This window comes from Bubalus kerabau, chromosome 11 (genome assembly GCF_029407905.1).
Source record: "Bubalus kerabau isolate K-KA32 ecotype Philippines breed swamp buffalo chromosome 11, PCC_UOA_SB_1v2, whole genome shotgun sequence".
Classification (NCBI taxonomy): Eukaryota; Metazoa; Chordata; class Mammalia; order Artiodactyla; family Bovidae; genus Bubalus; species Bubalus kerabau.
Genome location: NC_073634.1, coordinates 33,990,773 through 34,279,130, shown reverse-complemented (window position 1 = coordinate 34,279,130; position 288,358 = coordinate 33,990,773). Strand labels below are relative to the sequence as shown.

At 41.0% G+C, this 288,358-nt stretch overlaps 1 protein-coding gene and 1 non-coding gene across 3 annotated transcripts; one reads left to right on the top strand and one right to left on the bottom strand.

The window, feature by feature from the left end:
* Positions 1-62,234: 62,234 nt before the first annotated feature.
* On the top strand, positions 62,235-247,933 carry FSHR (follicle stimulating hormone receptor). 2 transcript variants are annotated; one of them, XM_055540048.1, is made up of 10 exons: positions 62,235-62,386; positions 135,310-135,381; positions 182,341-182,415; positions 184,777-184,851; positions 220,218-220,289; positions 221,481-221,558; positions 227,143-227,211; positions 227,323-227,397; positions 242,007-242,192; positions 246,700-247,933. In XM_055540048.1, exons 1-10 carry the CDS (start codon positions 62,235-62,237, stop codon positions 247,931-247,933), a joined length of 2,088 nt encoding a protein of 695 aa, XP_055396023.1. The 2 variants fall into 2 exon arrangements, with proteins under 2 accessions (XP_055396023.1, XP_055396024.1); XM_055540049.1 differs by lacking the exon at positions 221,481-221,558.
* TRNAS-GGA (transfer RNA serine (anticodon GGA)) lies at positions 187,622-187,704 on the bottom strand. The gene has a single exon. It is a non-coding gene; the product is annotated as a tRNA-Ser (tRNA).
* Positions 247,934-288,358: the final 40,425 nt, after the last annotated feature.

Below are 288,358 nucleotides of genomic sequence, written 5' to 3'. Positions count from 1 at the left end.
TCCCAACCCAGGGGTCAAACCTGGGTCTCCTGCATTGCAGGAGCCTGTCTGAGCCACCAGGGAAGCCCAGCCACCTCTCCTACCCTATAAAATTGCCACCCTCACTCCCAATGCACCTGCCAAACTGGCCTTGTTTTCATTTTCTTTATACATGCTAATTTCACTCTCCCCTGCATCCCTCTGAAAGCTGAACGCTGAGCTAGCAATGCTCCTCTTTCACTTCTTCACTGGTCTGCCTCCTTCTGAGGCATCAGGTTTCAAGCATGAATGTCATCTCCTAAGAAAGGCCTTTTAATATGTATCCTGTCAAGTAACTCTTTACTATTTTCCTCACTAGTACTTTGCAACATATAAATCTTCCCATGAGGGGCAGGGCTTACTCTTCTGTTCAAATATATTGATAAGGCCCAACCCATTATCCTGCATGCAGTAGGCACTCAGGTATATGTTGAATAAATTAATGAGTGAGTGAATGGATGGACGGTAGCAGTGTAGTGTCTCTGGGGAAAAGGATGCGTCGGTCAGACATCAATTTTAAGAGGAGTCAGATCTTTTTAATTTAAACTTTAGACTCTTTGAGAAATTAAAATCTGCCTCTATTTGGGCAAGTGCAAATTTCCCCAAACATTGTACTTTTCCCTTCTTTATGGAATCATCAAATTTTAGAAGTCTGTACACTACATCTAGCCACCTCCTCAACTATTTAATGTCTTTTGTCTTCTTTTGTATGAGTTCATTCACTGCTTTATCTTTAGCCTCTAAACCTCTCTGCCCAGTATCCAGTAGGTACTTACTAAATATTTGTTGACTGAACAAGAGTAGAAATTCTTGATGACAAGAACCATGCCAAACACCTCTTTTTAAAAATTAAGCAACATGTCGACTAATGAGTTGACATTAGTGGAATGAGGTGCTAATATTTAGAAAAATAAACATATTAAAAATCTTTCTGAAATATTAGATGCATACTTTGCCTGATTATATATGGGGCACTGAACACAATTTGACATTTTCTTGATGTTTCAGGGTTATTAATATGACCATCAATTATTGTTTGCTTCTGTTTCTAAGGATGTAGTTTGATCCAATATTTGCAGGAAGGAAAGGAGGCGCATGAGCAAATATGGTCCCTCATATTAAGTTCCCTTAAACCATCTATGCCAAGTGGCCTGGAGCACTCAAGACAGAAATTTCAAGATAACTAAGCAAACAGTTTCCATGGGAAAGAAAAACTGATCCAATCGCAATCTCTCTAAAGGCAGTAACAAGCATTTCATTTCTACTGCAGGATGGCTCTCTCATTTTCTCTTTCACCATACATACACTTAAGGAAGTAAGTTGCCAATTCTATCTTTGGGGCTTCTCATCTTAAATTCCAGAATAATTGTGAGAAACTGTGATGAAACAGCACTCACTTTAGAGTCAGACAAAGCTGAGCCTGAATCGCAGCTCTGCCCCTTCTAGCCATGAAGAGAGATATGAGGATGGTTATCTGATGGACATGTGACACTTTACACGGCCTCTGACACACAAATAAATGCCTTATTCATGAGGTGTTCTGCCACCCTGTACAGTCTGTCCTCTGTTCTTCCAGTGCCCTAACTGCCTGGTGGCCCTTACTATCCATCCACTTGCCTGGGAAGGCCCTTGGCTTACTGCTCTCCACATTTTGCCATCTATCAAGAGATTTCCTATGGAAAGAATCTGACTAATTTACCCAAAGGTATATAGTTCTGAAAATTACTTACATGTTTTTCCTTCTGGAAGCATTTACATCTGGAAAGGGGACATGATTCACCCACAGCAGTGACTCTTAGAATAACTGGCATCCTAGTCAAACTGGAAATAGAGTTCGCCTAAGGTGTTGGTTTGTCACTTGCTCTCCGTATCTACCACTTGGGTGATACTGCCTCTGCCCTTGTGCAGGGCAAAGTCTCATAGCAAATATTTCATGTGTGTATTTAAAACTTGTGTGCTTATATCTCAGATATCTGAGATTTATATAAAAACTTTATTCTTCAAATGTAATATGGTACAGCATAGCCAAGACATTTTCTACCTGGAAAGTAACGTAACTGCTGAGTCTTTATATAGCTGCATCTCATTCTGACTTATGGAAGGATTTTAACTTTTCATAGAGAGGGTTTCAACGAAGCCACTTTAAGCCCCTTTAGATTTCAAATGATAAAAGCACTGGCAGGACTCCTGAGAGAGAGCACAGGGTTGCGATGTGAGCATCTTTAATAGCAGAAACCTGCCCCTATTCAAACAGAACACTTTGTTATTTATCAGGATTTAAGGAAGAGAGCGAAGTGCGAGCATGATGCAATGTTGAAAGATCCCACTAAAAGTAGACATTTCCACACCCTCTGGAAATGGGAACTGGTTTATCTGAAAGTCTGCAGGTGGCACATTTTTCATTTCTGTGGCCATTAAAGGATGTATTCCAGAGTGGAGGTTGAGTTGAAGATCCTGAAGCTCTCTTTGTAACTAAAGAAAATCTTTCAAACTGGTAAGAGCTAAGGTGATTCATTTATGTGGTGATCTTACACAACATACAAGTGAAAATTAATAATGTATTAATTGCAGTCTCAAGAAATAAGTGTATAACCCAGGGAGAAAGCAAGGTGAGTCAACTTGTTTGGCTACCTTTTTCTATTGCTAATAAGTTTATATATGCAGTCACCAAAACCAAAATAATTAGGCTGTCTCTACACTACATAAAAGCCCAACTTTCATCAATATTTTACTAGGCTCTGAAGCAGAAATCAAGAAAGGCACTGTTTCTTTAGGAAAGCAATGTGTTTGGCACCTTCTGAAGTGGTTCTAAATGACCCCCACCTCCAAGGATTCACATGCTTGTATATTCCCTCTCCATTTGTTTGTGGACTGGATGTAGTACCTTACTTCTACCAAACGTAAAAAAGTGATGGGCTGCCCCTGCCAAGATTAGGTATAAAAGACTATGTTTTAGGACTTCCTTTGCGGTTCATTAGTTAAGAATCTGCCTGCAAATGCAGGGGACACAGGTTTGAGCCCTGGTCTGGGAACTAAGATTTCCACATGCCTCAGGACAACAAAGCCTGTGAGCCACAACTTCTGAGCCTGTGGCGCTGCGACTAAGGAAGCCCAGGCGCCTAGCGTCTGTGCTCTACAACAAGAGAGGCCACTGCAATGAGAAACCCATGCACTGCGACTAGAGAGTAGTCCCCACTCACCTCAGCTAGAGAAGGCCCGCACTCAGCAACAAACACCCAGTGCAGCCAAACAAAAATAAATTTATATATATATATATATATATATATATATAGTCTCAGAAATAGCCAGCATACCATGCTGTGAGCTCGTCTGATGAGAATCCAAACAACCATTATGTGTTGGCAGATCATCTGCTAGTTGAACCTTCAAATGAAGCCAAAACACCCACCAACACTGTGTGGTCTTGAGAGAGATTCTGAGACAGATGACTTAGCTAAGCCACACCAGGTTCCTGACCTGCAGAAACCACGGGATAACAAGCTTTGGCTTAAGCCACTAAGTCTTGAGGAACTTTGTTATGCTAACAGTACAACAGACAATTAATTCAAGAACACTTAAATATATAACATACAATTGAACAGTAACGTGTGGTACATTCAAGCCATGTGAAATAGGATAAGGTTAAAGAGTATTTGATTACCCGGGGATAATATCCATGTAGTTACATCTACAACCTCCAAGTAAGAGTAGTGTCTTAAGAAGGGCAAGAGTAGAGAAACCAGAGTATCAGACAAATATCCAGAAATTACAGAACATTCACTAAAAGACAAGAAAATCCTGATTGTAATTTTAAGGGATTCTGTTCTTTATCAGCCAGTACCCAGGGAGGTAAACAGAAATCAATCTTTATAGCCTACAGAGAGAGAGAGAGACACAGATAGTCAATACAAAAAATTAGGTAGAAAAGTGTTGAAAGTTCTAGGGGGACGAGGGCAAATGAGGGAGGGTGATATTGACCAGAGACCAAGGAGCAGCCAGTGCCCTTGTAAGATCCCAAGGGACTATACTCGCTGTTGGTACCACCCAATCCTGAATAAGAGCCATGAACTTCCTGCTATCCATGCTGGTTCTTCAATCTACACTTAAGCAGAAGCAGAATGGCTTCTCCTGCCCTCCTGACCCTAATTCTCCTAGAAGGTCTCCCATTGACAGAACCTCCTTTGAGCCCAAAGTGTGTCTGGGAAATGTAACACCAGTTCAGTTCAGTTCAGTTCAGTTGCTCAGTCGTGTCTGACTCTTTGCGACCCCATGAATCGCAGCATGCCAGTCCTCCCTATCCATCACCAACTGCAGGAGTTTACCCAAACTCATGTCCATCGAGTCGGTGATGCCATCCAGCCATCTCATCCTCTGTCGTCCCCTTCTCCTCCTGCCCCCAATCCCTCCTAGCATCAGGGTCTTTTCCAATGAGTCAACTCTTCGCATGAGGTGGCCAAAGTACTGGAGTTTCATTCTCAGCATCAGTGCTTCCAATGAACACCCAGGACTGGTCTCCTTTAAGATGGACTGGTTGGATCTCCTTGCACTCCAAAGGACTCTCAAGAGTCTTCTCCAACACCAATTCTTCAGTGCTCAGCTTTCTTCACAGTCCAACTCTCACATCCATACATGACCACTGGAAAAACCATAGCCTTGACTAGACAGACCTTTTTGGCAAAGTAATGTCTCTGCTTTTTAATATGCTGTCTAGGTTGGTCATAACTTTCCTTCCAAGGAGAAAGCGTCTTTTAATTTCATGGCTGCAATCACCATCCGCAGTGATTTTGGAGCCCAAAAAAGTAAAGTCTGACACTGTTTCCACTGTTTCCCTATCTATTTGCCAGGAAGTGATGGGACCAGATGCCATGATCTTCGTTTTCTGAATGTTGAGCTTTAAGCTAACTTTTTCACTCTCCTCTTTCACTTTCATCAAGAAGCTTTTTAGTTCCTTTTTACTTTCTGCCATAAGGGTGGTGTCATCTGCATATCTGAGGTTATTGATATTTCTCCCGGCAATCTTGATTCCAGCTTGTGCTTCTTCCAGCCCAGTGTTTCTCATGATGTGCTCTGCATATAAGTTAAATAAGCAGGGTGATAATATACAGCCTTGATGTACTCCTTTTCCTATTTGGAACCAGTCTGTTGTTCCATGTCCAGTTCTAACTGTTGCTTCCTGACCTGCATATAGGTTTCTCAAGAGGCAGGTCAGATGGTCTGGTATTCCTATCTCTTTCAGAATTTTCCACCAGTAGAGGGTGGTATATAGCTATCTGCCAGTAAACGGTATCTGCCACACATATTAAAACAGCTTAAATATTTCCCTTTGAGTGATGGCATATATTTTTCAAGACTAGAACTATCACAAAAGAATACACGGTACAAAATTCCTTGAGTATTTTATACTAGTTTTAAAAATTAAGTCCCAGACTACCACTGTATTCACATAATGATAAGATAACTAGATGAAACTAAGGGATTCTGGGTTTTAACATGTCACTCAAACCTAAATAGGAATGGGTTTTTCACTGAGCAACTTGGTTAATCTAGTTAAAACAGTCTATTCAGAAATGCTTTGTATACAATATTTATGAGCCTATGATACCCAGATCTATAGCCTCATTTCACTGAGAAAAAGAAGAAAAAAATGTGGAAGTTAGACATAAGTACTTTAAGATCTAATGTTTTCCTTGCACTTGTTCTTTCACAAAATTTTGAGGGAATTTATACATGCAGCCCTGACATCTCCAGGCACATCAGACAATATTTAATGCCTTGGCTATTTTGCACAACATTTTATCAAGCAATTATATCCTTTCCCCTTAACTTGATCAAGTTTTTCAGGCACTCAGGGGAAGAGAGACAGGTTAGTAATAAATTGTCACCAGACTGTCACTCTAGTTTTCAGACCTACCTCTTTTTTTTTCTTCTATGCATGCTAACTAAATACATTTGCCTCACTATCTAGAGAACATACTATTTGAAAACAAGGTCCATGTTTTCACTTTAACAAGTATTTTTCAAGAACCAAATATCCCAAGCGCTGTGAGAAGTGTGACACACGTCTCTTTTTAGTTTCAACTGCATAAGAGTAACACTGTGCCTGGCCTGAAGCTAGTGCCTAGTGAGTAGCCTTCTAATAACTGAGCAGCCCAAGAACAAGTACCGATTCAAGGGAACTAGGGTTTTCCCATTAAACCACAGTCTGCCACCTATTACTGTTACAGTAACTATCTGCCTTCAGAATCCATGGTAACCTGTCAATGGCATGGTTACTTCTGAGGAGAAAAAAAAACCCTGGACGTCTTGCTTATGTGCTCAGATTTACACAGGTAATTGGATTTTTTTCTTCTTGAGGGAATACAATTAGAAAGACTCATCTCTGGTTCTCTTTCTGCAAGAGCTTGGAGAATACTCAGCCACAATTTCCACACTTGTTGGAGGATCCTTTGCCAAACCGAGCTAAGCGGTAGCATTGCAGCTGCTTCTGAAGGTTATTGTTGGGGAGGAAATGCGGGTGTTGATATTTGCATCTGGAAATCCATACTCCACACCAGTGTATTCTAGAAGGCCCTGGAGTATGCAAAGGTCTTGTGTATTGCTCTTACCCTTCATCTTTATTTGTTCATCTGAATGAGCAACTCAAGTGAATGCCTACATTGATGGAGTAGAGCCTGAAAGGACAACATGCCTGGATCAATAATGCAATTGGATCAGGTGCGAGCGAAAGACGGCAGACGGCAGAGCGAGCTAGTGTTTACCTCTGCTCCCCTTCAACATCTATTGAGAAGATAGAAAAGCAGTTTTTTCAAGTTTTTCTCAGAGACAAGAGAGGAAGCAACATCAACAACACAGAGACAGTTGGGAAGCAGATGCACAAGGGCAAACCCCAGAAGTTGAATCTTGAATGAAGTAGGGAATGCTGAGAAGCAACTTAACTCATGAATCTCATGGAAGGCTCAGAAAGGGGCATTGCCTGCCCTCTCTGGATGTGGGAAAGGTGGGGCTGCAAATAGGAGTCAGTTTGAAATCTGTTTACAGACTTCTGTTTACAATCCTCAGGTGGACCTGAAGATCATCTTCTTGATTTACTGAACACTTCTACTCCATCAGAAGACTAGAGATGTATTCTCCCAAGAAGAAAACAGGGAGTCTTTGATCTGGAGGGCAGAAAGCCCTGGTGAGAGTAGGGCTGTGATATTATACCAAGAAAGGGGAGAAAATGTGAAAGCCTGCATATAGAATCTTGAGATACCCACTCCCAACCCCCACCACCAGCAGCTCTCTTTCCTTACCACAACCTCAGAATGCTATTACACTTGGAAATTTAACCAGCTCTACAGAAAATGCCTATACAACATTGACGAACCCCCCCACCCATAACACCATGTAATGAAGCCCACAGCTATACTACTCCAAGCAAACAGAACTGCCATTATTTCAAATATGACCCAGAAATCAGCAGAAACCTAAGAAAAAAAATCTACTTGAAGACCAAAAAACCATAATAGAGAAAGCAACTTGGGAGAAAAAAACAAAAAAAACACAAATAGATCACTGATCTCTTCATAAAAGTAGTAACAATATTTGCAGTTAGCAGAAGGGAACTCTAAAGGTGCTCATGTCCTAATACCTAGAATCTGAGAATATATGTATTACATGGAAAGAGAAACTTTGCAAATGTAATTAAGAAACAGACTCACAGACTTAGAGAACAAACTTATGAGGTAGGGACGGGTAAGGAGAGGGATAGTTAGGGAGTTTGGGATGGAGGTGTACACACTGCTATATTTAAAATTAATAACAAACAAGAATGTGGCACGCACACATATGCATAACTGAATCACCTTACTGTACACCTGAAACTTAGCATAACATTGTTAATCTACTGTGCGTGCAAAATCACTTCAGTCATGTCCAACTCTCTGCTATCCCATGGACTGTAGCTCACCAGACTCTTTTGTCCATGGGATTCTCCAAGCAAGAATATTGGAGTGGGTTGCCATTTCCTTCTCCAGAGGATCTTCCTGACCCAGGGATCAAACCACATCTCTTATGTCTCCTGGATTTGCAGGTGGGTGTTCTTTACCACTAGCAACACCTGGGAAGCCCCAATCTACTATAATCCAATATTAAATAAAAAGATTAAGGAAAGATTACTAATCTTAAAATAGGGAGATTTTTCTGGATTATCAAGGTGGCCAAATCTAATCACATAGGCCTTAGAAGCAGAGAGCTGCCTCTGGCTGGAGGCAAGAGAGAAGTGGTCTGAGGGAAAGTCAGAGACATTGGAATCAGGAAAGGGGCTCATCCTGCCATGTGTAGGAGGACCACTTGCAAAACATAAAGAAGCAAGCAAGGAGCCTCCTGTCTTGTTGAAGCTCAGCAGAGGACCTGGTCATGCCCATCCAGACTTCTGACCAACTAATTACTAAGTTTGTCTAAATACTAGGGCAGCATAGAAGACTAACATGCTATACAACAGGTCATACTTCTAGTAAAGTCACATCTGACTCAGAATGGGTAATCTGATCCACCAGACCCAGCATATTTTCAGAAATTTTACAACATAAAAACAGTATATTGTAGCAGCTTGTGTTTGAAAAGGGGACTTTTATGTGGAAAATTCTTCAAGAGATGAGAATACCAGACCACCTGACCTGCCTCTTGAGAAACCTACATGCAAGTCAGGAAGCAACAGTTAGAACTGGACATGGAACAACAGACTGGTTCCAAATAGGAAAAGGAGTATGTCAAGGCTGTATATTGTCACCCTGCTTATTTAACTTCTATGCAGAGTACATCATGAGAAATGCTGGGCTGGAAGAAGCACAAGCTGGAATCAAGATTGCTGGGAGAAATATCAATAACCTCAGATACGCAGATGACACCACCCTTATGGCAGAAAGTGAAGAGGAAATAAAAAGCCTCCTGATGAAAGTGAAAGAGAGTGAAAAAGTTAGCTTAAAGCTCAACATTCAGAAAACGAAGATCATGGCATCCGGTCCCATCACTTCATGGGAAATAGATGGGGAAACAGTGTCAGACTTTATTTTGGGGGGCTCCAAAATCACTACAGATGGTGACTGCAGCCATGAAATTAAAAGACGCTTACTCCTTGGAAGGAAAGTTATGACCAACTTAGATAGCATATTCAAAAGCAGAGACATTACTTTGCCAACAAAGGTTCGTCTAGTCAAGGCTATGGTTTTTCCTGTGGTCATGTACGGATGTGAGAGTTGGACTGTGAAGAAGGTTTAGCACCGAAGAATTGATGCTTTTGAACTGTGGTGTTGGAGAAGACTCTTGAGAGTCCCTTGGACTGCAAGGAGATCCAACCAGTCTATCCTAAAGGAGATCAGTCCTGGGTGTTCATTGGAAGGATTGATGCTGAGGCTGAAACTCCAATACTTTGGCCACCTCATGCGAAGAACTGACTCACTGGAAAAGACTCTGATGCTGGGAGGGATTGGGGGCAGGAGGAGAAGGGGACGACAGAGGATGAGATGGCTGGATGGCATCACTGACTCGATGCACATGAGTTTGGGTAAACTCCGGGAGTTGGTGATGGACAGGGAGGCCTGGCGTGCTGTGATTCATTGGGTCGCAAATAGTCAGACACGACTGAGCGACTGAACTGAACTGATGACACAAATACTAAGTACTTTCATCTTCAAGACATCAATAAGGCTGTACAGAAACTACATGCTTCTGCATATAAGATGGGTTCCAATAGCTGGATAAGAAGCCAGAAACCCATGATATTTCTCAGTACTAACTGCCTTTCAAAGGTGATTTGGTCATTCAGTAACTTTACAATGAGCTAAAGATGCTAATATACACCACTAACTGTAACTTGACTTTTTTTTCTTACTGCTATTATATTATTTTTTAGCCTGCATTAAAAAGCAGTAAAATACATTATAGAAGATTACATAATTCATATCTTAAAAAAGAGAGTTTATATTGCTTTTTTCTATTGAAGTGTAGTTGATTTACAATGTTGTGCCAATCTCTGCTGTACAGCAAAGTGACACAGTTTTACACATATAAACATTCTTTGTAAAATATTCTTTTCCATTATGAAATATTCTCCCAGGAGACTGTATATAGTTCCCTGTGCTATACAGGAGGACCTTGCTGTTCATCCATCCTAAAAGCAATAGTTTGCATATATCAACCTCAAATTCTCAGTTCATCCCTCTCCTTCTGTCCCCTTCCCCCTTGGCAACCACAAGTCTAATCTCTGTGTCTGTGAGTCTGTTTCTGTTTGGTAGATAGGTTTGTTTGTACCATATTTTAGATTGCACATGTACATTGTATCATATTTGCCTTTCTCTCTCTGACTTACTTCACTTAGCATGGTAATCTATAGTCGTATCCAATGTTGCTACAAATGGCATTATTTTATTCTTTGAAATGAAAGTTTAAGTATAAAATGAATTAACATAATGTGTTGAGTTTTGTGAATTAAGACCTTGTCAATTATGATATCGGAGAAGGCAATGGCAAGCCACTCCAGTACTCTTGCCTAGAAAATCCCATGGACGGAGGAGCCTGGTAGGCTGCAGTCCATGGGGTTGCTACGAGTCGGACGCGACTGAGCGACTTCACTTTCACTTTTCACTTTCACGCAATGGAGAAGGAAATGGCAACCCACTCCAGTGTTCTTGCCTGGAGAATCCCAGGGACGGCAGAGCCTGGTGGGCTGCCGTCTATGGGGTCGCATAGAGTCGGACACGACTAAAGTGACTTAGCAGCAGCAATTATGATATATTACAGAACCTTGTAAAATGCCCATATTCTTGGAAAGGTACCTGGGTTAAAGGGAACAACAACAAAAAAGATATGTCCCAAGCAAAGTCTTGGGGCCGAGTGTAAATTGCAGACAATGAAAATTATGGATGGTCAGTTAGATAAGACTAAAAAAGATAACATACAGTATTTGTCTTACTCTGTCTGACTTATTTCACTAAGCATGATACCCTCCAAGTCCAAGGGCTCTGGAAGAGGGCTACAACAGTGTCATTCATTGTTGTTGAAGCTCCTCATATCCCCCACAAGACCAGACAGGTCATTAAAAATCCCCAAACCCACAGATAACTTCTACTTCATGATTAAGTGACAAGACAGCATCCAGGACACTATGAGAGACTGCTTTATGACCTTGCAGATCAAGGGAAAGCTCAGCTCTTCACTATTCCTAATAACTTGGGAGATGACATGGGATATTCATAGGAGCATGGCTTTCTGGAAGACTATGTGCAAGAGTCCATGGGCTGATTTCAAGGATATAAGAAGATTCCCTGGGATCTGGTATTGAATCCTTTTGCCCAGGTGGCAATCAGGGTGAAGAATCACAGGTGTAGAAATATGAGAGTATAGGGCATGTACAAGAATAGGTGAACAGTCTGCTGTGGCAGAAACAAAGAACTGACTGGAGAGAAGGTGAAGGAATGGACGTGAGGAAGGGTCAGAATGGAGGTGAGGAAGGTTCAGACTGTAGGCCAGGGTTTCATCTGTGGACCAAATCTGGTCTGTCATTTGCTTGATATGGCCCATGTACTGAGAATGATTTTAACATTTTTAGTTTTTGAAAAAAAATCAAAAGAAAGGTACTATTTCATGTGTCCTTCTAATGAAGGATACTATCTCATGCAAATTATATGATATTCAAATATTAGTGTCTATAAATAAGATTTTATTGGTACACATCAACACTTAACTGTTTATGTATTATTTATGGCTGCTTTTGCACTAAAGTGGCAAATCTGAATAGTTGTGACAGAGACTTTATTGTGAAGCCTAAAATATTTACTGACTTTTTATGGGAAAAAGTTTGCTAACTCCTGATACAGGTCCTCATATGCCATGATTACATAGTTGAACATTTCTGTTATGAACACTTAAATAAAATAAAAATAATCAAATAAAATCATAATTGTAACTCTGACAGCAGTGTAGAGGATGCATTAGATGAAGAAACAGCTGTATCCAGATCAATCACTTAGAAATTATTGCAAGAACCCAAATTACAAATGAAAAGAGGATGCACTTGGAGAAGAGGGTGGTGACGGTGAAGAGAAGGCTTGTGTTGTGAAACATTTACCAGGTAGGATTGACATTTGGTCGAAAAGGGGGAGATAGAAGAGAAGAGAGGAAAAAATCGCTGTTAGTTCTCTTGGCTAGAATGACACTATTTGAAGAGGACAAAAAGAGAAGCAACAGTTTTGGTAAGAAAAATCTTATCAAAAGATTTTGGTAATGTATACCTGTGGCGGATTCATTTCAATATTTGGCAAAACTAATACAATATTGTAAAGTTTAGGTTCGATGCACGATACTGGATGCTTGGGGCTGGTGCACTGGGACGACCCAGAGGGATAGTATGGGGAGGGAGGAGGGAGGAGGGTTCAGGATGGGGAACACATGTATACCTGTGGCGGATTCATTTTGATGTTTGGCAAAGCTAATACAATTATGTAAAGTTTAAAAATAAAATAAAATTAAAAAAAAATAAAAATAAAATAAAAATTTTTTTAAATCAGTTAAAAAAAAAAAAAGAAAAGCAACATAAAAGTATATGAGTTTGGCACTGGGCATTAAAAATGTGGCATGCCTGCAAAATAGCTAGACACTCCTTGTCTCTGAGCATTTATAACACACCCCATGTCATTTTTTTGCACAAGACATTGTATTGTGTTTTGTATATAACTAATCTTAGTGTATTGTGATCACTCAAGGAAACAGCCCACATTTTTCATTTAATACCTTGGCATAATGTGTAATGGGTATTAAAGGTAATCCACACAGATTCTTGAATGGATTAGACTGTAAACTGCCTAAAGGAAGGAATATGTCTTGAACAACTCCAGAGCTCCTCAGCACCCAAGACATTGAAGAGAAGATAGTAGTCATGAATGAGTAGCTTGTGACAGATGTCAAGAGGGTGAACCTTCCAACCTTCAGGAGAAGAATGCATTGAAATGCCATCAGACTGTCCCTTTATCTTTAACTAGCCAAGGTTGTATAAGACTGCTTTAAATGGGGATGTGATCTGGTCAAGAATTCTCTCAGCAGCTGCATGCTGTAGAAGCAGAAAACTCACTTTTTAACATTTCTATCCTCAGGAGACACAGAAAGGCAATAGGGTGTTATTTAAAAGACTGGTTATTGGCAAAGCTGATGGTTCAGATGAATGGGAGAGCACTTTGGCAGTGAAAAGAATAAACACTGGGGCATTAAGAGGGCCATCAGGAGATGCCATCCCCAGAGGCTGAATAAACCAATCTGCCAGTGACATTATTCAAAACCACAGTCCAAGCTGCAATTGTTTGGCAAATAGACTCTCACATCATTAGATGAAAATGATAGGTAGTGTCCAGGTAAAATTGGACAAAAGGTACCCTGTTCTGTATAGTGTATGCCTGAGGGTCATTTTTGAGTGTGTAGATTACCATTTGAGATCAAATCACTCACCAGTAGTTGCCAGAAAATAAATAAATAAATAAATAAAAGGGATGCTAGGTGAAGGCCAGATAGATGTGGCTTCTGCTAAATCACCTAATGAGGCAAATGGCAGTCACACATATGGCCAGAGCCACAACGGGGAAGGTCAGCAAACAGAACAGAGGAGAGAAGGCTATAACTCAAGATAATTTTGGTCTCATGGTGAACACCCGCTAACATGGACCTTTTCTCCTTATCTCTTTATCTCACAGCCACTACCATCTCATTACAAATTATGGTGCATTTTCAATGTATGGTAGTTAATGGGTTCTTGGGTAGCCTGAAGAGAATAAAAGTATACTCCTTCCTTTTCCCCATCTAATATCTATAGATACTCACCCAAAACCACCTTCTCACAAGCTTTCCATACCACTTAGAATCCTAAATTATACTCACTCTGGGATTAAAGACGTTAGGCCTCTAACACACCCTTATTTTAAAAAAATTATTGGGGTACAGTTGCTTTACAATGTTGTGTTTGTTTCTGCTGTACAGCAAAGTGAATCAGCTATATGTACACATGTACCACCCCTTTTTTGGATTTCTTTTCCATCTAGGTCACCATAGAGCATTGAGTAGTGTTCCTTGTGCTATACTGTAGGTTCTCATTGGTTATCTATTTTATACATACTAATATGTATATACATATATATATATACACACACATATATATATGTCAGTCCCAATCTCCCATTTCATCCCACCCCCTCTTACCCCACTTAGTAGCCATATATTTGTTCTCTATGTCTGTCTCTATTTCTGCTTTGCAAATAGGTTCATCGGTACTATTTTCTAGATTCCACATATATGCATCTAACAGCACTCCTGTTGAATAAATTTACCCTATAACAGTGGCATTAACAAGTTTTGGGGGCTACATCACCATAACGTGTCACAAGGGGCATCTCATCTAATAAAGAGAACTGAGCAAGCCCATAGGGAAAATCGCCAGGCTCAGTAAGAGAAATGTCTGAGAGACAGAGGAAACTGACACTAGAAAAAGAGAACCTCTTGGGTTGACCAAAGCCCACTGTAGGTACCCAAGTCATTGTATCTATGCACTGTCCAGAAGAGTTGTTGTACAGTGTTGTGTTCAGGCAGGGAGCAACTCTTCACATCAGTCTGGTCTATGATGGACCCTGACCCCATTTCTGTTCCTGCCTATCATCATGCAGAACTCACCCACTGAAAAATAAGATGAATCGCTCTTCATATTTCAAGAGTAACTTTTAACTGAAGAGTTCCAAGCACCAGCCAAATTTCTCACATCTTTCTCTAGAGAGCCAAAGCATATGGCATTATTTGTAACCTAGGAATTTTTTAAATGATTGTGAACCATTAGAAAATAGAGTCTGTGAGATGGATTATCCTTGGAAATAGATCATTGAAATAAGCAAGGTTCATAGAGACTTCCTATGGAAGACTTAGCCATCAATCAAGCAGACCATTGTGATTGATCATATACTGTGGCCAAAGATGGGTAAAGGTTGGTGGAAATAAAAGAAAAAAGACTATCTCTGCCTCAAGGAGCACGATATGGAGAAAAGAGAAAGGAGATACACAAGCTTTTGAGTTAGGTAGATCTATATTTGAATATTCCTTAACTGCCTTCTGTGTGATCTTCGGCAAATATTTTAACCTCTCAGAGTCTTCCCTGGTGGCTCCCTCCTGACTTCCCTGGTGGCTCAGACTGTAAGGCATCTGCCTACAGTGCAGGAGACCTGGGTTCAATCCCTGGGTCAGGAGGATCTCCTGGAGAAGGAAATGGCAACCCACTCCAGTATTCTTGCCTGGAAAATCCCTTGGACAGAGGAACCTGGTAGGCTACAGTGCATGGGGTTGCAAAGAGTCGGACATGACTGAGAGACTTCACTTTCACTTAATTGCCTTCCGTGTGATCTTGGGCAAATATTTTAACCTCTCAGAGCCTTAGTGTCCTCGTTTAAAAGAATAAGTATGATACAATATCTCACAGGTTATTTGTCACAAATGCAGTTGGTACATGACACCTGCCACATGATAATGCTTCCCTCCCAACTTTGATCTCCCAGCTCAAACTGGGCAGACAAGGCTTACAGAGAAGGATAGCAATTTGCTAGAGGCAGCTTGATTTAACAGACGGAGTGGGAAGGGGTCAGAGAACTTATCTCCTAGACATAGCTCTGCCACTTTAAGAATAACAACTATTTCTACAGCAATTTCCAGTTTATAAACATTAACATATATTCCCAGTGGATGGTCTGAAGTCAGTAAGAATATGTCACTGAATCTCAGTTGTATAATCTGAAAAATTGAAGGGAGGTGTAAGTGTCCTTCCAACTCTCTGATAGTATGTTTCTAATCTTCTCAATCTTATAACTAAACTGCATAAAACAATTAACATTTGAAAATGGAGTGCAATGAACACTGAAAGATTCTGGTGAACTTGGGAATCTGAAAAGTTTCACAGATCATTAGAATTTCATGTCCCCTCCCAAAGCATGGATAGGATATGAACAGATGAAGGAAAGAGGAAAGAATATCCCTAAGTGAGGGTGACAGCTGGAACAAAGGCAGGGAGTCACAAGATCAAGGGAGAATAGCCAAAATGAAACAAGAGTACTGAAATATAACATGAAGAAAGACCTGAAAGACCAAGGTCAGCATTTAGATACACTACAAAGCCAAAAAAATATATCAGTTCCAGCAGAAAACAAGAGCAATTCAAGTCCTGTGTAATATAGAGTCTTTCCTCACAGTTATCACCATAATGAATGACCAACATCTCTTTGTGTGTTTCCAGTCTTTTGTCTTTCCAGGTAAATGCCTCCAGGGCTCATACCACAACTTACACTTGTCTCATAGAAGGCAGAGAGTAAACACCCAGCTGTATATGTAGATTAGCCAACTGGTTAAGCCAAATATAATGCTTATGGTATTGTGATCCATGTGGTTTCACACCAGAATGGTACCATAGTCAAAGAATATGGTCCATGCAAGCAAAATAATATGAAAATAATTCAGCTCCAATTATTTTTAATTGGAGAATGGTTGCTTTACAATGTTGTGTTGGTTTCTGCTATACAACAACTTGAATCACCCATAATTTTATATACATATATATAGAGAGAGGACATATATGTATCTGTATATATACACATAAAATCTCCCCTCTCTCGAGCCCCCTCCCCTCTCCTATTACCACTCTAGGTCATCACAGACCATCATGCTGGGCTCCCTGTTTTATGCAGCAACTTCCCACTAGCTATCAGTTTTACACAATAGTGCAGATGTGTCAATGCTACTTTCCCAAATCGTTGCAATCTCTCCTTCCCCAACTGTGTCCACAAGTCGGTTCTCTATGTCTGTGTTTCCATTCTTTCCCTGCAAATGGATTCATCAGTACTATTTTTCCTGGGCTCCATATATATATACATATATATGTGTGTGTGTGTGTGTTAGTAAACAATATTTGCTTTGTTTTTCTAATTTACTTCACTCTGAATAACAAGCTCTACCTGTTCATCTACCTCACTACAACTGACTCAAATTCATTCTTTTTTATGTCAGCTCCAATTCTCACCTGTTCTCTAACACCTCACACCATGAAAAGGACTTTAGTCAAGAGCAACACTCGTTAATGTCTCTTTCTTTTGTGTTTGAATTTCACCTACTCTTGGGCCTCTCCCCCAAATCACCTAAAGCCACCCCTCAAAACCTTCTTGTTATCTCCCTCTGGTCCTCCTCCCCGACAACCACCAATTCATTATCCCCTAAGTCCTAGGATGAATCCAGGGAGGAAGCAGAGACAGAGACATACTGAATAAACCCACTTAGAATTTTTGATAACCAGCAGGAGGAGGGAGATTCTGTAGCCATTCTCACATTCATCATTCTCACATAAATTCCAGCATCTCTATGTTGAACCAAATGTGATCAAGTATGTCCAATATTGTGTATCTCATCTAGATTATACTGGAGATGAGCTTCAAAGAGCCAAATTTCATAGACTTAACAGAGCCTGGTGGGCTGCCATCTATGGGGTCACACAGAGTTGGACATGACTGAAGCAACTTAGCAGCAGCAGCAGCAACAAGAGAGAAGAGACATACCTCTTGGAGTGGCAGAGTCAGCTCTGGAGAGCTGAGTATACGTGTTGTATCTAGGCTGGCTGTGGAGTTAGGGAAATGCCTGAGAGTAGGATCTGACTAGAAAGAAAGAAAAGAAGGTCATTTGGGCAGCCCAAATATCAATATAATACACAGACTCCAAAGTTTCTCAGTGGACCTTTGAGTTTCTGTCTTGTCTAATCTTAAGGAAACTACAGGGTACCCTTGAACAACATGGGTTTGAACAGGGCAGGTCCACTTTACATGGATTTTTTTTCCAATAAACACACAGTCAGCCCTCCATATCCTCATGTTCCACCACCTCATATCCTTAGATTCTCTTTTGGCATATTCAACCAAACACAGATGGCAAACCCAGTACACGATCTGCAGTTGGTTGAGTCTGTGGATGAGGAACTTGTGGATTAGGAGAACCCACTGTGGAACTCGAACACCCACAGATATTAGTATCCATGGTGGGTCTTAGAACCAACCCCGTGTAGACACCAAGAGAGGACCCCAATCTTCTCAGGAAGAAGTTAACTTTCCCCAGTTGCTAACACTGAAATCCCTCTATCAAGCCTCAAAACACCACATGCCTCTTCTGTTCTGACTGAACATGAGTGACAAGTTCCCTGTTTTTCTAAAGTTTGCTTTATACCATCTCACTACACAGTACCTACTTTTGCTAAACTCCGATTTTCATTTTTAAAAACAGGCAAAAAGTGAAGATAAATATTCACTGTTTTGCTGAAAGCGGAGCCATGATAGAGGCACTGGGCATCCTGAGTAGCAAGAGTAGCCCTGCCAAGCTGCCTTCCCAGAAGTAGACTCTGCATCAAGCTGCCACGGCTCTGAACTATGTCTGTGAGCATCTGTGCTCTATCTCAACCTATTGTGTACATTCTGTTAGCAAGATGTGTCCTAAGGTAATTATTTCTTTGCTCTATGCCATTTCAGTTTAGAAAGGTTTCATAGGACAATCCACTTTTCAGATAGCTGGGGAGACCTGTAACTATCATCACAAAGAGTTAAGGAGACCTGCTCTGGAGTCTTGGGCAGAATTCCTGCAATTCTTCAAAGAGCCCCAGGAGAAACCAATAGCAAAACTTAACTCTCCAGGGTAGACAAGGATTCAATATATTCTTCCAATATCTCTTTCCCTTCCTCTCTGCTTAGCTCACAAGTCCCTTCCAATTAACTGAGGGCAGCTTGGGCCCAATTTACATATTTCCACATTACCAAATCCTCATCTACTTTTTATGAGGAGCCTACAAACCTCTCCCAAAGTGTATGATGAAACATCTAATTCCTGGGAGCTGCGTTTCTACAAGTCAGAAAGATGCCCTACATACTTTTTTAACTGATCAGTCTAAAAACAGCTTCAGCCAATTTAAACCACTTTTTATAAAATATCATTTGCATCAGGTTTGACAGCCCGCCTGCCACTTTTCCTCCCCATTATGATTCGAAACAGCTGAGCTACCAACTCTGGGCGAAACTTTCTGCTGGAAACTGCAAGTCGACAGGAATAATGGTCAGAAGCCTGGAAGCCAGTCTTAGCCCACATTGTGGGGCTCAGCTTGGGAAATTTAGGAAAAATTAAATCAGTCTGAAGGAGAGGGGGAAGGAACTAATTTTTCTGTGTTATATAAGGGGAGAAAGAGATGCTGTCAGCTCTGCCCTCAGTGTGGTCTCAGTTAATCTGACCAGTGCTCCTTCGAGCTCTTTAGGGGCTCTGTGGGGGGACAGAGCTTCCTTCACCAGGAAACAACAAAAGGCCAGCCTGCCGAATGAGCCCCCACCAGCCCCAGGAAACAGTCATTAACTAGAAAACACCGTTTAAAAGTTCCCCAGAACTATTGTGGAGATTCCTTAAAAAACTGGAAATAGACCTGCCTTATGATCCAGCAATCCCACTGCTGGGCATACACACTGAGGAAACCAGAAGGGAAAGAGACACGTGTACCCCAATGTTCATCACAGCACTGTTTATAATAGCCAGGACATGGAAGCAACCTAGATGTCCATCAGCAGATGAATGGATGAGAAAGCTGTGGTACATATACACAATGGAGTATTATTCAGCCATTAAAAAGAATACATTTGAATCAGTTCTAATGAGGTGGATGAAACTGGAGCCTATTATACAGAGTGAAGTAAGCCAGAAAGAAAAACACCAATACAGTATACTAACGCATATATATGGAATTTAGAAAGATGGTAACAATAACCCTGTGTACGAGACAGCAAAAGAGACACTGATGTATAGAACAGTCTTATGGACTCTGTGGGAGAGGGAGAGGGTGGGAAGATTTGGGAGAATGGCATTGAAATATGTAAAATATCATGTATGAAACGAGTTGCCAGTCCAGGTTCGATGCACGATACTGGATGCTTGGGGCTGGTGCACTGGGACGACCCAGAGGGATGGAATGGGGAGGGAGGAGGGAGGAGGGTTCAGGATGGGGAACACATGTATACCTGTGGCGGATTCATTTTGATATTTGGCAAAACTAATACAGTTATGTAAAGTTTAAAAATAAAATAAAATTAAAAAAAAAAAAAAAGTTCCCCAGAACTAAACAATTGCGGCCCAGGTCTGCAGTATGTTTAGCTATGCTAGACGGCACATCCCAACCCTGAAGGGCGTGGTGAGCTGTATGGTTTAGACAACTACATCCAGGCAGGGCAGGCGTGCTCTCTGCTGCTGCTGCTGCTAAGTCACGTCAGTCGTGCTACCTCTCCCCAGATAGGCTGGCAGATGCTTCTGTTCAGAAGCTGGAACCCACTTTTGGGGGCAGAAATCCATAGTCTTAATTGTTCTTGGATTAAGGGTGTCATGTACCTGGATGTATCCCTGTCTAGTTGCAACAAGAGGGCTTTGTTCAAGCAACCAGCTCTTTCTGCCCCCAGTCAGTGGGCTGACTTATTCAGAGGAACTGAGACCTTATTCAGGAGCAGACCTAGGTTTGTGGAAAGGCTCTGAGAGCTGTTCTAGACACTAGTCACTCACTTCTGGTTCTGTGCTTGAGCTGGTCTTGTTCTCCTGAGTGCCCTTCATCCTGGTACTCCCTCGATCGCTTGCTCTACCTTTGCTTACTCTCATTTTGCTCTGACCTTGACTGCCCCCCTCACCCTATTCAAAACAGATTAGGATTCAGATTATTCTCCCAGATCCTAACCACTCCTTGAGGGTTTATAATCTCTTCTTACTATCAGCACATTCTAACTCTGCCTCCCTTCATGACCAATATAGAGCAGCATTCATTCATTCATTCAACAGTGTTTCTGGCGCACTTGATATGTGTCAGGCACTGTTCTAGGGCTTGGAATACAGCCCTCAAGAGACTAAACAAAAATCTCTCCCTTCTTGAAGCTGATGTTCTGATACGAAAGAGTTAGACACTGGTTTTAGATCTTTTAAAAATGTCACTTAAACTGTTCCCCTTCATCTCTCATTTTAGCCAGCAGCACCCCTCCTACCCGACCCTTTTTACTATTTCTATTCCCTCACAATAAAAATAAAAGTCATATTTTATGTAAGTATGATACTGGATACTTTTCTAGGTGTTTTCAAATATGTTGGTAGAAGTTCCTTAAACAGCATCATGAGGTACATCATTTTTTTAAACTTTTGATTCTGACATAATTATAGATTTTCAGAAAAGTTGTAAAGATAGTTCAGAGAATTCATGCAGCCCCTTTACCTCACTTCTCCCAATGTTAACATCTTACATAACCAAGGTACATTTGTCAAAACTAAGGAATTGATTTTGGTTCAATATTTTTAACTAAACTACAATTTAGATATCACAAAAACTTCCTCTAATATCTAATAATCCTTTCTCTGATTTCCTTTCCAAGAGCCCACATAGCGTTAACCCTCTTTAAACAGTTCCAGTACGTGACAGTTCAGAGGCTTTTATTTTTTATGATGGGGACACATTTGAAGAATGCTAGCTAGATATTTGCAGTTTGGGTTTGTTTGATGTTTCTTCATGATTAGGCTGCAGTTATGAGTTCTGCGGGGAAAATACCAAAGACGCAATGTGCCCTTTTCTTTGCATTATATGAGGAACCTGATGTCAACATAATTGTTTTTGGTGGTGTTAACCTTGGTCATGTGATTAAGATAGGGTCTGCCAGGGCAAAGTGGTATTTTTTCCTTTCTGTATTCTGTTAGAAGTAGTCTGAGTTCAACCGACATTCAAGGAGAGGAGAATTAGCCCCATTTCCTAAAAAGAGGAATATTAAATAATTTGTAGATGTGTTAAAACCACCATAGTGATTGATAAATATTTTGGGATTTGGGGGAGATACTTGGTGGCAGTGCAAATATGCTGTTTCTCCTTTAAGTTTTATCCAGTTTTTAGCATTTACTGTGGATCTTGCCTGCAGCAATTATCTAAAGGTGATTTTATTTCCATAATTCATTCCACATGTATTTTCTGAATTCTTCCGATTTGCTCCTTTCCTCTTATTTATTTGACCATTTATTTCAGAATTTATGCTGCTAGATCATCTTGTAATTGTGGGGTACGGATTTTAATCCCCATTCCACAAATAAAGAATTTGAGATACATAGCATTTTCATGACTCACCAAGGATCATACAGTCCGTTGCAAAATAAGACCTACAATTCAAATTTCCCCACTCTCAGCTTGACGCTGCCTCTAATATCATCTGGTTCACAACTTTCTACATAGCATGAGTTTAAAATACTTGATGAACAAACAAATAAAAAAAGAATGAATAAATGAAATAGTAAACTTACAAATTCATTTGATTATGACGGTTGACAGTAAGAGAAACAGGAAATGTGTAGCAGGGAGATATGAATGTCAACCCCTCTGAAGAAACTTTATTCAACAGTAAAAAAGTTGCGTCCTCTTCACAATGTGATTCTGTAGCTTTGGCATTTGTCTACGTGTTCAGAATATATGATAGCTTCCTTTGGCTTGATTTTAGGAAAGAATGAAAATATAATTCCTGAAGAGGGAAATCCAGCATCTTTTCTTGATAATATACAATGATCCCAATATACTGACTTAACACTATTCCCAGGAATCGATCAACTCCCCAAAGTCAGAAGTCCCATCTAATTTGCATGTGGGCACTCAGTTAATGCTGCTGAATGTGCATCTCCTTTTTTGGGGTACCTCTTGGGGGTGAGATCACATAGGCTGGAACTTTCTCATTGAACTGCCATAGACTTAGGGCTCTGAGTTATAGTTTTAAATGACAACTTTAAATCAATAAATAAACTGCATTATTAACAAATCATATCCTGGAAACCCTAGGGCCAGTAGAAATGTCTGGCACCTTGCCCAATTTCTGGTACTCAATAGGTGCTAAAGAAATATCTGCAACATAAATGCAAGAAGAATGGAATGAGAGGGCTGGAGTAGTTGGAGAAGTCCTTCTGCAGGAGGTGAAGCTTGAACAGGACCAAAAAGTATGCTGATGGCAGGTGGAAAGAATTTATTATACTAATACTGATCTCTGTTCCTTTTGTAGCTTTAGTAATGTCAGCTGGTAATAAGACTCTTCTCTTAGTAGAATCCCTCAATGACCATAACAGGAAGCCAACACCTTCTCCTATCCCTATCTTAGTCTTCCAAGCTCTTAAAAGCTCTCTTGGTATGTGCAATTGATCTACAACCCAAGAGATGACAAGAAAACATTATGTAACAATAATTACATTGTCAGTGAGATTACAATAATTCCATTTTCCCAGGCCAGATGAAAGCAATTTTATTAACCACACTGTACCTGAAATCAACCAATTCTGAATTCTGATGCCTGATATTTGCAATGCTCTACTTCCAGTGATTAATGTCTGTTTTTCAGAAATCTCTACATATGTAAAGGAAACTGAGTATGAACTTGCTTGCACCAAAAGGAGCTTATGGTCCCATTAAACTGAATGAGCTCCCAGAAACAAGAGTATAGCTAAGAAGACAACAGCAGCTCTGGGACCATCGAGAATCAAAACAAGGAGTTGACACAGATACAATCTTCTCCTTATTCATCCAACTCTCAATTCTGACTCAGATTTCATTCTCTCCTGCTGTAGACAATGATCTCCTTAAGGCAGGAGCATCAAACCTCAGCTCATACTTTTCCTAGTTCATGAACTCAGAGGTAGGGCCCCCTTCCCTCTTTGGTTCAACCAGGCATGATGGATACAAGAAAAGATATGTAAACTGCTGGTCTTGATCACATGTCCATCCCAATGGCTAGTGAGGCTAGGTGCCATGACAAGAAGGCCCACCAGGATCATGGAATATAGTGGAAACAGTTTTCCCAGGGGGAAAAAAAAAAAGCATCAGTGCAGGCCAACCCCCAACAAAAGCCCACAGCTTTGCTGAGCTGGACAGGGCCGACATGGACAGACATATATATCCAGTGTCCACAATCTTAACATATGACATGTTTATCATTATGGGACTCCCAGATGCCTATTATCTGACTCTAAAGACTCACAGCCCAAATTCTTTATGAATTAGACACAGAAGGAAGAGCAATGAAAGTGAATTTTAAAATAATCATTTGAGAGCTAGCAGATGAAGAAGAGAAGTAATGATCTCTCCTTACTAAGACCAACTTCCTGCTAGTATTCTGCTTGGAGTATTAAGACATGAGCAAACTAACAGCAAGTATACAATCTATCTCTGAGTTGGAAGATGAGAACCATAGACTGGCATTTCTGGGTAATCTTCCTAGCTCAGATGGCTGGCCCCCATGGTATATGAGTAAGGCAAGCAAGAGAGCTAGTTAACTCTAGTTTAAAAGCTGCCATGACCTAATTCTCTAAAACCTGAGGCCATATGTCAGAAGGTCGGTGGGAAGCTGTATTGGGTCATAAGGTACGGTGAGTGTGTTTGGTTGGGTCTACACTGGAACCAGAGGAATGAGAGACCACAGCTTTAGAAGGTTCCAAACACACGTGTTGTATCACAGCATGGGGGGATGAGGACAAGGAGGCAAATGGGGGGCACAGTGAGTAGACCATCCTGGTGAATGTGAGGAAGTTTATCTTCTGTAAAAATAGGAGAGGAACCTATAAAGGAACTAGATCCTCTGTATGCACAAAAAGATACATTAGAGAAGCTTTTGAAGGTGTCAAAATTTGAGTAGAAGATAGCGACTGACCCCCACTGCAGGAGTTCATCTGGTACAAATGTTCCATCTATTCTAGCTAGGTCTACTGTGCCTCCTTGGTTACTAACGCCATGAATTTTCACTGTGACTCGCACGCTACTTGCTTACTTACTATCTATAATTAGTCTTGTCTCCACCTTATGCATTTCTTTTATTTTCTGTGAAACAGAATTGAATTTTCCTTAAATAAAAGGGAAAAACTAAACTCATAGTGGCTTCTGGGATATCTTCCTACTGGAAGCATGAAAGGAAGAAAAGAAAGGCAGGATAAGAGAATAGCATCTCTTCTGTTCTGTCCCCAGGAGCCAGGATACCCACTGCCAAAATATCTATCTCACCACTGAGATATTCCTGAGGCTCAGTGAACCTCTGACTATTGACACCCAGGTAAATGATCAGAGTTATTCTTCCTTAAAAGCAGCTCTGAAGATTGAAATTCCCCAGTTATAAATCTGGGGATCACTTATATAGCCTCAGCCATCTCCATTTCCCTCAAACTAAAACCTGGGAAATCATTCTTTTTTCTTATGTTTCATTTATCTATTTGTTTAGGGCTGTGCTTAGTCTCTGTTGCTGCGTGAGAGCTTCCTCTAGTTGTGGCAAGTGAGGGCAAGCTTTCTCTAGTTGTGATGCAAGGGCTTCTCACTGTGGTTGTTTCTCGTTGTGGAACTCAGGATCTAGGGCACACGGGTTTCGGTAGGTATAGCACATGGGCTTAGTTGCTCCATGGCATGTGGGATCTTCCTAGACCAGGGATAGAACTGGTGTCCCTTGCATTGGCAGATGGTTTTTTATCCACTGGAACACCAGGGAAGCCCCCTGGGAAATCATTCTTAAATGAGTTCAACTGCCACAAGGTGAGAACACAGGGCTTGCTCAGCACACAGCTTTGTCACTTGGACCTGACCACACTGACCGTAAAGCACAGAGAAACACCCAGGAGTCAAGCTGACAAGCACGAAGTAGGAGAATAAAAGAAAGCATTTTCCAAAAATCTAACCATGTGTTAACTATGCATAGATTTAGCCCCTGACCTTCCTTTTTAGGAGGGGCTGCTAGGAAGAAAACCAGTCCCTCCTATATTTCGGGAACAAATAAGTGGACACACGGAGATAAAGGGAGAGGGAGAGAGCGAGATTTTTTTTTTCTTCTTTGCAGTTTGGAAATGCCAAGGTTTCTGGCCAGAAGGTTTCTCACTTTATGAGAACTGGATGGCTTTCTAACAGTTGTGCAGAGGCATCGTGGACAATGCCTGGTCTACAGGACTAGAAATACTGTCGGCAGTTTAGCCACAGCAGGGGTTTCTGTTGTGCGCCTCCTCCAGACAGTGTCAAAGTACCAGCACATCACCACAGAACTGTCCGACTCCTGCTGGCCTCCCGTTATGTGTGTGACTGCCACAGTACATCCATCCAGCTTCTCTTCTCTCCTTCCAGACAGACAAGCTCCTGCCTCACTTCAGCTGGAGCATCCCAGAGAACTCGGTGGGGGAGGCCAAGGAAGATGCATGAAATTGATCCTAAGCCAGTAACACTTCTCAGGCGACTGACACAAACAAAAGAAACACCAGCCTATGAAGACATATTCTCAATTCACATCACACAGGGATTTCTACAGAAAAACACTCCAAAATGAGGTTACAATCCCAAATTCCAAAATAAATGTTAACAATGTATAATGAATGAATCAGCAAAAATAGAATCAGACCCTCTCAAAACTTCAAATAATTGAGAGATCAAATATAAATTAAAAAAAGTATTTTCAAAAAAAATATAGAAATAAAAGAAAGAATAAAATATGAGAAAAGAATATGACAGATTTGGAAAAAAGCAAAATTTGTAAATGCAGTGATAGAAATTAAGATTGCCACAACGTAAAGAATCCTTAGTTTCTCTGTGTTCCTTTAAGGTCAATGCCTAATTACAAGATTATCTGCTATTAAGTGGTTTTACTTTTTCATCTTTACCTCCTTCTATAGTCTTCAAGCAGAGAAGGCAATGGCACCCCACTCCAGTACTCTTACCTGGAAAATCCCATGGACGGAGGAGCCTGGCAGGCTGCAGTCCATGGGGTCGCTAAAAGTTGAACATGACTGAGCGACTTCACTTTCACTTTTCACTTCCATGCATTGAAGAAAGAAATGGCAACCCACTCCAGTGTTCTTGCCTGGAGATTCCCAGGGATGCTGGAGCCTGATGGGCTGCCATCTATGGGGTCACACACAGTCGGACACGACTGAAGCGACTTAGCAGCAGCAGCAGCAGCAGCATAGTCTTCAAGGGCTTCTTAGGTGACACAGTGGTAAACAATCCATCTACATCTCTTGCAAGAGACTCAGGTTCTATCCCTGGGTTGGGAAGATCCCCTGGTATAGGAAATGCAACTTGCTCCAGTAGTCTTGCTTGGAAAATTCCATGGACGGGAGCCTGCTGGGTTACAGTCCATGGGGATGCAAAGAGTCCGAAACTACTGAGTGACCGAGCACAAACACAGCACATGGTCTTCAAAGTTGTAAACTTTATACCTTGGAGCAGGAGAATTGGAACCAATTTTTGTTGGTTTGAACACATCGGTGCTTCCTGGGTGAAATCTAAAGCTGGCCTCCATATGTGGAGGGCCAAGAAAAACTCCAAAGGGAGAGACAGATGACTCCAGACTGGTAGGTGGCATGTTTAATAAGCAAGGGAACTTACATAGGAGACTTGTCTTGGGTACCACAGGACGAGTAAATCTCCACACCTACCTGCCACAATTTTAAAAGTTTATATAGAAGACTTAACTGGTTTCAGTAACATTACTCTCCCCAGGCTGTGTCCTTAAAACAACTCCTAGTGTGGGAATGGTGGATGGAATATATTAATACATTCCAAGGACAGAGGAGAGGTGAACAACTTTCAATTGTCTGAGCCCAGCTCACAGTCAACCTGTGGTCACATCCTCTAGATGACCTCATCCAACAATCTTTTCAGGAGCTCAGTAAATAAAATGCAGATCTGTTTTCTAATACAGTGATAATAGCTGGACTAAGCTAACACTCTTTGTTTGCTTTTCTTTATGTGGGTTTTCTAAAGATTATAGCTCTACCTTGAACATCTGCTCTTGAAGACAATTCTCAGACAATTTAGACACAGGATGTGGCTTCTATTCTGCCTGTATCTCTGGATTAGTCTGGTAATTAGTATCTGGGAAAGGCTATCAAGAAAGATTGTTCCACAGTTTTGTTTCCGACAACATATCAGGAATCCTACAACATACTGTTACAAAAAAATCTTAGAGTGTTAGTCAAAATATTTTAAAATGACCTTTATAATTTGATGAGTGAAACAAGAATAAAGTAAGTGAATTCCTCTAACTTCAAAAAAAATGAGACTGTGAGTGTGGGGAGATGAACCAGCATGCAGCTGTTGCGTACCAAGGCACATCCAGGGATCCATTTGGGCCAAAGCATCAGCAGATGCTTTTTTTCCTTTTCAATCAGAAAAAACCCAAAATGTTATCATTTTAATTTAAAATAAACCTGGTTCTGTAGTAGCACCCTTAGATGTGCCTGAAGAATCAAAAACACATCCCTCAGAGGAACACACCTCACATAGGTCTCTTATAGTCTAACAAACAATGAAAGTCAGTAGAAATACAAATAAAAGAAATCAGATGTACAGAGACCTCACATGTAAGAAGTAAAAAAGGAAATAAAATAAGAATAAAGAGCAGGAGACAATCAAAAAGGAACAAACTAGTTTGATAAAGATTCAGATAAACTTTTAGGATTAAAGAAAATGATCACCAAATAATTTTTAAAAATGCAATTGAAGGGTTAAGCATTAAAAAGACATGCTTAAAGAGAGGCTATGTAACCAGAAGATAGATATGATGCAACTGAACAGGATGAAGCACAGAGAGACGAAAAAAAAAAATGAAAATAGGAGAGGTTAAGAACATGGGGAATGGAGCAACACACATCTAAGTATAGCAGTGCAGGGAAATAAAAGAGAAAATGGGGAATTAATAATATTCAGAGATACTGTCCAGAATTTCCCAGCCTCTATGAAAGACTTGAACATTCAAATCAAGGAATTCATTAAACCCCAAGAAGTATAATACTAAAAATCCATTTTTAGGTACAGTACAATCAAATTACAGCAAAAGTAAAGAGAACATTTTAAGAATAACTACAGAGAACAGATAGACTACATACCAAGAACAGTATTTAGACTGACAGCTAACTTTCCGATAAAGAAAAGCCAGAAAGTTGAGGAAGAGTATCTTCCAATATTTTCAAATTATGAAAGAACTGTCATTTCTGTCCCATCTCAAATCTATATTTGCATCCCATTAAAAACTGTCTTTCAATAATAAGAATGAAAAAATATATACTCATATAGACAGTAAATGAAAAAGTTTGCAACCTACAGACCTACACTAAAGCTTATACAGAATATTATTGAAGAAAAAAGAAAAGAAAAATGACCCTAAGGACATATAGTGGGTAAGGAAAATGCTAAGCACGTCGATTAAACAAACAATTCTTATACAGAATAAGAAAGTAATTAAAAATAGTGAAATCAATATTATTTTAAAAATAATAAAAATAATTGGTGAGGTTAAAAACAAATAAGAGCATTAAAAAACTAAGCAATTAATTTTACATATGGTAGTGTACAAGTTTCCATGCTACTCTCTCCATTCATCCCACCCTCTCCTTCTTCCCCCCTCCAGCACCCTAGCTTGTGTCCATAAGTCTGTTCTCTATGTCTACGTCTCCATTGCTGCCCTGTAAATAGGTTCATCAGTATCATCTCTCTACATAGCCAATAGGAATTAGCTGTATGACTAAGGGAACTCGAACAGGGGCTCTGTAACACCTCTGTAACAACCTAGAGGGGTGGGAAGTGGGAGGAAGGTTCAAGAGAGAGGGGACATATGTATACCTATGGCTGATTCATGCTGCTGTATGGCAGAAACCAACGCAATATTGTAAAGCAATGATCCTTCAATTAAAATTAAATAAATTTAAAAAAACTAAGCAATTATATCCATAAGTCAGGAGTGTGTGTTTGCAATTGAAGCATTTGTTCATTCAACAATACTTGATGAGCGCTAACTCTAAGCAGGAACTCTCTGACCCACTGAGTAGACAAAAGTGAATAAAAGAGTTGAAAATTCTTGTCCTTGTGAAATCCACATGTTAGTATAGAAATGCTGGCAATAAACAAATGGATAAAATCAGAGGATAATAAATTCTCTAGAGGAAAATAGAGGACAGCGAGCAAGTGAGCTGAGGGGCATTCTCATTCCATCTATCACACAGTCCATGGATTCTTCCTATTTATTTATCTCATGATAAACAGAAAAGTATTCTAGGGCTTTATGGTTTTGAAGCACAGTAAAAAATCTGTGAACTTTAGACTTAAGTATATAAAGTGTGAATGTTAAATTTTTTATAATGAGAAACAGAATTAGAGTAAATATCTTCCAAATAGTTCTAAGAAGAGTAGAGAATAGAATTGGTTGGGGGAGTGGGGGGGAGGTGGGGAGGGGGTGTGGATTCGGTCAATTCAAAAGAAAACAAGAAAGGAGGAAACTCCAAGACAGGAAGAGTGAGACAAATAGAGAGCTTAAAAATAAGCTGATATAAGTAAATCAAAATATTTCAGAAATTATAGTAAATGAGGATGGACTGAGCTCTCTGGGGAAATGTCATGAATGATCAGACTTGATTGCAAAGAAATTAAGTATTATGTACCCTTTAGATGAAGCAAGCCTCACATAGAAATATCAAGTATAAAGAGGTGAAATAAACATACTAAGTGAACATTAACTGAAGATTTCTGGTCTTTAGTACAACTGTACCATTCCAGTCAAAATAGGTTTTTACATATATAAAACTATGAAGAAGTTCACACCACAGTGAAAAAAGTTTTCCTGGGTGATGTAATAATTCTAAATTTGTATTGCCCCAAGACCTTGAAACAAGTAGAGCAAAACTGAAACAACTATGAGGGGGAAAAAATGACAAACCTACCATTCTGTGGGCGGTATTAAATCCGTTCTTAGTGATTCACAGATAAAGCAGAACAAAAATCAGCAAGCATAAAGATATGAATATTACTATTCCCAAGCTTCAGTAATGAATATGGGGAGCATGTTGTCCCAAACACTTGACTTTCAGACACACATGGAATATTTACAGATATTAACAGAGACTACCACCGCATGGAGCGTATATTCTCTTGAAAGAAGATAGGCATTAGATAAGTAAATAAATTATATAGTATATTCAGTTCAGTTCAGTTCAGTAGCTTAGTCGTGTCCGACTCTTTGCGACCCCATGAATCTCAGCACGCCAGGCCTCCCTGTCCATCACCAACTCCCGGAGTTCACTCAAACTCACGTCCATCGAGTCGGTGATGCCCTCCAGCCATCTCATCCTCTGTCGTCCCCTTCTCCTCCTGCTCCCAATCCCTCCCAGCATCAGGGTCTTTTCCAATGAGTCAACTCTTCGCATGAGGTGGCCAAAGTATTGGAGTTTCAGCCTCAGCATCAGTCCTTCCAATGAACACCCAGGACTGATCTCCTTTAGGATGGACTGGTTGGATCTCCTTGCAGTCCAAGGGACTCTCAAGAGTATTCTCCAACACCACAGTTCAAAAGCATCATGTATACCTGTGGCGGATTCATTTTGATATTTGGCAAAACTAATACAATTATGTAAAGTTTAAAAATAAAATAAGATTTAAAAAAATTTAAAAAAAAAAAGCATCAATTCTTCGGCGCTCAGCCTTCTTCACAGTCCAACTCTAACTTCGTACATGACCACAGGAAAAACCAGAGCCTTGACTAGATGGACCTTTGTTGGCAAAGTAATGTCTCTGCTTTTGAATATGCTATCTAGGTTGGTCATAACTTTCCTTCCAAGGAGTAAGCGTCTTTTAATTTCATGGCTGCAATATGATAAATAATGAGAAAAATAAAACTAGAAATGAGGAAAGAGAATAGAGGGGAAGAGTGTATCAATTCTAGGTAGGTTGGCCATGGCAAACCTCAGTGAGAAAGAAACATTTGAGTACAGACCAGGAGGTAATGGAGGAGACAATGTATCTGAAGGGAAAACATTCCAGGCAGATGGAACAGGAAGCGAAAAAGGCCTGAAGCTGACAAATGCCTAGATTGTTCCAATAAGGTGGACCAGTGTGGCTGGAGCCTAGAGCAGAATAAACCTGAGGGAGAGTAGTAGGAGATCAGTTCAGAGAGATAAAGGATACCAGACAGGGTGGGGCTTCCTAGCTATTGCAAGAAATGCTGGCTTCTATTATGAGTGAGAAATGACAATATTAGAAGAAGATTTGATCTGATCTGTGTTTTAATAATAACACTCTATTAATGCTGTGAATAGACTGCAGGGGCAAAACAGACAAGTGAGGAGGTTACTACAATAACTGAGAAATCACAGTGGCTTGGAACTTGGTAGTTCTAAAAACTGATGAGAATAGGCCAGATTCTGGATTTATTTCAAGGGAAAGCCTAGGGGATGTGCTGATAGATTGGATGCAGAGTATGAGAATCCAGCAAGGTGCCAAGGCGTCTGAACAACTGGTAGGATGGAATTATTATTTCCTAAAGGGGCGTGTACGGCAAGCATGGAGAAAAAGAGTGTAAGCCAAGGCATTCAGACCAAGAAAAGATTTATTATTGGAAGAGAGAAAGAAAGTGACTGGCTTTAGAGAGAAACCAGTGCTCACCCTTTACAGCCAATCCTTCTTATACCCTATCGCTGGGAAATTGTGCCCTCGAAGGGAGAGGGCCTTAGTTTATCTTTAGCCTGCAGCTGGGTCTTGTGATCACGTAGTCGAAGGCGTCTCACAGTTGGGTGGTCATACAATCTTGAGAAACAGCAAGGAAAAACAGGTTATCACCTTAAGAAGAAAACAGGATCCCCACCAGGGCAATGTGGCCACTGTGACTTCAACCCTTGTTTGTCAGGTCACCACAATGGGCCATTTTTAAACTATATGCCAGGAGCCCGTTGTGAACCCTAACAGGGAGAGCAGTGGGAGGAGTAGATGTTCAGATTTAGAAACATCAACCTTTAGATGTCCAGTGGGCATCCAGGGGAGAAATCCAATAGGCGGTCAGACATGAGTCTGGAGTTGAGAGGAATGGTGCAGGGGAGAGCTAAACACTTGACAGGGTCAGTAAATGGATGGTTTTTAAAGCCATGAGACTAGAAGAGATCACCAAGAGGGTAAGTGTAGACAGAAAAGAGAAGAGAAGGGTTGAGTATGGGGGTCAACTCACACTGTGAGTGAGGAATCTAAGGAGGAGGTAACAATGCTGACTGAAGAGTGACCAGGCATGAAGGAACAAACCCAGAGTGACCAATGGCATCAAATTCAGTTGATAGGTTAAGCAGAATAAGGACTAAATATAGGTACCAAAGCTTTAAAGAGTAACTGCAAATTATATTCAGCAGTGGCATACACACCGAGGAAACCAGAATTGAAAGAGACACGTGTACCCCAATGTTCATCGCAGCACTGTTTATAATACAGCCAAGACACGGAAACAACCTAGATGTCCATCAGCAGACAAATCGATAAGAAAGCTGTAGTACATATACACAATGGAATATTACTCAGACATTTAAAAGAATACATTTGAATCAGTTCTAATGAGTTGGATGAAACTGGAGTCTATTGTACAGGGTGAAGTAAGCCAGAAAGAAAAACACCAATACAGTATACTAATGCATATATATGGAATTTAGAAAGATGGTAACAATAATCCTGTGTACGAGACAGCAAAAGAGACACTGATGTATAGAACAGTCTTTTGGACTCTGTGGGAAATGGCAAGGGTGGGATGACTTGGGAGAATGGCATTGGAACACGTATAATATCATATGTGAAACAAATCACCAGTCTAGGTTGGATGCATGATACAGGATGCTTGGGGCTGGTGCACTGAGATGACCAGAGGGATGGTACAGGGAGGGAGGCAGGAGGGAGTTCAGGATGGGGAACACGTGTACACCCATGGCAGATTCATGTTGATGTATGGCAAAACCAGTACAATATTGTAAAGTAATTAGCCTCCAATTAAAATAAATAAATTTATATTTTAAAAAAAGAAAACAGGAAAAAGTAAAAATAAAAATGAAACCATAAAATGATCAAGACTAATATTTCATTAGAAAATTTGTGAGGATGTTTATCATATTAGCATTAAAAGACAAAAATCAAGTGATCACATTAAGGGTGCAGACAGGTATTCAGTTTATAATAAGTGTTTCCAGCAAACTGGCAGAAGACTGAAAATCTCTTAACTCAATTAAAGGTGTCCACTTAAAAATCTGGGCTTTCCAGGTGGCTCAGTGGTAAAGAATCTTCCTGCCAAGGCAGGAGACACAGGTTCGATTCCTGATCCAGGAAGATCTCCTGGAGAAGGAAATGGCAACCCACTCCAGTATTCTTGCCTGGGAAATCCCATGGATAGAGAAGCCTGGTGAGTTACAGTCCATGGGTTGCAAAGAGTCGGACATGACTTGGCGACTAAACAACAACTAAAAAATCTACTGCCATGATCCACTGGATATTCAAATAGCAGAACTATCTTTTAAAAGCAAAAAATAAGGCAATGGTCATCACTAGTCAATATATTCTATTAAGCACTGTATTGAAGATTTTAATGATCTTAGTGAGAATAAAATATCAAATGTATAAGAAGTGGCATAGAAGAAACACATATTATCTTTCAAGAATTATTATATAACTGTCTACAATGAAAACCAAAAGAAGTCTACAGATAAAATGTTAGCACTTATAAGAGTTTTGAAATATAATTAGGTAAGAGATTGATATATAATTACATTTGACTGAAGCGACTTAGCAGCAGCAGCAGCATACAATAAAAACAATGAGAAAATGTAATTTTCAAAAAAACACTTTTGTATATTAACAACAGAAATGTAATACATGTATTTTATCTAAGAATATGATTAACAAACAATGTGAAAATAATTTGTAAAAGGCATATAGGACTTGATTAAAGAACTAAATAAATGATCTCTGAGTTCAATGATGTACAATGATTTTGGATTGGAAGACTAAATATCATGAATATATATAAATTATCCCTAAGTTGACCCATTGTTCAAATACAATTTCATCAAAATCTGAAGAAGTTTTTTTTTTTTTTTAGCATTTCCTTTTAGTTTTATTTTAATAGGGTCTATAAAGTTATCTGAACATTTAAAATTAGTAAAGGAACATTGAATTGAAGTATTTTTCTTCAGCAGAGCCAAGTTAGAAATGCTTTTCTTTCAATCTCTTTTTTTTTTTTTCTAATAGACCAAATCCAAGATGAGTCAATACTCATAAGAAAGGGAGGCCTTACTCAACCAGAGAAAAAATTCATCATAAATCTGCAATTATATAATAAGAACTGTCTCAATGATAGACAAATACAATAGAACAGAAAAAAGAATCCATAAACAACATTACATGTATGTGATTTGCTTATATTGATAGATATGAGGAAATGAGAAACTGTTTAATTAGTGATGCTAAGAAAATTGGCTATCCATATGGAAAACTTGACATTTTACTTCCAAGGTCATATTACACACAGAAATCAATTTCTATTGGATTGAGACTTAGATATAAAAGACATCATTTTGAAACAATTCTATGACTTCAGGACAGAGAAACAAAAATTGACCATTGAAAGAAAATATTTTAGTAGATATTTTAAAAATTCAATGCCTGCATTAAGAATTTTTTATTCACCAAAAGATTCCAATAAGAAAATAAAAATACAAGCCATAATTTGTAAGAAAGAATAGAACAAAGATTATATTTTAAATGCCTTTAAATAATCAACAAGTGCAAACATACGAATCTTCAAAAGATATTGACAAGCCATTTCCCAGAAGAAGAAAAATAAATGACTAATAAATAGGTGAGGGAAATATTCACACTAAATAGTAATCAGAGTAATCAAAATAAGACAATGAAATGTGATTTACAATCACCAATCTGACAAACATTTCAAAAATCTGACAATACCAATTATGACAAAAATGTGGAACAAAGAAGGAACACACACTTAGGATGTAAATTCAAATTAGTGTCACCACTTGTAAGTCCAATTGACATCATCTTGTAAAGCTGATGAGCATAACCCTATGACCCAGAAATTCCTCTCCTAAGAATACCCTAATTATACCCTATAGTAGCACTGTCCAACAGAAATTTAATGTAAGTCACATATAATGTAATATAATTTGTTCCAACAGCCACATCAAAAATAGTTTTCAAAAAAGGTAAACTTATTCTTAACAATGGATTTAATATATTTTAACACAATATATCAGTTCAACATGAAACTAATATAAAAAATGTTAACTAAATATTTTATATTTTTTTGTACTAAATCCTAAGCCATATATCAACTAAGACTAGCCACATGGCAAGTGCCCAGTGGCCAAGAGGATAGTGCTTACCGTATTGGACAGCATAACTCAGGGAGTCAAAGTAACATGTACATTGCCATTGCCGGTTAGTCTCTAGGCCATGTCCAACTCTGCAACCACATGAACTCCAGCCCACCAGGCTCCTCTCTTCATGGGATTACCCAGGCAAGAATACTGGAATGGGTTGCCATTCCCTTCTCCAGGGGATCTTCCTGACCCAGGGATTGAACCCAAGTCTCCGTGGCAGGCAGATTCTTTACTGCTGAGCCACCAGCGAAGCCCATATAAACATATACAGCTATAAATTTTACCCTTAGCACTGCTTTTATTGTGTCTTATTACTTTGGGTATACCATAATTTTTAAATTATTTACTCAATTCCATTCAACATGAAATTGAATTAGTAATTTAAAAATCCCCAATAAACAAAAGTCCAGGACTAGATGGCTTCACCAGTGAATTCTAGCAAACATATAGAGATGACTTAACACTATACTTCTTAAACTATGCCCAAAAACTGCAGAGAAAGGAACACTTCCCAGCTCATTCTATGAGGCTAGCACCATCATGACACCAAAATCACACACACACACACACACACACACATTACAGGCCAATATCACTGATGAATATGGATGTAAAAATCCTCAACAGAATACTAGCAAACTGAATCCAAAAAAATATTAAAAGGATCATAGGACATGATCAAGAGGGATTTATCCCAGGGATGCAAGGATTTTTCAATATTCACAAATCAATCAATGCGATGCACCACATAAACAAATGAACAAATCCCAGCTCCCTGCTTCTCCTTCCTGGGGCCAGAAGGAGGTGAACCACACATCTAGTGTTTCTACATTTCTGGGAGCTGCCCAATGGACTAACTACTATTGCACCTATTTCAGAGCACTGACAGATTCTGGAATACTTAGATGGCTGGGGCCACTAGGACTGAAGACAGAGGTTTAAACTAGCCTGAATGTTTGAAAGGTTACCCAAAGTCTCTGGCTGGACTGATCAGCAAGGATCTCCTCCTGTATGAGGCCAGTCTGTGAAGACTGGAAGTGGCTGTTTTTCCCACTGTGAAGATTTCAATACAAAACGTCAAGAAAAATGAAGAAACAGGGAAATAAGTCCCAAAGGAACAAGTTAAATCTCCAGAAACCAACCCTAATGATACAGGTATGAGATTTACTTGACAGAATTCAACCCAACCATTGTAATGTTGCTTATTCAGGTCAGAAGAAATGCATGAATTGCAGCCAAAGATAGAAAAGTAAACACATACAGCAATGTTTATATTCATAGCAGCATTGTTCTCAAAAACAAAACAAAACAAAACATTGAAATAGTACAAATACCCATTGACAAAAGAATGGATAATTTAGTTACAGAGTGTTCAGATAATGGAATACTATGCAGCAATAAAAATGAAAAATAGCAGCCATATGAATGAATTGTAGAAAAAATGCTGAATGAGAAAAGCAAGTTTCACAGGACTGTGTACAGTATTATATCCTTTTCATAAAGCCCCAAAGAAAACAAAACTAGACAAAAAGGAATATAAGGAAATAAAAACATACAGCCAAATACAGTAGTTACCTTTGAGGAAAAGCAGGGAAATAGAATCAGGAAAATTCATAGTGTTGGGTTGGCCAAAAAGTTTGTTCCATAACATCTTATAGAAAAACCTGAATGAACTTCCTGGACAACCCAATAGGGTCAAGGGTTTAGGTAAATTTTGATTTTTCATGGTGTTAGTATTCTGATTCATATCTCATGTATGTTATATTTATTATTGTGTATGTATTAAATTCTTCATAATAAAATGAGGGGGAAAAAATAACAAGATTGTTCTGGAAAACACCAGATCACTTTGCCTCTTCCCCTTCACACATTTTTCAACATTTCTCTGTATCTTGGATAAAGGACAGAATGGCCAGGGTTCACGCATTTAAGTTGCAAAAACAAATATTTATCAATGTCAAGCACTGAACTAAAGACTTTTTATCCAGCATCTTATCTGATGATCACAAAAACAAATTGGTTTTTGGGTTGGTACTTTTATGGTTCCCATGTCACACATGAGGTAATAAAGCTTAAAGAGATGAGAACACTCACCGATGAAATATATTGCCCAAAGTCACATGGTCAAGAAGCCAAGACAGGATTTGAACTCAAATCTGACAAACATCAGAGTCTGCACTCTTAACATGTGATTTCTGGACTGGCTATAACTGCTGGAACCTGAGGCTAAAATATCATGAACTTAGATTATGTATAGCAAGTAACTGCCACTGATTAAGTAAATTACACCATTATTTAAGTACTTCCTTTTGGTGCTGAGTATACATCAGATCTTTAAATTTCACCTTGTTGCTAGATCTTCTCTGGCAGATAAGGAAACTGAGGCTCCAAAAGTTACATTATTGACAGAAAGAAAGCTCATACATTTAGGTAACCACAATGCCAGAAAGCAAACTCAAGTCGTGGGCGCTTCCTAAATATGAAAAAAACTAAAGACATGCAGGTAGATGGTTAACACCTCAGTCTGTACAATTTGTAGCTGGGCTGACATTGTGTGAAAGAGATTACATCTTGCCACTTATGATCATGAAGGTCTTTAAAATGAAAATGATGACATTTACATGGAACATGGCTGTATGTGTAAACCACACCCTTGGGCAGGATATGCCTGAGGCAAGACAGGATGAGGTTCCGGGTTGAGGGGAAGGTAGGAAGGGGAACCAAACCAGCACAACAAGATGATAGGAAAGAAGGTAGGTAATGATTCTGAAGATGACCAGCCAGTTAATGACAGTGAAGACAGAGGCAAAGCCTTGGATGGTTTAGGCAGTTTTACTTTTTAAAAAGTATACTTTGAAGCCTGATGCTATATATAGTGAATAATTCATGCTCTCTGGGATCACAGAAAGGCTTTGAGATGCTCTAGGAAAAAGAAGGAGGAGGAAAAAAAACCTGTCCAGAGGGGTTTGTGGGTTTGGGAAGACAGAGGTATGTGTGCTACATGTTAATGTAACTCTAGCCAGGTGTCCTGATTAGCGAATCTTGCTATAGATCACGTGATAAGGACTCAGGCTATCTCTCTTCTGGGAGTTCAAGCAGCTTTGCAAATGGTTTTTAAAAAATCATCATACAGCAAACATTCCGTGTGGTCTGCAAGGCTGAAACCGCCTGGCTTTTTTCTTCTCCTCCATAATCCTTATAGGTTTCTGCCTCCTTTCTCTCCAGGTCAGCTTAACCCATTGGTGTTTACCTCACCTTTCTGCTTTGCAGAGCAGTAGCTCTGGGGTATCTGGACCAAATCTGAAAAACTTGTGACCTAACAACTGCAGGGGGAGCTGGAGTTGGGAAGACCCCACTGGATCACCAATCAGGGTCTTGGACTCATAGATATACTTCAATAAACCTGCAGACACTGAAGGAGAACAGTGGAAGAAGATAACTGATGCTATGAAATGTTCCCACCAGCCACCTCACACCCACAGAAAGTCTCTGATTTCCCCAATTAGGATCCGGGGGAACTCACAGTGGACGACAACTGCAGGGGTCCCAGACAGCCCAAGAGGTGAGGCTGGGTGTCCCGTGAATGGTCACAACAAACACGCTCTGAATAGAATCGAGAGCCAAAACCAGAAAAACTACATAATGGGTCAGATGCTAGGTGTGACAGTGAGAACACAGGACAGGTTAAGAAAGTTCAGGAAGCAACAAAGCTAAAACAGGGACTGAACTATGGTTTTCTTCCTCAAAGGTGACCCAGACTCTAGGGTTGTTTGAGAGGGTAGGACCTCCAAGCAATAAGGTCTCACAAGACCGATAGCTTCAGCTGCTCCCAGAAGTAGTGGTCATATCAGGCTGCTACTTGAGTGAAAGCTACTTCCTCTGGGAGTTACTGAGCCTGCTTCAGCCCATGACTCCTTAAGGCATCAGCTTTGTTGACAGTAATGGTTCATAGCAGCTGCTCCCACAGCCACTCTTATCTCCCTCCTCTAACTGGGTCTGCCATCCCTGCGGCCCTTCAAATGGAAGTTTTAAAAAATAATCATAATGATGATGATAATGGCTAACTTTTTCTAAGCACTTACTATATGCTAAAGATCATATACTGAGAAGCTATTATTTCATTTATTCCTCACAGTAACCCCCATGATGAAGTATTTTTATTATTATGCCTTTTTACTAAACCAGGGGAAAACAATTCAGTTAAATAATATGCTCAAGTTTACAGTTTTTAAGTGACAGAGCACAGATTTGAACCCAGGTCTCTCTCTCTGATTGTGAATGCTGTGCTCTTAACTGCTGCAACGATGTCTCCTAAATTTGAAGGATGCACAAAGCCCTCTAAAGAAAAAAAAAAAAGAAATCTTGTGCACTTCTAGTATTGACTTAAATTACTTTTATTACAATTTTATTAAAATGTAAACAAATATAAAACTAAGTTCTAAACTCATTCTAAAATAATGAAGCCAAAACCAAACATATATATTAGAAACATTTAATAACTAAACTATAAGCCCCATAACACTCCAATTAAAAACATTAATTCAATGTGGTGAAGGGTGTTCTTCTGCTGAAACTAGGTTGTCAGTGTGGGTTTTAATAGAAGAGGGATGAGCCTCAGGTCAGGTTCTGCATTTAATACATTTTTTGAATGTATTTTGGCTTCAGTTAATTCAGATAATGCCTGTTGGCATAAGTATGTTGTTAATTATTTCAAGGCTTTGCTTGCTAGTTCACAATAAATAGACCTCAGATATTTCTGAAACACTGCCAACGAACAATCTTCAAGTGTCAATTTTAATTAAGTGTCATTTGATAACTCTGTAATGCTGTCTTGTTTACTTGAAAAGAGGGTTATGATGGCAGCATTACTGAAATTTTCATTAAATAAACCCTGATTGCCAGAAGCAGGTCTCATTTCATGTGTCTGGTCATGCTTAAAGTGAATGAGTATGGACAGTCTGGCTTGTTCAGTGATGGATTCTGTGCTGGGCATCTGTGTCATTGGGGGAGTACTGCCCAGGAGTAGCCTGCTTTGACAGTGAGGTGCATGTAAGCCCCTGCACTCCCTGATGGCTCCGTTCTCCCTTTATGTTTCTTTATGATATTGGGCTGGCCAAAAAGTTTTGTCAGGTTGAATTTTTTGGCCAACCCTATAGTTTTATTAGTGCATCACTCCCTGAAGTCAATCTTCACTTAGTCAAAACGGAATTTCTATAACATATACAAATATCCACATGGACATTATGTGGCAGTTCTTGGAATGCACAATCTTAAAATAATTCAGAGTATGCCTGTTAATTTATTAATTATCTTTGACATGCCACACCAACTTTCAAAACTTGTTTTCTGAGACAGTGGCCCGTGGGTTCCACTCTGAGAAACTTGCACCAAAGTTGCTGATTTCCCAGCATTCAGTGCACAGAGAGGGACACAGCTCTTTGAAGGATTCTCTGCTATTAAAAAGTCTTGATCTTAGAGTCACCTTTCAAATATATGCAGAGGCTCCATTCTCAGCCCCTTTCTACTGAACCCTAAACGCAGTCCCACATTCCTGTTTCTATAAGGCTCAACCTCAGACAAAGAAACTCCCATTTCTCAGCGCTCAGGGCTCCCCAGGGGAGGCACACTGGTAAAGAGAGCAATGGCCTTGAGCCCTACATGGATTTCTTTGGCTTTTCCTTGTAGGGAGACAAGCCTCATCGCCCTCTTTAGATTGATGAAGAAACTATAGCAGAAAGACCTGACTTGTTTGACATCACTGAAGGAAGTTATAGAACCAGAATGTGAACCTATGATTCCGGGGTTCCTGTTTCCTGCTGTTCTCAGTAAAACATATGGGCTCATCTGACTAATAGACCTACCCACTTTGCAGCAGCAGGGTCCCCTGCATTATTAATAGAACTACAGGAGACCCCAGTTCAATTCCTGGGTCAGAAAGATCCACTGGAGAAGGGATAGGCTACCCACTCCAGTATTCTTGGGATTCCCCTTGTGACTCAGCTGGTAAAGAATCCACCTGCAATGCAAGAGACCTGGGTTTGATCCCTGGCTTAGGAAGATCCCCTGGAGAAGGGAAAGGCTACCCACTCCAGTATTCTGGCCTGGCTAACTTCATGGACTGTATAGTCCATGGGGTCACAAAGAGTCCGACAAGACTCAGCAACTTTCACTTTCACTAGAGAGGAAGGAGGGTGCACAGGAACAAGGGAAGAATCAATAGCCTTTATGGGGGTGTGGGAGAGGTGGAGCAGATGTTTGGGACTAGAAGATGCAAACTAGTATATATAGAATGGATAAACAACAAAATCCTACTGTATAGCACAGAGAACTATATTCAATATCCTGTGATAAATCACAATGGAAAAGAATATGAAAAATAACATATATGTATAACTGAGTCACTATACTGAATGACAGAAATCAATACAACATTGCAAATCCACTATACTTCAATAAAATATTTTTTTAAAAGGAGCCATTATGCACTTCTATAAGATATAATACTGGAATATCTTATTTTACAAATAGTAACAAAAACAATACTGTTTATGATGCAGAATTTTAAATTAACTTCTCTGACTATTCCCATTCACTCTCTTTGCCATTGGTTTGAGATGTAATTATGAACAATAATTTTTTTGTATCATAGGACTCTAAAATCCTTTTTATTTTTTTTTATTTTTTGGTAGTGTCAGGTGGCTTGCAGGATTTTAGTTCCCTGACCAGGGATTGAACTCCTGCCCATGTCAATGAAAGCACTGAGTTCTAACCATTGGACTATCAGGGAATTCCCTAAAATGTATTTATTAGTTCAACAAATACAAATGTAAAAGGGTACCCGTAAAAACAAACTTTAAATGTTTTAATGTTATTTTAATTGGGAAAACTTCTATTTGGGAATTTTTAGAATCTTTTGACACAGCCTTCCTCGGTTTGGGAGAAATCAACAGGATAGACTCTTCAGTTGCACATTGACAATACACAATTGTCAATGCGAACAATTGTTCTCAGAGAAAACTGGTTTCCCTACATGTGTGAATGCAGATGGTGTAGGCTGAAGTTTGCATATTTTTGATTGGGTAAATTGAGTACATTCATTGTAAAGCAGACCAGGCCCTAAAGATTTAGATAATTATTTTAAAGTAAGATTAATAATTAATGTTTCTTAAGTGGTATCACTTAAATTAGAATATCTCAGACTTGAACAAATATATCATTGACTGTTTTCACTGCCTTTTCTAGAGTTCCCCTGAAACTAATGGGTATTTGTATTAGAGAGATGAATAAAACCCTCTTCAGGCTCAGGTATTGAGGGGTGGGGATAGGTGGGGTCCCAGGAGTGACCACTATTTATAACAGTATATATTAAACTTGGAGAAATCTATAAATGAGGCAATTCTTAGCTGTGCTGTTGAAGATCTAATGGAGGAGGCAATGTTCACCCTTAGTGGAGGGAGAGCAGCAGCCTGGAGAAGGGAATTATAAGATAATGTGATAACATGGCAGGTGTGGGCAGCCTACTTTGGAACTGAATTGGTGGACCAAGTAACCAGCAACTACCAACATTAGTGTGAGGGACATGCAAACATTCATTGGAGTCCTCCTTGATAGAGAAACTTGGAAGAAAGATTAGCATTTCTAAAATTGAGATCATGAAACAGACTATTTTGTACCCATTTCCAGAGCAAAATAAATGAGACCTTCCAGTTACATTTATCATTCACAAGAGACACACTAGGTAGAACTGGAGATACAAAGGCAAACAAAGCAGGGTCTCAGCCTTTAAAGCTCTTAATATCTAGAATTGGAAAGACTAGAGATCTCTTCAAAAAATTAGAGATACCAAGGGAACATTTCATGCAAAGAGGGGCTCAATAAAGAACAGAAATGATACGGACCTAACAGAAGCAGAAGATATTAAGAAGAGGTGGCAAGAATATACAGAAGAACTGTACAAAAAAGATCTTCATGACCAAGATAATCACAATGGTGTGATCACTCACACTCCATGGAGCCAGACATCCTAGAATGTGAAGTCAAGTGGGCCTTAGGAAGCATCACTACGAACAAAGCCAGTGGAGGTGATGGAATTCCAGTTGAGCTATTTCAAATCCTGAAAGATGATGCTGTAAAAGTGCTGCACTCAATATGCCAGCAAATTTGGAAAACTCAGCAGTGGCCACAGGACTGGAAAAGGTCAGTTTTCATTCCAATCCCAAAAAAAGGCAATGCCAAAGAATGCTCAAACTATCACACAATTGCACTCATCTCACATGCTAGCAAAGTAATGCTCAAAATTCTCCAAGCCAGGCTTCAGCAATATGTGAACCGCGAACTTCCAGATGTTCAAGCTGGTTTTAGAAAAGGCAGAGGAACCAGAGATCAAATTGCCAACATCTGCTGGATCATCGGAAAAGCACAGAAAAACATCTATTTCTGGGTTATTGACTATGCCAAAGCCTTTGACTGTGTGGATCACAGTAAACTGTGGAAAATTCTGAAAGAGATGGGAATACCAGACCACCCTGACCTGCCTCTTGATAAACCCGTATGCAGGTCAGGACATGGACATGGAACAACAGACTGGTTCCAAATAGGAAAATGAGTACCTCAAGGCTGTATATTGTCACCCTGCTTATTTAACTTATATGCAGAGTACATCATAAGAAATGCTGGGCTGGAGGAAGCACAAGCTGGAATCAAGATTGCCGGAAGAAATATCAATAACCTCAGATATGCCAGATGACACCACCCTTATGGCAGAAAGTGAAGAACTAAAGAGCCTCTTGATGAAGGTGAAAGAGAAGAGTGAAAAAGTTGGCTTAAAGCTCAACATTCAGAAAACAAAGATCATGGCATCCAGTCCCATCACTTCATGGGAAATAGATGGGGAAACAGTGGCTGACTTTATTTTTGGGGGCTCCAAAATCACTGCAGATGGTGACTGCAGCCATGAAATTAAAAGACGCTTACTACTTGGAAGGAAAGTTATGACCAACCTAGATAGCATATTAAAATGCAGAGACATTACTTTGCCAACAAAGGTCCATCTAGTCAAGGTTATGGTTTTTCCAGTTGTCGTGTATGGATGTAAGAATTGAACTATAAAGAAAGCTGAGCACTGAAGAATTGATGCTTTTGAACTGTGGTGTTGGAGAAGACTCTTGAGAGTCCCTTGGACTGCAAGGAGATCCAACCAGTCTATCCTAAAGGAGATCAGTCCTGGGTGTTCATTGGAAGGACTGATGTTGAAGCTGAAACTCCAATACTTTGGCCACCAGATGCGAAGAGCTGACTCATTGGAAAAGACCCTGATGCTGGGAAAGATTGAGGGCAGGAGGAGAGGGGGATGATAGAGGATGAGATGGTTGGATGGCATCACTGACTCAATGGACATGGGTTTGGGTAGACTCCGGCAGCTGGTGATGGACAGAGACACCTGGTATGCTGTAGTTCATGGGGTCTCAAAGAGTCAGATATGACTGAGCTGAACTGAAATATCTAGTGGGTGGTCATCTGTGTGTGTATATTGGGAGAGTGAGGGGCTGATAGGCAGGTTGGGAGGGTTACCTTTTAACAATAGGAGGTCACAGTAAGAAAAGTCATTTCCAGGTTTGTAATCTATCTGTATAAAAGAAAAAAATTTGGTGCCTCAAAATATTCCTTCTCTGTAAAAAGCCCTAGCTAACCTGGAGCAATGACTCCTCAGTCACAGCCCCTGGGAGGCAGGAATTGCCCATGGGGACTATGGTTCATCCCACTCTTTATAAAGTAAATGAATAGATTTAACAAAAGAAGAAAATAGCATTTTTAAAAACATCTGGAGAACAGAAAGGAAAAAAAAATTAATCTCTGTGAGCTGAATGCCAAAAGGAGCAAAGACAGTCAATGAAAGTGAAAGTCACTCAGTCATGTCCAACTTTGCGACTCTATAGTCCATGGAATTCTCCAGGCCAGAATACTGGAGTGGGTAGCCTTTCCCTTCTCCATGGGATCTTCCCAACTCAGGGGTCAAACCCAGGTCTCTTGCACTGCAGGCGGATTCTTTACCAGCTGAGCTATAAGGAAAGCCCAAGAATACTGGAGTGGGTAGCCTATCCCTTCTCCAGCAGATCCTCCCAACCCAGGAATCAAACCAGGGTCTCCTGCATTGCAGGAAGATTCTTTACCAACTGAGCTATCAAGGAAGCCCAGAGATAGTAAGAGATATAATTAACTTACAGTTAATGTATAATCTGCTAATAAGGAAGAAGAAGATTGTACTGTGGGTTTCAGGCACATAATGAAGTAGCTTTAACTTCCTCCTCAGGTCACCTGGGCTACACTAGAAATTGATGGATAATCACTTCATGCACTTTGTCTTACAAAGAAAGATGATGTCTTAGAGAATCTAAAAATGTGTTTTCTAATTGAAGAGGGAAAAACAAAGCAAGTGTCAAATTTAGTAAAAGCCATCTCATTTCCCATCTCTCTCCCATCATCATCTAAGTTATTGAAAAGTTATTAACAAGTTTGAAATGGTCTATCGTTCACAAGAATCAAAATTGACTTTTCAGAGGGATAGTGGGGGGAGGTGGCTTCTAAGACCTTGATCAGCACATTTGCTCTTACTTGTGGTTGAGCCAGACTCTGTGAACCAGGGAAATTAACTGATCACTGGGGCTAAGACTGCTTTGTTCCCTTAATTTCAGAAGTTCACTATACACATAACACAATTCTCTCAAGAGATTCTGTGTCCAGCAAGCTAGTAAAAAAAATAATAAAACAAATATAAATTGGACCTATGCTACCTCATGGTTACCAATAATGTATATATGGTTAAAAGGCCAGGGGGGGGGTGGGGGGCAATGTCCTGTCCTTCCAATCTCTTTATCCTGTTGACCACTTCCCTCTCAGTGTCCTCCCCTCCTTTGCTCCCACTATTTTCTGATTATCCTACAACCTCTCTGATCCTTCCTCATCAGCTTTTTTCACAAATATCTTCCCTCAGCCCATTATAGATCTAGGTACCCTCTTCCTGTGGGAGCATCAACGAGCCCAACTTGTTCTGTTACATTTTTGTTGTAATGTGTTCTGATGCAACTGTCTCCTTGGTCCTCTTGCCTTTAGACTTTCTTCTGTCCAATACAGCTTCTGTGTAACTGCCAGAGAAATTTTCCAAAGTAAATCTCACCAAACTTTTCCTTGTTTAAAAACACTCCAACATTTCCCATTATCCACAAACTCAGAAGCTGTGGCCAGGCACAAAATGATTTTACAATGTGGATCTTACCTAATCTCTCCAAATATACCACCTACCACACACCTCTCAAGTGTGTCTTATGATCCAGAATTACTTGCAGCTCCAAAATGTCCATGCCATTTCTATGCAATGCCCTTTTTCTACTTTGCCTGGCCAGCCCCACCCAGGTAGGCCTCCCCTGATCATGCCTGCAGCACCGCCTGATCTAGTTAAGAGGCTACTCCTTTCTGATCTTCCTTGGTGCTCACTACTTTCCTTCATTATAGCATCCTCTTGTAGTGGTTTGCACAGCATTTGGACAGGAAAGCGTGTATACTGTAAGTATTATAAAAATAAGAGCTTTAGTATAGGAGTTAGACTTTACACAGATATGCAAGGAACTGGAGATGAGATGATCTGGTAGGGGAAGTCAAAAAAACAGTCATTAGCCAGGCTCCCTGCAGCAAAGCTGTGGGGACATGAGGAGAAATCGAAGAAGCCACCAAAGTGGGATCACAAAAGGAAGAGTTGATGGGGAAGTTTCTGAAGACTGCCCCCCTCTGCAGAAGAAGTCACCTCTGCACAACTGCTGGCTTGATATGTCACTAGCCAAGCACCCGGTGGTGAGCCTGGAGCCACTTACTTAAGACAAGCTGAATGATGAATGGAGAAGCCCACCAGTACTTATGCCTCTGTCCATCGCTGTTTGTGCCTGAAAGCAATGGATTTGGCTCCATTTCTGATGGCCAAATCATACACGCAATTTTTTTTTTCTTTTGGAAAAGGAGTCAGGCAAGGTTTTCCTGGGAAACTTAGATCCCAGATTTGGCTAAGCTGACCTCGCATGGTCCAGCACACCTTACCTGCCTGTCTCTACTCTGGACCATAACATCAGAAGACAAGGAGTATGTTTCAACCCACTTTCAATTATTCAACATCAACCATGGGGCTTAAGAGAGACTCAGCAGAGGTCTGGACAATGAATGAAGGGCACTAATATAGCCAAGAAGGCATGTGTGCATGCTAAGTCACTTCAGTCGTGCCTGACTCTTTGAGATCCCATGGACTGAAGCCCACCAGGCTCCTCTGTTAAGTCCAATTATTCTCAGAGCAGATGGTGGGAATGGTACTAGCTTGCTGGGCTTCTCTGTCGGTGGAATTTTCCAGGCAAGAATACTGGAGTGGGTTGCCATTTCCTGCTCTAGGGGATCTTCCTGACCCAGGGACTGAACCCTCACCTCTTGCATCTCCTGTGTTGGCAGGAGGATTCTTCACCACTAGGGTCACCACAAAGTCCGAGTACTAGCCATTCTTGGAATCAAATCTCTCTTGTGATATGACTGAACTCTAGAGACTAAAGAACTACATAAGGAGTCTACTGCGGAAGATAAATTTTATTATCTACATCAACACATGTACTTAAAAGGTAAAGAAAATGGGGAACTATTTTCTAAAATCAAATTGATATTTTTCCCCTGTATTGTTAGCAACATCTTCAGTGTTTATGGCTTTGTTTTGGTTTTAGGGATGTCATTCATTTTTTGTTTGCCTGTTCTTGTTTTTAGGATACTGACAGTAATGTATAGGGAAGGACTATATATTATGCCATCAGATTTATCCTGAGGTTAATAGTGTTCTTATTAAAATATCAAAAGAATTTGAAAATATATCTGTTTTTTAAGTCTACTCCAAGAATACCAAAGTACATACCCATTTGTTCTTCCCTCAGAAAGGACAAATACATCTCCATCAAAAAAAGAGAGAGAGGGAAAATTCAGAGTTAAAGTCTGAATTTTCGACTTTATTTTAATCCTACTATGCCCTGAAATTCCAAATTATAAATTCTACTTCTGATTAAAAAAAACAGCAACAACAACGAACTGTTTATGGGTAATAAAGTCATGCCCCTAGAGAAGAGAGGCACTGAGGGTTTTATTTGGTTGGCACCAAAATCGTGTTATGCTATTTCTCTCCATGTTTCCTTTCCTTGGCTCCTCGCAGGTCAATATTGTGTGCAATAACATGGTCAGGGTAACTTGTTTATCTGGTACTGTATTTCTGACCTTCTGAAAAATTTTGGGGAAAAATGTTTTGTTATCAAATTAATATGTCCAGTTTTTATTTGACTTTCACAGGTAAAACTCTAGATCTTTGACTCCAAAAATAATCAACCCCTCCCTACCCTCAGTTCTGTGGGGAGGTTTCATTAATCCTCATTCTTACAATGGAGGATGTGGTCTTATGTCAGGGATAATGTGAAACTGCAGAACAAAAATGGCACATCTTTGCATATAATGTTTATTAAAGATATTTTGACAAATTCTATAGCAAACATGGCTATGTTATAAAATGGAATGTAATACTTGCATACTTTTATAATGTAAATGGGGGGTTTCCTAGTGGCTCAGATGGTAAAGAATCTGCCTGCAGTGTAGGAGACATGAGTTTGATCCCTGGGTCGGGATGATCCCCTGGAGAAGGAAATGGCTACCCGCTCCAGTATTCTTGCCTGGAGAATTCCAAGGACAGAGGAGTCTAGTGGGCCACTGTTCATAGGGTAGCAAAAAGTTGGACATGACTGAATGACTAAAGCTACTACTGCTACTATAAAATAAGAGACTCAAAGCAATGTTGACTTTATTAGGAATCTCTTTAGAGACTCAACTCTCCCTCTATTAGGAGTAATTTCATAGAAATTCTTTTGAGGAGCCTAGTCTCTGAGCAAGCATTATTTGGGGGCATTAGTGATGAAAAGCACTCATGTTTTGGACAAAAGGAATTTTCTGTCATCCTCAGAAAGATTTAGGACTAGACGCTACCATCTAAATGGATACTGTCAAGTTAATTGGAAAAGCATTTTTATGTTTCTTTATTACCAGACATGATATGAGACAACATGTCATTTGATCAATGATGCTGTCATGAATCAACATCCATCTGTCAGCCCAAAGAGAACAAATGACAAGAGGCTTGGGGATTGAAAAGAGGAGGAGCCTGGGATAGAAGTCCACTGTCACAAGATATTCCTGGATGTTTTTGGCTGAAAGCCATCTAACCTCTGCTCCCTCCCTTCCCTCCTCCTATCTTCCCCCGCTGCCCCCTCTCCATGCCTCATCTCCCCTCCTTTAGAGTCCCAGACCAGCAATATGCAATATGTTCCAGATTCTTGCAATGCTTTTGGTTAGATGATCTATTAAGGAAACCCCAGCAACTCTTGTTACTCTCTAATTTATACATTTAAGCAAAAATGTTCAAAGATCTTCAAGAATAAGAAGTTCTTTAATTCCTGTAAGTTAGAACAATCCAGATTCACTAAGTTTGGCAGGAAGCAAGAGACCTCCTCATAACAATGTCACTCAGACATGGTAAATCAGTGCTGCCTTGACTTGGTCCAGGGTAGGTGAGGGTTGAGGGACTTAAGATGTCCAAATTCATGCCCTAACATCAGACAGAGGATCACATTGCTATGGTAGAAGAAGCTTACTTCCATTTGACTGTTCCCTATCCTGAAGATGTTCCTGTCTGAATAATATAGATCTTATTTCCATGGTAACTATATCCCTTGATCCCATTTTGGTAGGGTGATCATAAACCCTGGGCACCCAAGATACCCCTGGCAGAACTACTAACTGAGTTCCCTTTCACTCTTAAAATTGTCCTAATTTACATGACAAATTAAATGATTTCTTTTAAAAAACCTCACTCTAAAAGCTGCCATTAAATCCGAGCTATTTCCAGCTAACTGAGAGCCACAATAAGCAAAAATAGAGCGTTAATGTAGGTAAGCCGGCCACAGTGTGGTTAGAATGATTCAGCAGGACTATAGGGCAGAAACAAATGAAGGTCCATGCCTTTCAGGGTCACCAAGGAACAACAGAGGGAGGGGCTCCTCTACCCTGGAAGGTGGCTGAGCCCAGCCTAGCAGAGGAGCTGCCTGCCAACCAGCCCTGCCTGCTGCTTCTGGTCCCCTCTCCTGGGCCGCCTTGCTTTCCAAGGCAGTGCAGCACCTAAGCAGAGGTGCGCTGACTTCCAAGGGATGCCATTTACATTCCCATTCTGGGCTGATCAGCTACCAGCTGTGGGAGCCAGGGCAGATACACCTAACCTTTCTAAGCTTCAGTTTTTCCATCCTCAAAATGAGAATAATCAGAGCTGCCTGGCAGGGTTGGTAGAAAGATCAGAGATTATGTAAGTATTTATCTTGGGGTCTAGGGCAAAGTTAGCGCAAAGTAAACAGAAGCTGTGTTCTGCATTCTGCACTATTTAGTATAGGATTCCCCATCTTAGAAATGGATCTCGATTTTTAAATGCCCAGCTCCCATCAATCCTGTTTGTCAGCCATCCCTCAAGAACAACCTCTCTACATTCTACCTTAGCTTGGCTCACAACACCCATTGTTCCAGAAGGCAAGGCATGAAGCAGGCCTTCCATACACTCCTGATCAATTCATAAGTTGCCTCCCAAGTCCAGTGAATATTGACAGCTAAGGTCTACCAGTTCCTCCTCTCACCCTTCCAGGTCTGCCCAAGGTATTGACAGGGAAGGGGACATCGTTGTGAGGCAAAGGCCCAGGGCCCTGAATGGAATCAAAATAAACTATCCTCTGAAAGCAGTGAAATTTCATTACCTCTCTTTTCTCTAACCATGTTCACAAATAATGGAATGTCAGTATTACCTTTTTTCATTCCAACAAATAAAAACAGAAATACAGACCTTAGTTTTTTAGCCTGCAGTACTATGTTGCTGGCAATTGACACTCATGCTTTCATAAACAGCAGAACCTTCTCTGCCATGCCATTATTTTGAATATGTCTATATATTGGCATATACATTCATATTTAAAATATTTTGGTTAACTAGGGCTTTAGTTGAGACATCTAATTGGGTGTGCAAACCAGCTATGTTAGAAAATTGCCAAAAATTATTTATCCTCACTGCTATGGAGACTCAGCTCAAAATCAGTGTTTCCTGGAATACTGCAGCCTACATGTTACATGCATGCTAAGTCGCTTCTGTCATGTCCAACTCTGCAACCCTATGGACTGTAGCATGCCAGGCTCCTCTGTCCATGGGATTCTCCAGGCAAGAATACTGGAGTGGGTTGCCATGCCCTCCTCCACGGGGTCTTCCCAGTCCAGGGATCAAACCCAAGTCTCTTGTGTCTCCTGCACTGGCAGGTGGGTTCTTTACCACTAGCACCACCTGGGAGGCTGACCTACTTTGTAATTAGGTATAACACAATACTTTAATTTTTGGTTATAGTCCTGCTAAGTAAAGAACATAATGTGTTGTATAGTCCTGTCATTATAAACAAATGTTTAAACTCCTTGAGGCAAAGGGAAGGATCCTAGACTTTGGTATGCACTGGCTCCTGGGGCTAAACTTTTTGAAAGATACCAGATATAAATGTATATTAACACTGGTTTCTCTCTAAGTATTCCTGAAAACATTCATTGGCCTTGAATTTTTTATGAAACCTCCCACAATCAAACCAGGAACTAGATGTAGCCACCACCCTCCTTACCACCAGTCCCTGCCTGGTATCTGAACATACGATACATGTGACCCTCATATCAATGCACCCCAAATCTTAAGTGCTCCCTTGCAATTTCCACTTCCTCTGAAGTCTAGAAATGTTGAGAGTCAAAATACTGACCCAAAGATCACTTTCAATGTCTAAGATGTGATTTGAATCCTCTTTACTGTGTTTTTAAAAGAGCCTGTGACTTTGTCTATGAGAAATTAAACTAATACAAGAATTTAAACTCCACTTTGTTCAAAAGCAGCACCGATTGGCCATCAAGCTTACAAAAAAAAACCCCTCCCTCATTTCTCATTAGTATTCATTGTAACATTTTTGTTTTGACTGTATATTTCATTTGTTATCCAATCAGTCAAGGACAAGTCAGGAGGCTATATCATCTTTCTGCCCACAACAGGTTGGCCTTGAACTCCCCAAGTCATAAGTGGAAGAAAGGGTCCAAGAAGGGGAGATAAGGGTCAATGTTGCCAATAGCATAATTGTGATGCCTGGCGAGGCAAGGTCAGTGGCACACAGGTTTAAACAATTGTGCAACCAGAGTTGTTGGTCTACCACTTCACCAGATAAACCAAATGGAAAATCATCATGAAAGGGACTCACTCTTTCTGTGATGAGATGTTTATCTTTCCTTTTTACTAAAACAGCCACAAGGAGAAGAAAATCACACACTGACACCAGACTCTGACACGGTGCTTTCACGTGTGCATTGCATTCTGGGCTGTCTTCACAACAACCATGCAAGTGTTTATACTCACACTTTGGAGGAGAAGAAACTGACTTCCAGATGATTAAAAATCTCTGGGGCTTATAGTTGCCACTGGAGGAAAGCTTGGGGAGAAGGGATAGTTAGGGAGTTTGGGATCAACATATACACACTGCTATATTTAAAATGGATAACCAACAAGGTCCTAGTATATAGCACAGGGAACTCTGCTCAACATTATATGGCAGCCTGGCTGGGCGGGGAGTTTGGGGGAGAATGGATACATGTATATGCATGGTTGAGTCCCCTTGCTGTCCACCTGAAACTACCACAATATTGTTAATCAGCTATTTTCCAATATAAAAAAGAAAAGTTTTTTAAAAAATCTCTGGGGCTGCAACAGGAATAACAGTTATGCACAGAGCCTGGGTCTCTCAATTCCAGTGTCTACTTCTTCCTCTGTTGACCTTAGGAATAAATAATGCAGATGATCAACTGCATGGTGTCCTATAGGATGCTCCTCTGGACCAGCACCCAGGCACTTTGAGTACTCTGTCACAATGCCTGTCCTCAGCCTCCATAAGCTTACCCTCACCAGATCAAGCATCCAGCACTGACATCCATCCTGAGTCCCCAGCACAGGGCTGTCAGGCACAGTTGTACAGGTTGTGCACTGCTCAACCCGAGGAGGGTCATTAACACTGTGGCCTACATGACTGTTCTATCTCAACATGCAAAACACGTGTTATGGCCCATCAGGCCAGGTATGACTGGCTGTGCAACTGGTGTGCCAGGCTCCTATGTAATGCCCTACAAGGTTTACATAACTCCATCTAATTCTTACTATAAATTATATGACAGAGTAACAAAAAGTCAATAAAGAAAGCTTGTTGTATAAAAAATAACTAATAGGAACCATGTTTATGACTATAAATTGAGAATAATGCTTCCCAGGTGGCTCAGTGGTAAAGAATTCGTCTGCAATGCAGGAGACATGGGTTTGATTGCTGGGTCAGAAATATCCCTTGGAGAAGGAAATAGCAACCTACTCCAGTATTCTTACCTGGAGAATCCCAAGGATAGAGGAGCATAGTGGGCAACAGTCCATAGGGTCACAAAAGAGTCAGACATGACTTAGTGACTAAACAACAAATTATAATAATGTGGATTCAAGGATGCTACTTGAAAGATTTCATGTCCAAATATCATGTTTTACTGAATATTTATAAACTATACCTTTATGCTCTGGTCATATCACAAGAAAATTTTACCCCTGCCGTAAGTCACACAGCATACTTCACTAAGGCCACCAGTATTAGCAAAACTGCATTAGATTCATAGAAACAAATGATATTACAGCATGAAAATGTAAAAAAAAAAAAAGAGAGAGAAAAGCAAATTTTAAAAATAAATGTAAATCTACCAAATATAAACAGAGAATAAATATCTTTGGTCATTTTAAAACACCATAGAATTCAAAAAATGATACTGCCTGTCTTAGGGTAGCAATATATTTAAGTTAATAATTGAACAAACTACTAAAGGCTGAAAATGAATATTCAACATTATCATCACCAGTGTCTCTATTAGTTGGCCTAACTTGTACTTTGGAAAACATTAAGCAAAACTAGCAAAAATTAAGCATAAACAATGATGTCCTCTTTAAATGCTTGGATAGCTGTAGTAATACTGGCAGAAGTGGCTGCAATTATTCTCCTTCCGTGGGCCCACCAATTTGCCATCCCTTTGTGTTCCTTTCAACAAGAGTAGGACTCTATTTCCCCAGCCTTTGAAACTGATCTAGCTTTGTGACTTAGCATGATCAACAGATTGCAACAGAAGTTCTCTCCATCAATAAGAGAGATCTCTTTCCAACAAGCAGACACACAGACATTCTCCCAGTGGCCCTATCTCCACATGACTATCTGAAAACAAAAAGAAAATTAGTTTCAATTTTCCAGATTTATTTATAAGCCATTTTGAATTTCCAACCTGTTGACAAACATTCCTTGGTGAAGAACTGTACAGAGTTTTGTGAGATCATCAGAAAATCTGCCTGTAGCAACTGTATTAAGTCCTCCAATCAAATGGTACAGACAGGCTACTATCTCATCTGTGAGATTCAAGATCTTTGTAACCTGAGAAACTTTAATTTATGAAATCAGGAAGCTAAAAGAGACCTTGACTTCCTAAGAGATAGATTTCTAAGAGAACGTTCTTTAGACAACCATAATCATAACCACTATCATGTGATGTCTGCATAGTTCTTTAGCAAATCTACAGAGAAATCTGAGCAACCTGTTGGCAGTGTTGAATACAAGGCGTCCTCTGATGCAAGGAAGAACAGGGAAATGACCTCAAGAGAAAGCTCTTCTCGAAATAGAATAAGTGAAAGAAAAGGCAAAGGGAAGCTAACGACAGCTAATGACAGGATAAAAAGAATGCTGAGGGTCATGTGGGAGATTTACAAGAGTAAAAAAAAAAAATCTGTATCCCACAGAATTTTTCAAGACTGAACACTCAGTAATAAGGCATTTAATTCAGACTTATTACCACTAATCTCCTGGTAAGCTGTTAGAGTCTCATTTTCTACATTTTAGATTCCATTTTATGTTAGAGAAGGATTTTTTCCTTCTGTATCCAGTACCAGAGCCAAACACTGCTGCCGCAATAGCTATGCCTGATTCTCTGATTATGGTAGAAGGAGCCATTTCTTTTCATTTGAGGAGAAGAATCAAATCCATACAGTGGCTTCCAAGAGCATGCCTATATGTTCACACTTCACAATACTTTTCATCTAGCCTGACTCTTGCTAACTTCTTAGAACTCATGATGATGTTGAACAACCCCAAGAAGCACTGCAGGCTTTGGCACCTGAGATAAAGCAACTCACGTTGGAGATTATTCCAAAGTGAAGTTCCAATAAAACTATTGCACACTCAAAGCTATGAAGCTGGAGATCATCTAAACAAGTAAGATGGTTCAAGAAGAACAAAATATCTAGTGGTATGCTAGGACCAGATCTCACCAGCTTATAAAAGCAGATTGACAAACGTTGGAAAATTCTGTAAGCTGGTTGACATTACACTGTTAGCTTGATAGAAGCTATGGTAGGCAAATTCATTCCATGGAAGTTAACAAATGCTACAAATAAAGATTTTTTTCCCCCCCTGAAAAGCTGATTGTTAAACATTTACTAGCATATCCCTGAAAATAGCTGTCTTCCATTATTTTGAGGCTTATCTTTGGAAAGAGATTATATTTGATAACAAGCAAAGCTTCTCAAAGCTTTTCAGTGCTGTACTGACAAAGGCAAATGAGAGTACAAACTCCTCGGAGATCCAGTTACATTCCAAAGTGGCAGAGAATCTAAATAAATATTGAATGCATAAAATAATGAGGATGTATAATAATGACTGAACTAAAATACCGGATAACAAAAAACACATTATATCTGGCTAGTGTGTAGGCTTAAATTTTTAAAGTCTGTGCATCTTTTAGGAGGGGATTTTGAACACTGTAAAATTAAATTTTTAAAATAAGAGGTATAAGCTAAAAGTATATGGTAAAAATTTGAGAGTAACCATTAAAATTAATGAGAGTATGTGCTGTGTCCTTAGTCGCTCAGTCGTGTCCGACTCTTTGTGATCCTATGGACTGTACCAGGCTCCTCTGTCCATGGGGAGTCTCCAGGCAAGAATACTGAAGTGGGTTTCCATGCCCTCCTCCAGGGAATCTTCCAAACCCAGGGATCGAACCCAGGTCCCCCACATTGTAGGCAGATTCTTTACCATCTGAGCCAGTAAGGAGAGTATATAACATCCAAAACAGTAGATGGAACAAAACAGAAAAAGAAAACAAAACAAAGCAATAAAAGAAACAAACACACAAAAATTCAACAAATAAAAGATAAAAAGGTGAAAAATGGAACATGTAAAACTAGAACAAAGTAGACAGCAAATGGCATGGTAGAAAAAAAAATTCATGTGGATCAATAATTAGAATAAATGTAAATTATTAAGGTCATCTGTTAAAAGAGATTATAAGAATGTATTAAAACAAAAAATTCGGCAGAGTGGTTATAAAATTCTACCAGTGGTTATAAAAGACATGCCTAAAACAAAGACACAGAAAGGTAGAAAGGACAAAGTGAGAAAAAAATACTAGAAAAATATTTATTAAATGAATATCAGACAAAGTAAATTTTAAGATAAAAGACAGTATTATGGGTACAGTAAGATGCTACAAAATTAGAGAAAGTTTGATTCACCATGTATGTATTCCATTCTAACTTGTATGCCCAAGTAACATTGATCTGTAAAGAAAATTATAAGGACAAGATTGAAATGCTGTATCAACTGTATCATTCTGATCATGTGAAATTTCAACAGAAATCCCTTCAAAATGTTAGCAAATATATAGACATTTTAGGAAAATAATAATATGCTGGATTGATGGAACAAATACAGAAGTTGTCACTATTGATTGATTCTTCACAAGCTCACATTGAATATTTACAAAAATTAACCATACTAAGCCTTAAAACATATATCAACGTGGTTGGGGGGAAAATCAATACAGACCATACTCTGTATTATATTAACAAAGAGATAAATTTAAATATCTCTATTTTGTGGATTTCAAAACTGTACATCTCCATTATCTGTGAGTACAGGAAAAAATAACAGAAAATTGAGAAATACTTAGAACTCAGCTATACCAAGAAATTTACCTATCAATATTTGTTGGATAGAGCTAAGGCACAGATTTTGGGAGATTCGGAAAGGAAGATGGGCTGAAGAACTAGTTAACTGACACCCAAATAAGAGGTTAAAAGAAAACAGAACAAAAATAAAAATAGGAGAAAATAAGAGCAAAAATGTGGAAAGTTAAAATAAAGATAGAACATGATCAGCAAGGCAAAATCAGGCCTTCAGTGTGCAGTTAAATTGAAAATAATCTGGCAAGGTTGGCTAATACAAAGAAAATGGACAGAAAGAAACAATATTAGAAATAGTTTTTAATAGATTTAAAAAGTGAATACCAAAAAACATTATGACAATACACTTAAAATCTTGAATGAAATGGAAAATCCCTAGAAAAATTATCAGAGATCAGATCAGAAAAATTATAGTGTAAAACTTTAAGAAATAGGAAGCTTGAATAGCTGGAAAATGAAGAAAGCTGAATGAATATTTTTAATCTACACACACACACAAAATACCAGGCTAGGATGGTTTACAGGCAAGTAAAGCCACACTTTTTCAAGGAATAGATGAAAACAATCTAAAACAGTCCTGTTCCAAGAGCAAACTAAGAGGGATTATTGCCCAACTCATTCTATGAGGCAAATGCATCCTCAATACCAAACCATAGAAGGATAACAAGAGAAAGGAAATGAGAAATTACATTATTTGTTACTAAATTACAAGTTGCTTATGAGATAGATGCCAAAATTCTAAATAAAATATTAGGTAGTCAAATCTCTTTGTGTATAAAACAATAGTAACTCATAAACAACATTGCTAATTCTAGGGATATGAGTAGCTTAGTAGTATATAATTATCACTGTAAGGGTAAGGGTGAAACAAATGCAGAAAAGGCATTTGACAATATTCATTTCTATTCATGGTAGAAAAAAAATCCTTAGAAAACTTTTCTAAGAACTCTACCTTGAAATCTAACCTCATGGGTATCAAAAGCCTATAACAAATATCATTTTCATGATGAAAAATTAGAAAACAATTTCTTTAAAGTCAGGAACATGACAAAAATGCTCACCACTTTTGTGAGCATTGTCCTAGGTATCCAGCCCAGAGAAGAAAAAGAAAGGAAGAGACAGAGAAGAAGGAAGAGAGAATGGGGCAGAGGGACGGAGAGAGTGAGAAGAAAAGAGGAGGAAGGGATAAATTAGGAAAGAAGAAATTGTCTTATCACATGTCAAGACTATTTTAAAATTCTAATAATTAAGACAGTATAGTATTGGTACAGATAAAAAAAGGACAATAGGCTATAAAAGAGCTTAAACACAAAACTAAGCAAAATAGTAGTTACTTGAGATGTGATAAAGATAATTTTACAAAAGAGAGAGAAAAAGAGGATCTATTCAATAAATGGTTCTGGGACAAATGTTTATCCATGTGGATAAAAACCATAAGCCACTGAATAAAACTGAACTTGAGTTCCTGACACACACCACACATAAGTACTAATATCTAATAAAGATTTAAATGTGCAGAGCAAAATTATAAATTATAAAACTTGCAGAAGGAAACACAGAAGAATATTTTATGGCCTTAGAATAAAGAAAGATCATAGGAGAATAAAAAAAAAATGGCAATATATTTACACAATGGAATATTATATAGCAGGGAACTGTAACAAACTATGGATACACAGAGAAATATGGATGGTTCTCTAAAATGTTGTTAGTGCAAAATATAATAGAAAGTAATAAAAAAGGCTAGTTAGGGCAATACAATTTGTATAAAACCCAAAATCAAATAGTATACTGTTTGAAGATATATACTTAGATGATACAATTTGAAAAAAAAAAACCAAAGGAATAACAAAATCACAATTCAGATCACTTCTAGGAGTAGGAACAGAGAAAGGAGGGATGACAAACAGAGGCCAATGGCATTGGCATCTCTTTCTTTAGTCTATAACTGTTTTGTGATTTTGCTTAATAATTTGCATGTAGGTTAGCCATGTTATCTATCAGTTGTAAATAAGCAATAGTTTTAAAGTCAAAATCTCAGTTAAAAATTTTCTTATTATACGAGGACTAATTTAGTCATAACTGGAACTTTCCAAAATCTCAGTGGGGATTTGTGGGGTGGGGGCATATGTGAGAGGTTCAACTGGTAATGAGTTTTTGGTCACTTGGAGTTATTCAAGAAGAGGTTAAGTCGACCCCTTTAAATTAATGTGGACATTTTAAAGCAAACTTACGCATTAGCTGAATGATTGAATTAAATCCCTTCTCCATCTAAATGATTATGATTCCACAGGTCAACTGCTGAATGAAATAATTTACTGTTCATGTTGCTGCTACTGCTGCTAAGTCACTTCAGTCGTGTCCGACTCTGCAACCCCATAGACGGCAGCCCACCAGGCTCTCCCGTCCCTGGGATTCTCCAGGCAAGAACACTGGAGTGGGTTGTTAGCCAAAACTGTAACAACGTAGAGTCCATATAGATACTGCCCTGATCTTCTAGTCCTGGAGTTAGAATGAAGCAGTTGCTCCCAGAAGCATCCAGGGAACAATTTTATTCTAGGATTCACTTGCTTCTGTTATTCCCTTAATGATTATTTAATCCATTTCTTCTATGTCATTATTTCTTGGCTAGGTATAGGAGAGGAAGAAAGGAGGGGAGATGGATATATACTTGTTTAGCAGTTCCACATAACTCAATTTTGTGCAACTAATTACCCAAAGATAGTGTTAAAACTAATTTGAGCAAGTAGTAAGTTATAGGCAGAATCTTAGAGAATATTCTGCCTTTTAAACTTCATAGATTCTGAAGTTGAAAGTAGATGGCCCCTTGACCGAAAGTATGGCCAAACGTTCCTCAGATCCCTCACCATCAAGAAGATGGGAGTACCCACAAAAGTGCCAGGGTCGTCACCTACAGAGAACATTCAAAACTAAACTAAAAGCATAGGTTAAGTAAATTCATTTGTGCCAGCTTCCAAAAGGCAAGGGAATCTTCAGAGACTGGAAATGAGAGGAGCCAGAAAGGACATGCGACAGACGGTGGGACACTTGGTGTCCACTAAACCCAGTGAAAACCCAGCCCGACCTGTTGGTCACTCAGCTGAGTCAGTTATCTCTGCAGACTACTCTCTTAAAAGTGCCTCCTACCTACCAGTATCTGTCCAGGGGCTCACTAACCCACTGCCTGTCCTCTGAGCTACACCATGTTTGGTTGTTAATTCCAGGAAGAAAGAAAATCAGTGACTTTGACTCAGAAGTTCTGGTTTTGTATCAAGTAGCCTGGAGGAAGACATTGACACCAAGATTGGAAACAGGTCCCTGCCCTTCACTGGGGAACTCTCTTAATGATGTTTCACACTGTAGATTGCATCTGTTTTGGAGAAAGTCGAGCGTGTCACTCTGTTTTGAGAAAAAAATAGTAACCCATAGGGACAGTCTTACAGCGAATTTAATATAAGCTATTCTAGACATGCATCAAGTTTCAATTTCCAAACCCAACCAAAAAAGGTAAAGGGACAGCGTATCTTGCCACGCCCTCTACCTCTCCCACCCCACCCCCACCAAAGTCACTGCTGTCCCTCAGAAATTCTGCTATTTGTCTGGAAGTGACCGATAAAAAAGAAAAAAAGGAAAGCGGCCCTGGGTGGGTCACGTGACCCTACCAGCTCCCAACGCAGACCTCTTCTCATAAGGGCTCAGTGTGGAGCCTCTGAAATCTGTGCAGGATTTTCTCTGCAGAGGCAGAAGAAAGCAGGTGGATGGATAAGTAAACATGGCCTTGCTCCTGGTGGCCTTGCTCGCATTCCTGAGCCTGGGCTCAGGATGCCATCATCGGCTCTGTCACTGCTCTAACGGAGTTTTCCTCTGCCAGGAGAGCAAGGTGACAGAGATTCCCTCCGACCTCCCCAGGGATGCGGTCGAACTGTAAGTATCTGAGTCAGTGGGAACAACAGCGTGGCTGGTATTTGTGCATTGCATGCTATTATTATTTTCACACTAGGCTGATAACTGCTGGGCTGAAATATTCTACCCTGACTGAAGGCTTAAGTAAAACAAACCCCCCCGGCCCAACACTCCTGCCCTGTGGTTCTCTAACGATCTTAGTGAGAGTTTGTCTCGGAATGCCGGGGAAGGGCAGCATGGAAAGCTTCATCTAAAGGTGAAAGGAGGACTTTTTAGTGTTTTTGACACATTCGTTCTTGGGTGCTGTACTCTCTTTGGTGGAACTAAGAGAAGGCTAAGGAAAATGTAGAAACTTAGAAGAGCTCGGATTGAAGCCAGAAAGATGGCTTTGATTGACATGGAAGGCATGATGTGTGCTTTTGAGGATACTGAATTCAAGAAGGCAAGAGTCATTGCTGCTCTGGAGGCACCAGCAAGGAATTGTCGAACTGAGACTCTGCTTCCTGGGGGAAGAGGAGTCACAAGAGAGGGAAGGGGTGTGAAGAAAGGGAGAAAGAAAAAAAGGTGGCAAAGAAGGAAGGAGATGATCTTTCATACTACTGAAAAAAGGTGATTCCCAACTTTAGATTTTTACTGAACTACTTTAAAAGGAAATAGACAGACTTTTAGAACTTGACAAGATCTTAAGACATCATTCCACTTCCATCTGTTTATTTTGCAGTTGAGAAATCTGGGGTCTGGAGAGTAGAAAATTTGCTAACCTCTCACGATGAGTAGAGGCGGAGCCAAACTAGAAATCAGGCCTTTTGACTCACAGATCGCTGTCTTTCCCTTAAAGTCCCACATCTATTGCATTAAAGTAAGAGGAAGGCAGGACTGTTTCATAGTCCAATGACCACCCCTCCCCTCCTCCCCACCCCTCCCTACCATCCGAGAGCTGGCTCAGAGATCATAAATCTCCTCAGTCGTTTTATCCCAAGGATTTTAAACAGAAGCTGCTATTCTGGAAGCGTCCTTTAATCTTGGTTCCCCAAAGCTATGCATGATCTTATTTAATGGCAGAAGGTGGTCATCTTTTCATTTACCAGTTACCATTACCTATGCTCAAAGACGATGGGGCTGCATTTCAGATTTTCACTCAGGGACAAACAGCTGCAAGGCTGAATTGGTTCTGCCTGCTTCTTTTTCCCCTGACATCACAAGCTCTCCATTCCTTCCCAGAGGTAGCGGTGGGGAAAATAGGTGGCCAACACTGTGTTTTGGCGACACCGCCTTAATGAGACAGTTACTCCTGATTGCAGGGAAGAATGCGCCTATGCAGTCTGCTTTGTTAGATGATTATAAACACAAGAGAAGACTGATGTACCTGAGCTCCTCTAAGAAGTCAGTCACTCCTAAGCTACTTTGAACAATTACTTAACTTCTTTTGAGCCTCAAGTTCCTAACTTCTAGAGGTTTAATACAATCTGCTTGGTGGAATGGCTGTGAACACCAAAAGATACAGCCCCTCAATGCACACACTCAACACACACACACACATTTCTACCTCTCCCAGTCCTTCTCTTTTTCCAGTGTTTTCCCAGGGACCAAGCAGTGTCAACCAGTTACTAAAAGAGACAGCCTCTTACAAGGCTTAATTTTAGAGTGATACCCTCTTTTCAAAACTCCCTACTAAATTAGGCTGTCAGCTTTCTGGTATTTCTTCACCAGAAGGGAGATTTTTTTCACTCTGTATAGAAAAATGGAGCAACCAGATGTGGGCCATAGTCTGTGGAATGCCCACTTCTGATTTAGACCATAGCTGAAAGTAGTTAAATATTTCTGGCTTCAGGCAAACTCCAGCAGATAGAGAAGGACAGGGATGCTTGGAGTGCTGCAGTCCATGGGGTTGCAAACAGTTGGATACTACTGAAAGACCGAACAACAACAACAAAGGGTTTAGGTGGCCTGAGACAACACAGCATCATGGAGAAAGTACTCAACTTGCTGAGCAGGGTCAAGAATAGAGGGAGTTCTAAAGTAACATTCACAGGTGGGCCTTTAACTGTTTATCACAAGTCAGAGACGGAAGAGTATGGACTCTAGAATCTAAGAGACCTGTGTTCTAACCCAGACTATGACTGTTTCTTGCTTCAGCATGTGGGCTTTTGGGTGTATCATGGAAATTGTAATGTGTACCTTTTTCAGAGTTGCCATGGGCATTAAATGTAGGATTAAAACATTCAGCACAATGCCTCTCAAGTGTGGGGGGTGGGGATTGTTGTTCATCTGTAAAGTACTAGAGGAAAAAACACCACAGAGGGCATTCAGGATGATCAAATCAATCAATGGAAATGAGAAGGCTTTGAAAAACTGATGTAAAATTTTTGTAGCTCCGAGATAGTTTATAGTATCCCACTGATTTAAGAATAATCTCTTTCTCCTCCCAGTGGCTGGAGCACTTCCTCTCTGAATAAGAAATGGTGTTCCCTTTGGGCTTTCAATATTTGGCAAGAACTCAGGGAACAGGTTTCATTCTGATGATAGGCAAAGGATTTTTTTGATTTCAGACTTACTCTAGAAACTCAGCTTCACATAGAGGCAGTCAATGAATCTAGAAAGGACCCTTTGATCTTTCGTTATTCTTCTTGGAGTTAGAATTTTTAAGAATGTGGACACCCATTCAAAACCTGAAATTTTAAGTCTCAGTGATGTTATTGGATACAGATTGTTTTCTTTAGCAGGGTCAGATGACCACAATACTAGACGAAGAGAGTCCATTGATGGGCACTCTTGGCACAGGGAGAACTGTATTGAGATCATGCTATAGGCTGCCTGTGTTGACCCCTCTCTTCACAGCAAGCTCCTCTATCTCATTGCCATCTCAAGTATCTTTCTGAGATGTAGAAAGGAATGGATTACAAAACTACTAAAGCCACTGTTGATTTCTTCATGTGTCGAATGCTGATAGTTTAATTCACCTCATCATGTAGGTTTCGTGTTCCCAAAAGCCCACATCTAACTATTTACATAAACTCCCTTCATACTGCTACAAGCAATAATTCTCTTTTTTTATTGCCATTATCTTTGCTGGGAATCTGAACATCTACACACTGGATTAAATAATTGTCTTAATTTATCTCCTTGCTATCAATCTCTGTCTTCTCCAAACCAGCCCGAACACCATCATTCCATTTTCCTTCATAAAACACCATGGCCACCGTGATTCTCCAGTTCAAAATCATCTGGTGGCTCGTCTTTCTGACGTTACCTCTCACCTAGCTCCAATAGGCGCCATCTGCTCCACAAGCCTGAAAAAGACTTGCTCTCAAGCTCAGTCTGTATCCCAGGGTGTTACTACTGTTACACATCTTGCTTCTATAATCTTCAAGTTCTTCTTTGTCTCTTGAAATCCAAACTATTTACTATAAGCTGGCTCAAAGTTTGCCTCTTCGATAAAGACTCTCCTGACCATTCCATCTTCATGTAATATGAACCCTGGTGCAGTTCATTTTACAATCTTGCTTTGCCCTCAATTTTTCATGTGTGTCTTATTTCCTCAACTGCAGTGAACATGTTCTTGGTAGTCATTGTGCCTGGCTCAATGCAATGTAGGTTCTGGGCCCTCATTTACATATAGAATAAATGACACAATAAATAAGGGGGAATTACAGCTGTTTATTTGCTCTGCTCCTCAGTATCAAAGAAAAGATTCTTATAAAAAATACTTATTGCTCCCCCTGTGGTGAACTGCTACAGGATTTGATAGTTCCCTTGCTTTCTTTGCTTTTTTATGTGTTTGTTTTAAAGAAAATGCCTGTATATCATTCTGGAATCCATTAATTTATTCAGAAAGAGAGACACATAGACTTGAAACAAAGTCTACTAAGTTACAAGTTGAATATTCTTTCAGGCATGCCACTCAGTTCTCTTGATTTAAGTAATAATACCTGCTTCTCTATTGTTAACAAGAATATTGAAAGGATGAGTGAAATTGACTTAAACAAAATCACTTTAAACCAGGCAAAACTGTTCAAATACAATTTTCGCCAACTGAGGTCAGATTCCAAACCCTGAATGTTAGGTTTCCTGTTTCCCAGATGTGCTTTGATGACTGTAGTCTGTCCAGATGTCAGAACCAAACACCCCACTGTGCAGACTGCTCTGGGTTCATCTATCTGGAGACTCCTACCGCCTTGTTTAGATATTTCTTTGAAAGAAACAAACAGCACAGATGTCATGCTAATGCATAATCTTTCCTCTCAAAACCAAATCCTGCACCTTCTTTAGTGAGAAATGATATGTCTATGTCCAACATTTAGAATTTAATCAGGCTGGGGCAAGGAAGGTTTATATTTCCTGCATAAGAATCAGAAAAAGGAATCGCTATAGAATGCAGTATCTTCAAAGGGAAAAAGTAAAAATTATATTGCAGAGGAAAAAATTCTTTAAAGTTAACTGATGAACTCTACTCTGAGAATTGGCTAAGAGCTGTAATTTGCAGAGTCATTATCAGCTGTTGAAGAGTAAGGGTTTGATAGCATAGAGCTGCACTTCTTGATGATGATAACATCTTCTTGTTTACCTAAAGGTCAGTGCTCTCCTTCCTCACCCAAGCCCTCTACCAAACAAGCCTAAGGTTCAGAAGCAGAAAATCTTGGCAGCAAGTGGGAAATTCATTTAATGTTTGATTATCCTTCTCCAAAACCACTAATTGGGTTATCCAGTCACTGTGGTTTATTGGACTATCTTTTTTTTTTTTTTTTTGAGCTGTTAGATTTAAGATCTCCAATTTAGTTTTATTTAGACTAGATGCTAACTTTTATATCCCATAAGGTCACCTAGCAAAGAGAGTAATTATTTTTAATTGCTTAAGATCTGATTATAATGAGATATGGATGTTTCTTCTTAATCTGACCTCTTCCTGAAGTATCTTGAGCATCTTTTATGTCTCTGACATGAACACACCATAACCTTTTTCTTTCATATGGAATATGCCAACTGATCTGAAAGTCTTCAAGGGATGTGCAAAAAAAATTTTTTTTGAGTAAAGCAACCAAACCTGTGCCATAGACCTGAACTCAATTATATTTTTAGTCTCAGGAGTAGCTAATGTCCACTCTCTTTCATACCCTCTCCCAGACCTTTTTCAGCAAGAGTCAACACACAGTCATCATGGAATCCTGTATCACAAATACTAGAAAATGTACAGCATAAGCCAATTTTTGTATCTCAGTAATGCTAAGATTGATGAAAATCTTTAAGAAATAGGGGCCCTAAGAGTTCAGCTATTTCAGTGAAATAGATGGTTGAGGATATGGGAGAGAAAATTCATCAGTAAATTGGTGAAGGGCAGAAGTAAAATAGTGCTGAGATTTCTTTCAATTCTAAAATGCTTTGATTTTTACAAATATCTTCAGGTACCAAACTTCCCCATACCAATAGGTTTCTTCTAGGCCTCCAGAGTCTAACACAGATAATTGTAATTCCTAAATTTCTGTGATTTCAGTTGTGGGATTTTGAAGAGTGTGGTTCTTAGGCTTAATAGACAGTTCTGTGAACTTGTGTTACTTACAAATGCAACGTGGAAAACCTCCCCATAGATACCTGTCTCTGCTTTCAGTTTGGTGAGGGGTTTTAAACAAAGAGTTTTTGAGGGATCCCAGCTCCAGCAATGACTTTGTAACTAGATAAACAAAGGCTGGCTGGAAATCATCCTAGAATAGAAGGGCATGGAAGAGAAGGGCCAGAGCCTTGAGCAGTAGAATTCAGGACTGGGTCCAATTTAAAATAGCTTGTCCCTTCTAAGAAAGTCTAGCAAATTTGGTTCAGGAGATAGGATCACATCCCTGGAAGACAGAGGTGCCTTCCCTTGTGCTTTACTCATCATCTCAGGGTAATAGCTTGTGAATCCGCCCCTTGCGCCTTCGGCTTTCTCCCCTCCCAACCCTCTGCTCTGAGTTCTGGCTCTGGTTTAATTCCCCTATAGGAACAAACAGCCAGATTCAGGACAAAAGTCCAAAGTCTTCAGTTTGACATTAAGCTCCTCCATATTTTATCCTCAAATTAACTCTCCTGTCTTCCCCTCATATCTTCCATCCTCTACACATTTTTTCTGTGGACTATTTCCTAATTCCCAGCTCCCAAACATACCTTATATTCCCCTACCTAAATAATATTATTTTCTCCAACCTAAAATGAATTCTTCTACTTTAATATATTCAGCTTTGGAGACCAAGCAAAAAGGCTCATTTTTCATGAAGGTTTCTTTCAACATCAAATATTTATTGATTATATTTGTGCAGGGCACTACTCTGGGCACTTGGGAGAGGAGGATCAAAAGGGGAGGCACGGGGCTGCTCTCATGGAGTTGCTAAAAGAAGAGCGTCCAACAGTAACAACAATCATGCTTTTTCTCACTTTTACCCACAACAACAAAAATCCCCCTGGGAACCCAGAACAGTCATTATCTAAACTACCCATTTGACAATTAATTGCAAGTTGCCTTGTGCAATCTGAAATCACAGACTGTGAGAGCTGGAAGAAACAGATGCTGAGTGAAAGTCAATGAGGAGATGCCTGCCTTTTGACATTTGACAAGCACCTGGCTGTCCTGTCTAACTTTGCTCTTTTGACCAGCTAGGGCAGATTTAAGAAGCTGTGCAGGGCCACTTTCAGAACACCCTTTTATGTAAAAGGTCAGAAGATCCTTGCTTTATTTTACAAGGAAAACACAGACCTCAAGTAAAAATAGAATGATAAATGAACACCAGCAAATTCATGATAAGGCTTAACCAGCAGATGTTTAAATATTTAAGTTTGACTAGGATTCCCTGGTAGCTCAGCTGGTAAAGAATCTGACTGCAATGCAGGAGACCACGGTTCGATTCCTGGGTCAGGAAAATTCCCTTGGAGAAGTGATAGGCTACCCCCTCCAGTATTCTTGGGCTTCCCTGGTGGCTCAGATGGTAAAGAGTCTCCCTGCAGTGCGGGAGACCTAGGTTGGATCCCTGGATTGGGACGATCCCCTAGAGAAGGAAATCGCAACCCACTCCAGTATTCTTGCCTGGAAAATCCCATGGGTGGAGGAGCCTGGCAGGCTATAGTGAATGGGGTAGCAAAGAGTCAGACATGACTGAGCAACTTTCACTTTCAGTAATTTTCAAGTTGGGCAAATACAAGGGTCTGGATGCTTTGAGCTGGGCTGGAGGAGAATGGTACAGAAGATGGAAAACAGCATCAAAAGTGGAAGTTTAGGCTGCACTGTTTTCTTTCCTAAACTCATAATTTTTTTCCCAAAACTGCTTGTGTTCCTGAATATTACTAAGTAGACACTGGGAGAGAATAGGTAAAAGGAGTTTACATGTCAAAAGACTGTGTATGACAGCTTCCCTTCAAAGCAGCTGAATGTCATCTATGAAATCTGGTAACCACCCGAGCTCACAAAGACCAGATGTCTCTTCTGAAAGTGACACACCTTAAAATGTCTACTTTGGCATAAGTGGGACACAAACAAGGAATTCTTGAATGTTTTTAAATTTATGAGCAATTTCTCTTCCTTCTAAATTCCAAACTACTTTGTATGGCTGTGTTTAGAATAGGAAAATGAATTGAAAACAAAAGAATGATCACTAGCCATCATCAGATCATAGCAAGTATAGAGAGTCAGACTTAAACCCTTGCCATTGCCATATGCCCACCAAGGCTAATTTCTGCTCAGGGCAGGAAGGAATGAATCCTTCATCTAATTGGTGTTTGTTTTATGGGTAAGGAGTGTAGACATTCTGTAAGTAAATATACCAGGTTGGGAGGGGCAGCAGAAAATACTAGAAACACTCTTTTAATTTAGAAAACAAACTGGAAAGGCAACGAAAAGCAAACATGAGATTTACGGTGACCAGCAAGGAGGTCATCTGGAAGCCTGCACACAGTAGCAAAATTGCTTATCAGGTCCCTGGCTGCGAAAATCTGCTGAGTTCCTTCAATAAGAACATGGAGTCTTAGAATGGCATCTGACTCCCTCAAACAAATACTAGAGATGAGAGGAAAGAGAACAAAGAGTTATGATAACCAGATAGGAAAATTACAAAGTAGCTCTGAAAGCAGAGCTGTAGGGTAAGAAGAAGCAAAACAACAACCACAGCAGTATAAATAAAGGAAAAGACTGGGCCACTGAGCTGAGGGATCACTGTGCCAATATCTCAATCTTGCCTCTTGGACTGGGCAAAACCCCTCAAGAAGATTCTTCCAAGCCCCTACCTGGAGGGTGAAGCCCTAACTGCCAGCATTCTGGTGGCTAGGAAAGAGGACTGGAGGTCTCAGCACCCAGCATCCATAAGTGGTCCCTGGTGTCTCCAGTTCAGACATTCTCTGCTCCCTTCAAAGAATAAACCTTGGGATTCCCCTGGTGGGCCAGTGGTTAAGAATCTGCCTGCCAGTGCAGGGGACACAAGTTCAATCCCTAGTCAGAAGATCCCACATGCCGCTAAGTAACTAAGGCCCCGTACCACAACTACCAGATCCACACTCTAGAGTCCACGAGCCATAACTACTGAAACCCACGCACCTAGAGCCAGTGTTCCGCAGCAAGAGAAGACACTGGACGAGAAGCCTGTGCACAGCAACTAGAGAAAACCTGTGTGCAGCACAAAGGCCCAGCACAGCCAAACAAATAAATAAACCTAGTGTTTTTGCTCGGCTCTGAGGGAACACTGGCCTGGTTGCTCCAGGTGGGTAGTATGGCTGCTTTGTAAACAACTTTTCTACCAGCCCTCTTTATTTTGGCCACCTCAACCCTCTTCACCCTCCAGTCCTGCTTCTGGGGACACCAGTGCTTCCAGTTCCTGAGTGTTTTCAGGGATCATGTGGCATAAATGTCACTGGCTTGGGATTTCATTTTAGAGTCTTCCAAGTCAGGACTTCTCCAACTTTAAATATGCAAGCCAATCAGAGGACTATACTGGGAAAATGTAGATTCCGACTCAGTAAGTTTGGGGAGGAGCCTGAGCTTCTGCATTTCCAATCACCTCCAAGAGATTCTGGTTGTAGTAGTACCAGATCCACATTCCTCCATGGTCTTTACAATATTCTGTTGCTCTTGTTTCTCTGCCCTTATGGCTTTAAAAGAAAGAAAAAAAGTCCCCTTCTTGTCTTCTCAGTGGTGTTTCAAGAGGAAACCAATAGTTAGTTAGTTGTTTGTTTATTCTGCCTTCTCTTCTCTGCAATCCCCATTCATTATTCAATCCACTCAATGCCCACTGTTGCATTAAAAATTATCTTGTCACTGGTACCGATAAACTTTATTTTTGGTATGTTTTACTTAGTAGTTATATTATTCTTCAAATAAAAACCCGAATATTAGATGACCACAGGTAACCATCCTCCTGATTGAAACACTTTTCTCCCTTGACCGCCAGCTTCTGTGACATCACACTAGTTTTCCTCTTACATCTCACACCAGATCTTGACCTTCTCTGTTACCAAGTCTCTAAGTGATGAAGTGCCCCAGGCTCCTCCAGACCCTCTTCTCTCATGAATCTGTATTCTCTCTACAGTAATCTCATCAGCCCCATGGCTTTAAATACTAGCTATATTCAAAATCCATGTGTCATATCTGACCTCTTCATTGAGCCCCAAACAAGTAATACCCAGGTGAAACCTTGACATCTCACTGAATCTCTTGCCAGCACCTCAAAACCAGCAAGCAGAAAATAGTACATTTAATCACCCTCCCCTTAACCCCTCAGAATCTTCTCTCCCAGGCTTCATCATCTGTGTTAACGCCTATATCACCAACTTCTTGCCGTAAATCTAATCCAAGTGCTGGGGATTAGACACCCAAAACCTAACTCAAATGTCTCCACTTCTCACCTTCCTTACCACCACCCCAGCTCAAACCACTACCAGAACTCACCTGGGCTAGTACAAGAGTCCCCAGCGTTTCTATCCCCTGCTGCTGCTACTGCTGCTAAGTCGCTTCAGTCGTGTCCAACTCTGTGCAGCCCCATAGACAGCAGTCCGTTAGGCTCCTCTGTCCCTGGGGTTCTCTAAGCAAGAATACTGGAGTGGGTTGCCATTTCCTTCTCCAATGCATGAAAGTGAAAAGTGAAACTGAAGTCACTCAGTCGTGCCCGACTCTTAGCAACCCCATGGACTGCAGCCTACCAGGCTCCTCCATCCATGGGATCAGTTCCACTTAAATCCATTCCCACACAGCAGCTAGAAAGACTTTGAAAAAGAAGATGGCATACAATTACTTAGAATTTCACTCAGAATAAACTTTTTTCAATCCATGTTTCATGACTATCTATCATAACAGGCACTGCTCTAGGTGTCAGAGGTCCAGCAGTGAGCAAAACAAATAGTCTCTTCCCTTGTGGTGCTTACATGCTTTGTTGTGGCTACAAGATACTCTGATCTGACCCCTGCCTGCTTTCCCACAGGCATAGTGCACGTCATGTATCACTTGCCCATCGCCACTATGCTCTGGACCTTTTTCTGCTCTCCAAACACACCAGACTCTTATCTACCTGAAAAGTTTCCCTTGCTTTTCTTTCCCTCTAAAATGTTTTCCTCTCTCCTCTTCAGTCTCTCCCCAAATGCCAACCCCTTGGGGAGGTCGTCCTTGACCACCCCACTATAGTAGCACCCCAACTGCTGCAGTATATGATCTCTTTCTTCCATAAACTTACTGTAATGTGAATGTTTTTATCTATGTGTTGCCCCTCGACTAGAAATCAGAACTAATGCTTCACGGTAGCAAGGATTCTCATGTGTAGAATAGCTCCTAGTACAGAGCAGGTGCTCAATACCTTCACGAATTAAATGAATAAATGAAAGGCCCCTTCAACAAATGAGAACCACAAGGAGAGACTGAATGTAACAGACACCTATTAATTCTACTCTATCATCATGCTGTGTGCCTCTTACAGGACCTCACCCAACAGTCTTGCACAGCAGCTATTACTGTCCCCATTTTAGGAAATAAGATAAATGGAATCAATCAATGCTGAATGTCAGGACTGAAATTGAGATTCCTGATATATCTGATTAGGCAATGTCCAATCTTTGTATTAATCATGAAAAAAAGAGAGAGAGGGGACCCCCTAGTCCTCTGAACTCAATCCCTAAAGAAAAACAATCCAAACTTATCATCAGAGCTGAAATACATACAATGCTGGAGTCATCTATAACACCAAACTTATGTAATATCTTGCCACTTAAAAACAGAAAAACTCTCTGAGGGCTAGCATTGCACCCCTGGCCTGCACTCAGCAGGGTTGGTGCCTCAGTAGCTAATCAATAAGGAGGGCAGAGACAGAAAATGAATGTGTGGGATCACGAAACCATAGGAGGAGGACTGAAAAGTAGATGTCACTGGCCGTCGCAGTGATAAGCTGCAACATAACCAGAAGTTGTGCAATAAGGTCCTAAACACTGGGCCATAAAGGAAGCCCAAAATCAGAGGATGTTTTGCTAGATGAATTTAAGAGAGCATATACTTCCTCCTTCCCCTTACTGGTTCTAGGTATGAGAAATGAAGCTTAGTAAAATGATTTGTCTTAATCCTCAATTTCCAAGCTTCTTTGTCAGGCTTAGTGATAAAACATTCCTCTCTACTCCCACAGAGAACAGTTAACTCCCCAGCACATTCACTTCTTTTCCTTCACATTCAAGGAGGTATAAACATCAGAATTCCACCACGATTTTCTTTTTACCTTTGCTTGCTTTTCAAAAACAGCTTTCTTGAGACATCACACACAGTATACAATCTACTCAAAGTTTACATTTCAATGGTATTTCGTATATTCACAGATATGTTCAACCATCGTCATAGTCAATTTTAAAACATGTTTATCACCTAACCCTTTAACTGTCACTCCTCTGCCTACCTATGCTACACCCAGACCTAAGAAACCACTAATCTACTGTCTTTTCAGATTTTTCTATTCTAAACTTTCATATAAATGGAATTATATAAGATCTTTGTGACTAACTTCTTTCGTTTCGCATACTTTCAAAGGTTTATTCAAGGTATCAATAAGCTTTTCATAGTCAAAAAATATTTCTTTGTATAAGTAAACCACATTTTGTTAATCCATTCATCTGTTGATGGACATTGGATTATTCAGTTTTTGACTATTAATGATGTTTGCTTTAAATATTTATGTGTAAGGTTTTGTGTGGGCATGTTATCCCAGAACCACCTCTGGTCTCCATTGTTTCTGACAAAAGGTGGGTTGTTAACCTTATTGAGGGTTCTTTGTAACTAATGAGTCATTCTTCTCTTGCTTTCAAGATTTTCTCCTTGTCTTTTATTTTCAGTGTTTTTACTACAATGTGTCTGTTTATGGGTCTCTTTGTGAATATTCTACTCTAATAATATTGAGCTTACTAGATGCTTTCAGTAAATCTAGAAGATTTTCAGCCATTATTTTTTCAAATAATTTTTTACTCCTTTATCTTTCTATTTTTTTCTGGGAACATTTCAGACAATCCATTGCAGCATTCTGGGTACTGGTTCCACTTGCATGACTTACTAGCATTATTGGTTAGTTTGCTGGTTAGTGGCTACTAGCTAGATTATTTTGTTGAAAGCCTCTGATGTTGATTCTCAGGAAGGCACAACTTTGAAGATGCCCATGGTCACCCTGGGAAGACAAGGTATTAGCAGGGCTGTCATCTATTATTCCCCTGACCACACCCAGATATTAAACTTTACTACTTGCAGTCAGACTATGCTACCATTTTCAAAAATTCCCTGGGGCAGAAATTCCTTTATAAACTAATCCAATCAAACTGTGTGGCTCCTTCAAATAAATCATTGATGAAGTCAATGTTTTGATATTCATTCTGACCCCAGGGGGCTCCTTCCAGCTGTTTTATTTCCCCTGGTTCTCCCCTACAAACTAATTGTACTACATTATATGTCTTTTAGATCCATGAATACCCCAACTGCCTTTACCATAGCTTCACTGTTGAAAGGGCTTTCAGGCTTAAACTTCTCCACCCTCTGTTGCAAATAGTCAGTTCTTTGGGAAGAGAATACCAGATATGTGTTTCACAGTCTGCTTTTCACTTTATGCAAAATCTCAGCCAGGGCTCTGGAGCCAGGAGTGGATTCAAAGGTAAACTTCTGAGACCCTCATACAGGAGTTAAACACGTGAAGGAAGGTAGGGTAGCAACCAATCAAGCTTGACTTGGAGCCACCACCTCATGAGCCCTGGCAAGAGACTTGGATTCCTAGCATTTCCAGCAGGCTGTACCCGAGACAGCCTCTGAGGCACAAGTGTGCCTTGGTATAAAGGAAGGAGCCCCCACTTCCCAACCACACCTGCCTACCATTCAACCTCAGCAACAGGCCGCTGGAGGCAAAGTAAGAAAAGCTGAAGCCCTGCTTCTCCTGGATGAAAGCCTTCCATCTTGAAGCTGGGAGGAGAGGTAACCCTGTGTTCTTGACCGTAGCACTCTGAAGTACCAGCATCTCCACTTCTATGAAGTGGGAGGCACAAGAGAGGCAGTACTTTAGATTTAAGTGACACATTCTTGCCTTTTTTTAACTGGATTTTCACAGATATTCTTGAATAGATGTTTTTATTTAATTTGTTACAATATTGCTTCTGTTTTATGTTTTTGTTTTTCTGGCCATGAGGCATGTAGAATCTTAGCTCCCTGACCAGTCCCTAATATGTATGTATTAGAGACTTCCCCAGTGGTTAAGACTTTGCCGTCCAATGCAAGGGGTGTGGCTTCCATCCCTGGTCAGAGAGCTAAGATCCTATATATACATATATTTTGCTGCTCTGGGTCTTAATTGTGGCATGAGAGATATCTCGTTTGTGGCTTGCAAACTTCTGAGTTGTGACATGTGGGATCTAGTTCCCTGACTAGAGACTGTATTGGGAGCACAGAGACTTAGCTACTGGACCACCAGGAAAGTCTCACCCCTCTACATCCTTGATCAAGCAACGCAAAGGGGGAGCAGGTTGTGGCTGAAAGCAGAAAAACAGTGAGGTACCCAGGATTATCATCTCTGAGGTTCTCAGTGTGCCCTTGAACAAAGAATAGTTGGGCATGCCAGGAGGAAATGGATGTTTTCACCCTGAAGTTTTTCATCCCGTTTTTAACTTTAATGTCTTTTACATGCATTATTAGCTTTAAATAATTTAGTACACATGTCCTAAAGTTGGTCTGGTGAATAGTAATGGTTCTATCATCCACCAAATAAGGCCACTAATTGCTCTTCTTGACAGCTCTAACAGTTTCTTAAACATTGTGATATGGTGAGCAAAACAGGTGGAAATGGAATTACAACGGACAGGATGCTTTCCAGAGTTGCTTTGGTTTTTAGATCAAAAGAGAAAAACCGGATTTTTTTTTTTTCTCCTGAGCAGGCTAGAGACAAAATTACCTTCTCCCTGTGTATTGACAGTCCTGACCATTTGACAGAAGTAATTTCAGCAACAGGGAGCATGCAGTTGTATCAAATGGCAAACAAGCCAAAAGTATATCAAAATCCTGAGTTCAGCATCTTCCCCCCAAAAAAATAACTGAGACACTAAACAAAGCAGTACATCACCACGACCTGCTACTTCTGGCATCACATCTTTATTGAACACTTACTGTGTGTACAGCCATTTGCTGGGATATAAGAGTCAACCTTGCAGCCCTGACAGACAGACTCTCTTCATGGATCTGAAGCAAGTAGACACACACACACAGACATAGAAAAAGTGAGCAAGGCTTTTCAACTGATCATGTGATAACATGATAAGGACAGGAAACGCAAGACAACATGTAACTACTGTAGAAATTCCTTGAAGGGAGAGGTACCTGTGCTTGTAATAAACAAACAAGGCCACTTCCTTGAAGAGGTCAGACATGCGCTGGACATAAAGAAAAGATTTAAATATGCAACAGTGAGGGAAGATTCTTAGTAGGTAGAAGGAACATCTGCAGAGCTAATCCAACAGCAGTAAATCAAAGAAAAAGCTTTTTCTCCTGAAGGATATAGTATTGTTTCTGAATTATCAATTTCCTTTTTCAAAAATGTGCCAAGCACAGCACTTGGGTGCGAGTGGGGGGAATTGGAGCATTTCCATTCCAAATCTCCAAATTCAAGAATCTAGTAGGGGGAGAAATGAAGTTCTGTTTTAATAGATAGTGGAGATTTGGGTAGAAAGGACCAAGGCATGGTTCAGAGAAACTTAGTGGAGTGTATTCAATGGTTTTAAAAATCTTTTGACTTAGTGCAGAACAAATTAGACCCAGCTTTATTTTGCAGTTAAGAAATACAAATTATTTAACTCATTAGAAGTCTTTTCAAATAGAATCAGTTTTTATTCAATTGTTTCAATTGGCTGGAATAGGGACAAGCTGAGGTCACAGGCGATCTTTGGATCTAAAACTATGTTTCTAAAATAAATAATTCCTTCAGACAAACTTAAACATTGGACTCTTTCACACAGTAAGCAAATAGACCTCAATTAGGTCTAGATAACTTTTCCTAGAATGGACAGAGGAGCCTGGAGGGCTATAGTCCTTGGGGTTGCAAAGAGTCAGACACGACTAAGCGATTAAAACCAACAACAACCTGAAATTAGCTGTTTTGTTTGTTGATCCCCAACCCACTTTGCTTTTCAAAAACAAAAGGCGGGGGGAGGGATAAATAACTGAGCATAAAACAAGAAATATCAAGAAAATCTTCCAAATAGTCTGCCTCCCCATCTCTTATATTTTTCCTTTTTTTCTATTTTTATAACATTTTATATAACTCATAAAAAAACAGTGCTTGTATAAAAATTCACACAAAATTGCTAGAGAGCATACAATTTCCAAAACTGTCCTGGGTTTTTGTTACATTCAGTTTTCTTATTGTATTCTTCTAACTCTGCCTTGAAGGCGAGCAGTCAAGATCAGCTGACTTGACCGACACGTGGGCCAACTCCTTTTGTTTTTGCATCACTCTGTTAAGCTGTCTCCCTTCCAATAATCATTATGGTGTAAGTGACACTCCAGGGGAAATCAATTCCTTTTGACTAAATAGAAAAGCTTGGCCTACCTCCCTCAAATCATAACTGGGGCTTTGTTTATTTTGCTGTTGTCTGAATCCTGCAACAGCCACATCTTGTTTCCACCAAAGTTGAATCGCTTGTCTACTGCAGCCTCCAGGGAAGATTTGCCAGCCTTTAGGAACCGCCCGCCTGGAGGAGGGAATAATTAGAACCACTTAGATATTAGAATTGCATTTCCTAGTGACTGACTCCATGTTGCTTCCCCTCAAGATTGTTTAAAGGAAAACTCCTTTAAACCCCTAAGGGGATGGAGTCTGTCTCATTTTCTTTCCACTTAGAAAGATGTGAAGCTACTGAAGCCTTTATATTTGTAAGATTCTCAAAACCAAGGATTCCCATGCCTCATTTCTAGCTGTCTTAGGTCTGTAAAGTATCAAGCATGTCTTAGACCTCAAGAGATATTTCTGAATAAATGAAATGAATGACTTTCGCTAAGTTAGACTGATGAGTTAAATTGAATTGGATTGGACTGGATTGAAATGAATTGGGCTTCTCTGCAGTGACAGAGTAGCTATCAAGAAAGCAGAAGGGAGGTCAGTGTATGCCATTCACTAGCTGATCAAGGCCAGCTATTTGGAATAATCAGGGAGTCCAAGCCCTCCTGGCTGCTGAGGATCAGAGGTTAAATGATATTCCAAGGACAGATAGCAAAAATGAGAGCAGAGACTCCAGACATAATAACAATAAAGACAAATAACTAGGCTTATGTGTATGTGTATATAGGATGTCAGGCATGGCTCTCACTGTCTCACTATATCATAATCTTTTTTAGTCCTCATAGCAACCCTTTGGGGCAGGCTCTACTATTATCCACACTTTCAGATAAAGCAACTAGGCATTAAGCAATTAAGTCATTTGCCCAAGTGGCACATCCAGGATAGGGACTCAGGAAGAAAGACCCCAAGACACTGCTGTTAACCATTTCAAGACATCATGGACAGGGGAGAAAAAGAGTTTATAACACAGCTTAAATAAAGGTTTTAAGAAAGGAAAATGACAGCAGTGGAAGGAAAAGGAGAAAGAAAAAAAAAAAAAGAAAAGAAAAGAAAGAAACAATTCTTCCCCTCTTGAAGACTTGCAATTATAAACCAGTTCTAATCTCCTAAACTTAAACATTTTAAGACATCCAGATTTCGCATTACTGAACTTCCTGAAGTCTGACCCTGATAGGATCTGCCCAGTCACACTGTACAGAGCCTTGTAGGTATTTCAGGGTTCTAATACCCAGGAATGTCATAAAATAAAGGTTTTCTAATAATACATCATCTCATGTTTATATTTACCTATCCTTTACAATCAAAAACACAGACCCATAATGTTTAAAATGTTCAAATAAGATTTGTCTTGGGACATGGCAGCCCTAGTCAGTGCCGGACACCATATTCATTCTCCCAGAATGACCAGGAGTCCTGACCTGGAGGTGTCTCCCTGCCCTGTGTGCACCCAAAAGCCTGTCTGCTGCTGAATCTTCTGCTCACATCAGCAAGGCATGACTGAGTGCCTCCACTGAACCCTGCACATAGGTATTTAAACAAACACATGTTTAAATCATCCTATCAAAGCAGAACTACACCCATGATTCTAACTACTGACTATTCTAGTTCTGAAGATCTGAGTTCTTCCAAGCGTGAGCCTTCCCTTCCATGAGTTTGCCCAAACCTCCCCTTAGCTACTCACCCTTTTTCTGCCACCTTGACAGAAGCTGACAATCTTTCTCTCTCATGAGTTCAGGAAGCAGGGAGAAGATGTGGATGCCTCCCTGTGGGGCAGGCCTATAGGCCATCCCTGAAACTCTCGCATTCTACCTCCTGAGAGGTGTATTACAGGGCAAGGAGGCCAAACAGTGTCACGGGATGATCCCAGGACCAGCATTGAGAAGAATCTGGGGTCTAGTCCCAAGAGCACCTCATTATTCAACCTAGGAAAATCATCTAACATTTCAGGGCCTTAGTTTACCTCTTATAAAGTCAGAGAGCTGAACATGAGGATTCCTGAAGTCACTTCCCTCCCCACTAAACAGAAGGAAAACTTGAGCCTGAGAATGAACTCTGACTTAAGCCAATCAACTTTTTATTTTATTTTTAAACTTTACATAATTGTATTAGTTTTGCCAAACATCAAAATGAATCCGCCACAGGTATTCATGTGTTCCACATCCTGAACCCTCCTCCCTCCTCCCTCCCCATACCATCCCTCTGGGTCGTCCCAGTGCACCAGCCCCAAGCATCCAGTATCGTGCATCAACTTTTTAACAATCAAGCCAGCTTCATAACACGGTCACTGTTCCTCCCAGCCTACACGTGCAGAGACACTGACAGCTTTGTCACATGTGATGCTAGGAATCGCACCTGTGCAGTCAAAGTCCTGCATTTTCTGCCAGCCTCTTTCTTCAGGTCTGTCATGACTAAATGGCAGCAGGAAAAAGCTAAAGGACCTGGTATCTTTTTATTGACAGCTTGCCTGTAGACCCTGCCCTGGGAGGAGGAGGAGGACGACGACTCAACCAAGTCCATCAGCCATCTGTGGTTTCCCAGGCTTTAGGTCTGTTAGCAACTGACATTTCATCCACATTATTATAGCAAGTGGCACAACCAGGGAGTTAGGGCCATTTCTGTGTGTGTTTGCATGTGTTCATTCCTGGCATTCCATTTTTAAGTCCAATATTTAAAATCAAGAGCCCTGCAAATTTGAGGCAGTAGATAGCCTTAAAATTCCTCAAGTAGTTGCATGTTATTTACTAAGGAAAAAAGAAAAATTGGTGAGCAACAATTCATTCATTCACTCAAAAATACTTACTGATTGCCTCCCATGCACCAGATAATGTTCTATATGCTAGAGATACAGCAGAGAACAAAATGGATTACAAGAAGAGATGATAAGCTCTTAAGGAGCTTATATTCGACAATAGATGACTAATAATGAGCATGAAAAATAAGATATATAGGAAAGGGATCTAGAAGATCAGAAGCAGTGTGTACACTGGCCAGGAAACCCTGTGGAGAAGCAATCAATTGAGTAAAGGACTAAAGATGGTGAAGGACTGAGTCACACGGACATCTGGGGGAAGACGGTTCCAGAAAAGGCCAAGTGAGAGACTGAGACAGGGACATATCTGCATGTAAAAGGAACAGCAAAGTCAGGGTGGCTGAGTGGATGACTGCAGAGGGCATAGCACAGGTAAATTCCGAGGGTCACAAAGATATTTGCATGTAAGGAATTTGCATGTAAACCCTTGTAGGGACATGGGATTCTGTTTAGGGTGAGATAGGAAGCCAGGGGAGAGAGTGATCTGATTTAAGCTTTAACAGAATTAATGTTAAGAATACACTGAAGCATGTCAAGGCAGAAGCTGAAAGACAGGTTGAGAGGCTATTATAATAATTTGTTTGAGAGGTGACGAGGATTCACATGAAAGGGTGAACAGTGGAGATGATGAGAGGCAGTCAGATTCTGGGCACATTTTGGAGGTACAGACAATAAAGATTGCTGACAAATTAAATATGGGGTGTGAAGGAAAACAGTGTCAAAGATGGCTACAGGTTATACACCTGAACAGCTAGAAAAAAATGGAATCATCTTTTCAGATTGGGGAAAGAAGCAGAGAAACTGGGCTGAAGGCTGGGGTGGTGAAGGGGTGGAGGGGAGGCACAGTAAAGATTATGAGAGAGACATAACCCTAACGAAAACTGCATTCTTGTTTTCTGATGCTGCCCAGGTTAAACTCACGCCTATCCACTGCTCCTGGAATGTTACGTTAAAAACTTATACTTAAAAAAAAATGCTTCTGAATAACTACATTATACATCAGGATTAGCTTTTTTAAAATGCCTCCTAAGGAAATGGGAATTCCCTGCAGTATTCTTCCTTGGGACACCCTATGGACAGAGGAGGCTGGTGGGCTACAGTCCATGGGGTCACAGGTCAGACATGACTTAGCAATTAAACAACAATAAAATAGCTGAACAAGTTCCCTCTGGCTACAGACATAAACCAAATACCCTCTTTTTTAATGATGATGCAGGGAGGACCCTCACTCCCATGCAGAAAACCGCTGCATCTGCTCATTTTATCATCAATACTCTTCCCTTTTCTGGCCCCTTGCCAAAGTCCCAGTGTTTCTATCCAACCCCCCGTCTCCATCTCTGACCCCTGCCCCAGAAAACAAGTCTGGGTGGAGCTCCCAGACATCTGAACTTTGCTTGGAGGGCATGAGCCCTTTCCAAAGAGACTTTACAGACATAATATAGAAGATCGAGTTTATATAAATCAAGTAAGTAGGTCACTTAAACTTCTCATGTCTTGAATGTTTCTATCTCAAACCAAAATGTGGATAAAAGGAGGAAAGAAGGGAAGAAGGGAGAGATGAGGGGAGGGAGGCGCTGGGGTAAATGAGGAGAAAGAAACACTACAGTTCTTAGAGCAAAGGCAGATAGACCCCAACATAGCTACTACATCCTTTATTTATTTTTTTTTAAGTAAGTGTTGGTTTTATGGCAAAATTATAATATATAGGCAGTGTGAGAAGTTATTTCAGATGACAGATTTAATTCTTTTCCTTACAAGTAAAAGCTGCAATTACCACATTAGAACTTCAATGCAGAATATCTAATACATATACAGGTTCAGTCTCAGGCCTTGAGAAGCTGTGAATGAAAGTTACCACACCGTTGGAGTCTGTGGATATCAGTATATCGTCCTTTCCCTTCCACCATTCCATCTTTCCAGTTTCCAGTGTAGACAAATTCCATTAGGAGTGGTACGAATACCTACTCCATTTCTTGCAAAGATTCCAGAAGATGTTCTTGTACCATCCCCGTCTGACACACAGGGGAGATTTTCTGGACTCTGCAGTTTCCTCTAGACCACCAGCTTTGTCTACCTCCTTCATGTTATAAATATCGAAGGTCAGATTCCAGAGGTGTGAGGCGACCTTCCCAAAGACTCAGAGCCAGAATCTGGCAAAACCAAGAATGGAACCCAAGATTTTGGACCTTGATCTTCAGCAGAACCGAGACCTCTTCTCCAGGAGGGACTTTGAAAGTGAGCCAGAGGATCATCAGTTTAGTTGAACAGGCAACAGAAAGCTGTTGTAGTCCTGGGAGCAGGAGTGTGAAGTCATGCTTTTGAAGCTTTGGTTTGAAAGTAAATGTTCAAGACAAATTGGGAAAGAGAGAAAGGAACTGGTGAAATGGAGACACAAGCAAAGGCCATTACAGTTATTCAGTCATGAGGTGAACAAGGCTCTGGACCAGATTATTACTAGAAATGGATAAGAAAGGGTGGATCCAAGAGAATTTTCCAAGGAAGAAGCAATCAGACTTTGGAGTAATGAAGGTTGAGAGCAAGAAGCAAAGACAAACCCGACTGTTGTAACCGTGGAAGCCAGCTCACTGTTTCGCAAGCTTGCAGTCACTCGGTGGCCCCATCCTGAGAGAAAGCCAGGCCCATCCCCGATCCTGTGTTAGGAGGATGACAGTTCTGTCAGCAGCATCAGAAAGCCACCAGCTTATTCCTGGGCCAGCCAAGAACATGCCCATGTGGGTCTGTCAGTCTGTTTCTAGCTCTTTCTTTCCATCATGAAGGTACAAAGGAAAATGCTCAGAGCATGCTTTAGGCAAAGCATATTTTATCCCAAAGCTGAGAAAGGGAAAAGTTCACCTCTCATACCATCAATGCCAGGGTTTTGAAAGCACCAAGAAATGGATGAAAGAAAACAAGCTGCAGCAAGGGTGCTGATGCTTTAGTTAGGAGCCATCTGAAGTGGCATGCATGCCACCTGGTGGAGCAGGCACCAGGGAGGGAAATACAAAAGGAGATTTGATTGAAGTGCTTTGGATGACAATTTTCTCAAATAAATAACTGGATAAGCATCCCATTCAAGAGAAAGCGGGCCCTTTTTTTGTCCTGAACATACACACACATCATGAAACAGTGAGGCAGAGAAGAGATGTTATCTTGTGGACATTTTTCTTAAGGGAAAAAAAAGATGTTTGTTATTAAAAATGAAACACTTGGGTATTCTGATGTGGTGGTCCTCAGTCTTCCTGTGATGGACTGAGATGTTGGAGTTTAGATTGCTATGTGTGTCACTCTGCCCTGAACTACATTTTTCATATGCACTGAGGCTCTCAGAATGACAACTTGAAGGCAAAGGAAGTTAGAGAAGAGGCTACCACTGATGCCCAGGACTCCAGTCACTTGTGTGCAAAAGCCTTCACTGAATATCTAGAATAGAGGAGAAACCATCCCCAAAGATTAGCCCCTTCCTGTACTGCTCTCAACTATAGTGATGAGCAGGGCTACAGGCTTTTAGACATCAAAATAGCCCAGATTTCTGTTCCCAATGGTTCTTTTAATTCATAACTATAGCTAACATTTACAGAGTACTTGACAGTTTACAAAAGCACTTAGACAGGCATTATCTCATTTGATTCTCACAATGTGCAAGCAGTTTAGTCCATTTAGGCTGCTGTAACAAAATACCATAGATGCAGTGACTTAAAACAGCAGAGATTTATGTCTCACAGTGTTGGAGGCTAGAAAGTTCAAGATCAAGGTGCTGGCAGATTCAGTATGTGATGGGAACCTACTTCTTGGTTCATAGCACCTTCTCGCTGCATCCTCATGTAGCAGGAGTGAGGGATTTTCTGGGGTCTCTTTTATAAGGGCATTGATCCCATTCATGAGGGCTCCAGCCTCATAACCTAATCATCTTACAAAGGCCCCAACCTCCTAACACCATCACTTTGGGTATTAGAATTTTAGCATGCTAATTTAGAGGGTCACAAACATTCAGATCATAGCAGTAACATAGAGGCTATTATTCTGTACTGATGAGGGAATGGAGGGTCAGAGAGGTATACTGATTTGCCCAAAAGTACACAATTTAAAGGGGCTTCCCAGGTGGCTGCTGTGCTGTGCTTAGTTGCTCAGTTGTGTCCAACTCTTTGTGACCTCATGGACTGTGGCCTGTCAGGATCCTCTGTCCATGGAGATCCTCCAGGGAAGAATGAAGTGAGTTGCCATGCCCTCCTCCAGGGGATCTTCATAACCCAGGGATCAAATCCAGGTCTCTGACATTGCAGGCAGATTATTTACCATCTGAGCTATCAGGTAAGCTCTGGTGGCATTAATGGTAAAGAACCCACCTCCCAACGCAGGAGACATGAGAGACGCAGATTTGATCACTGGGTCTGGAAGATTCTCCTGGAGGAGGGCACAGCAGCCCACTCAGGTATTCTTGCCTAGGGAATCCCATGAACAGAGGACCCTGCAGGCTATATAGTCCGTAGGGTTGCAAAGAGTCGGACATGACTGAAGTGACTTAGCACCCACAGCATATACACTTAAAAACAAAAACAGAATCTGAATTCAAGGTTGTTGTGAAGGTCAAAAGTATTTATATAAGTTACTCAGTCCAGTGTTTGTCACAGTTGCCACTCAGTAAATAGTACCACCCATGTACCACAACACACAAGAACTCCACCAAAGCAGCTTGTTAAATATTTTAACAATTCTTCCTTCAAAGGATGGCCATGCAAACAAAGGAGAATAATTTGGTTCATTATTATTTTCTGTCTAGACGTCTCAAAAGAATTTCTAATTCCTGCTAATTTATTAAGCAAAGAAGGAAAGCTCAAACTCACCAATGTCTTTCCTGGAACATTACAATGCATTTTACTCTCATATTCTAGTTTTCAGTTAATGTATACTGAATATAACAGTATAGAACTTAAAAGGCGAAAACACAATGGAAAAGAAACCAAGATTTACCCAGCACCTATAATACAGGTTAGCAAGAGTGATTAAGCTTACAAAACAACCTTGCAAGACAGCTGGCCTCTTGGTACAGAAGAGAGCAAGGCCTAGGAAGCTTGTAAAATTTGTCCATGGTGTGACTAGTGCATCACTGAGCCAGAATTTGACCTCAGAAAGTGTCTGCCTCATACTATTTCAACTATAGCACAGACCCCTTGATTCTAGAGATTGCTAGAATTCTATTGAGTGCTATTTGTAAGTAAAGTGAAAGGAAGTGTTAATCACTCACTTGTGTCCGATTCTTTGTGACCCCATGAACTGTAGCCCCTTAACCCCACCAAATTCCCTAGCTCTTTCAAGGACCTAATGTTACAGCATCTGTATATTTCAAAGTGCAGCATTCCCTGCTGACTTATACTGAAGTGTCAGGTAACTGCAAAAGGCCACTGTGTCCAAGGACAGAAACCAGAATTCTCTAGTATTATCTTTAGGGGGCCACAGTGCATTTCCTCCCAGTGTTGATTCACAGTGGATTCCACTATCATCCTGACCTCGAAGATGGAATTTCGTACCTCGAGCACAGCACTGTAAGGGACTCCTCCTTCCCTGAACCTCTGTATGTGCTGCCGCAGCTGGGTGCTGTGATCACATACTCTCATTTAACCCTCACAGTAGCCCTATGATGTAGAAAGTGTTAGCCCCAGTTTGCAGATGGGGAAACTGAGGCTTAGAGTGGTTATACAACATGCTGCCTCACACAGCTCCAAGTGTGATAGGGGTCACAAACCCTGAGGCTGGGCTCTTTGCTGACTTTTTACTTATATCCACTTATTTTATGTTGAACATCATCTCTTACGATCGTAACAGCTGCAAAGGGAGAGTGTTTTAAGGGCCATGTGTGCTACCTGGGATTTCAGTGACGATCTACTATTAAAGTCTGCATAATATTTGCACAAGGATCTGGGAAGAAATTCAGTGCCATCAGGTTTGGTCAAATAAAACAAACCAACCCAGTGATTTTAAATGTGTCAAAGTGAAAACTGAGGAAACTGTGCTGGTGTGAGTTAGGTTAGAAGCGATGGGTGAGAAAGGGAAATTAAGGGGACAATTTAGGTTTATAACATGAAACTTACCAGAAAAAAGAAGGTGACAGAAATGATAAAAACAAACAAAAACCCCAAATCAGAGAATGCTTCTTATCTGAATGTTTGACCAAACTACCACAATATTTGCCTATGGAACATTATTTAATATATTTAACCTAAACTTCCTCAAATTCTACCAGCATAGTAGAAACAAATCATAGTGTAGTAGTAATGGTAAATTATAAAGTATCTTATTTCTTGCCAACCCCCTCACTTCCTTTATAAAATCAGCTTTCACTTCACCTGCGAAGGCTCCCTGAGTTACACTGGCAATTTCTGGGGGTAGATCACATGCGGTCAGACACAGTCCTCTGGTTCCAACCAACTTGCCAATGTCTACCGCCTATGAAGCCACTCCCTAAGACGCCTCTCCAGCCCCACTGCTGCCACCATGAGAGACCAGGGGTGAGGATCCACCATCTCTCACAGGCAGTAGCTCATTAGTTGGACTGAGAAGAGAGAACTCTTACCTTACTAGGTCCCACTCAGCAAATCATGAACCAAAACCTCCTGCATTGGCTGCTGTCCTTGACACATCCCAAGCCCGCCTTCATCTCCCCCAACTCCTCCACTTCCCCTGCACTCCTCACTCCTTCTGTGGAAACAAGTCCCTTGACTTCTGCCTGGAGCCCCTCCCTGCAGGGTGTTCATCACCATCCACAGCCTTGGGAGAGGTTAAAGAGCTTCCTAATCCTTCCTTGAACTGACTGCTTTCAAGTACTCCACACACAAATTGTTTCCAGAGGCATCCTGTCCCCACTCAACCATCCATCAAATCAACAATTTTAAAGAGATGCTCCATTCTGACTGGCATGAAATGGTACCTCATTGTGGTTTTGATTTGCATTTCTCTGATAATGAGCGATGTTGAGCATCTTTTCATGTGTTTGTTAGCCATCTGTATGTCTTCTTTGGAGAAATGTCTATTTAGTTCTTTGGCCCATTTTTTGATTGGGTCGTTTATTTTTCTGGAATTGAGCTGCGGGAGTTGCTTGTATATTTTTGAGATTAGTTATTTGTCAGTTACTTCATTTGCTATTATTTTCTCCCATTCTAAAGGCTGTCTTTTCACCTTGCTTATAGTTTCTTTTGTTGTGCAGAAGCTTTTAATTTTAATTAGGTCCCATTTGTTTATTTTTGCTTTTATTGCCAATATTCTGAGAGGTGGGTCATAGAGGAGTGTACACCCGTGGCAGATTCATGTTGATGTATGGCAAAACCAATACAATATTGTAAAGTAATTAGCCTCCAATTAAAATAAATAAATTTAAATTAAAAAAAATTAAAGAGATGCTCCAAAGCTACTGGCCGTATCTTACCCATCACTAAGCTCAAACACTTCTAAATCCTTAAATGCTAAAATCACCTAGATCCCATACATCTATATGTCACCCTAGTTCTTCATCCAGGGCCCAGCAATATTTGCTAAATGAATAATTTACAGGACCACTTAATAGGTTCCTAAAATAATTCCATACCTCTCCTTTGCATTGGGTTTTCTTCTCTTTGCTATAATGGGTGGGCACTGCTATGATACACAATGGAGCCCATTGGAGTCATAAATAAAATAACATGAGATCAAGTGAAAAAGTTAGGATGAAATCATTCACTTCCAAGAATGGTCAAGCAAAATAAACAGTGAAGGTGGTGATAGGGGCACATGTACAAAGGAATTAGGAGACCAGAAAGAGAGCTGTGGTGAAAAGGTTGAACTATTTCTCCTTGGCACTATACTCAATCCAACTCACTGGTACACATTTATCAAGTTCTTAATATCACTGAACCTTTTTCCTTCCTGTTGGTCTCATTGCCCAGTGTTTCCAATAAGGATGCCCCAGTTATCTGGAATAAAACTCTACTCTTTTAGTCTTTAGCATAGATAAACAGGAGCAGCTGCTACTTTGTATGAATCAGACTGAATTTCAGAGAAGGGAAAACTAAATGATTATCCACATTTAAACCAATTTTTCTTGGCTTTTACTTTGTTGTCCATGAACTATCATTAAGCAGATACTCAGCAGAGCCAGAAAAAGCCAAATCAAATGAAAGGTGTTGGCTGGTATGTCCCATTCAATATAGAAGTTCCTTTGATGACACCAAGGACATACCAGAGATACAAAATGGTGTGTGTGGTGAGGAAAGAGGTTGCTCTGATTTGGAAAAAGCAACCTGGTAGCCTGGAAGAGTGAGTATAAACATGGACACTGCATATTCCAGGGTTGCCCTCAGTGATTTTTAATCTAAAACTGAAGTAGATCTCTCTTGTGAACTTTTTTCTTGGCCTAATTTGGGGTAAGCAGCCTCCAAACTCTGACCAAGCCAAAGATAACAATCCTTGTTGTTCAGTCACTAAGTCTTGTCTGACTCCTTGTGACCCCATGGACTGCAGCATGCCAGGCTTCCCTGTATTTCACCATCTTCTGGAGCTTGCTCAAACTCATGTCCATTAAGTCAATGATGCCATCCAACCATCTCATCCTCTTTCTCCCCCTTCTTCTGCCTTCAATCTATCCCAGCATTAGGGTCTTTTCCAATGAATTGGCTCTTTGGATCAGGTGGCCACAGTATTGGAGCTTCAGCATCCAATGAATATTCAGGGCTGATTTCCTTTCAGACTGACTGGTTTGATCTCCTTGTTGTTCAAGGGACTCTCAAGAGTTTTCCAGCACCACAATTCAAAGGCATCAATTCTTGGCACCCAACCTTCTTTATGGTCCAATTCTCACATCCATATAGGAATATTAGAAAAACCACAAATTTGACTATATGGACCTTTGTCAGCAAAGTGATGTCTGTGTTTTTTAATATGCTGTTTAGGTCTCTCATAGCTTTTCTTTGAAGGAGCAAGCATCTTTTAATTTCATGGCTGCAGTCACCATCTGCACTGATTTTGGAGTTCAAAAAAATAAAATCTGCCACTGTTTCCATAACAATCCTAGCTAACACCAATCGAGTGTTCACAAAGGACCAGCGCCATGTTAACACAGCAGTAGACGTAAATGGAATGACTCCAGTATCCCTCTGCAAGCTCTCCTTTCCCCTGTGTTTTCCTTACTCTTATGGCCAGCTGAAAATGCTTCCACCTTTATCAGTCTGACAAAAATATTACAGGGCAGGGTGACTGTTCCTTTGTTCGCTTTTTAGATTCTAATTGAAGTCAACAAAGCAGGTTTTGGGGAAGGAGGCAGGAATTTTTAAGAACATTACTCTAAGAAGTATGGTAGCAAAACGTGGGCACATAAAAAGCTATTAATGACATAATTGGAGGTTATGAAAAAACTCTAGCTTGCTTTTTCAACTACCGTTTATCAAGTACTTAACGAAGCATTAGGTACTGTGCTAGAGAACGTTACGTGCATTCACATTATCTCATTTAATCTTCACAACATCCTTGTTAGGAAGCACTATTTTTATCCTCATTTTACTGAGAGAAAAACTGAAATTCAGAGGACACGTGGAATATGAGTAGCACAGCAAAGGCTGAGCCTCTGATCTGTCTGATGCTAAAGCCCTGCCCTTAAACTCACAGGGCTTCTTCCAGGCCCCATATTTGCTGGAGCCTGCAAACTCATCATGGCATCTTGCCTCACTCTCATCCTCCCATCATCACCACAGAGCAGCAGAGGGGGTGTCCAAAACTCAAGTCTGATCATCTCACACCCCTGCAGAAACCCTCTCAGAGCTCCTGGAATTCCCTAAGTTCCCCAGTGTGGCCTAGCAAGAGCCTTCCTGACTTGACTTTGGCTCACATAAAGACTCAGTTTTTGTACATTCCTCACTCTTCTGCCTTCCTCATGATAATTTTTCTACAATTCCTGGGAAATGCCAACTTTTCTCTTCTTTGCACATCTTGGTACAAAATGTTCCCCCTAACAAAATAGAAGGGGAACCCTATTAAAATAGGTAAACTCCCGATTACCTATTTTAACACAAATAGGTAATTTTAACACCTACAGGATGTGGCACAGTCACCTCTTCTCAGAAGTCTTCAAGACTCCACAGGCTCCTTGAGCTGCCAGTCCTGAATCTGTGTGATTGTGCTCATCACACCCAATCACTCTTCTCTCTGACCTCTAGATTGGGTTCTTAAGAGCAACAACTGCACTTTATTCACTGCCTCAATCCCTGAGCTCGACACCATGCCTGACACCGACTAGGCTTTCTATTCATCAGCAGAGTGAGTGCAGAAACCTTGGTGCTAAAAGCCAACTCTTACTAATGATGCAACCAGGGCAGGAGATCCTGAGAGCATGGTCTTGTTACCCTTTTCATGATATATTACTGCATGATGGAAGGGGACTGTGTCTCCAGCTGTGTGTCCTACTGGAATACATGTGGCCTCTTAGTTTCAAGTCTGAGCTGCTCCCCTAAGTGAGCCCTCATCAAGAAGAGCTTTTCCTTATCATTTTCCTCTCATCTTCTCTGCAACAATCCCATTTTCATATTCACCCCAGCACTTTCCTCAAATTATAATCATCGCATTTCTCTAGATGTCACAGTCCACTTCAAAAGGGACCACTGTCAACCCCGTTCTTCCCTCTTTCCACTAACTTGGAACACTGTCTGGCACATAGAAGATGGTCAGTAAATATGTGTCAAGTGAATGAATGATTTACCTCTTTGAACTTGGTGTGAGGTAATAACAAATATCACAGGTTGATTGCCATGTATGAGGTACTGTGTTAAAAGTTGGTGTTCAAAACGTGTCTGCAGGTATTGTGCATTCAGACACAAGGAGGTGCCTTCACCTGGAAGGATCTCTCTGTTTTCATTCTTCCAGATGTTCTGGTTGGTCCCCGTGAAGGGCTGTGTTGTGGCCAAGTCTTTTATCCCCCTGCCCTTCTCCCTGTAAGCCAGGTGTTCTCCACTCACCACTTTGGGGTTGAGGAAGTCAGCTGCTTTCTGTCTACCTCCTGCCCCCTAGAACCAGGCTTTCACTAGATCATCCTTTAAGAGCAGGAAGGAGGCCAAACAAACTTTTCATCCAAATGACTTAAATCAAATTTTAGTCCTTTATCTTTTAGCATAGGGTAAAAATACTTTTTCTGAATATCTTTCAAGGAATCCTTATTCCTTCCTGTGATAATGTTTTTATGACAACCAAAGGCATGTTTGATCACTGTAACAACATTCAGCTCTGAGCCTAGTATATTTTTAACACTTCCTCCCCCATAAAATTTCTGCTTTCATTGGAATTCAGGGTATCTCAACCTCTCCAAGGCAGAGTGAAACACCACCCCAACTCTTACTTCCTCAATATTATAAAATTGTAATGATCGCTACTATAATACTTATTACCCTTTCTGAGATATCTTCACAAATACTGTCTCTTTTGAGTACTGCCGAAGCTTCTTATTCCTTAGTGCTTAGAGATATGACAATCGAGACTCAGAAATAGTAATTCACTTACCCAAGGTCACATAGCTGTAAGTACTGGAGTCAAAGTTTAAACATGGGACACCAAGATAATATGGGAACCTTCTTGTTGACTCACTTCTTTCCTCTGAAGACTTCTCTGAAGGCAAGACTGTGGTTCATAAACAAAGGAAAATAGAGCAGTCTGGTTGTGACACATTATGTCAAAACGATGCATTAAGAGAACGTTGTCTTGGTTGACAATGAATGTACGAGTCCACAGAGGCTCCCAGGATGCAGAACTGATTGCTCCTCAATCACCATGTTTAGCATTCAGATAACACTCAGCCCCATGAAGTGAGACTTGGCAAAGCTTCCATCAGTGCAGGTGGCTGTAACTGGCAATGTGCTGATGCTGGGGTTCCAGGGTTATTTGTCTGTACAAATGGGGTCTTTGGGTCTCTGATAACCAAAGAGGGAAGTAAAAAAGATGGATTGCTGGAAAGCAAATCTGCAGTGAAGCAACATGACAGCATTACCATCCTGCTGACTGGAACAGCACAGTACTTTGTTGTCATGATCTGGGGTCTGGGGAAATGAGCTCGACTAATTCTGCCATGTCTTGAAGCCTACAAATAGCTGTGAAAAGAAGAGAAGCCAAAAGCAAAGGAGAAAAGGAAAGATATAAGCATCTGAATGCAGAGTTCCAAAGAATAGCAAGGAGAGATAAGAAAGCCTTCCTTAGTGATCAATCCAAAGAAATAGAGCAAAACAACAGAATGGGAAAGACTAGAGATCTTTTCAAGAAAATTAGAGATACCAAGGGAACATTCCATGCAAATATGGGCTCTATAAAGGACAGAAATGGTATGCACCTAACAGAAGCAGAAGATATTAAGAAGAGGTGGCAAGAATGCACAGAAGAACTGTACAAAAAAGATCTTCAACCAAGATAATCATGATGGTGTGATCACTCACCTAAAGCCAGATATCCTGGAATGTGAAGTCAAGTGGGCCTTAGAAAGCATCACTACGAACAAAGCTAGTGGAGCAGATGGAATTCTGGTTGAGCTATTTCAAATCCTGAAAGATGATGCTGTGAAAGTGCTGCACTCAATATGCCAGCAAATTTGGAAAACTCAGCAGTGGCCACAGGACTGGAAAAGGTCGGTTTTCATTCCAATCCCTAAGAAAGGCAATGCCAAAGAATGCTCAAACTACCACACAATTGGACTCATCTCACACGCTAGTAAAGTAATGCTCAAAATTCTCCAAGCCAGGCTTCAGCAATACATGAACCATGAACTTCCAGATGTTCAAGCTGGTTTTAGAAAAGGCAGAGGAACCAGAGATCAAATTGCCAACATCTGCTGGATCATAGAAAAAGCAAGAGAGTTCCAGAAGACCATCTATTTCTGCTTTATTGACTATGCCAAAGCCTTTGACTGTGTGGATCACAATAAACTGTGGAAAATTCTGAAAGAGATGGGAATACCAGACCACCTGACCTGCCTCTTGAGAAACCTATATGCAGATCAGGAAGCAATAGTTAGAACTGGACATGGAACAACAGACTGGTTCCAAATGGGAAAAGGAGTACGTCAAGGCTGTATATTGTCACCCTGCTTATTTAACTTCTATGCAGAGTACATCATGAGAAACGCTGGGCTGGAAGAAGCACAAGATGGAATCAAGATTGCCGAGAGAAATATTAATAACCTAAGATATGCAGATGATACCACCCTTATGGCAGAAAGTGAAGAGGAACTAAAAAGCCTCTTGATGAAAGTGAAAGAGGAGAGTGAAAAAGTTGGCTTAAAGCTCAACATTCAGAAAACTAAGATCATGGCATCCGGTCCCATCACTTCATGAGAAATAGATGGGGAAACTGTGGAAACAGTGTCAGACTTTGTTTTGGGGGGCTCCAAAATCACTGCAGATGATGATTGCAGCCATGAAATTAAAAGACACTTACTCCTTGGAAGGAAAGTTATGACCAACCTAGACAACATATTCAAAAGCAGAGACATTACTTTGCCAACAAAGGCCCGTCTAGTCAAGGCTATGGGTTTTCCAGTAGTCATGTATGGATGTGAGAGTGGGACTGTGAAGAAACCTGAGCACTGAAGAACTGATGCATTTGAACTGTTGTTCTGAAGAAGACTCTTGAGAGTCCCTTGGACTGCAAGGAGATCCAGCCAATCCATCCTAAAGGAGATCAGTCCTGGGTGTTCTTTGGAAGGAATGATGCTAAAGCTGAAACTCCAATACTTTGGCCACCTCACACAAAGAGCTGACTCATTGGAAAAGACTGTGATGCTGGGAGGGATTGGGGGCACGAGGAGAAGGGGACGACAGAGGTTGAGATGGCTGGATGGCATCACTGACTCGATGGACGTGAGTTTGAGTGAACTCTGGGAATTGGTGATGGACAGGGAGGCCTGGCGTGCTGCGATTCATGGGGTTGCAAAGAGTCGGACACGACTGAGCAATTGAACTGAACTGAACCGAAACGGGAATAATAAGTCTTCCTGAGACAACTCCCAGGTCACTTGAGAATGACAGGAGATAAATAGTGTAAAACATTTAAGGCACTTTGGATATAGTCAAGGGAAAGGTAGGGTTTGCTGCCCAAAACCCTGGCATCTGTGTTGGGGCCCATATACCTGAACTCAAGGCCTTCCTCAGTGTGTCCTTTACTGCACAGGTTTAGTTCAGAAACCACCTCCCACAAAATGTAACTGTCAATACAGGAAACCAACATCCAGGTTTCTAATGAAACTCTTCAATTAAAACAAGCTGTTGGGGGTTGTGGGGAGGGGAGGCAGTATATGAACAACCTCATGTTCTCACAGGCCCTACTCTGTTTTCCTCCAGTTAAAGGGGGAAACATACATTTGTGAAAAAGGAAAACAAATTTGCAAAAGGCTTGAATGGTTTTCAATTTAAATCTCTCCTAACCTGCTGAGCTAACATCAGTTCTCTCTCCATCTGTGTGAATCCACAGCTCCCCCGAACATAAGACAGAGATGGTATGGGATGAATTGTTTTCACAAACATCCTTTTCAATCCTGCTGCTGAGAAGATAAGAACTCATAAGAACCCAGAATGTAGGCTTCTCAGGGTTCAGCCTCTTCTTGTCCCACCATCCCCCACCCCTCATGCCTTCTGGACCTGCACCGACCCACAGAAAGGCCATCCACGGATTTCCAACCCATGCCCTGCCAGCAGAATAAACAATGGGTTAACAGCTTAGCCCTATCAGGCAGAACTAGCTCCAGGAGCTGCCAGCTTCACAGGCCTGGAGACGCAGGTGTGCCCTCAAGGCCACCAGTAGCTAAGCCTGGCACTGAAGGGCACCCTGCCCAGCAGCATATCTGTCCCCGCCTCTTACATCACAGCTCCCAGGATGCCATCCCACCTCCCTCCTTCCTGCTGTTCAAACATGACCTATCTACCAACCAACCTTCCCCTCATCTTCTCCTCTCACATTCCTGGGGGCTTTTCTTTTCCCCTCCAATTGCCTTCTCACAACAGGGCATATTTGGGATTTGTCTGAGGAATAAAAGCTCTCAGGAATGGATCCCTAATGGCCCATAAGGCATTAATGCACCTTCAAACATACAGCATGACCACCAGCTCATCCAAACACTTGGTGCAACTTGAAAACCCAAACAAAGCATTGTTCATAACAACAAAGGCTTATAGGAACAAGAAAGACATCTCCTTCACTTGGTTACTATTGGGAAGTTACCCTCCCCAAAATAAAAACACAGTGGCAGTAAACATTTGGTCCTAGTGGCTTATGGAGACCTCTCATTTGGTGCTCTCTTGTATATCTTCACCAAGGGGTCTGCTACTTCTATTTAAAGATTCCAAAGAAGGGGCTTCTCCACCCTATCAATGCATCTATGCAGAAAGTAACAAATAACCCTAGCATCCCTAAGACTCTGCTTCAGTGGAATATTCAGGGTTGATTTCCTTTAGGACTGATTGATTTGATCTCCTTGGTGTCCAAGGAACTCAAGAGCCTTCTCCAGCACCACAATTCAAAAGCATCAATTCTTCTATATTCCCTGTGCTGTGCTTAGTCACTCAGTCATATCTGACTCTTTGTGACCCCATGGACTATAGCTTGCCAGTCCTCTGTCCTTGGGGGTTCTCCAGGTAAGCATACTGGAGTGGGTTGGCATGCCTTCTTCCAGGGCAACATCCCCTAATTCCTCCCTGAATCATCCTCTACCCATGTTGTTTTAAAGAAAATTCCAGACCATTAATATTCTTGTCTGTATTTTACTTTCAAAAGTGGCATTTCTCTTACTCAACTTCACCTTCCTACTATAAAACTATACATTATCCCAAAGTACCTTGGGCACACAGATTTGCAGTTTTGTGAATGGAAATGTAATGATTAGAATGGGATTTTTCTCTTTGTTAGACTTGAGGACTCCAGTGGAAGGAGGCTCACACACAACCCAAACCTTCATCTCCTTTTCTATGAGAAGTGACACCATGAAGTGAAGAGACTGCATAAGAGATTCTAGGTGCTCTCTGGATCCCTATCAGAGGCTGTGTTATCCTCTGCTTCCTCCTACAGAGGAAGTTGGGGGTAAGAGAAACCTGCTTCACTTACTGCACCAGGATGTGAGAATCCCATGGGGTGACCCACGTGGACTCACTTTGCAAAGACAATGTACTATTCACGTGTAAGAAATAACTCTTAAGGAGAAAAAGAAAGACACATTGCAGCAGCAGAGCTCAGTGGGAGTGTGTAAAGAACACGGAGATTTCCCTGTCAGCTCTCTTGTTTTGGCTCCTGGAGCCTTCTCTGCAGGCTCATAATGGACACTTGCTGAGGCGCCGTGGGGAGCACCAGCTGCCAAACTGTGTCAGGAGAGGCCTCCTCAGTGACGATCTCAATCAGTAAACCTGCCGCCCGGGCCGTGGCTGCCTCCTCCTCCGCTGTGCGGAGTGTTCAGACACAAAAGACACCAGAGAAAGTGCATTTTTCACCTTCTTTGGAGATCTGAATGGAGGAGCAAATCACTGCTCTTTCCTCTCAGAGAGAAGAGAAATCGTCTAATAATAATACTTTCCCTGGCCAGCCGGAGAGACGAAGTGACCAGCTGAGCAGCAAGGAGATGATGATTCTTTCAACAGAAACTATGATCTGGCTGCATTTAAAGACCAAAGGCATTTTAAAGGCAAAAATACCTGGGGAGAAGAATGGTCAGAGGATTTAAAACAAAAATTCACCTCATCCGGTTTCTTCACAGGGCCAGTCAAAAAAGCACGGAAACAGGACAGGCACTGAGAAGGATGATGTAATGGTTGACTACACAACGGCCCTTTGTCAGAGAAGCGTTCTGGGGGTGCCGTTCTCACTGGCACTCAGATCAGGGGCTCTCCTGTCTTCTAATGATTGGATGATGACAAGATACCAACAAATAACCAATCAGGACAAAAACAAGTCCCTGGAGGTGGGGGGGTTCTGCTTACATGGCCCAAAGCCTTATATGATGTAGACTAAGAGTCCCATTTTCTTTCTTTTCTTTTTCTAGTTATAGAAATCACTGTGTTTTCATAAAGGTAGGCTCAACTGCTGATATCAAGCAAAAGTACCTGGGGAGAAGAATGGTCAATGGATTAAAACAAAAATTCCCCTCAGCTGGTTTCTTCACAGTGCCAGCCAAAAAAAGTTTCTGATATCAACCTCCCCAAATCACAACAGCTTAACATGACAAAAATGTATCTAGCAAGGTCTCTGGCTGGGTGGCTCTGTCACTAAGTTCCACGTCCAGAACTCTGTACAGCCCCACCAGGATGTGCAGGTCTGGACATGTTGTTCCTGGCTGGGCAGCCATTTCTCGGCAACCACTCCAGGCCATGGGCGGGTGGCACAAGCTGGGGGCTCTGGTGATTCTGACAAACCCTGGGATGGTTGGAAACTGAACAGAACTGTTAAATTACCAGGGATGGGGGGAACTGACGGATAGGTGTTTGTGATCACCTGCTTTGTGCAAAGATCTAAACCACATGTTGTAAGGGCGATCAAGGGAGAAAATAGGACCTCTGATCCTCAAAGAGACTTAAAACCAATGAGGGTAACAAATGTGCAACTGGCGAACAACAAATTAGATGATAAACCCCCTCCCATTCTATTTTCCTTGAATTGTGTCAGCTAATTGACTTTTATGGAATATTGATGAACATCATGTACGGGCTTGTAGATAAATGGTTTATAAGACAAGTCCTCATCACAAAAATGTATACTGAAGACATTAATGAGCAGAAGCAGTATATGAACTGGTTAAGGATCAGCATTAGGGCAGACAGCCTGTGTTCAAGTGTTGAGTCTGCTACTTCCAAAAATGGATCTGTGCTTTGTTTTCTCACCCATAAAATGGAGGCTGTCCCTATCTCCTGGTTTATTGAAAGGATTAGATGGATTATAAAGGTAAAACACTTAAACCATGCCTTGTAGGAAGTGATCACCAAGTAAATCTTGGCTGTTGTTACTGAGTAATGCTGTATAAAATGTAAAGGGTGTAGACCACAGGTAAACATGAGAATTCTTGAATGACTCAGTTCACAACATGTAAGTCCCGTTCCCAAATGCACTCTTGCTGGCCTCCTCTTGCAACTGTCCTGGCCTGCATTTCAGGCACTCCTGTGTGTTTTGCCCTCATCCTACAGCGTTTCTATTCTGTACTCCTTGCCTCTAGCCCCATCTGAACAGATTTGTCCTGATTTCCTAGGAGAAGTGGAAGTATCTTATTCATTTATTTATTACTGGAGGATATTTTATCCTTTTCCTAATTTGACGGTTTAGTTTCATTTTCCTAATATGGCAGAGTGGCTTCCCATATCCCCATCAAGGGATATAGGAAGGAGTAAGCCCTTAATTTCCAAGGGATCAGAAAAAGTGATAACTGAGCTGTCAAGATTGTGGCAGGTGCAGGAAACTTTCCATAGCTGGTGGTTTTCTCTTTCTTTGACCAGCTTGCTGTATGTCTGGTCTACACATTCAAAACTAGGCTCAGCCCCTTCCCCCAGCTCTCCTAATTGTTCCTTTGCTCCTAACTGCTCCTCTGTTTCCCACCTGGCACATGTTAGGCTATAAATGTTTACAGACTAAATGAATGAATGTCCTACATCTATTTAAGCATTTAACCTTTTTGAGGTTAATTTGAACTTTTATTTGCAAGTATAACTTAACTATGCTGCTGCTAAGTCCCTTCAGTCGTGTCCGACTCTGTGCGGCCCCACAGACGGCAGCCCACCAGGCTCCCCCGTCCCTGGGATTCTCCAGGCAAGAACACTGGAGTGGGTTGCCATCTCCTTCTCCAATGCATGAAAGTGAAAAGTGAAAGTGCAGTTGCTCGGTTGTGTCCGACTTTTAGCGATCCCATGAATTATAGCCTACCAGGCTCCTCCATCCATGGGATTCTCCAGGCAAGAGTACTGGAGTGGGTTGCCAATAGATGCTTGCAAACTTTTTTGACCTGCAATTTACATCACAATCCAACACACACACATGGGTATATGAGTATATACATGTGTGTGTATGTATACACACACTCACCTGAAACAAACGTTTTGCCAAAAATGTCTACCCTAACACTGAGTGTTCTTTTTCAAACTTTTTTTTTTTTGTCAGTTTCAGGTTTCTAAAAAAAATTGACAGGAAGGTACAGGAATTTTCCATATGCCCTCTCCCCATGTCTAGCTTCTGACTCTTAACTATCTCTAACGTCTATCTTCTCATCATTGTTCACTATGACAATCACCTTCACCTTTAGGTCACGATTTCACTTCCATGCAAGCCCAGGCTGTGTTCTCAAAAGCACCCCAAACAGTAACTATGCAGGTCTCCTTACACTCTTCTATGGCATACCTTGCTCTGTTCCACTTTCATTTCTGAAATCCCCGTGCTTAGCTTCTACACAATAGATTCTCGGCAGGAGAATTATAGATGGGACACAGTCAACACTTAATGAGCCTCCTCAGCCCTCCTGCCTGCTTTATGACCAGTTCCAAAGGTGACAAAGTTCTAGGCTGAATTTGGCCAAACACAGCAGATCAAGGGGTATGGGGAGCAAAATGCATGTGAGACGCGGAAAGCAAACACACTTAGGTATTGATAGGTACTGATGTGTCCAGATAAGGAATGTGTACTCAACATATATTTCAATGTGCATTTTAGAGTCACAATGGGAGAGAAAAAAGAACTCCATCTTTGAAATCAGAAAGGCCTTGCCTGAAACATCTCTGCTGCTAAATAATTTTGTAAACTTGGCAAAGTCACCTAATCTCTCTCAACCTCATTTTCCTTACCTGGAAAATTGGAGAGAGTTGTTTTTACATTGTAGGACTGCAAAGTAGGCACATAAAACTCTCCACACTGTTTACCTGTCACATAGTCCATTTCCAATAAAAGTTAGTGATCACTAGGAAGAATTTTGTGATTTACTATTGTCAATCAGCTCTCATTTGAATATCAAAGTTTCTCTTGTAATGTCATTGATGGATAAATTATTCCCCAATAAGTACTTATTAAACACCTATTATTTTCAAGACGTAAGATAACTGAAACACAGAGCCTGCCCTCCTGGAACTAATTATAATGAAGTGAAACAGTTAGGTCCACAAATGAACAGGGCAATAAGGTAAGTGCTGTGAGGTGGCATGAGCAAGGCTGTGTGAGAACTTCAGAAGAAAGGTTTAGCAGAGCCTAAGGATGCCAGAGACCAGAGACACCTGCCCAGAGGAAGTGACAGTGGAGACAAATTTCACAAGAAGGGAGGAAATACCCATGAGAACTAGGAAGGAATGCCATCCTGAGCAGAGGAAACAGCATGTGCAGAAAGCAGAAATAAGAGTAGCATGATGCATTCAGGGAACAGGAGCAGGCTGCAGGTGACCAGAATGCAGGCTTGGGAGGTAAAGCAGGAGCAGATCACACAGGGCTCATTCACAGCTGTCCTGCTGAAGAATCTGAACTTTATCCTCTGGGTAATAAGGAGTTACTGAAAGATGGGGTAGGGTTTGCATTTAGAACGTTTTCTTTAGATATTGTAGAACATAGCTATACAGATGCTTTCCAACTGTTTTTCACATCACAGCACACACAGACTCAAGCAATAAAGGGATGGTTCACTAGGTCAATGCCAGGACTGCCTAAGGTGAGAGGCAGCCCTGGCCCCACACAGCTGGCCAGGGGGTGGAAAGGGTTTGCACATGTGTGGCCTCCTCGTAGCCCAGCAGTGTGCTATGGCACTTGGGTTAGGAAGCACTGGATTAGAGGAGAAAATTAAATGTAGGAATGTCCTGGGAAATGAACTACACAGAGGTTGTCTGGGTGAGTCCTATCTCATGAGCAAAATGTGGGTAATGGTCAGGGGCATAGAATGATGCTATGAATGTTGTTCCATGCCAGTGGGCCTAGGGGGTGATGGAATTTAATAAAATGCCACTTTCCATGGCATCAAACCTCCGAAAGAGCTGGATGGGATAAAATATATCTTCTTATTCTTTAATAAGTTCAATCTGTATCTCTGAAGAATAGCACTGAATGGCTGGATCAGCCCCCCCACCAAACTGTAAAATAAGTGGGATTTATCCCAGGAATCTTGTCTTCCCATCTCCATCCTTCCCTATGTACCCACAGCCCACTTGCAAGAGCTGGCCCACTTGCTCTCTCTTTCCCTCCTCCTATCACACCTGGCTCTGCACCTCTGATGCAGATACTTATCCAGAGGCATAAATGTATCACTGCACATCTTCTCCCTGGAGTATGTGCATGTCAAGTGGCATCTCACTGTTAAACACGGAGACTGGCTTCCTTCTCAAGGTATTCAGGCTTTTCAGGCCAAGGAAGAAAAAGTGGGCAGATAGAGAGCCTTATCTTTGCATTCCTGAAATCACACTAGGAAGGTGTCTCTAAAAACACCTGTGTGGTATTTGATAGTTACCATATATTCCTTCATTTGGCCTTCCTAAAATCTTGATCAGAAGGTAGAGCAGAAGGGGATATGCCCATTTTGCAGAGGAGAAAACTGAGGTGTGGAGCGGTTCCAAGTCCTTTGCTTAAGGCCACATAGTTTACTCTTGGAGTAAATTCTAGCTTGCCAAATGGTTGGGAAGAGGAGTACTCTCAGCTTGCCATGAAACTCTTCTGAATCAGTGCTTTTCAATTACATTTCCATTGCGAAGCAGACAAAACCAGTCAGCCCCACACAGTGAATCAAGGTCAATACATCCAGACAAACCTCCTCAGAGTTTTGTTTGTCCACTTGGTGGCCTTGGGTCTAGCAGCTTCCAGCCAGCTGGCAGGGGAACACAGCTCACAAGGACAGAGGGGCTTTGTCCTGAAAGGCTGAATGTATCAGTGTTGAGACTGAGATGGAGAGCCTGGGGAGTGGGAACCAAAAAGCACATTGTTGAGATTGGCTTGTTCAGCCTGATCTTTTTGAGAAAGCAGAAACTTTGTTTTTCTCATTTAAATCTTTTCCATTTATTTTTTTCTTGGCCTCCTGACTTTTGAAGTTTAATTGCTAGTTTCTGTTTTTCAAAAACACAAGGGAAGATGTCTGGCCTTCTAATGTGTGAGGTGACCTTAAGTGAGCTTTCTTGGGACCAAAGCCCTTTCACTGAACTTGGGAAATAAGCCATCCAGTCTCAGGTGGCAGAAAAGTGAAGGAGGGGAGTTTCCAACACAACACAATTGAGATTCTAAATACCAACAGCTCCCCCCACCCAGGACACAGAGGCAAAGAGGACACTGCCCCAGCTCTTTCAATACTGGCTTCCTTTTTTGCTTTTCAAGACCATTTCTGACAGTCACATAAACCAGACTACATCAGTGAAAATACACTCAGTCTGAAGCACAAAGTATGACTCATGCCTGCCCTTATCCTGTCTGGGATTGATGGCATGAGCCCTTTTCCCCAAAGTCTTTGAATCTGTTCTGCTCAAAACAGATATTTTTACTTGGATTCACTAAACGTTAATTCTGTAGCCCCACTTCCAAACCCTTCTCACCTTCCATACACCCAGGTATAATAGTTTTGGAAGGCTGGTCTCCTCTCCACCACCAATGCACTCCATCTTTCCCAGCTGCCTGTACCTTGGGGGCAAGCACAGCTGGACCAGCTGGACTGCCTGGGTGGGATGGGGTGACCGCTCCCTTTTCTCTACCTTGCTCCTTTGAGGGCAATAGTCAGAGGTGGACAGGAACCAAAAAAAGACCCACTAAAGCAACCCCCCATATTGCTGATGTTCATGGCATTCTCTGGTCTCCTCACACCATGCCACACACCCTCTGGAACACAATGCCTTTCTGCAACCCATTTTTCCTTTATAACTCTGCAAATCAACTTGCTTCCTTCAAGGCTACAGCTCGCAAAGAATGCAAAGACAAGACTGAACATAAACATTTTCTCTTTCTTAAACTTTTCCTTTTTTCCTATGTCAAAGAAAATGTGATGGATGATGAAAAGATAATGGGAGCAGAATGGTTCTCAGAGTGACTTTCCATGGAGGATTGCTTTGAACTCTGACCAGGCAGAGTTCCCTCCATGTTTCTGCCCTTTCTCTCCTTCACAGAGTTCTGGCTCAGGGGGCCTCTCCACAGCACCACCTGCTCCTACTCAATGGGTACCAGTCCTCTGTTGTGTGTGCGTGCATGAAAAGTCACTTCAGTCATGTCCAACTCTTGGCGACCCTATGGACTGTAGCCCCCCAGGCTCCTCTGTCCATGGGATTCTCCAGGCAAGAATACTGGAGTGGGTTGCTATTCCCTTCTCCAGGGGATCTTCCCAACCCCGGGATAGAATCTTCATCTCTTAGGTCTCCTGCATTGGCAGGCGGGTTCTTTACCACTAACGCCACCTGATGATGAGAAAATCAAAGTGGGCCTAGTGGTCTGATCAGCCTCCTGGGACTCTGAAGAAAGCAATTTGCCAGCTTCCAGGCTCACCCCTTTCTCCAAGAGGTCACAGGGCACAGGCTCAGCATTTTGTAAAGATTAAATCTACTCTAATTTTCTTCCATGTAATGGTTTGCTAGGTAACAACCTTTTCTAGTGTCAAAAGAAAATTCAGAGAGCTTTACTTAATATGAGTATTTTATCGAGTAAGAAACAAACTGTTCATGAGCAGGGACACTGAGAATCTAAAACTGGTATGACTCTCAGAAGCAGGATGTTACAGATGGCTTGTAAAGTGAAAATGAGGACCCTTACCATGGTTGGCTATTATAATGGGGATCTCCAGACAGCAGGGGAGGTTGAAAGTTGTTATATTATTGCCTATCATTTTATTTCATTGATTATTACCAGAGGCATTTGTAAAAAAAAAAAAAAGCCCAAATTAAATATTTCTTATATTCATGAAATATGCAAGATGGCTTTACTTCTGTGGCTTAACCAGTTTTGTCCACTTAAGGGATCTTCCACCCTGACTGGTCTCCACTTTCTTATTTTAGTAATTCTTCCCTTTTGGTCGTTCTTTTCACAAGCTCAGGATGTGACCAAATAGTACAGCATTACTCTCAATACCACTGTTAATCTAGTTGCTGGGACAGAAAAGTCATATAGTCGCTGTTTCCAATAGTTGTACTGCCATCCTAGACATGGGCAGTCAGACGATTGAGTTCTTTGAGCTGTCTAATCCTGATGGATATCATTTGATGTGTGAGTGGCTTCTGAAACAAATTTAAACCCTTGAAGAGGACACAATGCATCCGGGAGGTTAATATTGTGACTATGAGAAGAATAATAGTGAAGGACTGAAAAACTCCCCAGACCCAGATATTCCTAGGAGCTCAGATATAACCAACTAAAACAATCAAGTTACAATCAGAGTCAAGTTTAATTTTTCAGAGCCAATTTGTGTTTTTTAGATAATGTGTAATTAGGTTTCCATTTTTCTGAGTTATATACATTGACACAACATGCCATATTAGCAATAATATATAGCCTTTCTCATTCAGCCAGTAATTGGTCCAAGGTTATGCAATTGTCAAATAAAACTCTGACTAAAGATTTATAGAATTTATAAATTCTTTCTGTAATTGAAGATGAGAAGATAAGGCCTCTTTTAAGGAGGTTTAAATGCAGTCTTTCATCAGTGATGTTTCCAATAAACTAAGACTCCTGGTTCTAATGTATGGGACATATTGTCTTCTTCTGAAAGCAGATCATAGAAGTCCTTTTAGACTTGATGGAAATAAGTCTTTGAATACTGTGTTAGTGCCTTACGTTACTGAAGAGTGAAAGCGTTAGTCACTCAGTAGTGTCCTACTGTTTGTGACCCCGTGGATTGTAGCCCTCAAGGTTCCTCTATACATGTAATTCTCCAGGCAAGAATATTGGAGTGGGTAGCCATTTTTTCTCAGGGAATCTTCCCAAGTCAGGGATCAAAGCCAGGTCTCCTGCATTGCAGGTGGACTCTTTACTGTCTGAGTCACCACTGAACTATGTCATAATTATTTAGGGCAGAATAAACATGGAGATGTTTCATTTCAGGAGGTAGTGCTGTAGGCAAGCTTCTATCTGGGTTAGAACTCAATTTGTGTGAGGGATCAGGTATTATAAAAGAGGGATTTCTATAGAAAGAAAAGTGTAATATTTGGAGCAAATTATAAACTGCTTCCAAGTCTAGAGAGCAGTCAGTGAAGAAGTTTTTTAGATTTGAGCTCAAAACATCTTTAGATAGTGAATGGGAATGGCAGCTTCAATCTGACGGGTTTTCTTGGTTTCCAATTTGACTGTCCTTGGGTTTCTGTTGAACTCTCTGAGCAGCCCACACTGAAGTACAACCACACAGAATGTTGTACATACTTGATCAGTAGTGATTTCCTGGAAGTTTACAAGTAGATAATAAAACCTCAACAACAATGATCACAAAAATAATCTGGTAACAGGAGCACTTACTGTCATTGTTCAGTTGCTCAGTCGTGTCCAGCTGTTTGCGACCCCATGGACTGCAGCATGCCAGCCTTCCCTTTCCTTCACTCTCTCTCAGAGTTTGCTCAAACTCATGTCTACTGAGTCGGTGGTGCCATCCAACCATCTCATCCTCTGTCACCCTCTTCCTTCTCCTGCTCTCTATCTTTCCCAGCATCAGGGTCTTTTCCAATGGTCAGTTTTCATTCCAATCATAAAGAAGGGCAATGCCAAAGAACATTCAAACTACCACACAATTGCGCTCATTTCACATGCTAGCAAGGTAATGCTCAAAATCCTTCAAGCTAGGCTTCAACAGTATGTGAATCGAGAACTTCCAGATGTACAAGTTGGATTTAGAAAAGGCAGACAAACCAGAGATCAAATTGCCAACATCCGTTGGAGCATCAAAAAAAGCAAAGGAATTCCAGAAAAACATCTACTTCTGCTTCATTGACTATGCTAAAGCTTTTGACTGGGCAGATTACAACAAACTGTGGAAAATTCTTAAAGAGATGAGAGTACCAGACAACCTTACCTGCCTCCTAAGAAACCTATGTAGGTAAAAAAAAAAAAACAAAAAAACAAAAAAAAAAAACAGTTGGAACCAGACATAGACCAATGAACTGGTTCAAAACTGGAAAAGGAGTATGTATGTCAAGACTGTATACTGTCACCCTGCTTATTTAACTTATATGCAGAGTACATTATGCAAAATGTCAGGCTGGATGAAGCACAAGCTAGAACCAAGATGGCCAGAAGAAATATCAATAACCTCAGGTATACAGATGACACCACCCTAATGATAGAAAGCAAAGAGGAACAAAAGCCTCTTGATGAAGGAGCAATTACAGTTTTCTACTATTCTTTTCAATTGTTTACTATTCTGTAGTCATCTCATTTTTAATCAAAGACAATCACAGTAAGACTAATTTATTTGTAAACAAATCTAGTATCATTACATTTGACCTGATTATTTACATAGTGCAGCAAGAATAGTGAGTCTACGCATATTATCAAATACGATATTCCAGTCAAAGTGTTGTTAATATCCAAGGGGCTTTCCTGGCTCCATAAAGTCAACCTTAGTTCTTTAAAACTGTCTGGTAATAAGGAATCTAAGATATCTTTAAAAGTCTCTTTAGGCTAAGAAGCTAATGACTTGCCCAATTTTATCTTGTTATAAGGAATACAAATTCTTGTTAAACTTAGCTAAATTGCCATGAAATCTATATTGCCATGAAAATAAGAATACTCAGTGAGAGTAGTCTGGAGGGATCAGGTAAGGAGAAAAAGATAAGTATTTTATATTGTTTATAAAAATGTATTTTATGGGATGAAGTGAGAGGTTGAAGGAAAGTTCAACAGGGAGGGGACATATGTATACCTATGGCAGATTCATGTTGCTGTATGACAGAAATTAACACAATATTGTAAAGCAATTATCCTTCAATTAATAATAAATTTTTTTTAAAGTACATTTTACCAAACAGGTATAAGTTATGGCTAGGAAACAGAAAGGGAGACAGAGATTTAAGATTGAGGGGATAGAGTGGGCAGGTTTGTTAAAGCTAGAAAACAGATCACTGAAGAACCAGTAATGTTTCAAACAGTCATAAAAATTATAATCACCTCTAATAGTTTATTCAGTTCCATGTAACTAATTCTTGTTTTGCTTGATTAGTAGTTTTAAGAATCAACTGTTATTTCCAGTAGAATTTTAGAAATCCTTACCCAGGTCACTGTTATAATCTAAAAATTATCAGAAACCTCTATGTTAGAGTACTTTTCAGGGTCTTTCCATTAATCTCTTGCAATTTTGTATCATAGATGCAAAAGCTTTCAGGAAATCATGAAAGTGAAACAGTAACATTAACTGGGCTATAATTATAATGGCCATGGATAAAGATCCAGTGAGAGTTCATGATAATGCAATTGAAAAAGGAATTTGGTTATTTTTGTGACATATAATATTTGAAGATAGCAACCTGAATTATGGCTGATTATCTGGACTTAAGGACAATGACAAATTTTACAGAATTTTGTATAGTTTGGGGAACATTAGTAATACATACCCATGCACATACAACCTAGACAAGATTAATCATCACTTTTATTTGACAATGTTTCCAATGTAACTGCACATATCAAATAACCCTATTCATTTAATATTTCTCTTTTTCTAAGAGAATACATCTTTTGAGAGCTTCCAGGGACCCTATGGAAAAACCCAAGAAAGACTTTATTCAGAATTTATTTGAAGAAGTCTGTCAAAAACGTCAAAAGACTTAAAACACTTATCAAATAGGATCATAGGTCACTGTAAAGGAACAGTCATTCTATCAAAGTGACAATTAAAAGATTTCAAAAGCATACAGAAAATCACATAATTATTTTTTAACCTCTTTTAACAGTGAAAAGACTCAGTTTTCTCAATAATCAAAGATCTGATAAAGACAATGTGCACAGGAAATTGTTTTTGATAAACCAAAGAATCACTGTTTCCTAGGTAGTTCACAAGAAGAAAACTTTTTATAATCTCTTATTAAGAGCAGAGCAATAATTCAAGAAATTTTCTCATTTTAATAGAAAATTAAACTCTAGGTATTTTATGAGTATATTGTAGAGCACATTTTAAAAACTCATAAATAATTCCATTAACTTCAATTAGCCTTGACCTTACAATAAATAATATCCTTTCTACAAACCTGCTGCAACTTCCTATATATATCCATTTATATTTTTCCCTATTTCTTTTTTTCTTTTTCATTCTGGAGCAACCAGGTATTTTACTTTAGGAAAGCACTCTTCTTTAAAAACACATCCATCTTTTCTGCCATTCTTTATATACAAAGCTGTTTCCCTTCATTCTTACTGTTTCTGTTTACTTTTACATATTGATTATAAATTTTAGCTATCAGTAACCTCTATTTTCCAGTGAAAACTAAGAAGCAGGCAATTAAGAACTGTCTATCATATATCAACATCTTGTAGTAGATTAGCAAACTAATATATAATTATAAAAATCTATAATTTTCAACACATCTTTTTTTATGTTATAATTTTTAATGTGGCAAAAGATCTATTTTTCAATAGACCCAGATATTTTTTGTCCTTAAAAATTAACAATCCAAAGATAGATAAATTTATGTTTAGTAATTAATATTTTAGTATGGAAATAACCTATAATCAATGAATATCCTCAAAATGCCAGCAAATTTGGAAAACTCAGCAGTGGCCACAGGACTGGAAAAAGTCAGTTTTTATTCCAATCCCAAAGAAAGGCAATGCCAAAGAATGCTCAAACTACCGCACAATTGCACTCATCTCACACGCTAGTAAAGTAATGCTCAAAATTCACCAAGCCAGGCTTCAGCAATATGTGAACCATGAACTTCCTGATGTTCAAGCTGGTTTTAGAAAAGGCAGAGGAACCAGAGATCAAATTGCCAACATCCACTGGATCATCGAAAAAGCAAAATAGTTCCAGAAAAACATCGATTTCGGCTTTATTGACTATGCCAAAGCCTTTGACTGTGTGGATCACACAGTCTAAAAGAGATGGGAATACCAGACCATCTGACCTTCCTCTTGAGAAACCTATATGCAGGTCAGGAAGCAACAGTTAGAACTGGACATGGAACAACAGACTGGTTCCAAATAGGAAAAGGATATGTCAAGGCTGTATATTGTCACCCTGCTTATTTAACTTCTATGCAGAGTACATCATGAGAAACGCTGGGCTGGAAGAAGCACAAGCTGGAATCAAGATTGCTGGGAGAAATATCAATAACCTTATATGCAGATGACACCACCCTTATGGCAGAAAGTGAAGAGGAACTAAAAAGCCTCTTGGTGAAAGTGAAAGAGGAGAGTGAAAAAGTTGGCTTAAAGCTCAACATTCAGAAAACAAAGATCATGGCATCCAGTCCCACCACTTCATGGGAAATAGATGGGGAAACAGTGGAAATAGTGTCAGACTTAATTTTTTTGGGCTCCAAAATCACTGCAGATGGTGACTGCAGCCATGAAATTAAAAGACGCTTACTCCTTGGAAGGAAAGTTATGACCAACCTAGATAGCATATTCAAAAGCAGAGACATTGCTTTGCCAACAAAGGTCTGTCTAGTCAAGGCTATGGTTTTTCCAGTGGTCATGTATGGATGTGAGAGTTGGACTGTGAAGAAAGCTGAGTGCCGAAGAATTGATGCTTTTGAACTGTGGTGTTGGAGAAGACTCTTGAGAGTCCCTTGGACTGCAAGGAGATCCAACCAGTCCATTCTGAAGGAGATCAGTCCTTGGTGTTCTTTGGAAGGACTGATGCTAAAGCTGAAACTCCAGTACTTTGGCCACCTCATGCGAAGAATTGACTCATTAGAAAAGACTCTGATGCTGGGAGGGATTGGGGGCAGGAGGAGAAGGGGACGACAGAGGATGAGATGGCTGGATGGCATCACTGACTCAATGGACGTGAGTCTCAGTGAACTCCGGGAGTTGGTGATGGACAGGGAGGCCTGGTGTGCTGCGATTCATGCAGTTGCAAAGAGTCAGACATGACTGAGCAACTGAACTGAACTGAACTTAGTGTAAACTTTTATCTTATTTACATCTATTTAAATTACTTGTTTTTCAAAACAAGTATGCTTAGATTAGACATTAAACAGCTAACCATCATCTTATTTTTCTTGCTGATGAATTTTGTAACATAGAGATAACATGAGCTATAAGACTAGTAAATCTAGGTAGAAAAAGCAATATGTTTGAGTTATATTTTACATTGCCAACTCTGAGGATATGCCTGCTTTAACTAAGCCAACAACTTAAGCTAGATTTTATTTGTCAAATATTATCCTATGAGCTTGGAAAACTTTGGTTTAATCTCTACAATTTTGAGAGTTCTAAGAATACTTTACATAATACCTAATCCCGGATAGCTCAGCTGGTAAAGAATCCGCCTGCAGTGTGGGAGACCTGGGTTCAACCCCTGGGTTGGCAAGATCTCCTGGAGAAAGGAAAGACTATCCACTTCAGTATTCTGGCCTATAGAATTCCATGGACTGTATAGCCCATGGCGTCACAAAAAGTCAGACAGGACTGAGTGAATTTCACTTTCAAGGAACACTCAATTGGCTTATCTTTTAAACTAAATAAAGCTTTTAAAAAATATCACATAAACATAATGTACACACATTTACAGATGTACATAACATATAGACAGACACAGAGATCTTATAGCTTTCATTTTTAGCTATGTATCAGGCATAATAATACAAAACCCAGAAGAAAAGCTGGACCCAAATTGTGTTTCTAGCAGATAGAATAAGTTAGTTACCTGCTAAGATGGCAAAAGTTTTTACCAAAGAGTTTTCTTTTACATGCTACAAGGACTCCTAGAGAAGTTGCTTTTGAAAATCATTTTTCTGCCTACCAATCAAAGAATGCATTCTATTGCCTGAAAGGTTAGGAATCTTCTTTTTTTGTTATTTATTTTAAAGGATAATTGAAGGATAATTGCTTTAGAGTATTGTGTTGGTTTCTGTTGTACATCAATATGAATCAGTCATAGGCATGTTTTCTTTTCAAGAGCACCCCTAAGGTAGACTATTTTATTTAAGTGAAAGATTCCTCTAAAAGCCACTTCAATTCCAGACTATCCAAAAGTTCATCTATTTTCTACAGAGTTCAACATCCTGGTCAAGAGCTTAAACACAGACTATTAGGAATTATCAGGAGGAATTATTTTCAGTATTCAAAAGCATGTCATCTGGGAAAATAGATAGTTTTACTTCTTTTTCAGTCTGGAAGCCTCTTATTTATTCTTCTTACCCAGTTTTTCTGGTTAGAACCTCCAGTATTATTAAACTGAAATTGTAAGTGGACATCTTTGTCTTGTACCTGATCTTGGTGATAAGATTTCGGTCTTATACCATTAAGTATGCTGTTAGCTATGAGGTATTCATAACAGCCTTGTATCAAAGAAGCCTGCTTTTATTCCTAGTTTGTTGAGTAATTTTTTCCTAGTTTGTTCCGTGTTGGATTTTGTCAAATGCTTTTTCTGTACCTCTTGGGGTGATATCATTTTTGTCCTCTATCCTAGTACTCTTGCCTGTAAAATCTCATGGACGGAGGAGCCTGGTAGGCTGTAGTCCATGGGGTCACGAAGAGTCGGACACTTACTGAGCGACTTCACTTTCACTTTTCACTTTCATGCATGGAAGAAGGAAATGGCAACCCACTCCAGTGTTCTTGCCTGAAGAATCCCAGGGATGGAGGAGCCTGGTGGGCTGCCATCTGTGGGGTCGCACAGAGTTGGACACGACTGAAGTGACTTAGCAGCAGCAGCAATGTATTCATATTTGTATATTAAAACAACCATGTATTTGTGGTGTAAATTCCACTTGATCATGATGTACAATCTATTTTATATTTTATAGGATTTTATTTGCTTATATTTTGTTGAGGATATTTGCATCTGTATTCATAAGGATTATTGGTATGTAATTTTATTTTCTTGTGATGCCTTTGATTTTGGTATTAGAGTAATACTTGTCTCATGGAGTAGGTTAGAAACTCTTCATTTATCTTCTATATTTTACAAAATTTTGTGAAGGATTTAAATTTTTTAATTTTGTGAAAAAGGGGTTAATTCTTTGTCAAACAACTGACAGATTTCACCAATGAAGATATCTGGTCTTGGGCTTTTCTTTGTGAAAAGTTTTCTTGTGTACTAATTCAGTCTCTCAATTTATTATGTAGATTCAGAGTTTCTGTTTATTCTTGGGTTAATTTTGGTAGTTGGCATCTTCCTAGGAACTTGTCCATTTAGCTTAGGTTATCTAATTTGTTGACATCCCATAAGCTTTGGCATGCTGTATTTTTCTTTTCACTCATGAAACAACACTTTAAAATTCTAAAAGAAAAGAACTTTCAACCTAGTGTTCTGTTTTATGAAAATAGCCTTAAAGAATACAGATAAAATAAAACATTTTCAAAAGAAAGGAATTCTAGAGAATTTGTTGCTAGAATTTGCTGCTCTAAAAGAAATTCTGAAGAAGGTTCTTCAGTTTGAAGGAAAATTATCTCAAAAGTAAACAGAATATTAATGGTTAATAATATATAATAATATATAAAATAGAGACTATTATAATAATAAAATATCAAAAATATATTGACAAATATAATAAACTATTCTTTCCGCTCAAGTTCTTTAAACATATATGACAGTTGAAAAAAATTAGAACTTTATCTAATGGGTTTTTCAATATATGTAGATGAAATGCATACGACAGTTACAACATGAAAGGAAGTTAAAAGGACTATGAGATGGTAAGGTTTCCACATTCATCTTGAAATCATAAAATATTAATTCTAAGAGGATTCTAAAATTTTAAGTGTGAATATTTCAATCCCTAGAGCAACTACTTAATAATTTATGTAAAGATATATGGTCAAATATAATTTGAAAAAATTTAAATAAGCCAAAGAAGGAAAGAAAGGGATAACAGAATAACAAAAAGTAGAAGAAACAAACAAATTAGAAAATGATAGACCTAAGTCTAAACATATTAATAATGTACCTTATGTATACCTTATGTATAAATAATTTAAGCACACCAATTAAAATAAAGACATTCAACTATACACTGAAGGATATCTACTTCAAATATAATGCTATAGGAAGGTTGTAAACAAAGGATCAATAAAGATATGTCATGCAAACACTGACCCAAAAAATGTAGGAGTGGCTACATTAATATTAAACATCAGAACAAAGAAATAGTAGACTTCAGAGCAAAAACTACTAAGAATAAAAAGACTCATTTCATAATGACAAAGGGTCAAGAAGACTTCGCAATTTTAAATGTGTATGTACCTAACAACATTGCTTAACTAATACAATTATGTAAAGTTTAAAAATAAAATAAAATTAAAAATAAAGAAAGAAAGAAAGAAAGAAAAAAACAAAATAAATGAAGCAAAACTTGATAGAGCTGAAATGAAAAATGGGAAAATCTACAACTATATTTGGAGGCTTCAATATTCCTTTCTCAGTAAATAAAAGAACAAGTAGGTAGAACATCAGTAAGGATCCAGAAGATTGAACAACGTCATCAGCCAAGTCAATCCAACTGACATTTCCCAACTCATTTTATGAGGCCAGCATTACTCTGATACCTAAACTAGACAGAAGGAAATGAAACAGTAATATTCCTTATGAACACAGATGAAAAATCTTTGACAACATATAAACAAATGAAATCCAGCAACATATAATAAGAATTACACACAATGACCAAGTGGGGTTTATCCTAGAAATGCAAACATTTTAATATTTGAAAATCAAGCAATGCAACATATAGACTGAAATTAAAAGATAAAAGAACCTGTGGTGGATTCGTTTTGATGTTTGGCAAAACTAATACAGTGTTTCAGGTTTAAAAATAAAATTAAATTAAAAAAAAAGAACACACACAACAACCTTATATAAATTAATGTAGAAGAAGCATTTGAATACAATCTGATATTCACTCTTGGTAAAAACACCCAGCAAAGTTAGAATAGAAGAAAACTTACTAACTTGATCAAGAGCACCAAGAAAAACAGGTACCACATTATCATACTTAATCATGACAGATGAAAGACTTTTCCCCTAAGATCAGGAATAAAGCAAGAATGTCCACTTACCACTTGCATTCAACAAAGTACCGGAAACCTATCCAATGTAATATAGAAAGGAAGATAAATAAAAGGCATTCAGGTTGGAAAATAAGAAGTAAAATTGTTTCTAATGATGCTACATGCATGTGTAATCATGTCCAACTCTTTGTGACCCCATGGACTCTAGCCCTCCAGACTTCTCTGTCCATGGGATTTCCCAGGCAAGAATACTGGAGTGGGTTGCCATTTCCTTCTTCAGGGAATATTCCCAACCCAGGGATCGAACTGTTGGGATATTCCCAACCCAGGATCTCTTATGTCTCCTGAATAACAGACATAAGGAGGGTTCTTTACCAGCTGAGGCAGTGGGGAAGCCCTATTAATAGATGATATAATTGTCTATTAGAAAGTCCATGCAATTTCAATGAAAAATGGTCCTAGAAGCAATAAGTGAATTTAGGAAAGTTACAAGATACAAGTAAAAATCATCCTTATATTTAAATTAACATTATTAATGAACTAATTAATGAACAATTGGAAAACAAAAATAAAATCCAATGCCATTTATAATCACTCAAAAATGAAATTCTTAGTTATAAACTTTATCAAATAAAGGATCTGTATCCTGATAGATACAAAACGCAGTTGAAAGAAACCAAAGAAAACCTAAAAAGATATACTCTGTTTTGTTCATCATTGGGGAAAGTAATATGGCTAAGATATCAATTCTCCCTAAACTGATCTGTAGATTAACACAATTTCAATCAAAATCACAGCAGGATTTTTGTAGATACAGATTAGTCAATTTTAAAATTTATATGAAAAGGCAAATGAATTAAAATAAAAACAATTCTAAAAAGGAATTCACATTATGAAGTTTCAAGACTTACTATCAGTTCAGTTCAGTTCAGTCACTCAGTCGTGTCCAACTCCTTGCAACCTCATGAACTGCAGCACGCCAGGCCTCCCTGTCCATCACCACCTCCCAGAGTTTACTCAAACTCACGTCCATTGAGTCAGTGATGCCATCCAACCATCTCATCCTCTATTGTCCCCTTCTCCTCCTGCCTTCAATTTTTCCCAGCATCAGGGTCTTTTCAAATGAGTCAGTTTTTCGCATCAGGTGGCCAAAGTACTGGAGTTTCAGCTTCAGCATCAGTCCTTCCAATGAATATCCAGGACTGATTTCCTTTAGGATGGACTGCTTGGATCTCCTTGAAGCCCAAGGGACTCTCAAGAGTTCTCCAACACCACAGTTCAAAAGCATCAGTTGTTTCATGCTCAGCTTTCTTTATAGTCCAACTCACATCCATACATGACCACTGGAAAAACCATAGCTTTGACTAGATGGACCTTTGTTGGCAAAGTAATGTCTCTGCTTTTTAATATGCTGTCTAGATTGGTCATAACTTTTCTTCTAAGGAGCAAATGTCTTTTAATTTCATGGCTGCAGTCACCATCTGCAGTGATCTTGGAGCCCAAGAAACTAAGTCTGTCACTGCCTCTACTGTTTCCCCATCTATTTGCCATGAAGTGATGGGACCAGATGCCATGATCTTCATTTTCTGAATGTTAAGTTTCAAGCCAACTTTTTCACTCTCCTCTTTCACTTCATCAAGAGGCTCTTTAGTTCTTCACTTTCTGCCATAAGGGTGGTGTCATCTGTATATCTGAGGTTATTGATATTTCTCCCAGCAATCTCGATTCCAGCTTGTGCTTCATCTAGCCCAGCATTTCTCATGATGTACTCTGCATAGAAGTTAAATAAGCAGGGTGACAATATACAGTCTTGACAGATTCCTTTCCCGATTTGGAAGCAGTCTGTTGTTCCATGTCCAGTTCTAACTGTTGCTTCTTGACATGCATAAAGATTTCTCAGGAGGCAGGTCAGGTGGTCTGGTATTCCCATGTCTTTAAGGATTTTCCACAGTTTATTGTGATCCACACAGTCAAAGGCTTTGGCATAGTCAATAAAGCAGAAGTAGATATTTTTCTGGAACTCTATTGCTTTTGCGATGATCCAGCAGATAGATGTTGGCAATTTGATCTCTGGTTCCTCTGCCTTTTCTAAATCCAGCTTGAACATCTGGAAGTTCACGGTTCATGCACTGTTGAAGCCTGGCTTGGAGAATTTTGAGCATTACTTTACTAGTGTGTGAGATGAGTGCAATTGTGCGGTAATTTGAGCATTCTTTGGCATTGCCTTTCTTTGGGATTGGAATGAAAACTGACCTTTTCCAGTCCTGTGGCCACTGCTGGGTTTTCCAAATTTGCTGGCATATTGAGTGCAGCACTTTCACAGCATCATCTTTTAGGATTTGAAATAGCTCAACTGGAATTCCATCACCTCTACTAGCTTTGTTCGTAGTGATGCTTCCTAAGGCCCACTTGACTTCACATTCCAGGATGTCTGGCTCTAGGTTGGTGATCACACCATCATGATTATCTGGGTCATGAAGATCTATTTTGTATAAGACTTATTATAAAACTGCAGTAATCAAGAAAGTACGGCACTGGCAAAGGGATAGACTCAGATCAATGTAACAGAATACAGAGTCTAGAAATCAACTCACACAATTAGGGCTGACTGATTTTTGAGAAAGGAGAAAAAGTAATTCAACAGCAAAAGGTTAACCTTTCTTAAACATATAGTTTTGGAGACTATGACAAAAAAAGCTTGACCTAAACCTCACACAAAAATTAACCTGAAATCCAAAATGGATCATAAATCTAAATGTAAAACATAAAATTAAAAAATTATTAGAAAACACTGGAGAAAATCTCTGTCACCTGGAGTTCAGCAGAGTTCTTAGATATAACATTAAAAGCATTACCCATAAAAGAAACAACTAATAAGCTGGACTTTATCAAAATGTTTGTGCTGCATAAGATATTATCAAGAGAATGAAAAAGAAACCACAGATTGGGAGAAAGTATTTGTAATTCACATCTCTAAGAAGGAACATGTATCCAGATTACCTTTTTAAAAAGGAAAACTCTTAGAACTCAACAGAAAGGAATCAACAGCAAAAAAGTCAGGGTACTTCACCAAAGAAGTACCTCCCACTGGTCAGAATGGCCATCATCATTGTGTGTGTGTGTGTGTGTGTGTGGTGGTTTTATTCCCAGTTTTTTAAGGAATCTTCATACCATCTTCCTTTGTGGCTATGTCAATTTACATTCCCACCAGCAGGGCAAGAGCATCCCCTTTTCTCCACACCCTCTCCAGCATTTATTGTTTGTAGACTTTTTGATGATGGCCATTTTGACCACTGTGAGGTGATAGGCACTTCACCAAAGAAGATATAAGAATGTCAGATAAGCACATGAATAGATGCTCGACCTCAGTGGCCATTAAGAAAAAAAAAAATCTCAATGTGATAAAACCACACATCTATTAGAGCAGCTGAAAACAAAACTGACACTGCCGAGGGCTGACGAGGACGCAGCACACTGGGAGCTCTCACATGTAAGCAGTGAGACTGCACAATTGTAAAGCTGTTGTGCAAAACAATGTGGCAGTTTCTCAATGCACTGGAGGAGGCAATGGCAGCCCACTCCAGTGCTCTTGCCTGGAGAATCCCAGGGACGGGGGAGCCTGGTGGGCTGCCATCTCTGGGGTCGCACAGGGTCGGACACGACTGAAGTGACTTAGCAGCAGCAGCAGCATAGTTAAATTTATATTTACCATATAACCCAGCAATTTCACTCAAAGATATTTATCCTAGAAAAGTGAAAATGTATATTCCTACAAAACCCTGAACATCAGTGTTTACAGTAGCTCTATTCCTGATTGCTCAAAAATGGCAACAACCCAAACGTCTTTTAGGTGAATGGGTAAACAAATTGTGGTATATATACAATGTGTGTGTGTGTGTGTGTGTGTGTATATATATATATATAATGTATAAATACATTATATATAAATTTATAAATACATTATATATAAATATATATGTGTATAAATACATTATATATACACACATATGCATATACATACACATACACAATGAAAAACCACTTAGTGACAAAAAGAAACAAGCTACTGATAAAGAAAACAAAATAGATGAAGCTTAACTGAAATCACTGATGGAAAAAAAGCTGGTCTCAAAAGGTAATATACTGGGTAGTACCATTTATATAATAGTTGAGAAAGGCAAAAGTATAGCACCAGAACACATATCAGTGGTTACCAGGGTTTAAAGTGTTGGAAGGGTATCAGTGTGACTTCAAAGGGATAGCACAGGGAGTTATATGGCAATGGAACTGTTCTGCATCCTGAATGTTGTGGTAAGGGTTATATGAATCCATGCACCTGCTCTGCCACTCAGTCATGCCCCACTCCTGGCGACCCCATGGACTCTAGCCCGCCAGGCTCCTCTGTCCATGGGATTCTCCAGGCAAGAATACTGGAGTGGGTTGCCATTTCCTTCTCCAGGGCATCTTCCCGATCCAAAGATCGAACCTGAGTCTCCTACGTTGGCAGGTGGATTCTTTACCTCTGCACCCCCTGGGAAGCCCTATATGAATCTATCCATGTGTTAAAACTCTCAGAATTGCACATATATGCTCAACCTGTACATTAGTTTGGGGAAAAAATTTTACTTGTCACACTGCAGTGAGAACTAAAAAGTGAGAGCATGTGGTAAACAGCCTTGAACAATGGCTGTACACAGTAAGTCTGCTCCAAATGTTAGTTCAGTCCCCCGATTTTTCTCCCTTTCAGCCAAGGCTAAGCCCCTTTCCAGTTGTCAATGTCCCCACGAGCTAGAACTTGTGCACTTTTCACAGTTCAGAATTTAAAAAGTCTGGTGGAGATCGCATCCTACCAGCGGTGACCCAGCTCCTCACCACCATGTTTTAGTCTTTAGCTAGTGCAAAGACTCCGCTTAACAGGAACATTTATTTCTTAGATCAATGGGTGTTTTCAAAACAGGAAATGTCAAGAGTCAAGATAGAGATTTCATTCCTAGAGTAAAATGAAATATAGCCCATGTTCAGAAAATTGGAGACATGACCCTCTTTGTTAAATGTAAGGTATCAATATTATTACATTTTTGTTTTCAAACCTGCTAGTGTGTCACACACAGTTAATCTAGAAATGATCATTTATAGATTGTAACATTTTTAATGAAGGAAAGAGTCCTTGTATTTCTACCGACCATTGCTATTTTATTTCTACCAGTTAAGTACCATAGACAAATAATGCTTCGCTTGTACTACAATGTAGGAACTATCTATTCAGGATCTCTCTGTGCTAGCAGTTAGTATCAAGAGAAGAATAATGTGGGCTTAATGCTTGTTTTATGTTCTTCTGATGCAAAGCAGAAGTATTTATCTTGATTTTTGGCAAAATCTCTGGTCCATATTCAAAAGAAACAATGCCAAATAATGCTTTCTTCTTATCCTCACAGAGGAAATTAAATTTTTCAGGGAATCTTTCTCTCTGTCAAAATACATGTTGCTCTTAAGGATTAGGTACAGATATCATCAGATTATTGCCTTAAAGATTAAACAAATCAGCCTTTAAAATCCTGTAATAAATAACATACTTATTATCCGAGGAGTGATTTTTGATCCAGTTTTGCATTCTGAGCACTGTCTTACTTGCTTTACTCCAAGTTTAGATAGTTGTATGCATTTGTTCTTGTCTCTAACAGGGTTCATTTGAACATTTGATATTTGCATTTTACATAGTCAGTAAAAGATAATTATTCAATGCATATGCTTTCTGATTAAATGTGTGAAACTCCTAAATAGAAGACGGAAATTAGTTTTAAGTGCATTATGAAAGACTTGAATTTATCTTTGGTTCATGGTGCAGCAATGAGGTTTTTTTGTTGCTGTTCTTGTGGTTTCATCTTCAGTGATTGTCACAGTCAAGTGGCACCCATAGATTCCAGAAGGAAGTTTATCCCTATTTAATCCTCCTATACCTGAACAGAAGTCGCCCCAAACTGACCTTTATGTGACAGTCATCTTTCATTTATTGCATCTTGAGCTGAATGTTGTCAATAAAAAATCACAGTTAAACCATGTTGACATTAACCAAGGGGACTGAAAGAGCCGCTTTAGAGGCATAATATATTTGCCATTTTATCAGATGCTGTCTGAGACCCTGGTGAGTCATTAAAGTGGAATTCTGTTTATTCACACTGACAGAGTAAGAGTAGCCCTGAATTCTATCTAGACTAAGACCCTGAATTCTATTCCAAACCCAATTCTCAATTATTATAATTCTTTGATAATTCAAAACCAATTCTGAATTATTAATAATAATTTAATAAGACTGACCTTCAGGGGAATTTCTGGTAACATCTCTCCTTTCACCTTCTTGAGGCATCTTTGTGTTTTCCCAAATTTCCAGCACAATCTCAAATGACTGCTGGTCCCACCTCCCCTTTGAATTAATTTACTTGGTACTGCTTTTTAAAGGGACATCTAAGTTCCTGATATATTTTATCCTCATTCATTCCACTTGCCCCCATGAAAATCTTACTAGCTCTCATTCCAATCTCTTATCCCTCTGATTATATGTGTGTGTGTGTGTGTGTGTATGAATTTACATATACATATGTGAGCATGGGCTTTGGGGACCAGACTGAGTTTGAAAATCAGATCTGCCACTGTCCTTGATCAAGTTACTATACCACTCTTAACTCAATGCTCTCATCTATAAATGGACACAAAAAATAGTTACTTACTTCATAAGGTGGTTTTGAAGATTATATTAGATAATACAGTTGAAGCATTTAGCATAGTGCCTGACACAGCAGGCACTAAAAATTGTCATTGTCATCATCACCATACACTCTGTACTATAATTATTAGATTATATATATCACAATAGAATTAAAATTGGTAAGGCAATAAATGTATCTTGCTTGCCATTGATTTTCCCAGAAATTTAATGTGTGTTATGTAGTAGTTGATCAATAAAAAATTTATAAATCAATAACTGTATATGGTGGGCTTCCCTGGTAGCTCAGATGGTAAAGAACTCACCTGCAATGCAGGAGACCTGGATTTGATCCCTGGGCTGGAAAGATCCCCTGGAGGAGGGCATGGCAACCCACTCCAGTATTCTTGCCTGAAAAATCCCCACGGACAGAGGAGTCTGGCGGGCTACAGTCCATAGGGTTGCAAAGAGTTGGACATGACTGAGCGACTAAGCACAGCATTGCACAACTTTGTGAAAATCTTCCCCATCATGCCAACTCCCTAACTACTGATCAAGGCAGCTTGCTGCTGGTTCTTTTTGTTTTCCCTCTAAAGCAAGAGTTCTCAGTCTTCACTATGCCTGAGAATCACCTGGGGAACTTTTATAGTAAGGATGCCTGGTTGCACCTGCCCCCTCCCCACAACATGGGTGTGGCTCAGGCACTTGTAGTACGTAAAAAACAACAACAACAAAAACAGCCTTAAGTGATTCTCATATGCACCCAAGGTTGAGAACCTTTGGATTCTAAAACATTCAAACCCATTCAGACTAGCTTTTCAAGAACCAGAAATCCCAAACACAAAGCCTTAAGACACAAGACAGGAGAACAGACCAGCATGAATGAAATCTGACCAACCATGTCAGCCATCACTCAACTGTAGCCAATTATACTTTTGTGGGAATGGAGCCCAGTGTTGCAAGATCTTCTAAGTCTTCGAGCGAAGCCACAGATCTGCAGTTTTAGATGAACTTTCACAATGTGAAGGAAGAGCTGGCAACCAATTCAAACTTCTTTAAAATACTGTGTGGGCTGAACAAAACATGTCTTGTGCTGGATTCCGTTCATGGGCCAATAATTTGCAGTTTTTACTTTCTACCAACTGCTCTCCCATATCCTAAGAAACCCTTTCTATATTCTTCACCAAGTCTGTGTTAAATTCCTAGAAAGTTAAATTCCTTTTTCATCATTCATGAAATGATGAATGATGAAAATGATGTGTGCTCCAAGTATTATTTTGAACAAAACTGATTGGTATGATTGGCATAATTTTAAAGGGCAAACAATTCTGTGATTTAAAGTATGAGATGCTCAAATCCCTAAAACTTAAGAGTAACTGGCATCATAAACAATATCCCCCATCTACTAACATGCATTAATATGGGAAATATGCACAGCTCTGCTGAGATGAGGCCCTTTGGAATACAGACAAGTGGCATGGTTCCTGCTCTATGGCACCATTCCATATACTTAGGGAGACTAAGACATACACTCATGGGATTTTAACACATATACAACACAAGCCATGTGGGGGCCTGGGTAGTTTGAGTTTCTATGCAGGAAGTAGAACATGTCTCTGAAAGGCAAGTGGAGGCGGAATGTGGAATGCCTCAAATGGATGAAAAATGAGTTAAGATTCCTAGAGGGGCTAGTGAGCAATTGAAGGGGCTTTGAGTGCCTTTAATCTTTGTTGACTTTTTTTTTTCTTTTGTTTTGTCTTGTTTTTCAGTAGGAGAGTATTCAGAGCAGTGTTCAGAGGAACACACTGGTCTTAGATGAGATAGATTGGACAGTGGAGACCAGAGGAGGAAATTCTGTTAGAAGGTCACAGTCAAGGCTGCAGACATGAGTGGATGAGACTCTGGGCTGAGTGGTGCCAGAGGGATGGGAAGGAAAGGGCAGGTTCAAGTGATTTTAACCTTGACCTGATAAAAAGGAGGGCTAGCTATCATTCAGTAATCCCCTACAATGGGCTTTATCCTGTGATGAACGCTTAACGTAAAGTGATTCCTTTTGCTTTACACAGAATATGACTGAAATAGGAGAGCATTTGAAGAGGATTCCACTATATAACCACAGTGTGAAATCTATCTTCTAGGGCTTTAGAGATCATTGGGCCCAACTCCCTCACTTTATTGATTGGACTTGACTTTTCTCAGTTATTTGCATACTTTGTAGCACAGCCAGAATAGAACCCAGATTTCTAACTTTTATCCTTAGTGATCTTTTCTTTTCATCATGTTGCTTCTTCATCCTGAGCTCTAATATAAATGAGTTATCAATCAAGCATTAGATTCAGGTAAAAGATGATAAAAGTGAACAGCTGAAAAAATGAAAGTGAACAGGTGATAAAATGTGGTGTAGAGTGTGATTTCAAAGCCACTTGGTGCAAACAAGGGGTTGGGTGGGGGGTGAGTCAGGAAAAGAAGTCTCTGCAACCTTGATGTAAAGGTTATACAAGGGAGGAGATAAAGTCAGCAATGATATACAGTTAGCAGGAAAGCCTCATCCTCTTTATCAGTCCAGCACAGATGCTGAGATAAGGGGACATAAATGGAAATAAAAGGAAAGCAGATTCAAAACAGCTATTAGAAATTCCTGTTCACTGGAAGATGATAAAAGTGAAGAATCACCACTCTCAGAGGTTGATCATGGGAAATATCTGAGACCTGGTGGACAGTGAGGTGTCACTGGAGTTGGGTTTGGAGTGGCACCCACCCCGTGAGTATCTATCCTACAACTATACTTTCTCTCCCAAAGAAAACATCCTGGTATTGTGAGTTGACACAATGGCACATGGCAGTGTCTACATGAGACAGATTGAGTTCAGTTTAGTCACTCAGTCAAGTCTGACTCTTTGTGACTCCATGGCCTACAGCACGCCGGGCTTCCCTGTCCATCACCAATGCCCGGAGATTGCTCAAGCTCATGTCCATCAAGTCGGTGATGCCATCCAACCATTTCATCCTCTGTCATCCCCTCTCCTCCTGCCTTCAGTCTTTCCCAGCATCAGGGTCTTTTCTAATGAGTCTCTTCACATCCAGTAGCCAAAGTATTGGAATTTCACCTTCAGCATCAGTCCTTCCAATGAATATTCAGAACTGATTTCCTTTAGTTTTGGCTGGTTGGATCTCCTTGCAGTCCAAGGGACTCTCAAGAGTCTTCTCCAACACCATGGTTCAAAAGCATCAATTCTTTGGTGCTCAGCTTTCTTTATAGTCCAACTCTCACATCCATACATGACTACTGGAAAAATCATAGCTTTAATTAGATGGACCTTGAGATGGATTATCTGGAAGTTAAACTGAATAGAAGGTCAATGGGAACTGAACATCTGGGCAAGCGGACTTTGCCTCCTTTAGCCAGCCTTTTGGCTAATATGCAGATAATCGCCGTGGCTGGGGCTCTGATTTGCAAATTTTTCTTCTATCTCAAACTACACCAAAAGGAAAAGCCAAATTATCCTCTCTGCCCTAAATTGCTCACTGTCAGCTTGTGCAGTGAGAACTAAATAACAGGGGAGAAAACAGGAACAAGAATGTTTTATATTCCTTCTCCCATTTAAGCTCAGAATACATTTCTCTCATGGATAAAGGTCTACAGAGAAAGATTTGGGGAAGACACAGAAATCATAACATACTGATCAGAATGGATTCAGTAGGGTACAACAAGAAGGACCTCTCTTCTTTACTGCCACTGCCAGGCAAACCTGCTCCACTGACTTGTCTTCCCCATCCCAGATGAAATTCAGGGCAGGTGCCATAGCTGTGGTACTCTCATAAATGTCATGAAAGTCCAGTGTCAACTGTTCTTCAAGGTCCCCTCTTTCATCCTATTTAAAGCCTCCCTATTCCACTGCTCAGAGTAGTTCTGCGGGAGCAGTTCCTTCCTCCTACTGGCTTCTGGAAGTCCACTCCAGACAGGTTTTCTTTTGGGGTCTGGTCACTCTTCAGGCAAGTCCATTCTTTTCAGGATAAGAGGCCAGTTCCTTTTGGCTGGGTACAGGCCTAGCTTCTGGGAAACCCACACCTTTGTCACACCTCTCTCCCAAAGCAGCTGGCCATTTCTCACCTTTAGAGGCCAGACTTTAGTCATAAGCCAGGCTCTATATCACCCAGATGTGCAGGAAATGAGAGACAAACTCCTTAATTAGTTCTCCTAATACCTCCCACATTTGGCTAAAGGTGAAGAACAAGCGTCTCCTGCACACCAGGAAAGAAAAGTACAAAGAACACTGACACCTCTATCCCAAGAAACCTCCATGACAGCCTTTGCAATCCCAATGAATAGTTGGCATTTTCACACACAGCCTGAAGGTGGGTAAAGGGCTAAAGCCAGCTGAACCAATTTCTCTGTATTTTACAGAACATCTCACATTACACATGACATAGCACCCCACATCTAGGCAGTTAAGACATGCCAGGATGTGGAGAATTTTTTTTTTTTTAAAGTCCAGTTATATAAGGAAGCCAGCTCTTCCTACCTTCCCACCTCTTCCTTCCTGCTATTCACTGCCCACTGGTTTCATGACTCATGTGGTAAAGTGAAAAATACACCCAATTAGATGCCCAAATGATTTTGCCAGTGAGATAGTCATCTCCTGGGTCATGGTAAAGAGCCAAATCAAGTTAGCTATACTCTTTTTTTTTTTTTTTTTCCCCCAGATTATTTCCTCATTTAATTCAATCCATCCCCTTGGATAGTTTTCCTAAACACATTCCCAGAAAGTTAATTAGGGTAGCAGTCTGACCTAAAGACTGTGAAACACAACAACTCTTGGCATTTCGAGGTTAGGATGATGATCAATTTCTTTTTGTATACCCTGTGCCAAGCTGTTCTCACTTTAATTTTTTAAACTCATGTGAAATTCAAAGAACACAGAGAGCAGTGTCATTTACACCTTGGGCTATCATAAAAAGGCAGTTTCCTCAAAAAGAATATTGGCTGTTTTCCAAACTGCCAGAAAGCTTTTTATGAGCTCTTTTAAACTATTCTCCTTTAATCCACAAAGAGGAATTAAATTTGGCCAAGGGTGAATCGACCACCCAAGAAATTGTTTCTAACAGAGACAGTTCAAGGGAATCCTAAAGCTTCCCCATTTCAGAAAAGTAAAAAATGAAAATAAACCCCACCCATCCCATTTATCATGGAAGAGACATGAAATAACTTGCAATACAGTGAAGAAAATTTTCTTTTTGGAGTCATATTGATGAATTGTATATCTTTACAGAAATTGTTCAGGCAACTTTATGCCCCCTTACAGAGTGTGAAAGTTGCCATCTGACATGAAGGGTATGATGATATTTTTAAATAGCTCTCTCTGTTTAAAAACAGGTGTAAATAAATGATGCTGGGGATATGGCCTGGTGAGAATTTTAATCTTGAAAAACTAATTATGAAATATTTCAAGTATGAAGCATAAAAAATGATTTCATAAACACTCATAAAGTACCACTCAGCTTTCCCAAATCTTAACATTTGGTCAAAATGGTTCAGATCTTTTTGAAAAACACAAAATACTTTAGAGTTGTGTTTCACGCCTTTTCCTTGTCACAGAGGTAAACATGGTGCCGATTTTGGTGTTGTCATTCTCAGAAGTTTCCTTTTGATAAATCTGTATGCATCTCTAAACATATTTTGAAATATGGACCTTATTATTATTCAAATATGGTGACAATATTAGCCGTTCAGTCGTGTCTCTTAGAGACCCCATGGGCCATCAGGCTCCTCTGTCCATGGAATTCTCCAGGCAAGAATACTGGAGTGAGTTGCCATTGCCTCCTCTAGGGGATCTTCCCAACCCAGGGATTGAACCTGGGTCTCCTGCATTGCAGGCAGATTCTTTATCGTCTGAACCACCAGGGAAGCCATGGGTCTTATTATTATTCGAGTATGGTGAAGCCGTTATATTCACAATTCCCAAGAGAAAGGGGGCCTGTGAGGAAGCACCAGGGTTTGTCATGTGACAAATGGAGCTGGGGGAAAATAGGCAAGAGCTATCGTGGCTCCCAAGGGGAAAAAAACAGGGTAAATAGGTTTAGGATTGGCTAGTTTAAACAACTTCAGGGGACTCTGCAGTGTAGGAGCTTCCCTAGGATGATTAGGGTAGAGAAACAGAGGCTTAGAGTGTAATGGCCCCTAAAAGGAAGTGGTGTGTGTTGGGGGTGGTTGGGGCAAGGGGGTGGATTAGTTCGTTTGCATAAGAAACACACACTCTGAGGCCAGTAGTTTGCTGTCTCTAGGAATTAGCCCTGGGAGCAGCAGTCCTCCAGAATCAACAAACCACAAGTTCTCAAAACACCAAAAATACAGAATGAAAAAAACACGATTCATACAAAACAATAAACGGGTTTATTTTGCATGTTGTTAACCTTTATGAAAATCATATCATACTGTACATATTGCACATATAATTCACTTTTTTCCTCAACATTCTGCTTTCGGAATTCATCCAGATTTTTTAATGTAGCTCCAGCTAGTTTGTTCCTTTTCACTGCTTTGTAATTTGGCTTTGCATCGGTATATCACAATTGATTATCATATATTCATTCTCTTGTTTATGAGCATTTGTCTCCAGTTTTTTTTTTTTTTTTTTTTTAACAAATGATGTTGCAGTGGTTAATCTTTTACCTGTCTCCAAGTGCATATGTGGCCAGGAGATGAAATAAGTGGATCCAAAGGCATTTGTTTCTTTGACTTTAATACATTTTGCCTAGTGGCTACTGAAAATACTGGTAGCAAATTATCCTTCCATCAAGAGTGTAGAAAATGTCCTAATATTCCACTGCCTCACTAGCACTGCTGCTGTGAAGTAGTGCTTACAGCGTTTGGCAATATGATGGTATTTAAAGGCATCTGATTATTGTTTAAATTTGCATTTTCTCAATCACTAGTGAAGTTGAGCATCTCTTATATGAATTGCCTGTTCTTATCTTTTGCCAATTTTTCTATTGGGTTGTTTGTATTTTTCTCATTATTTTGTAAAGTTCTTTGTATTTTGGATGCTAACCCTTGTTAGTTGTATGTGTTGCAAATATCTTTTCCCAGTCTGTTTCCCCATTTTATCTTTGTTTTTGAGAAATTTTAAGTTTACTATAGTCAAATCTATTAGCTTTACAATTTTGGTGTACAATTTTCATATCTTTTTTTTTTTTAGTTTTTCTTTTTAGTTTTTTTTTTTTTAATTTTATTTTTAAACTTTACATAATTGTATTAGTTTTGCCAAATATCCAAATGAATCCACCACAGGTATACATGTGTTCCCCATCCTGAACCCTCCTCCCTCCTCCCTCCCCATTCCATCCCTCTGGGTCGTCCCAGTGCACCAGCCCCAAGCACCAGTATCGTGCATCAAACCTGGACTGGCAACTCGTTTCATACATGATATTTTACATGTTTCAATGCCATTCTCCCAAATCTTCCCACCCTCTCCCTCTCTCACAGAGTCCATAAGACTGTTCTATACATCAGTGTCTCTTTTGCTGTCTCGTACACAGGGTTATTGTTACCATCTTTCTAAATTCCATATATATGCGTTAGTATACTGTATTGGTGTTTTTCTTTCTGGCTTACTTCACTCTGTATAATAGGCTCCAGTTTCATCCACCTCATTAGAACTGATTCAAATGTATTCTTATTAATGGCTGAGTAATACTCCATTGTGTATATGTACCATAGCTTTCTTATCCATTCATCTGCTGATGGACATCTAGGTTGCTTCCATGTCCTGGCTATTATAAACAGTGCTGCGATGAACATCGGGGTGCACGTGTCTCTTTCCCTTCTGGTTTCCTCAGTGTGTATGCTCAGCAGTGGGATTGCTGGATCATAAGGCAGTTCTATTTCCAGTTTTTTAAGGAGTCTCCACACTGTTCTCCATAGTGGCTGTATTAGTTTGCATTCCCACCAACAGTGGAAGAGGGTTCCCTTTTCTCCACACCCTCTCCAGCATTTATTACTTGTAGACTTTTGGATCGCAGCCATTCTGACTGGTGTGAAATGGTACCTCATAGTGGTTTTGATTTGCATTTCTCTGATAAGGAGTGATGTTGAGCATCTTTTCATGTGTTTGTTAGCCATCTGTATGTCTTCTTTGGAGAAATGTCTATTTAGTTCTTTGGCCCATTTTTTGATTGGGTCATTTATTTTTCTGGAGTTGAGCTGTAGGAGTTGCTTGTATATTCTCGAGATTAGTTGTTTGTCAGTTGCTTCATTTGCTATTATCTTCTCCCATTCTGAAGGCTGTCTTTTCACCTTGCTAATAGTTTCCTTTGATGTGCAGAAGCTTTTAAGGTTAATTAGGTCCCATTTGTTTATTTTTGCTTTTATTTCCAATATTCTGGGAGGTGGGTCATAGAGGATCCTGCTGTGATGTATGTCGGAGAGTGTTTTGCCTATGTTCTCCTCTAGGAGTTTTATAGTTTCTGGTCTTACGTTGAGATCTTTAATCCATTTTGAGTTTATTTTTGTGTATGGTGTTAGAAAGTGTTCTAGTTTCATTCTTTTACAAGTGGTTGACCAGATTTCCCAGCACCACTTGTTAAAGAGATTGTCTTTAATCCATTGTATATTCTTGCCTCCTTTGTCAAAGATAAGGTGTCCATATGTGCGTGGATTTATCTCTGGGCTTTCTATTTTGTTCCATTGATCTATATTTCTGTCTTTGTGCCAGTACCATACTGTCTTGATAACTGTGGCTTTGTAGTAGAGCCTGAAGTCAGGTAGGTTGATTGTTACACTTCATTTAAAAGTTTTTAAGTATTGATTTTTCCCATTTAGATTTTTAATAAACCTGGAATTGAGATATTAATATGATGATAAAGATTTTATTTTTATCCACAAGGATAATCAATAGTTTACACATTTATTGATTAATCCACATCTTCCTCCATAGATTTTTAATGCTACTCTCTCACATGTCATTTTCTTTTGTTTAATTGTCTATTCTATATTTGTTTTCTTTTTGACTGGTCTACTATTTAATCTCTGTCAATACCACAGCATTTTAATCACTATAGTTTTATAAAAATCATATCACCTATTATGCCAATTCTCCCAATCTTGTTTTACTTCTTCAAAATTGTTTTGGCTATTCTTCAAACTGCTCTTCCATATGAATATTAACCAGCTAGTCAATTTCCATTCACATGTATCAAAAGAAACAACAAAAACTATTATGTCTTATATGGGTCTTGCATTTCTGTGTTAATGTGGATTAAAACTGATATTTTTACAACAGTGTGATTTCCCTTAAACATAAGTTTTATGGCCATTGATAGCGATATACTTTAAAATAATATAAGAATGAAAATTAAGTGTGTTAATTATACAGTCTGCTACTCAACTAGACTTTCTTATTAGTTCTACTACTGATCTCTTAGGTTAGAGTTTGCTTTATAGACAATTATGTTATCTATAGACAATGACAGTTTTTCATCAATAATCTTTTATATTACTGTATAGGCTAGGGTGCCTAGTGCAATACTGAGTGGAAGATGCAACAGCAGGCATCCTTGTCTCATTTCTAATTGTAAAAGGAATACATTTCATCACTGGGTATGATGTATTTATTGTAGTGGTAGATAGATTTTACTCCTTATCAGATTAAGAATATTCTTCCTTTTTCTTGTGTGTCAAAATGTTTATCATAAATGGACTTGGTCAGTATTTTTTTTAGTGTTCCTTATTAAATAGGTGAGCTTTCCAACCATTTAAACCTACCTAGTCAATAAAGTGGAGAAGGCAATGGCACCCCACTCCAGTACTCTTGCCTGGAAAATCCCATGGACAGAGGAGCCTGGTGGGCTGCAGTCCATGGGGTCACTAAGAGCCGGGCACGACTGAGCGACTTCACTTTCACTTTTCACTTTCATGCATTGGAGAAGGAAATGGCAACCCACTCCAGTGTTTTTGTCTGGAGAATCCCGGGGATGGGGGAGCCTGGTGGGCTGCCGTCTATGGGGTCACACAGAGTCGGACACAACTGAAGCGACTTAGCAGTCAATAAGGACTACTAATTTCTTTGTTCACTATTCCTTCTTGTTTTTGAGCCTTCCTACTGGATTAAATTATTTTCTAAGGGAATTTTTTTGCTAAAACTTTGTTAAGGGTGAATTAAACTTTTCTAAAAGTCTTTTTATTTTACCCCCACATTTGAATGACTACTTCTGGGAATGGGACTCTAAACTGGCAGTTATTTTCTCTAATAATTTTGAAGATATTTTTACCAAGCTTTCTAATTGTATTTTTTTTTCCTTTGAAAATAATGACATTTTTTCTTCTGTTTGCATTTTTAAAAAATTCTTTTTTGGCTCTACAGTTTTAATTCACAGGTATCTGACAATGGATTTATCTGTTTCCCTTCCTGAGACTTGTTGAGGTTTCTGAATCTGAGCATTTATGTCTTTCATAAATTATGGAAATGCTCCAGATGTTATTTCATTGAAAATTGATGTTCTCCACTTTCTTTCTATAAAGCACATATGATAGATAGGTAGATAGATAGGCAGGTAGATGGACAATGACACACATAAATAAATCTTTGCATTCCAACTTCCATATTTCATCTCATGGGATCAAAACACAAATGCTTTGTCTACCAAGTCCAGATACCCCTCTCCCAACTCCTTTCCTTTATCCCCTCCTTCCCCTGACACCCCCAGAATACACTGACTTCAATTTACCTTCTTAAAATTCTCTTTGTATTCATGACTCCAGTTTCCATCTGGTATTCAGTTATTTTACTCTAGGTCCCTAGACATTTCTTATACTTTTTTATAAGCTCAGCTATGCAACTGAAACAATATTGGCTATGTTTTACATAAGACTTCTGGGTGATCTTTAGTGGATCTAATTTATAGCCTTTCAGGAGATGGAAGACTTTAAATCTTCAATAAGATTTAATTTTATTAATTAGTTTGAACCACTTAATACAGGAATTAGACACTGAAAATTTTAGAATATGTGCTTGATACTAAAGTTGAATCAAAAAGAACTATCTAGTTGACTCATTATCAAGTAAAGTCAATTATACAAGATTCCACTCTTTGCATGTCTTACTAACTAGTATTTACCTTAGTATTTCAACTCCCTTGAAGTTTTAGAATAAATACTTTAAGGCAATTTTATTCTTTGCTTTTACCAGTTTGTTTTCATAATTTTTCTGTCTTGTAATAAATAGGAACAAAAGGAATTTGTCTATTTTAACTAAGATTAAGTGAGTACATTAAGAGAATATGAACTGACCTTGCTTCTTTTTAGATGAGCATTCAATAAGTTACATTGTTCCAGAACCATTACACTCAACCCTAAATTAGATCAAATACTTTCATAGAGACTATGCTTTTAGCATAATATGATCTGATAGTTTTGAGACCCAGGCTCAAGCTCACACACTCCTTCCAACCTCCCTCATATATATTTATTTATGTACTATGGGAGTTTTACATTTTAATTCTTGTATAACATTTATAGTTGTTACATCAACTGTATCCCACATCTGTTTTCTTGTGATTCCAAAGCTTCTATTTTTTGCCTTCCCATGTATATAAAATCCTCCAGAGCAAGATCAGTACACAGAATTCTCTCTCATGATTCCTCACCCTGGAACTGGTGAGGACATGGCAACGAAAGGGAAACAAACAAACAAAGTGGAAGAAAAGAACTGCTTGCCTGAACAATAACTTTCTGAAATAGGAATTTCACTAATATCAATTTAAAAAAATAGGAGACTAATGTAAAGGAGGTTTGTGAAACTATTCAAGTCCACACTGAATTCCCACTAACAGACTGCCTTTCAGAAGGAAGGATTATAGTAGGGGGAAAACCAAATCCCTATTAACCAATTGCAAAGCAAGGAAAGAGAGGGAGCAGAAACAGTATTCCTGTTATAGATTCCCAAAGAGTCACTTGTAATTCTACCCTCAAACCTAGAACTCTCAGACTTCAATAGCCATTCAAGAAACATTTTTCTGAATATGTGTCATACACCATTCACTGTTCCAGGCATTTGGTATACAGCAGTAGGCAAATCAGACAAAAATCCCTGCCTTCACAGAGCCTGCATTCTAGTTTGGGGTAAAAGATAAGTAAGTATATTAATATATAAGTAGATAAATAAATAGAAGATTAAACATATCAGAAGTACTATGAAGAAAGCTAAGGCCAATGGTCTAAGTTAGGGAGGCTGTCATTTTAAATAGGGTACTTAGGGAAAGCTTTACTGAGAAAGTGACATTTGGGCAAGCAGCTGGCTGAGGGAGCAAGCCAGAAAAATATGAGAGAAGAATTCTCCAGGAAGAGAGAACTGCAAATGCAGAAATATTAGGAAAGAAGGAACCTGGCCTGTACAAAGAATAGTAAGAGATTACTGTGAAGAGAATGAAATAATCGTGGTGTGAGGTGTCAAAATTGAAGTTAGAGGATCTATGGGAAAGGAGAGTGGGAAGATCCTGTAGGATCCTGAAGGCCATTATATACTATCTATTTTTTTTTTTTCTCCTAAGATGAGAAGCCATTGGAAAGAATATTGAGGCAAGCATGAGACAAATTTTTCCAGCAGAAGGAAATGGCAAAAGCTGAAGATGGATGAGGTTAAGATTTTTCTAAGATGGGAGAAATTAAGGCATGTTAGTATACTGATGGGCAGGATCCAATAAAGAAGAAAAAGTAGGTGAATGAAATGTATGAAAGAAGGGGGAAACTGCTGAAGTGGCTACCTTCACAAGGCAAGAAGAAAGATATGATGTGGATCAGAGGAGCTGTGTTTTAGTCAGGACCCTGGACAGCTCACCCATAGTAACAGGAAGTGGGCCAGGGTGTATAATAAGCCTAAGTGCCAGTGAGAGGTTAACTGGGAGCCATGTGAGAGCATGAGGACATTCTCTTCTGCTGGTTTCATTTTTTTCTGAAGAAAAGTCAGCTGAGGACAACAGGGAGGAGGTATTGAAGTTGGAATAGAGAAAAAGAAGGAGACTCACATAGGGCTAAGTGGAGGCAACATGGAGTAGTGATGAATAGAAGGCTCATATCCTAACTCTGCCACATATTAGCCATCTGACCCTGGGTAAGTTTTTTAACCCTCCCTAAACCTCAGTCTCCTCTTATGCAAAAGAGGGATAACAATAGTGCCCATATCACTGCTTTGTGATATGGGTGAAAAGAGATCATGAGGAAGCAATTATAACCACTACCAAATGGCAAGCACATAATATGCGTTAGCTGTTTGTTATCTGCTCTTATACCTTAGGCACTCGATGACTAGTCAATGAATGGATAGGTTGTGATATTTTATGTCCACTCTCTTTCCAGGAGGTTTGTTCTCACCAAGCTTCGAGTCATCCCAAAAGGAGCCTTTTCAGGATTTGGAGACCTGGAGAAAATGTATGTACCCGAGGAGTGTGGGGGTGCTTTGAATGGCTATAGGCAGCAACCTCAGATCACATCTAGCATGATTCTTTATGCTTAGGAACTAGAATGACACACCAAGCAAAGGTTTTGCACCTTGTCCAATTGCGTTTCCTTTCCATATTTCCTATACTTGTGGAATCTTTCAGCATGTGGCCACTGAAATAGGCGTAAGTTCAATCCAAAAAATTCTCACTTTTTTGGTGCAAAATTTGGCTTCCCTGGTGGCTCAGATGGTAAAAAATCTGCCTGCAATGCAGGAGACATGGGTTTGATCCCTGGGTCAGAAAAGATCCCCTGAAGAAGAGAATGGCATCCACTTTAGTGGATTCTTACCTGGAGAATCCCATGGACAGAGGAGCTTGGCAGGCTACAGTCCATGGGGTTGCAAAGAGTCAGACTGGGCTACTAACACCTTCACTTTCTTTCTTTTGTTCCCAAAGTACCTGTGAGTGGAATTTTTATAAACCAAAGCCTATTTTCTCTGCTGACATTCATTATTTTTAAAGAAACTCTCTATTATTACTGATTAACTTTTAATTAACAGCAGGGACTACCATTTGGGCTTTAGAGATTTTGTGGACTTCTTGTCCCTAAGCCATGCTGACAAGTGGTAAATGACAGATAAACATTCAGAAGTATTGGGAAAGTTTAGAGCACTGAAGACGATTTCCTTTGAAAAGAGAAGACTTTGTTAATGTAAATATTTGTGGGTTTTTTTTTTAAGATCTTCAACATTTGAGTTTTATTGGACTAGCTTAATGTATGGGTCTCCTCAAATAAGCTTTTATCAAACTGGGGTACAAAGTAACAACAAAAGAAAAAGCAGCAAATTCTTTCATGCTTACGGTAACCCACTCTGATTTGAAGGTATTTGATCCCATCCCCCAGGCTTTAAGAAATGGAAAAAGTATTTTTCACCATAGTAGCAGCCAGAATGGAGAAGGCAATGGCACCCCACTCCAGTACTCTTGCCTGGAAAGTCCCATGGACGGAGGAGCCTGGTAGGCTGCAGTCCATGGGGTCTCTGGGAATCAGACACGACTGAGTGACTTCACTTTCACTTTTCACTTTCATGCATTGGAGAAGGAAATGGCAACCCACTCCAGTGTTCTTGCCTGGAGAATCCCAGGGATGGGGGAGCCTGGTGGGCTGCCATCTATGGGGTCACACAGAGTCGGACACGACTGAAATGACTTAGCAGCAGCCAGAATCCAGAACTTAAGTGCCAGTAAGTACACCAATAGATTAGATGGATTACACAGAAGGGAACATTTTTTTCATTATAAGAATAAGCAATACCCCTCCCTCAGTTATATATGTTTTTCCTTCTTTAAGCCAGTAAATTTTTATCTTGATTCTTTCACCTGCCTTTTATTTTTTTATTTTTTATTTTTTTAAATTTTATTTTATTTTTAAACTTTACATAACTGTATCACCTGCCTTTTAGAAAGAACACTTGCCCAGGTCTGAGGAAGTGAGAAAGAAATCCATTAATGAAAGAAACACAAAGCAGAGAGAGTAGCAACGTATTTCAGTGGTTAAGTCACTTGCTTAGAAGAGGTTGGTCAGAATCCTATGTTTGAGTGTCAGTTTTAATATAAACTTAACTGTGTCACCTTGATTAAATCAGTTTATCTCTGAGAGCTGTGGTTTCCTCATCTGTATATCAAGGGAGGCGTTTCTATAGTGTGGGATGGCTTATGTGATCTATATGCAAGCGTCTCCCTGTTGGACGGGAGCCCAGTTTAAGACTTGTGGTCTTCAGGGTTTACCTTCTTGAAGACATTTAGCACGCACAGGAATTGCAAGATGGGGCACTCATCTGAGCAAAGTTCACCAAGGAAAACAGGAAAGGAATAGTGTAGGAGAGTTTTTGGCTCAACGTGTATTCCTGGATGGATCAGCCATTACCCTGCCTGGAATTAACAGAGATTTGATGATGATTGGGTAGGTCTTGGCCCTTCAACCAGTCTGCAAAATTGCATAGAAATCATTCTAAAGACAGCAATACCAGGTACAAAATATTCACTTTTAATATAATTAAATCCAGAAAATGTGACTGAGCCCTCATTGGGAGCTCAGCCTCCCATGAGAACGTCCTCTGATGACAGAAGGTTGATCCAAGCTGACATAGCAATAATCCCAGAGACAGAGCAGTTGGTTTTGAAACTCAGCTTCCTCAGTCACAGCATGTCCATTTCTACCACGTGCTTTTATGAACCAGCCTGTACTGACACAGATGCCAAAATAAATAAATAAATCTTATTTTTGCGGTACTTTTCATGTTCTAATAAAGCATTCCTGAGTAGAGGAGCCAACACTGAACCAAACTCTAACAAACGTCTGAAGCGACTTAGCAGCAGCAGCAGCAGCAGCAGGCCTATGCTCACCTTCATCCTTTGTCTCACCTTCTCATCTTGGTCCCTGATGAGTTCAAATCAGATCTTTCCAGATCTCTCTTCTTCATTTATTTTATTCTTCCAGTTTTTAACCAGTTTCCTGAACTTAATAACTACTGGCTTCCTTTTCAATATCTCCCTCTCCACAAATCACAAAAGCCCTTTCATTCATTCTGCATGTGTAGCCTAGTTTCACATACGCTTATTAAAAAGAAGAGGGGAAAGCTTTCTGGATAAATCCTGCCTTCTTTCTCTTCCCCCTTCCTATCTTTTCCTCATCACTACCACTCCTCTGAAAAAGCAGCCTGCATTCTGTTCAGCCTTTCTGTTCAGTCTCTCCTCACTCCTGTCCAATTGCTCTTTGACCACAAATTCTCTAACACTGTTACATTATTCTATCAAAGGTCCCAATAACAGCCAAACTGCCAGAACTGATGACTTCTACTTTGTCCTCTTAGCACCTAACTGACAGGTAGCTTCTGATTACACTGACCATTCATGCCATCCTTCTCATTACTCTTTCCCCTTTTGCTTCAGTGACACCTCACCCTTCTGCCCGCCTGCTGAACACCCCAAACTACGCCATAACCAGTTCTGTCTCCTTTCTTATTCATCAGCTGCCCCTCAAAAGTTCAGGTATTCTGGGGCCCCATTTTTTGGCCAGTTTCTTTCTTTATACTCATACCTTCAAATCATTATTTATTAAATAATGTCTTACTACCGGGGCTCCTAAATCTGCATCTGCCTAAACTCACCTCTCCTCTGAGGCCATACTTTTTGCTTTGAAATGGAGAGATTCCTCAAGATCTACCCCTAAGTGAACCGCAAGTGCCTCATATTCAGACAAACTCTTTATCTCTATCCTTAAATTTCTGATCTTCTCATATTGCCCATATTGGTATAACATCACCATCTGCTCAGATTCCCAAGCAAGAAAATCCTGTGACTCACATGCCTTCTCTCTCCCTGCTATGCAGGTGCTCTTCCAGTCCTGTTGACCACCCCTCACAAATACCTCTGGAGCCCTATTATCTCATCTTACTCCTGCAGCTATGAGGTTCAAAGTCACTTGCACAGCCTACTGCATAAGGCTACTCTGTCCCAGGTCCAGCCTTCTACCAGTCTGCTTCCAGACCTGTCTTGCTCAAAGTCCCTTGCAGAAGAACTTCTAAGAACCATAAGCCTCCGACACAGAAATCAAAGCTCACAGTGTAGCCCACACTTTCAGGCAGGAAGATTTGCCATTTCCCAAGCACTGCCATTCCCAGATATCATATTGCTTATTTAGAATGTGACGGCTGGTTCATTGGATAATGCCTGGCACATAGAGAGACCAAAAAATAGGTACAGGTAAATGTATAAATGAACAAGTGAACAAATATATTTTCACTGCTCTTGTATAGATGCTGTCCTTCTACCTAAAATTCCACTTGGTAGAATCCTGCTTGTCCTCCAGGAGCTGGATCAAATGTTTACTCCCCTCCCCCACTGTAAGAGTAGAGCCTTTCCAGAACTCTATCAGTGCTTCCAAACCATAATCTTGTGCTTGTGGTAGCAACAGCATATTTATCAGATTGTATTCAGAATTTACAGGTTTCTTCCACATCCCTGAATTACTATTTAAGAGCAAAGCCAGAGTGTAACTTAACTTTGTATTAAGTACACCACCAAGTCCTGTTGTTTTTAATCTCCTGATTATACTTCTGACCTATCTACCCATCTTCTTCTCCAGCTACCATTGTCTTTCCCTGGAAAACTGCACCAGGCTTCTTCTTGTGCTGCCCCATCTATCTTCTACATGACAACCAGAGTGATATTTTCTAAATTTATACCTAATCATGTGTATACCTGTACACATACACACACACACTACATACTTAACTGCTGCTCTGAACATAAAAAAGAAATTAACATGAAAGCAACCTAGATGTCCATCGACTGATGAATGGATAAAGAAGTTGTGGTACACATACCCAAAGGAATGTTATTCATCCCTAAAAAGGAACGCATTTGACTCCATTCTAATGAGGCGGATGAACCGAGAGCCTATTATACAGAGTGAAATAACTCAGAGAAAGAAAAACAAGTATCATATACTAACGCATATATATGGAATCTAGAAAGATGGTACTGATGAACCTATCTGCAGGGCAGCAATGGAGACACAGACATAGAGAAGAGACTTGTGGACACAGTGGGGGAAGGAGAGGGGGGATGAATTGAGAGAGCAGCACGGAAGCATATACATTACCATATGCAAAATTAGGTAACCAGTGGGAATTTGCTATATGACACAGGGAGCTCAAATTCAGTGTTCTGTGACAATCTAGAGGGGTGGGAGGTGGGAGGGAGGTTCAAGAGGGAGGGGACATATGTATAACTATGGCTGACTCATGTTGCGATTTGGCAGAAACCAACACAATAATGTAATTATCCTCCAATTAAAAATAAATAAATTTAAATTAAAAAGAGACAGAGAGAGAAGCAACTAGAACAGACCTCTCACATTTTCTCCTTTGCTCTGCTAATCCCTTTTTCAGTTCAGTTCAGTGGACCATGCTACACTGCCCAACATGGGCCTTGCCTGGCATGTGCTCTTCCTTCTGACAAGAACTTCTGTCTACTCTGTCCTCTTAATTTAGTCAGTTCCTTCTCCTGCTTCAGATTCCCACACCAGTGTCACTTGCCTAGGAAGGCCTTCCCTGACCTCCTCAACCAGGACAAACCCTCCCTACTAATGTAAAACACCCTCCTATCATTAGTCTCTATGTGGTGACTGCCACTTTAGCACTCTAGCACTTTTTTATGCCATAGTTTAGTTCATCTCTGATTCCCCTAAGCTCCATGAGCACAAGGACAGGACTGCTTTCACCCATTACTGGATCCACAGCGTCTCTCTGCCCCAATCTGTGCTACAATAAATGTCTGATAAATGCATGAATAAAAATGACAAACAAATATAATTAGTTGGAGAGAGAAACTACCTAGATACAAAAAAAAAAAAAATACTAATGGAATGACAGGAATGATAGGATAAATAACAGGAATATTTATCACAGGAATGATCATAATAAAAAACATAGGAGTTGATAGACATGTAAACACTGGCTGAGACTCTACTATGATCTAGGCATTTGTATAGCTATAGTTTAAAATATGACCCAGGACACAAAGGCACAAGATAATATGTGCAAAATAAGCGATACAAACATTGTATTTGTTTGGGCTCTTTCTGTTGTGTGAGGTCAAAGAAAATAAACCTCAACTGGCTTAAGGAAAAGAAGGGAGTTTAATGGCTCATTTAACCTGACATTCGGCAAGAAGGAATGACTTTAGAAACAGCTCTATTCAGGTTCAATGTCCTTAGGACTCAGCTTCTCCCCCTCTCTCTGGTCTCCCTTCACTATGGTCATTCCAGCCCTGAGCCCCACCCTTGGTGAGAAAAAAGCAGTAGCAGTCCTGCCTTCAGACACTGTCTCAGGTTCTACTCAGGGTGAAAGCACTGCCCTTTTTCCTGCTCAATCCCACAAAAGTCTTAAGATTTAAGTCTGACTTGTTTAAATCACACAACCATCCCTGGACCAACCACAGCAGCTAAGAAAATGTGATGTTCAAATTGGCTGTGACTTGAGTAATGGGCTCCATTCCTAGAGCTGAAAATATCTACCCCAGCCACGGGGATTTGAAAGTGAGGAGGGAGATTCACAAACAAAACTGAGTCTATTGTCGGAAAAAAAATAAATAAATAAGTGAAGTCTAGATCCTGGTAGTTGAGCAAACGATGAATGTCAAAAAAGAAAACTACTCTTCTTCTCGTCGTAAAGAGAGAAGGCTCTGTAGCCTTGGTGGTTGTGGATTTGCTGAGTTTGATTTGTCCCCCTTCCACCTCCTAGAATCACTGAAAGAATCCAGTAACTCTGCCCCAATCTGTGCTAATCCATTTGTTCATTAATCCAGTTTAACCCACCCCTTCTGCTTCTTCTATAAGAAGTCAAGAGGGAACCGAGTCTTTTCGCAGAAGTGGAGCAGGAGCTTCTCTGTTAGAAGTGAACTGATCACTGTCACACCTTAGCTTTTTTCATCAGCATCACTATCTCAAACCTCCTGACTCTTCACTGCTTTGGGACTGGCTGGGGGAAAAGGAAATCATTAAACTCTCTGCAGTGTGAAGTGGCTTTGCAAAGTGCACTGTAAACTGTTTACATTGTTTTTAATTACTTTGGAACCATATGTCAGCTTGGTATAAAGTGTGAAGATCACACTAAATGGGGGTGGGGGGAGGAGGTGACAATGTGGTGATTTATGGTAACCAGAAAATTTGTGTATGGAAATGAGTGCTATTTAAAAACACATCTATGTGGTATTATAACACTGGAGGGGGAAGAAAAGCCAGTGTATAACAAAATATCTTTGAAAATAGGAGCATGATGAATATGTAAATGAGACCAATCAACATCAGCTGAGATATGGTATATGCAGATGAGACGGCAATGAGCCAAAATGTGAAACAGCTCCCAAACCATAAATATGAACCATATAAAATTCGTTTGAAATATTCATCATAACATAAGGACAAAAAATATAATCAAGTGATTTATTTGCATATAAAAATGAGAACACTAGTCTGACACTCCAGCCTCCACTCCCAGATCACTGGGGGAAGAAAAGTTAACAGAGGGGCTTTTAGAGGGAGAGATTTATTGAATGAAAACTGTTACAAGCATACTAAAAAAGCTGAAGATCCTCCCAATTCTATATTCCTCAGCCTCACTCAGCACAGATAAACAGAAAGGGGAAAAGCCTGGTAACTAAAATACTAATGGCACCGGGGCTAGAAAATTTGGGTTCCAATCTGCTTTGCCTCCCTAAGCACTTCCTTGTTAGATAACTTAGGCCTCCTCTTACTCTGATCTGTGATTCTGAGAGTTAATGAGCAAAGCAGCCTTGAGTCCCACTTACTGAAATAAAGCAAGAAGGAAAGACTGATGATTCTACAAGCTCCTGGTAAGAAACTGGTGGCCAGTGTTGGAGTAGCTGGACCTCTGAATAGAAACAGGGAATCTGAATCCCCGGGGGGCAGGGGTGGGGGGGAGTGGTCATGAGGTTCAGGTTGTACTGCACTTTACAAACCCCTGGGGAAATTTTAAAGTAATCTAGAAACTTAACTGTCACTTACAGGGACTTTTCATGCTATTTTTCTAGGGTAGGGCCAAGCACTGATCATTTTTTAAAACTCCCTTGATGATTTTAATATACATCCACAGTTGAAACCCACTGAGATGGATGATATTTAAGTCTGAATCCAATTTGTAGAAAGAGTATTCATCACAAATGTATAGTGTGTCTATGTGGTGTGGCTTATGGAGCATCAACAAAGGCGACATGGCAGGAGATAAGATCAGAGAAGAACCTGGGATAAGGTCATGGAGAAACTTGTAGGCCATGAGGACAAGTTTGAGTATCACAGTGAGTGTGATGGAAATTACATGGGTTATTTTGAGCAACTAAATAAAACTATCTGACTTAGATTTGTCAAAATCCATTTATGTTCACAGGTTTTGATTTACTAATATTTTGTTAAGAATTTGTGTGTCTATATTTGTAGAGATGTTAGTCTGTATATTTATTTTCTTGTGATTGCTTTTTTTGGCTTTGTTTTAGTGATGCTACAGAATGAGTTGGGAAATGATCCCTCATCCTCTATATCTTGAAAGAGTTGATTACAATAAGGAAAATAATAGTTTTTTTTCCACAAATGGTGGTGAAGCAACTCGGTATTCATATAGGAAAAAAAAAATACAACTCAACCCTTACCTCATGTCATATACAAAATTTATCTCTAAACAGATCATAGACTTAAATGTAAAAGCTAAAACTTCAAAACTTTTGACTTCATCAAAATAAAATCTCTGCTCTTCAAAAGTACAGCTATCAGGAAAATGAAAAGCCAAGCCACAGGCAGGGACTAAAATATTTCCAAAACACGCTCTGAAAAAGGACTTGTAAAAAGAAGATATAAAGAACTCTTAAAAGGGAAAAAATGAGTAGATGAACAATCTAATTAAAAATGGGCCAAAGATGAACAACAGAAATGAACAATAATGATGTTCAACATCAATGGTCATTACAGATATGCAATGTAAAACCTTAAATACCACTGTATACTCACTAGAATGGCTAGAATTAAAGACTGATAGAGCAGGCACGGGTGAAGCCGTGGAATGAATGAAATGATCCAACGTATCTCGTAATACTGCACAATAGTACAACCCCTTTGGGAAACAGTTTGACAGCTTCTTATAAACTATTTATCCAAAAGAAGTGAAAACATATGTCCTCACAAAGCCTTGGTCAAGAATATTCAAAACAGATTTATTCATAATAGCCCAAAACTAAAAACAATTCAAATATTCATCATCAAGTTACTGGATAAACAAATTGTGTTCTATTCACACAACACAGTATGAATAATAAATAAAAAGGAATAAACTACTAACGCAGTGACATGGCTGGGTCTCAGGCATTATACTAAGGCAAAGAAGCAAACACAAGAGAATACACCATACATCAAATAACTTTATTTATAAAAAAAAACCTTGAAGAAATAATATACCCAATCTATGGTGACAGGAAGCAAGCACATCAGTACTTGCTGGGGTAAAGGGTGATGGTGGGGATTGTCTGGGAAGGGGCACCAAAGAAACTTTTAGGCTGGTGAACATGTTCTATATCTTGACTAAGGTGGCTGTTACAAAATACATGAATTTGCAAAAACTCCTCAAACAGCTGAAATGAGCACATAGAATTATTTAAGTTACACTTCAATAAAGTTGATTTTCTAAAGCCAACAATTTCTCAGCACCTATTTGGGGCCAGGTGTTTCAAACAACACAACTCAGTGAATCTGCACTTTACAAACAGGGAAACTGACATTCAGAAAAGGTAAGCAATCAACCAGCCTCAGAGTTCTTTTGTGGTAAAGCTAGAATTTGAACCCAAGGTAATCTGGCCCTTTCTGCTGCACAAGGCTTGCTTTTTGTTGGTGTCTACCTTTTCCCAGAATCATGCTACCTTACTAAAGTAACAAGTGACCAAGGGGAGGATTAAGGCTGTAAAAGCTCCCTGTGATGTTCTTTATAAGTAGAAGAGAGGATTTCTACTGCAAGAGAGACACAAGAGTGCCTAAGCACTTGAAATTTCCATAAACCAGAACCTAGAGTCACTTTCTACTGGGACAGTTATAGAGGAGAAGAAACCTCTTCTTGGAGCATTTTCTTCACCTTCAAGTTTCCACATGCCAACTCATTTCTGGGTAAAGATCCTGCTGAGATTGGCTTTAGTTCACCATTCTGCAAACCCAGCCGCCTGTTAAGTCACAAATTAACTTAGTCAGCAGTTGGGAAATCTAAGAGCTGGGCCAATTAAGTTGTCATTATTGACCTGGGTCAAACATGAGTTAGTGTCTAAGAGGTGAAAGTCCTTATCTCATTTCCTGTTCTCCATAAATATTCTGAAAATAAGTATTTTTGTTGTATTTACTGCTTCAACCAAGAACACAAGAAGCTGTTTTCTTGTCACTTTCGGGGTTGGTATGATTTTAGTGTTTCCATTAAGTCTCCTTATTGTCAACTGTTTCTAGGTGAGGCCTCAAAATAGACTCTACAGTATCTAATAGCTGCCCAGATCAGAAAGAGAATAATTTATTACCTTTGTATTTATAAGTTTGGCTTTGTCTTTTTGCTAATTTATTTTCACTTTGATGTCTTTCTGTGTATCAGGAGTCTGATAAAGGAAACAAGAGTTCCTGAGATCTAGTCATTTTATGGATGCCCTTTATATTCATTATAACCATCCACATCTCAGTCCTTTTTGCTTTATCCATGAAGGTAGTGTAGGGTTTCCTTTGCTGGAAGGGATTCCAAAGAAGGGAATACTGAAAGAACATATTCATAGATGAGAGCCCTGTTGTCTTAACTGGTTCAGGCTTCTGTAATATTGAATACAATACTGCACTAGGTGACTTAAACAACAAATATTTAAATCTCACAGTTCTGTGAGTCCAAGATTAGATACCAGACTGGTCAGGTTCTGGTGTGAACCTACCCCTGCTTTTGCTCTATATCACCACATGGTTGAGAGAGAGCTCTGGTCTCTTTTTCCCCTGCTGTGGATACCAATCCCATCACGAGAGGTCCACTCCTATGACCTTATCCAATCATTTCCCAAAGTCCTCATCTCCAAATTCAACCCACCCATATGTTTAGGGGATTGGGGCCTAAATATATGAATTTGGGGTGGTGGGGAGAGAGACACAACCAATCCACGGCACCCACTGTGAAGTAGCAAGCTTTGGTACTAAAGAAGCATGCTGGAGATGCTTGCTAGCTTGGGAAAGCACAGACACACCCTCATTCACATGTTCAGTCTCTAGAATCCCCCAGTCTCTTGGCTACTGGATGCTCTAAGGCATCCAAGGTCCTGCTGACCTCTGCTCAGTGCCTTTAATTCAGCAGCTAAAACTTACAGGTGGCAAAACTTGACAAGGTTACTCAAGCCAGGCTTTTTTGGCTTGGCATCACATACCAATCTTCTTCCATTTTCTAATCAACAGCCAGGCAACATCATCTTCTCTATCTTTTAAGACTTCTGCTTCAGCCCTGCTTGCCCTTCTGACCTTTCTTGACAAGACAAGCTGTGGGAAAGACCTGTGGACATATTGTGTTTGTTAGGGCTCACAGATACACCAGAAAATGAACTGGCCTTTTTGTTCTCTCTGCCAGTAACTCAATGTTTGTGCCTACTCAGAGAAGATACAATTAAGGCAGCATAATACTCGAGTTAAAAATAGCCTCCTGGCTCTGCCCTACAGACTCTTGCTAGGTTTTCTTTTTTTAATAGAGTGATATTAAACTTAAAAAGATGCAATCTAAATACAAGCTCCAATCGATGCACAAACTATTTATTTTTATTTCCTCATTTAGCCCATGCCCATCACAACCACATCCATCTGGGCTGTTTATGACTTAATAAAATGCTTTAAACAGTAAAACACTCAAATAGGATATGGACCTACTTGCCTGCCCATCCCCCAACAACAACAACAAAATCTTACCTGAATCTTATACTTCATAAACTTCCTCTGTGCTACTCAGATCCACTCTGGCTAGCTTACACAGAAACGGAATGATCAGACATGGGTTTTTATAATTCAGACCATTCCAGGGGTTAAACAGGCAGAGGAAAAGTGGAAGGGTGAAGGATACATGCCAGAAGAGCCTAAATGAATAAAGTGGAAGTTAACCACCCCAATGGGTCTGAGATTCTGAGAGAGCCTAGGCATAGAGATAGCAATTGTCGATGCCAAATGTTTTATAAACATGTAATTTGCACTTGGATATGAGCGTGCTTTGAAAAGTTAAAAGTGCATACAAATGCAAGGTATGGATTATTAAGAGAGCACATGTGCTCTGCTTCCCATCCGTGGCACCTCAGCTCAACTACAAACGGGTTACAGATTTTGCCTTTCTCTTTTTTCATATTCCTCTCCAAAGCACGTAGCCCAGGACTGGGCACACTGGAAACATAATGTCAGGCCAAGTTTGTGAATTTGTTATCTCTGCCTCATGGATCCCTTGCCAGCCTTTCAGAACCTCTTCCCCAAATCAGGCTCTCAAAATTTCCTTTTAAATCCTGTTCTTTGTTATTCTTTCCCAGTGATGATAACATCGGAATAATGTAATGGCACTGAAATTCTAAGGAGCTGCTGAATGAGATCCTCCAAGACAACGTGCCTTTTTAAAAAGACATGAAGTAGGTAATGCCAGCTCCGAAGGACTGAATTGCTAACGGTGGGATTTTAGTCAATATGGCACGTGTGCTTGAGGAGGTTTGCTTTAATACCTGAAAATCATATTTAGAATTACTTGTTTGGACTGCAAAGCCCATGTGTACCTGGACAGAAACTTGAGGAAACAGTGTTTCCTGTAATCAGAGATATCAATGCCTTCAAGGGTTTATCTCCCAAGGATGGGCCCCCTTACTGTCTGACAGACCACGTGGAGAACTCAGACTGGTGTTTGTTCGGCTTTGCTTTTCCTTTACTGAATGTTAAAAATTGGGGTTCCAGTCTTCACGTCTTTGTTTACAATGTACCCCCTTCTGTGCTAAGTCACTTCCAGTCATGTCTGACTCTTTGTGACCCTATGGACTGCAACCTTCCAGGTTTCTCTGTCTGTGGGATTCTCCAGACAAGAATACTGGAGTGGGTTGCCATGCCCTCCTTCAGGGGAACTTCTCAACCCAGGAATTGAACCTGCAGCTCCTGCGCCTCCTTCATTGCAGGTGGATTCTTTACCACTGAGCCACCAGGAAACCTCATACCCCCTTATACTTTCCCTTATATATCCTTCCCTGCGTTTCTTCATATAACTTCTCACTCCAATCAGGCAAGACACTTAAGATGTGACTTTTCTTTGAGTAAAGCAGATGATCACTTTGGGAGAGAAAGGATCGTTGCTTACAGCAGCACCAAGACCCATAACCCCATCCCCCACAAAAAAGTCTTGCAAAAAAGGGTAAGTTCTAAACTAACTTCAAGAAAACGAGGCCAAATCAAAAATTACTGGTTGGAGTGTTTTAAGAAGAAGAGATTTATAGATTTCAGTCAAGTCCTCAAGATAAGTGCAGCCAGATGGATGACACCAGCTAATCCATCAAGTGATTGATCAGGGTTCACTGAGTAAATGATTTTGGCTTCCATCACCCCCTGAGCACCTGTGAGGATGAGGCTTGTAGAGCTAATATACTTCCTCAAGCCAGGGCCGCCGCCTCTGACTGCTGTATGTGCTGCTGCGTTTGCTCTGTTCTATTTGTGAGCAACTCAGAGAGAGACCAGGTAAACTCAGAGAAGCATTATCCACCCATCAGTCAAGAATTCCACCAATGCTTCTTGAGTCACAAAATATATTAATTAGATGAGGAATGATTTGATGAGGCTTATGTGCCAACCACTGCTAGGTGTTCTGAGCAATAAGATGAAGATACCAAGTCTCTGCTCTCAAGGAGTTCTCAAGGGGAACAGCAACCATTGGCTGTCATTTGCTGAGTGATTATTTTGGCAGAAACTGAGATAAGCCACTTTACATGCATTATCGTACTTAATTATCATAACCTCGTCGTCCAAGTTTTATAGTGAAGAGACTGAAGTCAAATGGGGTTATGTGACTTGCTCAATGTCACACTCTAAAGGAGTGGTAGGGCCAGGACTGGAAACCAGGCTTTCTGACTCCGGTGCCCACACAGTAATCTATTATTCTGTAATATCTATGAATGCAAAGAAAGTAGTCCAGGGAATAAATGATACAGGAGGGTGCTAATCTTGCTGTAGGAGTCACATGCTTCCTACCTCATACCTATCAGCTCATTTAATCTCACACACCCACCTTTCAGAGTCAGCTGGGGCAAGAATTTGAGCCCATTGCATGGGTGAGAAAATGGAAGTCAGAGAAGTTTGGTGACTGGTTAGGGATCAACATCTATGAAGTGATGGAGGTGGGCTTCTCAGATGCCACATGCAGTGCATTTTTCCATATAATGCTTTGCTTTCTGCAATGCTGTCTCTCATTTACTAAAGAGAAATTACATCTTGAGATTTTTACAGTCATATAAGTACAGGATAGTAATAGATTGTCCAAGTCAGAAGAAACAAGTAACCCTTGTATTTCTGCCAAGTACATAAACTTCATATTCAGGTACTCAGCACTTCTCATAGTTTCTACTCAGTCTTGAGCACTTAGCAGCGGGGGAAGAAAAAGATGTCCTAGGAGTAGATGGATGTCTGATCCAAGAAATGACAATCCAAGCCAGCCTTTTCCATGCCAAAGAGGAAACGCTGCAATAGGTTGTGTCCATTAGCAAAAACTGGTCCACACTATTTCATCAAAGCATCAGTTATGAACCAAAATTTCCTAAGTCAGCTGTATTTATTGGCCTTTCTTCTTCCTGTTTTTGTCTACTCCCCTTTTGCCTCTCCTTGGAATTAACATTCTAGTAACACATAGATTCAACTACAGCTTCTTAGTCAACATATAGAATTTCATCTCTGCAAGGGAGGATTTTTTCTTTTAGTTACATGCATGAGCATCTTATGAGTTTCTACTAAGTGTCTCTTATATTGGGGTATCTCAAATCTCAATGTGCATTCAAATCACCTGGGGAAATAACTAACACAGAGAGTCTGACTAAGGAGATCTGGGTGGGACCTGAGATTCTGCAGTGCTAACCAGCTTCCAGGTGACGCCAACACTGCTGGTCCACGGTCCAGAAGGAACAATATGATCTAAAAAATACTAGTCCTGGGTAAGGAGCTGTATGGTGGAGGCCCACAGCCCCTGTTCAAGTGTGGTGAACAGGTTCGATAAAGTACATATGAGACAAAGAAAAGTACAGACCAAGTGCGTAAACATGTGCTCGCTTGTTTTAACCAAATGATAGATCAAGGGGAAAGATTTTCTTATTCTCTTTGTCATTGTCAGATCACATTTATAGTAAAAATAGTCCTCCTCTTTTCTCAGTAAAACTAGTCACTTAGATAAGGGCTTCCCATGTGGCTCAGTAGTAAAGAATCCACATGCCAAGCAGGAGACTTGGGTTCGATCCCTGGTTGGGAAGATCCCCTGGAGAAGAGATGACATGGACAAAGGAGACTGGTCTCAAGTTAGCAACTGAACAGCAGCAGCATTCACTTAGGAAAACACTGTCTCAGTCTCTGAAAGCCCCTCTATCGGTACCCTGGAAACAAAACTGGGCACTGAAAATTGCCATTCACTTACAACTATTTCAGGAGCAAACCCGTTATATGGCTCATCTGGGCAAATTCAGCCTCAGCACTCTTTCTTGTGACAGGATATCTGTATCTCAGGCAAAAAGTAGGAGACTGAATATAGGCGATTCTGTCCCTGCAGTCTGAAGTAGACAAAGGTCAAGGGGGAAGTGCAGGTCAAGGCAGCACATGTTTCATCCAGATCAAATGCATCGAGAGTCGTGAGTGAGATGGGTTGAGGAAAGAGAGATACAGGGAGGTGGTGGGAATGCTGGAAAGAAACAAAGAGACCTTCTTTGTTGCTTACCCTTCCAGCCAGCTGTGCCAAGTCACTTCAATTGTGTCCGACTCTTTTCGACCCTATGGACTGTAACCCGCCAGGCTCCTCTATCCATAGGGATTCTCCAGGCAAGAATACTGGAGTGGGTTGCCATGCCCTCCTCCAGGGGCTCTTTCCAACCCAGTGATCAAACCCATGTCTCTTATGTCTCCTGAATTGGCAGCCTGGTTCTCTACCACTAGCACCACCTAGGAAACCCTCCCAGCCAAGACCCAGAAAAATTTCAGGCACAATCAATGAAGCTCACAGGAAACCTAGAGCAGAATGAAAGGGATGCTGATCTGCATGAGCTCCAAGGGAGGATTGCTGCAGAGCTAATCACTGGACTGAGAGTGCCATTTAATGTCCTTCCTCCACAAGCCATTCATCAAGTTTATAGTAGCAACAAGAGTTCATTACCATGTTCCTGCTTTGCACATTCTTGAACAAGGTTATGCCTCCAATTTTAAGTATGGTATATAAAAGGAATGAGGAAAGGTGGGAGGGTGAGGTTTCTGAAGGGAAAGGTAATAAACAGAATAGGTGATCCTCACCAACTAGAAATGTGAATCTCCCTACCTGCTTACAACTTTGTGCAATCAGAGAGAACACTTCACAAGCTGAGATTCATTCTTAGAAGTTCCTAAGCTCCTCTTATCAACCTATCTATCCATTCATCTCTCAGTCAGTTTTCCAAATTAGAAGCTGAAAGAGAAGATAGCATTTGGTTCTAGGTTCCAAGAAAGTTGTGATGTAGTTAGAGAAATAAGAGGAATTCATGTGAAACAGAGGTTACAAAACAGAACAGAAGCAAGTTCCATGTTGCTGTCCAAATCTTGGGTGCTGAAGGCAGTTCGAAAAAGTGGCATTTCGATCCACTTCTTGGTAGTGAAGAGAACCCAGAAAAAGTTTTGTGAAGACTGTTGGGCTTCCATAATCAAAGGGGAAAGTGCAAAGTGTGGCAGTGTGGCAGATATTAACGAAACAAATTCAAAGTCATAATGGGGATCTGAGGTCTCCCTAAGGAGAACAGCAGGCTCCCACAGTCCTTACCTTTTGATCACATTATGAACAATGGACTCCTACTGAGCTTGGAAAGTTTGAACAGGAGTAGAAGGAAAGAAGCTCCATGCACTGGGAAACTGTATCTGAATTCACCAGAACATTGACTCTTTTAATGCCCCACCTGTGATTCTGTAGTCAGGATGCTGGGAGCTTGCTCATCAATATCCAGGCAGTGTAATGGTTGGTGGACAATGTTGTTTAGTTGGTCAGTTGTGCCTGACTCTTTTTGTGAACACCATGGACTGCAGACCTGCCAGGCTCCTCTGCTTATGGGATTTCCCAGGCAAGAGTACTGGAGCGGGTAGCCATTTCCTTCTCCAGGGGATCTTTCTGACCCGGGGATCAAACCAACATCTCCTGCATTATAAGTGGATTCTTTACCACTGAGACACCACAGAAACCCTTCAGTGTACAACAGACAGACTGAAATTATATCTGAAACTTTTTAGTCTCATTGATTTGGCAGAACTGTTGTCAGTCAGCTCTCCATATAGAGTTGTCTCTTAGGCTATCGCTAAAATTCCTCAGTGCTCTCTAAAGGAGAGCACTGGAGGGCAGCAAGGAGGTCAGAAAGAGAAATATTCTGCTCCTGCCTAAACACAAGAGTTTTCCTGATCTCTTCTGGAGAAAGCCAAGTGAATGCTCACTACTCCCAAGCCTAGTTTTCTCCAATACATAAATAAGAGAAGGTCTTATTTGGTGTACTTTATAAAATGCCCTAAGATCTGCTACATTCTGCTTTCTTTTTCCATAAACTGTTGTCAACATCAAGACAAAAAGCAGGCTCTGCTGATCAGTGAGTTCAGGGGTGACATATGCTATATAGCTAGTCCCTACCTTTTGGCAATCCTCTACATGAACAATGCAAATGGTAGGATTTGACTGAACTAAATAAGCCACTTCCTTCCTCATTAACTCTGTCTTTTAGTCCAAACCAACTCCTGTGCTTACTGCAGGAGTTCAGGGTTGAACACTCCTAGAAATACATTTGGTTCTTTAGAACTTAATATGCCACATTTAGAGCTTTTATTTAAAAAAAGAAATTGCTGTTCCAACATTCACTAATGTATGACTTAAAAGCAAAACCATATCTTTGAAAAACTTCAGAAGATGCTTCAACAAACACATATGTGGGTTCTGTAGCCATCTGATATAGAGGATAAATTTTTTCAGCTCTTTATCAAGAGCACTGATGAATTTTGACAACCATCCTTGGTCACATTGCCAGAGCCTCCCCTGCACACTTACCACACTGCTCTGACCACCCTATTTTCAGGTTCGGTGTTTCTCCGCTCTTGTTCTATCATACCTTCTTTGGCATTCAAAATCTCTTCACTCCCATGTCAACATCTAATCTGTCCTGATTCTCACTCCAAATAATTCTTAAACACAAAAGTAGATGCTTTCCTTTAAGCCACAGCTTAAATGCCCCAGAACCAGGTCACTGGGCAAGCTCTGGGGAGGTAAAGTTTCAAAAGCATCAGCTCTCGATTTTATAGTATAAAATAGGATTTAGAAGAATGTGCACTTGCCTTGCCTATATCTCTGGAAACATTTCCAAAATGAACTGCTATGTATATGGAGGAAGATAGTGAAGGTGCTGTAAGTCATGATCATTGCATCACTTCTTGCTCTTTACTTCTCAAAGGTAAATAAATGTTTGATGATGAGACAGGAAGAAGCTTCCTATTGAGCTGAGAGAATTTATTCCCTTCCCTTCAGGCAAGCATATGGGGGTAGTTTCAAGGAAACAATCCATTTCCTTATCTAAAGCTCCTCAGACCAGTGAAAAAGTAAAAGTGTTAATTACTCAATTGTGTCTGACTCTTTGAGACACTATGGACTGTAGGCTGTCAGGCTCCTCTGTCCATGGAGTTCTCCAGGCAAGAATACTGGAGTAGGTAGCCACTCTCTTTTCCAGAAGATTTTCCCGACCCAGAGATTGCACCCAGGTCTCCCAGATTGCAGGCAGATTCTTTACCATCTGAGCCACCAAGAAGACCAGATTCCCTTTCAATTCTAGACTATTCCATTGCATTGTTTCCCAGCAACACCTATTTTGAGTCTTCTTTAGAATAATCTAGGAATATTTGTTCAAATAAAATCTGCTAGGGCCATAAATCAAAGATAACATGAGGACGGAAATAATTTTTCATGCAGCTTGGATATCTTATAAGAGATATGCACATTTCTGGAAAGGAGACAGGATCTCAGTTCTGCCCATTCTAATTGCAATTTCCATTTTCTAGTACAACTCAGGATTTCTGCATGACAGGAAGAGCTCCCTGACATGTCACCCTCAGAAGCTGGACTAAGCAAAAAGGCATGCTGTCTCTTTTCAGAAAGAGCAGAGGCATGCTCACTGTAGCATGTAAACATTTTATACTGAGTGAATTCCATTTCTATCTATACTCATCACAAATGAGCACCACCAAAATGTTCAAATACATATTCACAATGTGCCTCTCAAATGCACTGGATGAAAAAAATCAGAGCTAAGCATGAGGCACAGATCCATTTCATTTAATTAGAGTTTCAGAGAAGCCTAAAGAAAAAGGTCTGTATCTCCCTAAGTGTTCTCTTTCTCTATGACTATAGCTATCTTGCATTGTCAGGTCGTTTGAATTGAAAATGATTCCAAACGCAAAGCCTTTAAACCCTGAATGTTTGACTCGGGTAATATTATCACAGACAGACAATAAAAGAAACCATCTCGCCCATTCCTATTCCAGATTTTGTACCAGTGTCCACTTTCCCTTTATAGGAAATCAGAGAGAGAGACTATTTCCTCTGGATCAATGCCAGAGTCCCGAATTACTGTCATATTAGAAAACCCTGCATTGCTCTCAGAACATGCCCCGAGTATGCCCACTCCTTATTCTCATTCTCTCCTGTTTTATTTCCAAGTCCCTTTAATAATTTCACCCCACCCCAACCATCCAACATAGCTACCACTTACCTCCAAGGACCCTCCATGCCAACCAAGTCAGGCTCCTCATAGCCCCATCTCCATGCTGTTCCTTTTCTTGTCTTCTCATCTCTATTCATGCTGTTCCCCTACCTTCAGGGCTACTATGCTTCCTGCCATATGCATAACCATTTAGCATGTATTCCTCCCGTCCACATGTATTTGCTGAGCACCTACTATGTGCTATAGTAGAGAGAGACAACAGTGACTAAGGCAAGATCACTGCCAGCACGGATTTTAGATTTTTTGAGCAAGAGACAGAAAATGGACAATAAACCATTTTTAAAAAGATCGAGTAACACATAGAGATGCTAACCTCTGAGTAGTGGGGGGTGCAGGAAAATTAGAGCAGGGGAAGGAAATCAATCCTGAATATTTATTGCAAGGACTGATGCTGAAGTGGAAGTTCCAATATTTTGGCCACCTGATGCAAAGAGATGACTCATTGGAAAAGACCCTGATACTGGGAAAGATTGAGGGCAGGAGCAGAAGGGGGGCGACAGAGGATGAGATGGTTGAATGGCATCACTGACTCAATGAACATGAGTTTGAGCAAGTTCCAGGAGATGGTGAAGGACAGGGAAGCCTGGCGTGCTGCAGTCCATGGAGTCGCAAAGGGTCGGACACAATTGAGTGACTGATCAACAACCATAAAGCAGGGATCAGGAGTGCCTCCCTTAAGACTTACCCACTGGTCTCTACGTTATGAGTGGCTCACAAGATACTCAAATTCCACATTGATTTTCCATGCCATAGTATGTTTGTGGCCACCTCTGTAGTACTTCTGTGAGACTATTCCTATGATGAACCTAACAGCCACTGAACAGGAAATAAAAGTAGGCAATAACATATTTTTTTCAAGTAGCTCCCAAACCACAACATGGGTAGTGCATGCTTACATACTGCCTGCCTGCCCCTAGCAACCCATAGGTTGTGGAACCAGGAATTCTGTCCCTGATGGCAATGGTTTTGGTTTTTACAATTAAGATAGGATTTTTTTTTTATGATTATAAAAATAATACATGCTCTAGAAAAAAACAATGCAGAAAGAATGATAAATCCACATAATTTTATAATAATATATCTACTGTTAATATTTTAGTGAGAAGAAGCCTTTCACATTTTTTTCTCTGCTGACACACATTTTTTTAAATTAAAATGTGACACTATGAAGGTTCTTTTCTAACTTTTTTCATGAAATTGTATGTTGACAGTATACTTTAGAGGAAAATGATGGATGTTAAAGTGTTAAAAGACAAGGGTAAGAATCCTTAATTCAGGAAAATCAGAACTCATTTATGACTATGATAACTGGAAGAGCTCAGCTTGGAAAAAAGTAGGAGCTACAGGGAAAATGTCAGCACTAGTTTGATTAAAAAGCTGTGCAGAATGCAGGAAAAAATACTGAAGAGTCATATATGCAAGAACAGTCCTTTTTATGTTAATCATTTTGGAAAGATGAGAAAACAGACCATTTGTGTGTGTGTGTGTGTGTGTGTGTGTGTGTACTGCCCTGTGCCCTCCTCCATGAAGGCTGAGGTTGGAAAGCCCTGTAGATAGAAATCTCTCTAAAAGGGATATGTTATCTCTATAACATGGTGGTGAGTGGATGGTGAATATCATTAGATGGAAATCAGTGTAAAAGACGTCAGCTCTCCAGGAAACAAGCCTGGCAACATAAAAAAGGACTCTGGACTCCCTCAAAAATTGACCAGAAAACAAGGATGTAAAATGGCCCCTGGAGGCACCTGCAGCCTGGTTTCTCAGAGATAAAGAATCAGTTGGCTGCAGCAACATGTACAATTGTTATTTTCTACACCAGAGTACCAAGGAAAAATTACCATTCTGAGCTTATGCCTTGTTAAAACTTTGCTTTAGATTTACAATTAGGATATGTACTGGGCTTCCTGGAACTAGATTTGTGAGCTATACAATGACCTTTGGCATCCAGCACATGTGCACATATATTCCGTGCCATGCTAAGTCATTTTAGTTGTGTCCAACTCTTTGCGACCCTATGGACCGTACCCCATCAGGCTCCTCTGTCCATGGGATTCTCCAGGCAAGAAGATGAGTAGGTTGCTGTGCCCTCCTCCAGAGGATCTTCGTGACCTAGGAATTGAACCCACGTCTACTGTGGCTCCTGCATGGTAGGCGGATTCTTTTCCATTGAGCCACCAGGGAAGCCCCATGCACTGTATACACATCCAATAATAAAACCTTTTCTGTTAGTGCTTGAAATGTCACCATAACAATTTCTTTGGTCTCTTCTTTTTCCTCTCTACTATTCTAGAAGTTATATGTTCTATTTTATAGACAACTTATCATTTTTAAAACATATTTAGCAAACCCCCAAATTAATTAGCATCACTTTGTTTGACCTGAATAACACAGCATTTGAGTGCTTTAATTCTGGTTTCCCCCTTGCAATTTTCCACATCATTTCTATACAGCACTTTAGTTCTATCTTGTCTTCAAATAGCCCCAAATTAGTGCCACTTTTAATTGAATACTTGATCAATATTACTATCATTTTGCCATGGATTTTGCTCTTAAACTCCACTTGTTTCTTCTGGGTCAATTTTCTTCTTGTTGATAAAAACTATTCTTCATAATATAATTGTTCTTTATAATTTTATCCACTGTTTGTTTTTTTCCACAACAAGCCTGTACTGCTTTAATCATAAAAATGTCCTATTTCAATTGTGAAAAACAAAATCAAATTGTCCATGTATGAGTATTAAGCTCTCTTCAGTCTTAGTATATCTAAAAATGTCACCTATGCTCCCTCTTGACCCGTTAATAGTAGTTTACATGAAGTTATAAACCTGAGTTGACCAGAATTTTCACTCTCGGCAAGCAACTCTATTATCTTCAGTATCTACTGTTGCTTGTGTGAAGGCTGCTGTTTGTCTAATTTTTGGTACTCTATCTTTCCTCTCTGATAGGTTTTAAGATTTTCTTTTCCTTTGTCTATACTTTCACTACTGAGTATCGATTTGCTTTTATTTTTATGCCTGTGGCTTAGTGGTTTCCTCGAACTAAGGCAGTCTTTCTTCAACTATAGAAAAGTTTTTGTTAGTATTTCTACCCTCTTCTCTCCTGGATCTGCTATTAGCTCTGTATTGGAACTTCTTCTGCTGTTGTATTGCAAGTGATTTGCCATATCTACTTTCTAATTCATTTATTTTGTTTTTATTATATCTAGTCCATTATGAAATCCAATAACGTTTTTGATTCCCTGTTTGTTCTTACATCAGTATTTCTCATTAATTCTTTTCACACATCTATCCTTTTTCACACTGTCCTCTTTTATCATGTGATTTCTATACCTTCCTTTATCTCTTTGAACATTTAAAAATAATTAGTTTTAAATCTCTTTCAGTCTTATTCTAATCCTCAGTCAAGGAGGTATAACTATTTTCTCTCATGTGGTATTTCTTTTTATGATTTGTAACATATACTCTCAGCCCACCCATCTTGGGAAGGATGAAGTATGGTCAGTGCAAGTCTCATGCTCTAGGATAGAACTATCTTAAGTTTCTCATTTGCTGCTGTTGAGCAGTCTTGTTTTCTCCAGTTTGGGATAATTTTTAAGTTTTTTTTTTTTCCGCTTGAAGTCACTGTTATTTTCATTCAACATAATTTTGTGTCACTGATCTAGTATTATAAACACTTGCAGTTGACTATTTCTACTCAGGCTGCTTCCTTGAGCTTTTCCATAGTCACTAGGTAGAATTCTAGAGTCCTCCACTTCACTAATCTACAGTCTTTCTGACTCTTGATTTTATGCAGGTAGGTTCATTCTGACTCCTCTCAGACAAAGACAAATCTGCAATTTGGGCTCATCTTCCCAGTGGGTTTTGAAACTCCAAGACCAGCCATTAACCTAATTAGAATTTTTCCTTTGTTCTTTGGCTTCACCATTCTGACCGGGTTGGGGATGGTATTATTTACATAGTTTCTTAATTGGCTGTTCGACCTTTACCCAGTATTTCTATGTGTCTGTACAGAGAGACGGAGAAGGCAATGGCACCCTACTCCAGTACTTTTGCCTGGAAAATCCCGTGGATGGAGGAGCCTGGTAGGCTGCAGTCCATGGGGTCGCTAGAGTCGGACACGACTGAGCGACTTCACTTTCATGCATTGGAAAAGGAAATGGCAACCCACTCCAGTGTTCTTGCCTGGAGAATCCCATGGACGGGGGAGCCTGGTGGGCTGCCGTTTATGGGGTCGCACCGAGTCGGACACGACTGAAGCGACTTAGCAGCAGCAGCAGCAGTACATAGAGAGGCCCTCAGCCCAGACTTCGATTATCAGCCCAGACTCCCAACATCACCGTTTCATGCTTTGTTGTAATAAATCACCTTCCTCTGGCTCTCGTCTGAAGATAGGAAGATGTCAGAAGGAGGGAACCAACATCTTAGTGGAAAATACAGTTTAGATTACCTTCTGCCTTGACAAACTAGGGCTGCCTGATGGTGCTGAGCATCTTGAGGAAGAAGGAGAAGAAGTTGTAGAAACAGGATGCTGAGAACATCAAAGGCAACTTCTCTCTCTCTCTCTCTCTCTCTCTCTCACACACACACACACACACACACAGTTGTGAGGTCAAAACCTGCATATAAACAATATCCAAACATGAAAGAATGTATTTAGCAACAGAAACTGAACATGCTAAATCATATCATTCACATGTGAGAACAGCTGAGAATCTAAAACAAATAAAACAACATCTGAAAATTGTGGAATGAGAAGTTGGGGTTGCAATAATAGATCTAAGAACGATACCTGAGTGAGCCCAGCCACAAACTGGGCAATTCATGTTACCATAGCAACTCCTAGCTGGTTATCATTATGCCTACATTAGTTATATACTTTGCCTTTCAAAAATACAGATAATTTTTCAAAGGTCTTTCCTACCTATCTTTGATTTAGCCTTTCAGCACATGTTGCTAAGCTGATTCTCACATTATACTAGAAAAGTGATGAAATAGGTATTATCATCTTCACATAAATCACAGGAATACACATACCCTATTTTAAGTTAGTAGTCAACAGGCCAATAGCTAGTTAGTAGAAAAGTAGGTTAAGAACCATCACTGACTTCTAGCCCTTACCCTGTCTAGCACAGGGCATTAAATTGACTTTACCAGTTTACATAGGGGCACCACTGAAGAGAAGTTGACCCAGAGATTGGACAGAAGCATTCTTGGCAAATTGTTGCTCCCCTTCTAATCATGACTTTCAGGTTGCTACTGCCCTTCCCCAGTACCAAGCCTGCTCCAGTTTTCCTTTCCCACTCATTCCAAGTGGTTATAGTTATGAGGCCTTTGTGTTTTCGGACAAGCACAAGTAAGAATCATATTTTAAACTTCCCAAATCATAATAGAATCTGAAATTCCAATGTTTAACCAGGTGTTTTGAGAAGCTAAAGTATCAAAGTAAAATAATGTTGAACTGATGGCTGGATGCAGGAATACTTAGGAAGAGACTCTACGCAAGTCTTTTTGAAGAAATCTTTGGGGGACATTCAAAGCTTCAAAATGGTACAATGTTTAAGTGAAGGGTAGAGACTGAACACACAGAAAACAATGAACATAAAGGATGATTGAAGATGATGAAACAGAGATCAAAGATAACAAATCTCTTCTTGGTGGTAATAAATTTTAGAGCTTCAGAGGAAAAGAAAATAATTTTCTTAAGCAGCAAGTTATCAAGCACAGTTTCCCTCATGACAATTTCTGGGAGTGGTTCTGGTAGGTAATGTGAACAATAATAAATCTTCTTGTTCCTCCATGTAGTATAAATACCATGGTTAAAGATGTTGATAACCTAAAACATATGGTAACCTTTCTATTCAGTTCAGTTCAGTCATTCAGTCGTGTCCGACTCTGCGACCCCATGAATCACAGCACGCCAGGCCTCCCTGTCCATCACCAACTCCCGGAGTTCACTCAGACTCATGTCCATTGAGGCAGTGATGCCATCCAGCCATCTCATCCTCTGTCGTCCCCTTCTCCTCCTGCCCCCAATCCCTCCCAGCATCAGAGTCTTTTCCAGTGAGTCAAGTCTTCACATGAGGTGGACAAAGTACTGGAGTTTCAGCTTTAGCATCATTCCTTCCAAAGAAATCCCAGGGCTGATCTCCTTCAGAATGGACTGGTTGGATCTCCTTGCAGTCCAAAATCTAGCATATGTAGTATCTATAACTACCTGTCCACAAATTTATTATGGATAATGGAGAAAGAGAATGCAAGAGAAATAAGTGTTGTTCAACCTTTAAAATGAAAGCTACATGCTATGAAAAACAGTATGGAGGTTCCTTAGAAAACTAAAAATAGAACTACTGGGATATACCCAGAGAAAATCACGATTCAGAAGATGCACCGCAGTGTTCACTGCAGCACTATTTACAGTAGCCAGGACATAGAAGCAACCTACATGGCTATCAATAGAGCAATGGAGAACAAAGATGTGGTACACATAAGGAATGAAATATTACTCAGCCATAAGAAAGTGGGTCATTAGTAGAGACATGGATGGACCTAGAGCGTGAATAAGAGTGAAATAAATCATACAGAGTAAAATAAGTCAAAAAGAGAATGTCAGATATCATATATTAACACATATACGTGAAATCTAGAAAAGTGGTATTGATGATCTTATTTGCAAAACAGAAATAGACACAGATGTAAAAAGCAAACATAAGGACACTAAAGGGGGAAAGGGGGAGCTGGGATGAATTGGGAGATTGGGATTGACATATACACATTGCTGGTACTACGTATAAAATAGATAACTAAAGAGAACCTACTGCATAGCTCAGGGAACCCTACTCAGCGCTCTGTGATACCCAAATGGGAAATCCAAAAAAAGAGGGGATATATGTATCCATAGAGCTGATGCACTTTGTTGTACAGCAGAAACTAACATGACATTGTGAAGCAACTATACTCCAATAAAAAATAATGTAAAAAGATAAAAATAAATTGCACAAAAAATAAGATAAAATAAAAGCTATATGCTTGAGCTTGCTGGTGATATTCACCTCAAGCAGAACATATCAAGTTCTACATTTTGTGATCTAAGGACTATTAAAATGAACTGCTTTCTCAAATCTCTCCTACTGGCCTGCCAGTGTGCTTGGAACTCTCATCTTGCTCATAGTTTAAAGACTGCAGTCCTTCATGAAAATGCAAAACTGATGACTGGAAATATAAACTATCAGCACTCATGCAAGTCTTGAGCAGCTAGGAAACAGTCATCCTCTTGGGGCTCTAGATTACTAAGAAAGTTGGAAATAAATGATCTCTTGGATCCTCTAATTAGGATTTATTCTGTAGTTCTAAAATTCCATCATGTGATAAACTCACAGGCAGAGAAGTTTTGAAAGAAGACTAGGAGTCAGGGTAGATTCACATTCTGAAATGCCACTTGGCAGAGGTGTAATGAAGGGTGATTAAAACTAATATAGGCTTCACAATGCAGTACTCTGATCCAAAATGCCTCCCTGGAGGGAGGCAGCAGAGAGGATACTGACAAAGAGCTAACACTCCCCAGCTTTGCTCCTTAGATGGGCACGCGTTCATGTATATAAAATGTTCACGGTCCTTGTTCCCTTCTGTCACTGGTAAAGACCTTTTGACAATGGAAAGCAGTGTGAAATCCAACAAAGCGCTTGAGAAAACTATGCCAAAAGGGGAAAGCTGCACACAGGGACCTCCTTAGACGTTGTTAGGATTTCTGTCCTCTCCCCTCTCTTGCAGTTTGTGACTTGTCTTTCCAGCAGTATATAGGAATACAGTTTGTCTTTACATAGTCATCCCATGTTCTACAAGAGCAACACTTTGTATAAAGTATAAAGCCTAGAAAGACCAGCACTGATGTTTAAAGATACACATGTCAAATATGACAGTGGGGAGCCTGTGTCATTAGAATCTGCTGCGTTTTGTGAGGGGCACTGGAAGAGGCCATTCCCACAAAGTAGAATTTTTAAATAAAACACTTTCTCCGATTTATCCCTAATGCCTAAACTCCATTTCCCAACAGCATTTTATGTTTTAAATGTCACCCTCTATCTAACCTCTCTATCTTTTCTCTGGAGGAGAGAAACGCTAGGGTACACTAATGGTTCTTAGAGTGAATTTATCGAGCTGGTTCTGAGTTATGGGTTTTATCTCAAAAACCAGTGTCTGGAGGAAAAGCATAATGAGAAGGAGGGAAAGGAGTACAGAATGGGGTAGGGAGTGGGGGGTCCCCTCAAAGCAAGATAACAGTCACAACAGCCCTGATAATGATCACTGTAATTGTTCCAAAGATGTGTTCTTGTGTTTAATGCGTTATAGTTTGCCAAATGCTTTCACAGACATCATTTAATTTTGATTTTGACTGCATGAAGTAGTTAGGAGGAGTGTTTATTCACTTTACACATGAGACTTGGAGACTAAAGAGCCTGTTCGCAGGTCACACAACTGATAAGCAAGTGGAAAACTAAAACTTAGCCCCCAGCTGTGAGTCCTGCACCTACCACCTCGCTCTTAAGTGCCTCAGAGACTCTCTGCTAAGAGGAGAGGGGGGGAGTGGTAACCACGTGGTTAACAGGTTGCCTTTCCTTAACCATGCAGGATCTTCTCAGGGGTCAGGAGATACTCTGATAACCCAAGGCTTAACCTCACCACCTTCCAAGGGCGCCAGCTTTCATCCTTCCCAGGTTACAACTGGCTTCCTTCCACTCAATCTGTAGGCTGAGAATAGCTTGGGAAGGGGAGAGGGAGATGAGGAGGATCAGGCCAGAAGTCTGTTACCCTTGTCTCTCCTGCCAGAAGGCAAACATATAAGCCCTCCTGAAGCTGGGTCTGGTCTCCTCCACACAAATGCTCCTGGGGTGTGTGGGTTTTTGCTTTCTGTGGTGGTGTTTTATGTCTGAGAAGTGTCTATGATTCTGTCACTAGAACAATCACCTTGTTTCATCAAGTGGGTAAGGACCTGATGCTCATATTTTAAGCCAGCCTGCTATGAATTCATGGTAGGACACAGATGTGAATTTGAGGAGCTCCAGAAAGGTGCCAGAAGTATTTCTACTATCGTTTCTACTATCTGCTTGGTCATAATGACTTTTCTGCTTAAACTATACTCCTTACTAAAATGCAATGAGTTTTTCTTCTTTAAAGCAGACACTAGTACAGGGAGGGAGGAGAGGAAGCCATGAAAAGGGGCTTAGATGATGCCAGGTTCAAGGCCAGTGACACTTCCATGATGCCTGGAGCTTCCCCAGATCACACAGCCCCCTCCAGGCAAATCTGGCTGTGGACCATCCTATTTCCTCTCAAACACCCTGGTTCCCTCTCTGGGCTGAAAACAGCTGCTCTGGTTTGCCTCTTCATTAACTCCCGCTTCAGCTACTGTTTGGGCTTCCCTGGTGGCTCAGCTTCTAAAGAATCCACCTAAAATGTGGGAGACCTGTGTTCGATCTCTGGGTTGGGAAGATCCCCTGAAGAAGGGACCAGCTATGCACTCCAGTATTCTGGCCTGGACAATTCCATGGACTATATAGTCCATGGGGTTGCAAAGAGTCGGATACGACTAAGCGACTTTCACTTTTCAGCTGCTGCTTATCCTCACTTTCAAGTTGGTAATTTTCCGTCTTTAGTTTTGTTAAGTGTTTGGGGACCAGAATAAAAGATAACTAAAACAACTAAACATCTCTCGGCCTCCATCCCTCCAGCTCTTGTTGGCAGGTTTGAAACTGTTGCTTCTGTGAGACATCTTAGGTTATGCAAGCAGCAAGCAATAAAGAGCTCATGCTCAACACTGGGGAGAGATTTTTCCAATCGTTTTCTCATTTCCTCATGGTCCCTGTACTTCCCCAGCTCTCTTTAAACACTGTGGGGCTTACTCTGTCACTGACCTTGTCTAATCGTATTGATTGTCAGCATTTGCAGTCTAATTGGAAAGCAAGTTGCTATGGTAATTCCTGTGTCTTATGTCTTACATTTAAAGACACAATGATCCTAAATAGAGGGAAATGGCTTGTGGTTGGTGACAGAGGAAAACATAATTAGATACACAAATTGTGAAATAAATATATTCAAATGAATTCTTAAATCTAAATCTGGATTTGATGTATTAAATTGGTACCAGAATTTCTACTACAGGCATATTTGGTCAGAATGTTTTTCTTTTCTTCTAAATATTTATATTTTTTAGGGGAAAAAAAAGGGAAAAGGTATCCTAGACAAGCCAGAGAAGGTAGCTGCTCATAATTTAAAATTAGGTGCGAGATCCAGGATACTGCACTGTGCTTAAAAGAACATCAGCACAGGAGTTGGCAAGACCAGGTTTCATTTCTCTTTAACTTGCTGTGTGGCCTGAGGTAAATCACCTAACCTTTCTGTGCTTAATCCTTCATCACTGATCATCACTAAAGGACTTCAAACGCTGCAAATGTCGTCCGTCCCCGCACGCATTCCTGGTGCACCTGTTGCAGGAACAGGTGACAAACCACGGGCATAACCAAGTCCTTGACCCGAAGGGATCTTAGTCACTAGATGAGACTCAAGGGGAAAATAAAAATGATGAGAATAAATACCATTTCTCTTAACACTTATTAAAGCTTTAAATATTTAACACGTAATTATTTAATATTTAATCCCCACAAAGTTTTGGGAGATAAATACCATCGTCCCCATTTCAGATATGAGGAAACTGAGACTTGGAGAGGTTAGGTAACTTTGCTAGCTTCACACTGCTTGAATGGGTCTACAACGCTAGCTCTATGCATGCGTGCTAAGTCCCTTTAGTAGCGTCAGACTCTTTACAACCCTATGGACCGTAGCCCACCAGGCTCCTCTGTCCATGGGATTCTCCAGGCAAGAATACTAGAGTGGGTTGCCATGCACTCCTTCAGGGGATCTTCCCAACCCAGGGGTCAAACCCAAGTCTTTTACATCTCCTGCACTGGCAGGGGTTTCTTTACCAATAGCTCCACCTGTAAAGCCCACTAACTCTATGAGGTCTGGCTCATAACAAATATCCCCTCTCCTGGAACTCAGTCTTTACATTGTTTCTACAGCTCCAGCAAGGAGACCCTTATAATGGATGAGTAAATGAATGAAAATATACTCATCATCAGAGGTAAAGAGCATCTTAACCTAGACAACCAGTTATTAATTAACCATGTAATTATAGCTTCTTGTGCCTTGTTTATTTTATCTGTTTGAGGAAAGGGGAGAGATGACACATGTGTGTGGTGGTGGTGGTTTAGCCACTCAGTCATGCCCAACTCTTGCGACCCCATGGATTATAGCCCACCAGGCTCCTCTGTCCACGGGATTCTCCAGGCAAGAATGCTGGAATAGGTTGCCATTCTCTTCTCCAGGGGATCTTCCCAACCCAGGTATTGAACTCAGGTCTCCTGCACTGCAGGAGATTCTTTACTGACTGAGCTTTGAGGGAAGCCTGTGTGTGTAGGAAAATAAATTTTTAAGATAACTACAGATGGTGTTTCCTTCCTTGGCTTATACCTTGAAATTCTCATTTCAGTGCCATTGCCAAAACAAAACAAAAAACTTTTCTTGAAAGATGTCTTCCTAACAGGATCTGCATTATCTGAAATTACCTTGGCATAGGACCAATGCATATTTCACAATTAAATGACACACGTGTAGGAGAATGAAGGGCCCCTCAGAAGCTGCTGAAGTGAGGAAGGAGACGTGGGTTGTCTTCTTCTGCCCCACATAGCCATCTTTAATGGGAACAATTCCCTCATTGTTTTGCTCTTCTCTAAGCTTTTGCTTAAACAAAGGTTTCCAAGGTACAGAAGAGGCTTGGACATATACTGAACTAGGCTCATGGTTCCCAACATCTTGAGTGGCCTTAACCAGCTGAACCAAACACTCATCTTGGGAAAGAATCCACCTCCCCACTTTCTAGAATGATGACATATTTCTCCAGGCACTGGCAAAGTTTCATAAAATATGAAGCACTTTTTTAAAACTTCCTTTCTTTTTATTGACCGCATAGGTCTCTTCACTGTAAAAATAAAGATACTTTCAGGACCAACATGAGGCAAAGAAGGCCCTGGAGTAAGGCCTTTGACTACCATTTTGGATGGGACGGAGAAATCTACTGCTCAGAAATGGATGTAAAATCAATTAAATACGAAGTTGGTGAAAATAAGCCCCTGAATTTCTAAATTCGAATAAATTCAGAGAAGGTAGCAAAGGGCAGAATCGATAACAGCTTTGCATGAGGGGTGTTTATGAAGGCACTAGACTCAAGCCATTCCAAAGAGACAATGAAAGCAACTCAAATTCAGAAGTGGCCAAATGTGAGTTCCTTGTAGTTCCTTCACTGCAGCCCATAAACGAGGCACTTTTGTGCCAGGAATAAGAGTTAATGAGGTGGAAAATGGAGGGCATAAAAGAGAGCGTAATTATGAATTGAAGAGTGAAAACGGAGGCTGGGAAGAGGATGAACGCCAGTTGAAGAAGGGTGGGTTACATTACAGGTGTGGCAAGGATAGCAAAAAGGTACCCTAGAGCCCAGAGAAAGTAATTCAGGAAGCTTTTGAGGGGCTGCTGGGTGACAGAGTGAACAGAAAAGCCTGCAATAACTGCCTCTCCACACACACACACACACACACACACACACACACACACACACCCTTCTGTTTCTTTGGTAAAGAGGCTTGGGAAGTATAACAAAGAAGAAATCAACACTGGCTTCTAGAAAGATCAATGAAGCCTTCTTTAAGCTGACAATAAAACAAACACTGTCTCCAGGAGAAGGATGGCTCAGGTGAGGGCACTTCCTCACCTGTGCAGGACTCAGGAAGGATGGCCATTGGGGTTACCCTCCTGCGCCTGCCCAGGACCTGCTCTTAAGGGAACAAGTGCAGTACCATAATCAAGATGCTTCATGGAGCCCTTGCCTTTATCCCAGCTTGTTAGAAATGGAAGCTGGCTATCTCAGAGGCCTGCCAAGGATGTGGCTGGCTGCCTTTTAATAACAGAATCACAGAAATAATTAAAAGCACTGAATTCTCGGGCTAGAAGGGACCCACGAGATCATCTGGATCAACTGTGTTGTTTTATAGATGAGGAACAAAGGCCCAGAGAAGGTAACTGATTTGGCTCAAGGAAAGTGGTTAATTAGTGTCAAAGTCAGGACTAGAACCAAGGTCTCCCAACTCCAGTGAAGTAATAAAAATAATGGTAAGCAACATGACCTTTGCATAACACTGTGCTTTTTTCCCTCCTGCGTGACATGCATTATTCATATGATCTTCAATAGCCCAGACAACTACAAAGGATCGGGTGTAAAATGTACTGAGGGACAGAGGGCCTTAGCAATGTCTTACAGAGGAAATGGATCTCGGAGCACTCGGGCGATTTGCCAAAGTGATGAAGGACTCCCTTTGGCCCACATGAGAGATTTCGCCTCCGCGTTGGTGGAGATGACAGAGCTGGGGGCTCAAATTGCTTAACCCGAACACCCTTGCAGAGTCTGTGTGCTAATGGATTTAGTAGTCCCCATTGTTAGAAAGTTGCTCTTTCTAGGATGCTAGGGTGTTTTTTTGTTCCGATGAAATAAATGAAAAAGGGAGAAAAAAACCAAGGGCCCAATAATTCAATAAGGAGCAGCCAGCTGGTGTGCTCACTGCAAGAGGCCAAGCAACTCAATCACAGGTAGTAAATACGGTGTCACCAAGGAACAGAAGTCTCTGGCTAAATGAGGTCACATACAGACCTAGTTTTGAGGAGGGATTTTGTTGTTGTTGTTTCCTCCCAATTTGGCCAAGCGATATTCCTCATGACTCCTCCTTAGCCAACCAACAAAAAGGTACTCAACACTTACTGCAGACGCCCATTTATCAGCAGATGGTAGATGCAAAGTTCATACCTGCCCCGATGGGAGGAGCATTTGATGAATAAATACTAGGTAGGATGCAGGATGCTAGAATCCCACTGTGGGTATCAGAGTGGTTTGATCACAATGAACTCCTGAATATCAGGGACCTTACAAACGTGTTTCTTTTTCATGTAGTAGTCCCCGTGGTGCTTCTCAGCTCTTGATTTAGAACACAGGATGCCACCAGCTTCTTCATTTTCAATCCTGGCTCCCAAGGTTGCCCTGGCACCTCCAGCCAGGAGGTGGGAGGGAAATAGAGCACAGAGGAGCACATGAGGGCTACAGCTCACGTGATTTCTACTCATATTCCTGGGGAGGACCTTCTCCCTGCAAGTCTATACCTAACAGCAAGATTGCCAGGAAACATGGTTGAGTTGTGCTCCCAGAAAACAGAGGGGGCAAACAGATTCTGGTGGCACAGAAATCCCTTCTGTGCCATAGATCAGATCCCTAATTTTCTTAAAACCCTAAAAGGTAGTTATTATTACTCCCATTGAAATAAATACCATGCAAGTTAGCTGACCTGTCTAAGGTCACACAACTAGCCAGGCAAAGATGAAGCTAGCATTTGAATCCAGGCCTGACTGGCTTCCAGGTTCATGCACCACTCACACATGCATATGAACTAAGACAGACACAAGTGCGAAGGGCCCTAAGAAGACAAGGCTGTTAGATTGCCCGTGTAGAGCATTTATTAATAGTTCTATGCCTGCCTCACAATAGCTGTCTAATAAAGGTTAATTATCACCAGCATCAGTATTCCTGCAGTCTTGAGTTACACAGCTCAGACTCGCCAGGCTCCCTAACCTACAGACAATTTACCTGTCCTTGTGGATCAGAGGCCCCTCCAGTCTCCCCGCCCCCCTTTCTTTGGCCTCTGCTACAGCTGGCAGCCCACACTGAAGCCAAGTGACCCAATCAATGCCCTTCCCTTACTACCTTCCTGACCTCTTATCTCCCATCACTTGGAACTTAAAGAATTCCTGTTTAAATAATTTCTGACAGGCATACAGAAATGATCTACCTTTTCTAACTCCTAACTCTAATCTATCTCCAGAAAATCTCCTTCCCTTGACCTCTTGTTCTTTCTCCCTTCTTCACTTTTTATTGCCTACTTTTAACTCTATTTACCTTCCCAAATTACACTCCTGCTCATGGCTCCCAAGTACAAATACTGGTGACACTCCTGTATCCAGGCAGAGTTATATATCCTTGAATCTTCCAGATTTTTTAGTAAATCATTGGGACATTTAATTTGCTTGAAAGAGATGACTTGTGACCCACATCAGACCCAAATCCCAAGTCATCACATGACTGTTACAAACTGCTGGTCCAGTGGAAATTGCATGGAGCCATAATCACAATAACGATGGTGAGAAATGAAGAGATGTTTGCAAGAAATACTAAGACAAAAGTAATTGGGAGGATTTAGAATCTGTTACATGTTGAAGAGGAGTCAGAGATGACTCTAAGATTTAAAGTTTGGGTTGGTCCAATGGACCAATAGGGATGAAAGTGGAGCTGTTTTCTAGGGTTGTAACGGGGCAGGAGAGAGTTGGAAGAGGAAAGTAATGAGCCCGCCAGACTAGTTGTTCATCACAGGTGTGTGGAGTATGTGGTTGAACATGGCTTTGGCAGTTGGTAGACACAGGGCTCTGGTCTAAGAGGGAAACTTGTTCTGATGACAAGTGAGGCATCAGCAGAGAGGTTCTAATAGGGAAATCTTGAAGGATCCTAACAGCTGGAGAAATGCTGACATTTAGCAAGGATGTAAGAGAAAAATATAGTATACGGGGGAAAATCAAATGTGTTGAATGCCACCGTTTACCCTTCTCCATGCTGGACACTTGTCTTTCCTCTCTTATGTAACTCTGCTTCTCCTGACTTTGCACTCCCAACTGCTCATGCACGTTGCTTCTACTCAACTAAACTGCAGATCCTTAGAAGACAGGGGCACTGCTTTTTAATGTCTTACATGCTTTACCATAGTGTAGAGAATACCCCAAAAAAGTGCTTTTCCTATAAGTCACTGCTTGGGACTTTGGTTTATCTGTGGAAGGTGAATTTTCATGTTGACTTATATGTTGCCTTGTCAGAACTAAGTACTGTACAGTATGGAGGAAGAGGGTAGTATTCAGGTTTTTCATTTTGCTGTGCCAAAATTTTCTACTCTATTTGAAATTAAAACAATAACAACAGAATCTTCTGAAGTGGAAACAGTTCTCTGAGTCTCCGGAGGTATGGCCTGTCTGACTTCTGCCATCTTTTTGAGGCCCCATGAGTGGTAGGTTCACAACCCAGGTCAATTTCTCTCACTGGCTGTGCAGCACTGGGGAAATTATTTAACTTCTGTATACCTCATTCTCGCATTCTGTATAGGGATCAAGGATGGCACTTACCTCTTAGGGTTTTGAGGATTAAACAACTTAATAAATGTAAAGCACAGAAAAATTGCTTGGCACAGTATAAGTGCATAGTAAACAACAGTTGCCAAGAAACATCAGTAGCCAACAAAGGTCTGTCTAGTCAAAGCTATGGTTTTTCCAGTGGTCATGTATGGATGTGAGGGTTTGACTATAAAGAAAGCTGAATGCTGAAGAATTGATGCTTTTGAACTGTGGCATTGGAGAAGACTCTTGAGAGTCCCTTGGACTGCAAGAAGATCCAACCAGTCCATCCTAAGGGAAATCAGTCCTGAATACTCATTGGGATGACTGATGTTGAAGCTGAAACTCCAATATTTTGGCCTCCTGATGCAAAGAACTGACTCATTGGAAAAGGCCTTGATGCTGGGAAAGATTGAAGGCGGGAGGAGAAGGGGACGACAGAGGATGAGATGGTTGGATGTCATCACTGACTCAATGGACATTAGTCTGAGAAAACTCTGGGAGTTGGTGATGGACAGGGAGGTCAGGTGTGCTGCAGTCCATGGGGTTGCAAAGAGTCGGACATGACTGAGCAACTGAACTGAACTGAAACATCAGTTATTATGTCTGTGATTTTTAGTTCCTTTCTTCATCTGCTGAGGAAAGCAAGGGAAATATTCCAACATATAGATTATAACTTAACATTTTAAATTAAGACAAAACTAACAATGAACATAAGTTTGTTGTTGATGTATTTAAAAGTGAGGGAGTTGAATTCAGACGTCTGAATTAGATCGAGTCACTGAGGGTGCCTTTATTTCTGTCTCGTTTGGGAATATCCTTAGAGCACCTTTAGCAAAGATGCACTTTGCCCAGGGAGAAGGAAGCAGGCGGGACATGTGGAGAAAGGAAGGCACCTACCAGCTGCCACCTGTGGAGAGGAGAGGCACCTGTTGGCTCACCCTGACAACATGGCCCCCTCTGTACTGACCCTCTCTCGAAGGGATCAGCATCCTTTTCAGATTATGACTTCAGTGATGCAGGCATCTTTGTTGGGGTATCCACATGCTGTGCCTAGTCTCCTTTGTTGGACAACAGACCAGATAGAAGATCTCACTGTGGGTAAGTCTCAGAATGATGTTTGGGATAATGTCATAGTCTGGCTTAAGAATTTAAATGATCTATAGGTGGGGTTAAGAGAAGTGTTCCTAGGACACTTGCTAGCACTATTTTTTCCAGCCAGTGGTTGGCTAGCCCAGTATCTCCCAGCTGCAGAAGAGTCCAGTCCTAAATACCACAAAGAGATGGCAGCCTTTACATTGATATTTGAAGTTTACCCCACAAGGAACATTGTGCTTTCACACATACCATCTTATTTAATGCCTCTGACATCCCTGTGTGGTATCAATTATTCCCATTTTGCAGATAAGGAAATTGAAACTCATAGAGACTCTAACTTGCCCACAGTTATACAGCTAGTAAGAAACAGAGGCAGAATTTGACCTCAGGTTTCTAATGCAAAGTCACCAGACCTGATCCCATGGGAATTCTAAATGAGGGCAGGAGTATATATTTAGAGAGATGTATGACATTTTCTGCTTCCCTTGTGCCTCAGATAGTAAAGAATCTGCCTGCACTGCAGGAGACCCGGGTTTGATTCCTGGGTTGGGAAGATCCCCTGGAGAAGAGAATGGCTACCTAGTCCACTATTCTTGCCTGGAGAATTCCATGGACAGAGGAGCCTGGCAGGCTATAGTTCATTGGGTCGTAAAGAGTCAGACATGACTGAATGAGTAACACTTTCACTTTTATGACATTTTCTCAGATGCATTTTGACAGGAATTTTCACCTGAACATTATGTATTTACATAAGTCATATGGCACATTTCTAGAAGAATTAAGGGAATAGACAAGACATAAAGTAGGAATATATACCTGTGTGTATATATAATATATAATCATATATATAATTCTTAATATATAATACACATATAATTATATATTATATATAATTATACATTATATATGAAAGTATATTATTTTAATATCTGTAGTTATATTCAAATGCAGCATACCAACAATCTATTTTCTCTTTTCTAGGAACTGCTATATAGCCCACCAAATAAAGATAACAACCAGCTATCTAAGGCAGGCCTAGAATACTAGACTCCCTGAGTTAAAGATGATTGATAAAAACCAGGACCCAATTTATTCACTGTTAGAGCCCAACACAGACCTAGTACCTGAAATACAAAAGCTGCTTGATCAAAATTTGTTGAACATTCGTTGAATTACTTCTTCACTCTTCTAAAGATTCACTCCTAGGCTCTGGGACACCAGATGCTTTTTTCCTGTGCTAATACACATTCTGATTTGCAAATACTCCGTTTCCTGCAGGTTTTCAAGAACACAGCTTTATTGTGCAAGACCAAACAGAGAAAATCTTTTATAATCTTTCAAAGATAATTCAGTCATTCAGTAAACACTTGGCTAGAAGCAGAAATACCAAGAAGAAAGGCAATGTCACCATTCTCCAGGAGTTCTTTGTCTGGTGAAGGAGACAAGACAGAATGCAAATCCAGTGCAGTCTCTGAGGGCTATGACAGTGAGCGTGAGGGGTCCCACAGGGGGACTCAGGGGAGAGAAGCAGTCAACATTTGAGGTTATTAAATAGGAAAAAAAAAAGAAATTTGATTCATTGGGTATTAAAAATATTTTAATGTAATTGAATGTCCAGTTATGGAGAGGTAGGTTGGATTTATTAAAAGAAAATACTCTATGGAAGGTCAGAGGAGGAAGGAAAAGACAGGGGAAACCTAAGTGCAGACTATCTCCTATATCAAAAAGAAAGCGAAGACAATGAGTGTTTGATTTCTTATTACACTCTGTTCTCCAATTCATAGATGTTCTTTAAATTTCTTCAGTTTTTCCCTATCCTACAAACCTATAGCAACTTTTTGCCTAGTGAAACCAGCATTTGGAAAAGGAGTGTCGGGTGAAATGGTAGACAAATGATTATCAGTCCAAGACTAAAATTTTATGCTAGATCTAGCTGAATGCTACATGCTCATTCACTCCTAAGTCCATCCTACTGATACCTCACCCCAATACATGTACTTAAATGAATACTAACCCTTTTGTTGGCCAGAGGAATGAAAACCTGGAGAATCTAATTCTCACTCTGAAACTCCAGAGAGAATGTCTTGATAACCTCCAGCACCTCATTCAAGCACATCTCCACTTCCTTCAAAGAAACATAGAATTCTGTGCACAAAAGAGACCTAACATTAGACCAAATGCTTTAAGAACTCCTATAGTTACACCAGTCATCTCTCCTGTTTTCACCTCTATGAGTGTTTGATCAATTCAATGACTTCACCTGTGAGCCAGAGAGGACCTGGGAAACTCCGCAACGCATAGGGGCATCCAGACGCTATTAGCACAGCAGATCAAATCCATGCATGTGTCCCTTCCACGCTATGTATTAATTGTAGAAAAATTCCTGGGACAAAAATCTAGCTCATAGACAAGCTAGGCTTGATTGTTACAAATCATATGTTGGCTACAGAAGAGGGGTGAAAGACTACAGAAGACAAACTTCATCTCCTTCACAGTTTTGCAGATACTGTTTCTGAACCTAAGGACTATTTTTCTTCCATCTACACATCCTCCCACTAAACATTTATTGAGTACTTATCATGCTTCAACTTAGCACTTGGTGCTAGAGATACAAAGATAAATGGATAAAATACCATCTAGGAACTCAAAGTCAGGTTGGAGAATTAGGCAATGACCACCGCCCCATCACCAAAAAATTAGCAATAACAAAACAAAGTAGCAAGTGCTTTAACTGAGAAAGAACTATTGTGACAATCTAGAGAACAGGAAAACTTCAATAAGAGAGTAAGGGAGGGGTTTCCAGAAGATAAAAGATTTTTTAAATCAAGAACTTCACTCCTCCTCTATCATGCTTTTCATATCCACCCCTGTGTACGTTGGGGAGAAAGGCCTGGTAGGACGTTACTACCATTCTTCAGAAGAACCTTGCAATCCAAATGTGGTCTCAAGATCAGCAACATACCCATCACCCGAGGTATTAGAAAGGCAGAACCTTGGACCCTCTCAAGATCTTCCTATAGAGAATCTGCATTTTAACAAGATCCCCAGGTGATTTCTATGTGAATCATGAGAACCACTCACTGCCTGGGAAGATGAGAAGAGTCTCAACTCTGGAAACAATCTTTTCACAGAATCAAGACCCCTTACCCAACGACAGAATTCAGCCTACATTGGATAGTTCCCCAATTTTTTATCATTTGTCATTCTAGAAATTAAAACTGGGAAATATTCTGTCAGTCTATTTTTTAAAAGTAATACATTTCTACATACTAATATAAATAACATGTGTTATGCAAAATAATATTTAAAAAATGTTAGATGGAAGAGTACCAGTTTGGTTTTTTTTTTACGTATTTCCAAAACATTTCAGCATCTTGCTTAATAGAAGAGAGATGAACTCTCACATCTTCTGCATCCACACATCAATGAGCCCCAGACGGATACTGAAGCTGAAGCTCCAATACTTTGGCCACCCAATGAAAAGAGCTGACTCATTGGAAAAGACCCTGATACAGGGCAAGATTGAAGGCAGAAGGAGAAGAGAATGACAGAGAGTGAGATAGTTGGATGGCATCACTAACTGGATGGACACGGGTTTAAGCAAACTCCAGGAGATAGTGAAGAAGAGGGAAGCCTGCTGTGCTGCAGTCCATGGGGTTGCAAAGAGTTGAACATGACTGAGCAACTGAATAACAATAAAATATAAGATGCTTTTGCATATTTTCCACAATATCCCTTGTTACACATTGAACATTTGAAATGTTGACCTCTTGATTAAATCTTCTTATGAAAAATCAAAACTAACTATTCAATATTACCTCTTATATTTTACTCCCACTTCCAGGTTCTGTCTCCAGGTTTCTCTTACTACTATTTTATCTCATTTTTATTTCCTTTTGTGCTCCAAGAACTTTATTTCTCCAATTTGTTGTCCTAGCAGAACAAGGTAAATTGGCCCTTGCTCCTGAAGCAAATCTTCTGTAAGATGGAAAGCACAGGTCTAAACAGGAACTTAATATCATCTGGACCAGTAGTTTTCAATCCTTTATGCACATTGGAACCACCATTGTTTGGAGAATTAAAGAACAAGGGAAAAAAAATAATGCCAGAGTCTCACCCCAGACTAAATAAATCCAATTCTCAGATATGAACCCAGGATTTGGAATTTTTTTTAAAAATCCACCAGAAGGTTCTAGAGTGCAGTCAGAGTTGAGAAACTCTGATTCTTTGACCTAGTTCAGCTATTCACTTCAGAGATTTCAGTGAAGGGTTGGGGAGCTGCAGGGGAGACAGTCAGGAGGGGAAGGAACCTTATCTATAGTCTCCAGGATTGCACTAGGATTTGATAGAACTTTCAGAACCACTTTCAGACCAGACAACATTTTTCCAATAGCTCTCTCAATTCAGAGTTCTCAAGACATAAACGGAATGGAATTTACTCTCCTTCCTCTGAATAAAAAGTATTGCTATACAACTGTATTAAGGTATGTTTCATATACACTAAAATACATGCATTCACTTTAAACCTAAAGTTCAAAGTTAGATAAACTTATGTTACCACTTCCCCAATCTTGAAAGAGAACATTTCCATCATACCAGAAAGTACCTGCTGCCTCTCCCGTTAGCAAACTCCATCCCAGGCCCCAAGTGACAATTACTCTAATTTTTATCACTGTAGATTCGTTTTTCTTCTTCTAGACCCTCATATAAATAGTCTGCATTCTTTCACTCAGCATAATTTCTTTTTTAAGATTCAACTATGTTGGAACAGCAGTTTGTTCCACTTTATGGATGAATAATATCCCATTGTATGAATATGTTATAGTTTATCCAATTAAGCTGCTATGAGTATCTGTGCACAAGTCTTTGGGAGGGCATGAATTTTCCTTTCCCTTGAGTAAATATATAGGAGTGGAAATATTAGACCCAACATGTCTTGGGAGGCAAGGCATGTAGAAGAAAGTGTTCCAGCCCTGCAGTCAGCCAGAGCTGTTCTGCATACAGATAGGGCTGTTTATTAACATGGAGATTAAAATACCAGCTTCACAGGCATGCTAAAGGGATTGAGGAGAATGCATGTACAGGGCTGGTAGATAGTAGATACCTAGTCAATGGTAACAGAAATAACTAGAGGCAGAACTGGTTTGAAATGGAGCAAGAGCCCTCAATCTCCCAGTAAGGCATTTTCTTACTACTGTATGCTGCTCACCTCCCTCCAGCCCTCCTCCAGCCAAAGGCTCTCTCTACCACCTTCCAAGCCTAACACCCTCTCCTGCCTCTGAAGCTGAAGCCATAAAATATGAACTACCTTCTGAAATAATTAATTTAGAAGTGTTTCTTGGCTTATTTGTTTTAATAATTTTTAGTTCTCTTTGGCAAAAAAAAATCCACATAAGAGAATATGGATGGGATGAATTCAGTACATGAATTCAGAAAAGGAGAAATATCTATCTTCTAGGAAGTATTAGGCTGAGATACTACAAGGGGATGGCATGTGAACCTGGAAGTACAATAGCTTTTGCATGATACGGGCTCATTTGCATTTAAACCCTCTCTGTCATCCAGTGCTTCCCTCCATGCATATTTTCTACCTGTGCAGCTCTTTCACTTGACTCCTTAAAGTCTTCAAAAAATGTCCCCTTTTTTGAAGTCTCCCATTCCTTTCCTGTGGGCTTCCCTCATAGCTCAGCTGGTAAAGAATCCACCTACCATGCAGGAGACACCAGTTCGAGTCCTGGGTAAGGAAGATCCCCTGGAGAAGGGATAGGCTACCCACTCCAGTATTCTTGGGCTTCCCTGGTGGCTCAGCTGGTATAGAATCCATCCGCAATGTGGGAGACCTGGGTTCAATCCTTGGGTTGGGAAGATCCCCTGGAGAAGGGAATGGCTACCCACTCCAGTATTCTGGCCTGGAGAATTCCATGGACTGTATAGTCCATGGGGTTGCAAAGAGTCAGACACAAGTGAGCGACTTTCAATTCACTCACTCCTTTCCTACTCCTCTCATTCCTATACCACCCAGCACTCTTCCCACTGGAAGGGCAGAGAAGCAAATAAACACCCAATGGCCAACACATCCACTTAAAACATGCATGCACACACCACCCTTATTTATGTTCAACTGTGAAAAGTATGAAGGCAGTTAAATTTACCAAATGAATCATGAAGGAAGCTACAACAGTATTAGAGGTGCCCTTCTCTCAAAAACATAGAAGACTCTACACATAGACATCACCAGATGGTCAATACTGAAATTAGATTGATTATGTTCTTTGCAGCCCAAAATGGAGAAGCTCTATACAGTCAGCAAAAACACCACCAGGAACTGACTGAGGCTCAGATCATGAACTCCTTTTTGCCAAATTCAGACTTAAATTGTAGAAAGTAAGGAAAACCACTAAACCATTCAGGTATGACCTAAATCAAATCCCTTACAATTACACGGTAGAAGTGACAAATAGATTCAAGGGATTAGATCTGATAGACAGAGTGCCTGAAGAATTATGAAAGGAGGTTCATGACATTGTACAGAAGGCAGGGATCAAGACCATTCCCAAGAAAAAGAAGTGCAAAAGGGCAAAATGGTTGTCTGAGGAGGCCTTACAAATAGCTGTGAAAAGAAGAGATGCTAAAGGCAAAGGAGAAAAGGAAAGATATACCCATTTCAATGCAGAGTTCCAAAGAATAGCGAGGAGAGAGAAAGGCTTCTTCTGTGATCAATACAAAGAAATAGAGGAAAGCAATAGAATGGGAAAGACTAGAGATCTCTTCAAGAAAATTAGAGATACCAAGGGAACATTTCATGCAAAGATGGGCACAATAAAAAGCAGAAATGGACCTAACAGAAGCAGAAGATATAAAGAAGAGGTGGGAAGAATATACAGAACAACTATACAAAAAAGATCCTCATGACCCAGATAACCATGATGGCATGATCACTCACCTAGAATCAAACATCCTGGAATGCAAACTCAAGTGGGCCTTAGGAACCATCACTCTGAACAAAGCTAGTGGAAGTGATGGAATTCCAGTTGAGCTATTTCAAATCCTGAAAGATGATGCTGTGAAAGTACTATACTCAATATGCCAGCAAATTTGGAAAACTCAGCAGTGGCCACAGGACTGGAAAAGGTCAGTTTTCATTCCAATCCCAAAGAAAGGCAATGCCAAGGAATGCTCAAACTACTGCACAATTGCACTCATCTCACACGCTAGCAAAGTAATGCTCAAAATTCTCCAAACCAGCCTTCAACAGCATGTGAACCATGAACTTTCAGGTGTTCAAGTTGGATTTAGAAAAGGCAGGGGAACCAGAGATTAAATTGCCAACATCCACTGGGTCAACAAAAAAGCAAGAGAATACCAGAAAAACATCTACTGCTTTATTGATTATGCCAAAGCCTTTGACTGTGTAGATCACAACAAACTCTGGAAAATTCTTCAAGAGATGGGACTACCAGACCCCCTGACATGCCTCCTGAGAAATCTGTATGTAGGTCAAGAAGCAACAGTTAGAACTGGACATGGAACAACAGACTGGTTCCAAACAGGGAAAGGAGTACGTCAAGGCTGTATATTATCATCCTGCTTATTTAACTTATATGCAGAGTACATCATGTGAAATGCCAAGTACATGAAGCACAAACTGGAATCAAGACTGCAGGGAGAAATATCAATAACCTCAGATATGCAGATGATAACACTCTTATGGCAAAAAGCGAAGAGCTACAGGGCTTCATGACTTAAGTGAAAGAGGAGAATGGAAAAGCTGGATTAAAACTTAACATTCAAAACAGAAAGATCATGGCATCCAGTCCCATAACTTCATGGCAAATAGATGGGGAAACAATGGAAACAGTGACAGACTATATTTTCTTGTGCTCCAAAATCACTCAGACAGTGACTGCAGCCATGAAATTAAAAGACACTTGCCAGTCCAGGTTCAATGCACGATACTGGATGCTTGGGGCTGGTGCACTGGGACGACCCAGAGGGATGGTATGGGGAGGGAGGAGGGAGGAGGGATCAGGATGGGGAACACATGTATACCTGTGGCAGATTCATTTTGATATATGGCAAAACCAATATAATATTATAAAGTTAAATAAAATAAAATTAAATATATATATATAAATAAAAATCTTTAGGACAAGAAATTAAAATAGAACTCACAAAGTCCTCTGAATAAAGTTTATTAATTTTACTACAAAAAAAAAATAGACACTTGCTCCTTGGAAGAAAGCTATGACCAACCTAGACAGTATATTAAAAAGCAGAGACATTACTCTGCCAACAAAGGTCTGTCTAGTCAAAGCTATGGTCTTTCCAGTAGTCATGTATGGATGTGAGAGTTGAACTATAAAGAAAGCTGAGCACTGAAGAATTGATGCTTTTGAACTATGGTGTTGAAGAAAACTTTTGAGAGTCCCTTGGACTGCAAGGAGATCAAACTAGTCCATCCTAAGGGAAATCAGTCCTGAATGTTCATTGGAAGGACTGATGCTGAGGCTGAAACTCCAGTACTTTGGCCTCCTGATGCAAAGAACTGACTCCTTGGAAAAGACCCTAATGCTAGGAAAGATTGAAGACAGGAGGAGAAGGGGACAACAGTGGATGAGATGGTTGGATGGCATCACCAACTCGATGGACATGAGTTTGAGCAAGTTCTGAGAGTTGGTGATGGACACGGAAGTCTGGCATGCTGCAGTCCATGGGGTCTCAAACAGTCGGACACAACTGAGTGCCTGAACTGAACTTCTCTCACAAAATGTCTCCTTGCTAATGGGGGAGTGAGAGAAAGGATCCGGCCACCACTGAACTGACAGCTCCCCACCCACCCCCTGCTCCGCCTCCATGTTGCCAGCCCCTGTGCTCACAGTCATACTTCCCCTCCCCCGACAGGCCTTTTCCCTGTCCTGCTCTCCAGGCCTTTCCCTTGATCAAGAGCGTTTCTAGAGCTTCTCAGCAAAATCTCAGGCCAGCAGACAGTGCTTTGCCTGAGCCAATTTGAATGCACACCGCCTATGAGATTTTCTGAAACTCTCTCAGCTGCCATATTAAAACTGCATGAGAGTCTTCCTCAGGAGGCCTAATAATAGCATGTTTCATCTTTGAGCCACTTTATAAACATTAACTGATTAAGTCGCCCTTCTCGCCCTTCTCTCCTCATAAGCTCTGGGCTTCTGCAGAGTGGACTTCATCGTCCACTCCCTTCCAATTACTCCAGGAGCAAACAGGCTGGGACCTGAAGGATCCTTCCTGGGTATTTTTGGCCAAGCAACAGTAATGTTAAAGGTCTTGCGGTAACAAACTCTACCTGGGTAACAGCATGGATGTGTATTTAAAAGAGACTGAGTTGAGGTTCTCCTTTTCCAAAGCAGCATAGCAGAGAGAACTTGCCTCCATGGTCTAGGGCGGGATCACCAAACTATCGCCCATAACACCAAATCCAGCTTGCCATCTGTTTTTATGGATAAAGTTTTACTGGAACACAAGCATGCTCATTCATTTACATGATATCTATGCCTACTTTTATGCAACAACATCAACTGAGTAGTTGCAACAGAGACCAAATGATTCATAAAGCCAAAAAATAAAAATTTTACTACATGGTCCTCTAGAAGAAGTTTGCTGATCCTGGTCTATTTAAAGTTTTTTTTCACCCTGTATATTCCCTAAATACTTTTAATCAAGTCTCTTTCCCTCTCTGGGCCTCTGTGGCTACACCTATAGACTGAATAATTTCTGACCAGACTCACTGCCTTGGGTTCATTCTCTCATTGTTCTATAAGTCTTAGCATCTTATGTTAGCTTCGCCTCATCATTACAGCTGACTTCTTTGTGAGCAGGAGTAGAGTTCTGTGTGTCTCATGAATCACTACAGGCACAAGGCTCCAGGCTGAGCCCTAAATCCATTATGGACTGTAGCTGAACTGACTTGAATTATATTTCTTTCTTTGCAGAGAGATCTCACAGAATGATGTCTTGGAAGTGATAGAGGCAAACGTGTTCTCCAACCTGCCCAAACTACATGAAATGTAAGCAAGACTCTATGGGGGTTTGCTCATGCCTGCTTTTGGTAGTAGCCTTAAAGTTCACTTATATTCCTGGGAGGCCCTGGCTCTGCTCTGTCCTCAGACTCCTAGAATTTCATTTTAGGCTGTCAAAGTCAGTCCAATAGGTGCTGCCATGTATCTCTGCCTGGTGACTCAGGTACCAGTTCAGAGCTTAGTCTTATTCTGCTTCTTCCTTCTCAGGGTTTTTTTGCATAGTAAACTCAAGAACCTAGCTCTGTGACTGCACGTATTAATACTTCCAGCTCATCCTCTCATTCAAATTTGTTCCACAGTCAAAGCCCAAAATTCCTCATGATGTAGTTGAAGATGGGCAGTTTTAGTTTGACTGCTAGCCTATGCCACATACTCACCATGGAACCTTGGTCAAGATGCAAAATCATACTAAGACTTAGCTTTCTTTCTGTAAAGTGGGAATAATAAAATTGCATGCCTCATAGGATCACTGTGATGAACAAATGAGATGATAAATGTTATGTAGATCTAACACATAAACTGGCATACAGTAAGTTATCATAACAATCCTTGGCTTCTTTACTACTCCAACCAAATGTATTTTCTCTTGTTGACATTCTAGTTTTATATACATGCCAGTACTCACACAGATACACCTCTGTTGCATACCAGTCTAAAGTTACTATAAATTATCAAAGCCAGATGAGACTTTGGAGACAGGTCCAAATTTTTCCAAAGTGTATTCTGTGTATCATTAAACAGAAAATTATCATTACAAAAAAGGAAAAAGATTCTATGGTCAAATAAGTTAGACAGACTCACCTACTGTAGGAAAACTCAGAATCTGTAATATGCAAATATACACTTGGAATCTCCAAGAAGGATATTGTATTAAGAGTTTCTCAACTAGTGTCATTGGAAAGGTTCCTCTGTGAAGCACTGATGAATATCTTACAAAATTCTCAGAGAACACAGTTAGGAAAGCCACTGAACCACTTTCCTAATTTTACAGATGAGGAATGAAAGACAGAGAGAAGTTGTGAAGCTTGTCTAGTCACCCAGCCAAATCCACAGCAGGATAAGGACTTGAACATAAATCTCTTGACTCTTTTGTATCTTTTTAAAAACTCCTTAGCGTTTGCCAAGTATATATACACATATGCATAATTCATATACGCATACATACATATATATGAATTTGTTTAGGAATGACAGTCTGTCCATTATGACAGACTCTGCCCTCCCTTTCCTTTTCTACCTCCCACTCTCATTCTTCTTCACTGTCATTAAGCCTCTGCAACTGATGCCGTCCCTCTCTCTCTGCTTGGCCTCTCCTTACCCTAGCTGGGAAAAGAGATCTGACCAGGGTCTCAGAACCCACAGAGAGTATCAGAGAAGTGAACCAAAGGGCAGCCAGCCCTCTGGGCAAGGTCAAGTAGATGTCCTTCTGTGCAGCTCAACGGGCAGTGGAGCTAATGGGATGGCTCTTTCATCTCTCCCCCACATGGAGAGGTGCTCACCTCCATGTAACACTGCCTGTATTTAAAATGATTAATTACCTGGTACTTGGATCTGCGTAGCTACAGGTTACTGCAACATTAAAGCTAATGAAATAGGGAGGAAGTAATTAACACAGAGCATCTCTGCAAATATACATTGATCCAGCCAGATGAGGAAAGGGCAGCCTCTCTGTCGGAATCCAAATGTGAACATGCCCACCTCCAGACTATTGATCAGGACGTGGCGCAGGTCAGCCCAGGGCAGAAGCCATCACTTTCCACGAGCTGTGAGAGAGCAGCCTCCATTGCAGTATGAGGGACTCACTGGCACTTTGCCAGCTGATGTCTGCTGGGACTGTGAAAACCAGCTGCTGTGAAAGCCAGAGATGTTCACTGCTTATCCCCTAATCTTCATTTTCCTTTGACCTTTCACTTTACTTTTCTCCAATCTCCTTTGACTCTTCACCCTCTTTGTTGCTGTCCATCCCCTTCTCTCGTCTCCCAATCAGAAAAAAAAACACTCATTTCCCCCGTTAGCCTCATCCCTGCCTTCCTCAGACCCTGGGAGATCCTTATTGGTTAAACACTCAACTGAGTTCAGGGTGAAATGACTCACCCAGCTGTGCTTTGTTTGTCTCTGATGAATAGATTCCAGGAAGACTTCAGTGATGAGAGTTATATAAGACAGGGTTAATATTTTGTTAGCACAGTTTAGTATAGTAAAAGACACCATATGCATGCCCAATCTTTGTGGAAATGATGGGTGGACAAAGGGTGAATAACTGATTAACATACTCTTTGCATAATAATGAAAAATACCATAGCACTCCTTACCAGTAAGGTCATGTGCACGTTCTTTTCTCTTTCACAGTAGAATTGAAAAGGCCAACAACCTGCTATACATCGACCCTGATGCCTTCCAGAACCTTCCTAACCTCCGATATCTGTAAGAACTTCTGTATTCTGGTGCCCCTTCTATCATCAAATTGTGTACTCGTATTTTAGCAAAATATCCATTTGCAACTCTGGGGAGCAACGGCTTGTAATCAAAGATGTGGGGCAGAAGAGGAAGTGAGGAGACACTTGCTGGTGGGTTTTAGTTTAGCTTAATGAGTAAATTCCACTGACATAATTGCATTTGATTTTCATTTACAAAAGCAGACATCATAAGGAATGCCATTTGCATTAATGGGATTGTCACACAGACCTCTTGCAGAACTCAGTCATAATTTAGTGTTAATGAGATACAGCCAAAATTTCTGCTAGCATTTAGCTTGTGACCTTGACCTCAAAGGCATCGTCTCTCCTGTTCTGCGTGTAAGCATTTTTTCCTTTGATAGATTACAATGTTTTATATTAAAGTTTTGGTTAATAATAGACATGGTATTTTTATCAGCAGAGAGATTCTTGGTGTTTGAGCTTCATCCCTTGGGCCTGACTCAATCTGCAAAAACATTGCTTCTTCCACTCAGCTTTCAAATTAGCTAAGGGCTTGACAGAACCCTGAGTTCTACAATGGGACCGTGCAAAATAACAGATAAGAACTCGACCTATAGAGTCACACTTTCCAGAACCATTTATTAACTACTGATCACAGGCATGAATGTAACCTCTCAAAGCTTGTTTCCTTGGAAATAATAATGGATGTGTGTCTGTTATCTATTAATTTAATAAGAATGCATACTTACTTACCTCCAAAAGACAGTTTTTAAGCAAAAATTATGTGTCATTTCTTACCTATCTGTGAGTTGATTAGTGAAATCCATTGGCCGAGCTGGACTCTGTTGGCCTGACCTCAGCTCAGCTCACTCATGTATCTGAAGTTAGCTGGCAGGTGAAGTGGGTGCTGGCTGCCCTGGATGGTCTCGGTTTGGGATGACAGCTCTCCAACAAGTGGTACTCATTTCTAGCCAACTCACACAGGCTTGTTCTCACAGCAGACCTGGGGTTCCGAAAGAAAGAGGAAGCTTGTAAGCCTCTTGAGACTTAAACCCTGAATTTACACACCATTTCCTCTGTTGCATTTTATCATTCTTGGGACCAACCCAGATTTAAGAGGTGGAGAAATAGAATCCACTAATTGATGTGAAAAGCCGCAAAGTCACCAAGACAAGGTATAGTGATACAGGGAAGGATAAAGATGGAAATCACTCAAGTATTCTTTCCCGGATAATTTCATGGACAGAGGAGCCTGGCAGACTACAGTCAAGCCAAGAGTCAGACATGAATGAGTGACTAACACACTTGCAATCAATTCAAAGCACATAAAATGTTTTGCACAGTGCCTGCGACATAATAAATGTTCAATAAACAGTAGCTACTAGTGATATCTTGACTCTGTCCCTAACTGTTGATCTATGAGAACTGGAGTTAGCAATTAATATAATAAGGAACATCGTGGCTTAGCTCTCTGATGGAGGGAATAAAAGATTTAACAGAACAAAGTCCATATGACCTGGGACTTCAGCTCTCTGATAGGAGCCCCAGAAACAATCTGAGAAAGAAACCCAGTCTTCCACTCCTGAGTCATGTCAGGCAGGACCAGCGTCACTGGCATTCTAACAGGGCTCCATGCTCAAAAGGGTCCCACCCTCAGAGGGCCTCATTCCAGGCTTAATACTCTGCTGTCACCATCTTGAAATGCTTTAACAGTTTTGAACAGAGAGCCCTACACCTCACAAGTTATGTATTCAGTCATGCTGAGAGGTCAGGGCTATGATCAACTCAGGAGTCCTGGCTCTTTAAATGGACTTTGCTATACTCTGCAGAATCTAACACAGGATAGGCCCACCACAGTGGAGGAAATCCGAGGTAACAGAAAAGGCATAGGCCTTAGGATAAAAAAAATCTAGAGCCTCATCCTGACTCTACCATTCATTCTTGGACCAATCACTAGACCTCTGAGATGTGCATAGCTTATAGGACTTTCAAGTGAGGTTCATGTATGAAAATTTACTGTAAATTACAAAAACATTAATAAATATACTAAGTATTTGTAGGATGGTTATTTCTAGCCAACCAGTCAAAGTCTATAAGTCTAACCTCAAAAAAAGTCCAGTAAGGGTTTAATAGAGAGTTATGGTGACTACTAAGACCTTCAGCTTTCACCTAGGGTGCTTAGCATGGATTCAACAAAAAAGAACTTTGGGACATGCCTTTACATTTAATGGAGCAGTATAGAAAAGAAAAAAACAAAAACAAAAAACTATACATGACATCAGAAGGACTGGGTTCCAGATAGGATGCTGCTATTTATTAGCTAGATAAACTTTACCTTCTCTAAACCTCAGTTTCTTTATCTATAAATTGGGTGGTTATAAAAACTAAGTAAGATTATGCCTGTAAAAACATTTTACAAATTGTTTTTAGCATATAAACCATAAATAACTATATAAATATAAAATTATTAGTGTCTATTACCTAGGTGGTTTCCTTCATTCCTCCTTTTTTTCTCTCCCTCCCAATTACTATCCCTCCCTTTCTCCTCTCTCCTTCCTCTTAGAAAAAGTCTGAGTGGAATAGGGGTGGCCACAGAGCCTTCAATATAGCAGAACAAAAGAGAGCTGGGATATGCAAAGTGAAAGTGAAAGTGAACTCGCTCAGTCCTGTCCGACTCTTTGCGACCCCATGGACTGTAGCCTACCAGGCTCCTCCCTCCATTGGATTCTCCAGGCAAGAGTACTGGAGTGGGTTTCCATTTCCTTCTCCAGGGGATCTTCCCTGGATCTTCCCGACCCAGGGATCGAACCTGGGTCTCCCGCATTCCAGGCAGACACTTTAACCTCTGAGCCACCAGGGATGGTGGGATATGCAAAGGGACACCCCTATTCACAGACTGTCACATGTGGCTCATGAGAAGCACCCTGCAGAGGAGAGATTCAGGAAGAAACAACCCTCTCATACACACACATGTCACAGCCCATGATGATAATAGCAGGTCTGCAAATGGGGAACTGGGAAAATCCAAGGGATGGGGAGTCACTGCAAAGTTAAGAGCTCCAGCGTTTAATATTAGCCTGTACTTTGTGGCCAGTGCCATTCATTCTTATTAGCAAGAAACCCTCAGCCTTGTTTCTAGGGAGTAAGGGCACAGGAGGAATTTAAGAGTGTGTATGTGTGGAAGGCATGGCCCTAGACTGAAGGGGGAACTCTGGCAGAACAGAGAGGATGAAGCTCTGACTTTGACTCTGGAAGAGCTGAAACCTCTGCCATCTGTCATTAAGTCCAGACTCCTCCTTGTATCCTTTTCTCACTTTGAGGTGTTAAGTAATCCTCAGTCTTACCCGACTACTCCGTCAAGTCCAGACAAAACTGGAGGTGACTGATTCCAGCCACATCTGTTCATGAGAGGAGGTTATTGTTCTCAGAGTATCTGAAACATGCTTTCTAACTGGAAAAAGAAAAGAACTTGTACTTAGTTTAGAGGAATTGTGTCACTGTCAAATGATCCTCCTGGATGGCTCTGAAAAGTATATATACTCACATAATTCCTCAGAGTATAAAGTTCTTTCACAACCACTGCCACGCTGATCCCCATCAGGAAGTTGGAATGAACAGCTGTCCCTCTCAAGCCTTTGGACTTACTGCCCAGGGCAGACTTTTCTCAGCTGCACATTGCTCCCAGGTCGCAGCCCAAGGTGACCCTGAGAACTAGAGCAGCTCTGCACTCCAAAAACAGTACCAGCAAAGCATCATTCAGGCTTTTCAGACTGTGGTCCTTTGAAAATATTTTTTAAATTGCTGAGAAGAATCACCCAAATTTAGAGGTGGTCCTCTAACCTAATTATGTCATGGAAACAAAGCCCAGTGAAGTTTCCCTCTTCTCCCACACTTATTTGTGTCTGGGCAGCGGTCATGAACAGCTTTGCAATCCAGCAGCCAAGTAGGGGTGGGTGGCAATGATTTCAGGTATTTTGGGGAATGATGAACTACCTGCTTCAAGGCAAAGAAGAAACATAAAATGGATGAAGGGATCCAGAGAGGACCAGCAGGATGGAGTAGTTGTTTATTTCCTTAAGCCAGGATAAATGTTTATCAACACAGCCAGCAAAGCTGGAAACTACAAAGAGTAGGGGTGAGTTGTCATTTGACTTCGGAACACTAAATGCTGCATACACACACTTAGAAATGTTGCTCTGAAATTCTCAAACTTGATTCCACTTTATACCGATCATTTGATGGCATAGAATTCAAAATAACTAGAAATCAGTCTTCTTCATTACTCCCTTCATACTTCACTAAGGAACCTGAAATGGTTAGGGAAAGAAAAAAATTCATGAATAAAGAAATGTAGTTTGACTAGAAGAGTATATATCAAAGGATTCATCTGGGTGGATTTTTTTCAAGTCAATATTGTATTTACGAGCAATATTTCTTTCTTTACTGCTCTGCCTTCCTGAAGCTGACCTTTTGTGTATGAAAGATTATCTATTGATCTGTAAATAAGGTTTACACAATATTCTCTTGCCTTTGCATCCTGTCGGCATAATTCTCAGGCAGCTGGATGTTGCTCTTTGCTACTCAGTAAACCATAATTTAATCTTAACAAACCCTTTACACAGCTGGGTGGGCCTCCACCCCCAACTGACAGCCATCTTCCTTTCACATGGGGACCTGTTAGAGCTTCTTAGGAGGCTGTTAAGAGCAGCTATGCCATCTGCTTCCTCCAGCCAAAGATGATTCCAGGAGAGTCTTCACTGCAACTCACCTTAGTGATTCCAGATTTTTCTTCCCCACCCCTCCCCTAAGTCTCTCTCCCTGTTTTCTGCTTTCCTCTCTTTCATTTGTTTTGGTAGGAGTGATGAAAGTAGCTTCTTGGACTATAAAAGTTAAGCCATTTGCTGGACATTGCAACAGAGACCAGGGATCCAAGAGTGGCACAGAGTCATGGGGAAGCAGAGGCTCCAGGGCCCCCTGCTTGGGCTCAGGTCTCGGCTCCTGCCCTTCTTAGTTGTGTGGCGTTGGGTAATCAGCTTAACAACTCTAGGTCTGTTTTCCTTTCTGTAAATGAGGGATAACATTGCCTGCCTCCTTGCATCATATTGAATGAAGTACTGAGAAGAATGACTGACATTTAGAAAATTCTCAGCATGTTGCTGTTCAGTTGCTCAGTTGTGTCTGACCCCCATGGAGTGCAGCACGCCAGGCTTCCCTGTCCTTCACTATCTCCTGGAGTTTGCTCAAAGTCTGTCCATTGAGACAATGATGCCATCCAACCATCTTATCCTCTGTTGCCCCGTCTCCTCCGGCCCTCAGTCTTTCCTAGCATCACAGTCTTTTCCAAAAAGCTGGCTCTTCACATCAGGTGGTCAAAGTATTGGAGCTTCAGCTTCAATATCAGTCCTTCCAATGAATAGTCAGGGTTGATTTCCAGGGTTGTTTGATCTCCTGGCTGTCCAAGGGACTCTCAAGAGTCTTCTCCAGCACCACAGTTGGAAAGCATGAATTCTTAGGTGCTCAGTCTTCTCAGTAAACAGTAGCAATTCTTATTAAATTCCTGACCCTGTCATTGACTAGCTAAGGGAGTCTGTGTAAGGGACTCCACCTCTACGTACCTCAGTTCTCTCTTCTCCTTTAAAAAAAAAAAAGAATACCTATCTCTGAGAGTCTTGCAAGGATTAATTTGATGATGATGATGATGATGATGTGTTGCTGGTGATTATATTGTTTTTCTCTTTCAATATTTCTAAGGTTTGGAAGGCATCTTTAACTGCTTCTTATAGACAGAATCCACTGACCAGCATTCAAACATGAAAATATATCATTTGTGTTTCTCAAAGGAAAAAGGCATCCTTCTCACCAAACTCCTGACAAATCCAAAAAGTTCCCTCTGAACAAGCAAAATTAAATAATCCTACATGATCTCGACCCCTTCTTTGTTCATTTCCAACACTGTGTATGTGTGTGTGCACATGCGTGCACATGCACGCTCAGTAACGTCTGACTCTTTGTGACCGCATGGGCTGTAGCCCTCCAGACTCCCCTGTTCATGGAATTTTTGGCCCACAATACCATGCCATCCCCAACCACAAACTGCTTGGATAATGTTTCCTATTTTTATGTTGATTTATAAATTTAGCTCTTTTTATCATACTTCATTGCATTTGAATCTCACAAAAATCCAAGGAGAGCAGTACAAATACAAGCATTTGACAGAATTCAGCTGGCCTTGCTTGTACTCCCTGGGTACAGAGCTCTTCTGACAGAAATGTGCAATGTCCCTGTGGACTGGGCTATTCTGATAATTTTGATGTTCAACAATGTTTAGTTCTCTGTGGTGGTGGGAAAAGAGCTATATCAGGGTTAATTTTTCAAAGTTCCTGCACAATGGAAAGGATCAGGGCCTTCCCATTTCTCCTCCAACATTTTGAATGTGAATTAGCCAGTCAGTGAGAACTCATTCATTCAGTCAACCCTTCAACAATCATTTATTGAGGCGATATTATATCCTAGGCTTTGTTGTGGCTACTTCTTGGTCATAAAAAAGATGACAATACAGATGATGCCTCTGCCCTTATGGAGCTTATATTCTAATTAAAGAGACAATGTTGGATAATGTCAGGTGGTAATAGTGATGTGAAGAAAAATAAAGCAGAGAAAGTAGAGTTATGGTTTAGAAAGGGTGGTCTAGAAAGGATAACGGAGAAGGCAATGGCACCCCACTCCAGTACTCTTGCCTGGAAAATCCCATGGACGGAGGAGACTGGTAGGCTGCAGTCCATGGGGTCACTAAGGGTCGGACACGACTGAGCGACTTCACTTTCACTTTTCACTTTCATGCGTTGGAGAAGGAAATGGCAACCCACTCCAGTATTCTTGCCTGGGGAATCCCAGGGACTGGGGAGCCTGGTGGGCTGCCGTCTCTGGGGTCGCACAGAGTCAGACACGACTGAAGCGACTTAGCAGCAGCAGCAGAAAGAATAAAGAGGGTGACCTTGTGAGAGATCCAGGTGACGTCAATGGACAGCTCTCAAGACAAAGGGTTCAGCCTTTGAGGAAGAAAAGGTTATTTTCATTCATTAAGCCCTGAAAATAACACATCTGCCAAGCTGTGTGGCACTGGCCATAGATAAGAGGACTGATTCAATGCCTTGGCTGGGCTAGTGAAGGAAAGCTTCTTGGGAAGTGGGCAGAATTTAGCTGCAACTTGAAGAATGAATAAAATTTAGAAAGACAAAAAAGAAGGAATTTTCTGTGAAAGAAAGAGGGGATCAAACCTATAGAACAAAAAAGCATCATGGAGTAGGCAGAGGATGGGGAGATACTGAGTCTCAACTAAAAAGAAGGCATATGCTGAGGAGTTTGACTATATGAAGATGGGCTGGCTGTGGAAGATTGGAAAACTAAATTAAGGCAAAGAGCTTAAGCTTCAACACAGTAGTAGAAGGATAAGTTACAAGACAGTCTTACCAACAAAGACCAACTGTATAACACAGGGGACTATACTCAATATTTTGTAATAATCTATACATTAGGAAAAGAATCTGAAAAAGAATATGTATGTGTGTGTGTGTGTGTATATATATATATGTACAATTGAGTCACTTTGCTGTATACACCTGAAGCTAACATAACATTATAAATCAACTACAATTTTTTAAAGAAGAGCTTCTTCAGTAAAATGACAGGTTGACAATGATTTGGACTGTAGCTTGATGGGGAACAGGGTACAGATATATACTCAAGGGAGAACTGCTAAGGGCTAGTGGCCATAATCCAAGGGTACAGTAATAATGGCCCCTGGAGGAATAGAAAGGCTTGGTTCAATGGGGAACAGGGGACACATTTCTGAAACAGAACCACCACCATATTATTTCCCTTCAGGTCAGACAAGGACCCAAGTGACTAGTGATTTTTGCCCACTCACTTCTAGTAACCCTCAAAGCCTCCCTTTCCTGAGTGACCCCCACACAGAATCACCCTGCAGTCAGCATCCTTCAAGAATTCAGCCAGGCCAGAATTCATCTTACATGGTAGCTGTGATTATTGGGAAGAAACTAGCCATCTCCCCATCTGTCAGTGTTGGAAGTCTCTAAGGATGTTGTCATGACTACAGGGATATTTGGGCACAATGGAAATTATACAGCTGTTTCTTTTATCAGCAATCTGTCTAGCAGAGCCACTTTGCCTGATATTGTCAACTCCAGGGAAAGACAGCAAGATTTTCCTTGTGGACCACTGAGGTTCAGGATGAGATTTCAGCCTGGGCACATCAGCCCCAGGAGAGCAAGAACTTCCTCTCGTCTCAGGGCACGATTGTAATGATGGTGATGTTTTCATGCTGCTCACCTCTCCTCCTCCTTCCTCTGACCTGCTCAGTAATTTCTCCTGCAAGAAGTCCAGGCCTTCTCCATCAAGACAATCATGGCATCTATCAATTCACATCAGTATGTTCAGATCTTGATATTATTCTTTCCAAAGGAGGTGGCATATTTTTTAAAAAGGAGCCTGGAAAAGGCAATGTGAAACCCAAGAATCAATCATGATAGATTCTTGGCCATGGGGGCTTCTGAGAGGGTAATTCCAACAGGATCTACTCAAATAGCACATAACTAACCATCCATTCCATCCACTTGCAGTCTCTTGATTACATTTTCACAGGATATACTTTCTTATGAGGTAGGTACTTCCTCACCTCATTAATTTTGAAATAAGACCTGTCTCTGCCATCATCAGAAATCAGATGTGAAGACAAGTCCAGAGGGGGTTCAGAGAGAAACAAGTCCCAGATGAGCTGCATGAAGTCAGCCCTGACCCCTTTCCTCATTGCGAGTATTACCCCTACTTCCCCCCACCCCCACAGTGATGGACTGATCTTTTCAAGTTTCAGTTTCCTCATCTGCAAAATGTAAATAATAAAATATGCTTCAAGAATATGAAAGCATATGAAAGAGGGAAATGAGTTTTATGTCCTCCAAGACCTCTTCCTTTCCTCAACTGCTTGGTGTATAATTGTGACTTCAAGAATCTGGGGATCCCAGCATCACTATCTGTCCTGAGTTCAGCATATTCAGACCAACACAAAGGGTCCTGTATGGAAGGAGAAAGCCCCTCTAAAAGATAGGAAAATCCAGCCTCCTGCAGACCACTCTTGTTTCCCAGATCAGGCTCCTCTTCACCAGGATTCAGAGAGACCCTCTAAATGCTGAGACCCTTCAGATGCATCAACAACTTAAACCAGTTGTAAATTAGTCTTAAGTACAGCAGAAACTCAGCTTCTTAAGCTAAAGGAGAATCGCAGAATGAGCTCTGTCACTTCGGCCCCTCACAAATGAGCCCAGCTGGCCTCAGAGGAGCCTGAGAGGCACTGGATGTGGGGTCAGGCTTAAGAGGCAAACAGCATCCAGTAGCCACTGGAGCTGGCCTGGGAGGAGGGCTGGCCCCAGGCACAGACAGAGAGAGAGACAGCTTAGCCAGTGAGAATCTGAATAGCATCAAGTGAAGCCCCATTTCTGTGGAAAATAAACTGCTGCCTCTTCTTCTACCATCATAGCCTCAATGTTGGGAGGTTTAAAGGCTATTTTGGTCCTTCCAGACCCTTGTAGATTTACAGTTATCCCCAGGAGAGGCCACATGTTAAGGTGTTGGAGCTAACACAAGAACTGCCGGCTACCTTCTCTGCAGAGATGAGGCAGTCCCAGGGAAGCAGAGATGGGTCAGAGGAGGCTGGGCTCTACCGCAGACAACAGGGGCAGGCAGGATAATGAAAGAGGGAGGGCACCATGCAGTCTACTCTGGTGACCTGACTCTGTGCTCCTCCAGGATGGGGACTAGGTTGTCTTCATGGCTGTAACCCAGTGAATGGCACCAAAAATAAGGCGCTTAGCTACTTAATTGTCCTTTTAGAGAATCCTGGCTGTGATCCAGCTCTCACACACCTGGTTTCCAGCTCACTCTGTAACGCTTGTTGAGGGACCCATATGTTCTTGCTGCCCTCGTTCATCTCATCCTCTTTGGCTTTCACAGTGTGTGCTCTTAGGCTGTGAGCTAAGAACACAGGCCTGATGGCCCTGCTGCTCCCAAACCCTTGGCTTGTCCATCTGGGAAGATGTTGTCTTCCTGTGGGCATGGCTATAGGAGAAATGCATTCCTGGGGCACCTCAGCCCGCCAGATCAGCTGGTTCAAGACCAGGGAGCAATACGTTGCAGGAGAGGTCATCACCTGATTCAGTTGAGCTCTAATTCAGAACGACTGTGTGCAGCTTATCTCCACAGAGGTCAGGGTCCACACACAGTAGGTCCTTGATGAAAATGTGGGCCTGGGTTTGAATCTGTCTGGGTAGTAGAAGAGAAGCAACTGCTGTTTTTAGAGAAATATCTTGGGGCCTCGCAGAGTGTGAACACTGCATTGACAGATGCTTTAAGGAAGAATACTTTCATTTTCAGCAGACATTACAAAAGTGTTCTGCTGCAGTTTAATCATCAGTTCACCCACAGCAAACACCCTGCAAATAATGTCTAGTTCAACAGGAAGTGAGCTCCTCCTCCACCAGTTTCGTACTCAAAGATTGAAGTGCTGAGAAGAGGGAGCAGGGTGTTTGGGAGATGTGCCAGGGAAGAAATTAGGAGGCCTCCCTCACAAAGCTCACCCACTATGCTCTCTCTGGTCAAGGAGCCATCCAGGCACAGATTCACTCAGCAATACACAGACTGAGCCGCACGCCCAGTCTTCAGCCATGGTCCTATTTGTGTAAGCAAGTAACAAGACCTTTCCGAGCCTCATGTAAAACAGAGAGGAAAAGGACAGCCCATCTCCTTCAAAAGGCTGTAAGGAGAGAAAGGAAGGGGGAAGATGAGACAAGGTGCAGAGTTGCCTTGAAAGTCTGAAAGAGCAAACAGTGCGAGCACCGCTAACTGGACAGATCACTGCTGGCAGCACGGGGGGCGGGGGGTGGGCAGGACACAGGGATCACAAATTAGAAAGCATTTTCACTTCAGATCCACTAACACAGTCTTACAAAAGCCCTCTGACACATTTACTGATGGTTCCACTTTACAGATAGGAAATTTGAGGTTCAGAGATGCTGACTGAATCACCCAAACTCACAAAAGAAGATTAACAAAGGATCTTGGTTCTATGAAGACCTACAAGACCTTCTAAAACACCCAAAAAAGATGTCCTTTTCATTACAGGGGACTGGAATGCAAAAATAGGAACTCAAGGGATACCTGGGGTAACAGACAAACTTGGCCTTGGAGTACAGAATGAAGCAGGGCAAAGGCTAATAGAGTTTTGCCAAGAGAACGCACTGGTCATAGCAAACACCCTCTTCCAACAACATAAGAGAAGACTCTACACATGGACATCACCAGATGGTCAATACCAAAATCAGACTAATTATATTCTTTGCAGCCAAAGATGGAGAAGCTCTATACAGTCAGCAAAAACAAGACTGGGAGCTGACTGTGGCTCAGATAATGAAATCCTTATTGCCAAATTCAGACTTAAATTGAAGAAAGTAGGGAAAACCACTAGACCATTCAGGTATGACCTAAATCAAATCTCTTATGATTAGACAGTGGAAATGACAAATAGATAAAGAGATTAGATTCGATAGACAGAGTACCTGAAGAATTATGGACAGAGGTTCGTGACATTGTAAAGGAGACAGGGATCGAGACCATCCCCAAGAAAAAGAAATGCAAAAAGGCAAAATGTTTGTCTGAGGAGGACTTACAAATAGCTGTGAAAAGAATAAAAGTGAAAGACAAAGGAGAAAAGGAAAGATATACTCATTGGAATGCAGAGTTCCAAAGAAGAGCAAGGAGAAATAAGAAAGCCTTCCTCAGTGATCAATGCAAAGAAATAGAGGAAAACAACAGAATGGGAAAGACTAGGGATCTCTTCAAGAAAATTAGAGATACCAAGGGAACATTTCATGCAAAAATGGGCATAGAAATGGTATGGACCTAACAGAAGCAGAAGATATTAAGAAGAGGTGACAAGAATACACGGAAGAACTATACAAAAAAAGATCTTTATGACCCAGATAATCATGATGGTGTGTTCACTCACATAGAGCCAGACATCCTGGAATGCAAACTCAAGTGGGCCGTAGGAAGCATCACTACGAACAAAGCTAGTGGAGGTGATGGAATTCCAGTTAAGCTATTTCAAATCCTAAAAGATGATGCTGTGAAAGTGCTGCACTCAATATGCCAGCAAATTTGGAAAACTCAGCAGTGGCCTCAGGACTGGGAAAGGTCAGTTTTTATTCCAATCCCAAAGAAAGGCAATGCCAAAGAATGCTCAAACTACCGCACAATTGCACTCATCTCACACGCTAGCAAAGTAATGCTCAAAATTCTCCAAGCCAGGCTTCAGCAATACATGAACCATGAACTTCCAGATGTTCAAACTGGATTTAGAAAGGCCAGAGGAACCAGAGATCAAATTGCCAACATCCATTAGACCATCAAAAAAGCAAGAGAGCTCCAGAAAAACATCTATTTCTGCTTTATTGACTATGCCAAAGCCTTTGACTGTGTAGATCACAACAAACTCTGGAAAATTCTGAAAGAGATGGGAATATCAGACCACCTGACCTGCCTCCTGAGAAATCCGTATGCAGGTCAGGAAGCAACAGTTAGAACTGGATATGGAACAACAGACTAGACTGGCTCCAAATCAGGAAAGGAGTATGTCAAGGCTGTATATTGTCAGCCTGCTTATTTAACTTGTATGCAGAACACATCATGAGAAACACTGGGCTGGATGAAGCACAAGCTGGAATCAAGATTGCTGGGAGAAATATTAATAACCTCAGATATGCAGATGACACCACCCTCGTGGCAGAAAGCAAAGAAGAACTAAAGAGTTTCTTGAAAGTGAAAGAGGGGAGTAAAAAAGTTGGCTTAAAACTCAACATTCAGAAAACTAAGATCATGGCATCTGGTCTCATCACTTCATGGCAAATAGATGGGGAAACAATGGAAGCAGTGACATTTATGTTTTGGGGCTCCAAAATCACTGCAGATGGTAACTGCAGCCATGAAATTAAAAGGCACTTGCTCCTTGGAAGAAAAGTTATGACCAACCTAGACAGCATATTAAAAACCAGAGACATTACTTTGCCAACAAAGGTCCATCTAGTCAAAGCTATAGTTTTTTCAGTAGTCATGTATGGATGTGAGAGTTGGACTATAAAGAAAGCTGAGTGCCAAAGAATTGATGCTTTTGAACTGTGGTGTTGGAGGAGACTCTTGAGAGTTCCTTGGACTGCAAGGAGATTTAACGAGTCCATCCTAAAGGAAATCAGTCCTGAATATTCGTTGGAAGGACTGATGTTGAAGCTGAAACTCCAATACTTTGACCACCTGATGCGAAGAACTGACTCATTTGAAAAGACCCTGATGCTGGAAAAGATTGACAGCGGGAGGAGAAGGGGACCACAGAGGATGAGATGGTTGGATGGCATCACTGACTCAATGGACATGAGTTTGAGTAAACTCCAGGAGTTGGTGATGGACAGAGAGGCCTGGCATGCTGCAGTCCACAGGGTCTCAAAGAGTTGGACACGACTGAGCGACTGAACTGAACTTGGAGCAGGAGAGAAGAATACTGATACTAATTGTCCATCTACTAGATGGCAGACCCTAAACTAAGTATTTTGGTCTCATAGGTCATCTTCCCATCTTTCAAAACAGTGAGGCATGTATTTTCCCCAATTTACAAGGAGAAATTTGAAACACAGAGGTTCTGTAGCTGGCAGCACTAAGAACTGAGTGCAGCAGTGTCTGACTCCATCCCCATTCATCCCCCTTTCCAGCATGTCATGACGGGAAAGGTGCAGAGTATGGGTGAAGACAATGTCAATATACCCAGTGTTCTGAGCGCAAGAGTGACACCAGATTACTGTTTGCCATTTGGAACTTGTGATCATCTACGTGGGCTAAGTTTAAGTGTACCTAAGAAATAGCTTTCTAAATAATTAATGCTAGAAATGAGTTGTGGGGAAGGGTGTGCAAACTGTTTAAAATATTAACTCTTTTGCGGCTCCCCTATGTAATTTAAAAGTAACTGCTTGCTGCAAATTGGTACTTTGATGAAAGTTATTTGTACACTGGCATCCAAGAAGGTCCCCAAAGATTACCTCTTGGCAACACTCTGTTAGTAGTGAATCTACTAACTTGGAGAGAGCTTTAGGTTTTCAAAGTCCTTATGTAACCAATAAGGTATCATGGGACAAAGATTACCAAGAGCATGGAAGCCTGAGAGCCCAGTTTCAGGTCCCATTTTTTCCATTTGCTAGAAGGAAAGTTAACTGAAACTCTAAGCCTTAGTTTCATTATCTCAAAAATGGAGCCAATTTTAGCATCTTCTTTGTGGAGCTGTGGGCAGAAATAAATGACTCTGTACAGGCAAGGCCTTTATAACACCTGCATGTGGAAAATCCCATGGACAGAGGAGCCTAGAAGGCTACAGTCCATAGGGGTAGCGAAGAGTCAGACATGACTGAGCACACACGCACGCCATGTGATAAGGGAATTGATAAGCATTAACTATGATTCTGGTTCAAGCTTAGAAATCTGGGTGATCCACTGACCCTCTGTGAGCACTGCCTCCCTTATCTGTAAGATGAGAGCCATAATTATGTTCATCTAAGAAACTCACAGTGAAGTTAAATGAAGTGCACGTGTCAGTTGGCCAGTCATATCCAAGTCTTTGTGAGGTCATGGACTGTATCCCGCCAGTCTCCTCTTTCCATGTACTTTTCCAGGCAAGAATACTAGAGTGGATAGCCATTTCCTTCTCCAGGGGTCTTCCCAACCCAGGGATCAAACCCAAGTCTCCTGCATTGCAGGCAGATCTTTTACTGTCTGAGTCACCAGGGAAGCCCCAAAGTCAAATGAGAGAATATGAAAGACCTGTGTCAGTCACATGTGCTACATGAACATAAGGCAGGCCTATTTTCCAGTCTTTTCTTCCCAGAAGTCTGGGTTAGAGATGTGACCTGTATAACCAGTTCCTAGTACTCCAGTTATTTCCCAAACACCTGGCCTCTGGTCTATTGCAGCCTCTAGCCTGGGCCCAAGTCAGACACCGGTCACTCTGTTCCCCAAGCAGGAGGAAACAGCAATGAAAGTTGTCACATGGTCTTCTGAAAGTCCTCCTCTCAACCTAAGCGACACAATAAACAACTCCCACCCCGCCACATGGTGAGGGGCTGGGAAGGACAGAGTCATGGCTGTCTGGAGGAACCCTTCTCCCGAGGCTCCTGCACCATTCTCATGCCCACTGTGCATGAGAGGTTAAGAGCTGTGTTAACTAGCTTCTAGAAACTTGGCATATAGCATGTCTCACACCTCAGCATCTCAGGAAAAGTCCACCTCTGACATCTTGTTATGCTGAGACCTGCTCTAGCCATGAAGGCATCATATGTGCTCCAAATTGAAAGGACAAATAACATCAAATTGAGAGCTGCTCAGTAGCCCGTCACAAACTTTTTATTTCTAATTCAGCCTATGTTGTCAAAGATTTATCTTCAGTTTAGTCTTCCTTTGATTCATTTTTGTCATGAGAACATGATTTCTTCCTATCCAGACATGGTGTGTAGAGAGGTTAATTGTTGGGCTAGGGGGAGTAGGAATCTTATCCTGTGACTGATGGACTCTGTGAAGCTGCAGGGGAGTTATTCAGTCTCCTGCCTTCCCTCTTTAGGTGGTACTCTGAAGGGGCCCATCTGGAAATGCCTGAAGATGCAGGTAGAAACTCCATCAAAGTTCACCAGACACAATGTGCCCTTTCAGCAACGTGACTCCGTAAACTTTGTGATTTATATCATGGTAGAGGAGTAGAGGCGGAGAAGGCGATGGCACCCCACTCCAGTACTCTTGCCTGCAAAACCCCATGGATGGAGGAGCCTGGTGGGCCGCAGTCCATGGGGTCGCGAAGAGTCGGACACGACTGAGCGACTTCACTTTCACTTTTCACTTTCGTGCATTGGAGAAGGAAATGGCAACCCACTCCAGTGTTCTTGCCTGGAGAATCCCAGGAACGGGGAAGCCTGGTGGGCTGCCGTCTATGGGGTCGCACAGAGTCGGACACGACTGAAGTGACTCAGCAGCAGCAGAGGAGTTGAGGAGGCTGACTAACAGAACGCTCAGAGAGAGTTTGTCAGCCACGTCCTACAGGGTGACAGCATTTTCAGAGAATCGGTGTCGATTCTCTAGCTTCTAGCAGGGCTTCAAAGGTTGAACTAGGCAACACCAAACTCAGGAGATACTCTACAATAAAGGAGGAATCCAAGGTCAATGTGTTTGGGGAAAGCCAGCACTCTACTTCCTGCTCTTGGGCATTTATAATGAATAATATTGTGGTTAAGGATCTGAGAACCCTGTAGGAAAGAAATGCTTAGCCTTATTAACCCAGCATTTCCTAGACTTATTTGGTGACTGTAGCCTTTCAATTGTAAGCAAAGCACTTACAAAGTTTAAAAATAGCATTTTTGGAGAAATCCTCAAAGTTTCCAAGTTGAAAAGCATCTTAGGGGCCACAGAGTTCAGCTCCCCTTTCCAGCTCTATACCCAGTTCCAAAGTGTGGAGTTTCTCCTCACACATCCAAGCAATTCTCAGACATCAGTTGGGTGCTCTACAATTCAACTCAATTTTGACACTGTCTACCTGGATACAGCATAAGATCCCAATGATCTATGGTTTGGTCCTATAAAATTGCCCCCCATAAAATACCAATTGCAAGTCCAGGTTGTCACCTGTGCTTCTGACCAACCAGCTATAGAATGGAGGTTCTAATAACCCTTCCTTGAGTTTGGTTACTTTGCAAGAGCAGCTCACTGAACTCAGGGAAACATTTTGCTTACTCGATAACTAGCTTATTATATTAAGGATACAATGTAGGAACAGCCAAAAGGAAGATATGCAGAAAGTGAGGTATGGGGAAAGGATTCTGAGCTTCCGTGCCCTTTCCAAGCACACCACACTCCCCACACAGAAATTCTGTGCCAGGAAGGGGAACAGAGACCAAATACACATTTCTTATAATAAATAACAATATCACACCCCTCATGAAGAATCCCAGGCACACAGACATTTCCAGAGGTAGGGAACCAGGTGCTTCAAAGTACAATTAATCCTTCTATTGGGCAACTGTCATAATGAATGAGAATCAGTCCTTATGAGAATGGATGAGAATCAGCCTGATCATGGTAGGAGCACAAACTTTAGAGTCAGAAAGATGTGGGTTCGACCTCCAGCTCTGCCCTCTCTTATGTGTGGCTTTGTGAAAGTGCCTGAACCTCTCAGCTCTGCCTCCTCCACTCTGATATGAGGATGGTAATGTTACCTGTCTCTTAAGGTAGAGGAGAGGAATAAATAAAATAATCAATGTTAAGTGCTTGGTGTGGTACCTAGTACATAGGAAGTGTTCAATAAATGTTGACCATTATTATTATTAGTCCTATATCTACCTTCCTAAGCAGCACAGCATAAATTTATTATTTCCACCTGGCAGCTCTTCAGAAACACAATCTTCTCTTCCCAAGCAAAATATCTTATGTAGTGGACAATATGGTCTTGAATTCCTCACCCCACCAGCAAAAAAAAAAAAAAAAACCCTATGTCCCCAAATAAGTTTACTTATAGATCTATATACAATTATAGTATTAATGTATGGTTATATTACAAAATATACACACAAATGATATTTTAAAGTATGAAATAAAGATGAATAAAAAATGTGCTTTTACATATACACCCTGCCTTAATATGTACTATTTTACATGGCACAATAGGCCTATTTTGATCTCACTAAATATAATTACAATATTTTAGAGGAAGCAGTATCATAGGATGCACTTCATTATTTTTTAGTTAATTTTATTGAAGGGTAATTGCATTACAGAATTTTGCTATTTTCTGTCAAACCTCAACATGAATCAGTCACAGGTATACATATATCCCCTCCTTTTTGAACCTAGCTCCCATCTTCCTCCCCATCCCACCCCTCTAGTTTGATACCGAACCCCTGTTTCAGTTTCCTGAGACATACAGCAAATTCCCATTGGCTATGTATTTTACATATGGTAATGTAAGTTTCCATGTTACTCTTTCCATACATCTCACCTTTTCCTCCCCTCTCCCCATGTCCATAAGTCTATTCTCTATGTCTGTTTCTCCATTGCTGCCCTGTAAATAAATTCCTCAGTACCGTTTTTCTAGATTCCGTATATATGTGTTAAAATATGATATTTATCTTTCTGACTTACTTCACTTTGTAAAATAGGTTCTATGTTCATCCACCTCATTAGAACTGACTCAACTGCATTACTTTTTATGGCTGAGTAATATTCCATTGTGCATATATATAACAACTTCTTTATCCATTCATCTGTTGATGGACATCTAGGTTGCTTCCATGTTCTAGCTACTGTAAATAGTGTTGCAATAAACAATGGGATACATGTGTATTTTTCAACCCTGGTTACCTCAGGGTATATGCCTAGGAGTGGGACTGCTGGGTCATATGGTGCTTTTATTCCTAGTTTTTTAAGGAATCGCCATACCATCTTCCATAGTGGCTGTATCAATTTACATTCCCACCAACAGTGCAAGAGCATTCCCTTTTCTCCACACCCTCTCCAGCATTTATTGTTTGTAGGCTTTTTGATGAGGGCCATTCTGATCAGTGTGAGGTGATATCTCATTGTAGTTTTGATTTGCATTTCTCTAATAATGAGCGATGTTGAGCATCTTTTCGTGTGTTTGTTAGCCATCTGTATGCCTTCTTTGGAGAAATGTCTGTTTAGGTCTTTTTCCCACTTTTTTATTGGGTTGTTTGTTTTTCTGGCATTGAGTTGTATGAGCTGTTGTATATTTTGGAAATTAACCCTTTGTCAGTTGTTTCATTTGCTATTATTTTCTCCCATTCTGAAGGTTGTCTTTTCACCTTGCTTGTAGCTTCCTTTGCTGTGCATTTAAGTTTAATCAAGTCCTTGTTTACTTTGGTTTTCATTTCCATTACTCGAGGAGGTGGGTCATAGAGGATCTTGCCTTGATTTATGTCATCAAGTGTTCTGCCTATGTTTTCCTCTAAGAGTTTTATAGTTTCTGGTCTTACATTTAGGTCTTTAATCCATTTTGAGTTTATCTTCGTGTATGGTATTAGGAAGTATTCTAATTTCATTCTTTTACATGTAGCTGTCCAGTTTTCCCAGCACCATTTATTGAAGAGGCTGTCTTTGCTCCATTATATATTCTTGCCTCCTTTGTCAAAAATAAGGTAACCATAGGCGCATGGGTTTATTTCTGAGCTTTTTATCCTTGTTCCGTTGGTCTATATTTCGGTTTTTGTGCCAGTACCATACTGTCTTGATGACTGTAGCTTTGTAGTATAACCTGAAGTTAGGGAGCTTGATTCCTCCAGCTCCATTTTTCTTTCTCAAGACTGCTTTGGCTATTCGGGGTCTTTTGTGTTTCCATATGAATTGTGAAAAATTTTGTTCTAGTTCTGTGAAATATGCCATTTGTAATTTGATAGGGATCACATTGAATCTGTAGGTTGCATTTGGTAGTATAGTCATTTTCACAATATTGACTCCTCCTCCCCAGGAACATGGAATATCTCTCCATCTGTTTATGTCATCTTTTATTTCTTTCATTAGTGTCTTTTAATTTTCCATGTACAGTTCTTTTGTATCCTTAAATAAGTATATTCCTAGATATTTAATTCTTTTTGTTGCAATGGTGAAGGTGAAGAATGGTGAAGAAATGATTGATTTCTTAACTTCTCTTTCTGATTTTTCATTGTTAGTATATGGAAATGCAAGTGATTTCTGTGTATTTATTTTGTACCCTGCAATTTTGCTAAATTCACTGATTAGCTCTAGTAATTTTCTGATACTATCTTTAGGGTTTTCTGTGTACAATATCATGTCACCTGCAAACAGTGAGAGCTTTACTTCTTTTCCAATTTGGATTCCTTTTCTTTCTTTTTCTTCTCTGAATGCTGTAGCTAGGACTTCCAGAACTATGTTGAAAAACAATGGTGAAAGTAGACACCCTTGTTTTATTCCTGATCTTAAGTGGAATGCTTTGAGGTTTTCACCACTGAGAATAATGTTTGCCGTAGGCTTATCATATATGGCCTTTACTATGTTGAGGTAGGCTCCTTCTATGCCCATTTTTCGAAGTTTTAATCATAAATGGGTGCTTAATTTTGTCAAAGGCTTTTTCTGCATCTATTGAGATTATCATATGGTTTTTATCTTTCAGTTTGTTAAGATGGTCTATCACACTGATTGATTTGCCTATATTAAAGAATCCTTGCATCCCTGGAATAAACCAAACTTGATCATGGTATATGAGCTTTTTGATGTGTTATTGAATTCTGTTTGCTAAAACTTTGTTGAGGATTTTTGTATCTATGTTCATCAATAATATTGGCCTGTAGTTTTCTTTTTTTGTGTTGTCTTTGTCTGGTTTTGGTATCATGGTGATGGTGGCCTCGTAGAATGAGTTTGGAAGTGTTCCTTCCTCTGAAATTATTTGAGAGTTTTAGAAGGATAGGCATTAGCTCTTCTCTAAATATTTGATAGAATTCTCCTGTGAAGCCATCTGGTCCTGGGCTTTTGTTTTGGGGGAAATTTTTTGATGACAGTTTTAATTTCAGTGCCTGTGATTGGGTTGTTCATAATTTTTATTTCTTCCTGGTTCAGTCTTGAAACTGAATTTTCCTAAGAATCTGTCCATTTCTTCCAGGTTATCTATTTTATAGCCATATAGTTGTTCATAATACTGTCTTACAATCCTTTGTATTTCTGCATTGTTTGTTGTAACCTCTCCTTTTTCATTTCTTATTTATTGATTTGATTCTTCTCTCTTTTTTTCTTGATGAGTCTGGCTAAAGTTTTGTCAATTTAGTTTATCTTCTCAAAGAACCAGCTGTTATTTTTATTAATCTTTACTATTGTTTCTTTCATTGTTTTTTTCATTATTTCTGCTTGGATCTTTATAATTTCTTTCCTTCTACTAATCTTGGGGGGTTCTTTGGTTCTTCTTTCTCCAGTTGTTTTAGGTGTAAAGTCAGGTTGTCTATTTGATGTTTTTCTTGTTTCTTGAGATAGGACTGTATTGCTATAAACTTTCCTCTTAGAACTCCTTTTGCTGCATCCAATAGGTTTTGAGTTGTCATGTTTTCACTGTCATTTGTTCCTAGAAATTTTTTTATTTCCCTTTTGATTTCTTCAGCAACCTGTTGGTTATTTAGAAACGTGTTGTTTAATCTCCATGTGTTTGTGTTTCTTACAGTTTTTTTCTCATAATTTATATCTAGTCTCATAGCATTGTGGTCAGAGAAGATGCTTGATATGACTTCAATTTTCTTAAATGTACTGAGGTTTGATTTGTGACCCAAGATGTGGTCTATCCTGAGGAATGTTTCATGTGCATTTGAGAAGAAGGTGTATTTTTCTGCATTTGGATGGAATGTCCTGAAAACATCAATGAGATCCATCTCATCTAATATATCATTTAAGATTTGTGTTTCCTTATTACTTTTCTGTTTTGATGACCTGTCCATTGGTGTGAGTGGGGTGTTAAAGTCTCCCTACTATTATTGTATTACTGTCAATTTCTTCTTTTCTGTCTGTTAGTGTTTGTCTTATGTATTGAGGTGCTATGTTGGGTGCATAGATATTTACAATTGTTATGTCTTCCTCTTGGATTGATCCCTTGATCATTATGCAGTGTCCTTCCTTATCTCTTGTAATATTCTTTAAGGTCTATTTTGTCTGATATAAGGATTGCTACTCCAGCTTTCTTTTGCTTCTCATTTGCATGGAATATATTTTTCCATCCTCTCACTTTCAGTCTATATGTGTCTTTAGGTCTGAAGTGGGTTTCTTGTAGACAGCACATATATGGTTCTTGTTTTTGTATCCATTCAGCCAGTCTGTGTCTTTTGGTTGGACCATTTAATCCATTTACATTTAAAGTAATTATTGATATATCTGTTCCTATTGACATTTTTCGTAGTGGTTTGGGGTTGATTTTGTAGATATTTTTTCTTCTTTTGTATTTATTGACTATATAAGTCCCTTTAACATTTGTTGTAAAACTGGTTTGGTGGTACTGAATTCTCTTAACTTTTGCTTGTCTGAAAAGCTTTTTATTTCTCCATCACTTTTGAATGAGATCCTTGTCAGGTACAGTAATCTTGGTTGTAGATTTTTCCCTTTCAGTACTTTAAATATATCCTGCCATTCCCTTCTGAACTGTAGAGTTTCTGCTGAAAGATCAGCTATTAAGCATATGCGGTTTCCCTTGTATATTACTTGTTGCTTCCCCCTTGCTGCTTTTAATATTCTTTCTTTGTGTTTAGTCTTTATTAGTTTGATTATTATGTGTCTTGGCATGTTTCTTGTTGAATTTATCCTTTATGGAACTCTTCGTGCCTCTTGAACTTGATTGACTATTTCCTTTTCCATGTTGGGGAAATTTTTAATTATAATCTCTTCAAAATTTTTCTCATACCCTTTCTTTTTCTCTTCTTATTCTGGGACCCTATAATTCTAATGTTGGTGTGTTTGATATTGTCCCAGAGGTCTCCGAGACTATCCTCAGTTCTTTTCATTCTTTTTACTTTATTGTGCTCTTCAGAAGTTATTTCCACCATTTTATCTTCCAGCTCACTGATTCATCCTTCTGCTTCAAATGTTCTGCTATTGATTCCCTCTAGAGTATTTTTAATTTCAGTAATTGTGTTGTTTGTCTCTGTATGTTTATTCTTTAATTCTTCTAGGTCTTTGTTAATTGATTCTTTCATTTTCTCCATTTTGTTTTCAAGGTTTTTGATCATCTTTACTATCATTATTCTGAATTCTTTTTCAGATAGTTTGCTTATTTCCTTTTCATTTATTTGCACTTCTGTGTTTCTAGTTTGTGCCTTCATTTGTGTAGTACTTCTCTGCCTTTTTATTTATTTATTTTTTTTAATTTATTATGTTTGAGGTCTCCTTTTCCCAGGCTTCAAGGGAAGTTGAATTTTTTCCCTGAAGAAAGTTGAATTCATTCTTACTTTTGGTTTCCGCCCTCATAAGGTTGGTCCAGTGGTTTGTGTGAGCTTCGTTTAGGGTGAGATTTGTGCTGAGTTTTTGTTTGTTTTTCCTCTGATGGGCAAGGCTGAAAGTGAAGAGTGAAGTCGTCACTCAGTCATGTCTGACTCTTTGCAACCCTGTAGACTCTGTCCATGGGATTTTCCAGGCAAGAGTACTGCAGTGGGTTGCCATTTCCTTCTCCAGGGGATCTTCCCAACCCAGGAATCAAATCCAGGTCTCCTGCATTTTAGGCAGATGCTTCACCGTCTGAGCCACCAGGGAAGTCTGAGTGAGGTGGTAATCCTGTCTGCTGATGATTGGCTTTGTATTTTTGTTTTATTTGTTGTTTAGATGAGGCATCCTGCACAAGGTGCCACTGGTGCTTGGGTGATGCTGGGTCTTATATTCAAGTGGTTTCCTTTGTGTGAGTTCTCACTATTTGATACTCCCTAGGGTTAGTTCTCTGGTAATCTATGGTCTTGGAGTCAGTGCACCCACTCCAAAGGCTCAGGGTTTGATCTCTGGCCTGGAACAAAGATTCCACAAGTGGTCTCTTATGGCATTAAGTGAGATTAAAACAAATATCCAAAAATTGAGAAACCAAAGATGAACCCCAGACTAATGGCAGTTACAGAGTCAGGCAAATAATAAATAAAATAATGGAATATACACATATATATCCATGGGCAAAGTAAAAACAGTCCAACAAAAATAAAGTACAGTAGATTGACCTGGTGAACAAAGGAAATCAAAAATTATATTTACTAGTTAAGAACAAAACTAACTAAAACACAATCTGGCAAACAAAACTAAAACAAGATGCCAGCTGGGGAATAAAGCAATGAAAACAAAAGTAATTAATAAGTTGAGAGGAAAGGAAAGAAAGAAAAGAAAGACTAGATATGCAAAGTTAAATAGAGGTAGATGGAGAAGATTTATATATATTAAAGTTAACTGCAAGGAGAAAAGAACAGTAGGAAAGGCAAACAAAGGAATAAATGTAGAAAAATATAATAGGTTTTTAAAAATTAAAATTATTAAGAAGAGGAAAGAAAAAAATGGAAGAAATAAAAAAGAAAAAAAAGGAAAACTCTACAGAACTGCAAAAGCCCAGCACAGAGGCAGAGGTTTATAACAACAAAAAAAACTGACTGAATATACACATATACAAATACACCCATAAGCAAAATAAAAACAGTCCAACAAAAATAAAGTACAAGAGATTGATCCAGTGAACAAAGGAAACCAAAAATTATATCAACCAGAACAAAACTAACTAAAGCACAAACTGGAAAACAAAACTAAAGAAAGGTGCCAATTGGGGAATAAAACAATGAAAATTAACAAACATTTTGAGAGGAAAGGAAAGACAGAATACATATGCAAAGTTACATAGAGGTAGATAAAGAATATTTACATATATTAAAGATTAACTGCTAGGGGAAAAGAACAGTAGGAAAAGCAAAGAAAGGAATATATGTATAAAAAATAATAATAGATTAAACAAATTCAAAATTTAAAAAAAAAAAAGAAAAACTCCTCAGCACTGCAAAATCCCAACATAGAGGCAGAGGTTTATAACAACAATAAAAAATGTGACTGAGGAAAAAGAAAAAAAAAAAGCTCAAAAGCTTAATTGGATTTCACAGTGCCAATAAAATCGACAACTACAACAGGCGGGGTGGGGAGAAAAAAAAATTCGAAAAGAACAAGTGAAAACATAAGAATACTAATTTTTTTCTTGAGTCACTGCTGTCAGTCCTTTCCCTCACTGGAGTCACACAGTCCGCCTCTCCTCCCTAGGATGCCCTCCAGCACTGTGCTGATCTCTGGACCTGCTGTGGGGGCAGCTCAGATTCGAATCTGGCCCTACGCCTGTGTGTTCTTGCCTCTAATGTCCACAGCTATCAGAACTAGTGCGTTTTCTTTTGAGGGAGCTCTCAACAACCTTGTATATATTCCATAGACACAGAGTCTGCCTAGTCAATTGTGTGGATTTATCTTCAGCTTGTACAGCTGGTGGGAAGGTTTTGGGTCTTCCTCCTTAGCCACACTGCCCCTGGGTTTCGATTATGGCTTTATTTCCACCTCTACATGTGGGTTGTCCACTGGGATTGCTCCTGAGGCTGCCCTGGAGGACTTGGGTTTGCCCCTGTGAGGGCCAGGTGTGGAGGTGCTGCAGCTGTTTGGGTCGCAGGGGTTTTGGCAGCACCAGGTACTCAGGGGAATTGGCAGCTAGGGAAGCAAGAAATACAGTGCTCTAGAAGGGTAGTGCAACCAGTATTGGCCAATACGCTCCAGTATTCTTGCTGGAGAACCCCACTCCCTGACAGAGAAGCCTGACAGGCCACAGTCTTACAGGGTCACAAAGAGTCAGACATGATTGAAGCGACCCTGTGCGCATAGACACAAGACTTTTTTTTTTTTTTTGGCCTGAGGCAGCTCTGCCCCAGTGAGAGTTGAGCGTGAAGGTGGCGCAGCTGGCTGGCTTCCAGGGACCCTGGCGGTGCCTAGTGTGCAGGGATACGGAAGGCCTCCACTGCAGGAGTTACGTTCCTATCAGAATCTTTTTTCAATCTTGTAGCTGGCTATCAGAAGGCCTCTTTGGCCAGTCTTTCTCCCAAGCTCCGCCTGTTGTGGCACTTAGAGGACTTCCTTGCCTGGAGGCCTTTTGTGTTGTTCAGTGCGTCAGGCACATAGAGGACCCCCCTCCCCGCCCCGCCCCACCCCCACCCCTGGCTAGGGTCCTACTCTGTAGATTAGCACATCAGGCACTTAAAGGAACACCCTGGGTGGGGTCCTACTCTGTAGTTCAGGGCGTCAGGTGTTTGATGGGCCAGCCTCTCTATTGTTCAGCTGCCCATGCTGGCGTGTGAGCAGAGAGAGGCTATGGTGATTGCTCCACCCCCTACATGTGACTCAGCAGTATCCCCTTGCTTCCATGGCTGCCTGGCTTTCCTCCACCGGCATTTCCCACCACGATCCCCTCCCTCACATCCCCTTTATCCATCTCTCCTCAATCACCAACAACCATCACCCTAGGATTGCTCCACAATCCCTACACTCCAGTTCCCAGTCGCTGCACTTTCCAGGGGACCAGCATTCCTGTCTGGGGCATGTATGGCTCTGGCAAGGACTGTCTGATTCTCATTCCATTTACGCTGCCACAGATCAGCTGTTTCACTCTCAGCCTTAAATGTTTCTCCTCTGACTCAGATATTGCCCCGATGGTGGGGATCAGACCCCTGCTTCAGTTCCTCCACCAGGTGAGGGCAAGTCCAGTCTTACTAACACTCCTGTTTTTCCCCCTAGTTCCTTTGTCCTACCAAGTTTTGCATGGTTCTATATATTATTTTCCGCTGGTCAGGTACTCCTGTCCACTCTCAGCTGGTACTCTGCACACACTTCTGTGTCTGAAGGTGTATTCCTGATGTATCCGTGGAGAGAGATGTACTCCACGTCCACCTACTCCCCCACCATCTTGTTCCTCCCACACTTTATTATTTTTTAATCCTTAGTTTAACATTCAGAAAAGCAATTCATGGGTCATATCAATACTAGATTTTAATGGCTGTCAAAGATGAGAACAAAACTTCACTGAAACAAGTAGCTCCAATGGAAGACAAGCCTATGGCTACACTCCCTGAGTCATCCAGGCTTCACATTCAATCCAATTCTTTCAAGCAAACATTTTTATGAAATTCAGCTAGTCAATTTTCTTCCCTAATGTCAATCATATGTTCTTACAAACTACCTGAAAGATGTTGCATTTTTATGTTCTAATCAAAGGGTTCAAAACCCAGTGAAAAATCTTTAGCGTCAGAAAGTTGCATATCCTTGTTTTTAAAATACACACTGTGAGTTTTTATAAATGAAACCATGCATCATTTTCAGCAATAAATTTCCATTTCCCCCCCAAATTCTTTCCTTTGAAATGCCGTTGTATTCCTCCTCATTAATACATCACCTTTCCCTTAAAGAGATAAATGTGTTGAATTTAAAAATATCTGCTTTGTAGCGTTATTTCTTATAGTCATTTGTTATCACAGAAGAAGACAAATAATTTGGATCACTTGTATTTTTTTTTAATTGGTACGTCATCTTCAATTTTTTCAAGGCTTTGCAGTAATTTTCATTGAGATGACCAATAAGCCTCTAGGTGATAGCATGATCAAGACCCAAAGACTAAACAGAATCAGACAGGCAAGAAGGTCAATCCAGGCAGGTTTGTCAAAAGAAGCAGGAGGAAATTAGAGAAAAGGGGCAGGAGGAATCTGGGAAGTTCAGCTGTGGCTTCCAGTGGTTGCAAACTAGAGGAAAGCAAGTCATGGCTCAGGTTCTAGGGAAACCAGGAAATCAGACAAGTTCTCAGTGAGGGCAAAGGAATATAGGTCTGGACCATGATCAATGGACTTCCCAGGTGGTGCTAGTGATAAAGAATCCACCTCCTAATGCAGAAGACATAAGAGACTCAGGTTCAATCCCTAGGTCAGGAAGATCCCCTGGAGGAGGGCATGGCAACCCACTCCAGTATTCTTGCCTGGAGAATCCCCATGGACAGAGGAGCCTGGAGTGCTACAGTCCATGACGTCACAGAGAGTCAGATGTGACTGAAGCAACTTAGCACGCACAGCATGCATGATCAATAACAGTGTCTGGACATAGTGCTAATGCTTCATTTTGAATAATCTTATTTCCCTGGGTGAAAGATAAAAGATTTGAGTCCTATAGACTTCAACTAACTCCTTAAGGCCATACATCTTAAAAAGCAGTACAGTCAGAACTTAAATCCAGATCCTAGCAGTGTTCTTGCCTGGAGAATCCCAGGGACAGGGGAGCCTGGTGGGCTGCCATCTGTGGGGTCGCGCAGAGTTGGACATGACTGAAGCGACTTAGCAGTAGCAGCAGCAGATTTGATCTCTGAGTCGGGAAGATTCCCTGGAGGACGGCATGGCAACCCACTCCAGTCTCCAGTATTCTTGCCTGAAGAATCCAATGGACAGAGGAGCTAAGGGGTTACAGTCCATGGGGGTCACAAGGAGTTGGACACGACTGAAGTTACTTAGCACACGTGCACCTCTACTATCAGAGCTACTAGTTTGACGCTATGCTACACTTCCCATCTGAGAATAAGACCAGAGCCTGATTGCTAAACCAGAATATTAGGTCAAAACAGAATCCAGGACCTCCCTGGTGGCACAGTGGATAAGAATCCACCTGGCATTGCAGGGGACACAGGTTCAATCCCTGGTCTGGAAAGATTTCACATGCCAAGGAGCAACTAAGCCCATACATTGCAACTACTGAGCCTATGTGCCACAACTACTGAAAACCACACCCTAGAGCCTGGGCTCTGCAACAAGAGAAGCCACTGAATGAGAAACCCGGGCACCAAAACAGACAGTAGCCCTTGCTCACTGCAACTAGAGAAAGCCCGTGCAAAGCAATGGAGACTCAGTGCAGCCAAAAATAAATAAATTAAAAAAAAAAAAAACCAGAATCTGGCCTTCCCTAGTGGTCTTGTTGTTAAGAATCCACCTGCCAATGCTGGGGACAGGAAGATTCCACATGTCATGGAGCAACTAATCCCATGGACCACAACTACTGAGCCAGAGTTCTAAAGCCCAGGAGCCAAAACTACTGAATCATGTGCACCTAGAGCCCATCCTCCATAAGGGAAGTCACCACAATGAGAAGCCTGCACGCTGCAACTAGAGAGCAGTCCCCACTTGCTGTAACTAGAGAAAGCCCTCACACAGCAACAAAGACCAGCACAGCCAAAAAATCAATGATAAATAAATCCACACACACACACACACACACACACACACACAGAATCTGCAGCCAGGCTAATAAGGCTGAGATCTTCAGAACCCTGCTTTGGGGCTTATTAAATTCCCACCGATTGCTACAGAGTCAGGTTTCCATGGAGACCAAGGCCAGTTTGAGCTGAATAGGAGTTAAATATTTCTAACTTTGAAAGCATGAGACTGGAAAGGCAAGAAAACAGGCTCTCCTACTGTCTCAGGTAAATGGCGTATACAAGATCATTTTACAGAAGGAGAAACTGAGGCTCTGAAAAGGTAAATGAACTGCTTAACACCATCCAGCTTGTGAGAAAGCGCTTAAATCCAGGGTTCCTAGTCTTAAGTCTAATGCCTTTTTCATTGAACGACAGCTTATTACACACACTCCCACCTAACTCCAAATTTATGTGATTCTATACTTAATCAAATCTTTATTTAATGATTTGGAAAGTACATGTTAGCATCTTTTCTAATGGTGTATGTAGAGACACAAACTCTCAGTCAACAACAACCTACATTTAATAGAAATCTTAGTATCAGTGAGCCTGAAGAGGTAAAGAGTCTTCTCTTTTATTAATTAACTATAGTACACTCCTCTCCTTCTTATGAATCAGTGGATAACTAACTTCTCCCAGAGTGGTCAGGAGGAAGAAGTACACTTTATCTAAGAGACAGAAAAATGCACTTTACAATGTAAAAACAATAAGGAAGAAACAGTCTTAAATTAGGTGCAAACAAATATATCACGATAAACCAATCAGAAGACAAGAAAAGGAGGTCAAGTTCAAACCCTCGATCTTGGCTTCTAGGAAATGTGCTTTGGCAAAAATAATAAACCCCTAACCTAGACACACAACTAACAGCATCCCATTTTTATATCAAATTTGCCTAAAATATCTCAAGTCAGTTCAGTCACTCAGTCGTGTCCGACTCTATGCAACCCCATGGACTGCAGCACGCCAGGCCTCCCTGTTCATCACCAACTTCTGGAGTCCACCCAAACCCATCTCCATTGAGTCAGTGATGCCATTCAACCATCTCATCCTCTGTCATCCCCTTCTCCTCCTGCCCTCAATCTTTCCCAGCATCAGGGTCTCTTCCAATGAGTCAGCTCTTCGCATCAGGTGGCCAAAGTATTGGAGTTTCAGCTTCAACATCAGTCCTTCCAATGAACATTTAGGACTGATCTCCCCTAGGATGGACTGGTTGGATCTCCCTGCAGTCCAAGGGACTCTCAAGAGTCTTCTCCAACACCACAGTTCAAAAGCATCAAGTCTTTGGTGCTCAGCTTTCTTTAAAATATCTCAAGAGGCCATTAAGGCCATGGTATGAACTCTGCTTCTGCCTCAGTTCACAAACTAAAAGAAAACTGGTTCACACAGTCTCAGAATTGATCATTCCCTGCCATGGTGGATTTTGGGTAGAATAGAAAAAATTGCATTCTTGGCTAGCACATGTGATGAAGAGTGATGTCTTGTTCTCCTGACATTTTTCAGTTCATTGGATTATGTACTGCTGCTGCTAAGTCACTTCAGTCATGTCTGACTCTGTGCGACCCCATAGACGGCAGCTCACCAGGCTCCCCCGTCCCTGGGATTCTCCAGGCAAGAACACTGTAGTGGGTTGCCATTTCCTTCTCCAATGCATGAAAGTGAAAAGTGAAAGTGAAGTCACTCAGTCATGTCTGACCCTCAGCGACCCCATGGACTGCAGTCTTCCAGGCTCCTCCATCCATGGGATTTTCCAGGCAAGAGTACTGGAGTGGGGTGCCATTGCCTTCTCTGCATGCTTCTCTACCTAGTTTTAAAAGTTGTTGAGATACTGCCTTCTCTTTCCCTTCCCTTTCCATTCCATTCCCCTCTGTGCCCCATCTTTCCAACCCCTCTTATGGTTTAAGCTATACACACTCATTTCCCTAGTTCAGGCCAGTAAACTCTATACTGTCTTAAAATCTGATTTCCTCTCCTTCCTGCAAGAGCTCCTCCATGAGTAATCCATCTCACATTGCTCTCCCCTTTCCTGAGTCTTAAGACACTCACCATCAACAACATATATCTTAGCACTAGACCCATCTGAGTATTTCCTCTATACTAACCTTAACTCCTCAATTCACCTGCGCATTCCCTGAAAACAAGGGTATGGTCTTTGGCATACTCTTTTGGATAGGATGGACATTGTATGGAAGGAAGATGTATAGCCCAAAGCAAGAAAAGTGAGCCCCAAACACTGCAAGTTTAATTAAAAACACACATCAGCACTGTTGAAGGTTCATGAAATCACTAACGATGTTCAGAACAATGAGCCTTAGAGCTGTGGGGTCAGTTGTTCTTGGAAGCAAATATATTATTTAGTGAGATGGCATGACATAGTGGAATTGGTTCCCATCAACTGAAGGGACTTCACTAAGTTCATCCTGGCAACAGAAGGATCCATTTTCATCACTGTAATCAATACTGGGGACAGTCAGGCATGAAAGATGTTAACACCAGTTGAGAATGTAAAGCCGGCTGTTGAGAAGGGACAACTATGAGCAGTTACCTTGCTTTAGAAAATCCATTTGCAGAACTTAAATTTGCTGGCATTTTACCCTCAGGCCTTTACCTGTTTCTGAAGATTAACTACGGTTGAGTGAATCAAAATAATTTCACAGCAAACAGTCATTTGACCAAACCAAACCCATTGAGACATAGAGCTCCAAGCTGATTACCCACTTCCAGGCTCCATCAGACATGAATTTATTGATCAAAGGGGAAAAATGAAATGAAAAGTAAGTGTTCATCCAAACCCCATTTCCTGAGTTATCTTGGGGTTATGAAGAGTTTCAGCTATAGAGTTATCATCAATAATCCATCTCACTAGATAGTCACTAGATCTTTTTAAGTGTCTAAAACTCAAAACTACTGGAATAATCTTAGCCGTTTTTGCTGTGTGTTTTCTCTAAAGACCAAAGATTTCAATGTGCATCTACAGACATTCATAGATGTCCCGTAAGTATAAATGATTTTGGGAGTGCATATTATTGATATTAAATAATGTACTTGCACTCTTCTTGTTGACAATAAGAAATCTTTTTCTCCTTCAATTATATAAAATTCTTACTCATTTACTAAGAGACAGCCAGGTTGTTATACATTAGGTAATGGACAATTTAACCTAATATTAAATCCATTAGGTATGAAACATAGCTAGTGAGTGATTCCTTTTTTGTGTTCATCTCTGACAACACATAACACATTGCCTGGCCTGGTACATACACTAGCACGTGACATGTGTCATCCACTGTGTCAACATTGAGTTTTCAGGAAAAAACATGATTTCTGTCATCGGAAGGATATTGAAGATGTTCAATCTGGTTGAAGACACAGATGTTGAATAGGACATAAACACAAAATCATATACAGTTGAGAATTTTGCTGAGCAGTAGTAAGGGAAAACTGCTAAAAAGAATATGATTATACTGGGAAAAATCAAAAACCTTAAGTTAGCTTGGCAATCAGGGAGCTCTTCTCTCAGAAAATGACATTTGTAACTGAACCCTGAAGGATGAGTTGAGGTTGGCCAGGTAAGGCGTGGATGGCAAGCCTTCCAGATAGAGCAGAAGCAAATGTGTAACTTAGTGTATCTGAAAAATTGAAGGAAAGCAGTGGTGCTGAAGTGAATTGGGGAAATGACATCAGATGAGGGTGCAAGAATAGGCAGTAAAGAGTAGAAATTTTACTATGGGAAATAACTAAAGAAAAGCAGAGAACTAATGCCATCTGATTTACATTTTTAAAATGAATGCTCTGTGCTGAATGGAGAATGGGTTTGAAAAGGACAGGATTAAACGTCTGGAAAGCAGTAGACTATGACAGAAATCTTGAAAGATGACGGCGGTTTGCTCTAGAATGGTGTTGACAGAGATGGAAGAAATTATATGGAATCAAGAAATATTTTGGAAATGGAATCTAAGAGGACTTTGAGATGGACTGAATTCTGGGCGATGAGGGTGAAGAAGCCAAGTTTACTGTCACATTTCTAACAACTGATAGATGGGAATGCTATTTATGAGGAAGAACTAAGAAAGAGCAGTTTTGTGAAGGTAATAGTGGGGGAACTAGTTTAGTTCACTATGCCAATAAGACATCCAGAACAGGATATATGAAGTAAACTTTAGGGACAGACTGGAGAGGTCAGAAGTCAACTATAAATCTAGGAGTGGTCATCATATCGACACTATTTGAAGCCATGGGAAATGAGAACTTCCCAGCAAAATGAGAGAAAAAGGGCAGAAGGCTCAGAGTACAGATAGAGGCAATGTGCCATGTACTTACTGCTCTGTCATGTCCGACTCTTTGCAACCTCTTGGACTGTAGCCCACCAAGCTACTCTGTCCATGGCGGGTTCTGCAGGCAAGAATACTGGAGTGGGTTGCCATGACCTTCTCCAGGGGATCTTCCCAACCCAGGGATCAAACCCAGGTCTCCCTCATTGCAGGCTGATTCTTTATCAGCTGAGCCACCAAGAAAGCCCACAGATAGAGGGGGCATCAACAACAAAAAAAGGTCAAAGGGAGTAACAAAGATGTGGAATAATAGAAAAGTTCGACTGGACAGAAACTAATAAAAGAGAGAGACTTGGCAGAGAATACTGAATTCTGAAAGGCATAAACAAAAAATGAGAATTTAAAGTGACCATTAGATTTATTGTTTATGGGTTAGTAGACATGGGGCATGAGAAAAGTGGATTCAGTGGAGAGATATAGCATGAAAAAAATTGGAGCATCCTCAACAAGTTGAAGAGGAATAGAACATAGAAAATGAAGACAGCATTCACAGACAACCCTTTCTAGAAACTTTACTGTAAAATAAGGAAGAGAAACAAAGCTGGGCTGCAACTGGAGACAAATTTGGAGTAAAGACAGATGATAACCATCAGTGAGTCCATGAAAATGTGAAACTTGGTACAAGCTAGTATTCTCTCTTAGTCTAGGTGATCCAAACTATGTCTGAACAAGGACTCAACAAATAAGCAGTTTCTTTTACATTCAAACTGGAGGAGAGGGGTTAGACGACTAAGAAGAAGAAAAGAAGGAATCAGGGAAGCTAACTCAGAAATATCTTATCAGCTGACTGCCACCAGGAAATCAAGGCCTAATTATGCTAGAATCCATCTAAGGTGTCCTTTAGAGTATATTCAGAATTGTTCACCCAAGGGATGGAAGAGTTCACCACTAGAAAAGTTGTCCTATGACACGGCAACCTCCTAGTACTTCCCAATCTGCCCCCTGCCTCAAAATACTTGAGCAGATTCTTACAAGTGTCCCACCCAGAGATGATAGAGGAGCCTAGGGTAGAAAATGAGAGAGACCCAGTATAATTGAGGCCAGTGTCTGCTAAGTTAAATCTGTATGTAGCTGGCTGCTATGGTAACCACTAGAGTAAAAGATGGAACAAAAGAATGTGAAGCAGGGTAGAGCAGTGTCTGATATAATGTCTACCTTGATATTCACACATTCCATGTCCTTTCCAATCTGGAAAGATGAAATGGCTTGTGTCAAGTTCTTAACATGTCCATCCTCCTGATTCCTGGCCTCCAGACCTCCCTTTCCCTGTTTAAGATGAATTACTCCAAGTAGCCATGATACCTGACAAGTAAATTAACGGAATAAGGGTTTTAATAAATTCTGGTGACAGAAGCAAGAAATGTTTTAGAAACATCAACCAATTAACCTAGTATTTTATGAGCACATACTGTATTCCCAATCTGCACGTAGTAGTGTAGATTGTCAAAGAATATTAAGTGTGGTCTTTGCTTTGATGTCTCATTAAAAGAATATTCCATAGACCCATGGGAAGTGATCTAAAAATAGTAGAAGGCTGGATATGATTAAATAACAAATGTAGAATAGGTGTGTGTCAAGCTAGCAGATATTTAGTTATGGCAATGCTTCTGTTGGTATTTCTCTGAGTAGCATCTCAGAGGTGATGGAGAGCAATCATGAAAGCTATTTGTTTGGGTTAGAAATTTCAAACTCCAAATGTTAACAGAAGCTATCTCTGGGTAGTGAATCTATAGGTGATTTTTACTGTCATCTGTAGATGTTTCCATAAGTCTCACAATAAATATATATTATTTTTATATTCAAAGAATATATCTTTTTAAAAAACCAAAGGATACAGAGCTGCTACTTTTGGGATTATGTTGATTTCTTCTTTTTTAGCAAAAGTGTGCATTGTGTCCATCTTTGTGTCTGAGTGTAAGTTTCTTTTCTCTAAGGTATCAGCAGCTTCCTAAACCCTGATTAGAGCCTTAAAATAGAAAACATAAACATGATTCACGTGTATTATGGGATTTTCGGGTAGTTTTTCTGAAAGCTTAATATGGATATTTTGTATTTTGAAAGCCTAGACGGTGCCAATTGTTAAAACAGCCAGCTTCATTTTTCACTCACTCTTATTTTGTCTCTCTCTAGGTTAATATCCAACACAGGTATTAAGCACTTGCCAGCTGTTCACAAGATTCAGTCTCTCCAAAAGGTTTTACTGTAAGTTTGAAGAGCGGTCACCAACTCTTTACTCATAGCTGTTCTGACCAACAGCCTCTGGGCCTGTAAAAAGCATTTTGTACTCTACATCCTCCAAACGTGTTGCTCTGGGTGAGCAGGGGTAGGAAGGTAAACAGCAAGCATCCCAGCTTTACCTAAAGACCAGCTAATCTCAACTTAGTCAGCAGGCTGAGTCAGCAGGCTCCTCAGTCAGACAGCTGTCAACAGAGCCAGCTTGCAGCAAATCAGAAGTCTCTCCTTTCTTCACTGTTGAGGGCTTTTCACGCCTCCCTCCTGTAACTCCCCTTGTCTTCCACCAGCCTCCCCTCCTCCTTCCAGAATGCCCAGGCTGCCCTAGGCATAAAGAAATCACTTGACTGAAGTGTTAATGACAATGTATTTACCTTTTCCCAAGGTATCTATTTTGAAAGAGCAACAGAAAAGGCAACATATAATAGCAAGTTTATTTTCAATAGTGAAATTGTAAGAATCTGGACAGATGCAAAGGGAAGAGGTAGGAAAGGGATGTAGTGAGCAAAGGGAAGGAAGGAGGGAGGGAGGGAGAAAGAAAAACAGAGAATCCCCTCTAGTTCCTCAAATTGTCCCAGTTTACTCCTTTTACATTTAAATGTTCGGTCAGACTCAACAGGGAAGCTTCAGAGGATGAGAGGTACAAACAGAAAAATGAGATTTTCTTCAGCCTTTTAGTCAGGAAGAGGAAAACCAATGATCAAACTTTTCTGTGACTCAAAAGAGGTCAGAGGAAGAAAACTAGCTTCAAGAAGTAGATTGAAATGGAGGAAGATGAAGGCCCAGCTAAGGTGAATGGAGAGGTTTGGTAGAAATGAAAGTTCAGCTTAAGTGACTTTGTCATATTGAGCAGGTACCAACTGTGGAGGCAAGGATAATAAATGAGTATGGTAGAACCTCACACAGTTGAATTAGCCTAGAAAACTTTCAGAGATGTAACAGACTGCATGTCTGCAATTGCACTTTTAAGAAGAACTGATATACTAGAGATAAATTAGATGTCATCAATTTCCCAAACGTTGAGCTCCTCATTCTTCAGAACAATAACTACTCAAGCATTACCTCAGTTAAAGACTACACCATCCCAAGTAGACTACATGTGGGGAGGTGACACAGGATGGAGCTGATATAAACATCTAATCTGTCTGTACTTTTTTCTAGAGATATTCAAGATAATATAAACATCCACACAGTTGAAAGAAATTCTTTCATGGGGCTAAGTTTTGAAAGTATGATTGTGTAAGTAAAGAAAAAAAAATCCAATGGAGTAACATTTGGCTTTTCATGTACTGCTTTCTTTGTCATAATGGTATGTTCCTTTTTTTGCAGGGCCGGGGGGTGGGGTATAACTTTGGCATTTCTCCATTCCAATTTCTCTCTCGTTCTGTGTTTTTCTCTCTTCCCAACTTTACATTTCCAAATCACAGCATGGAGCCATGTTAATAATTTATGATTCTGTGGTGCAATTCAAGTGTTTAAAATTGCTCTTTGAATGATGGTCTCCTGTGATGCAACATCTGTTCTGAGGGACAGAATAACTCATGCATCAATAAAGTTAGTTATTGCCTGGAAAGGCTTTTGTTGCCCAAAGAAAAAGATCGAGGAGGAGTCTGAATCAGGAAGACATGGATATTCCCTCATAACCATGCCAAGCAGCTCCTGTTCAGCCCCACATTGGGCATATAAGATGACTTCACATTTGCTTAGGACAATCACGTTTTTTTAATGAGCTTGAGTTACTCTCTCTGATTTTTGGGAAAGTTTATAAATGTACTCTACATTGTTAATGAACTATCTTTTAATCGTTTGTGCCAGTAGCCTGTGTAGCAGTTTATCCACTCCCCAAGATGGCCAGGAAATAGGGCACTCAGGCTACCCAAGTGCTTATGGGATCCTTGGAAGTTAAATGCACAGAATGACATTTGGGGGACTGGTAATTGCAATTACATATGTAAGAAAAGTATTTCTCTTTACATTTCACAAATTGCTGTGGTTCTTTAAAATATACTGTGTGTGTTTCAATATGCGGTATGTACAAAAAGCAAGTTCTACTCCAGAAAGAATGTGGGTTCTTTTCAAAGCAGTAATATGATCCAGAGATCCATCTATATGAAAAACAAACAAACAAAAACAATAAAAGAGAAGGGGAGGGAACAGAGGTAAATAGTAGGTAGAGAGGAGGACATATTGAAGAATAAAGCTAAACACAGTATTTGACGTAAATTTATTACAGTGAAAATCACTCAGTTGTGTCCGACTCTTCACGACTCCATGGACTATAGAGTCCGTGGAATTCTCCAGGCCAGAATACTGTAGTGGGTAGCCTTTCCTTTCTCCAGGGGCTCTCCCCAACCCAGGGATCAAGCCCAGGTTTCCCTCATTGCAGGCGGATTCTTCACCAGCTGAGCCACAAGGGGAGACCAAAAAATTTATTACAGAGAACCAACAGAAAAATTTGAAAGGGACTAGGAGAGAAATAGGATGTATGAAGGAAAATATAAAATCAAAGGCATGGATTCAGAGTACACAGCAGTAGGACAAAATTGTAGATAATACCTAATCCTTCCACTTAATATTGCTCATGATATTTGAAATGTGTGTGTGTGTGTGTGTTGGAATGAGTTGATGAGGTGTGAGAAGCATGAGAGAACAAGAAAGCAAAAGAAATAAGCAGTAGGAAATATGTGCAAAATAAAAGTAATTGTTCTAAGCATAAAGGAGAAATAATACAATTTGACATAAGAGTTGAAGGAAGAGTTAAGTGAGAGAAGGAAGGCCTTAAAAGATGAGTCGAATTTAGCCACAGCATTGGCAAAGGAGGAGCAGAGGAAACTGAATCTCCAAAGCCAAGAAGGTTAAAACAAAAAGGTAAAAGGGAACTTCTGGAAAATGGTGAGTATCTGAGTACCACTGGCCTACTGTATTACAGCAAAGGGATTCTTGGCTGGCATAAGAGAGGGAGGAGCTTAGTGATCAACGGAATCAGAACTACCTGGATGCTTGAGCTGTTTTAAATGTTGCTCTAAATATACATGTCATTTTTAAATATTGTGATTCAAATATATGTATTCAAAATAAGTTCATGTAGCAAGTTTATTAATACAGTTCTTTTTATTTTTTTGGCTGCACCGAGGCCTGTGGGATCTCAGTTACCCAATCATGGCCTGAACCTGGGCCATGGGCAATGAAAGCGTCAAGTCCTAACCACCAGACCACCAGGGAACTGAGTATTTTTATAGAAAACATAAAAGTGGGAACCTGAAATTAATATAATGTCAGATGTCAATTATCTCACTTTTTAAAAACTGGTATGTACTAATAACATTCTCACAGTTTTGTGCACTGATATGCATCATTTCAGAGAAGGCAATGGCACCCCACTCCAGTACTCTTGCCTGGAAAATCCCATGAATGCAGGAGCCTGGTGGGCTGCAGTCCATGGGGTCGCTAAGAGTCGGACACAACTGAGCGACTTAACTTTCACTCTTCACGTTCATGCATTGGAGAAGGAACTGGCAACCCACTCCAGTGTTCTTGCCTTGAGAATCCCAGGGACGGCGGAGCCTGGTGGGCTGCCGTCTATGGGGCACGCAGAGTCGGACACGACTGAAGCGACTTAGCAGCAGCAGCAGCATGCATCCTTTTTATCCAGAACATCAGACAGAAAGCAAGCTCTCCTGACCTACCTAGTCTTAACTCTTCCCAAGTGGAGGAAAAGAACTTAAGGAAATAAGAACTTGAGATACCATCTCAGAAACCCGAGACTACAAAAAATAAAAAATAGAGATCATAGCTGCTCTTCACTGACTCCTGTCCATGGATACTATGTGGATCCCCAGAACTGAGAACCTACTTTCCTAGTGAGGACAGTTTTCATAAGAATCAACACTTCTCAAACATGTCTCCAAAGGACCAATTCACATTTGTGAGAAAAGTTTTTCTTTTTTTTTTCCCCTTAACCTTGGATGGCCCTTAATCCATATATAACAGAATCAGAAGGTCCACACTCCACAGTTTAAGTCTTCAGTTGTTCTTTGGGCCCTACTTTGGGCTATAGGGACACTTTCTGCCTCTAGGGACACCCAAGGGTACTCGGGGAAAAAAAAAAACCTGGCAAAGTAGCTCTGATGATGGCAAAAGCTCTCTTTGCATCTTTCAAAATCCTAAACCCCTTTTCTACATACATATAAGTAAATATATTTTTAAAATAGTCCAACAATGAAGGATTATCAGACACTTGGCTAGCGGCTCAGGGGGAAATGAAGAGTAAAAGCCCACCACAAGGAGGCCCTGGAGCCCTTCCCCACCTCTCCACCGACCATGCAACCAGAAAGTCTGAACAGGGAAGCACCTAGCTACGGCCTTACTCCACATGCATTTCCTCCCTTCCTCAACTGGCTTCCGTCTTCCTGCCCCTCAGTGAGCTTCCTGCCCCTCACGTCCTCCCACACCTTCATTCTTTAGAAAGAGGACAGACTCTGCTTCTGGGGCTTCCTGAGCCTTCAATGACTGAACATACTGGGGAAAGGACAAAAAAAAGCCTAAGGAAAACCATGCTTCAGTTATTCCTTAGCTGATGTTCTGCCATATTTGTCGTCACCATCATCATGAGGCTGGTTTTAAAACCAGCGCTACCTCTCTTAAGAGACTAGGCATGTATTTGACAATTACCAGCTTCTCTGGTAATAGTTTGAGAGTTCTACTGCCTAACATAACCCCCTAGGCAGGAATTCTGGACATAGTTTATTGTGTGATAATCCATTATTGACATCAAAAAATGCTACCTCCTCTATTGATTAAGAAAATCAGTAAAGAAAAAGGGCTACTTTGAATACAATAATTATCTTAAATTAGTCTGCATTTTACATAGCCACATCTATTTCTATTCATGAAAAAAAGTATTAATTATCTAGCCTATAGAAAAAAGGTAAGTGGCAGTCATATGGATTTGCTCACCACTTTTGCTGGATTAAGGGTCAGCCAATTACAGCCCATGGGCCAAATCTAGTCCTTGATCTAGGACTTGTTTCTATAAACCAAGATTTTGATGATAAGGAACATGAATGCTGAACCTAAATGAAGCAAAATAGTACTCCAAATAAAAGAAAAAAATCCATTATTTTCAATAGTAGACCTATATTACCAAAAAAAATTGTACTTAATTATTACTATTATACTTTGGTAACTTTGGTCAATAAAAATCTCATGGAAATTGTTTTTTAATTACCTATATAAAGTACCTGGTGACTTTCCTGGTGGCTCAGATGGTAAAGAATCTGCCTGCAATGCGGGAAAGGACAATGTGGGTTCAATCCCAGGGTTGGAAGATCCCTGGAGGAGCGTACGGCCACCCACTCCAGTATTCTTGCCTGGAGAATCCCATGGACAGAGGAGCCTGGTGGACTGCAGCCCAGGGGGTCGCAGGGTCGGACACAACTGAGTGACTAACACAAAGTACCTATGTAATATTCTCATTTTGCCTCTTGGCCCACAAAACCTAAAATATATTACTGGGCTCCTCATAGAAAAAGCTTGTTGACTCCTTTGTCTGGTCCAAAGCCCCTAGGATCCACCTCCCACCGGTTAGGGACAGCTGCAGCCAACTGGCTGACAAATCAGTCAGGAAGGCTGGATGTGCTGGGTACACTTGGGAAGGTGTGGGGCAGACAGGATTGGGGGTGCACAGCTACTTCTTGGCCATCAGAATCCACCAGTTTGTTGCTAATGTTCTGAAAGACCTGCATTGCTCCTGTGTGGATTTTCAGCTAACTAGCTTTCAGGGGGAAGAAAAACACACACAATGTCCTCCTCTGATTTTAAGCTTATTGGGCTCCGCACTGCAGCAACAGACACTCTTAACATCCTGGACACATGGGAGTGTCCCTGGGTCAGCTTTGGGAACAGTGCTATTTGCAAACCCACCGAACCGACAAGGACGAGGACCTGACGGCAAATCAAGAACAAGTGATCCCGGGCTCCCTGGGCTAAGCGTTCTGATACTTGGGTTTCTGTTTTTGTTTTCAGACCATCCAGGAGCACAGCAGTGCAGATCTGTCAGCCCAAGGTGCCCTTGGGCTCCCCTGTCCAGGCAAACCTGCTCACTGACCTTCTTTGCACAATTTGGATGACGATTCCCCATCCCGTCCCACCTCCCCCAGAGCCTCCTCCCTCTCCTGCTCACACCATCTCACCCTGCCACAGCCCACAGCCTCTATAATTGATTTCTCTTCCTTTCTGGCTTAACCCAGAGCCACCTCCACAATCCTCCAATAGCCAGGTCCTTTATGGGTCATGGGAGATGTTCAGGTTGTCTGACAGTTTAATTAGATCACTTTTTGATGACAGCCAGGCCCGCTGCTGTGAATGGGCATGAGTGAGAGGCTTAAGGCAATAGAGAAAGGGGATACAATATGTTCTTTCTCTGTCTAACAGACACTTGTTCAATAACAGTATGATCTCTGTCCTTCAGGATGGGAAAGATCTTTGTCTGCTCCTCCCATGGCATCATTTCTACACACAAATGATATGTGCAAAGACCTTATGGAATCCAGGCTGCTATGCCTAAGTGTGCCTTCTGAAAATTAAATTTCATTGATTTCTCTGAATAAGTAATACATGCACATAATGCAAACTTCCAGCATTACAAAAGGTTATACAGTGATAAATCAGTCTCCCTTCCACCCTGCTCCCTGAGTCTTAGGGTGGTATTTTATTTATGCCACTAACCTGTGCTGTCTGACCTTGCCCCAGTGCTTCCAATTATGAAACTCGTGTACTGTTTGCATCTGACATTATTGGTTTTTTAATGGGTCTTTTATTTCAGATGGCTGAGTAAGAATGGGATTCAAGAAATACACAACTGTGCATTCAATGGAACCCAACTCGATGAGCTGTAAGTAGCCCCGACTATTCTTCCAGGCCATTTAGAGGGAAATGGCTCTTTTAACAGTGATGTTTATGTGGCTTTGTGTTTCCCTCCTTCTTTTCTCAACTCCATCCCCAGGAATCTAAGTGATAACAGTAATTTGGAAGAACTACCTAATGATGTTTTCCAGGGAGCCTCTGGACCAGTCATTCTGTGAGTAGCCTCCCTTGCTTCCAAGTGAAAAACATCAGCATCTGTAAGTTAGCAGTCAACTTTCTCCCATTCAGGGATGCTTACAGGACAGGGCTGGCAATTAAGATCAGATTTTATCAGCATCATCTGCAAAGGTGTATAGGACAATTTAGGGCTGATCTACACTCTAAATATCAATACAGTAATAACAATAACAACAACAACTACTTAATGAGCACTTATCAAGTCCCAGAGAGTATTTCAAAAATGTAAGAGGCATTTTCTAATTTAATCCTTATAATAACCTCTGTGGTAGGAGCTATTTGGTCCCATTTTAGAGAAAGGAAGACTGGCTTCCCTGGAGGGGTCAACTCACCCAAGGTCACAGAAATTTTAGAGTGCAGATGTTACACCAAACTGGTCTGACTCCTAGAGCACTCTGAACCACTCTGCTATACATCTCTTCCTTGAAAGGAAAAGCACAGTTCTTCATCTTCACCCTCAGGGTCCAGGAGTTTTGTTCAAACCAGTGAGAAATACACACATTTATGTTTGGATCCTCTTTGCCTTAATTCCAGATCTCTTGGGATGCCTCCAGTGCCTCATGCCCCTGTATCAGCACCTCTACTTCTATTGTTGCTTGCTCATCTTCATTTCTACCACCAGGAGTGACTTTCCTCTGTTTTTATTTGCCCCTACTCTTCCCTTCCACATGGGCCACTCCAACCCCCAGCTCTTCATTGACAATCTCTGCTAACAGTAAATTCCTCCTCCTGCAACTCTCACAGCCTTTATGGCTGAAGGGCCCAGATCTGCAAGACCTTCTTTAAAATGTATTTCCCCAGGCTCTAAGCAAGACCCACTACATCTATGGACAAATGTACTACAGGAAGAAGAAAGGTATCCAGAGGAAGGAGTCAGATACAAGAAGAAATAGTAAGCAAAGAAACAGATAAACATGTGAACAGATGTAAAGGTTTGCAGAATGACTGTTGCATTCTGAGGTCAGTTCAGGCACTTGCGAGCCACTAGCTTGTACCTCTTACTTGGCAGTCAGTACCTAGGTTATTTACTTACCTACCTACCATCTATCAACATCACTTTCATTTTCACCAAAAAGCTTTCCAGTTCACCCTTGAACAACACAGGTTTGAACTGCATGAGTCTACTTACATATGGATATTTTTCAATAAATATGTACTGTCTGCAGTTGGTTGAATCCTTGATGCAGAATTATGGATAAGAAAGGCAATGCCATGGGACTTGAGCATCTATGGATTGTGGTGTCTGTAGTGGATCCTGGAACCAATTCCCCACAGACACCAGGGGGCAGCTGCATTCTCCTTCAGGTTGGAACCTGTGCATCTCTAGAATGAGATCCTGTGTGGTAGAGCAGAAATTCTATTAATGATTATTAACGATGATAAAGGATCTGTTGTAACTTTTATATGGGACTCTGTCTCTTTGAATAAGTTCAAAGATCATTCCAGAATGCCTGGTTTCAAAGAGGCAACCTGTACGAAAGAAGGGATGTTTGCATGATTAAAGCAGAGATGCCAGAGAAGACTACTTAGGTTTAAAACCAGTTCTCTCACCTCTCTAAACCTCAGTTTCCTCACCTAAAACAATGACAGGAACAATAATATCCATGTCCTAATACTGTTTGAAGCTTAATAATAATATATATGTAAGTGTATGTGTATATACATATATATATATATATAGAGAGAGAGAGAGAGAGAGAGTGAATATACATATATTCACTCATTGAACAGATAGATTTTTAAACACCAGCCCTATGCTATGCACTGTATATAGTGCAAGGAACAGAAGTTCTTCCTCACAGAAGGCTTATACTCTTATAAAGGAGAGTCAGATAACAGAACTAAATATGCAACTTAATATATTGAACTATCATGTATATGCTATGAAGTGTCAAGTAGGACCTGCGGGTAACAAATGGGGAGTGCCAGGCATACAGTCCCTGTGCTTCAATACACAAAGTCTTTAGAACCAGTAGGGCCTCCCTGGTGGCTCAGTTGGTAAAGAATCTGACTGCAATGCAGGAGATGTGGATTCGATCCCTAGGTCAGGAAGATCTCCGGAGGAGGGCATGGCAACCCACTCCAGTATTCTTGCCTGGAGAATCCCATGAACAGAGGGGCCTGGGAGGTTACAGTGCATGGGATCGCCAAGAGTCGGACATGACTGAGTGACTAACACACTTAGAGCTTGCAATGCTTAGTCAATGTTTCTTATTCTTAGAGTACCTGGGAGACAAACAGAAAGTGTATTTGATGTCTTCGACCAGGAGAACAACTGTGTTAATTTCACTTAGTGAACAGTCCTAAAGGTTTTGAACGTGCCTAAACCAGCACCCCTATCTTTCATGGCAGAACATGTCTGTGATGGGGTAGGTTTCCACGTGTGACCTGCACCAGGTACACTATGACATCGCAGCAGCTTAACTACTGCCTGCTACTGAGAACATTCAAGCTGGACAGGATCTCGTCTAGCTCATCACCCAGCTGGGGACACCAGAGCCAGAAATGGGAAGTAACCTGCTAACCCTCGCACTGCTGCACTAAGTGGCAGAGCCTGGACCAGAAACTAGGTCTCCTGCCTCATATCCTATGCATTCCCCCCACACCTTGTCACCTAAAGTACTTCAATAGGTCCAACTGAACATCTAAAAGGGACCCTCAATTTACTGTGAACTAAAATGGGGGGAAAAAAAACTATCAACACGAGACCCCGCCCCCAGCCCAAGAACACTAGTAAAAGGTACACACACACAGCAAAGAAGAACGTCCCTTGATGTTGACAAGTAGGTCCCAGGCTGAGGCACTGCACAGTATGTCTGACCAGGGTCTCCAGTGGAAAACACCAACACAGACCCCCAATCAGCCCTGCCATGAAAGCCAGCAAGAGGAGGAATAATATCATCACCAGCAGTTTTGCAGAGTCCTCAAGTTACAGGCCCATTTTCTACACTTTCACCACAGAAACAGTGAGTAAAATTTACAGAAAATCCAAAGGAATTAGGAAGCATTTGCCATGACTTAAAAAGGTAGAGGGGCTTACTGCATGGCAGTAGTCATTAAGAACCCACCTGCCAATGCAGGAGACATAAGAGACACAGATTTGATCCCTGGGTCAGGAAGATCCCCTGGAGAAGGGCATGGAAACCCACTCCAGTATTCTTGACTGGAGAATCCCATGGACAGAGGAGCCTGGTGGACTATAGCCCACGGGGGGCCACACAGAGTCGAACATGACTGAAATGACTTAGCAAGCACGCAAAAAGGTAGAGAGGGGTAATACATATCTACATCTTTTCATTTCAATGCATGAGGATATATGTGTAAGATCCTGGCCTACATCCCAGTCTCTAACTGCTAATCGCCTCCTCCTTCTCCCCTTAGAGACAAGAAGGTTGGTCAGCTTAACGTCGAGCCTCCTTTTCTGGGGCTTTCAGGTTAGTCTGTCTAGATGTCTTCCCAGCCTCTCTGGCTGCTAACCTGGGGCTTTAGGACCTAGTCTATCCTTTATTTCCAGCCTTATGTGCCAATCCCAGGTAAACCCTGGCCTGAAGGCTGTTTGCTTAGTGTGTGTGCAGAGTACAAGCCCATGCTGGCACTGTGGGTTCACGGGTAGGAGAAGAAGTGTGTGTAGACCGCTCAGCCCACCGTAGGCGCAGCTCAGGCTAGGGCTGTGACTGTGGCTTGGGTCAGATTCCTCTCACTGAACATCAGACTGTGATGTGGGTATTTGCATGCAGAAGGCTTCCTGGAGAGTGCTCTTGGAGCCTGTGGGGAGTACTTGATGCAAGCAGAATCAGGCTAAGAGGGAAGTTGAACTACAATGCATTTGCAACAGAAGCTTCAGCTGATTCTAGGGGGAGCTCTGGAGTTAGAATGGCCCTTCAGAGTTGACTGAAGTAACGCAAGGGGCTGATCCTCTTCATCAACAGGCACTGAGTGCAGGCAGGCCCAGGGGAGACGTCAAGTCTTGGGTAAGTCAGATGAGGGCAAATCCCAGAGAACTCACAATGGGCCACCTCAGTGGCAAGTGGTCCTCAAATGGCCTTAAGCCATAGTTCTAAATTTGACCATGCATCAGAATCACCCAGCATGCTTGTAAAACTCTAGATGGCTAATCACACTCCCAGTAGGTTTGATTTAATAGGTCAGGGGTGGGCCTGAGAACCTACATCTCTAATAACTTGAAGGTGAAGCTGATGTTGCTGGTCCAGAAAGCGCACCAAGAATCACAGCCCCTGAACTGAAGCTGGGAGTTGGGAAGCTTGGCCCGGTCTCCATATCTCCTCCAAGAGCCAACAGTGGCATATTTTCCTCCCAGCAGCCTCAGTGCTTTGCCCCAGTACATATATTCAAGGGATTCTAAGGGAGTCAAGGGGAGGGCACCCAAACCAATCATAACTCCTTTCCTGACGGCAAAAATTTTAGCTGAGTGAAAAGCAGGGAGCCCTTGAACAGCTGAGGGTGCAAGTATGAGATGTTCCACTGCAAAGAGAAAGAGATGCAGAGAAAGCCAGGGGTACACAGACAAGCTCCAATAAGTTTCCAAGAGCAGTCTAGCATCCCGATTTCCCCCTCATGAGTCTTGACCTTGAGCATCAGCAGCCATCTGAGTTTTCACCTTATATTCTAAACTCACTCAAGTTTTCTTTTTTTTTTTTAAGCAATCAAGCAATTGCTGTTTCCTTGGGAAACCGTTTCCTGTGGGGAAAATTTAATGCATTGCTTTTGCAGGCTGGAGCCAGTACAATCATATTCTGATGGTTTATCAAATTGATTTGGCTATAGCTAAGATTCATTTGATAGTTCAGATTCAAACACTGAGTTATTTGTATAAGAATGATTCTCTTCCATTACCAGTATACCCACAGTCCTATAGATAGTAAATTGCCTTTTTATTCCACCTGGGATCATGAAAGAGAGGTCTTCTAGCCATCTGTCAGTGTAGTACACACCAGAAATGTGCTCTCACTTATGGAAATGATTGACCTGTAATAACATCTTTGCTGGGAAAAATAGAAATTGTTCAAATCAAATTTGTGGCACTGGCTATAATGCACTTTATTAAACAGGGCACAGAACACAATTTAACGCCTGCCTCTCCTGACTCAGCATCTTATTACTGACTGCCATTTCCCTTTCTGCTTTGTAGCTCAAAATCAAGAATGCTAACAATGTTGAAACAGTTCAGGATTGCTAAGTCCTGTCAGCCATTGTCTTATGATGTCTCCTGTTGGGACTACTTTTCAGGATTTCAGTTTTCAAAACCAGTCACTTCCAGAATGGAGCACGGGTTGAAATGTTAACCAAAGTGGGACCTTATAAAGAAAGGCTGCCATCATGAGACCAGCCTGAAAGACAAGGATTAAAAACACCTGCCCATTATTACCCCTTCTGTCCAGCCCACCAGCCCTAAGAACAGTCAGTAATAAAGCAGACATCCTCACTCATTCACTGAACATAGCAGGGCTTACATGTCATGTATTTGGTAGCTGTTGATTGAGCATCTATTCAATGTGTGTCTGGTACTCTACTAGATGTGAGGGACGTTCACTGCTTTCAGTCACCAAGTCATGTCCTACTCTTCATGACCCCATGGACTGCAGCATGCCAGGATTCTCTGTCCATCACCAACTTCCTTGTCCAACACCAACTTGCTCAAACTCAGGTCCATTGAGTCGGTGATGCCATACAACCATCTCATCCTCTGCCGTCCCCTTCTCCTCCTGCCTTCTGTCTTTCCCAGCATCAGGGTCTTTTCCAATGAGTCAGTTCTTCGCATCAGGTGGCCAAAGTATTGGAGCTTCAGCTTCAGCATCAATTCTTCCAAAGAGTATTCAGGGTTGATTTTCTTTAAAATTGACTGGTTTGATCTCCTTGCTTTCCAAGGGACTCTCAAGAGTCTTCTCCATCACCACAATCAGAAAGCATCAGTTCTTCGGCACTCTGTCTTCTTTACTGTCTAGCTCTCACATCCATACATGACAACTGGAAAGACCGTAGCCTTGTCTATACAGACCTTTGTCAGCAAAGTTATGTCTTTCTTTTTAACACACTGTCTAGGTTTGTCATAACTTTCCTACCAAGAAGCAACTGTCTTCCAATTTCATGGCTGCAGTCACTATTCGCAGTAATTTTAGAGCCCAAACAGAGGAAATCTACCTTTTACCCTTCCACCTTTACTCTTTTATTTGCCATGAAGTGATGGGACTGGATGCCATGATCTTTGCTTTTTTAATATTGAGTTTAAAGCCGGCTTTTTCACTCCCTTTTTTCACTCTCATCAAGAGGCTCTCTAGTTCCTCTTTGCTTTCTGTAATTAGAGTGGTATCATCTGCATGTCTGAGGTTGTTGATATTTCTCCCAGCAATCTTGACGCCAGCTTGTAATTCATCCAACCCGGCATTTTGCATGATGTGCTCTGAGTATAAGTTAAATAAACGGGCTGACAATAAATAGCCTTGTCATTCAGTTCAGTCACTCAGTCGTGTGCAACTCTTTGTGACCCCATGAATCACAGCACGCCAGGCCTCCCTGTCCATCACCAACTCCCGGAGTTCACTCAACCTCATGTCCATCGAGTCAGTGATGCCATCCAGCCATCTCATCCCATGTCGTCCCCTTCTCCTCCTGCCCCCAATCTCTCCCAGCATCAGGGTCTTTTCCAATGAGTCAACTCTTCACATAAGGTGGCCAAAGTATTGGAGTTTCAGCCTCAGCACCAGTCCTTCCAATGAACACCCAGGACTGTTCTCCTTTAGGATGGACTGGTTGGATATGCTTGCAGTTCAAGGGACTCTCAAGAGTCTTCTCCAACACCACAGTTCAAAAGCATCAATTCTTTGGCGCTCAGCTTTCTTCACAGTCCAACTCTCACATCCATACATGACCACTGGAAAAACCATAGCCTTGACTAGACAGACATTTGTTGGCAAAGTAATATCTCTGCTTTTCAATATACTATCTAGGTTGGTCATAACTTTCCTTCCAAGGAGTAAGCGTCTTTTAATTTAACGGCTGCAATCACCATCTGCAGTAATTTCGGAGCCTTCCTTTTAAATCCTGAGCCAGTCAGTTGTTCCATTCAGGGTTCTAACTGTTGCTTCTTGACTCACATACAGATTTCTCAGGAGACAGGTAAGATGGCCTGGTATCTCCATCTCTTTAAGAGTTTCCCACAGTTTGTTAGGATGCACACAAAGGCTTTATTATAGTCAATGAAACAGAGGTAGATGTTTTTCTGAAATTTTCTTGCCTTCTCTGTGATCCAGCAAATGTTGGCAATTTGATCTCTGGTTCCTCTGCCTTTTCTAGACCCAGATGGAACATCCAGAAGTTCTCAGTTTATGTAATATAAAGTTTATCTTGGAGAATTTTGAGAATAACCTTACTAGCATGGGAGATGAGTGCAATTGTCCAGTGGTTTGAACATTCTTTAGTACTGTACTTCCTGGGAATTGGGATGACGATTGATCTTCTCCAGTCCTGTGGCCACTGCTGGGTTTTCCAAATTAACTGACAAATTGAGTGCAGCACTTTTAGAGCGCTCTGCTGGAAGTCCATCACCTCCACAAGCTTTATTGGCAGCAGTGATTCCTAAGGCCCGCTTGACTTCACACCCCAGAATGTCTGACTCTGAGTGACAGACTACACCGTCGTGATGGTCCAGGTTATTAAGACATTTTTTGTGCAGTTCTTCTGTGTATTCTTTCCATCTCTTCTTGATCTCTTCTGCTTCTGTTAAGTCTTTGCCATTTCTGTCCTTTATTGTGCCCATCTTTGGATGGATGTGATGGGTATAGAGACTCAAAAACAAACAGTACCAGCCCCAAGTTATCTCATTCTGGTAGCGGGACAAAAGCTACTGGGCAGAACTATAATCTCTGCAGAAATTCACAGGAGGTTTTAGTAACAGAGCAGACACCCAATACATCTTTGCCATGTGATACAGTGACTTGACAAATGAGGCGACAGTGTGAGGAGGTAAGCTCTCACCTCATGTCCACCTGTGTAACAGCCATCCCATCCCCTTCCTATCTTCAATCCTTTCTCCTTCCAGTCACTTAATAATGAATGAACACCTATTGTGTGCCCTGTTTAAGGCTCTCAAGACTAATCTAATAAAATCACAGCATTCAATAAGTCATTCTTCTGCTCAAAGAAACTCTAAACTCTTCCACCTGGTTTTCAAGGCTCAGAGATCAAATCCCATTCTGAGGTTCCCTTAATTACTCAAAATATGGTTGCTCAGAATCACCCTCTGAACACCCCTCGCTGCTTTGCTTTCTGTTCTGGGCCTCTCTCCAAGCCTACCCTTAGCCGGTAGTCGCAACAAACCCACTTCCATGAAGATGTGAATAACTGATAATGCCTTGTTTTGCTATTCCCCCTGGGGATATTTGCATCCTAAGAGTGGAATATGCTTTTACAAAGGAATTAAAATATAACGTTAGATTTCCAGGCCACGTGGAAGGAACTGTCAGTGACTAGACTCTGTATATCTGTGTATTTATGTTAGCGGAACAGAGCAAAAGTGGGAATATTTGCAGTTTAAGTCTCACTCCAAGCGGAACAGTATCTACTTATCCCCTTTGTCCCTACTGATATAAATGTTTATAGATTTTTATTAATCTGTGGAGGTACCAGAGAAACATTTTTCTGTCAGTCCAAAATAAGGAAGTCTTACGATAGTTTCCTTGTTTGATTGCCCTAGCAAGTGTCCAGTATGCTTGAAATAAACACTTCTACAAACACTTTTACTACCCAGGAACTATTTCTGCTAAAGAATTGGCTTTACCAAACTCTAAGTGACTCTGCATCTCTCTCCTACCAACCACTCTCTCCTTTCAACATCCACCAGCAGATCTGGATCCCGAGATACCGACAAGATACCACAGTCTTCCACAAGTGGAGCCACCTAGTGCAAATGACAGCAACTCACATATTTTGCAGCTGCGATGAGCAGTCCGCAATATAAGCTAGCTCCAGAACACTGAACAGAGAGACAGGCACCAATGCTTCCCAAGCAGACCTCCCCATTCAACGCCTAGTCACTGAACCACACACAGGTCAATCCATTCAGCACATTATTCTACTGACTCTTTAATCTGTGTCTATCTCCTTGTAAACGTTGCACAAGGATGCCCCCTTCCTCGGTTCCTTTGACACTCTCAGTCACAAATAATTGCCTGCCACAGAAGCACCGTTAAGCTGAGCTCCTTTTAAATCCAGATTTTCTCTCTCAGTTTGCCTTGCACACTTCTCCCTTTAGAATTGCTCTCCTGTAAGACTTCCTTCAACGTCTCACCTTCTAGGAATACTGAGGCATCTCTGCTAATCAGACAACTCTCCACTGAGTAGATTTCTTGAGCCCAGCCCTGTGCCAAATGCCAGGTAGAATGTGAAAGTATCTTAGTAATTCCTGTTCTCAGAGCATCTAAAATCTAGCTGAGGAGACAAAACAAATATACGTGAAAAGTTGAACAGTATGAAACAATAGAAGAGCCAATACAAGGTACCAGACCTTTGTAAGTACAAGAGGTCAGAAGACATCACAGCTGGCTGGGGCGATCTATTTCCTTTCCTAGTCCTCCATCAGGGCCACTCCTTAGCCTGTCTTTGAACAAAGCAACAGTTTTCTGGGAGCTTACTATGCAGAAGGCACTGCTGAGAATGCAAGGAGTCCTCTGCCCTACAAGAGAGAGGAAATGCAAATACAAAGAGCTAGTATACAAAGAAAAAGATGGTAAGTGAGAGAGGCAGAAAGGTATAGACTATAGTGCTATTTGCACTCTTAATGGCTTTCAAGGAAAAATGCTTCTACAGCTGTTAAAAGCGATGGAGATGATGGGAGTCAACGCGAATCTGTTTGAGTTCTGCATTTCTACATAAAAGCTATCCTTAAACTCAGTGGTTTAAAGCAATTGTTCCATTTTGCCCACGGTCTTGTTTCAGAAATTTGGGTAGCTTGTCTTGTCTCTGATCCACGTGATGTCAGCTCAGGTGGCTGGGTCTGGGGGATGTACTGCAAGTTGTCCTCTTCACTCAAGTATCTGGTTCTCCTTGGTACCTCTCTACACACAGACACACATACACACATGGCATCTTATCCTCCAGACCCTCTGTACCTGGCTTAGACTTTTTCTAGCATGGCACTAGCAGGGCATTCCGAGTTCTCGCATGGCAGCTTAGGGCTCTATAAGATTTAGAAGCTATCAGTGCTCTTAGAAGCAAAGTCCAGAACTGGCAGAGTAACACTTTCACCATACTCTACTGTAGTCCAAAGACATCACCAAGATTCACGGGAAGGGCAAATAGACCCTCTGTGGAAGAGCATGAAGAAATTGCAGTCATCTTTAATCGACTTACAGAGTCAATGAGAAAATATGATGGCATTGCATGCAATATAAAAATTTATTTGAGGAAATCTTCATTAATGTGGTTTTTGTATATTCTAAAATTAAGAGGTGGAGCCAATACTAAGAAAAAGAGTCTTCTGTTTTGTATCACTTGATTTTAGAAATATTAAAAATGTTAATGGTAAGTAATAAATAATCCCCCTAGTTTAAATTACTCCTGAAGGACTTTGTTTATGCCTTCATCTCAGTCCCCGTAGGAAGCCTTGAACTATTTTATACAAAACATGCAATCTTTGCTCCCTTCCATATTTGAGGGAAAAAATGAGAGCCCCTGCACCAGGCAAAATAAAAACTTGGTCCCAGGGACCAGAATTTGAGTGTCAGTAGCAGAACTGATCAGAGAAGCAATTGCCTGAAGAGAGAAACTGGAGAGAATTTTTTTAGGGCAGAAAAGAAAATTGAGAATCTCTGCAGCAATAGAAAGGCTAAGTGTTGAACAGGCTAGGACAGCTGGATCTTTCAGCATCAGGGAGTGAAGACTCACCACAGGGACCAAGGTTCATGGATCAGACTCTTAATTCCAGGGACCCCCAGCTCCACAGAATTAGAATACACAGGCAAGAACTAGAAAAGAGACCTTGGAACACCAAGAACGTTTCTCCTATGGTGATAGCAATGAACGTTGTGAGAACCAGTTAAATTCCAGATACATGTGGAAGGTAACACCAAGTTATTTTGCTGAGGGTGGGTATACAGGGTATGAGAGAAAGAAGAGTCAAGGCTGACTTCCAAGTTTTTGCATGAACAACAGGAAAGGCTGCAAGTAGAGAAGGTTTGGGGTAAGATCGGGAGCTCAATGTTTAATATCTAAAGCTTCATCTGCCTATTAGACATACAAATAGAGATAATAAGGAAACAGGAGTGATGGAACGAGCAAGCAAAAGTCAGCAAGCACTCTGATGTATTTGAACGATAGCATTGACAAATTTGATCTGTTGGGTATCTAACAAGGAGGGGAACTAAGTAAAATACACAGAGGTATTACATCAAGATAATTATTAACTCTGAAAATGTAAATTTCCCTTAGTATCAAGCAGGGAATTAGCAGTCCAGGGATTAGCAATAGTAGGTAATTGCTACTAATCCTAGGCTGTAAGGGCAAGTGAGGATGTGATCTAATTGAAGCACAGAACTGGGATGGCTGGTAGCTGCTGGGTCCTCCACAGATCTGCGTGACAGAGCTGGAGTCACAGAGGAGCCGCTGCCCGAGGCAGAGGAGGGATGAGAAATGCCCTCGCTTCACCCTTCCTCCCACCTGCCAATCCCACAGGTGCCAGGTGTGCGACACAACTGAAGGCTGAGTGACACGGTGGCACCTGGGAGATGGGGACTTTAGAGGCCGTCTCTCCTGCAAGACACAGTGGAACACAGCAAAGGGCACAGAATGGAAGTGAGCGAGATCAGGCAAAGACCAGCACATCATATTCAGTGCTTTGTACCTCACTGGAAGTGCAATGGAGAATCACTGACTAGTTATAAGCAGAAAGTCACAATCTAATTGGGACTTCTAAACTATCACCCAGTCTGCAGTGTAACAATTGCATTAGAGCCAGATGGCCAGGATGATTAATTAAAGTCATTAATTAAGTTAAATTAATAATTTAAATTAAGTAAATTAATTAAAATTAATTAAAATCTACTTGACTGGGCCATGAGATGCCCAGATAGCTGGTAAAATATTATTCTTGAGTGCATCTGTGAGAGTGTTTTCGTAAGATATTAGCACCAGATTCAATAGACTGAGTAAAGAAGATTCACCCTCCCCAGTGTGGGAGCATCATCTAATCAGTTGAGGGCCCTCATAGAACAAAAAGGCAGAAGGAAGGCAAGTGTGTTTCCTTTCTTGAGCTGAAATATCCATCTTCTGGCACTGGACATCAGAACTCCTGGTTCTTGGGTCTTCCAACTCTGAGACTTAAACCAGTGGCCTCCTTGGTTCTCAGGCTTTTGTCTCTGACTGAATTATACCACAAACGTTCCTGGTTCTCCAGCTTGCAGATAGTATATCATGAGACTTCTCAGCCTCCAAAATCATGTGAGTCAAATTCCATAATAAATATCCTCTTATATATCTCTACATATCCTATCAGTTCTGTTTCTCTGGAGAACCTTAATACAATGATCACAAGAAGAACAGTTATTGAGACTGTTGTCTCTCTAGGCAGAGATTATGGTGACTTAGACTAAAGTTGTGGCCAATAAAAGTGGACCAATTTGAAACAAATGTAAAAGTTAGGCTTGCAAAAACAAGAAATTGAGTCCAAGGGAGGGAGAGGGAGGAGTCAAGGGTAACTGCCAGGTTTCTAGCCTGAACAGCACAGGGAAATGGAGGAGTCATTTCCTGAAATAAGGAAAACAAAAGGAGGAACATACTTAAAAAGAAGATGGTAAATTCAGTGTTGATACTTGCAAGTCATCAAAAGGGTGGGATCTGATGGACAATGGATTATCTGGATTTGGGGTTCAGAACTAGGATCTAAACTGGGATATATACAGAGAAGCCATCAGCATATACTTGGTATCTGAAATCAAAGTAGTAAGATCACCTGGGAAGATTATGTACAGTCAGAAAGGGGCCTGAGTTTAGAGGAACTCCAATAGATAGAGGAGAAAAAACAAAATCAGAAATAAGCCAAAGTAGATGTCAGAAGAAATTTAAAAGAATGTGATGCCAAGAAAAATGGAGACATGTTTTACGCATGAAATGTAATTGAGAAATCAAGAAGGTTAGAACTAAGATGTGACCTTAATGAGTACTGTTTCTCTAGGGGTTGGGAAGAAACTGAGTTGGATTAGGAAATGAGAAAATAGTGACATCAAGTATGGACAACTAGTATAAGAAGTTTGCTTGGAAAAGGAAGAGACAAACAGGGCAGCAGTTATGTGTGGGTTTTACTGGACAATAGGAAGCGTTATAAATTTTTGAGCAAGAGAATAAATGACCCTATGAAAACAAGACTTTGAGAAAGTAATTTTCACCAGACTGGGAGAACATCTGGGGTAGCAGATATATATTCACACCCAGAAGTTTCATTCCTCCAAGGGCCTACTGTTTTGACTTAGAGGAAATGCAGACATTAGAAGATTCTCCTTTACCAAGTATACCCAAGGATGCTTGAAATGAGTCCATCTGGTCATCAGTACCTCCCCCTTCAGAAGCACTGATTCATGGCCAGCCTACTGACCCCAAAGTCTAAGCTGGTACCATTTAAATCTCCTTGCACCTACCAGCTGGTCACAGTTGTTTTGAAGGTTGAAGCTGCCAACAGTGCTGCCAGAAAGTTGCCCATGTCACTGGTGCCGCTGCCAGCGAGGATGGGACTCTGGAGCCCTCCAGGGACAGGAACCTGGTTAAAATGTTCATTTACATTTTAGACCTTGGGTCACCGAGGCATAGAGTCTCCAACAAAGCAAGAACAACTTGCGTGTGTGTGAGGTTTTCTGACGACAGCTGCCTGTTGAGTGCTATCTGTTGGTCAGGAGGTTTTCTATGTACTTTTGCTTGTTTAATTCTCACAACCACCCTCTGAGGTAGGTATGATTATTACCATTCCTGTTGTACAACTGAGGGAACTGACACATGGAGAAGTGAGGCAACTTGACCAAGGTCACCAATCTAACAGGTAGCGGGGCAGGGCACTCACGCGGACGAGTCTGTCCATGGATACCACAGTCATCGCCACCGCTCCCCTGACACTTGGACTTCGGGCTGAGGGTACCTCTGTTGCCCACCTCATATTCCTTCCTCTTTGCATCCTTTTCTGAAATGTAGCCACCGATTCCACCCCAGGTCAAGAAGTATATTTTTACATCTGGTTTTATGGTGGGGAGGAAGTGGTCTCACTTCCTCGATCCTATGTGATTTACTGAGTGTCTATTCTAAACAGACACTGTGAAAGGGGAAAGGGCTACAGTTAAGCCCCAGATCAGCCAGCGTGCTAGTACATCCAGGATACAGAGCAGTCCGTTATCCATATCCTCCTACCATGAACACAAGGGCCAAATGTCCCTTTAGACAAATATTTATGCGACTCAGGTATGTTGGATGAACAAGAGTCTCCCTCCTCCCTCATGTAAAAACAGGTCTACTATGACTGCTATTTTGACTGCTAACACAGCAGAAACATTTGGACTCACAGTAATCAGGTATGTTTGCCTCTTCTCCTTATAGAGATATTTCAAGAACCAGGATCCGTTCCCTGCCTAGCTATGGCTTAGAAAATCTTAAGAAGCTGCGGGCCAAGTCAACTTACCGCTTAAAAAAGCTTCCCAGTCTGGAAAAATTTGTCACACTCGTGGAGGCCAGCCTCACCTACCCCAGCCACTGCTGTGCCTTTGCAAACTGGAGGCGGCAAACGTGAGTTTTCTCTGTCCAGCCCTTGAGCCCTGTTTGGGCATTTCTCCAATGGAGTACTTGGTCCACAACTTCTGCATCCATGATGAAATCCCTTAGGCAAGTTCTAGATCAAAGCCTTAGTGTTTTTTTTGAAAATGGGTTCACAGGAGAGAGCTACCCACATGGTAGGCTACCTACCAAATATTAAATGCTGCTGCTGCTGCTAAGTCACTTCAGTCGTGTCTGACCCTGTGCGACCCCATAGACAGTAGCCCACCAGGCTCCTCTGTCCCTGGGATTCTCCAGGCAAGAGAAATGGAGTGGGCTGCCATTTCCTTCTCCAATGCATGCATGCATGCTAAGTCACTTCAGTTGTGTCCGACTTTGTGTGACTCTATGGACAGCAGCCCACCAGGCTCCTCTGTCCACAGGATTCTCTAGGCAAGAATACTGGAGTGGGTTGCCATTTCCTCCTCCACCACACTAAACCTCCCTTACTCATCTTTGGAGCTTAGCACCTCACAGGGAGAACAAAGATTATGACATCTGTTCACTTTGGCTTTCAAGGCTGGTCAGGTTCCAGGAATCCCAGGTTAAAGAGGGTAATCCTAATAAAGCCAAGTTCTAGTGGGTGGCTAAAAAGTTGAGTTTGTGGAAAGGGAGTACTTTGAAGTTTACATGTTCCAGATATTTAAAGGATCCACCAGGGATACAGGTACTTCCCAGGTGGTTTTGTGGTTAAAAAAAAAACCCACCTGCCAAGTAGCAGAAGCAGGTTCAATCCCTGGGTCAGGAAGATCCCCTGGAGAAGGAAATGGCAATCCACTCTAGTATTCTTGCATGGGAAATCCTATGGCAGGCTACAGTCCATGAGGTTGCAAAAGAGCAGGACACAATTTAGTGACTAAACAACAATAATAGGAGATATAATCTATTGGGTATCAGGAATTCTCCAAGTTTCTGCCTCTCCTGAGCTCACTGACACAATCCATTCCAGGCAGTTGCACTCAGTCAGATGATGCCTGGTTCCTACTCTTTCACAGTAGCCCAGCATGAACACAGCTTCTGTGATACTGTTTTACTGCTTAACGTAGCCACTTCTATTATTCAACCTTAACATGCAGACATATACCCTACTCTAAAAACAAAACAACCAAATAATATACACCCTAAAATGTTTTGAACAGGCAGCAGTCCACACTCAGACCCATGTAAAGGGTCTGCAGAAAAGGGGCTACTCTTCAGAATTTGCACACATCATTAGGGAACTCCCCAGAATTAGACACTCCCCACAAGTTAGCTCAAGAGCTAGGGAATTTCTTCTTAAGGACTAGAATTTTTAAGAGCTTGGGCTGAAGCAGAAGGCCTGCCTCTTTTATAGTCCAGAAAGAGATATTCACAGCCAGGTCAGTGAAATTGGAATTTCACTGCCAAAATCCTGGAACTAAATACCCACCAGGAGAAATCTCAGAGGATGTTAAGACCACTGAAGGAGCTGCACATCACATGCTGTCAGTACCCAACACCATAGGAATATATTCTCTTCCTCAGTTGCCCAGACTCCTCTGGTCTCACCACCCCCTGGTAGTATAGATGTAGCGTCAGGGATCACCCAACTGGAAATCTCCAGGTCTGTCTTACATTGTACCATGGTTTGAAGGGTTTCCTTGTCCCTCTGGACCACTGGGCTCTCACCTTCTCTAGGTCCCTATTTTAAATTACATCAGGGCTTCTCAGGTGTGGCAAAGGAGAGGTCCACAGCTCTTCAAAGAACACGTGCCAAGACAGAATACAGAAATCACAATGATGTTTGGTCTTTCTATTTAGCAAATTCACAAGCCCACAACAATATGGTTATGCTATTCAGAAGATAATAAACACGGGATTTGTGTTTTAATTGTGTCACTTCATGCTATACCATAGTAGGTGTAGCACTAATGAAATTTGAGTTTAAAGTTGCATGATGAAACTGCCCCTCCAGTCTTCACTTGGAAATAATGCCCAAAGTGTAAGTCTTGGGCCCTGTGACTGTGAGATTTTGGCCGATGGCCCTTCTGAACTCTCATGGAAAAATCTTACAATCCACTCCTCTCCCTCATTTGTCATTGAACCGGTTATGTCCTTGTCATAGTTCTATACTCAGCTAACATTGCTATTTTGTCCTTGTTTTGTTATTTCTTGTATTCAGGTGCTTTCTTTCCAGCTAGATTTTAAACTGATGCACTTGGCATATTCATTAAGTACCCACATAGGGCATGACCCCAATATGAACTCAGTATGTAACCACCATCCTCTGTCTTCATATTGCTGATACCTGCCTAGTACTCACTGCCAGGCATATTAAAACTTTGTACCTTTATCTCATTTAAGTTTCACAAAAGTAACAGCACTATTCTCTTCTCACAAAGGCAGAAACTGAGACTCAGAGACTGTAAACAACTTGACTGACGCCAGTCGGACTCAAACTCTCTGGTCTGTCTATCTTCAAAACTCAGACTCTGGGCCACTCTGCCATGCACTTCCCAAGTAACTGTACATTGATTTATTGGGGGTCCAGGAGTACCACTTTTTAACTCCACCCCAAACTGAATTGTCAATTTCTTATAATACTTAGGATTTGCTGAGGCATTGCAGCGGCAAGACTTTATTTCCCTGGCTTCCATTTTTCTTTCTAGTCTTCTCCCATAGACATACATTGTTTACCATTTCCCCACTCATTTAGGTGACTTCCATTTCAGGAAAGGAAAGCATCAATACTTAACATATACCAGTAGCAGTATTAACAAAAAGCATCATCACAGCAGTCAACATAAGCCCCAGGAAGTGAAGGCTGTGTCTAGATGGTTAGTCAGATCCATTCCGGTGAATCGAATCACAGTCTGCAAGTGCCAGGTTACTTACTTCCTGTTTTTAGAACTGGGCTGCCACCGATTCAATGACTGGAAAAACACAGTGATTCTCTTGTTCCCTCTTTGCCAGTCTCTGAGCTTGCCTTACTTTTTTTTTTTTTGCAAGATCTCTGGCTAAACCAAAAGATTTTGTGCACATTTTCAATTCCATATATGTTATTAACTGTTTAACCTCCTTAGTTTCAACTAGGACTGACGTAAGTAAGAAGCTCTATCAGTCTCTAAAACAAAACAAAATGACACAGTCTCCAGGGGGAAAAAAAAAAGAGTCTGTAGGCCCAAGGGAAAAATGACTTCCTAGCAATTCAATTCACTTTCTGGAAGGGAGAGAAGGGAGGAATGGGTTCTCACTAACAGTCCCTTCTCCTAGAGGGTCATGGGGAAAGTTCAGTCCAGCCCGTGTCCACTGCAGACTTGACCAGCCCCCATTGTTCAGCACCTAATGGAATCTTTACCTCTTCCACACCCCATCCACTCTCTCCTTCTTATGGTTGGGGGCGGGAGGGCAGTCTTTGAAGAGTTTTAACACTCACCTCCCCACTCACTTCTGAGATTTTGTTAAGGCTTGAGACAAATGCAGTCACTCAACATTGCTGTGAGCTTGTCCCTCAGGGAGGGAGGAAATGAACAGGGTATGTGTGTATGTTTCCATTCGAAAGAAGACCCAGTGTGAAACATCCCCATTCCTTAAGACTTTGCTTCAAAACTATTCAGAACTACTACCCCCATCTCTACTTGTACTATCCACTTGTCTGGATAGAACATTTGTCATCTGGCTTTCATTCAAATCCCTTCTGGAAGTGCCTATATTCTGTTGGCAAGGCCTCTTGTATGTTGGGGTTCAAAGGGGGGAGACTAAGACAGAAAAAGTGACCCCGAAAAGATCCAGCTCCCTAGGGCATGAGTTACAATCCCTCACAACCTGCATTCTCAGGTTGAGATCCTTTTGGGATCTCACTAGCAAACTGCTGAAAATGAGAGAGTCAGGCTTACCTTGCAGACAATGCCTGAGGCCTACTGTGGCCCTTGAGGAGTGAAATAATAAAGAATACACCCCTCAGTAACATTTCAGGCAAGTTAGCAGACCTCCTAGTAGCACAAGTACCAAAGAGCTGGATAAGAGTTGGCTTCGAACAAACTAAAGACTCTGATCTTCCAAACTATGCAGACAAACTCCCACTTGAGTCAGAGGACAGTCCAGAGCTTCTAGGACTGGGGTTTAGTGTAGAGAAAATGGAATATATATTACTCAGGCATATGAAGGGAGGGCTGAATAGAAATGGGGGAAGGGAGAGGATGGAGTTGATATCAAGTCTGTAAATTATCTGCACTTAACAGTAAGACTTAGCTAGTCCCAGGCGCCTTCCTCCCCACATTCAGTTTGTGGCCAGATGGTTTCCCGAGTGGGCCATCCAACTCGAGGAATATATACACAAGTTGTTCTGTTCATTTACAGTAAGAAGCATTAACCCTTGAGCTTAGTCTCAAGGGCAGACAAACTGTTAGAAGAAAAAAAAATCTCAAGAAGAAATCCCATTCTCTACCCTGTGTAAAGACAGTGATATATTTGCCATTCTGGATCCAACATGTTGACTCTGTTCCTTTTTGTATTTTTCTAGCTCTGACCTTCATCCAATTTGCAACAAATCTATGTTAAGGCAAGAAGTTGATGACATGACTCAGGCTAGGGGTCAGAGAGTCTCTTTGGCAGAAGATGATGAGCCCAGCTATGCCAAAGGATTTGACGTGATGTACAGTGAATTTGACTATGACTTATGCAATGAAGTGGTTGATGTGACTTGCTCCCCTGAGCCAGACGCATTTAATCCATGTGAAGATATCATGGGGGATGATATTCTCAGAGTCTTGATATGGTTTATTAGCATCCTGGCCATCACTGGGAACATCCTAGTGCTGGTGATCCTGATCACCAGCCAGTATAAACTCACAGTCCCCCGGTTCCTCATGTGCAATCTGGCCTTTGCCGATCTCTGCATTGGAATCTACCTGCTGCTCATAGCCTCAGTTGATGTCCACACCAAAAGCCAGTACCACAACTATGCCATCGACTGGCAAACTGGAGCAGGCTGTGATGCTGCCGGCTTTTTCACTGTCTTTGCCAGTGAGCTCTCAGTCTACACTCTGACCGCCATCACGCTGGAAAGATGGCATACCATCACCCATGCCATGCAGCTCGAATGCAAAGTGCAGCTCCGCCATGCTGCCAGTGTCATGCTGGTGGGCTGGATCTTTGCTTTTGCAGTTGCCCTCTTTCCCATCTTTGGCATCAGCAGCTACATGAAGGTGAGCATCTGCCTGCCCATGGACATTGACAGCCCCTTGTCACAGCTCTATGTTATGTCCCTCCTTGTGCTCAATGTCCTGGCCTTTGTGGTCATCTGTGGCTGCTACGCTCACATCTACCTCACGGTGAGGAACCCCAACATCACATCCTCTTCTAGTGACACCAAGATAGCCAAGCGCATGGCCATGCTCATCTTCACCGACTTCCTCTGCATGGCACCCATCTCCTTCTTTGCCATCTCTGCCTCCCTCAAGGTGCCCCTCATCACTGTGTCCAAGTCAAAGATCCTCCTGGTCCTGTTCTACCCCATCAACTCCTGTGCCAACCCCTTCCTCTATGCCATCTTCACCAAGAACTTCCGCAGGGATTTCTTCATTCTGCTGAGCAAGTTTGGCTGCTATGAAGTGCAAGCCCAGACCTATAGGTCAGAAACCTCATCCACTGCCCACAACTTTCATCCAAGGAATGGTCACTGCCCCCCAGCTCCCAGGGTTACCAGTGGTTCCAATTACACACTTATCCCCCTAAGACATTTAGCCAAGAACTAAAACACAATGTACAAATGTTTCTGAGTGTTGAATGACAGATAAGTCTTGCCTTTGAAGAATATGCCATGGAAGAGCTGACAGAGCACTTCCACATACTTCATCTAATTTAATCCCCCTGGCACATCCATAAGGTAAATTGGTCAGAAACTATTAACTCCATGTGATTCATTAGGAAACTGAAGACTTCATAACAACATTAATAATTAAAATAATGTAGTACTGCATCACATTTGTTCTATCCTTTATAGCGTTCAAAGTGCTCTTGTTCAGATCATCTCAACTGATCCCTATAAAAGTCCTATTAAGCAGGCAGAACAGGAATTATGCTTGGAGTTTTATAGATGAGGAACTCAAAACTTGAAGGGTTAAGTGACTTGTTCAAAATTGCTCAACTTACAAGAAGCAAAGCCAAAATTAAATGTTCTGACTCCCAGAGAACTTGCAAGAGAAGCAGTGCAATATTTATTCACTCATTCATTCCCTCAATGAATATTTACTGAATATCTATGTGATCCTTTGAAATATGTCAACCTGAGTAGGCTGAACTACATTTCCCAGAATTCCCTTTTCTTAAATCTTTCCCATGAAGGTAGGCCACATGAAAGATTTTCCTGAAAACAGGAGGATGGAAGGGAAGCTGCAGCCATTTTGTCACTCACACTTTGTTGCTCATCTGTTGATTCAGCTCACTGCTGTGAGTATGCAATGGGTCCACCATACCCTGGAACCTTCCTTGGGTTCTCTGCCTCTTAAGTCAAGTATATGTGTTTAGCTCCATGTTGAAGAACACCCATGTTTAGCAGAACACTTTTATCACCAAGGTCAGAAGCAACAAGAACAGAAATAGATTTTAGTTTGACCTTGTGGAGTCTGTCTTGAACTTATGGCTTCAAGCATGCTTGTGATCTTCCCTTTATGACTGCCTGCCCTATACACTAGCATCAGATGTAGAGACAACATTCTTACATAGCCCACTTTACCAACCTCCACAATTGTGTAAGTCAAATCCCTGTAACAAATCCCTGCCATATATATATGTATATATACACATATATATATGTACATGACTGCTTCTGCTTCTTCAGTCAAACCCTGACTGAAGTATACAACCCATATGGCGTGCCTATGGATTATATTGTTAAGAACACAGCAGCTTTGAAATTGGAGCTGAGATTTCATTCTTACTCCACAATAAGGCAGGACTTCTCCCTATCTCAGTGTCTTCCTCTGCAATGGGAGTTGGTTATAGTATCTAACTATTGGGCTGATTATAACAATTAGAAAAGAAAGTGGGTTTAAGGTACCTATTGTTATAACAGTCTTGATGAACAAGTTCACTTCTCTCCTCCCAGATCAATGCCTGAACTTGCACCTAGTTCTCCTAACTGGGATCTAGAACTCATTCCATCACATATTATTCCTAATAAATAACTACACTTCCCCTGCCTGCTTTCACAAATGACCCCATTTAGATGATCTGATCATCAGCTCAGTTCAGTCGCTCAGTCGTGTCCAAATTTTTGCAACCCCACGGGCTGCAGCAACCCAGGCCTCTCTGTTCGTCACCAACTCCCAGAGCCAACTCAAACTCATGTCCATTGCGTCGGTGATGCCATCCAACCATCTCATCCTCTGTTGTCCCCTTCTCCTCCTGCCTTCAGTCTTTCTCACCATCAGGGTCTTTTCCAATGAGTCAGTTCTTCGTATCAGGTGGCCACAGTACTGGAGTTTCAGCCTCAGCATCAGTCCTTCTAATGAATATTCAGGACTGATCTCCTTTAAGATCGACTGGTTGGATCTCCTTGCAGTGCAAGGGACTCAGGAGTCTTCTCCAACACCACAGTTGGAAAGCATCAATTTTTCAGTGCTCAGCTTTTTTTACTCCAACTCTCACATCCATGCATGACTACTGGAAAAACCATAGCTTTGACTAGATGGATCTCATCAGTTCAGTTCAGTTCAGTCGCTCAGTCGTGTCCGACTCTTTGCAACCCCATGAATCGCAGCATGCCAGGCCTCCCTGTCCAACACCAACTCCTGGAGTTCACTGAGACTCACATCCATCGGGTCAGTGATGCCATCCAGCCATCTCATCCTCTGTCGTCCCCTTCTCCTCCTGCCCCCAATCCCTCCCAGCATCAGAGTCTTTTCCAATGAGTCAACACTTCGCATGAGGTGGCCAAAGTACTGGAGTTTCAGCTTTAGCATCATTCCTTCCAAAGAAATCCCAGGGCTGATCTCCTTGCAGTCCATGGGACTCTCAAGAGTCTTCTCCAACACCACAGTTCAAAAGCATCAATTCTTCGGCGCTCAGCTTTCTTCACAGTCCAACTCTCACATCCATACATGACCACAGGAAAAACCATAGCCTTGACTGGACGGACCTTTGTTGGCAAAGTAATGTCTCTGCTTTTCGATATGCTATCTAGGTCGGTCATAACTTTCCTTCCAAGGAGTAAGCATCTTTGAATTTCATGGCTGCAGTCACCATCTGCAGTGATTTTGGAGCCCCCCAAAATAAAGTCTGACACTGTTTCCACTGTTTCCCCATCTATTTCCCATGAAGTGATGGGACTGAATGCCATGATCTTCGTTTTCTGAATGTTGAGGTTTAAGCCAACTTTTTCACTCTCCATTTTCACTTTCATCAAGAGGCTTTTGAGTTCCTCTTCACTTTCTGCCATAAGGGTGGTGTCATCTGCATATCTGAGGTGATTGATATTTCTCCTGGCAATCTTGATTTCAGCCTGTGTTTCTTCCAGTCCAGCGCCTCTCATGATGTACTCTGCACATAAGTTAAATAAGCAGGGTGACAATATACAGCCTTGACGAACTCCTTTTCCTATTTGGAACCAGTCTGTTGTTCCATGTCCAGTTCTAACTGTTGCTTCCTGACCTGCATACAGATTTCTCAAGAGGCAGGTCAGGTGGTCTGGTATTCCCATCTCTTTCAGAATTTTCCACAGTTTATTGTGATCCACACAGTCAAAGGCTTTGGCATAGTCAATAAAGCAGAAATAGATGCTTTTCTGGAACTCTCTTGCTTTTTCCATGATCCAGTGGATGTTGGCAATTTGATCTCTGGTTCCTCTGCTTTTCTAAAACCAGTTTGAACATCTGGAAGTTCACGGTTCACATATTGCTGAAGCCTGGCTTGGAGAATAAATAACCACAAATCCCCACAACCAGCCCACAAAGCTCCAAGTCTCCTCTGAGAGTATCCTTGTTCCATGTCAAAGCCAATCCTTCCTTCTCTTAGCCCATGGCAAACATTTCAAAAGTTGGTCCCAAATGAATTAACAAGAGCTGAAGAAAAACCAGAGATATTACTTTGCCAACAAAGGTGCATCTAGTCAAGGCTACGGTTTTTCCAGTGGTCATGTATGGATGTGAGAGTTGGACTGTGAAGAAAGCCGAGTGCCAAAGAATTGATGCTTTTGAACTGTGGTGTTGGAGAAGACTCTTGAGAGTCCCTTGGACTGCAAGGAGATCCAACCAGTCCATCCTAAAGGAGATCAGTCCTGGGTGTTCATTGGAAGGACTGATGCTAAAGCTGAAACTCCAATACTTTAGCCACCTCATGCAAAGAGTTGACTCATTGGAAAAGACCCTGATGCTGGGAGAGATTGGGGGCAGGAGGAGAAGGGGATGACAGAGGATGAGATGGCAGGATGGCATCACCGACTCGATGGACATGAGTTAGAGTGAACTCTGGGAGTTGGTGATGGACAGGGAGGCCTGGTGTGCTGCAATTCATGGGGTCACAAAGAGTCAGACACGACTGAGTGACTGAACTGAACTGAAGAAAAACCAACCATCTCTGCAGATGTGACCTGGCATCCCCTGATCTATTATTAACGTGGAGTGAAGAATGGAATACGTAGCCACAGGAATAGTCTCGAGCTGAGCAGGTCAGTGCAGTAGCCAGTAGCCACATGTGGCCATTGAGTATTTGAAATCCAGCAGCCTGAACTGGAACCTACTATGAGTAAAAGACACAATGGGTTTCAAATATTTAGTGCAAAGAAAAAAGAATTACAATATCTCAATAATTTTGATAATGATTACATCTTGGAACAAGTATTATTTTGGACAGCCTGAGAAAAATACATTTAAAAATTAATCTCACCTATTTCTTTTTACATTTGTTAATGTGGCTGCTAGAATATTTAAAATTACCTAAGTGAATCGTTTTCTATTCCGTTTCTATTCTATTTCCAATAGAATCGTATTTCTATTGGAGAGCATGGCTCTAGAGTTATATGAAAATAAAGCATTTTCATTTAGTATTTTCCCCCCTAGGACTCCACTGCCGCACTGTTGGGCTCTCCCAACTCCATCTGCAATCATTTTTCTTCATTGTTTGTCACCAGAGGGGAGTATTTCTGAATTTGGACTAAAAAGCAAGTAGCATCTAAATTAAAAATAGGATACAGTATTAATTATTTCACAGCATAGCTGTTGATGAGACAATGATTTAACAGATAGTGGTTCTGAGAGTCAAGAATATATTCAAAGATAAACATACACCAAGAGAACCTCAGAAGGCTTTCATTCAGTTACTCTGTCATACACTTCCTGGTAAGAGATAAAACTTTCCTCAAACCAGCAAATATATTTATAGGCAACTACATCAAGCATTTCGAAACCCTTTAGACAAATCCTAAAAGGAAAACACTTTCTCTATTTCCTGTATTTGAATTAAAAAAAAAAAAAAAACGAATCCAGTGTATCAGTTACTCTCCCTCCTAAACAGTGATTATACAGGTAACACCTCTAGTCTGCATCTTCCAGAATGATGCTTCAGGATGCATGGTGACCCAGGGAAAGGGGGGAACAGGGGAAGAGGGGAAGGCAAAGGGGGAGGAAGAAGGAAAAGGAACAGAAAAAGAAAAAGAAACACAACCAAAAGAAATGTCAAAATGTTATCCCAAGTTGCTCTTTTTCTAAAATTTCTATTCATAATCTTGAATACCATAAAGAGGGCCAGTGTCTTCCAAGGATTTCTTAAAGTACCCATATCTCCAGAGGTGATATTCAAAATACTAACAACTGGCCTGGTACAGCCCAGGGACTGATCTCAGAATGAACCCTGGTGGTGAGCAATCAATTGGGCCATCATAATACAAACAGGGTGAATGCCAGCCCTGCATGCATACCTCCCAGCCCCCTAACCTGAACCCAGACCTGTTCCCAGATACCTTTCCTCAAGCTTTAATCCACCATACCCTCCTTCAGTCCCATCCTGGCCAGCCTCTCTTATCACCTTCTGCCTCAACCCTCCTTTCCTCCAGATCCTCCTTCACTGAATCCTAAGAAGCTGACAGATAATATAGGATCCTCCTTGGAGGGGTCAGAACAAAGAGACCAAATGAGTAAATCCAGAAGCTCTTAGGGAACAGAGTGAAATGATGAGCTGGCTTTACAGATTAATAAACAATTTTTATCTTGCCACACACAGAAGCAATAATGCAAAGAGGGCTGATGGCACCAGAAACTGTATTTCACTACAAGTCTCCACTCATTAAATACAAAATACCCTTCAGACCTTGTTTCTGGAAAAGATACACCGAGGGAAGGATAAGACAAGAGGAAAGACCCCTCTCGCTCTTGTATCAGCAAAATATAACAGATCTTACCAGAAGTGATACTCTGCCTTATTTAGGCCAGTATATTTTAGCACCCATTAGAAAGCAGAAAAAGATCAATGAAACTGATTTTTTTTTTTTAATTCTGGTGTGAGAGCTGTAAACTTTGGGCTTATGAAGAATTTCATTTTAATAGGAAAATTTATAGAAACAAGCAAAGAATGAAGTTTCTGATTCTGGATAGTAATCCAAATAGAGACAGAAGACAGCAGTAGAGAAAGAGGACAAATATATAGAAAACTTAAACTGTTTAATATATGACACTAAAGAAACTAAAAGTCAGCACAAAATAAAGCCCAACCATGAGGTCATGCTTGCTTGTTCTCATCAAAATGCTTTCTTTCAGCTGCAAATAGCAGAAACTCCAAGTAAAAAAAAATGCCTTAAATATGAAGGCCAATTATATAAGATGCTCCAAACTTGGGTGAGCAGCTCAGTGGTCTCAAGGACACAGGACCTTTCTGTGTCTTTGCCCCACCATACTTGGAGTGTTCCACCATGCCTTCCTCATGGTATCAAGGCTGCTGCCGCAGTTCCAGACACCACAGGTAGGCAGGAATGAACCCAGAAAAAAGAGAGGTCTTTCCTTCATGCATCGCATTTTCAAGGGGAGAAAATTTCTCCCCAAAGACCGTCAGCAAATGTTCCTTCCTACCCATTATGGAAGATTACTGTCCTGCCTGTAAGGGAGGTGTGAAAATGAAGCTCTGCCACACTGAGCCTCTAGGTTGGAAGGATGGCTCTCCCAGTCACAGAGGCAGAGGGGGAGCTGCAGTGGGAGGGACACTGGCAATCTCATCCTTGCCCTGAGTCGATTCAAATCCTCTCCCATGGGATGAAGACTGTGAGGCTCAAGGTCAGGACACATATGGCACCTAACAACTCACATCCTGTGTCATCACACCTCCCCTGTCTCTCTCTCCACCTCGTCCAGCTCTTCTCCCCAAGTTAGTCTCATCTACTTTTCCCTGGAACAAACTTTAGAAGTTTCTTAGATCTGAAAGCAACTGCTCGAGTCAGACATTGCCCAAGAAAAGGAAAAGGAGAAAGAGAGTAGGGGAAAAAAAGAGAAAAGAAACAAACAAACACACACATGCACACACACAGACACTTGGATAGGAAGAATGGAGATGTGAGGAGGAGGAGAAAGAGGACAGGGCAGGACAAGTTAAACAAAGGAGTACTGTGGAGAGGAGCCAGGCCCGGACTCTAGTACTTGCCCATCTCAGGCTTAAAACACTTTCAACTCATTGCAAAGACTTCAACTCAAAACACTGAATGGCCTCAGTCTTAGATCACAGTAGAAAGGTCCACCCTTCATTCCATGATGTTTAGACTTCCCAGGGCTCCATGTACCATGATCTGCATTCCCAAGATCCAGTTTAAAGGATGAGTAATGGGAAAATATTTTTGAAGGTCTTCAAAGCCTCTTCACTTCATATGTCAATATAAAGACAGTTCAGTCCTTTCCAGGAGCCCAGGTCTTCTCTCCAATTGCATTACCCACAGCCCCTGAGTGTTCTGTTCTGGGATAGGAAAGTCTCAAAAATGCACTAAATCCCAAAGTTTTTCAGAGTGTCATCTGTGTGCTCTTGCTTCCTTTTCTTCTGTTTACTTTACAACACAGGATTCCTTGAATTTTGATATCTTCTTTAGAGACAAATACAAAGAGAGAATATCATAAAAGTCATCTTATTTTTAGTGATAGTTTCCACATAATAAGATGCAAAAAGCATTCTTGGCTCTGCATTTAGAGAATTCTCGGGCAATTTCCCCCCCACATATCATTAGCTAGGGTCCTTTAAACTTCCAGGTATTAATGAGGTGCATAAAGAAGAGGCTTGGGTAGAGAAGGTTTTAAGTTGTTTCATAAACAGCAGAAGCTGTACCACAGGGTTCCTGTCTTCCAAAAATCAATCTAGCAAATTGTTATACGTTTCTGTTTCCCTTTAGGTGGGGGCAAGGGGGAGGAAGAGAAAGAAGGAGATGAAGCAAGAAAACCTGAAAAATACCAGTAAGAATAAATTGCCTCTGTCTATAGAGATGGAAACCCTTCACAAGCCACATCCCTACAGAAACCCTGACAAATTCTCCTCTCCATCTATTCCACATACAGCATGAGCTGCTTCCAGTCCAGGCTCCCAGTATCACAGGCTAGGGTAGTGCTTCCTCAGGAAACAGCCCTGGAAGACCCCCATCCAACATAAGCTAACAGAACATTGGATGTGGGTCAGTCAGGCTGGTGTGTTAATCCTCTTTCCTAGGATGTCTGGCGTGCTTCAGGCAGCTTAGTTTTCTATGTATTTCAGTGAACAGCTTTAGATCAAAATTCAAGAGCCAATTTACTTGTGGAAGGGAGTCTAATCAAAAGACATAATGGTGAAGCATTTGGGATTGTGTAAATATTTGGTGTTGGGATAAATTTTATCACTGGTGGCTACCTCTAGAAATCAAAAACTCACTCTGAAGAAGCCCACAGAGTTCTGTTTTCCACTCATTCATTCTCTCATTTAACGAATATTTATTGAGTGCCTAGTGTAACCCACTCAACACTGTGCTGTTGGAGAAGACTCTTGAGAGTCCCTTGGACTGCAAGGAGATTCAACCAGTCCATCCTAAAGGAAATCAGTCCTGAATATTCATTGGAAGGACTGATGCTGAAGCTGAAACTCCAATTCTTTGGCCACCTGATGAGACATGACTCATTGGAAAAGACCCTGATGTTGGGAAAGATTGAAGGCAGGAGGAGAAGGGGACGACAGAGGATGAGATGGTTGGATGGCATCACCAATGCTATGGACATGAGTTTGAGTAGGTTCTGGGAGTTGGTAATAGGCAGGGAAGCCTGGCATGCTGCAGTCCATGGGGTCACAAAAAGTCTTACACGACTGAGCAACTCAACTAGTGTAACCCAAGCACTATTCCAGTCACTGGAAAAACAGCGGTAGATAATCCAGTGAAAATTCTACCTTCAGGGAATTTACATTCTAGTAAAGGGAGCAGAAGACACACAAGTTAAATAAGTAAAATATATGGAGTGCTGGACACTGGTAGGTTCCCATAACAAAGCACAAAGCAGGGAAGCAGGATGTAATATAAACTGTCAGGGAATAATTAAAGGCCTCCCTAAAAAGATGACTTTAGACTAAAAACAGAAGGGAAGTGGAAAGTGAGACATGTGGATATTGAGGGAAGGTTGGTTTGGGCAGAGGAAAGAGCAAGTACAAAAGCCCTTAGGCTAGGCTAATTTTTTTGTGTTCTAGAAAAATAAGGTCTGTATGGCTGGAGCAGAGAAAAAGGGGGTGGGAGAGAGGGACAAGGACAAAAAATACAGCTGGCCGGGTTACTGTTATAGCTTTACTTCTAAATAGGTGAAGTGGCAGAAAAATATTGGGAAGGTTGTAGTAACTATTAATTGAGTCATTGTGTGTTGATGGCCTGGCCTAGCATTAAACACTAGGAGATCCTGAATTCAGCCACTTTTCATTACCTCTAACAGCTTGCTCCACCTCATCCTCCTCAGCCCCCACTCTTTCAGTTTCCCCAGCCTCCACTTCACACCCCCCCACCCCCACCATTCTCTCACCCTCTCTACAGCAAAGCTGCTCTCCCGCAGAGTTGTCACTTTGTAAAGAAGATGATAAATGGCTCACACCATAGAGATAATAATCTCTGAAATTTCAATGGGCTTTACACATTCTAGAAGACATTGACTTGCATTGGCTCATTAGATCCTCAAAACATTTCTGTGAGGTAGGAAGGGTTCTTTTGTTATAAAAGAAGAAATCACCATTCTGAAGTTCAGAATGTGGCCCATCTAGAGTCTTACAGCTAAGGGAAGGCAGAGTAAGACTAGAATTCAAGCCTCCTGCTGTCCCCTTCCTAGTTATAGAAGTAGAGATATTGGCTTCCCTGATGGCTCAGTGGTAAAGAACCCGCCTGCAATGCAGGAGACACAGGTTCAATCCCTGAGTCCAGAAGATCCCCTGGAAGAAGGCATGGCAACCCACTCCAGTACTTTTGCCTGGAGAATTTCATGGACAGAAGAACCTGGAGGGCTACAGTCCAGGTCACAGAGAGTTGGACACGACTGAGTGATAACACACAGAGATACTGGAAACACCACTCTCAGCATGAACGAAGGGCAATGGCCTAAATCAGACACTTCCAGCAGCAAGACTAAACCAGGAGCTGACCATGTTCTCTCACAACTGGTGTTTGGTCACAGTGGAGCCTTGATGGCATGGATTTAGTTCAATCAACAGGGAAAACAGAATCACAAAGCAAAGTCAAGCATGCAGGTAAGCAGGATTTTTTTTTTTTTTTTTTTTTTTTTGCTAATTCCCTGTAACATTTCTCCTCCTAATCCCAGGCACAGTGTCCCCCTAACTGGCAGGCAGCTGAGCTCAGCAGAAGCCAAGAGGGAAACTCACTGAAGTCCATGAAGTGTACACTAACCCAGGATGTGTAACTAATCACAGGCCAAACTCGGCTGTGGGTTGAAGTAGTTGAGGAGTTTGAAAACTCTAAATTATTTCCTTAAGAAGGGAATAAATGTGAAGTATATTTTTGTTCATCCCTGAAAGAGCCCATTGTTTGAAGAGGATAAAACCATGGCATGGCCTGGGCCCTTTTCTCTGCTACAATCAATCACTTAACAAAGCAACATGAAGGCAGAAGTGCCCAGAGACCTCGGCCAGGTCTGTGGTAATTAACATCTGCGGTAATCAGTTTGCTACAGTGCAGCGGCCCTGCTCTAGCCATGCTCCAGCACAGCCAAGGGGGCGAGGAGTCCACAAGGCCAAGGGGACATGACCACCCAAGCCTGCACTGAATGTGCTGATACTTGGGGCCCCCAGACCTCCTGCCCAAATAATCAGGGCCTACTTTGTCCTCCCTATGGTGAACCACAGCCCCAGGGCATACCACAAGGCCTGAGGATCACTGTTCTGGGGTGTGGACAGAGCTGACAGATGCAGGTGGTGCCACACAGGATGGAATCAGGATGGGCGGAGAAGAGAGTAACTATGAGTCAATACTTCCATGGGCACTGTGAACCAATTACCACAGATGTTAATGATGGGTCTGCATGAAGAAATGGAGATGGACTGACGCCCTCTCATCCCTACGACTGAGAAAACTACTCAAGGTTTCCAAGACTTTTTTTCCTTCCCTAAGATATTTTTTATTTTTAGACAAAGTATTTTAATATAGAAATTCTTTAACATACAAACTGCCATCACAACACCATTCACATAGTAATGAAGGAATGGGATATAGCAGGAAGCAAGGCAAAGGGAAGGAAGGTTTTCAGCATCCTTACTGCTTCCTCTGCCTACAATCACTCTATGGCCTGTGAGGACAGATCAGCGCAGCCAGAGGAGCACTGATGCTGAGACTGAGACAAACCAACCTAGGGGGAAGAGCAGGTTCCCCTCAACATGCCACGTCCCCACTGAGCAGTCTCCAGGTAAAGCCAGATTCAGTTAGGAGGTAAGAGGGAGGTAGATTTGAGAGGAGGATCAACCATCATTCCACAGCATCCTTCTGATCTCACCTTTGAGAACAGAGTTTTCCAGGGGCTGCTCAATTGACAAGACTTAAAAATTGTCCTAGTTCTTCATAGCTGGCGGGTCAGCATTGTTACCTTCACTGGGACCCACATCCATATTGACCCTACTCTGCCCTTCAGAGAACTTCACCACATTTATCAAAACTCTTGATACCTTATTCTGTCTCCATATTCTTCCCAGTCCTGCACCTTTCTGGTGACTTCAGCACCTTTATGGATCCCCCAGGTTGGATCTCAGCTTCACAATACTTTAACTTACTTACTTGCAGTGCCTTACACCGTCATCGACTTTAGCCACATGTGGCCACAAGTCTGACCTCTTAATTTCCAGAAACAGCCTCCATCCCTCTGAAGTCTTCCCCCTCAGAAGTCTGCTCCCGGACTCCCTCACCATCTACTACCTTTCTCAAATTTCTTCCTGAAACTGGCCTCGTCCTTCAGGCTGCCATGATTTACACATGTTATGCTCCTGCTAGAAGATCCTCCTCATATCTGTCTGCCTGATATACCCACCTAATCTGTAAAAACTTGGCTCAAACATCATTTTTTTTAAATTCGACATACACTGATTAAGGGCTTCCCTGGTAGCTCAGCTGGTAAAGAATCTACCTGCAATGCTGGAGACCCCTGTTCGATTCCTGGGTTGGGAAGATTCCCTGGAGAAAGGAACAGCTACCTACTCCAGTATTCTGGCCTGGAGAATTCCACGGACAGAGGAGCCTAGCAGGCTACAGTCCATAGGATTGCAAAAAGTTGGACACAATTGAGCAGCTTTCACTTTCACATTGATTGAGCACCTACTAGGAAGCACTCAATGTGCTAAGCAGGAGGATTACAAAAATGAGTAGAATGTCTTCCTTTCCCTTCACAGAGTAGCTCAGAAAACAGACAAGGGAACATAAAATTCCAATCCATGTGGGAGCTCATTACTAGACTTGCCTTACAAGAAACGCTAAAAGACATTCTTCAAGAAGACATAAAAAGATGTTAATTAACATCATAAAAACGCATGATTGCATGTGTAAAACTCTGGTAATGGTAAATATATAGTCAAAGTCATTTTCCTAATATTGTGATGGTGATGCATAATTCACCTACAATTAATCTAAAAGTTAAAAAATAAATATAGAAGACTCTTGAGAGTCCCTTGGACTGCAAGGAGAAGATCCAGCCAGTCCATTCTGAAGGAGATCAGCCCTGGGATTTCTTTGGAAGGAATGATGCTAAAGCTGAAACTCCTGTACTTTGGCCACCTCATGCGAAGAGTTGACTCATTGGAAAAGACTCTGATGCTGGGAGGGATTGGGGGCAGGATGAGAAGGGGACGACAGAGAGTGAGATGGCTGGATGGCATCACTGACTCGATGGACGTGAGTCTGAGTGAACTCCGGGAGTTGGTGATGGACAGGGAGGCCTGGCGTGCTGCGATTCATGGGGTCGCAAAGAGTCGGACACGACTGAGCGACTGATCTGATCTGATATTAAAATTAATAACTTACACATTGGACACACAATATAAAAAATTGTAAGGTATAACATCAATAACCTAAAGCGTGAGGGGGAGAAGTAGAGTTGATCCTTGAACAACACAGGGGTTAATCAACATATAACTTTAGTCATCCCTCCATATCTACAATTCCTCTGCATCTGCAGATTCAGCCAACCACAGACCTCATAGCACCATAGTATCTACCACTATTGAAATATATCTGCATATAAGTAGACCCTCACAACTCAAACCCATGTTTCTACATGCTAAAAAAATTAGGTTGTTATCATCTTAAAATAGCAAGTTACAAATATAAGATATTTATGTAAGCCTCATTGCAACCACAAAAGAAAACCTGCAGTAGATATAAAACAGATTGAGAAAGAAATCAGAGTATGCGTGCTTGCTAAGTCACTTCACTAATGTCCGACTCTCTGTGATCCTATGGACCATAGCCCACCAGGCTCCTTTATCCATGGGATTCTCCAGACAAGATTAGTGGAGTGAGTTGCCATGCCCTCCCCCAAGGGATCGTCACAACCCAGGGATCGAACCCAGGTCTGCCGCATCACAGGTGGATTCTTTACCATTTAAGCCACCAGGGAAGCCCATGAATACTAGAATGGGTAGCCTATCCCTTCTCCAGGAGATTGTCCCAACCAAGAATCGAACTGGGGTCTCCTGCATTGCAGGCAGATTCTTTACCAGCTAAGATAGCAAGAAACGAAGATCATGGCATCTGGTCCCATCACTTCATGGGAAATAGATGGGGAAAGAGTGGAAACAGTGTCAGACTTTATTTTGGGGGGCTCCAAAATCACTTCAGATGGTGACTGCAGCCATGAAATTAAAAGACGCTTACTCCTTGGAAGGAAAGTTATGACCGACCTAGATAGCATATTCAAAAGCAGAGACATTACTTTGCCAACAAAGGTCCATCTAGTCAAGGCTATGGTTTTTCCTGTGATCATGTATGGATGTGAGAGTTGGACTGTGAAGAAAGCTGAGTGCCAAAGAATTGATGCTTTTCAACTGTGGTGTTGGAGAAGACTCTTGAGAGTCCCTTGGACTGCAAGGAGATCCAACCAGTCCACTCTGAAGGAGATCAGCCCTGGGATTTCTTTGGAAGGAATGATGCTAAAGCTGAAACTCCAGTACTTTGGCCACCTCATGCGAAGAGTTGACTCATTGGAAAAGACTCTGATGCTGGGAGGGATTGGGGGCAGGAGGAGAAGGGGACGACAGAGGGTGAGATGGCTGGATGGCATCACCGACTCGATGCACATGAGTTAGAGAGAACTCCGGGAGTTGGTGATGGACAGGGAGGCCTGGCGTGCTGTGATTCATGGGGTCGCAAAGAGTCAGACATGACTGAGCGACTGAACTGAACTGAACTGAAGATAGCAGGTAAGCCCTAGTAAGTCCTTCGGTTCTGTTCAGTTCAGTTCAGTCGCTCAGTCGTGTCCGACTCTTTGCGACCCCATGAATCGCAGCATGCCAGGCCTCCCTGTGTCCATCTCCATCTCCTGGAGTTCACTAAGACTCATGTCCATCGAGTCAGTGATGCCATCCAGCCATCTCACCCTCTGTCATCCCCTTCTCCTCCTGCCCCCAATCCCTCCCAGCATCAGGGTCTTTTCCAATGAGTCAACTCTTAGCATGAGGTGGCCAAAGTACAGGAGTTTCAGCTTTAGCATCAGTCCTTCCAATGAACACCCTTACCTATCAATAATCAGTTTAATGGAAATGTATTCAATTCTCCAAACAAAAGTCATAGACAAAATATCTGCCTCTCCATTGCTATTCTGCAAGCAAGTTCATCAGTACCATCTTTCTAGATTCCATATATATATGTGTGTTAATATACAATATTTTTCTCTTTCTGACTCACTTCCCTTTGTATAATTGGCTCTAGGTTCATCTATCTCATTAGAACTAATTCAAGTGCATTCCTTTTTTATCCTCTAATTAAAAATAAATTTTAAAAAAGAAAGTCACAGAAGACAAAATAGACTTTAAGCTAAAAATTATCAAAAGAGACAAAAAAAGGCCATTGTGTAATGATAAAGGGGTCATTCCATCAATAAAATATAACAACTGTAAATATTTATGTACCCAGCACCATAGGACCAAAATATATAAAGCAAATACTAACAGAACTTAAAGGAGAAATAAACAGCAGTACAAGAACACTGGGGGTCTCTAATACTCAACTGTTAACAATGGATAGGTCATACAGACAGAGAATCAATAAGGAAACAGTGGATTTGAACACTTTAGACAAAATAAACCTAACACATACAGAACATGCCATCCAACAGTAGCAGAATACACATTTTTCTCAAGCACACATGGAATGCTATTTAGGATAGATTATATACTAGGCCACAAAAAGAAATTTCAACAAATTTAAGGGAAGAATTTTATCAAACATATTTGCTGACCACAATTCTTTGAAATTGGAAGTCAATAACATGAGAAAACCTGGAAAATTCAAAAATACACTGAATATAAAAACCCTCCTGAACATCTAATGGATTAAAGAAGAAATCAAAAAGAAATAAATATCTTGAGACAAATGAAAATGAAAATTCAACATTCAAAAACTTGTGAGATGCAGCAAAAGCAGTTACAAGAGGGAAGTTTATGGTGATAAATGCCTACATTAAAAAAAAAAAAACTCTCAAACAACCTAATCTTATACCTCCAGGAACTGAAAACAAGAACTAGCCCAAAGTTAGCAGAAGGAAGGAAATAAAGATCAGAGCAGATAAGTGAAAGAATACTAAATAATAGAAAAGAATACCAAAACTAAGAGTTGGTTCTTTGAAAATTGACAAACGTTTAGCTAAACTAAGGGGAAAAAAAACAGAGAGAGAGAGAGAAGGACAGGAAGGGGATGGATGTTTCCTGAGACAGGATGATAGATCTGTCTGGTCGCAAAGCACAGCTCTTTCCATGACCCCCTTCCGTCCCCTTAGTGAATCACTACAGTCTATGTGACAGTCCACTTTTGTTCCACACATTCAAAAACCAACTTCAAGTCTAGAAGATGTTTGCAAAACTTAACATTGCCAATGACTCTTTTCCTAAGATGTTGCAGAATTCATAAAACTCTTCTCACCATCAACAGAATAAAAAGGAGATCTGTGCCTATATCCATGCATGAGCAAAGAGGAAGGATCATAAGGAAATTCATTATTAGTGTATGCTTTGCTGGTTATGCATAATTAGGACAGTATAAACGGCAGGCTGCCTGTGTAGGCAGGAGAGGCTCCCACATGATGTGATTTGAAGGAAATTGAAGTTCATTCACCTCTTCCCCTCATCACCACCACTCCCTCTCCAACCAAATCCAGAGTCTCATCCAAACCAGTGTCCTGCACTACCCAAGATCTCCACTCTCAATCAGATGCTTTATGGTATAAGAGCAAAGAATATGTCCAAAGACCTAGTTTGAAATTTAACATTTTTGCTGGTTTTGTGACCTTCAGGAAATCACTAGGATTCTCAATTTCTGCATCTGTAAATAGGGGGAATATCCTATTTCTGCAAAGAATATAACAGTCAAAATGTGTGAGAGAATGTTGAAAACTGCCTGAACATCATGAATATAGATCCAGTTGAAGTGCAGAAGCTTCTCAGGAAAGGTGTCTGATGCAGAGTAACTTAATTAGCTGAGTTCCTGCTGCCTCTTACTGCTTTCCTCTTAGAGAATGGGGCTCACAAGGGCTTGTTTGATAGAGGGAGAGAGGATGCCAGGGAGACAGGATGGACCCAGGTGAAATGAGAGCCTACTGGGCAACCAGATGGGCAGCATGAGAACTTTGGAGAGAGAATTAACCGAGCTCAAGACCTTCATACACCCTCAGAGAGATAAGCAAACTCGAGGTATCCTGGAGGAGACGAAATAGCTGAAAGGATATGAAAGAGAGTTGAAAGACAACCCAATCCATGTCACATGACTCAGACTAATCCATCACCAGGACATAGCCCAGAGGATGGTTAAGACCCAGCATGGGAGAGTCAGTCACAAAGGACCAACCAGGAATGCATGATTATCAAACAGAAATCAATACCCAGTAAAACTTGGCTGTAGTTTCGAAATGTACAACTCCATACTCATTCTGCGAACACTGCTCAAGTATGAAGACAAAGCAGGCTTTCCCAACTACAATGACTGTGAGAGCTGTTCATTGCAAATCTATGAGGAAAAGTAAATCCACGGGGAAATCGGGGGCATAAGAAGCAATGGTAAGCACAGAAACACCATGTATGAGTCAGTGTCATCAACTATTGACTCTCCTAAGAACAATTGTTTTTTCATTCCTTAAAAATCAATACCAAGATGTTCACACTGTCTAGAGTACTAAAACCTATGTCTTAGATAAAGAAAGGGATAAAATAACTTTAGATGGAGGAAAAAAAAATTAGTTAAGAATGTATGCTTACCAGCTTCAATCCTCATAACCCTCAGTGGTCCACCACGGGGATGGCAGCAATAAAATACCTTGCCACCAAAAACAACAACAACAAAAAAAAACACAACAGTGTATGCTTAAAATAAAAGGATAATCACTTAATAAAAACACAACAAAATAAAAATGTAAATACAACTTTTAGCTTGTAAAAGCTAAAACTATAAAACTGTTAGATAAAGCACAGAAAATTATCTTCATGACCTTAAAGTCAGCCAAGATTTCTTAGAATCCTAAAAGTACTCCATGGAATTCTCCAGAATACTGGACTGGGTAGCCTTTCCCTTCTCCAAGGGATCTTCCCAACCCAGTGACTGAACCCAGCTCTCCCTCATTGCAGGTAGATTCTTTACCAGCTGAGCCACAAGGGAAGCCCCAAAATATTGGAATGGGTAGCCTATCCCTTCTTCAATGGATCTTCCCAACCCAGGAATCAAACTGGGATCTCCTGTACTGCAGGCGGATTCTTTACCAATTGAGCTATCAGGGAAGCCCTAATTATTAAAAAATGATAATCTAGATTTGATAAAAATTAAATATTTCTGCTCAAAGACACATCAAGAAAATTAAAATGTGAGCCAAAGGCTGAGAAACAAAATATTCTCAAAACATTTTTCTGACAAAGGATTCATATCCAGAACACATTTTAAAAAAAATCTTACAATGAAAAGGTAATCTAACATATACGAGAATGACAAACACACCTACCATATGTCCCAACAATTCCATCCAAAAAGAGATATGTACATAGCAGCCTTATTCATAAAACCAAAAACATTTTCAAACCCAAATGTCCATCAAAAGGTGAATGGATAAATTTTGGTTTAAACAGTGACATGTTACTCAGCAATAAAAATGAATAAATTACTGATATATACTGCATACTGATAAATCTCTAAGACATTATGTGAAGAGAGTGAAGGCAGACACAAAGGTGTGAATATTGTGTGATTCCATTTATATAAAGCTTAGTGAAGTTGCTCAGTCGTATCCGACTCTTTGCTACCCCATGGACTGTAGCCCACCAGGCTCCTCTGTCCATGGGATTTTCCAGGCAAGAATACTGGAATGGGTAGCCATTTCCTTCTCCCGAGGATCTTCCCAACCCAGGGCTGGAACCCAGGTCTCCTGCATTGCAGGCAGATGCTTTAACCTCTGAGCCACCAGGGAAGTCTGCATATAAAGCTTAAGAACAGGCCAAACTAACATGTGGTAACAGACGTCTATAGTGATTGTCTTGGGCTGGGGCCTTGACTGGGACAAGGAACATTCTATGATGATGGATTTAGTCTATGGTTTGTGTGGGTGGTTATACAGATGCAAGCAATTATCACACCTACCAAGCTAAACACTTAAGATCTGTGCATTTTATCATGTATAAACTATACTTCATTTTTTTAAAATAATCCACCAAAGAGGTCTCATTGTGTTCCTTTAGTAACAATCAGAAAACATAGTAGACAAGGAAAAAAGAGCCCTCATGATAGCAATGGAACCTATAAAGAGTAGGAGGAAATATAAGGAAAAAAGTAAGACTTTCACGAAGAACATTATAAAACTTATTGAGAATAGCCCTAAGTGAAGATAAAATAATGTTCACCAATATGAACATTTAATATTATAAAGTATTATCCCCCTCCCCCTAAAAGACTGTATAAATTCAATGCAGTTCCAATGTAATTCCAGCTTTGGTTCATAGGTAGGGATTCATGGACTTTTAGAAATCAATTTGCTTGTATTAAGTAAAGATGCACACATCATGATACTTTGAATTTTGACTTCTAGGAATATGCTCCAAGGGAAAGTCTTATCCTTATGCACAGAAATGACCACTGCACCTTTTTTTTTTAAATCACCAATAAACACACAGTTGCTTTTCAATTATTTCTAAACTGTTTCTTCATAGTTTCAGAACTTGTCTGAATGAAGTTGATTGTTTAGAATTTAATGATAAAAAAAAATGAAACTGGGCCACAAAGGATTTAAGTAATTTTTTAAGCTATTTTTTTAAGTAATCTTTTTTACCCAAAATGATGTGCATTCTGTGTTGTTCATTACTTATTTACCTTTCTCCCTGGATTTAACTGCTTCCTCCCAGATTCACTTCACTTCTAGCTGGAATACATCCTTAACTTCTTCCAATGTGAACCTTGGTAGTAATTACTATGAGATACTGTATGCCCCAAAATATCTGTATTCCAACCTCACATTTAAATAGTAATTTTGCTCATTATAAAATTCTAGTATTACTGCCTTTTCTTCAATACTTTGAAGATATTAATTCACTGCTCTCCCATGTCTGGCAGAGCTGCTGATTATACATATATTCATACAGAGCATATAAATATGATCATATAAAGTATGATTATAATCTGGTTTTCTTGCTCCTTTGGGGTTAATGTGTTTTCTGTCTTTGGAAGCTTTTAGAGTTTTCTCTTTTTCTTTATATTCTTGACTGTCACTGTGGAATGTTTCCACGTGAGGTCACCTCTCCTCTTCTGCATGCTGTGTCTGGTCAGCTCAGGATCTTTTCTTCTGTGATCCTGTAGAAGCGAATTTCCACTTCTACTTCAATCCTTCATCTCTCTCCAACTGCCACCTCTTCATCCTTTTCCAACGCCTTCTGAGAAAACTCAGTCCAAAATTTCAGCCTACTAAAACGTTCTTTGGCTATATCCATTCCCACGTGCAGCCCATCCACTGAGTTCTTTATTCCAACAATTATATTTAAGTACCTAATATTTCCCATCGGCTTCTCTTTCTAACTGCTTCTTGCTTTATTTTTTCAATAGTCTCCTTTATCTCTAAGGATAATTACTATGCTTAGTTTTTAAATTATTGTTCATTCTATTCCCTCTAGTTTATCTTGTTAAATTTCTTCATAGAACCTTTAGTCCTCACATGCCTCACCATTTTTCCTTGTAAGCTCATCTTTTATTCCTTTAGGACCATCAGGTGTCTTTCTAATACTTGGGAGAGATGTAAAACCTTAGGCTTTGCCTGTTTTCCAAGTGAGTTAGAAGAAGGTGGTCTTCAGGGAAAAATGTTTCAAAGGTTGTAATCTGAAATCAGTCATTTCCTGGCCATCACCACCACCAACCAGGCACTCCCCTAACCTCTCGGGAACATCTCATCACCAGGCACATTCTCAGAAGCAGTCTCCTGTATAATTGCCTAGCCCACCAGATGCAAAGAGAAGGGAGTGCTCAGGGGGATGCAGGTGTTGTGGCTACTGGCTGCTCACTTTGTTTCTGGGGTTGCCCTGGCACCACTCTGCCACTTCTGCCTGATGCTGCTGTGTCCCTGTCCATAAAGAAGATGGAAAATGGATTACCAGAGTAAAGCGGGGAAGAGAAAGGACACACTCAAAGTCTCTGCTAGGCAATCCCTCAAATATCCCTGGCCTTCCTCCTCTCCAGTCTGGCAATCAAATACATTCATCTCCCTAGGGTCCTTACAGTTTTTGCATTCATTAATGAAAATGGTTGAGATCAATCTGTTTTTCCAGTGACATCTCCATCATTGGGTTCAGAGAAGAAAGCCAACATCATGCAAATACTGAGCCATATGGGACTCCAGGAATATTCCGGTTATACACTAAAAACTCTGTCAAGAGAGATTTTTTTTAAAATACTAAGAGAAAGGCATTGATGACCAAGTACAGAACTAGATTACATGCCAGCTCCCAGCTCAGGCTGCACAGCTTTCCTGACCATCTTCACACCAAAGAGAGAACTTTACAATCAATTTAATTTAATCAAAGCTCAATAGTTACACTAGAGAGAGAACATTTGACTACTTTCAACAGTTGCTCAAAGGCAATAACTACTGAGAGGAACAAATACACAGTCACAGAAATCTATCCCACAGGCATAGTCTATATATACCCTCATTTAATTCACTTTTACTTTTAACGTATCTTTCAAACTTTCATAGCTCTCCCTCCCTTTCCCTCTCTGGTATCAAATATTCATCTGTTCCAATTTTATTTATTCTGTTCCAATGAAAAGGTATGAACAATGGCTGGGACAAAAAGTCCTTCAGGGTTTCATGGGTTCTCATATAAGAAAGGCTACAATCTGGTTTCTTCAATGAATTCTGGGGAAATGCTAGTTGCTCCAAGATTGTGCAAGACACTCCGCATGGCTAGTTACAGAAATTCTGAATTATAGAAGACAGAAGCTCCTTTTATCTGCCAAAGTCAACTCAGTATCTGCACAGGATCCCATGGAAAACAGAAAAGTGGATGTGACTTGAGCCTCCTGGCAATTTGCCCTGCTATAGACATTAATTTCTCCTCTCTTGAGAAACCTATATGCAGGTCAGGAAGCAACAGTTAGAACCGGACATGGAACAACAGACTGGTTCCAAATAGGAAAAGGAGTATGTCAAGGCTGTATATTGTCACCCTGCTTATTTAACTTATATGCAGAGTACATCATGAGAAAGGCTGGGCTGGAAGAAGCACAAACTGGAATCAAGATTGCCAGGAGAAATATCAATCACCTCAGATATGCAGATGACACCACCCTTATGGCAGAAAGTGAAGAGGAACTGAAAAGCCTTTTGATGAAAGTGAAAGAGGAGAGTGAAAAACTTGGCTTAAAGCTCAACATTCAGAAAACTAAGATCATGGCATCTGGTCCCATCACTCCATGGGAAATAGATGGGGAAACAGTGGAAACAGTGTCAGACTTTATTTTGGGGGGCTCCAAAATCACTGCAGATGGTGACTGCAGCCATGAAATTAAAAGACACTTACTCCTTGGAAGGAAAGTTATGACCAACCTAGATAGCATATTCAAAAGCAGAGACATTACTTTGCCAACAAAGGTTCGTCTAGTCAAGGCTATGGTTTTTCCAGTGGTCATGTATGGATGTGAGAGTTGGACTGTGAAGAAAGCTGAGTGCCAAAGAATTGATGCTTTTGAACTGTGGTGTTGGAGAAGACTCTTGAGAGTCCCTTGGACTGCAAGGAGATCCAACCAGTCCATTCTGAAGGAGATCAGCCCTGGGATTTCTTTGGATGGAATGATGCTAAAGCTGAAACTCCAGTACTTTGGCCACCTCATGCGAAGAGTTGACTCATTGGAAAAGACTCTGATGCTGGGAGGGATTGGGGGCAGGAGGAGAAGGGGACGACAGAGGATGAGATGGCTGGATGGCATCACTGACTTGATGGACATGAGTGAACTCCAGGAGTTGGTGTTAGACAGGGAGGCCTGGAGTGCTGCAATTTATGGGGTCACAAAGAGTCGGACACGACTGAGCGACTGAACTGAGCTGAACTGAATGAAACAGTATTAATTTAAAAACCAAATCACTTCTGGATAAATGGTAAAAGGGTTCCTCATACAAAACCCTTTGAATAAGCATGAAATAAAAAGGCTGTCATTATGAATTATATTAATGGTGAGATTGAAAATAAACCTTTAGCATGTTGAATATCAAAAGACTTCCAAGACCCTCTACTGCAAAACAGGGACACAAGATCATAATCACAGGTCAATACTAATATAATTCCCAGCAGTAGTGAACGTTCCTGATTTCTCCTCCTCTGGTTCTAGACCTAAGTAGACCCACATGCAAACACACACACACACACACACACCACCATTACAGAACAATTTCCCCTCTCAACTTTTGGCTTTAGTTCCTTCTCTATTATTCCCAACCTGTAGCCAAAACTCATACATATGCTTCTCTTAATGAGAGAAATAACTAAGACTATCCACCTCACCAAAAAATGAAGGCTAAAAATGGAAAAAATTAGACAATGACCAATTTAGTCCATGCTTTCCTCTCCTTTCAAAGAGACACTAAACCTCTTTACCCTTCAGTGACAAGGCAAGAGAAGGTCTTTGGGAAAACTGGCCCAGCCTCTGACAAGGTAGGTATTATTGTCTCTCATTTTCGGATGAAGCAACTGAAGCTCCTAGAAATTAAATGACTTACCAAATATACCACAAGCAAGTGACAAGGTGAACCATAATGCAGTTTTTGTACTTCTTAAAATAGTCTTCTCCCCATTGCCTGACATTGTATGTAGGTTTTTAACCAGATACTCAAGTGTCCTCTCTGCATCACAGCCTGTGCAAAGAGTTGGGAGGACAGTGGTATTTATTTCTGAACTTTTTATTATTTCAAATCTCATCAACCTCTTTATTTCACAACATCAAAAAGGAAAAAGCTTCTCTTTCTCACTGTGGTGGGTTTCAACCCCAGACAATTAAGTTTCTGCCACCCTTTGTTAACAGGCGATCACCAGGCCAGTGCAAGGTCACCATCTAGTGGTGAGAGCTGCTAACTACATAGAGCATCTTAGCTGATCTTTAGGTCCCTTCTGCCCATCTCTCACCCCCACTGGTATTTCCAAACACACAGAAGTAATTTACAGAGGAAATAAGGAATTTATCACTATATAAGATATAAAGTAATTTTTAAATTAAGATTTAGGGATCTTAGACTCTTATGTAGGTGATGATCTACCCCATCAATGGACAGTCCCTAGCAGCTTTAGAGCTTGACATGCAAAGAGACATCAAGAGAAGACTAGATATGAACCACAGGGCAGATCATTGTACATGACCACACTCAGGGTAAGTGCTAGACTCTACTTCACTGAAGGACCTCTGCCATCTTAGCAACTTCCTGAGAACTGAGCAAACATTCCTCAAGCAAAACCAACTACTTCTAACAATACCACAAACTCTGATTATACTCTCAAATAGCAAATACTTTCTGCACACATACTATAGGCTGAAAAACTAACACGAGCAATGTTAGATAAGGACTGAACAGTCCTCCAGCAAACCCGCTTTTGCACAACATTCACCATTCCATAGATTTCATTGTCTTCCTATTAAACAAGTATTTTTAAACGCTGAATTCTGCCATCTTTCTTCCAGTCCTGAACATGAGCTTCCTTGCAGCCTTTAGCACCCCTGACCAAGTGCTCTTCCTCAAGCTCTCTGTCTTTACTTCCTTGCCCTTGATGATATGCTTACCCCTCTGATCATGCCTCTAGTTTTAGTCCTCCCTGCCAGAGAAGGCAATGGCACCCCACTCCAGTACTCTTGCCTGGAAAATCCCATGGATGGAGGAGCCTGGTAGGCTGCAGTCCAAGGGGTCGCAAAGAGTCGGACACGACCGAGCGACTTCACTTTCACTTTTCACTTTCATGCATTGGAGAAGGAAATGGCAACCCACTCCAGTGTTCTTGCCTGGAGAATCCCAGGGACGGGGGAGCCTGGTGGGCTGCCATCTATGGGGTCGCACACAGTCGGACACGACTGAAGCGACTTAGCAGTAGCAGCCATGGGTCCAAAGCTGTGGCTATATCCCCCAAAGATCTAGCTTGCGACGCTCTTCATTCTTTTCACTTTATTTTAATAATCCATCACATTTGTGGCTTCAACTAACAACATCAGTATCTCCATTCCTGATTTTTCATCTAAGCTCTAGTGTCACGTTTTTAACTCCCTATTGATTATCTCCCCACTGAAATGTCAAACTTAACATGCATAAATCAAAGATTAGCAACTTCCCTTCCAAATTCTACTTCCCTTTGTTCACCATTTCAACCCATTACGCTCCACACTTTACCTCTCCTTGAACTCCTTTTCCCAATGTGCTCTCAGCTAACCATCTCCAGGGACCGTCAGATCTGTATCTGCATTGATCTCTCATTAGCCCTCTCTCCCCTCTTTCCCCAAGACCACTATTCTGATTCAGGCCCTCATTTCTTTCAACAATTATTATTCCTATGTATATTTGCTGAGAACCTATCACATCCCAGGCATTTACCAGACACTGGAAATATAGCAGGGACCAAATGAGACAGCAGCCTTGCTTTGATGGGTTTTGTTTGTTATTGTTGAGAAAGAGAAAACAAACAAATATGAAGAATGAAGAAAGGCACGAAAAAAACAAAAAAAGGCTTCAACATTCTCATCCTTGTCTCCTCGATTCAAGAAAACAAGATCTCTATCATCATCTTGAACCCTTCGTTTCTTATTCTGCTCTTTTTATCTGTGACCTGTAATAAAACTCAGAGAAATTCAAAGTTTTGCATAGGTGATGGGAAAAAAAAAGAGGAAAAGCAAAAGTCTAAATTGTCTCCCTAAACCTTAAACTTTTGCTTAACTTTAAAATCATTTTCATAAATTAAGAAACAACTTCTGAGAGTTAATTAGGCAAAAAGTTGTACATGTGCTTTGCCATAGCAAAAAGTATGAAATGAACAACTTTTGTTACTGGGAGGCAAAATTAGCAGTGTGTGACTGTTTTATTTAGTTGGAAACCTGAGAGTCTAAATTATGTTTATTGTCCTCACTAAAAGGTATTAGCCCATCAAACTGATGCTTCCTAAGCCTAAAAAGCAATCAACAAGATTTGTGTTTGTTTATATCCTCAGTACTAATTACTGATTTTTAAGGCCTTATATTACTTGAGTGATTGACTTATTCATTTATTCCTTCTTTCACTTAACAAACATTTATTATACGATGCTTACTCTGTGCCAGACAATAGGACTGGTTTCTGGGGTAGAGAAGCATGACACTGTAACTATCCTCAAGAAATTCACAATTTAAATCACAACATTGTTTGTTGATTGGCTATATCCCAATTATATATACCCCAAAATAAAAAATTAATTTAAAAAATTATATAAAAAATGAAATTCACAGTTTAGCATGATGAGTTTATGTGAAACAGTGAGAAGGAAGAGTTATAATAGAAACTCAAATGGTAAGAGGACTCTCAGGAGTCAAGCAAAGCTTCACCAAAAAAGAAAAAGGACACTTAGGTTGGATCTTGAGAAATGAATGTTTCTCAGCCAAGATGGAGAAGAGTATTACAGGGAGAATAAAAATTATGTACTCAGAGAACATCCACCAGGGCAATTGCCAGTACCTGACACAAGAGTCTCGACTTTAGATAACAGAGAGGGAGTAAACCAGTTATCAAACTTGAACAGAAATATCAATATATTGTCATGCATGCGTGATCAGCCGCTGTCGTGTCCAGCTCTTCATGACTCCATAGACTGCAGCCCGCCAGGCTTCTCTGTCCATGGAATTCTCCAGACAAGAATACTGGAGTGGACTGCCGTTCCTCCCTCCAGGGGATCTTCCCGACCCAGGGACTGAATGCATGTCTCCTGTGGCTCCTGCATTGGCAGGCAGATTCATTACCATTGAGCCACCTGGGAAGCCCACACATTGTCATATTTGCACAAAATTGGCAGATGTTAGCCAGTTTCTGATGTTACTTTGTCTAACATGCGCTCAGATGACTCTGACCATGCTATATAGATAGAAACCTTCAGCCACTGCCCGCCTTTCGTCATTTCACAATTCCTCCATGACCTTAAATTTACATACCATCAGTGCGCCCAGGTTTCCCAAGGCGACCATGATTCTATTAAAAGAAACTTTAATTCTGACTGCTGGTTTGTGTTATCTAGTGTTTGGCTGTTTTTGTTGTTATCACAGCAACAGGTAGACACAGAACATGTGGCACTGCTAAAATACTGCTTTATGAAGTGCTTTCTGATACTATTTCCACTGGAAGTTAAAGATAATATTATGAGCCATGGTCTCTGAGAAGGAACCAAAACAGGAGAAGAGGGAGTAAGATAAGTGACTGGGTTCCAAAAGGTTTTCATGGACCATATCCCATGGCAAAGAATTAATAGCTCTCACTGGAAAAGTCTCTGAAGCAAACAGTGGGTTAACAATGCTAATAATGCAATGTGAATTTGACCCTCCCTATGGAGGAGAGGGTACACAGGCTTTCCAACCTAAGAAACCATGGATCACTTTTTCATCTAGAGGGGCAGCGACCAGGAAACACACGTTGAGTTAAATACTATCCTAGCTTTTTTAAAAAAAACACCTGTATTAAGAAACAAATGCAACTAATTGAAAGAAGCCAATCTGATAAGGCTACATACTGTTTGATCCCAACTATATGATGTTCTGGAAAATTCAAAACCATGGAATCAATAAAATTAGTGGTTTTCAGGAGCTCATGGGGTAGAGAGCAATGACCAGGCAGAGCAGAGAGGATTTTTAGGGCAGTGAGACTATCTTGTTGATAATATAACTGTGGATAGGTGTCATTCAACATTAGCCAAAACCCATGGAAAGTGTAACGCCAAGAAGGAACCCTAACACAGACTACAGACTCTGAGTGATAATGATGTGTCAGTGTAGGTTCCTCCATTGTAACAAGTGTACCTCTCTGATGGGAGATGGTGATGATATGAAAGGCTATGTGCATCCAGAGTCAGGCGGTATATGAGAAAAGTCTCTGTATTTTCTGCTCAATTTTGTTGTGATGTAGCTGCTCTAAAAAATAAAGTCTATTTTTAAAAACCACATTATATCTTATATAAGAAAACTGCAAAATTAAAGAAATAGCCTCTCATGAAGCTGTGAATCTTCAGCCTTCCTTCTCTATGTATTGAAAACACTGCTTCCAGTGAACAGCTGCTGACTGGACCCTGTACTGGGTGCTACGGTAGAAACAGGAGAAGTAGAAATCTTGGTCCCCAAGGGTTTTCAAGATGATTGGGAGGGAGGAAAAATTAGAAATAGATCGAGATGGATAGATAGATATGAAACATTAGAAAAATATATTTAGCCAATATTTACTGGATGCACTTCACGTGCCAGACATGATGGTAGGCTTAGGTATTTAGTGATGAATTGTGGTTTTGGTCTTCATGGAGCTGAATGTCTAGGTGGAGAGAAAAATATTACATCAGCAAAAACACAGACAAGAATGTGTTAGTAGCCCAACAAAAGCAGCTTGATTTAGAATCTGCTACAGACAGCTATTCTGAGGAAGTGACACTTGAGCGGAAATGTAAGACACTCTTCAGTTAAAAAGTCAAGGGAACGGTGTTCAAGGCAAAAGAAGATGTGTGTAAAATCCCCAAGATAAGACCAGTTTTCAGTTCCTGGGACTGAAAGGCGCCATTGCAACCAGGAGCCTATAAGAGAGAAGAATGGAGAAATGGGCAGGCCCGGCAGACACAGGGTAAGGAGTTCCGCATTCATTCCACTAGAAATGGAAAGCCTTTGATGGGTTTTACGCAGAGAAGTGACATAATCTGCTTAACATTTTAACAGGGCAGGATGCTAGGGACAGCTCACTCATCAGGTTTGCTGGTCGAGTCACTGATTACTTCTCTGAAGAAACGGAAGTTCAGAGAAAGAGGGAGCTGCTCGGGTTGAAGTTTGAGTGTGACCAGGGAATGGATCAGTTGGGGTGCAATTATTAAAATCATCTATTAGGAAGCTTATCCCACAGTTGGAAGAAGTTTGTGTCAACAAAACAGCATCTGTGTGTGTATGTGAGGGAGAGAAGGTGTAGGTTCCCCACAGAGCTTGGTTTGAGCTAGTAGGACAGAAAGAGCCTGTGAAAAGCCCCACTGGTTCCTTAGCATCAGGGCAACGCTTTAATGCCCAAGCCTCTACTATTGTAACACGAGTTTAGAGGTAATATCATCGGTCACCAGCCACTGCCTTAACCAGAAAACAATTAATAACTAAAACCAAGAGACGTCCCAAGTGAATGGAACTCCAACAGGAGAAAGAAACAGTGGCGATTTGGCACAAAGGCCCTCTCCTCTGCATTTTTTTTTTAACTGTTCTCAACTAGGAATCCAGAGAGTCAGCCCTAGACCCTGCCATCACAATCTAGCTGTGTGACCCTGAGCAAACCACTTCACCTCTCTGAGCACTCTTCATCACTTGGAACTGCTAAGAGTTGAATTTTATGCTCATGAAGGCCCTATTCGATTCCAATTTTGATCCTATGATTCTTTTCACTGAAAGAAAACCTGGCCTTGAGACATCTCAGAAGTGGGGAAGGGAAGAGAAAGGCGGGAGAGAGGGGAGGAGGAGGGGTCTACATTTTTAACAGCTGCTGAGTTCATGCCAGCCTTGTAACCTGCCTGTGTCACTCCCTGGTAACAAGGACTCAGCTTATTAAAGAACAGCTGTGAGAATACCCAGAATCAGAGGCATTCTTCCCCATGTAGCCTGTTTTATGTTTAATCCTCCAAACCAATCTGTAATTCTCTCTCACCCCACCAAGGTGGGGAGGGCTACCCACAGGGACGCTTTGAGCGTCTGAGTTTGGACGTCGGCTTCCCAAGAATCATTCCTGATTATCAAACAGCTGAAGATGAGATTGCTTTTGAAAAAATTTGAAGTTTTGTTTTTATCAATTAAAAAATCTCTTTGTATTAACTGATTTTTGAAATGGGTTTGCATTTTGACACATAATCTTCTTAAACATTAAAAAGAATACATGAGGAGAGTCTTCAAGATAAGATTTGCTTTGTACGGATAATTGTTGAAACTGGATGACAGGCACATGGGGACTCACTATTCTTTTTACTTTCATGTCTTTTTGAAATTTTGCATACTGAGGTTTTAAAAATAGAGTGAATTTGGAAATTCTAAAATGTACCCATATTGGATTTTCCACATAAATATGTAAGTTCCATAAAACTAGATGGCTAAATAGATGGGGCACTGGCAAACTGTGGCCTGTGGGCCAACCCTGGCCAATTGTCTGTTTTTGTAAATGAAGTTGTATTGGAACATAGACTCACTTGGTTTTTCATGTTTGGTCTATCGGTGCTTTTGTGCTATAGCAGCTGAGTTGAACAGCTGCAACGGCAACCATATGGCCTTTACAGAAAAAAGTTGACTGATTTAGTGTACAGATTCTAGCTGAAGCTACTGGTGGGTACCCCGGGGACTACAAATACCTGGTCCTAACGCCAATCCCTTAGACCAAACTATGACACCAAATGTCCAACAGGAATAGAACAGGAAGTTGGGGTCATATGATAGAACTTTCTGTGGTGGTAGAAATGTTCTATATCTACACTAACCTATACATAAGCTACTGGATGCATGTTACAATGGAACACTCAAAATGTGGCTAGGGAGACCGGGGAGTTGAATTCTGAATTTTATTTAATTTTAATTTAAATATAAACAGCCATAGATGGCTAGTGGCTATCATATTGGACAGCACAGGGCTAGAATGTTGATGCCTTAGCCAGTGGAGTGCTGGTAAATGTTTAATAACAAGGCAGGTGCATGTACATACGTGTGCATGCACACACGCACATGTGCATACACACACATCTTTTGATTTATAACTTTGCCGACTTCAACGATCTCCATGCTGTAAATAATCCTGTTGTAGTGGACCTCACACTACCAAATGCAGAACTGGGAAGAGATGCACGAGATTCTCTCTCAGGGGCCAGGGCCAGCCAGCTCCAGCACACCGGTGGCTGGCCTGCAGCTTTTGGAGCTAAAGCATATGAGGTGGCAAAGAAGCTCGGATAAGCCAGCGAGAAACAGAGATTCATCTGTGGCTGTGAACTGAGGCAGGAAAAGAGTGCCAACAGCAAAATCGTCCAAAACACAGAAAGGACAATTAAGGAAGAAAATGGGACCAAAATGGGCAACACAAGAAAAAAGTTAAATTCCTGTAGAAGAGGATCATCCCAATCTAGCCTCATCTTTGAAGAACACCTGGGTGAAACAAGTTCCCATTCCCTAGGTCTGGGACTCTCGCTGCCCAAGAACACCAACAAACACCGTTGCCCACTGCTCAAATCTAGAATGCCTGAAAATTCAAAAGAAATGTACTACTAGCAATAGAAACCATCCCAGCAGCAAACTTGCTTCAAGCCTACTGCCATGGAAAGGACTCGATTTCAGAGGCAGAGCAGCAGGTAAGGACTTACAAACACACATGCATGCATGCCTGCTAAAAGGAATTCTTCAACAACTCAAAATAGAACCAGAGATTTTCCAAGCTTGCAAGACCTGGGCTCCCATTTCTCTTATTCCAAAGCCATGGAGAGCAGATATATTTTTTCTTGGGGTACACTTTCACCCCAAGGAGCCACTTGCTCATCTTAGGTGCTGGCTTAACATACAAATGGAGAAGGCAATGGCACCCCACTCCAGTACTCTTGCCTGGAAAATCCCATGGATGGAGGAGCCTGGTAGGCTACAGTCCATGGGGTCGCTAAGAGTGGGACAGGACTGAGCGGCTTCACTTTCACTTTTCACTTTCATGCATCGGAGAAGGCAATGGCAACCCACTCCAGTGTTCTTGCCTGGAGAATCCTGGGGACGGCGGAGCCTGGCGGGCTGCCGTCTATGGGGTCACAAAGTGTGGGAAGAGAAGTTAAGCTTCCAGCACAGGGCACAATGAGAGCTGGAGAGCGTCAGGGCAAGAAGAGTTATGATGACTCTGCTCTTGATGCTTGATGGATATGTAAAGGGCAAGGAGGAAAATCAGGGGACGGGGAGCATTGATGTGAGAAGTCAATACTAATCTAAATACAGGCGAATACCACAGATGACACTAAAGACCCCAGGCCCCAGAACTGGGTGGGAGGAGAAGAAATCAGTGTAGCCTTCAATAAATATTTACTGATGCAGTCACCAAGCAAGGGGTCGTGCTACAGAAACAATGTAAAGACTGCCTGGCACCTGAGCCCCAGGTACATACTCATGAGGGAGGTGGAGAGTTCTTAAACAGGAAATGACAAGATGTCATGATGGCTCTGATGGAGAAGGGGAAGCTTTAGAGGCAGGGCATCTGACCCAGCCCTGGGGAGTCAGGGAAGTCTTCCTTAATGATGTCATTATCAAGACCAAAACCTGAAGAATGACTGAACAGGAGCTAATGGGGCGAAGGTACGAGAAGAACATTCTGGACAGCCATGGGGCACATACAAAGACCTAGACCCAAAGTAGGCTCGTCCGCTGGTGTCTGTCACCCATCCCCATTCATGGGCAGACTCTGGCTCACTCCTGCTGTCCAGGACCAACTGTCAAAAACTCACGATCAACAGATGCAGTCAAAAAGGGTCTACATTTGGTAAATTGTGTGGTCTCTCTAGTCACTGGAAGGATTCGGAGGAAAAAAGGAGCCTGCAGAGATAAAGACAGTGGCAATCTCCCTTTCCGCTTTCCACTGCAAAAGGAATCTGTGCCACGTCCCCAAGGGCCTGGAGACTGTGCAAGTGTGTTCTGGAGGGGTAGATTGGCAGAATGATGAGTGGCAAACCAGATTAAGGGCAGGGCCTGCCAGTGCCAGAAACGAAGGGAAGAAAGAAGACTGAAAGGAGAGTTAAGTGTTTCTGAAAGTCTGAACCGAATAAAGCTGCAAACCCCCAGATTATACCAGAAAGTGGTTTAAAAGAGCCTCCAGGCAAAACCAGAGAGAAACTTGACTACAATTGACCAGTTAGCACAGGATTTGACCCTTCATCTAAATTATTTGGGGCAAATGTAAGGGGAATTTAATTTTAGAAAATGGGCAAAGGGTCAGACGCAGACTCTCTCCCCCAGCAAACACAGCGCAGGTGGAGAAGCCAGAGGGGAGCTGAAGCTCTAAAATGTTCTGTTCCCATCACAACGGAAGAGACTATAACCTCTTTATTACTGAGGTGGGAGATGATGTGAGTGTGCTTGGAAACCTAAGCCCTTTTGTGAGTTGGAGTTTGATGGAACCATGATGAAAGAGAGACAATTCTTTTATCGCCAGAAAATAAGTGTTAGTTTTCAAACAATATTTGTACATCTCAATACCTGTGTGATACTTTTCAGTGACCACCACAGGGCTGAGGAAAAGAAGTTGTGACATTCTGTCCAAGTTGACGGAGATCTGGACTTGCCCCAGTTTTAGGTAGGTAGACCTGGCCTGAAAAGACTGAGATAGGACGTTTGTACCGAGTAATGTCCGGATCATTGCGTCCAGCTAATTCCATCCCTCAGCAGGACAGGCATTTTGCTTTTAACACCCTTGTTTGCCTTCTTCCTGCGCCTTCTGTGGCATCTCCATCAGGCAGTTCAGGTGCCTGATGCCTACTTGTTCTTTTCTCTTGGTTCTGAAGTATTCCCAAGCTGCCCCCAGAATAAATGGGAAGGTGAGCAACGTTGTACCAATGGCTGGCCCCACCACTTGCCATCATTCCACTAGACTCTACTGGTCTTAAATGTCCTGCCTTCGTGCACACTCACATTTCTATTAAGGGCCCAGGAGAGATTTGGGCAGTTGGCTGTCCTTTACAGATAAATCTTAACTAGCGAAAATATTCAGAGAAAAAAAAAAGTGAACTGCTCACTCCAGTTAATTTGATTCTCTAGTAAACAGAGAATTCCAAACCAGAGTCAGAATTGCAGTAGGCTGTGGTTTAAGGGGAAGATGAACAAGAGGTCTTCATCACCTACTGTTTATGCCTGAAATCCATGGACTCTTAGAACATTTAAAGCTCAAAAATAGTTCAGATATCTAGTCTAGCCCTTTCATTTTACAGATAAGGAAATGGAGGTCTAGGGATATGGTTTCCCAAGTTCACATAATTCATTATAACAAAAGGATCTGTGTCACAATGGGAATGCCACATGTGATAGCTCAAGATGGTCTCAACTATCAGGTCCCACCTGAGCTTCCTCTGATCCACCATCAGGGTCTCTTCTTGCTTCATTATTTACCAACAGTCTAATGTGTGGTCACAGTGTGCAGTCAAGAAGGGAGGCAGAGAGCGTGGGGCTCAGATGGAGACGTGACCTAAGGACACTGGGTCACTCATCCTGCCTCTCTTAGAAACATTTCCACTTAGTTATAGAGGGTATATTTTCTGCAAAGCTGGAAGACATGAGAAAAATATATTGGCCCTGGTTACTTATTCTTGGTTAGCCCTAGAAATGGATAAAATTGTTCTTATCCATAGCAAGTAAGGCGTGGCCAATAAAATCAGCAATTAGATAGACTTCAAGCAAATATTCAGAATTTGCTATTACATTGCATTAAACAGGATCACTATCAGAAATGAGAGGAAAATCGGAAATTATGAATAGAATACTAAAAAAAAATAGCATTTTGTTTTCTAGATTTTGCTGCGACTTCACACTATAACTCTTGAGTGGGAACCAGCCTCTTTTTTTTTTTTTTTTTTTTTCCAGATTAAAAATACCTCTTTATACTAAAATGCCCTGTGGACATGTCATCCCAAGTGTGATCATGGCCAACAACAAGTTTGTTGACCAACCCAGGGAACTCCTCAGAGAGAAGTCACATTTAAAGAGACACAGTCCAGGTAACCAAAATATATTTTAAAATAACTCTGCTTGTGTTGATCAAAATACTGTGAATAGGGATACATGTCATGGACTTCCTTTCCTTGCCCATCCACCATGGACCTGCAGTCCATAGAGTAGCTCTCTAATCCAAACCCTTCAAAAAACAAAACAGACCAAAAAAACCTCTTCCTCCAGCTTCATCCCAAGCCTCTTGTTTCCCTCATCACTGTACCTTCCACCCAACCACATCACAAAAGTCTATACAACTTTTTTCAGCAGGGGCGGAACATTGTTTCTCAAAAGGCAGAGAAGAAATTGAACCAGCAAAGCCAAACCAGGCTCCCCCCTCAACTTTTAGCGGAACAGATGCAGAAAAGGCTAGACTTTTGTTTATGAATAAGTTTGCTCCATCATGAGTAACATGTGGGTATGTTTGCTAAACATTTGAAATAAGTTATTAAGAGACAATTTGAGGTAAAAAGCATCACTGTCATATAAACAGAATACATAGATGTATGAAATTTTTATTTACTTATTAATGAGGGAACCAATAAAATATTGCAACAAGTTCAAAGGAGACTCAAAAGTAGACACATATAGACACAATAAAGAACGCTAACACAATGCAAGTTTGAAGACAATGAAAGATCCAAACCCCAAGAAGATCAGATAATCCAGAAGGGGGCACTATACAACACCTAGTAATCCACTGAAGTGACATGAAGTCGCTCAGTTGTATCCAACTCTTTGCAACCCCATGGACTGTAGCCTACCAGGCTCTTCTGTCCATGGGATTTTCCAGGCAAGAATCCTGGAGTGGGTTGCCATTTCCTTCTCCAGGAGATCTTCCTAACCCAGGGCTTGAACCCAGGTCTCCCACATCATAGGCAGACGCTTTACCATCTGAGCTACCACTGAAAGGACCCTGTAATTATTTTTTCTTTTTCCATTTCAAAGTTGTTCTCAATTTTCCCTGACAAGGCCCAACATTTCTACATTGACAAGGTTCCTGCTGTCCATGCTGGTGCCTATCTAAGTCCTCTTTCTGCTGGCATTTGCCTGATTTCTATGTCAAACTGGCCAATCCAGATGCAAAAAGAGCTGTCACTCATCATGGCATAATTCAACAGTACCATAAATATTCTGCAGTCCCACCATGTTATCCAAAAAAGCAGAGAAGAGCTCCACTCCCTGTGTATTTTGCTAAAGAAGTCCCAAGAACGGATGGTCGTGGTGGTTCAGTCGCTAAGTCCTGTCTGACTTTTGCAACCCCATGGACTGTAGCCTGCCAGGCTCCTCTGTCCATGGGATTCTCCAGGTAAGAACACTGGGGTGGGTTGCCATTTCCTTCTCTAGGGGATCTTCCTTACCCAGGAATCGAACCTGGGTCTCCTGCATTGTAGGCAGATTCTTTACCAACTGAGCTACAGAAGAAGCCTCAAGAGAGGATGCCTTTTCCTCTAACAGTGTATGGTGGTCTTAATGACACAATTCACCCAGCCTTTATTTTTAGTTCTGTACGCCTCCTAACATCCAGCTATCATTCCATGGGGACTGGACCAGAAGATGGCCTGAGTGCCTGCCACTATCTATATCCAAAATCAGCATTCCCTTTCAGTTGGAAGGCTCTGACCCTGGCTGATGAGACCCAAAGCATCCCCTCTTCATTTTCCCTCTGCCCCTCCCAAGAAGTTCTTTCCCAGGTGCTCCTTGGTCTCCCATGCAAATTGGCAAGTACAAACCAGCATTCCTTGGGAGCCATCTGAATTCTAAGGTAAAAACAGCTTCATCCCAAGCTGTTCTCCTTGGTAGCATCTTCCAAGAGAAGCAGTGCAATGCTGGGGTGAGCTCAGCCTCTGGCCTCAGAAAGACCAGGATTTTAATCCTATATTACCCCCATAATCAGATTACCAACGTCATTTTTCAGGGCTGTTATGAGGATAAAAATGAAATAGTGTATGTAAAATACTCAGTAAAGCTATCTGTTAATTTGTCATTATCATGTTGGTCCCTCTAGGGGCTGGTAGCTGCCCTGACTTTGCTGCCATCAACATCATTTATCAGTTGCATTCTGCATCTCATCTCCATAAATGGGCTCGCATCTCATCTCCCAGGTGGTTCATGTATATGTTGCCTGTCTCCCCTTGCTTTAGGCTCAATACCTTCCACTCCACTTGCTGATGAATATGTTTACGCAGCCCTGGTGGTTTGCCCGCTGTACCCGTGACTGCACCGACCCTAGCCCGCGGCAGTTCTGCGCTCATGAAGAGAAAAGCTGCCCCATACCTTTCACCCGACGCTCCTGGCATCCGGTCCCTGAGCCATTGAAATTGCCTTGGTTTTGAATGGAAGTTTGTCAAACTCCTCATAAAGAGCTCATATGCAATTCTATTATCAAGAGGCTTACCTAGAAATGACAATGGTAATGAAAAATAATGACTACAGTAGGAAAACTCAATTTTTTAGCAGTCAAAATTTTACCTTTTCATTAAATTGGGGTTGCAGAGGGCAAAAAATAAAGGTAATTAAACGGATTTATAATGAAAAATTACAGCTAACATCTTCCTGTTCAAAGTAATCAGAAGCACAGACACTTGGAGAGAGAAACCTGGAGTGCGAGGTCTTGGAGGAGTTGCCTCCATGGGACATTTCAATTGTCATCTCTTCCCATGATAGCTTCTTCCTCCCCAGGTCTCAGAGACTTCCCCGAGACAGTAGGAAAGTAGCATGCAACATCTCTGACCTCCAGGAAAGATGCAGGGTGCTCAACAGCAACAGACACCACAGAAGCAGCTCCAGAAAGTAACCCAGACCCACACAGCACATCACTTATCACTCTGCTCCAAACCCCCACAGGTTGGCGGTCACCTACTATATTGAGCTCTAAATTCTTGGCTTGGCACCCAAGGTCCTCTTCAGCTAGCACGGGCCTGTCTTCCCCATCTGTGCTCTCCTGATCCCCACCACCCCATCCTTGCTGGATCATCAATTCCTTCCCCACATTTTCCCAGTTTCTTGCATTTGTTCCAGCTGTGCATACAGTCACCTTTCCCAACCCTCTCTGATGCCCTGCTTCTCCAAACTCTTATTGCACTGTACTTGTCTACTCATGTCTCTACTTGTTCTAGGTCTGTTACTACCCTTTCCTTAATTGGACCATGCATTCAAAAACAAAGGTAGCGATGTTTATACTTCCATGCACTCTATCATCTCGCCACAAGGCTGGATTCGTAGAAAGTGTTTAGTAAAATGCAACTGAACAGTTAACTGTCTTCAGGGTAAACAGAGTTCAGTGTAAATGAATACAGTTTACGGCAAAGAAAAACGAGAGAAAATAATAACGTTTGGTGAACACTGACCAGAAACTACACTGCGGTTCTCGTGGTATCTCATGAATTCCTTACAAGTCTATGAAATTTTGCTACCCCATTTTCACAGATTAAAAACAAACCAACAACAACTCCAGGGAGGTTAAGGAACTCTGTCAAAGGTAGGGCAATTTTGTAAATGACAGAAAATTCAAACTCAGTCTGACGCCAAAGCACGTGCTCATTCCAGCACTCCAAGAATTTCAGTCATTGCCGTCGCTGTCACCAGAGCCACGCTCATCCGTAGTTGAGCAGACTGAAAAGACAGACTTTCACGAGCCACCATGAAAAGACGGACTTTTCACGGTCATAGTAGAAGACACAAACCTTCACGTTTTTCTTGACCCCTTTTCAGAAGGGTCCATCAAATAAGCAAAGAAGGCCAGTTCTAACAGGTCCCCTCCCATATGCCCATTCTCCTCCTATCTTTGACCAGTTCACTGGGGCAATGGTGAAGACCTGGTCATTAGAATATATAAAAAACTGAAAGGCAATAAATACCAGGAAAAGGAAATTAGGGAAATTCCTGGCTCCGCTACATCCTAGCTATGTGTACCTGGGGAAGTCTCTACTTCCTGGAGCTTTAGCTGCCTCACCAATAATTTAGGATCCTTTAAGGATGCTGTGACCCTAAGTGTCCTCTAAATATTGAAATTAAGATCCTAAATTCACATATTAAAGAGTAGATCCAGTCTTAACTCTTGGGGAAAAGATCTTTAATCAAATAACCCAAGTGATTTTGAAAGAAAAATAACTTTTAAGGGTTAAAATCATAACTCTTGATAAATATAAAATGAACATGGGTCATACATTTTATTTAATTCATTAAGTAATGATGAAAGTAGCCCACTGTTATAATCAGTTCAAAGGAGAACTCAGAACATACAAACACAGACAATCAGGAACACTGAAATAAAATCACAGAGATGTGGTCAGTATCCACATGGTGATAATCAACTGCATTCCATGGGACACTTTTCATTTGCATTTCTACAGATAAGAACGATTTGTGCTATATTTATAATTCTATGATTTACAGAGATTTAAACAACAAAACACAGTTCACAGACAATGGGAGTAGACCATTATACAACCAGATAATCCAGATGGGGATGCCAAAAACAACATCTGAAATTGCTTAGGATACCTAGTATTTTTTTCCATAATTTTCTCTTAATTGACAAGTATCCCATCTTTCCAAGCCCCTGTCTTATGGGAGAAGCAAGAAAACAGTGACAAAGTCAATGATGAAGGAAATAAAAGTCATCTGAAAGTCAGAGCCCCATAAACCTCACTTTACAGGGCATCCCCTATTTGGTGAACTGACCTCAGCCTGCCTTCCAGGAGAGCCCCTGCCGGGTGAGTGCTCCTGAGCCATTTTCCATGCCTTAACCCAGTATCCCCCCGAAGGGGGTACTCAGCTCCCTAATAAATCAGCGTTGCCCATAGCTTCCCTGGTGGCCCAATGGTAAAGAATCTGCCTGCCAAAGCAGGAAACAGGTTTGATCGCTAATCCACGACAATCCCACATGCCAAAGAACAACTAAACCCATGTACCACAGCTGTTGAGCCTGTGCTCTGAAGCCCAAGAGCCATAACTACTGAGCCCATGTGTGGTTAACTACTGAAGTGTGTGAGCCTAGAACCTGTCTTCTGCAACAAGAGAAGCCACCATAATGAGAAGACTGCGCACTGCAACTAGAGAAAAGCCAACAAAGCAATGAAGAAAACCCAGCACAGCCAATAAATAAACAAAAGTATTTTCTAAAAAATCAGTGTTGCCCAGGAAACAGGACCATCAATGTCACCTGAAGCATCTGAGAATACAGATTCTCAGGCCATGACTCTGACCTCCTGAATCAAATCTGCTTTTTCTCATGATCCCCATATGAAAATGTAAGTCTGAGAAGCTGTGGTTTAAGCCATCACATCATATCAAGGTGACTAATTAACTGTCACCTTGAGCAAGTCAATTTACTTCTCTAGGCCTCAGTTTCCTCATCTATAAAATAAGAAAGTCAGGTCACTGGTCTTAGAGGTCTCTCCTGGTTTCTGAATCTATCTTACAAAGGTTTTATGTCAAGCTCCAAAGCTAACGATAGACTGCCAACTTCTAGAGCTTGGGTCATGCAGAGATATGGCTAAGCCTTGCTTAAATTTTCCTCTTGTGCCCCTCTCCGGAGAAGAGAAATTGACACAATGACCCTAATGACATCATCTCTCTTTCTGGAGCACTGGTAGTATGCCAGGATTCCCCAGCAAATGAGTGGGAATTATGTGTCAGTATTTCTTACCAATGAGGAAGAAATACACCATCTGCTTTCAAGACAGGATTTTCTACAGTTTTGCTTCCTGATTGAATGTATTGCTTTTAAAGTCCCAAAATAATCAATTCTAACAAGAAAGATTCAGATATGCTTTTCAAATTAGAAAAACACATATAACACACACAAATTTCCTGACAACTTGATAAAATGAGTAAGTGAATTACCAGCTTATTTTTAACTTATTTGTTTTCTTCAAGCAAGCCTGTTCATTCTACAGGGACTCTCTAACCCCAGTGCAGCGCATACAAGCACAGAACTTCACCGAGCCCTGTCCTTGCCATGGCAACACAGAGCTCCCTCTGAGGTGGCCCAGAACTACACCCAGCCTGTGTTTGGGGATGGGGAGGGATAGCAAGGATCAATCAGGTAAGGAAGCTGGTTGCAAACAGTGCTACCTAC

Bases quoted from the DNA above. Each gene is read 5' to 3' on its own strand.
- FSHR (XM_055540048.1), top strand. From the start codon at position 62,235: ATGGCCTTGCTCCTGGTGGCCTTGCTCGCATTCCTGAGCCTGGGCTCA. The intron at 135,382-182,340 runs GTATGTACCCGA...CTTTCTTTGCAG, and splicing joins TTTGGAGACCTGGAGAAAAT to AGAGATCTCACAGAATGATG. The intron at 220,290-221,480 runs GTAAGTTTGAAG...ACTTTTTTCTAG, and splicing joins TCTCTCCAAAAGGTTTTACT to AGATATTCAAGATAATATAA.